We start from the raw sequence: 288358 nt of genomic DNA, 5'->3' as shown, positions 1-288358 counted from the left end.
ATACAGAAACTTACCTGACATTCATGTGACTTCCCAGACTGCCCTACGTTTGCTCACATACAGGTCAGATAAGTACGTCCTGAATATCACGTGGATGATTAGAGTTTAGATTTGAATTTCAGATAAACAATAAATACCTTTTTAGTATAAGTATGTCCTAACTATTACATGGGAATCACACTAAAAATTTATGTCGTTCATTTGAAAATCAGATTTAGTGAGGCATGCTGTATTTTACCTTATAGCCCTTGTCATTAATCTGCTCTCCAGGGCATAGAGATAGGCACATGACTTAGGCTACAGATGGGCACAAGACTCATGCTAGGGCAATTAAGTTTATCTCTAGGATTTTATGTATAATTGTCAAAAGGAAGAGACTGCCTTTCTGGGATGATGTCAGTTTCGAGATCCTCCTCCATTAGCCAAATGCAGGAAGCAGTATGCTATTAGAATGAAATCCAGGGACTCTAGAAACAAAAGAAGAGACAGAGAAAGGAGGGAGGAGGAAAGAGAGAGAGGAGAGAGAGGAGAGAAACAGATAGGCAGATCCGATAACATTGTATACTTAACCTAATTTGAATTGGATTTCTGTTCTTTGTAACCAAGAGTCTTGTTTCATTACAGTGACTCAGAAAAGGTTACATAAATAGCTCCAGGTCACACAGAAGTCAATTCATCTAAATGGGATATATCCAACTAACTCCAAAGTTAATGCTCTCTCTACTTTATCATTCTGCAACTACTAGGAAACTAAGAAAGAAATTAAGAAACCCCCAGAAATAGAATTCAAAGAACAAGTAACTGGATTCTCCGAATTCTGGGCCCTCTGAGCCGATTCTCCAGTGGAGCCCTACCAGGCCATTGCTTTGCTTCTCCTGCCTCCGTTCCTCCTTTCCTTCCCAGAAAACTGGTTCCCTGAGAATAAGAACCAGGCGCCCAGGTCTCCTTTCAAAACTGCTTGGAAGAGAAGATGAGCGAATTCTATTAAAATTATGTTCCTTCAAAGTAAAGGAATTAAACCAATGGGCCAGGAGTCTCTAATTATCTTAACATGAAGAGAATCCCACCTCAGGAACCTTTTCTTCAGCCTTATGGTACAAAGAACCTGGAAAGCAGACAAGTTTCTGAGGTCTCTTTAAACAAGGAACAAACTACTTAAGAGTTGGGAACACTTGGGTTACCCCTGTCTTTTAGTAAGAATTAGTTGTCGGGATGAAGCATCCCTTCTGAATTAAGGATTGGAGAATCCTTTTGGTGACTGTAACTCAGTTGTACATAAAAAACAAACAGAAAAACTAGAAATGGAATGGGCACGCTTTTTTTAAGGAACTGGCCTCGTTCCATTAGTGAGTGACTTTAAAGAGTTCTAAGACTTCCTAGCCCCAGGCTTGGGGCTTTAGTTCACAAAGCAAAGGATTTCCACATGGAAATGGTGATTGCCTCACATCTTAGTATTCTAAAGCAATTAAGAGGCATTGGTTGGAAACAACAGATATTAGGCAACAGTTGCAAATACAATTTATACAAGGTACCCAAGTAGAATTGTGGTATGTTCTCATCTAATGTTTTACTCCCCTCTAGTGGAGTTTTATATAGTACATGATACCTTGAGTATGGTATAGGATAACAGATTTTAGAGAAAAAAAGAATTGAAAAATATATCTAAAACATTTCATGGTCTATAAAATTTCTGTCCAATTCTGTAGAATTTCAAAGATAAAAAAATTAAACACGTTCTCTTAGTTCATTCTCCTCATTGTGCAGGAGAAAAATAAAGACCTAGAAAGGGGAAATGACTCACTCAAGGTCACACATTTAGTTTCAAGTAGATCTCATTACTAATGATGATTTGAATATATAAATCTGTGGTTCCCATAGAACTAGAAAGTTTTCACCTGTACACCCAGATGTTCAAGTGAGGAGAGATTTATGCTTTGGAGGAAACTGGACATCAAATTCAGTAAGTATATTATGGATTATGGGTACTCTGAGAGAAGAGGGGCTTGCTCCGGGAAGGGCAGAGTAAGTGTTAACAAAGATACCTAGAGATGAAAATAATGACCAGGTAAGCTCTGGTTTGCCTTCCTCCTTGCCACTGCTGATGGGCACAGTACCTACTTATAGTCTGAATTCTTGCTGTGTAAATTTCAACTCTGCTTCATTCTCCTAAACTTTCATCATTGTTCTCCGAAGCATTTCTACTTCCCCCTGCTCTGTATATAAACATAAATTTTCTTTTTTTTGCACAGAAAGTTTTCACTTGTGATACAATGCTACTATAATAAAATTTTCCTGATTATAAAAATAACTGGTTCAATGTGGATAATAAAGCATTAAAAAGAAAATTAAAATCTCCTGTAATGGTGGCTCACTTCAGAAAAGTCTGCTAGGCTGATCCTCCCAGAGATAACAACTATGAACTCTGGGAAACAAACAAACAAACAAACAAACAAAAGACTACTGGAAGCAATGGAAGCTGAGCAAAATTAAACAGATTATGGAGAGGCATTTGGAAGAAGGAAATGGCAAAGGGTGAGTTTCTTTGTTTTTCACAGCTTTTAGCTTCAAGGTAGACTAGTTGGCTACATGGGAAAGCTAAAATGTCTGTAGAACATCAATAGTCTTTCTGGCTTGAAGAATCAGAAAACAGATCTTAAGACACCCATAGCCATTGGAGAGTGAGGGAGGAATCTTGGCAATGAGAAATCCAGAGAGAGGAACTTAAAATTCTGTGTAAAAAATTTTGTAAAATGTGTGCTGATCCCTGAACTTTGCATAGGTAGGCCAGATTCTAAGTAGCTTAGCTAAGGATAAAATAACTAAACTGAGATTTGACCTAGTGCCCAAGAGACAAAAACTTGCAATTTAAGTCCAACTAGGTTACTTGCCTATTAAACCAAAACAACAACAAAACCCAAAAGTTAATACTCTTCAGAGGAATGTAATGGAATCCAGAATCTCCCTAATGTTCACAATGTCTAGGATATGACCCGACATTACTCAACATAATAGAAACAAAAAATAAGATCTCTTCTTGAAAAAATGACAATAAATAAAAAGACGAAACCCGATAGCATCTAGCTTTTATTAGCAGACAAAGCATTTTAAAGCAGCTATTCTAACTATGCACAATGACGTAATGGAAAATAAGCTTACAATGAATGAAAACACAGGAAATTTCAGCAGGAAATAGACCATGAAAACAACCAAATCGTGAACTGAAAATTAAATAACCTGAAATATAAAATTTACTTGATGGGCTTAACAGCAGAAAAGAGATGACAGAGAAAAGAACCACTGTACTAAAATATAAATAAACAATTATCTAATCTGGAGTAGATAGCAAAAACACTTTTAAAAACAAAGGAATAGAACCTCATTGATTTGTGGTACAATATCAAAAGGTTTAACACATACATAATTGGAATCCCAGAAGAGAAGAAAAAGCAAATGCAACACAAACATTTTAAGAAATAATGGCCAAAATACTCCCAATTTTATGTAAATTATGAATTTAAAATTCATAAAAGGTTATCAAACCCCAAGTCAGAGCAGAATCAAACTGCTTAAAACTAAGGATAGGGTAACATCTTGAAAGTAGCTATTACATGTAGAGGAACAATGATTTGCATGACTGCTGAAAGTCTCAGAAACACTAAAGACAGAAGACAACTAATCAAAATCTTTTAAGTACTGTAAAAAAATATATATATACCCGTTGGCCCAAAATATATTAAGTTCTATATCAACAAAAATATTCTTCAAGAAATGAAGGGAGTGAAAGAAATAAAGACAATAAAGATATTTTCAGATAAAAGAAAGCTAAAGAAATTCAGAGAACTTGTTAAAACTATGCTAAACAAATGCTAAAAGAAGTTCTTTAGGTTGAAGGGAAATAAGACCAGTTGGAAACCTGGTTCTTCAGAAAGGAAGGAAGAAATAGAGGAACGGACAGAAGGAGGAAGGGAGAGAGAAAATAAGGAAGGAAGAGCATTAGAACTAGTAAATGTAAAGTATTTTTTCTCTTAGTCCTTTTAAAACATGTGACAGTTTTTAAGGAACACTTGTAACATTGTCTCGTGAGTTTATAATGTTTATAATGTATATAGATATATACATATGACAATTATACCATAAAGGATGGAGGTGGCTGATAAGTGGACCTATATAGTTGCAAAGGTTTTACATTTCACATGAAGTGATGCAGTGATATAATATCTTGATAGCAGTTTGGGTTACACAGATACATACATTTCTCAAAACTCAATGTATTTACATTTCAGATTTGTATGCTTTACTGTATATGAAAACCATAGTAATTAGGATAATTATTACAAACAATATTGAATTCTAGTTAATACTATGCATGCTAAAACATTTAAAGAGAATTGTGCTGATGTCTGCTATTTATTTTGATATACATGAAAGATAAGATTGATTTATGGCTAGAGGAATGGATAGATATGTGATAAAGCAAGTATACAAAATGTTATTAACATAATCTTATATAGTTGTTCACTGGTAAACTCTTTTGACTTTGCTATAGGTTGAAATGTTTATAATGTTGGAAATATGGAAATAAAATTATTTATAAAGATTTATATTAATATACACCTTTATTGATTTTTCTTATGTACTGATATTTATTACTGGTTTAAAGAGAATTTTAACATGGCACGGGGACATTTTTTCAAACCTAACTGTAAAAATGAACATGTTCCAGAAATTTAATATAAAAATATCTTATTTAGCTTCAGATGCTGTAAGAAAATACCATAGACCAGGTTGCTTAAATAATAAACATGTATTTTTCACAGTTCTGGAAACTAAGAAGTCCAAGATTAAGTTGCTGGCATATTTGGTTCCTGGTGAGAATCCTCTTCTTGATTTACAGAAAGCTGCCTTTTCCCATGTTTTCACACGGCCTTTAGAAAGAGCTCTAGTCTCCTTACCTTGTCATATATGGACATTAATCCCATTATAGGGGACTCACTCTCATGACCTCATCTAAACCTAATTATCTCCCACAGACACCAACTCCAAATGACATCACATGGGGAGATAGGGCTTCAACATATGAATTGTGGGGGAGATGATACAACTATTCAGTTTATAACAAGAAATTACTACAAAAAGAAACTCTCAAAATTCATCACTTTTAATATTTTAGTGAATTATCTTTTAGTATTTTAAAACAATGTATGTTATCTTTTTCATCATGGTAATTTTATTATGACATTAAATATGTCTTTAAAATATTATTTTAATGGCAAAATTATATGAAGGTACCAAAATTAAGTTAATCATTTTCCTATTATTTGACATATAAATTGATTTTAAATTTTCACATAAACGAATGCTCATATAAAAAAAGATTGTAGAATAAGAATCAAGAAGCAGAAGGGCATCAGACTTTTCCAGTGCAATGATTAAAATCAGAAGACAGTGTCTTTAAAATTCTGACTAAAGATTTTCAACTCATAATTCAAAAACACAATGTGTGTTCATCGTGGATATCAAGGCCAACGAGCACCAGATCAGATGGTCTCTGAAGAACAGTGACATGGCCAAGGTTGACACCCTGATCAGGCTTGATGGAGAGATAAAGGCATATGTTCAACTGGCTCCTAACTATGATGCTTTGGATGTTGCCAACAAAATTGGGATCATCTAAACTGAGTCCAGCTGGCTAATTCTTAATATAAAAATTTTTGCTGTAAAAAAGAGAAAAGATTATCAGTGAGGTAAGTATATTTGTATATGTAGAGGCTCAAAAGGTATGTAAGAGTTAAATTTTTATTTTCTTAGTTGGAAATAAATAGATAAAATATAAAACCAAAAAGAAAATTAACATGAACACTATTAAGAAATTTTAGGTAAATTCTAGAAGACACAGCTAAAGAAATTGAAAGTTTTTTGTCCCTGGAGGATAAGAATGGGGAGTAGGAAAATATAAGGTAGGATTATGCTGGGTTTTTTTTTTTTTTTCATTATATGTGTTTTTCACTAAAGTTTTTAAAACTCTTAAAGAAAGATGTGTATATATTCTACTGGTCTAAGCTAAGATACTTTCAGTTTGCAAGCAGCTCTGAGTGGGACATACAAAGCCTAACCACATTGCCCTGAAACTCCGCAGAATTGCCTTGCACAGTTATAAAACTACGTTTAGTAAGCCCTATCACCTGGATATAACATTTGGGTTCCAGGTAGAATTTCTTATTTCATCACCAGATCCATCCTGTGACACTGTACAAAGACTCTCAGATAACGACTAGTTATCTCAGAGGTACAGTTGAGCTGCCGTTGTGAAAGAATGACTCAGTTGCAGGCATGCCACCTGGTTAAAGCCTGGCAGAGGCTGGACATGGCTCTCCATCCGTTATGAATTTAAACAGAGGCTAGATCAAGGCTTTGTAAGAATGCTGTGCAGAGGCTTCTATTAGGCTTATGGTTGGAGAAGACGACTCTGGAGTTCCTCCTCCCTCGAATTCTATGAAGGAGTTTCTTATTTAGAATGGCTACTGGTCTGTTTAGAACAAGGATTTTATAACCCAGGAAGAGGTGTTAATTTCTTTTTGATAGCCCTTACGTTCAATGCATATTTAATACAGTTCTTTTATCCTAGTTTTTGAATGTTATAACATGTCCAGTCTTTGTAGATACAATTCAATTCTGAAGTCTATTCTTCAAGTTTGGTGATGTTTTTTAATGAGAACTCAAATGCCTTGGAACTTTATTCTTAGGAATTCAGTAAATCCTGGGTTTAATTAAGGTGTGCTACTCTGCAAAGAACTAGATTTGCTTCTGCAGCATGCCTGGGGGCCTTTCCAACCTAAGAACATTTTGTATGAAAAAAATAGTGTTTTGCACCCACTAGAAATTCAACTATATACTATGATTTTTGAAATTTCAGGAGAGAAGTTGTATTTCCTCTATCTGAAGCAAGTCTGAGATAGACAAGTTTCTTTATACTTTTCCTCTATGGGCTTTTGTTTCTTCGTTTTCTATTTTGCCCGCTAAGAGCGTTGCCTTACAGGAGCCATTCTTTATGTGAGAATCTCGGATCTGACTCTCCTTGCATGGGCCCTGTGCTTTTTCTCCTATGCCCCTTTTTCCATACGCCACCAGGGACTGCCAGATATTTTTAGTATAACCTTTGGCTTCGGTGCTGGCTCACCTTCTCAATTCATGCTTTCATGTGATTTGGGGCCTCTGAGGATTTTCCTCTTTTGCCATAACAACTTATTTAATTAATGACTTGTGGGATATATATATCTTATATATATCATATATCTATATATCTATATCTATATCTATCATCTATTTCTATATCTATATCATCTATATCTATATCTATATCATCTATATCTATATCATCTATATCTATATCTATATATCTATATCTATATATCTTAGCTGATATTTTAAATTTCTGGCTATTTGTTTCACCATACTGAAGGAAATATAAATACTTTGCTTCTTTTCATTCTTAATTTCTTTCCTTTTACTTTTTTTCTCTCTCTCCCTCTCTCTCTTCTCTGTTGCCTTTCTTATTTTTTAAAAATTCTTTTTTATTCCATTTTTCCATTTTGTCATTCTGTTTTTCTTTTTCACTTATCCTTGATCTTTTCTTTTTCACTTTCTTGTTTCTTTATTCTTATGTTCCTTTTATTTCTTTCCCTTCCATTCCTTTCCTTTTTCTTTCTGTCATTCATGTAGTTTTCCTACAAAGGCCAAAAAATTATTTTTGGTCTAACACAGAATAACAGTATAATAATCTCAGTTTAGAAAATTAGTTTAGCCATTACAAATTAGAATGATGAGTCCATGTCATTGAAATGATATCAAATTTGGAGTGTCCTTCACATAATAACTATTCAATGAATGTTTTTGCTTTTGAATGAAACTTCATCAAAGGTTCTAACTCTACTCTGGTGAGCATATTGTGAGATAAAAATGTTGCCAAGTAGACTGTACCTGTGACTGAATCAAGCCTAACCCAAACTGACAGGGAGATTGATGGAATGTTAATTGATAGCAGCTGGGTGACTGAAATGAGTGCAGCCACAGGAAAGGGCCAAGGATCTCTCAGTGAGTATGAAACTTGCGTTTATCAAAAACCCCAGAGGCTTTTTAATGAGAATAACCTCTGGTTAAAATTAGAGTGAAGGGGAAATAAAGATAGTAATTTGGGGACTTTGGGTCTTAGCATATTTTCCACTTAATAGCTACTGACTGAGAAAACGAAACTCATGGAATTTTCATAAGAGTAATGACTTGGCCTTAAAAATCTCAAAAACCCCATTAGGTGGGTTCATGACTTGTGGGTTAGCAGTGTTGGAAAATGTACTATGTGGAGAAAACAAGGATAAATCCCCAAATTTCAAATATTCTTATCAATGTCTTGGCTGATAGGAAACAGGCTGCAGTGATTAGGTTCACCTCTTAGAGTAGGCTGAGAGGGATTGCTTACTCATTGGAATTGAAAGATACTCTAGGTGGGTTGCGGAGAATAAGGTCAGAGTTTTCTTGGATAGTTAGCTGGCTGTACACCTGCAAAGACCTCCCACTATATGAAAAATCCTAAATCAAGCCTGGTATGAAGTGACAAAGCCAAACTTTATTACACGTTCTAAGCTATGCTTTGGTGGGGGCCACAGATCATCTCCTTTTGGGGCCTGGAATTTCACCAAGAGAAATTAGCAATCACCCTGTCCACTAACTGAGGCCCCTGGTTTGTAAACATAAAGCTGGCTGATGCAACTAGGTTATAATACACTAGTTTGACTTTGAATATGTTTGAAATATTAAAGTATGATTAGTGGGTAGGTTGTTTTATCTATCTTTTCTCCCCAATACACACTTTTATTTTCTGGAGCATTTTAAAGCAAATTCCTGACATTATAGTGTTTCATCTGTAAATGCTGCAGAGTCCTGGTTACTCCTGAGAAGATTCAAGGTTATACTGAACTGGTCCAATAGATAGAGGAGGCCATAAGATATGAACCTGGTCCATGATACTTCCTTTCACCTGCCAATGCTAATATGTGTGTAGCATTTTCTATGTACATGTCAGGAACGTTTTAAGTACGTTATATCTTTTAACCCACTTGACATCCCCGACAGACTTGGAGGGAGTTGTTTTCCTTGGAGAACCACAGACTGTCAACCAATTCCACTGCCACATCTGCCGTCAGCACATGCCCCACTCTACATGAAGTGCTGGTTAATGTGACAATTTGGGTTCTTGTTTGGTTAGAGTTTCTCCTTTTCTTTTTTTTCCTACTAAGCCTTAGAAGGATTGAGGTGGCTGACTGTACTGGTGGCTTTTGTATCCATATATGAAAGCTCTATTTCCTGGATAAGACACCATTTATTTAGGGCACAAAGAGCAGCTTTCATTCTTGGAACTTGAAAAGTATTCCTTCATCATTCTAATATTTGAAGTCATTTTTACATTTTTACCACTAAACAGTGTTTATTTTAGGTATTTTCTTTTATTTTTCAGGTATTTTCTGCTTTGTGATGATTGAAGAAATACAAGAGGATATATGGAACAGATAGACTTACTTTTGAATTAATCAGCTTGTTTTCCCTCAGCAGGTGCAAGGAAACTAAGTAAATCAGCAGGATATATTACTATACCCATCTGTTATAGATTATTACCTAGTGTGGTGATGTTTCAGGTAGGAATACTTTCAGTTGGAAAAAGGAGGCTTTTCCAACCCTGTAACCCAAGGAAGTTGGACCACTTTCATTTGACTCACAAATAAATTTTGGAGGTTATTTGGATATTCTAAAGGGAACAGATGAAGAAATTGTATAACATTTAGAACATTTTATTTCATAGTTTAAAAATTATGAATATAGATTCTCTGAGAATTCGGGTATAGAAAGGAAGAATTTTTCATTAGAGAAAGGTCCTAAGCAGGGATCTTTCTCCAGGAGTGTAACTATTTTTGTATGTAACTGTGTGTGTGTCCTTCAGCAGTCTTAGGTTTTTATTTTTGCATTTAATTTTTGGTCCTTGGAAATGTTCTGTCAGTCTAACATATTTCCAAGTAGCCAGGCAGTGGTCGTAATGCTTTATATTGAATAATTCATACTTTCTCCAAAGGTATAAAATCACACTTGGTTCCCATAGTAATTTCTTAAATATAAGTGTTTCTCAACAATTTATTTTGTTCCGTTAGTGTCTATAGTTCTGGTATCAATATAACACACTATTGAAATTCAAAAAATTTAAAAAAATAAATTTTTGTATCTGATAGGGGAATTCTTCTGTGTCTGAATTACCTAGAAAGTTTTGAAAAAAATTCCAATTCCTAGGCACTTGTCAGACCTCCTGAATCAGACTCAGGAGATGAAGCCCAAGAATACATATTTTTGGAAACCTCCCCTGATGATTCTGATATTTAGCCAGTTAATGTGGAGCTAAATCATGATATTTAATGGCTATCTAATATTCCATTATACATGCATGTATTTTATTGCTATTATAAACAATATTATAACAAACTTTCCTGATCCATAGACATTTAAACAAATATTTATTTGGAATAAATTCCTAGGAATAAATTTTCCAAGTCAAAGGGTGTTCATATTTTTATGCATTTTGATGCCCGATGCCTATTGGCCCTCTAGAATAGAACTACTTAACGTTCTCCCTATCATTGTACCCATCACCTCACAACCTTCCAAAATCTGGACATTATGTTTAATATTTGCCAACTGTATAACAAAGACTATCTTACTGTATTTTTAATTTGCATTTCTGTTATATATATTTATATATGCATGGACAGCGTTTTTTGATCGGACTCTATGAAAATTATTTCTTTCTGGGAGAGGTTTGTCTCTGTGTGAGTTGAGACTGGAGGGCTTCGGGAGGAATGAGAAGGAAGAAGTGTTTTCTTCAGGTCACACTGGTGCAAAATTCCAGAGGAGACGGGATTTAGAATGATGATACCTATGTCACACTGTTTTCCTTAGTAGTTCTGTGTAGGGGAAAAGTACTTCTAGAAATCGTTGAGGCCTATGGGTTTTAGGCTGGGGTATGGTAGGGCTGAGAGAGGAGATCATGTATGTAAGAGATGGAATTTTCTGTAAACATGAGGACATCAGATGGTTGTTAGGGAATGGGAGAAGCCATCTGGGAGAAAAAACAAGTGAGAGTTTACAGTGGAGTTAGTAGGTAGCCACACAGAAGAGGAAGTCTTTTCTAAAAATTCCAGAAATATCAAATAAGAGACTAGATCTCTTATAATTATCTAAGATGAAGGTGTGAATCATTTTATTTGTACTTCTTTTTACACCTCAGATATTATCCTTGTCTTATACACATTGCAAATGTTTTCCTCAATTTGTTGTATACCTTTTAAATATTTATGGTAGCTTTATATTTTGACATATAAACATGCTCTTTTGTTTTATTATTTCTACCTGTGGCACCTGGCTATTATTTTAGATTTTTTTCCAGAATAAAAATCTTGATAATTTGGTTAAATTTTTTAGATGGCATTGAAATTCTGTGGAATTTATGATTAATTTAGGTAAAATTGACTTTTTTGCAGTGATTAAATTTTCAGTATGAGACATGCTACACCTGTCCTTTTAATTTTTTGTTTTTAAGAAAAATGTTCTTGTATTGCTTCTGTTTTCCTTATGTAGATCCTATGTATTCCTTGTTTATTTCTATATATTTTGTATTTTTTGTTGTTCTATAGTGGAATTTCTAATGGACTAATATTAGAATATTAAGAACCTATTGATTTTTATGTATTAATTAGTAAAGGCTCATTTTTTAATTAGTTTTAATACACTTCCAGTCATTTTTCTTGGTCCATCAGATAGGCAATCATTGAAAGTAAATAATAATAATGATTGTGACTTTTTCATTTCAAAGTATATATTCCTTGTTTTGTTAGCATCTCTGATTGTATCGACTAGTACTTCTGGAATGATTTTAAGTCATAGTGGTAACAGGATTCATTCTTGCCTTATATTTGATTGAAAAGAGAATGTCTTTGTAGCAGTGTTTTTCAAAGTCCCTTTTGATTTTCTTTAATAAAGAATCAAGTAGTCAAACATGTTCTGGAAACAAATATTAGTATATTAAAGACCCTAAATACCTGTTATAAATACACTTGTTTAAATTTGTTTAAATATGCTTCCCATTTCCTAAACATATTTAATGATGAACCATAAACCTTACATCTCTCTCTCTCTCTCTCTCTCTCTCTCTCTCTTTTTTTTTTTTAACACAGCTATAATCTTACCCAACCAGTAGTCTACATATTAAGAATGCTGTTCAGATATTGGCTTGAAAAAATTTTAAGACCACATTATATAAATTCCTTTGGTTCCTATTTTGCTAGTAATTGAATGATAACTTGCCAAACACATTTTTAGTATTTAATTAAGATGATAAAATATATTTTCTTTTTGATTGATATGCTAAATTATATTTTCATATCTTTTTCATACCTTCCTGGGATTTATTTTGTTGCCCCTCGCCAAGATTTTTGGGTTAATCACTTAAATAGCATTTTTTTTTTAAATTGAACAATTCAGTAAGACTGAATTTTTCTCTCAGTTCAGTTTTGGCAGAATCTCACATTACAAATTATAACATTGTCATCTTTATTGCATCTTGTTATATCTAAATTGGTAATTGTAACCACTTTTATTTCTTGTTTTACTAAAAAATAATATAGAAATGAATTTTCTGTTTTAAAAATTTTTTTAAAGTCTTTGATGTTTTCTACTTACCTTTTAGTTATAAACTTCCAATTTTATGTCACTATGGTTAGAGAATATGGTCCTTACAAGTTTAAAAACAGGAGGTTTTAAATTTTTCTTCTTATTTATTTATTTATTTATTTATTGCCTGGGGTAGTATTACTTTCTGAAATAAACCCCTTGAGTTTTTAATCAAAAGCATATTAGCCTTGTGGATTAGTGAAATGTGAGAATTTTTACAGGTTTGGTTTCAGTAATACCTTGAGTAGTTAACATAATATTATAGAAGAGAATTATAAAACAGGAGATAATGGGAAATGAGCAATGAGCAATCTTGGAATTGCCAAGATTGAGCAGAAAGGGAAACGAAGTCCTGGGTAGCCTCAGTCTTGGTTGATAATGTTGCCTTAATGTTTTAGTTCAGTTAAAGAAGAAAGGTGAGAGGAGGTTCTTTTCCTCTGAGGGGCCTTTTACACAGAGAGCAAAGACTCAGGATTGTATTAATCAAAAGACACCATGCTGTTCCCACCCCCACAGGAATACAAGGAACATGATTTTTATCATTTGGAGAAAGAAAGAAATATTGTCACCAGGTAGAAATAAATACAATAGTCATGTATAGACTTGTATGTGGGTTCTGTCACCTACACTACCTTTCGAAGTTAACTAAGAAGCCGTGGTTTGAAATAAGAATAGCATTAACGATCTAGGATGCCTAGCTACAATTAATCCAGTAACACTTTCTAATCATATTACCAATAATAAACAAGATATCCATGCCAAGATTCAAACTATTATATTCAAGTTATATTCTTGATATATGATCCAGTTGATATTTTTGCTGCTGTTCTCATCTTTGTCAACTAAAGACTGGGTGTGAAATTTTCATCAAAAAATAAAACAGAATTTCAGTTCTTTACACTATCAATAATATAGTTACTTTCTTCTTTTTATCTCTGACATTTAAAAATATACATACTTTATCCAGTTTTGCTAGGTTTTAAAATTAAATATAAGAAGAGAAGGGAATTAGTAACAATTTGTTAATGGACTGAGGCAAATCTTGTCAAATTGATGTTTTGAAGATGGAAAAGTACTTTGGGAGAAATAACTATTGTATAACAGTAAATATTTACTAGACTCTGAAATAGATAATCAGGAAGTAAAATTATTCAGATTCACTCCTTTCCTTCCTTCCTTCCTTCCTTCCTTCCTTCCTTCCTTCCTTCCTTCCTTCCTTCCTTCCTTCCTTCCTTCCTTCCTTCCTTCCATCTTTCCTTCCTCCATCCCTCCCTCCCTCTGCACATTCATGGAGGAAACCACCAGAGGGCATAGTGGTGCACTGGCTTGGTAAATTGAAGTTGAGGTTAATATGGCTGCTTACTTCCACTATGCGGTAAGATGCCAAGATCCTTTAACAACTGCAGATGTCAGTTTTTTATTGACTTCTTTTTTCTTGCTAGATGCCTATGAAAATGGGGTGGGGGAAGCTAACACATTTCAACAAAATCCTATATCTGAGGTAGAAAACCTAAAATCTAAAGGCCAGAATCTAGGCCTTAGCTTAATAACAATTACATATATGATGGCAATTCTGGAAGCAAACCTATTTTAATTGGAGGTTCAACTCGAAAGCATTTTTAGTGAGGGTAATTAAAACCTACGTGACAATGTGTATAAGTAAGTAACCAGCAACTTGTGAACTTTGTTGCTGATTGTATCTATTGGAGTTCGGTACAAATTATAGAACTCACCCTGTAGAGATCCAGTCCTTGCTATTTCTCTGAGGATCCCCTTTAATATTTCTCTGTGTCCTTCTCCCAATTTCTGTAGGCCTTTGACCTTAACTCCCTACTCCTCTCCAGAAGACTGCTCTTAGGTTCCTGGAGTCATTTTGTCTGCAAGAACAAGACATCCCCTGTGCCTCCGAAATGTGGCCCATAGCCAGTGGCAGATGATGTGAGGGTTTGAAAACCTAGTCCCCTTGCTTCAACTTAGGTCAACCGCTGAGGTGTAATAGACCCTTCACATCTGTGGGACATGGATAAGGCTGAAACTATGTCTAAAACTGTACCCTCACTTGGCTTCTTCCCTTTCCCAGTCCTACTTCCCCCAACCCCTTCACAGTTTCTCCGCGAAGCACTTCCTTAATAAATCACTTGCACACAAACCCTCATATCAGAGTCTGCTTCCGGGAAATATGACCCCAGACACAGCTGAAACATTTTAAGGAGAAAGAGATTTAATACAGGGAACTATGTGCTTTCAAAATTACTGAAAGGGAGCAGGAATCAGAGGTCATCATTAAGTTTAAGAGTATACTGCCATAGTCACAATCCAAAGGAAGCTACTGTTACCATGGGCGCAACTGGTGACTGGACAGCAGAACACTGCACCTGGCCAATATCTTGGAGACACATGTCTTTAAGACCTCGCTTCTAGCTGGGCCCACTTAAAATCTAGAGCAAGGTAGTATCTGACTTAATCCCAACTTCCCAATCATGCTACTGCAGCTAACTTGCATAGCTTATTCTGAGTGAATTTAGCTGCAAGAGAGCCCAAGAAATGTAGTTTTTACTTCCTAGTCTTGGCAATACAAGATGGCACCCAAGAAGAAAATGGAAACAGAAGCTGGTTGTCAATTGATCATAATCATAACAGTAGGGGTGAGAGGAATGAATCAACATGTGTTCACTTCAGGATTTTGTGCTTTAGGGTTGTATTTGTTTTTGTTTTTGCCTGGAATATGTGCCTACTACCATCAGTCCTTACTCTAGTAGGCATTTACCAGAAAAGAAAGCAAAGTATAAAATGTAAAAGTATGAAATTGGATAAAATAGAATCGACAGATAAGTGTTGTTTCATGAAATGTCTGTTTTGGTCTTGTATGAGTGTGTTTGTGTTGTGTTGCACTCTAAACCATATTTCTTAGTGTAGGTCATAGTTGAAAGGCTTGAAAAGTGTTACCTGACATGTAACTCCCTCAATGCCCTAGTATTTAAAGTCTGCTTGGGGTACTTCTGTGTATTACAGAGAACTCTGTAGTTCACTCCTTACAGTTCCTGTTGCACACGCTCATGTTCAATATCTGTGTTCCTCATTTGACTCTGGCTCCCAGAGGAGAGGTCAGATATTGTGCTTGTCTTGCTTTCCATTACTGTGGCAGAAGTCTGTCGCATAGCAGCTTTTTTTACACATCTGTTGAATGAATAAAGAGAGAAAAGGATTGTTCTGGACTTTTGTATCACTTAGCTACTCCTGAGATTAATGAGCAGACTCAGGATTCAGAAAAGACTTTGAAGAAGTGCATAGCTAGAAATAAGATTAGTAACAGGAGAACTGAAGCAAAGTAAAAGACATCCCAGCACATATCAACCAGTATGCAGAGCAAGAGCATCATGGAACCTAGAGATGAGAAACTCTGACCAAATCGGCATAGACACTCCTCCCCTGTCCTCACTGCAAAGGCTTGTCACCAGCTCCTCAGTGCAGCAGAGTAGAAAACACATTCCAAATGGTATGTATAGTTCATTGTATTGAGATTTCATCAAAGTGTCGGTTTAGTTCTTCTCCATAAGTCTTTATGTGCTCCTCAGTAATTGTGAATTAACAAACCTCTTAATGTGTGTACCTACTTAATCAGAGAGTAAAAAATCTTGTAAGTAAAGCCAGTAGACAGTCCCTTACCCCTTAGAGCGTTCTATTGGGAGGACATGTGTGTGCACCTGCTGTGTTACTTAATAAAATGTACTGGCGAATTGAATAGTAGTATGATAATGTATAAAAATAATAATAAATGAACAAAACCAGAGTATATTAAATGCTCATTATGTGCCAGGGACTGTGTTAAGAACATTATGTCATATCATTCTTATCACAGCTCTGGAAAGTTTTAGCCACATTTTGCAGATCAGAAGAGTCAGACTCACAGAGAGTAACTAACTTCCTCAAGGTGGTAGAACTAGTACATGGTGGTGAGGTCTCAAACCCCGATCCATCTCACTCCTGAGCCTGTGCTCTCAACCACTCTGGCAGAGCAAGTGGTGACTAATTGTCTAATCCTTTTCCTAGCCCTTAATTATTGCTTTCTGCTTCTTTGTGGCCAGAGCTTTATTTTAATTTTTTCCTGTGATTAATGGTCCATGACATAAGATTCCACATTCATATACTATAATTGCAAAAAAAAACCTTATGTGGATGGCCAAGAAAAACTTCCCCTTCAGATCACAATCACTTGGGTACAGTTGCTTTTACCCTCTAAGCTCTCATTTATGGTTGGAATGCATAAGTATTCTTAGTTATTTTAATTATTCATTTATTTAAGATAATTTGGGGATAGAGTTTTCATTCTCATTGATAGACAATTAATTTAAATTTGACCCATATATATTACAAGTGGTAATAAGTACAACAATAAAAGTAATATTGGAAGACAGACAGTGACAGCTATATATGTGTGTGATTGTACAATATATTTTTTCTAGGGTGGTCAGGGAAGGCTTTTATAATAACATGACATTTGGGCAAGGACATGAAAAAGAAAATGAGAGAGAGTCCTGTGGATTTGTAGGGTAGCACTTTCCAGGCTGAGGACTAGCAGCTGTAAAGGCCCTGGGGTAAAAGTGCACTTGGCTTCTTTGAGAAATGGTAAGGAGGATGGTGTAAGTGAAGTGAAGTGAGTGAGGGGGAAATGGTAGAGCTCAGAGCAAGATACTATAGGGTCTTTTAGGCTCTGGTAAGGCCTTTACCTTTATTGCAAGTGAGATATTATATACAGAACATTTACCAAAGGAGTAATATAATCTGATCGATTTTTAGAAGAATCACTCCAGTTGCTGGATGAAGGCTATAATAAAGGGAGCAAAGATGGAAGTCAGACCAAAGAGGAGGCTATGGCAGCATGCCAGGGGTGATATGGATTGGATTAGCATGGTAGAAACATGGATATAGTCTGAATATAAATTTATAGGATATAGAGCTAGGTGAGTAGACAGAGCTGGAGATACTTCAGGGGAGTTTTCAGCATATAACTGCAACCGAATGAGATATCTGAAGGAATGTAGATACAGGGAAGAAGAGGTCCCAGAATTGACCTCTGAGACACCAGAATGAAAATAGGTTGGAGACATGAAGTGGAGCCAGCCAAGGCAACTGAGAAGTGGATAGTGATGGACAAAGAAACCCCCAAAGTGTGGCATTTTGTTCAGAGCCCAGTGAAGAAAGTGTTTCATGAAGGAGTGAGAGATCAACTAAATCGAATGCTGCTAGAGACTGAGTAGGATGGGTTGGATGATTGAGGATTAAGTATTGGATCTGACAACATTAAAATTGTTGACAATTTTGATAAGAGCTATTTAGGGGAGTAGTGGCATTGAACAAATAAGAGAAGAGGGCATTGAGATAGCAAGCAGAGATAGCTCTTTCTGGGAGTTTTGCAGAAGACTGGGCTGGAGAAGGGTATTGGTAACTAACTTTTTAAATTTATTTTTTAAAAGTAGAAGAAATCACAGTATGTTTGTTAATGGGAGTGATATAGTAGAAGGAAATTAACCTTCAATACAGGAGTTGGATTGTCTACCTTTGAAATGGGAGGGAAGGCAGTGTCCAAAGCCACAGACACAGGGAAGTAACAGAGTTAGTGGGGTGTGGGGGAGCACGTAGGTTAGCAACTAAGAGTTAAGGAGGAGGGCAAAGTGGTGTAGGTTTGAGAAGAAAGGTGAAAGTATGAAATTGAAGTGAACAGAAAAATGTAGGCATTCCAGACAATATTGGGGGCCCACTCAAGTTCTGTGGCCAGGAATCCAAGCTAAGAGATATCAACATGGCAGTGTGATTTTCTCTGTACATACTCAGCTGCTTGGATGAGGTCTGGGGGGAATATGTAGACAGTTAGATTTTCCAGGGCAGTGATTAGCCAGGCAAGCAAAGGAAAGTTTTTTTCAAGAAGAACTTACAGAGGGACAGAAGGGGAAGGGAGTTGGGGTGAATGTAATAGAGGAGTTGTAATAATCTTTTCATGGTGTCTAAGCTGGGTAAGAAATGAAATAAGAGTCAACAGAATTGAGGGACAGTTAAAAGGTGATGGGGTCAATAAGTTGGATGTCCTGGCAGAGTTGAATAACTAATGGTGTCAAGATGCAAAAGAGAGACAGCTAGAGATGTAGGAATGTGGTAATCAGAGAGTAGAATGCTGGAGACAGAGATTATAAGAGGACTCAGTTATTGGCAATGATTTATGTTTGTCTTAATTGCAACCTGGTGGTTCTTGAACAATGTCCCCATAATGTGAAAAGTAGTTAAACATTCCTTGGTTGCAGATAACCTACCATTTGGTTACTAAAAACTATAATTTTATAAAAAATATTATAGTATTAAAAGTAATATGTTAAAAGAGCATGAACTTAATATGATTGTATTAAGTCTTTATTCAAAAATTTTTTTTCTTAAATAATTAAGAAAATATGAAGACTTTTTTTGGACCTAGGAACTCCATATCTAGAAGATATACACAGATATTAAAATATGATATAGAAAAATATTTTTTGCCATGAGATATATTCACCACACATTACTAAGAGAAAAACAATAGGTAAATTATGAGACTTTTTTTGATAAACAATACAGGTCTATTTGCATAAAAAACAATGGGCAGAAATAGAGTAGTAGTTAAATTTGGTTGGTGGCATTATAGATGACATAATTCTCTTGTGAAAGAGGTTTTCTGTGGTTTTCAAGGTTTTTAACCGAACATGTACTATTGGAATTAGAAGATGAAAACAAACAATAGTTGCTATTTTAAAAGATACCTTTTGTAGTAACCCATATCTATTAACAATTATGGCCTGTTTGTAACTTGATTCTTTCCTTAAGCTTGAGTGGAACAATTCATTCCATTTTCCTTAGTTTGATTAGGGCTCCTAGGCCTAAAGATGGCCAAACTTTCCATTCTTAGAACAGTTATTTAGCTTCTGTTTCACTCGATTTTTCATGGCCGTAAACTTTTTCACTCTTGTAACCATATCTATTTCCATCTATCATTTCATAGGTAGCCTGAAAAAAATAATGAAGCGGTATAGATTTCAAGTAAATTTTAAAGGTATATCTAAAGAAAGAAATTCTCTTGCCCGTTTTCAAGTCACGAAAGGGTGCTTTTCTTCTTTAAAATAAATCTTTTCCTTAGCATCAGATTTTAGCTGATCAATGTTTATCGATTGATTTCCTGAGTGTGAATACAATTGCATACTTGCCAACAGTGATTGCAAGCTTCCTGCTCATTTCCAAATGGGCTCTTTTAAGATATCTGCCTCATTGTCTTTTTTGGGAAATGAGCATTTAAAAACCATATTTAATCAAAACCAACCATCGTTTTATTTTTCTATTTAAAGAAAAATCTAACGATTTCTTAACATTTTCATTGGGTTGTCATAAGGATCCACTGGTTTTGTTAATGGCCTGGTTTCTTTATGATTCCTCTGTTGCTTCATCTCCTGGGGCATAGAGCCAAGTGCATGTTTTCAACATTCAACTATATTCTCTCACACACCCCCAGGAAATGTGAAATGTATGTCAAATTCACTGAAAGACTCTGCTTCCACCATGGAGTTTTCTTCATTTGAGCATCTACTTTTGTTTATCAGTGTTAAAATTCCACCTGTTTTCTTGCACAATCTAGGCAGATTGATTGAGTAGTTCTTCTGTGTCCCTTATTCTAATATTGGATTTTCAAAACTGAACTTTCTCTTACCTACATACACTTCTAGATTTAAATATGATGTAAAAAATGTACTATTTTTTGTGGTTTGATTTGATGTTTTTTTCTATATTATAAGCAACATTGAAATGGATATGCATATGTCAGAATTTTCTTCATATCATTGGCTTAGTGGAAAAATGGTGAAATCAAATTTGCAAAACACTTACTGGAAGGCCATTTATAATAAGATTGAATTTCTTATGAAGGTGATGTCATATTAATACTTTTTTTATTTGGCTTGACAATCTAACTAACTCTTGAATTTCCTTGTGTGTGTGTGTGTATGTGTACGTGTGTGCATGTACATGTGTGTTTCTCCGTGTGTGTGTGTGTGATTTCTACCACCAGCTGTGCATGTGTCTATCTTTATAACCACAAAAAGAATTGCTAAAGTAATAAATGTTTTACGTCTCTGAATTCCCTTTGAGTATTTGTCCAGACGCATTAGTTGCAGCAGACCTATAATCGTATACATACATCTTTTCAATTAAATCTACAGTCATTGCTAAATGAAAACAAACTGTGGAAAAGATAATTTTGAATGAGTAGAAAGTTTAAATTGCAGAATTCCTTAGCAACTTGTTTCAGAGGCATTGATCAAGCTTCTTAGCCAATCTCCCCAGGTGTTTTGCTTTACTGAGCAACCAACATGAATTATCTCTATCCACTTCTCAAGTGTTTGTTAATTGTTCTCAAAGTGCAGAAGGATGCTTTTAAAAAATCTGCTATTTCTTCAGTTGGAATCTGTTGGATCTCTGATGTTCTTATTAAAATGCAGCTTCTACTTCCAGTTTTAGCTCTGACAAGAACAAGCTGAACACTGAATGTCAGCAGCATTTTTCAGACTCACTAGGGCAAATCACCACCATGAAATCAAGAGAGATAGGCAAATCTGGAGCGTCATAGCTGAGGTCTGCTTCCTTGGAGAAGAACTGCTGGGATCATAGACTGATATGTACACTTAAGTGGTCATTTTGATGAATTAGCTGGGGGCTGATTGTGGAGTAGCTTGAGAGTGGAAACCCCCTGGAGCCATAGTCTTGGAAGAAGGAGAATCTATATTTCGTGGGCTTTACCTCTGGGAACCCTCACCATATTTTTATAGTGAAGAGCCAAGAAAGAATCCCTTGTGAGCTCTGGCAGGAAGCATGCAAAAGCAACTGTTGTAAAATATGACCAAGCATTCTCCATCACAAAAGCCTTCTCTCCAGGGGGAAAACATTCCCAGAGTCTTAACTCACCTGGAGGAAGGGCATTTCTCTGAAGACAGTCCCCTCGATTCTTCCTGTCTCACCTGAGAGAGATGCAGGGGATAGGAAACAAACATTGGGGAAGGTTCTAGCCCAGGAACATAGGCCCGCTGAAGGACAGATGAGTCATCTGGCCACTACACCAGTAGGGCTCCAGTGGATTACAGCTGAAAGAGCAGCAAGATTCAGACTCTATCTGAATGGAAGGTCTTCAAGAAACCTAAAGACAGCAAAGGAGTTGTAAACAAGGACTCTAGAGAAATTTGAAGCCATTGGCTCCTACAGCTACAGCAAACTTTAAACACAGCCCAATCCTAGCTGGATAAACATAACACCTCACAGTAAAGGCCTCTTTACCTCAGTTCCTAGCACCTGACTCTGTATGCTTCCAGCAAAAAAAATTATATCTCATGGTAAAAGGCAAGAAAAACACTATCCGAAGGGACAAAGCAAGCATCAGAACCAGACTCAGATATGACACAGATTTGAAATGATCAGATAGGGTATTTTAAATAACTATGATCAATATGTTAAAGACTCCAACAGAAAACATATAAGAACATATAGATAATGTAAGCAGAGAGAGGGAAACTCAAAGAAAGAATAATAATAATAAAAAATGCTAGCAGTCCAAAACACTGTAACAGAAAAGAAGAATGCCTTTAATGAATATATCAGCAGAAAAGACGCGGCGAAGGAGACAATCAATGAGGTTGAAGAGATGGCAACAGAAATTCCTCAAACTGAAATGCAGAGAGAAAAAAAAGAATGAAAAACAAAAAACAAACCCAGTGAGAGCAAAATATCTAAAACCCGTGGACCAAGTTCAAAAGGTGTAACATACATGTAACTGGAATACCAGAGAGACAGCAGAAGAAATATTTGAAATAATAATGACCAAGAATTTTCCAAAATTAATTGTAGACACCAAACCACAGAATCAGAAGCCCAGAGAACAACAAGCAGGTGAGTACCAAAAGACTTATTTATGCATGTTATATTCAAATGGAGACGAAGAGAAAATATTGAAAGAAGTCAAAGGAAGAACTCTTCTCTTTGGGGAGCAAAGATAGAAAAATAAAACAGACTTCTTATCAGAAACCATGTATGAAGAGAGTGAAGTACTTAAAGTTATGAAAGGAAAAAAAAACCCCCACCAACCTAGATTCTATATCTAGTGAAATTATATTTCTAAAGTGAAAGAGAAATAAAGCTTTCTCAGTAAAACAAAACTGAGGGAATTCATTGCCAACAGATCTGCAAGAAATGTTAAAGGAAGTTCTTTAGGAAGGAGGAGATTAATATTGTCAGGAAAGTCAGATCTACATAAAGAAAGGAAAAGCATCAGAGAAGGAATAGATTAAGGTATATTAAAATTACTTATTTTTCTTATTCTTAATTTATCCAAGAGATAGCTGTTTGTTAAGTCATAATAATAGCAATGCATTGGTTAATCATACCATATGGGTAAGTGAAATAAAGACAGTGACATCATAATGGACAGGCAGAGAAAGTGGCCTACTCTATGATAAGGTACCTGCGCTACATGTGAAATGAAATATTGTCATCGAAAGGTGGACTTAGGGTAATTATAAATGTATGTCAAAAACTCTAGGTCAATTATTAAAAAAATTTTTAAAGAAATATAATTGATATGTTCAGAGAATAGAATTATACAGAGTGTTCAATTAATACCAGAGAAGGCAGAGCAAGAGAAGAAAAAAGAAACACAGAACAAATCCAATAAATAGAAAACAGTTACAAACATGGTAAATAAGTTTACATTATATATCTCTGGTTGAAGTAAAATGTTTAGGTCTTGTGCATACCATTGCCTGTTTTAATAGCCTTTTTCATTACCATCCAGCTTTCAGCTTTCAGTTCCAAACGGGTCAGCTGTGAGGGCACTTACTGTGTTCGTTGGACATGGAGCAATAGTGCCCCCAGTTCTATTGGGGGGTTCTTTTGCTGATTCCTGGGCCTCTTTCTCCTTTGCCACCTCCTTTGTGCAATTGACTCGAATGGAACCCATGCAATGTTAGACCAGAGGAACACCCTGGACCAACTATGAGGAAGAGTTTTTTTCTGTCAGAAGGAGACTGTGCTTACTATTCTGCTCATTTCTCTGCCCCCACAGAGCCCTCAGGAAAGAGGGCTCACTCAGAATTTTCTGATAAGCTAATATAGATAGCAATGACAATAGACCCGTGGGGGAAATAATCATATGATTTACATCCTGGAATTTGATGACATCAGCTCATGAGAATAACAAGCCAAGTTCTGGCTCCCTGCCTGCCACACTGGCATAGCATTTATCAAATGTTAGTTTTGCTATACAGCATCTACCGTAAAGCTTCAAGATGGTATTGATCTAATAAGTAATCATTGGATAAACACAATCGATGTAACATTAAATTTTGGGGTTCATATAGAGTAAGCAAAAGGGCTCTCGCCAGTGCATGGCCTTCAGAAAGCTCTTCATGCTTTTTCTCATCAGGCCTATCCTTCCCATGATGTCTTTCCTCCTCATCTTCCTCTATTAAAATTCTATTTTTACCTTTATTTTCATTGTAAAAGTAACATGCTTAGCCTGTCACTTTAAAAAATGTGCAAGTGATGCCTCTCATATTTATTTGTCACTAAATCAGGTCCATTTTGCATGCCCAATATAGAATGAGCATTTAATTTGATCACAACAAGTGTGCTTTCTAATACTGAAAGATGATTGCCCAGGATTATAACTTTCCTGAGTAGCAAAGGATCAATTTTTCCTAGGAATCCTAAGAATGTTTGTTAGGCAAAAAATAAGGCCTGCCTTTATTTTTCACTTGATAAATACTGGTCAATTTATTCGCCTTCAGAGATCCATCAAATTGCAAATTATTGTTGTAAATTACTACAGCTTTAAGTTCCCAAGAGGACATTTAAAATAATTTAATGTACTCAGATGCTTTCATGCATTTAGACTAACATTTCCTAAACTGATGTTCCATGGATGTTAATAGCTTGCCACAAATGTTTCCTGCTGAAATATTTTGGAGAAATTGTATTGAAATAACTTTAAAAGATTTTTAATTTACTAATATTCATAATAAATTCATAGAAAGTGGTATATCGTTAAATACACGGACAGTATTTAATAAGACACTTTCTAGAAGTCCCTGCATGATGAATTTAGCAGTAAACAGGCAGTTTTATTATTTATTTTTAGTAGACATTTTCAAGGGATACCATGATGTTATATTAAAATTCAAGAAGTCTGAACACATACAAAAAGCTTCCTTAGTAACCTTGTTTGTGTTGTGTTTATTTCTGTGCACGAGGCAAATATGGATCATGTAGGGATTGAGCTTGAAGATAAAATGTTGAGGTTTATGATACAGCCAATATTCTGGTTTATTAGAAGAGATGAAGAGATTCTTAGGATAGATCAAGTACTTAGAGTAGGTAGCTGGGGGGTAAGGGTAGATTCTTGATGAAAAACTTAGAAGCTGGAAATATACCAAGGGGTTGTCAAAGGAAGAAAAGAAGAAAATAAATGAAATCACTGAAGGTATACAAAAGATCAGAGAAGCTGGATCTGTGGCAAGAACATCCAGAAATGAAGCAGTAGCATTCACTCTTGCTCCAAAATATTAAGGAGCCTTCTCAGGTGTTTGCAGTTTCTGGAATCCCATTATCCCCACCTAACGATGGAAAGATATATCGATGGAAGCTGGTGCAGATTCCTTGCTGAGAAGAATGGAGGTGGCCAGAGAGATCCCACACATGGTAAATAGGGAAGAATGCATTTTTCCTGGCTTATGTTTCCAAAGTAAGAGAACCAATGCTAACCCGAGTTATGCACTTCTACAGGTTCACGTGGACCACATTACATTGCCTCTGGAGACATGGACTGTTTATCTAGTGGCTACACTCCTGACAAGAAAGCTGAAGGGCATGTAGCAGAAAATAATGAGATTTGAAGTAAAAAAATCTGGGTCCCAATTCTAAAACTGTCACTCATATGTAGTGTGATTTGGGACAAGTAATTATCATTCCTAAATCTTAGGGGTTTTTTGTTATTATTATTTCTAAAGTAAGGATGTCTGCTTCTTCAGACCATATTAAGATGTTTAGAATAGAATTTTGCACATAGAAGCCTCATATAAATACATTTTAAAAAGCTCCAAGTATCTTTAATTCAACTTGCATTAAAATTTAACTAAGAGGCCCACAAGTTATTTCAGATAAGAAACTTTAAAGACTAAGAGCAAAATATTAAAAAAAAAATCAAAGCATGACATTCTGGAAAAGGGAAAACTATGGAGACAGTTAAAAGATTAGTGGTTGACAAGGGTTGAGGGGGTAGAGAATAAATAAGTGAAAATTCTTTGTATGATACCACAATGATGGCTACATGTCATTACACATTTGTCCAAACCCACAGAACATACAACACCAAGAGGGGACTGTAATCTAAATATGAACTTCAGCTGATTATGATGTGCCAATGTAGCTTCATCGATTGTAACAAACGTACCACTTGGCAGGGAAGGATGTTAGTAGGGGGAGAGGCTATGCATGTGTAGAGACACAGCAAAGACCCTGCCTCTATTGTGATCACAAGTGGTACCTAGCTCTTTGTGGCCTGGTACTCATGAGATGGAAACCAAGACATGGACTGCAGATCCTGCTGACCTGTAGTCTCCACTCCTTGCGCTGTTCCATCTTTTCTCTTATGCTCCCTATAGCTGATGAGGGGAAAGAGTTCATTTAGTGTAAACTCTCATTCACGTATAGCTTACTCTCTGGGGTCCGTCCACGAATGCATCAAGTCTGCCATCTTAAGTCTCTGAACTCTGTTTTGTAATTTCACAGAAAGTTTAGAATTTTCCCCATTGTCAGCCAGTATGCAAATTCTAAATAGTCAAAGCAATCCTACCTTTACATAAAAGTTTCCTTTGCTTCTGGGTTTGCTGCTGACTATTTCGATAGGAGTCTCCTATCTTCTATATTTGTGTGTGTGTGTGTGTGTGTGTGTGTGTGTGTGTGTGTGTGTGTGTATGTGTGTGTGTGTGTGTGTGTTTGAGGAGGGGGCAGTGGCCTGACCATTTTTCCACAGCAAGCCCAGCTCGCTCATTCTCTTGTTTTATAGTCCCAGTGCTCACTTTTCCTCTTCTCCCTTATTCCTGCGATACTTTCCTTTTAGAAATGGTTCCTGCTCTGGATGTTTCCACCCCACCATTTCCTTACATTCTGAGTAGCCACGAGATTTCACTTAGAAGCGTGAATCAGCCAGGGCCCAGGAGGGAGCACATGTTGCAGCAGCCCTGATGCTGGAGCCTGGGCACAGTACCAGCAGTGAGATGGCAGCACAGTGGCAGGTGGCCTCGTGGGCAATATGGACCTTCTCAGTGTCCACGCCTTTCTCAGCATCCTGCTGAGAGAACTTTTAGGCAGGACTAACCACCTTCTTTCCTCAGGCAAGTTCATTGGTTGGCAATCAAACTTGGGCTCAAATTTGGCCAATGCTTTGAAATATAGTGTACTAACAGAAAAATTGGGCTCTAGTAAGACCAAAGTATCAGGAAATTATTGCCATTGAAAAGATAGTTTATTACTCATAGTTCCCAAGAGGAGGGGTCAAGCCATGCCACAGCAGGGGTGGTGCGAGGAGACATAGGGTCATTTAAGAGGAAGATGGAAAGGGAGGAGCTGTTGGCAATAGACTTTTTAATGCTCTCCTAAGAGATAGGATTTACAATTTGCATCAAAAGTATTGTTATATCTTCCATCTAACTAGATCATTTTTGTTATACTCCCATCACATCATTGGTTCCTTGAAGCACTATAATATTAAAAATAATGTAAAATGTTCCAATTAAAATAGAGTTAGCAGCAAACCTAGAGGCAAAAGAAACTTTTATGTAAAGGTAAGATTGCTTTGACTGTTCAGAATCTGCATGCCGGCTGACAATGAGGAGAATTCTAAATTTTCTGTGAAGTTATAAAACAGGTAGAGTTCAGAGACTTAAGATGGCAGACTTGATGCATTCGTGGACCCCAGAGAGTAAGCTGTGTGTGAATGAGAGTTTAAACTAAATGAATTTTATACCTTCTTCAGCTATAGAGGCTGTAAGAGAAAAGATGGATCAGTGCAAGGAGTGGAGACTACAGGCCAGCAGGATCTGCATGCAGTCCATGTCTTGGTTTCCATCTCATGAGTACCAGGCCACAAAAAGGTAGGCATCACTTGTGGTTACAACAGAGCCAGAATCTTTGCTGTGTCTTAACAGAGATAAGCTGCTACTGATGTCAACCCCAACATACCTTAAATATGGTACCCAGGGCCCCCCATGGCAAGGCCAGCTGGGAAATTGCATGTGGAATGAGCCACACTATGATGTGAACAGAGGCAATGAGGGAATGTTGTAACAGATCAGAGGACACCAAGGCAAAAGGACGATGATTACCCCGGTGTCTCTAACACGGGGCATTCCCCATGGTCATCTGGTACTTATGTTACTGCTTTTCTTTCTGGAGCACTTGATAATGAAGAGAAGGCTGAACGGGCAGTGAATACCAGTCTAAGCAACTGCAGGAATGACTTCTTCTTACTTCGTGAGTCCTTGCCTTGGATCCTTCCCACTACTTCATATTTCCCTAATAATACCTGACTCATAACTGGCTCCCTAGAGAGTTTGAGGAACATTTTATACTAAGTGCCTGCGTTGGTCACCACTGTGAAATCAGCTGCGGGCCTTGCACTGTTGAATCATTTGTTTTTATGTTGGCCCACCTAAGAGGGCATTGGCTATGCTGATATCTAAGATCTCACTTTCCCCCGTGGTATCTGGATCCAAACTTCCTGTGATATCTCAAGCATATCCCCCTTAAATTTGTCTTGACTACCCCACTGCCAGCTAGAACTAAGACTTAGATATCCTGGGTGGCAAGGCTCAATAAGTAGATTTTATTCCTAGATAATAAAAATTTAACGTAAGTCTTCAGATGCATTTAAAAATGTGTCATGTATTATTTTAGGCATGTGAGCTATGAAATAATGGCAATAATGATGTGTTTAAACCCATTAAATCATGTAGCTGGCTGAAAGTGTTCCATAAAAAAGAATGGGAGTAATAACTGTAGGTCAAATTGAATTCTGAAAGATGACCACACAGGGACCAGGAAGCTCAAGAACATGAATATACTCTAAGGCACAAATCATTTTAATGGAATTTCCTGAGGTTCACGGAGAACATATGTTGCTTATAAGACAAGAATAGTATGAAGGTCCAGATATTTAATAATTGATGTAGGGGTCAAATAGGGTGGCCTAGTGGAATAGCCCTTTCATAAGTCAATAAGTGTCTGACAAGTTCTATATGTAAAGGAATTTGGTAGGTACTGAGTAGTTCATGGTTGATTTGTTCTAAGGGGCTTTTATGCATCCCATGGAGTTCTTTCATGAATCCTAATGAGGCAGACAAGGCAAATAGTTGTCTTTCCATCTCGCAGATGAAGAAATTGAATCTAGTTGATACCACTCAAATTTTAATGCACATATGAAGCAACTGGAGCTTCTGTTAAAATGCAGGTTCTGCTACAGTAGGTCTAGAGTGGAACCTGAAAATTTGCCTTCCTAACAAGTTTCCAGATAACATTGATAATGCTATGTATGGTGAGATCTTGTAGGACATGAATGAGTCCAACTAGTGTGGTCAGGAAAAGTCAAAATGTTTCAAGGCATAGTGGAGAAATAAATGGGTGTCACATGTTTGCTAAATTAGTATCCTCAGACTATTGGCGAACAGTTAAAAAATATTTAGTGCAGACCTCCATAATAGAACTTACCACAATGGATTGTATCTTTCTGAGCTGTTTCCACAAGCAGCCTGTAGGTTCCTTGAGGAGATGCAGTAGTGGTCTTGTGGTGATGGTAGCAGTAAGGTGATGAGCTGGTGAGAAGTAATGACAAAGATGACAATCCTGACAACAATAGCTAAAATTTATTGAGCACTTACCTTTTGTCAGACACTGTACTAAGTCCTTCACATTACTGTCCTTAATATTTACACACTCTTTACCATGGAAAAGTGCTATCGTATCCATAACCTACTGAAGAGGCATTTAAAGGCTAAAGAAGATGAGTAGCTTATAGCTGGTCTTCATACTCAGCTGTGTCTCATTCAAGACAGAGAGCATATCTTACTGGTCTTTGTCTTTTGACAGCATAGAACTGGATAGGCTTATGTTTTTTGTGAAATGGATACTTTGGGCCAAGAAGAGGGTAGGCTTATGTTTTTTGTGAAATGGATACTTTGGGCCAAGAAGAGGTTGGGCTTCCTTAGAACTGTTGCAACAATAGAATGGTCTGTTCTGATGGAGCGAGTGCCCTGATTCTAAAGATTCTTGAATTGAGTGGACAATTGACTAACTCAGTGGTTTTCAAACTGTGCTTTACAGAGTTGCTTCAGTGGTGACCTGAATGAGATGAAGTAGAGGCTTAAAGGGCAGGCACTGGGCCCTCCTCTACTTTATCAGAGTAGCAGTTTTATCGGATTTATAAATTAGGGTTCTGTGTAAAATTGTATGTGAAAAAAGGTTTCCAATGCCATAAACATGTTCCAAGTCTTTGGATCAGATGATTGGTAAGGTCTTATATAAAATTAACATTGTATAATTTGGCCAAGGTCTCATGCTCATGAGTGGCAGAGCTTGGACTAGAATTTGGATAAACTGGTTCTTTCTTCTAACCATATTATCCTGATACCCAGACTTAGTACTCTCTTGCTTAGACAATTCACTTACAAAGTTAACTGCTCTGAGGCCCTGTAGTTTAGGGAAAAGAATTGAAAATTGAATAACCTTGGCATAAAGCCTGACTCCTCCACTAACAAGCTATGAAACCTCAAGCAATCATTTATTTGTCCACTGAATATTTGTTCTACCTCATTATGCACCAGGCGTTGCTTGGCGCACCGGGAATATAATGGTGAACAAGGCATACAGAATGCATGCTCTCATCAAACTCGCAGAGAATAAAAAGTAGATAGATAAGCAAGATAATTTTTCCTAATAAGGACCATCGCCCCTGCCTCTCCCTGTCTCCCTCCTACCCCTAACACAAATAAAATTAAAGGGATACAAACAGACAGTGGAAGTGAGAACCATAGAATGAGGATTTACCTTGGTCTGTAGCAGAGACTCATGAGTAATTCTTTACTTCTTCACCTTCTAGTGTGTGTGTGTTGGGGGGGGATTCTCTTTAAAAAAAAAAAAACACAACAAAAACTGAAGCAAAAAAGGAGATCCACGTTTCTTCCCAGGTGGATCCACCTTTTTGGTATTTGCTGAACCGTTCTCAGTGGGAAGGAAGAAGCAGACATGTTCATATTTTCTGAGACTGCATCTTCAGGAAGCCTGCACCTAGACATGTGGGTGCTCAGCAGATGCTTGAGTAGGAACAAGAAAGCCCCACATGTGGCTCAGAGGTGTTCTGGGTAACATTACCCCTTGGTTTCAATAGCCTGCCAAGCTGTGAGCAAATGTCATAAGAAGCAAACATCAGTTTCCAGGTGTTTTGCTGTTTCCTCCTTCTGCCTTGTCTCATCAGACAGTTCGCGTTAGTAAAAAGAACATTCCACCAAGAGATCTGAGCTCCAGGTAGAGATTTGTCACTAACTAGTCAGGTGACATTGAGAGTTCTAGAATTTTATTAAACAAAAAAATCTTAGGGAAATTCTTCATTTTACAGATAAGGAAGTGAGGTTCCAAGAGGTTGACCTTAATTCAAGGTCATTTGGTATATGGAGTCAGGTTTAAAACCTTGGGCTGCACGATTTCCAGTGCAGAGTTCTTCTACTGTAAAATGTTCTTACTCCTTCTCTGGGCCTTGGGTACCTCATCTGTAGAATGGAGGGACTGAGTTGGCTCAGGGGCCTAACCAGTGCACAGATGCGCTTTGTCAGGCCAGCATGGGGTTGTAAAGCCTTTCAACATGAGTCCTTGAGGGAGAGTCATCAAATATCCAGTTTGACATAGACCCTGTCATGCCCCTTCGCCATTCTCTGCATCTGTCTGGCCCTTGTTTGTGAGTTTAGGTATCTGAACCAAAGGATTCCTAAGATCTCTTCTAATCTAGAATGTGTCTGATCCCTAGTCTTCTTCCCTCACATTTTTAGACAGCAGACAGGATTTCTGATGGAAAAAGAGAATTCATTGGACTGCCTTTGTCTCCTTCTGGCAGAAACACACTCATCAAATCAGAGAAGAGTGAGAAATTACAAAAGTTTAGTCATCTCAACACAGAGAGGCCAAAGTCTGACTAAAGACAGCCTCAGATTATTAAGTTTAACTCATAGACAGCCACCCAGCAAGATCAAGAGGGCTAACCACTTTAGTCTTAGGCATGAAGGGCCCCTTGTAACAAAAACACCACCCTTTCAGGGAGACCCCTGCATCACACATGCAGAAAGTATGTAAGGCCAGAACACCATATTTTCTGGGATGGCAATGTCCCTGTGGATGCAATCTGAAGCTTAGTGCTGGGAGGAGCGATGTTGGCTGCAGATATTGGCCTCAAATGAAACAATGACTATGCATGCTTCAGGGAATTTTACTAAATATGAGATCACCCCGGCTGTGCTGGGCTTTCTTCGCACAGCCTGTTATCTATAACAGGAGAGTTAGAAAAAGCAATGATTTAAAATATCCCAGGGACCCTTTCCCATGCTCCACAGATTGAAGCTCTTTCTCCAGCCCTGCTGTACCCCTGCCCACAGAACGCTGGCCTCCAATCCAGGAAGGATTTACCTCAAGTTTTTCTGCAGTAGAAACGCTAGTTGCTGTATGGTTTACTCTGTCAAAGACCTGTGTGGCCCTTGTGACAAAATATTAATTCTATCATATCTCATCTTCCTGACCTCTTCATTCATTTACTCATTTATTTAACAAATATTTATTATCTACTATGTGCTGGACATTATTCTGGTGCTTAAGATACATGAATAAATAAATAAATAAAATTATTGTGCTCATAGTGCTTACATTCTTTCTATGCTAAGGTGGCTATTCTGTACGGATCCTAAAAGTATCTAAAGTTTTATGAATACCTTCTTAGCTACCTGACAGTCTTGTCGATGGCGTTTTAAGGGATACCAAGAGTCTAACACACTTTTTCTTCACTCATTTTTCTCCTCACATCCATGATGACTGCGAGGAGTGAAAATATTATTTCCCAGATTCTATGGCTCTTTTTCTTTCTCCAATCCTATAACCATTACAGAGCCTCATGAGTTAACTTATCATAGCCTCAACTCCCACTCTATGCTTCTAAATGCCAAAGATAGGCTTTTTAAACCCCTGATTTATATCTGGAGTTTAGAGATACTTCTTCCTGTTGAAAACCCGAGATGTTTATAGATGAACCGGTCTTTCCACAACCAGCTATCCATCTTAGTTTTGATATCTTTGTTATCAGCACCATTTTTTTCCATTCTCATTTTCTAGGCTTGAAACCTTGTTTTCAGTCACTTCTATCTCTGCTACTCAGCTAATCTACTGAATTCTTTCATGTTGTTCCTTGTATCTGTTCCTATCTCCTCATTACACTGCCTTCCCTCAGCTCCTCTCCAGCTCATTCTTGGATCAGTACATTAGCTTCCTAGGGAACCTCCCTGACTTCAGCATCCCCTGCTATAATCTACTTTGCACGTGGACACCAGACGAATGTTCCTTAAATATTGCTTTCATCTCACCACTCCCTACTATCAAACGTAAATCTCTTGCCAGGTTCCAAGGCCTTTCATGGTCTGACTCCTCTCTAGTGATCCAACAGGTTTTTCTATTTTCCTTTACATGTGCTCTCTGCTTAGTCAGGTGGGTCTCTTAATGTCCCTCAAATGCATAAAGCTCATTCCATTTATGTTCACACTTTTTTCTTCAACTTGGACAGCCTTCTCTTCTTCTCTTAGCCTAAATAGGTCACACACCTGTCATTCAGCATGTAACTCAAATGTTCCTCCTGCATGGAGCTTTCATTGACTAACAAAGAACCCCCTTCTTGTGAGCTTCCACAGGCTTATGGTTTGCCTATTGCATTTAGCCATCATTTACATTAGTATTTAATGGTTCATCCATTGTTTCATGTATTAATCGTATCTCCCCAATTGAATCAAAGGTCCTTGGCCATGAACTATAGACTATACTGTAAAATATATACACCATTATATGACACTATACCACACTACACTACACTACAGTATACTTCTATACAATTTTGTGCCTAAACTTTTGAGCCTAAGCTTTTTGATTGATTATATTTCGGTAGACTCTACTCCACCCCATATTGCCCCAGAAAATAGGATGCTGTGGCATTTCATTGTCCTCTCATAATCCCACCGTATCAAAGGTAAATAACAGCTAATTTTTATTTTACATAACCAGCCACGTTTATCTCACATTTGAGAATCCTTATTTATGTACATGGATACATTATAAATTTTCAGGCAAGGGTTTACCTTGCTGTCCTTGGCCACATCTTTTATATTTATTTGAAAATATTAATTAAATTAGTTAATTAAGCATGTCACTCTTTTTTTTTTTTTTTTTAATCCCCTAGTCATCTGATCTCAAAGAAGAAAAACAAACTATACTATTAGAGAGGTTCCCTCATCTTCAAGGTGGTTGTTTTTCTGTTAAGGTGCTAGAATTTTATAATCATTTACATAGAAGAAAAACCACTTTATGCCTGTCAACATGAAAAACAATTTGCCTGGGAATCTGGTTGTTTATTTTTGGTGATATATGTAACTTCAAACTCAATAAGCTAAAAATCTGTTCCTCTTGGAATATAAATTGACTGTCAAGAATCTGTGTACCAAATGATTATGTTGCTGCATATCTCTCTCTTAATTCATGCACAGCATGCATTGTATAACATTACCTCATATGCTGTAATCATCGTGTCACATGCAAGATACATAAAATACATCATGAACGTCGCACTAGATATCAAAGCCCTCCAAGTCTCATTAACGTATTTTACAGACTGTTTCTAGTTCTTGTCTCAGAACATACAAACATCAGAAATCAGAAGTTAGTCTAAATGTTTGAATACTCTATTGTTGTAAATCATAATATCTTAGTTTGCTATTCTTTGGTTATCTGTACATTTACACTAGATTCCTTTCGAATGTATTTCTTGTTTTTTTTTTTTAAAACATTACTTGGAGCAATTCTAAAAATGTTACAAACAGACTCTCTTTCAGTTCATGAGCCTATTCATGAATTCAATGAGTTATTGCATGTGGGTCCGTCATTCTTTTAAACCACTGTAGGTTTTTCTGGAGTCAAAGGCTCTATCTTGGTTTGCTGCAGAGAAAAAGTTATACTTTTAATTCAGGAGAGTCAATAGGTGATAGAAAGATCTGCTGAATAGAATAGAGATGACTTTCTTCACAAATCTCATGAACATATTGAGGTTTCTAGCCAGTTTGGATCTGCACTACCTCAGAGGAAGATAATACCCAGAATTTGGAAGACACAGAAGGAAAATGCATGGTGTGGCTCAGCCACCATTGTCTTTTCAGTGCCAGGGTGATTGTATCTACAGAGCTAGACCAAAGAGAATATGAGCTCTGGCCCAAGAATTTGTGCATGTCCCTTATTCACTCAGGGCAAAAGCATTATAAACATACCTCTACTCCACATCCATGTCCCTCTTCTGATACGTGTTTTGTACCTTCTACTTTCCCCATATGCACCAGGGTCTGGAACAACATAGGGGTAGCACTGGCTGGTCATGTTGGAGAGACTCTGTGTCAGGAATAGTTATATGTCCCTTTAGACTTCTTTGGAAGAAATAAATTTTTTTTTCTCTCAAAAAAACTTACTGCATTCAAACAAAAAGAAATAAGAATATGTAGTATTAACTCCTTAGAGACCCTCACCTATCCTTACTTTAAAAAGCAGGACCTTCTTCTTGAAACAAAACCCGCAGGTCAGAGGTTAAAACTTGTGGGTTTAAGTAGTCTGAAGTCCAGAAGTTCACTCAGATACTCATTGCCATCCAGGAATCAGTGGCTGTATGTCAGAGTTCATTGACCATCTTGCTGGAGATAGCTGACTGTCTCCATATTCATCCTGGTCAGGCCTGCTAGAGAGATGCCCAATCTCAGGATAGAGAAAGCCCTGAGTATTCCCAGAAGACCACAAAAGCTAGGAAAACTCTAAAAAAAAAAATCTTGCCAGCTTGGACTGTAATTTCATCAGTTTCATGACAAATTCTTGTAATGTTTATTCACTTTCCCAATTTTTCCCAGAAAAGGGTATATCTCTGCCTCCCAGGGTTTTGCAAGTAATACTGACACATTTTTGTAGCAGCTGTCATTGAATGATACTTTTCTAGTTTTCATCATAAAGTTAGAATTCACTGAAGTGGGACATATAAAGTATTTTTTCTGTGGGGCTGAGACCATATTGAGGGAGCAGCAATGAAGGAAATGGGTGGGGAACTTTTATTAACTCTATTGAACTTGAGTTCTCCCAAACTGAAAACATTATCTTTCTTGAAAGTCACTCTGAACTCCCTGAACACCAACTTTTTTTCTTTTTGCTTTCTCTAGCTTTTTCTCCTTTCTTTTTAACTTATCTGACATGTGAATTATTTTTCCTAGTAAACGATGTAGAATAACTATGAAATAGTGCTTTGTAAATAACAAGTTGTCAATAAATTTTTCCAGAATGAAAGAACTTCAACTGTGCCTTTAACTGTCAACTCAGGAGAGATGAATTCCAACAAATCATTCTTTTCCTGCCCTTTATTTTACCGTTTTCTTCTTTCTAATACATATTCTTTGTAGTAAATTATATACAGTATAAATTATATTTGTAGATATAGAGTGAGAAAAATACTTATTTCCTTTTTGTAAACTTTCCATTATATTGTCAGCATTTTCTCAATTGATTTTAATAGGAATTTCATATATTTATATGAATATATCACAATATATTTTATGTAACTGTCCATTTTTAGTCATCATGATTATTTTTAATATTTCTATTTCTATTTATTTATTTATTTATATTTTTCAATTGCAGTTGACATTTAGTATTATTTTATACTAGTTTCAGGTGCACTGCCTAGTGGATAGACATTTATATAATTGGTCTAGTACCCATCTGGTATTACATATAGTTATTACAATATTATGGACTATATTCCCTAATTTTTACTTTACACCCTTCTGTCTAATATTTTAATAAATATTGAAATAAGGGTGCTGTGAGGATCCTCATATAAAATCTGTTTTTAGTTCAGAGTGTTTCCTTAGGGTTGATTTCTGGAATTGAAATTACTGGGTAAAGGTGTATTTACCTTATGAGGTGTATTCTTATAAAGAAAATTGACAGAATAGTAAAATGAAACACACGTCCACGTCACTCAGCTTTAACAATCAATGATCAGCTTATGAACAACCTTGATTCTCCTCCAGCACTGCCCACAAAACTCCTTCCCGCCCCCAGGTATTCTGAGGCAGATATCAGGCATCTGGCCATTTCATCCTTGGAACTACTCCTTGATTTCTTTCCTTGGTCCCTAACTAATCCTATTAGTTTTATCTCCAAAATATACCTTGACTGTATTCTCTTCATCCTCATTGGTGTCATTCTAGTCAAGGCCACCATCATCTCTTGCCTGGACCTCTCCAATAATCTCTTAATTGGTTCCCCTGAGCCATTTTTTCCCACTTATCTTAAGATAAATTTCGAATACTTCTAATATCTATTTTAAGAATATTTTCTATAAAACTCATAAAAAGCTCATCTTGCTTAATTCTTTAAATTTTTCTGTTGAGCATATTTTTTAAAAAAAGGATTGCAAAATGTGTCCAACCTGTTTCAAAGAGACCATTCTAGGTGTATTATCAACAAGTAATCTCTTAAAGAGAGAAGGGGAGAGAGAAATATATAGGTATATAGAAATACCTATATATAGAAATATATACTTATGAATATATAATCATAATTATATATATTTAGGAATATGTAATTATAATTATGTATCTAGATTATGAAAACAGAGCTATTTTGCTAAAATGAGTCACTAAATGATATCTAAAATTCATATGTCTGTAGGTCTTTTAAAATTATACCTATATAATATAAGATATATATAATCATATATAGATCTGGATCTAGGTTATGAAAACAAATAGAAATAGAAGTATTTTGCTATAATCCGTCACTAAATGATATCTAAAATTGGCATATCTGGAGATGTTATAAAAATTTATATATATATTTTGGTTTGAATGGTTGAAAGATAGTTGTGCCTGGAAAGAGAAGGTTAAATTAAATGACTCACTAAAGTTTCTTCTAGCTACCAAAATCTTGGAGTCTATGACATCTCTTGATGTATAAATTTCCAGGTAAGACATGATAAAGATGGAGGTCAAGAACAGTTTGATTAAGTGAACGATGGTGATGCTTGCCTAATTACTAAATAAAATATATAGATTTACATCTTATCTGTCCTATGGTTACTAAAGTCACTGTTTTTACAGAAAATGCAGGTTGACTGGGATATGATCATTTATAATGGTCTGTGGAAATTTGACTTTGCTGACAGCTCAAATTAGAAGACTCAGTTTCTGTTACTTTAATATTTAGAGCTCAGGCCATGTCGGACAGCTCTTAAGCCACACTTCTAATATGTCCGTCTCACCAATCTGTGAGACAACCAACTCTGCGGAGGCTCCCTTGTTTCATACAGGTGCAGTGGTACAGCCTCTCCTTCAAGAGAGCCCCATGGCTGCTTCATGATGCCTCTTGCCTCCTGCGCACACCTACTTACCAGGAAATCCCACTGGAAGCCCATGCTTGGAAGAATAAAAGAGCTAATTCCTGTGGAGCAAAACTTTAATGGATTGTTAGCAAAATGGTTGATGTCTGGTGCTTGACATGACCGATGCCAGCTTAAGAAGCAAGTTGCTCTCAGTGACTGCTGGTTTGTCCTATGAGCGGTGAGCTAATATCATCTGAAGAGTGTTCTTACATAAAAAAGTGGGCCCAGTAAGTTGTTTACTGCTTTGGAATATACAGTGCTTAACAAGCACATGCCATTTGGCTACAAGCTACTTGTGTACCTAGAGAATATATATATATGTATATATATATATATGTTTTTCTGTAAGTTCCATTAATTTAAACCTGTTCAATTTTGGAGTTGTCAGCCCCTTTCTTCCATCTCTTGGGCAGCCTTCCTTTGGAGGTCAGTTTCAATACACCTTGGAAAATTTTCCCAGCATGAGTAAATGCTCCTTCTTTCTTTTCCTGAATACAGTTCTGAGAAGCATTTTGCAGCCGTTCTTTGTCCACTTGCTAACATCACTTATACTGACTCTTCCTCTCTCTCTGTGTTATGCCCCCACCCCTCCTGTGGTAGGTGGGCTCTAAATGGCTATGATGTTTTGCCTCATGATATTCATACCCTTGGGTAATCCCCTCTCTTCAAGTGTGAGCCAGACTGTTCTAAAATATGGCAACAGTGGAAAATGTTGTTTCTGAGATTAGGTTATAAAAAGACTGATTTCCATCTTGTTTGCTCTTTCTTGCACTCTCTCTCCCTTCTGGAGCCCTGGTTCTGGGAAAAGCCACTTGCCATGTTGTGAGCAGCCCTGTGGAGAGGCCCATATGGCAACGAACAGAGGATATTAACCAATAGATAATGGATGCATCTTACACCCTACATCACCCTAATCCTCCACTCCTGTTCCCTGGAAGCATGCTCTGCAACAATGTGTCATATATAGGATTTTGTCTCAAACCGCGCTTTCTGAGGAACCTTGTCTAAGACATATTTTCTTCATGTTCCCTGATATTTATTTGTTCATTAGCTCATTCTTTATGTCCCATGCAAGCCTTTTATGTATGTATGTATGTATGTATGTATGTATGTATGTATGTATGTATGTATTTATTTATTTATTATTTAGCCTCAGATAAGATGAACCTTTTTCGTTTGCTCACTCTCCCCTTTTCTCAGCTCAGGATAATCTTCCTCAAAGGTGCTTTCAACTGCTGTTTCTGTACCAGGTTTTCTCATTTCTCCCTTGGGTATGCTTATAAGTTTGTGGCATGCATGCCCATTTCCTGCTCTCCCTGCCTGTTATCTTCTCTCTCATCTCTCTCTAAAAAAAATTTTTTTCCTTTGCTCTCTGAAGTAGGTCTTCATGTTGGCTTTTCACATCTCTGATTCAGTTTTCAACTAAGTTGGTTGTTTTCATTACCAGCTCCAAATGATAGTGACTTCGAGGATTGATAAAGATACCTTTTATGAAAAACCTTTTGATATTTACAACTGTTTTACATTTCTCTCTGTTGATAAATCTATTTTTGAGACCTAGAAAGTTATGGTTAAAGCCTAGAACCCTGGGAACTCAGGCGAGGGGCATCAATGCAGGACCAGGTGGCAGTGACTTGAGCACAAAGTAGAGAGAGTGAAGGGGGTGCTATTAACTTGCTCTAACAACAAGCACAACTTTATTATGATCAGCCTACATTTCCCGTGAGATTTTACCATGAGCAGTGCCAGCCAGACAACGGCACCCACTTATGTGTTCCACTAAGGCTGCAGGTTGCCTTTCTGTGTTTCTTCCAGGTGCATTTGACCTTCATTTGAATTAGGCTTCATTTATGTCAGTATATTTAATGTGGGACAACATGGCTGATTATTCCAAGTTTCACCCTCTCCCAAGAATGGCCTTGGCAGTTTGCAAGCAGTGTCTTTGTTTCCTAGCTGGGAAAAAACTGGTTCGTAGAGAAGTCAAGGGGTTATTCAAGATCAGAAATCTAGGAAACTAACAGAGCACTTTATAATATTCTCCTGTATGCAGAAGCTATTCATTCAAACAATTATACTGTTTTGAAATCAGGTATATTCAAAAGTTTTTAAAATTTAAATTGGGGCTGACTTTTGCTGAAGTCCTCAAAACTTAACTTTGATATGTCCAGTCTTCTATTTCTGTGTTCTTTTTCTCCTTCCTTCTTTTTTCCAAATCCTCATATCTGTGATGTTTCAACTAAGGATCGCTTATTGAAACCTGGTCTTGGCAAAGGAGCTGAATCTATGCCCTCATACAAGACAAGTATGTATTAATATTTAAGATACTACTTCTCCTTAAAAATCATGAATAAATGAATTTCTAATTGTGGAATTTTGGGACTCCAAAAGCTGGAATAGATGTTTGGGGAACTGAGGTAAAGAGTAAGGAAAGGAGTTTGGAAAAAATTTATTTTCTCGGCTGTTGGAGCAGATGTAAGTTCCACTTACTTCTCCTGTCATTGGAATGTGCCTTGCAGTGACTAGCAGGGTATGCCAGGCAGAGTACACCAGGAATAGTTATTGTACTTGCTCAAGTTTAAATATTTTTAAAAAATGGACTGTTTTTTTTTAAGAGAACTTTTAGGTTCATAACAAAAATGAAGGGAAAGTATTGAGCATGTCTATATATCCTCTAACTACCCCCACACATAGCCCCCTCGGCTATCAACATCCTGTACCAGAATGATACATTTGTTACAGTTGATGAACAGATACTTACACATCATAAGCCCCGGAAGTGTATAAGTTTACATTAAAGTCTACTCTTGGTGTTATACATTCTGTGGGTTCAGACAAATACGTGATGACATGTAGCCACCATTATAATGACATACAGAATAGTTTCACTGCCCTAAGAGTCTTGTGCGCTCTTCCTATTCATCCCTCCCTTCCCTCAACCCCTGGCAACCACTGATCTTTTACCTATTTTCATAGTTTTGTCTTTTCCACAATGCTATATAGTTGCGATCATACAGTATGTAGCCTTTTCAGATTAGTAATAACATTTAAATTTCCTCCATGTCTTTTCATGGCTTGATAGCTCATTTCCTCTTAGTGATGAATAATACTCTATGTCTGGATATACCACAGTTTATCCATTCACCTACTGAAGGATATTTGGTTGGTTCCAAGTTCTGGCAATTGGGAATAAAGCTGCTGTATGCATCCATGTGCAGGTTTCTTGTGGAATGTTTTCAAATAGAATGTGATTGCTCTGTAAAAGCATGTTTAATTTTGTGAGAAACTGCCAAACTATCTTCCAAAGTGGCTGTACCATCTTACATTTTCACGAGCAATGAATGAGAGTTCCTGCTGCTCCGCATTTCATTTCAGCATTTGGTGTTCTCTGTATTATAGATTATGGACATTCCTACCCTGCTTGCCTTTAGAATCTCTTCCCAAGAATAAATCTGAAACTCAAAAGACAGATGCTGGTTAACAAGAGGGGTATCTATCTTTTCCAGGTTGATCCGAAGTTTTATTGGAATCAAAACTCAAAACTATAGGAATATGTAATTTTAATTAGCTGGTGAATATAATTTCTTACAGATCTAAACCCCAACTCTCTCCTAAGCCCTCTGCATCTCCTTTGCCTACTGGGTACTCCATCGCGGCTGAGCTGCCTTCAGAATTGCCACATATAACAAGCATCAAACTCAACATCTTCTCTCTTCCACATTCCAAATTTCTCTTCTCCTTCATTCCTCGTTTCTGTTCATACCCCATTTCTGTGTCATCTTGGGCTTCCCCCTCTCTATAGCTTTTCACATCCAATCATTTGCCCAGCTATGATCCTTCTAACATGAAGTCACACAGCAATTCTGTTTCATGTGTCACATCCCTGAAGCACACTGTCCTCACCAAGAGCCAGAGGCTGTATGAGCTCCCCGATCTTCTTTCTTAAAAAATTTCTGTTCTTTAGTCCCTCCAGCATGGTGACAAAAAATTAATTTTCTAAATCATGTCACTCCCATGCTTTAAATTCTGTAATGAGGTGTGTTTCCACACAGTCCTTAATGTTCTGGTCCTAACCCACTTTCTTCTAATCTTTTCTCTTGCTCCTCTTTCCTTCAATACAGCCCACTGGCTTTATCTCCCTTCTAAACAGGTTGTACACTTCCCTGTCTTTGGCCTTCCTTTGTTCAAGAGTTCCTGGTCCCCTAGGAGAAAAGGGCTCTACTCTTCACTTGTAAAAGATTTCTCCAAGTTTTCAACCCTCAGCTTACCTCCTCTTTTCTCCATGACCTCTTTGGTAAGGTTATTTCCTTCTCTCCTCTAAACATCCAGAAATCCAATTCTCTGTCTACTTAGTATTTAAGTTTGTATTGCCTTATTTATTAATTCCATTTTCTTAGTGTACTTGTTTGAAAATATTATGTTAGAAATAACTATGACACTTCAACAGAAAGTGGATCCTAGGCTGATTCTTTTCTTTTGTGGAACACATGGGAGAAGCCAAGGGTAGGGGGAATAACCCTACCTAACAAAGGGCTTGTGGACAGAAGAATCTTAGGAGAGAAGAGGGAGGAAAGAAAGAGAACTAGGGTGAGAGCAGGTGGAGTGGTTGATCTAAGAGATGTGGAGAGATGAAGATAGGATGTGAGGGAATGTTTTTACAATAAAGTCTTGCTGTGTGTGATGTTATACAAGATTCACTTTCACCTCCTCAAAAGGTCTTTAGTAGAGACTTACATTGTTTCTTCTGATGCTATGTTAGATGTTTTCCCATTTCTTTTTTACACATGCTATGAACTGAACATTTGTGTCCCCCCAAATTCATGTTTTGAGGCCCTAACTGCCCATATGATGGTATATGGAGATGGAATACTTGGGAAATAATTAGAGTTAGATGAAGTCATGAGAGTGGGGCACCCATGATGTGATTAGTGGCTTCATAAGTAGAGGAAGAGCGAGAGATCACTGGCTCTCTGCCATGTGAGGAACCAGAGAGAAGACTGCTGTCTGTAAAACAGGAAGATGGCCCTTACCAGGAACCAAATCTAGCACTTTCATCTTGGACTTCCCAATCTCCAGAACTGTGAAAAATAAATGTCTATTGTCTAAGCCATCCAGTTTGTGGTATTTTTTATAGCAGTATGAATAGACTAATACAACATGATATTGTGTTGAGATAGGCTTTCAAGTGTGGACAAGAAGGACTAACTCTGCACACACACACACACGTGCGCGCGCGCACACACACACACACACTCACACACATGCACATTCTCATCTAGTTCGTAAGTTCTTTTGGAACAATATCTTTTACTTCTCAGTATTCTTTTGTCTGCCAAACAGTACCATCAATATAAGAAGCTCATCTCCTAACCTGACTGTTTGTCTTTGGTATTCTCGAACCTTTGTGTCCCTCTTCACCAAATTCCAATAGACCTGTCATGACCTTCAGTGGGTCTCCCAGTGAGGTGCATGTATCCCAGCAATTATGCAAGGAGATCCATTAGGGTTTGGGAAGAGAATAAAGTAAAAAATAAAAATAAACCCACACACATATATGCACACACAAATTCATTCTTTAAAATTTTGTACTTTTTCTATGTTTTATAATATACATGCAAAGTAGAATTGTCATATAATAGAAATTGCTTGGAAATTACAGAATTAGAATTTAAATACCCTTTGAGAGGATCAAGTTCAGCATTGCCATACCTGGATAAACTTCGAGGAGCTGGTCACTTTAGAAATACAGATTTCTAAGCCCCATCTCAGACTTCCTGAATCAGCATGGGGTATTATTAGGGACAGGAATCTGAAGTTTAACAAGCTACCTAGTTCATCTGGAAGCAACCCACCTATGGCTTTGCTGTCCACTTAAATCTAACCCCCTTATTGTCTTGAAGAGAAAAGTGACTCTTGAAGAAGTAAAATGACTTACCAAGGGCATAGTCAATTAATTAGTAGCAGAGCCTAGACCAGGACCCACATATTCTGTTTTCTAACCCCATGTTTGTTCTACCCCACATAAAATGTGGCTGATTTTAAGCTACGGGCATAGATTTTAGTTTCCCAGACTCTCTCTTCACCCATTCTATCACTCTGGACACTTCCCAGGGGTTTATTATCTGTGGAAAGATATCCAGGATGATGTCATTAATATTGTTGCTAGCAGAATCATGCAGAAATTGAGAAAGTTCAAGCTGCAGAATGTGATGTTGCACAAATGGCTTGTTTTCCAGATGGAACTCACAGGGGGCAAATTTTAAGCTTACTGAGTCATGTTGATTGTGACTAAAATATACAAAAGCATTTGAGCTTTTGAAGATGTAAGATACATAAACGTCCTCTAACAAACCTATTGTCAGCATAGGTGAGTGGCTGCATGGTGGTTCTAGTAATGAAAATAAGAGAATTTGGAGGGTGGGAGGAGAATAGTTTTAGAGAGTTTGCTGATACATTAGTTATCTATTTCTGTGGAACAGATTACCTTATAATTTAGCAGCTTCAAACCCCACACATATATTACCTCGCAGTGTCTGTGGGTCACCAATTGGGCATTGCTCAGCTAGATGCCTCGGGTTCAGCATCTTTCACAGATACCATCAAGGTGTTGGACTGGTGTTTCAGTCCCAGCCGAAGACTTTCAAGGTCACTCATGTGGTTTTAGCAGAATTTAGTTCACCCAGGACTGTTGGTCTGAGGCCTCCCCTCAGTTCCTTGCCACAGGTCCTCTCCACAGGGCAGTTCAGAACAGAGCAACTGGCTTCCAGCAGTATGAGTAGGCAGGAGAGTAAGAAAGAGCAAGTAAAATGGAATCTAGTCTTTTTGTAGCTTAACATCAGAAATGATATCCTATCACCTCCATCATACTCTATCTGCTAGAAGTGAGTCACTAGGTCCAGCCCACACTCAAGGGGTGGGGATTACCCAAGGGTGTGAGTACCAAGAGGTGAGGATCATTGGTCATTGGGGCCATCTTGGAAGCTGCCAATTGTAGGAGGACTAGGTAGAGACACCTAGTAAGAACCCGGATATCTGCATTTGAAGCTCTAGGAAGATATATGAACTGGAGATACAGACCTGGGAGTTAGTAACATTTTATGAGCAGAAGATAAAGTCAGGGGAATATATGAAGTTAGCCAGAAACAACATTTTTAAAGGTATGAACTAATTATTAGTATCTACTAATTACTAACTTCTTAGAGAAAATTTAAATTAAAAGTAAAAGCAAAACATATGTAGAAAAAGATGTCACTAATCAAAGCCACTTGTCAAGCCTAACCTGATTAAGACTTTCGGATTGGTCATGAAAATTTGGGTTAGAGCATGTGGTATCTTGTGGCATGATTAGAATATTAGGATTCTGAGAAAAAGCTCATTCTCCACAAAAATTCCTGAAAATGATGACTAATTGAAATCCGGAGTTTCCGATGAATTAAAATAAAGTCTAGTTTGTCCTCCATCAGTTTTAAAGTACAGATCTGATGGATCTCAGTTTCTCCAACAAGTTTTGGGTGATGCATAGTATAAATATTTGTATAATATGATTAATCCTAGTCATTTAAAGGCCTATTCCCACAGGCCCACAATACCCCTCCACTTCGTAAACACCCGGCCCAGGGTGTGTCACAGAAACCTTGGATAGCTGGAAGTATGTCACAGTAAAGGATGGTGAAATACCTCATATGTGTCCATTGGCCCATGATCTTTCCTCCCTTTGTGCCTTTGCCTCATGTTCATCGCTTCCGCCTGGAATGTTCTCCCAGGTTATTTTATGCAGCCAAATCCTACCCTCCCTCCAAGGCTCTGCTCAAATCCCATTTCTTTCATTAAGTCTTCCTGACTGGACCAGCCCATCCTACCCCTCTCCTCTCTTCCTGGCTGGGTGCCACACATTTTGGAGGCTAATCTCCAGCCATTTTCTGTGCTTGCTTTTGTCTTACTCATCAGAGATGGGCAAATTCAACACTACTGTCCATTATTATACGGCCTGTAGACTAAGAATGGTTATTACATTTTTAAACTGTTGAAAAAAGTCAAAAGAAGAATAGTATTTGTCACATGTGAAAATCGTATGAAATTCAAATTCAATGTCCATACAAAAAGTTTTATTTTGTTAAAAAAAAAAAAAAAAACATGGTGGAAATTTTCTTTCTTTTGCCTCTAGGCCCACAAAGCCTAAAAATAAAGTTTGCTCATCTCTGCAACACCCATTTGCTTTCTCCTTCCTGAGAGAGGGTATAACCCTTTCAGGAGGACATAGTACTGACACTTTTGGTAGCTTCTGCAGGGTCTAATATAATCTGGAGCACAGGGTTGGTGTTTGGTAAATACTGTTGAATGGAGCTGAGAGAGAATGTGTTTTTAATTTGTGATGGATACACTGTTATGTCCTTTCTTGCTGTCCAGGCCTTTTCTTTATTCCCCTTTGCTGTTGGGCTGGTATCTGTTATGTCTGGTAGAAAAAAAATGACAGGGAATACCAGGGTGGGTCCCAGAACTCATGGAAAACACAAATGAAATGAAGTCTGGGAACCAGATCTTTTGTTTTGGGTGGAGAGAAATGGTTTGCTTTGGGGAATTGAGGTAATGAAAGTTATTTCAAAAACATAATTTAACAGTTGTACGTGCTTTCTGCCAGAAGAACAGCTAGGCAAACCTCACCCAGGGACCCCATCTGCAAAACGTGAAGGTTAAACACTGAATTGCTAAGCAAATTCTCCCCCTGTTCAGCTGAACACAAAACTGGATGCGCATCTTGGTTAGAGTATATAAGATGCACTCTATGGACAAAGACTAGAAGAGGAACAGAAAAAAAAAAAACAGTTGTGCGAGGGTGGTAGGATCATGGGAAAATACTAAAAAAAACAACCTTTAAGTAGCTAAACTGTTTGTATAATAAATAAAAATTCTGAAAATTATGAAAATGAAAAAATTCTTACATCTTCTTTAGCACGTATAAATTCTTACCTTTTTTACTTTTCACTTGTCTCCCTCACAAAGCTGGAATATTATATCAGAGTAAGAATTTCTTAAGATTTCTTGAATGTAAATACAGACAAAAATATGTACAAATTTTCTCTAAAATAAATATCTATTTCTGTCATTTTTAACTGCTCTTTTTTTCTTTTTTCTTTTTTAGATTCCACATGTAAGTGAAATCATAAGGTATTTGTCTTTCTCTGTCTGACTTATATTGCTTTGCATAATACCCTCTAGTCCATTCCTGTTGTTGCAGATGGCAATATTTCATTCTTTTTTATTGCTGAATAATATTCCATTGTGTGTGTGTTTGTGTTGTATGTGTATCAAGTCTTCTTTACCTATTCATCTATTGATGGACATCTAGGTTGGTTCCATATCTCGGCTATTACTAGGAATGCTGCTATGAACATAGAGGAGCATATATTTTCAGATAAACACCTAGGTGTGGAATTGCCAGATTGTATGATAGCTCTACTTTTTATACTTTGAGGAATTTTCATACTGTTTTTCATAGCGGCTGCATTAATTTACAATTCCATCAACAGTATGAAGCTCCCTTTTCTCCACATCCTTGTAAACACTTATTTTTGTTCATTTTTGATGATACCTATTCTGATAGGTGTGAGGTGATATCTCATTGCGGTTTCAATTTGCATTTCCCTGATGATTAGTGATGTTGAGCATCATTTTACATGTGTTTAGGCCATCCGTATGTCCTCTTTGGAGAAATACCTGTTCAGGTTCTCTGCTCATTTTTAAACTGGATAGCGATTTATTTGTTTGTTTGTTTGTTTGTTTGTTGTTGTTGTTAAACTGTAGGAGTTCCTTATATATTTTGGATATCAATCCCTTATCAAATATATCATTTGTGAATATCTTTTTCCATTCAGTAGGTTGTCTAAACTGCTCTTCTTTAAACCTTAAACTCTCTAAAACTGTAAAGTGAGAAAAAAAGTACTAGTTTTCCATGTAACTCAGTGCCTATACAAACAAGGCTTAATAAATGGTAGTCACCATAAGCACTAAGGCCCTCCTCCAGTGCCCTAGACCTTGTGGTTTTCATAGGGGGAAATGGCTTCTTCACATTTGAAGCCTCAACCTCTGACACAGTGTCGGGCACACAATGCCTAGCTTTCCTTTAGAATTGGTTAAATGAAAAAACAAACTAAATAATAATTTTTAAAAAATAGGGCATGCGTAGAAGTACTCAACTAGCAAGCAGGCAACGTAATTCTACCTTCAGGTGTTTTTCAAAGCCAAGACCCCGCTCATTCCTATCACCTCCTAAGGGGGAATGATGAAAACTGAAGCACAGCCAGCCCGAGACAACGCGACATACTAGGGGCACCATCAATGGCTGAAGAGACTTAGGCCTTTCCTTAACACATAAAGTGATAGAAAAGAATAGGGTGAGGTTTTAAAGTTGCCATCATCTTGAAAAATTTGTTCATTCAACAAATATGCATTGAGCATCTGTTATGTATAAGGAATAGTTCTATGTAATGGGGGTGTGAGTGGGAAGTAGAAACTGGAGCAGAGAGGCTACAGCAGCTGCTACGATTCTTTCTTTGCTGGGAGACTTAGTGACTGTGGTATGGAATAAACGGAGCTCTCAAATAGGATACTGTAGATTCAGATAGCAACAAAGGTCAAAGGAAGAATTCTTAGCTTCCCAGAAGACACTAGAGAAGTGTTATGCATACTGGGAATAGCTTTAGCCTATATCAACCCTAAATCTTGACTGAGACTTTTGTGGCAGGTGGATGAGGTAGCAGTGCTGAGATAAAAAATACACTTGACTTGTCGAAAGCCTGATTTTGAATCTAGCCCTGCTTCTGGTAGGAGTTTATGAATTTAAGCAAGTTTCTTAACTTTTCTGAATGTGAGTTTATTTATCTACAAAACTGAGGCATAAATATTTTCCTTCTTAAGTATGTATTAGTTATCTGTTCCTGTATAATAGACCACCTTGATAATTAAGCTGCTTAAAATTACGAGGATATATTTATCCTGTGGATTTAGCAGGCAATTCTTCTGTTGATCTGCTGGGCTCACACATGTGGCTGCATTTAGTTGGTGGCTTAGCAAGAGTCCCAACTTAGATGGGACTTGGTTTTTCATCCTGGACTTCTTCAAGGCATGCCATCTCAGTGTAACATCTAAGATGATAAAGAAGGAAGCTGCAAGATCTCTTAATGCCTAGTCTTGGAAGTCAAACAGTGTCACTTCCACCATATTCAGTGGGTCAAAGGAAGCCACAAGGCCAGTTCAGATGCAAAGGGATGGGAAATATCCACTTCTTGATGAGAGATGAAAAGAAATATTGTGGCCATATTTTTCAATCTACTATAAGGTTGTGGTGAGGATTAAATGAGATTATGTATGTGAAGGTACTGTTTTTCTGATATACATTGGTATGGTTTCCGATAGCTGTTATGCATGCATTATACTTTTGTAATTGCAAATTATACAACCCTAAGAGTCAAAAGCTAGCTTTTGATGATACAGCTAGTTGTATCATGAATGATCTATTTGTCACCATCAATGGAGGGAATTGGGGCTGCATGAGAGTCTAGTTAACTCATTTCATGAAGTAATGCTTTAGTTTGCAAGGAAAGACTAGAATCAGATTTTAAAATACTTCTTATGCCCTTAGAAATGCTTTAACTTAGTAAACTCTAAATAGCCTCAAAAGTTCTTGAGATGGTGTAGTAGACATCTGGTTATCTATCTATCTATCTATCTATCTATCTATCTATTTATTTATTTATTTATTTATTTATTTATTTATTTAATATCTGGCTGTCGGACAAACATCTATGCCCCCAATTTTTGATAATAGTATTTTGGTCATCTTTTATAGAGTAAACCCTTTCCCATAGCATGCATTCTTGTTGAAACTATCTATCAAGATTCTCTATCATCCATGGCCAGGATTGTGGGCAGGTTCCTTAAGCTAGCAAGGGAAATCAGACCATAGCATTTGCATTCGAACCTTGAAGGGCTAGCAAAAAGACCAAAATGGTTGGCATTGAGTCACCCAAACAGTATCATCCTGAAGAGAGTTCTCCATTTGTTTCTACTGCTTCTTTCCAGAACTGCATTATTTCCCATTTTATTCTAAAGTCAGGTTCAATGAGCCATCTCATAACCTGATATTACTTTAAGTGTGGTTTTTTTATTTTGCTTAAATTGTCCAGAGTTAGTTTTGTTGCTTGTAGACAGAGAACCCTTACTGACACAAATATTTATTTAGGAGATATAAAGTGATGAGAGTGTTCTTCAAGCTAAAAATACCAGAAGATTCCAAATGATCAAGCAACAGTCAATAAACTAATTATCTTTCATAATAGTTTTTAGGACACTGTACAAGTTTCCTTGAATAAATAATACAACTGTGTCCTTAAGGATCCATAATCTAGCTAAGAAAGAACAAGCACGATGACTGCAGAAAAATATATATAGCTCACTATAACAATATAATAAATATCCCAATTGTTAGTGCCTAATGTGCTTGGCACATAGCAGGCATACTGTAGTGATGTATTCTAATTAATAAATCATTAAATGAATGATTCAGTTAATAAGTTCAGTAAAGTTTGAACAAGAGAGAGACCTCATAAGCTAAAACTCCTCATGAACAGAAGGAATTTGAGCAGATGCTCTTAAGATGGATTGAATTATTTGAAATGAAGAGAAAGGACAAGGGAATTCTAGTCTATGAACTTATTTTGCAAACAATGTTATAATTTGTGATAAGTTTAAAGAAAGATGGCTTCTGAATCATCTGGCATCAAGAAAATCTTATTGCAAAGATTTTCTTTGTTTGTTACAGAACTTTGTTACTGGTAACATGCTACTCTAATATATGTTGATTGCCTAGATTATGGGAATATTTCTTACATATTTAAAAATGCATTTCCCTTTCAGTAATCAGTTTTTTTCCCTTCCCCTAAAGATCTTCCATCATTATGGTTAATGGTGGAAGTCATGAGACTTATTGTCTGAAGAAGATAGTATATGGCCTAGAGATCCTGCCCCATATGGAAGAAGATGCAGAAAGTGGCCAAGGAAAAAGAGTAGAAGTGGGGGGGGGGAGGTGGGAGTGGGGAAAGGCCAGAAGCAAGTATTTAATCTAAATGTCTCCCTTTGAGATGAAACCCTGGAAAGCAAGTTAGGTTGAGTCATGGACAATAGATATGCACAGAAATGTTGGAAGGTGGAGTCGGTGATTTGAAGGGTACCAGGGTTTACTCTTTGCTTTGTGGGCAAAAGTCTTAGAAAAGCCCTTAGAACAGTTGCTGCTGTTCTACGTATCACTGAGTGAAAGATTCTAAGAGAGTACAGATTGTCTCACATGCTGCTGGAGTGTAGGGGAAAGCAGTAGAGTTTCCAGATTTCCCAGAGGTAGCAAAATGGTCCATTCAACTGGTGGACAGGACAAGATCTTCCTGAATCTCCAACAGCCATCCCCTGAGCCGTGGTCCCTCTGCTCAGACCCTTTTCCCAATTTGAACAATTCCCTTACCATTCCTTACCTGGGAACTTTTAAAAATGCCAGGGTTAAGGTTCCACTCCAGACTATTTAAATTAGAATCTTTGAGGGTTGGGTCTTGGTGTAAGATTTTTTTTTAAAAACCCAGTGGGTTTGAGAATGCTACCCTTATTAGAGTCTAGTCATTTGGAATTAAGTCAAACATCACTTCCTCAGGGAAGCCTTCCCTGATCAGCCTCGACCTAGGTCAAGTTCCCCTTTTATATATCCTCTAAGCAAATATCCAGTACTTCTCTCTCTTGGTTTTTAGCAATTGGGACATCATTTGTTTCAAGTCTACATTTTCTTGTTGACAGCCTGGGGAGAAACATTTCTGCCTAGCTCACCAAGGAGCCTAGTTCAACCCTGCACCAACTGGGACATGGTTAGTACTCAGTAAATAACTTCTTGAACAAATGATCGCCTTTACTCAATCAAGGGTGTGTGAACAAGGCTCCAATTTATGAATATGCTAAGAGAATATTTGCAGGTGAGTCCTTAAACTAGACCACGTACTTATAGGACTATGATTTCAAATGGGCTCATAGTTTTGACAATTTTATTGTTTTCTTCTTCAAGTTCACATGTTATAGTAGTTCAGCAGGCTCATCTTCACCGTTATGAACCTGTGTGGTCAACATTGTTATTCACATGTTGCAATTTAAATAAATTGCCCGGGTCCCTATACCCTATTACCTGGACACAAATAACTGCAAATAAGGAAAACTCTTCAACTGGATTTGTTTGTGCTAAGCTCTTATTCTGGCTTGACAGCTATTGGCTGATACCCGGGGATTTCCTGGTGGTCTCCAGTTTCAGCGGTCAGGGCCCATGGTGCGACTTTCTTCCCTCCTAAACTATTATAGGGTACAGGCAACACCAGAGCTTATCCATATAAGGATGCCATAAAACTATATTCTCCAAAGTCACTGTGCTTTTGCTTGTCCTGGAAAGGCAGCCGCGCGCGCTCGCGCGCGTGTGAGTGTGTGTGTGTGCGCGCGCGCGCGCTTAGAGGAGGTGAAATAGGGTCATCTAGAAGAAATAGGGTTGTTTAGTCCTAGCTGTGAGCTGGGTAGAGGACCATCCCTTCACCGCCCTCATCCCAAATCCCAGGTTCGAACATTCACAGGGCTCTAGGTCAAAATCGGACTCAGGCTCTTGGAGCATCCTGGATCCAGCCTGAGTGGCTTGAACGGAGCCCCAGAAGAGCCGCGCCTGGAGTGGGCTCTTGACGCCTGGGCGGCCAGTGGCGGCGGACTCCCGCCCCCTGCCCTCATATCAGCTCTTGCCGCAGCCCTAGCCTGCGACGCTCCCAGCCGCAGCCTCCCGGCCTCCCCGCCTCCGGCCTCCGCTTGGTGCCTCGCCCGAGAGGAGAGAGGCGCAGTGAGGAGGCGCGGTCGGCGAGAGCGGGTGTCCTCTCGCGCCAGGGCCGCCGGGGCCTCCGGGGCCGCCGTCTCCAGCACGCGTTCTTGGTGCAGGTGGCACAGATTTCTGCGCCCTCCGGGCTTCCCAGATCACGGGAGAGGCTGATCTTGGGTCTTGACCTCCCAACCGCAGAGTGGGCTAAACCACTACTCCACTTCTTCCCATTCCCTCAACATCTCATCCCAAAACGAACAATCCCAGGCCGGGCAGGACCCGATCACCTCTGCCTCCTCCCACTGTGCTAATCCTGCGAGTGAGGGAGGCCCCTGCGCCGAGGCGGTGGCTGGCAAAGGGAAGTGGAAAGGGAGGATGGATGGGGCCGAGGGGTGGGGTGGTGATGAGGGGGATGTAGGAGGGGGTGTCATTTTCTTTTTCTTTCTTTTTTTTAAAAAAGTATTTCTCTCGCGAGAAACCACTGCGCAGACGATACTTGAAGAGGTGGGGAAAGGAGGGGGCGCAGGAGCCGCGGCAGAGGCTGTGGGTGCCACGGGAGGACAGGCGGCCACAGTTGGGACAGCTGCTGGTGGAGCGAGGCAGCGACTGCCGCGGCCAGGACCAAGGGACAGCTGCCGCCTCCTCGGGAGCCAGAGCCACCGCTTTTCCAGTGGGTGCAGCCGGGGTCTCGACAGGGGTCGGGCGGCCAGCGGGGCTGGGGCTCCAGCCACGGAAGCTTTTGCGTTTGCGCCGCGCTGAGGGCAGGGGCAGGGACGGGGGTGAGGGGCTGTCCTGGAACGTCCACAGCTGGCGCTGGCCCTCCCCTGCCTGACAGCTTCCTGGCCAGGGGCTCCCGGTGCCGGGCCCGCGTCAGATGCTCGGGGGGCGGTGGCAGCGTCCTGAGCCGGCCGGGGACGGCGCGGCGGGCTTCCAGCCCCGCGGCTTGGCGGAGGGGACAGGCTAGGGAGCTGGGGCGTTCAGAGCGCGCGTGGCGCGCAATTCGTGCCATTAAAAAATAAACCCAGGTAGCTTGCCCCGGGGATTTAGGACCTCTCGGGACATGGGTACTTTGCTGCGCGCTTTGCAGGCGGCGTCCCGGAGGCCGTGGGGTTGGCTGGAGCCGCTGCCGCCGGGGGCCTGGGCTTTTGAGCCAGCTGTGGACCAAACGGTCTTAACTTACCCTAAGTAACTGCGCCACGCGCAGGCGGCGCGCAGCCTGGGCTCGGGAATCGGGACCGCGAAGCTTCAGCATCCCGATGCCCTGAATGTTCCCCCCGCCTCGGCGATTTGTCTGTTGCAGCTGGCACGGGCCGCCTGAAGTGGGAGCAGCGCCTGGAGAAGGCGGGAGGAGCCCGGCCCCGGGGACGGGCGGCGGGAGAGCGGGACCCCGGCGGCGCGGCGCGCTTAAGGGCGCAGCGGCGGCCGCGGAGCGAGCCCGGGGCACGGCGACAGGCGGCGGGAGCCGGCAGCCGCTCGGCATCATGCGGAGAGGGAGGCTGCTGGAGTTCGCCCTGGGATTTACCGTGCTCTTAGCGTCCTACACGAGCCATGGGGCGGACACCAATTTGGAGGCTGGGAACGTGAAGGAAACCAGAGCCAGTCGGGCCAAGAGAAGAGGCGGCGGAGGACACGACGCGCTTAAAGGGTAATGGAACGGGCCAGCGCCTACGGTGCGGGTTTCCCCTCCCTCTTCTCCCTAGTATCAAGATCCAGAGAAACTGACAGTCGACTCGCAATGGTAGAGCTACGGATCCTTAACAAGACCTCCTGGGGGCACCTTAAAGGTGCAAGGGTTACTCAGTCCTCAACGCATTCGAGGCTAAACCACCTTGCTACTACTCTAAGGATTTCTGTCCCAGAGGCGAGGTCATGGTTAAAAGGAATCTTGGGCCATTGTCGAGGCTGATTTTAGGAAGCTAGAGGGTTCTTTGAGGAAGAAGGGGAGGAGCTGTGACTGAGAAGGGGAGAGTCCATTCCTTTCCTTTCGTACCAATTCCGGTTGGGTTTAGGGGAAAGTACTTTCCTTGTGGGCATCCTTGCAGATGCTCCATTTATTTGTAAGGGAACAAGGAAAAGAAGGTGTTCCAATGACAGACAGCCAGAGAAGACACACAGTTAATGATTGGCTCTTCTCTAAGTTATGCTAATTAAAATTAGGAACTGGGTTTTCTGGGTGATAACTGCTCTTCAGATGTCTGCACTGGAAGCAGATCAAGGCAACAGTTTGAGAACTTGTTTTTAGGTTGTACATGCTGCTGTGACCTTAAACGGGTGTTTTAAACTAATGGTGTATGTGTTATATATGTGCAACAGAGCATATCACCAGCTTCCTATGTCACTATTACAGAAAATGTTTCAGCAGGAATTATTTAAATTAGGCAGGTTGACTGCATAAGGATTTTTAGTTCCATGAATTGAAGAAGGGCGGAATACACTTCTTTAAAATAAAAATTGTTCAGATTGAAAGAGAAACCTCTTTCTGAGATTGTTTAAATTTAAGCCTCCAGAGAAGCAGCAGGATAGATTGTAAATGACCCATTTTATCTCCTTGGAGGAGCCTGTTAAATGAACCCCAAACAGGAAACACCCAGAGGTTTTCTATTAAGTACTTATGATTCTCATTGTCACTCTTTTTTTGAGCAGTTCTGTAGTTCGGATTATGGGGCCCTGAGTGACCAAGTGATGTTGTTCTTTGGGATATATGGCTGAATGGTTCACTTATTCTTTTCTGTTATGGGCTGTTTTAATTATAGAGGTAGTGTAATTTGGCCCAGGTAGGATAGAAAAAGTGCAGTAAACTGACAGATCAGTTTTTGAGTCCTCGTCTAGACTGGGGACAGCACAGGATGATTGTCAGAGCCAAGAACTTAGGCTGTGGTAAAATATGCATGATTTTCCGACCCCAGGAAATAGTTTTGATTAATTTAGTTCCGTCGTGGTCTTAGTGGAAAATAAACCGAGGATTCTAACAATGCTGGAAAGAAAATTTGCTTATCATAGTAAACCTAATTTTGATCAGGCAGCAGGCATTTACTGCTCTGTGTGCAAGGCCCATGGTAAGTTCAATAGATGGACAGAAACTCTTGAAAGGACCTCTTTTAGTCCAGCATTTTTCCTTCAAAAATATTTCTGCGATATGATATTATTTTAATGTTTGAGCTTGATGCCATTGTTTCTATAGAGAGAGAGGAAGTGGGAATTTAATTCTCTGGATGAAGGTCTTTGGGGAGACTTTAGGCCTGGCCAGACATTTGTCTCATCTCTATGTGCTATCACAACCAGCAACCAGCATGTTTCCCTGGGAGGCACAGACTCAATGTGAAAACAAGCTAAGCTTTGCTGCTTAACAGGATGCCCACACTTGTACTCACACCAGCACTTACTTCTGTTAGGTTTTACATTTTTATGACTATCAAGAGATAACCTTCTCTGTTCCTCATAGTATTTGGTCACTAACACAGATGTGACACTATTGCAAACTATTTATAAAGCCTTCCCAAAGTTGTGGTATTAAATTGAACAGTGATTATGACTGTTTCTAATTCTCATGTTATCGTTAAGATTTTACACAGATATAGAGGTTTTAAAAAGAATTAGTTAACCTTTATAGTATAATAATGTATGTTAATATAATATAATATAATATATGATATAATATAATAATGAATCTATAATATAAAGGTATAATATAATTTAAAAATTTTTATAATTCTCATGTTATCTATATATGTATGTATATGTATATATTTGGGGACATAAAAATGATAATTTAAAAAGCTATACAATTAAAAATATTTCTCCACATACCTCTCAGAGACCATTTTCTTGTGCATATTTTTAGATGTAGGTATATACATATACACATAAATGTGTATGTATCTATGCATCTACATATGTGTATCCTTTTTAGTACATGGAATATACTGTCTATACTTTTCTGAACCTTGCTCACGTTTATATATCTTTAGTGCCTCCATCTATAACTTAAATGGCTCTACCTCATACATTCCCTTGGTGTATAGAATTCCGTAATGTGGCTGGAATAGTTCCCTAATGATGTCTCTTTAGATTATACTAATTCTTCTTTTTTTTTTTTTTTTTGCTATTACTAACAATCTACTACATGCTTGAGTGTGTACATGTAAAAATTTATGGAGTGCAAATTAATAAAAATAGGACTCCTGGGTCAAAGGTTTTCTAATTCATTTTAAATAAACAGCAAGTCAGATATTAAATTTGAATAACATTTAAAATGTATTCTCTCTGCTTATTGCTATTACAGTCTCACATGAATAAGTCTTTGAACCATGCCCTGCTGTAGAAATCATCAGGGAAAGCAGTTGTGTGTTACATTTTTCCAGTTATTGCTTAGAATTTCTATTTTTGCTAGTTAAAATATTACCAGCTTCAAAACTAACCACTTTGACTACAGTAAAACTGTTTACCATTTTAATGGAAATACACAGTTTATGAAGTGAAAGTGATTTGTAACCCCTAAGTCTGTCTGATGTCCAGTTGGTGGCAGCAACTTTCAGCACCTCACTAATATTTCCTCTAGTTAAAAGGTACTTTAAGCTCATCAGTATCTGCTGTGCACTGATCTAGTCTCTCCTACAAATACTGCCTTCTTGTCTTTTTCTGACGTGACAGGAGACTACAAAATTTGCCTCGGTGTTCTTCTTGGTATATGTATTTCTATCCTGTCGGCTACCTCACTTCACAGACTAGAGACCTGCCTAGTTTTATCTTCTCTGGGTGTATGGTCCTAGCTTTTCTTTCTCTCCTTCTATCCTGTTGCAGGTGTTTTTTTTTTTTTTTTTCCCCTTCCCACTGGGCAGCAGAAGTTGTTCCACAGTGGAAATTTAAGCATCCTCAAGTTTCTTCCCAGTTTTTGCTGTGTTTTCTTAGAGTAAATCGCCAATTTCTGTTTTTACAGAAAATTTTTTTAATGGAATGAGTGTGGTCAACATTCACTCTGTAAAAATGGCATTTTTCTCTATTTTGAAATGAGAATTTTGCAAGTTTCAGAAATGTTTTCAAATAATAAATGTACAGTAATTTTCCTTTGCTTGGGTGTTGTTTAACATGTGTGAAATGATTTTATGAGAAATACTAAAATTCTAGTTTTATTGTTTGAATTTCAGTTCATAAGAGTTTTTCTCTGCCAAATTCTTGAGTTCTGTGATTAGGCAAAAAGTGTGGGAGACAATCCAATTAAAAAAACACACAACTCTACTTGAATAGCAGTAGATATGCACCATTATTTATGATTGCCATATTGCTTTAGCTTCAAATAAGGAAATATTACAGTTTCCTGTCAAAGGGAAAAATTCTTTAGAGTAAAACCCCCTTTTCCTAAATCTCTGATAAGGTGGATTGAGAATTTCTATCTTTGTTACCTTGTTTATAAGTGTTTGAGACTGGTTGTTATTTCACACAAGTTGTCCCCTTGTGCATGATTCCTTTTGCTCTTTGTTTATTTGTTTATTTTTTCCAGAGGTCTTGTTCCCAGAAAAATACATGTGGAACAGTTCATACACAGGGTAGATTATGTGATGGGAAACTCCTAGGGATTAATTACACAGAAGTCTGCTATTAAAATAAAGAATGTTAACAGGGAACACAGAAAAAGTTCTGTAGACTTTATAAAGCCCATTTTACTTTACAAAGAGGACTTTAGGACTTCATGTGAAGTCAGATAGTCTAATATTTAAATATGGAGAAAATACTCCTGCAGTGGTATGGTTTGTCCCTGCATTTACTGAAAAGATTAAACTAAAATATTGAGGCACCATTAAAAAAAAAAAAAAAGGTATTCTTAAGTAGAAGTTTTCAGCAATTTCATATTTTAAACAAGAGATGGAGACAAAATATTTATGTGACTCATTTTATGACATTTAAGACATAAAGATTGTTTACAAATTGCGTAAGTCGTTGGTATTACAAATTAATTAAATAAAACATGCGTCAACCTCCAGTGAGATGAGGTCAGGGCTGCTGGAAATGGAAGTACAGACATATCTTTAAACTTATTTGGAATTTTCAAGAATATTGAAATGTTTCTTTCTCATCTTGTGTAGAAGATACTTAAAAAGATTATAGATTACACCAGTGACTCTATTCAAGGAAAATACGGAACCTAGGATCTAGGCACATGGTAGGTGTTCGTTCAGTAGACAGTTTTTGAATGTCTGACCAGTTTTGATTGACTGGGTAAGGTAAATTATATAAATTAGAGTGTGGAGAAAGTATATGAGAGAAGTGAAGAAAAATTTGAGTGAAAAAGGCATGAAGTGAAAAGGAGTGAACAATGTTTGTGATTGAGGGACGTTGAATACAATAAGGCAGGATTTGCATGGCATGGCTCTAAGGGATTGAGCTCATAGTGTTACCTATGAAAGCAGTGCCCTTGGAGTTGTGCAGTATACAACCTGGTGTGCCTGGCCATAGATAGTCATTGTCAGTGTGGGAGAGGGAGTAAAGGACATATGACATTACTATGTGATTGTCGTGAAAGGGGAAGCTGGTGAGTTATGAAAGGATTTTAAGATGAGAATATGATTAGATCTTTACCACTCTGACAGAGGTGGAAAAGGTGTATGGCTTAGAGCAGGGGTCCCCCACCTCCCAGGCCATGGACTGGTACCTGGTCCGTGACCTGTTAGGAACCGGGCCACACAGCAGGAGATGAGAGGTGCTCAAGCTTCATCTGTATTTGTAGCCACCACCCAGCGCTAGCATCACCACCTCAGCTTCACCTCAGATCATCAGGCGTTAGATTCTCATAAGAGCTTTGGTGCCAAAAAGGTTGGGGACCGCTGGTTTAGAGAGTAGAGAGACTAGAGACAAGGATATTTGGGAGACTAACATAGTAGTCAGGGTGAGCGTGGATGATGGCCTCAGTAACGGCAGTGGAGGGGGAGAAGAAGAAGCTCCAGTGTGTTCCAGAAGTAACACCGACAGTACATGACCACTAGATTGTGAGAAGCAAAGGGGACAAGGCACTTAGGATGTTCCCACCTCCATATATACTGAAACTATTTTATGTAAAAACATTATAGCTCCATTAGGAACAAAATTATTCCTAGTCCTCTACTCAAGGAAACAATCTATTTACATCTGTGAGTGTTTTGGTTACCTTATTGCTATGTAACAAATTACCCCCAAACTGAGCGGCTTAAACCAACAATTTTATTATTTCTTATGATTCTGCAGGCCAGGAATTTGGACAGGGCACAGTGAGGAACCTTGTCTCTGCTCCCTATAATGTCTGTTGGGGCTGGAATGAACAAGATGACTTCTTCATGTGTATTTCTCGTTCTACGATCATGGACTGGCGCCTGCAGCCCTGTTTACTTTGGTGTGGTTTAACTAAATGGACAGATAGGGGAGGAGAATAAAGGAAGCAAGAGTCACTTGTCTGGTTTTGTTGGGGGACTTCCAGGTTTTAAAGCTCTCTCCTATATGATCTGGGCCTGCCCCTGCAGATGGAGCCACTGAGTGTATGTTTTCAAATGGAGAAATTGTGTCCCAGGTACAGTCAGGCCTTGCTCAGGGTATCCATGGGGTGAATCTTGAGTAATAGTCTCTTGACCCCGAATCACATGCTTTAAGCCCAAGTGTCGACTGCAGAACTGACTTGCATGGCTGAAAGCTGGTCAGAAGTTGCTCGATGGGCTCGTGGTGATCATTGCTGGCTGCAGTCCTCAGTTCTCCTTCATATTGTTTCAGATTGTCCCCCTCTTCACATGGCCTCGTTACATGGACTTTTAGCAGCATAGCCAAGAGCACAAAAGTGGAAGTGACCAGACTGTCTTCAAACTTAGCTTGGAATTGCATGGCCTGGAATTCTATGCAAGTCACAGGCCTTGCCCAGGTTCAAGGGTGTGGACCGATAAGCTCCACTTCTTGATTTGAAGAGCAACATATATCTGCAGGGAGGGGAGGACCTTTGAGAGACATCTTTGGAGACAAGCTGTGCTAGTGAAGGAATGGGTTTTTGAGAAAGATAATCAGATGTTTTAAATTTTAATTCTGACTTGATTGAGTCTGAGTAGCTTAGTTCCCCAATGAAGATACCTCATTGTATTTCACTACTCTGACTTCATAACGAAAAATGCTGTATGAAAAATGTGTCTCCATGATCAGTTAGACTAATGTTAAGGGCACTGTTCTTAGCTTGTCCACAGTCCGCATTTAAAGAATTCATAAACCCTGGCAATAAGATTATAGTTCCAATAAATTGGCCAATTTTGTTTTGTTCAAGTAGAAAAACTGAAAAAGTCCTAAATTTCTCCCTTTTTCCTTTATAAGAGACTCAGGGACAAATTCAATGCACAATCACTTTAATTAACTTCAGTGTTTGGTATATTTTGCCTTCTATATGGGGTTTTACTTTCAGTTTCTATTACTAGCCCAATATGTTGGGCTAGTAATATATATGTTGGGGTAATTCACTTCGAAAATTTTTTTTCTTTTTTGAATTAAGAGTATAATTAATAAAGTAATTGCCAGTAGAATGGCGTAGTGATCTGAACTCTATTATTATTGTCATAAATGGAGTAGCCACTTGTTAATAGAATATAACTAGATTAGGAATATAGTCAAGTTTCGATTCTGGATCCAATACTCTGTTATATCAAATCTCCATTTTAATTTCTTGTGACTTTACCACTTTCTCAAGTGGTTGTTGTTGTTGTTGTTGTTGTTGTTGTTGTTGTTGAAGTTATCACTGAGTATATTTATTCAGCTCCCTCAGAGTGGAAGGGGGAGAGGAAAATTCCCTATCTCCAGCATTCCCAGCTAAAGATGTATTCCAGACATCAGGCAGTCTCAGAGTGGGAGAACTGCTCTGTTAGACAAGTTATTTGGTTCAGTATTTCGAAGGCTTGTGAATTCCTAGACCATCAGTCATACTTACATTCAAATATAAGTATCCAAACACATCTAAGTTCAAATATAGTACAACCGTTTTATGATGTTGGTGTTGGGAGACAGGATTTATGTCGGCCCTATGGACACATTGTTTGCTGCTAAGTTCTTAAATTCCTAGTTTTGAACTGAAATATTATGATATCTCTGTTAATAAAGAGAATGTATTCCAGAGACAGGTTTTAGTTTTATTTTGTTTTGTTTTTCTGTTTCTTCTCCTTTTTCTCCATCTTCCTCTTTTCCTTCTTTGTCATTGATATCTTCTCCTTTTCTTTTTTTCTTCTTCACTGTCATCTCTATTTTGTTCTGTGTTAGTAACTTTATAAGCTGAGCTACAAATAAAATAGGGATAATAAGAATATCAAATAAGGGTTAAAACACTAAGGAAATTACATTCTAAGTAAAATGTTAACTTTTTTACCTGGGGCGGTCTTGGAATGTTCAAAAAGAAAAACAGATAAATTTTTGTTATTAGAGTGAAAGATTGAGGCGGCAGGAGAGGAGAGTGGGGAGGAAGTTCTGGAGTGGAGTCTGATCAGCCAGTGGAGTTGAACTGGACAGAATAGATAGATGCCAGGTGCTGACAGATATTAATGACAGCTCCCTCGGTCCTGGCAGCCTTGGTACCAGCTTGGTACGAGTGACCTGTGGCCTTAACCAGCCTGTGCAGGGGACTGAGGGCTTTTGGAAGAGAGTCAGGGTATGAAAGAAAGATACTCGGTGGTCAACCCCAATGGGAGACTGGACACTAGAGTTTTAGGTCCTCGATGCTACCTTGAAATCAGTGGCAGTCTCCAGGTTAGGCGAGGCTGAGTGGGATGGATGGGACTTTTAAAGGAAAGTATTCGCCAGAGATGTGGGGAGGAGGAGCAGGGTAATCTTCTCTGGGAGTCTGAAGGGTTACCACGCCCCCAACCCACAGTCACACTTCTAATTAGCAATTAGAGTGTCAGATGTCTTGGGATGGGCCATAGCAATTCTAGATCTCTAAACTTGGACTCTTGTCATAACCTGCTGACTCAGTTATCCAAACTACTAATTTATTCTTTTAGAATCCATGTAATAAGCATGCCAATGAGGAAACAAACTCTTGAATTCTTGTCTTTTCATCTGTATCATTCAGCCCAATAATTCTGCAGTACATCTGCCTAATCCAAGCAACAGCTATTTATTGAACATTCACTGTGTTTGAATTGGACCTAATGCTTAATTCTCCAAATGAACACCCTCTCTCAAGCCTGTTGATATTATTATCTTCTTTCCAATGATTCTAGGTAGAACTACATTTGGAATATTGTTTTCTTCCTTTACTCATGGGGTTAATGTCTGAGGTGATGTGGACAAGTGCTTTGAGAGGAAGGACTTGATGTGCAGCTGTCAAGTGGACAAATCGGATTTAATCTTTCGTGGACTGCTGCTGCTTCACACCCTAGAGTTTAGGCCACTGACCTCAAGTTTGCAAATTTTATATCCCATTACCACCCTGTGAGTTCTGTACTCCCCAGGGCCATATAGTTGATGTTTTAGCTGGAATCCGAGAAAGTGTCTGAACATTTCCTGAAGAGTTGGCTACGAGCGATTTGGCAGTTCAGTCATAAAAACCCAGAGCTAGTGGCTGAGGTATACGTTATAATTACCTCATACTGTTTCCTATTTGAGCCTGGTTGTGGGTAGCTGGGTAGAGTGGTATTGCTTGTGGGACTGACTGTATTTTAAAGGACCGAGGAATCATTTTCAATGAACACTAATAGCCATTGGCCATGTTTTTAGGGCAGCTTGGAAGTGTGTGCATAGACATGCCTAGGGTCAAGGCCTGGCTCCACCACCTACTAGGAAGGAACCTCAGACAAGTGGTTTGACCTGTCTGAGCCTCAGTTGTAAAATGGGATTATACTAACTTTTTGATTGCCCTAAGGTTTAGTGAGATAATACATTTCCAGTTCCTAATGCAGCGATTGATGTGTTTAGCTACGGTGATGGGGATGGCTATAATTCTTTCACAGATAAGGAAAATTAGGGGTGGAGTCATACAAAGAGGCTGGATTTTTATGGTGGAAGCAAAAAGTTAGATAATCATTAGTATCTGGATACCATAGTCTCCACTTTCTCTTGGAACTGATTATTTTCGGAAACAAAGGAAGCAAATTTGAACTTCGAAATTTCTAAAAATATAATTTTAATGGAATTTACTTTGTCTATGGAGACTTGCTATACCTAAAGGCAGTGTGTGGATAAGGTTTTTATTTTTAAATGTTTCTTTCTCCTAAATTGTGTTGGCCTTTATGGGAAAATAAACTTACTATTATTCCTTATTACCATGCCCTCCACCCCCCACCTCAACTCCTCCAAAGAAGTTTGCATTGTTTTATCAGCAGATTTGGCAAATAGGACTTGTCTCTTTCCTGATGGATACTTTTATTTTTTTAAAGAGGCTTTGTGAAAGAAATTTAGATTTAAGGAAACGGGAAGACTGGCTTGAAACCACTTCTTTGGCAGCAGTGCAAGGAGATACCCTGAAAAATAGTACTGTTTTGTGGTGAGGTGGTTGGCCATCTTTTGAAATGTACTTTCATTGCCTTTGTCAGAGTAAGGGTTGGTTATGATCAAGTAGACAAGAAACCAACCTACCTTTAAGCTTGTGATCTTGTAGGGAAAGAGATAAACTCTTTCCCAGCTTCGACACATCAGATCTCATGGAGCAGTCTGGCACTGCTCCTGTCATGTGCCTATCACTGTGGCCAAAGAATTGGGGCCAGGCTTGAGCCATGCGGAATGGGTTCATTTCTCTTGGGAAAGAGGAGTTCAGCTAGCAAAGAAAAGGAATGCTGGGTGGGTACACATAACACATCTGTACCCAAACCAAGAAAGTTCCCTTTTTCACAGACCCTGTACTTCTTCAACTCACTCTATTATTTCTGTTCTCTCTGGGCGCTTTGTGGGAAAGCCTCACTTGCGTGATTTGGGGCCAGGCTGACCACCCCTGAGAAGAGCCATGGCCTCACTTTCTAAATGAGCATTCCCTTCCTTTGGCTTCATTCTTTGCAGCAATGTAATGCTCATTCAGTACAAAGGGATTCTTATTTGTTGTTGTTTTTCTTCTGTGTCCTATTTCTCTTGAGAAATTGAACATATTTTTATATTTTTTTTATGATTCCTATTTTGATTTTAATGAGGGTTGACTTTCAAGAGATCTTAAACTATTGAACATCCGGGAAAGTGGAATGAAACATACATTATCTTAATTGAGGTCAACCTTTGGTAGAATTCCTATACCTTACACCCTTACATACCAGCCCGTGGTTAACTGATTGGCAATAAACTCTAAGAAGTTGTGGTTGCTTCATCTTCATTCACAGCCTATGAAAACAAGAGTGCTTTAAATAAGGAATAGTTTCAAAAAATAATAGTTATTTTTCTATTTGTCATTAAAGAAGTTTGAATTACCTAATATTTCTCATCTTCTTGGGCTAAATCAAAACCTACCAATACAATTAAAGTTTATTAAAAAGCAAAAATATAAAAAGAAACCAACAAATACCAGGTACTTTCTATGCTCTACTAACTTCTCAAAAAAGAAATAAATCTCAAATAAGAAAATAAACTTATAAAGTTTTGAAAACCTTTTAGGAATTTTACAAGAATATGCAAGTCATTTTTTTCTTCCTTTTTTTTTGGTCAGCAATTATGACTTAGTATTAAGCAATATTGGTGAGCATTTGATAGAATTCTAGACAATAAGGTCTCATTTGATCTTGGATTGATTTATCTGCTTGCTTGCACCTGGGCCCTTCCTTGAAAATAGGTTACATATTGAAGAACCAGAAAACATACTAGGACTCCTTGCTAAATGATTTCCTGCTTTTGGTTCATACTTCTCATGCCTATGAGAATCTTCCATTTGTGAACAGAAAAGCCAAATTCAACCCTTTTTTGGACCTGATAAAAATCAGTCCCCTCAAATATATTTTTTGTTAACTGATGAGTTTATGTTTGTTGTTAAGAAAGATAAAGTATCCTTATCAAAATTAATCATGTCAAAATGTAATTGTAATGCCCAAGGGAACCCATTCCCTGGGCTGACATGCTTAATGATTTGCATGTGGTTAAGTCCTTTATTTTTGGATTCCTTGTCTTAGGAACATTAATCTTATTTAGTAGCCACATACTCAAAATTTGTAGAAACACTGGTTAGTTCTTGTCCCTTGTTTAAGATGGTAAACATGTTGAGATTGGACTGTTACTATCGCTAAAGGGGATCCCCAGTCTCTCTTAAGAATACTGAGTTGAATAACAGATAAAAGTGGTTCTTCAAGTGAATGAAAAAAGAAAAGAAAAGTGTGATGTCATGATGGTATGTAGGAGAGTATGGTTATCAAGATGAACTTGGCCAGATGCTGTTGCAAAGTTGCCGTTTTTAACTTTTTAATATGGGTAATTTAAAATACATACAAAACTAGAGACAATAATATGATGATACTCCAGCTTTAGAAGTTACCAGTTAATGGTTAGTCTTGTTTTTCCATTTCTCTTTCCTACCACAGATTATTTTGAAGTAAACCCCTAAAAAATAATTTAATTTTTGAATATTTCAATATGTATTTCTGAAAGATAAGAACTCTTTAAAAAAATAAAGAAAATATTACTATCACATTTAAAATGTTCGTTAATTAAAAAAATATCATCAAATATCCAGGATTTAAATTTCCCTGGTTAGGTCATAAGTTTTATTTATTTTTTTACAGTTTGTTCAAATCGGGATCCAAATAAATTTTGTATTTTATAATAGGTTGATATGTTTCTTAAATATATAGGTTGTCTCTATCATTTTTTTACCCTGTAATTTATTTACTTACTGAAGAAATTGGTTCATGCTGTATGATATCACTTATATGTGAAATCTAAAGAGCCTAACAAACTCAGAGCAACCGAGAGCAGAGTGGTGGTTACCAGGCGCTGGAGAATGGGGGGAACGGGGAGATATTTGTCTCCCCGGGATATAAATTTCTAGGTATAAGTTCTGGAGATCAATTGTATAGCATGGTGCTTATAGCTAAGAATACTGTATTGTATACTTGAAATTAGCCGAGAGAGATCTTAAATGTTCTCATCACAAAAAAAGAAGTAGTAACTATGTGAGAGGATAAAGATGTTAGCTAATGCTATGGTGGTAATAATTTTGCAATATATAAGTATATTAAAACAACACATCAGTACACCTTAAACTTATACAATGTTACGTTTCAACTATATCTCAATAAAGCTGGAAAGAAAAGAGAAATTGGTTAATGTTCTGTAGACCAGTGGTATTTAAAATGCCAGTCCATAAACTACTTATTACTAGTCTGGGTTGAGGTGAGAAGCATGGGACAAAATGGAAATTCAGTATGGCATTAAGCACACTATTCAACTCAGCTTTTACATATTTATATATATATATATATATATATATAATGGCAAGGCTTTTTCGTGGAAGGAAGCAGTGAGATGATTTATTCCAGTTTAAGTTCCTTATCTCATTATAGATCAGTATATATAGTGTGTGGACTAGCACTGACCAGTCCTTGGACCACACTTGTAGTTCACTGCTGTAGAGTTTCTCACAGTCTAGTGAGGACTGCATTCCGGTGGTGGTGGGGCTTATTGCGCTCTTCTATATTTGCTGTCCCCTGTATTTGCTGTGACTTGTTTATTAAAGCTAGAGGCTTGACTGAATTCAGAATCAACTTTTTGGCAAGAAGCCTTTGTAGCTGATATGCGTACTTCCATTAGAGGCCCATCCTTTCAGCCGGTGTCTCTTTTTGTGATGTTAACAGCCATCCATGATCATTGTCTAGATCAATTAATGTACTAGGGTAGCAGAATGGGATTATTCGAATTCTGTTACTTCCTATTTATTTATTAATACTGTAAAGTTTACATCTAGTTTTAAACTTACACTCATCTCTTCACAGCCAGCAATGTCTGCAGGGCAGCCAGGCCTGCTTTTTTTGCATTTGTCTAAACTGACTCGTCACTTTGAGAGCTGTGGAAATCTTATTTAATATCTAATACTAAGGATTAGCAATTATGAGATATTAAGTTGTGGAAAATTTACCCAGAGGAACCTGGCTCTCAAGGGGGCAGAGGAAAGATATAATTATGAAAAACTCCATTCCTCTCCTCTTATCCCATGATTTGGTCTGAGAATTAAGATGGGAAAACTCAATGAGTTATTTTATTTTACAATGAGAGTTTCAGGCCAAGGTTGAAAAGTTGGTAAGATTTTGGACTACGGGTGGAAAGAAAAAGATGTTTGAAGATTTTTTAACATTCGGGAGTGGATGTTAAACATTTCAACATTGCTTTCTTAAGAATACCTTTTTATTTAAGAAATAGGACTTTTAAACTTATGGCAATCGTGTCACAATATTTGTAGGACAAATCATTAAACTGTATACCTTAACAGTGCTGCATGTCAGTTACATCTCAATAAAACTAGAAAACAGACAGACAAAAAGAAATGGTACAGCTAGCTGTAGTGATTCAAATGAAAGATTCTGAAAAATACTAGTATATTGAGATCCCCTTGGGAAAAGAATGCAGAGACAAGAGCTGCCCCAGCAGCCTCACTCTGAGTGTTTGTGGGTGATGTGTGTGCGTGCATGCGTGCGTGCGTGCAAGTCGCATTTCCTGTGTGTTCCATGTCAGTGAAAAAATGTATGCTGTTCTTCGAGGACTGATATATTTCTACTACCTAATGTCAGACTCCTTGGTAAACAGACAGGCCTCTAGACCAGAAGCTTTGTTTTTGGAAGATGCCACAGAGATTTGGAAACTTTTTAGGTATGTTAGGAAGTAGAATGTTTTTGCTGTTTTGAAAGCCTCATCTCCTCCTCAGGTTGTCACTATGTTGAAGTTTTGTGCTGGCATTTAGCACCCCCTCTGCTTAATTATAGTTTGAAACATGAATACTGTGCCACACCTTCCACAGAACTCAAAAGGTGTTGAAAGGACAGTGCTGGCATCTCAGGCTGAGAAGGAAATCTTTTGGATTGGATTTCAGGGAAGAGCTGTGCTGGCAATTGGAATGAGTTGCTACTTTCTCTGGGCATTGGACAGTGTGCTGGCAGCCTCTAACTTAAGTCACAGAGATGTGAAACTGGAGGGCTTTTTAGAATATCATCCTGGTCACCCTGATTTTCATGCACCGGTCAGGTAGTTCCCTGTGTGACCTGATGGTTTTGCGGGAAGCTACTTTTCAAAAGACAAGACATACCCATATTTAAGTATATGTAAAAAACACATTCCAATGGCAGCTATGAGCAGGTTTTGAGTTGTCTACATTTTGAATCTCTATATTGCTCCCCACCCACTCACTCCCCTAAACACTGAACATGTTAAGAACTGACTGATATTTTTATCAGAAGAAACAGGACAGGATACTTACATTGCAGAAGCTATTTCAGAAACAGAAGCACCAATGGGTATTAGTGTTCCTAAAATGTATTTCTTTTACTATTACTTTCCTTTTCTAATCTACTTTGTAAGATCTGTCTTAAAATTTTTAGTTTTGTAGACCTAAGAAAACCAGAACATAAAAAGTTATGTACAAATTAGTTTGCATGAGGGAACACAGTCTCTGGGATATTTGTGGAAACATTTTTCTAATCACTAATCTAAAAATCTTTAGCACTAACCTTGGAATGTTCCATGAATAAATTCTTTTGATTTTTAATTAATGATTTATGTCATGTTTCCATTGTGTAGCCTTTGAACAATTACTTCACTTCAGTTTCCTCATCTGAAAATAAGCACGGGAATACATTTTCTTGATAAAATTTTGGGAAAGAGTCATCTGATTATTTTGTAAATTATAAAGCTCTCTAAAACTTTCTGATTATTTTTATTCTATAGTGTGACTTTACATGGACAAGAGAAATTCCTGATTTAGTCAAATTCCCTTAAATTTAAATTAGACTATTTTAATTAAAAGTTTTCCAGATATCTAAATACTTAGGAATAAATGCTTATAACTTTGCTCCAATTGCAGAGTTTGAAAAAAACAAAACAAAACAAAACAAACCTTGTGAAGTCTTTGATTCCTGATATTGTGAATGGTTAATTTCTATGAAATAATCTCAACAACAGCATGCTTTTAGCTAACTACATCTAACTTTTTAGAAACTTAAACTCTATCAATGATTTATTTTGTTGTTGTTGTTCCTTCTAAATAATGTTGTCTCTGTTCTATTGAAAGGGTTTGGTAGAGAAATGTTTCAAAAGACCCACTGTCTGTTGACTCCTATGAAATTGAGTTAGAGATACAAGACCTCTGAAGCTTTTGTAGATATAAAATGTTTCTAAATGATACATCCGAAACATGGAAAAAGTTTACTCTCAGATCCCATGAATTCCATTTATGGGTATCCTTTGTTATATATTTGATTTTTCATTTAAATTTTTTGTAAATTAACAAGAGTGAATGAAATTATATTGATTTCTTAGTAGTAATTATCTTTTTTCATTCCTTTATTTTATTATTAATTTTTTCCTAAATATATTTACCTTTCAATAAATTAAAAACTCCCTGCTCTGACAGAATTTTCTGTAACTTGTCTTAGTTATAAATACATCTGAAACCCTAAGCCTTTGTTTCTCATTTAAGATTCAGGTATTGTGCTAGGTGCTGGGGTGGTAAAGATAAATCTGAACTTTCTGTCTTTGAGGAACTTACAATTTTTTGGCTCCAGGGTATCCAAAATGCTTGCATAATGAGTACGAGGTTAAAGTCACCAAGTAGTGTTCAAAATTGACCTGCTTCCTTGCTTCATCTAGAAGCTACTCTTTCTGGAAATGGTTCGCTGAACCCTTGGTCAGTGAACCAGTCCTGGGGACAGATTTTTATATTGTAACCACTGGTAGGGTGGGATCTTCTACTATCTAAAATAAATTTGGTACATGGAGGATTATATTATATCCAGTTACTCCCCAGTTTTTAAATCTTTGTTTTATGGCCTTATGGGCACCCCGTACTGGTCCTGATGGCCTTGGACTGTCACTGGGCCTGGGGCTGAGAAAGCTCTGGTTCGAGCTGCCCTCTTAGGACTGGGAGAGTGGCCTGAGTTTAGGGTGTTTAGTTCTCATAGCTCACTGGGAAGCTTACAGTAGCTGCAGGGACCATGAGTTTGAGTAGCCAAGTTTCTCTCTGGTTGCCTGCTGTGGAATGTGTTTTCCCATAGAAACAACATTTTAAGTTGTGGTCAGGTTCCCAGACCAGCCTATAATAGCCTATTTAGCTGATAATATAGCCGAGAGACTGCTATTTGACTAGCCTGGGGACCAAACCACCACCTATTAACGTTGTTTCTATTGGAAAAGCCATTTCAAGTTCTAAATACCAATATAGAAATGACATTTTGGAGCCCTTCCTGTTTGTCAACTGGGAGCTGCCAGTACTCAGAACTAGAGGATCACATCACTGTGCCCTCCCTGTTGCTGAAGAACCCCATTCTTTCCCCTAAGACTGATACCATTCGCTGGTTTTTCTGTCTTTTCCTGGGGCTGGCAGTGCATTAAGAAGATACTGTCTCCCTGGACAGGGGTCTTGGTTTGAGAATTTCCGGGAAGTGGTGAGAACTATGGTTTACATCCCCTCTTTCTTCTGTGAGTGATGAAGGGAAGGGAAGGGAAGAGCTGGAGCCGATGGGAACAACGAATTCCATCAAAACCACCCTGGGTCTGCCTCTCACTACCCAGATTCTGGACCACCTCCTTAGTTTATGTGTTTGTGTTTTAATAATTTCTGTAATTTTAACCAGCCTTTGGGAAAGTACGGCATGGCTTCAGCTTAAGTAGATGGAGCAAATATCGCAGTCAAAGAAATTGTCACACTAGTCCTTGAACTCATGGGTCAGATCAAGAGCTTGCAGAGTGCTGCGAAGCAGTCCTTTGAAGCACCACGTTATGAGGTTTTCATGGTGTCATTTGTCAAATCTTCTCAGATGCTGGAGAGATGCAGGTTCAAGATATGCTGGATTTTCTGTTTCCAGGAAACCATTCCTCATCCCACTCCATGTTTAGATGGGAGCACCTTTGATACAATCAGCCAGGGGTGTGATTCCAGTGGGCCAGACACAGATCCCCTCTCTTAGAGAGAAGTAAGTTCAGTGTGAACTATAACAGCAAGTTAGCCAGATCATTGCTTTTAGAAGCTTGGGGACCACTCGGGTGGGTTAGTAGTCTGCAGACTCTGGCGTGCTCCATGTTGTTTAGTCCAGAGCACCAGAAGCAGAAAATGCCCAGGTTCAATGGATTGTCCACAGTAATGTGCTTCCACAGTAATGTCCTTCTGGTCTTCATGGTTCAGTGTCTAATTTCTGATTTTACTGCAGCCCATGGATTTAAATTCTTCCTTTTTTTTTTTTTTCAAAGAAAATCATATATACATATACATGTTCTGATCAACCATTAAATATTCTAACTGGATTTAATTTGGCTGCCAGTCTAACATGACCTCCAGATTTGGGGAACTGCTTTTGCAGCTTTCTAGTTCTTCAACTTTCCTAGGCTGTGTGTGTGTGTGTGTGTGTGTGTGTGTCCCTGAGTCCCTGATATTGTGACTGAAATTCGTTGGCTCGTAAGTCCCTAGGCTTTTGCTTTGGATCAACACAAAATCCTCAGAAAAACACAGTTTAGGGAACAGAGCAAATGAAACTGTTGATGCCACACCCTCTCTCTGCTTCCTGTGCTGTGAGTTTCTTCACTCAGCAGTGGGAAAAGCCTCCATCCAAACAGCACATCCAGACAGAACCTTCAAGGCCTCCCTGTGAACTTTGTGATGGTTGTCTTCAGGAATTGGGCATATATGGTTGGCTCTATCTATGGCTTTGGTCATAATAAAATATGCACCAGTTTGTGAGCTGAAAACTTTTGTTTAGTTGCTTTTGGGACTTTTGGGTTTCTTTTGCTAAACAAATAAGTAGAATCAAATATTTATGTATGATTTTGTCTACATTGATTTTCTCAAAGGAAATATATTGATCCCTGAGTTGTAAACACTTAACTTTGCTGATCAGAGTAAATTAATAATCAACATGTCAGCAGAGTAACCAAAGCATGAAACCATTATAAATTACTGTTGAACTGCCTATAGCCTTTCTAATAGGCATGAAATAGTCTCTCTTTAAATAGATTAATTTATAAAAAATAGTTCTCACTGTTAGACAGCTTTCCATGTTGGTGCATTTATAGTTGTTCTGTTTATGACATAAAAGAAATAGTGTTAATTTTTACTAATTGTTCTTTGTACTTACTAAGGCATTTAGTCAATGTGTTCTGTGTGCTTTAAATAGACTCCAGGATATTCTAGGAATAACAGACATTGTTTCTCTGCTTGAAGAGCTATTAGTCTGAGATCAGAGTAGATGGGGGCAGGTTTTGGGGAGGAGAATCTAGATATAATTATTTAAAATATATAATTACAATATAGTATATGTAGGTTTTTGAGAAGTATGTCTGCCATTGTGTTGGTAGGTTACAAGGCGGGTAGGATTAAACAGGCACTACGGATTAACACTATGGGGGAGATGTAATTATACATTAAAAGGGAAAGATGGAAGAAGAATTTAGCTTTAGCATGTGTGTGTTGTGGGAATGGGGGCATGTGCATTTGTGAGGATTGAAACAGTGAAGAGGAACAGAGCAGGAAGGTGAATGTTGAAGGTATCGGTGAAGATGAGAGGGGGCAGGTAGGGTAGGCCTGCCTGGTAGATAGCTGAAGCTAATAATGAGATAGATATTTCACATTTTATGGAGGGTGAAGGTCTGTCTTTGGGTCATAGAACATAATTAATCATGGTGAACATGAAAAGATACTTAGCTACAACGTCCCGATGGAATAAAGAGGAACTAGGAAGCCAGGAAAGGAAGAACGTGACGTTGATCCAACAATGAAACACCAGAATTTAGACAAGGGATTTCCTAATGGAGTTAGAGAATTTAAGAGGAATTTCAGTAGTGGGATGAAATAAAACTAGTGACTCCTCTAAGCAGCTGGGAAACATCAAGTGATCGCTCAGATAGTTGTCTTGTGAGCCTACTTTGGGTTATGAGGTTACACACCCTTGTTCTGGACTATTCTAGTTCCCCAGGCTGACCTCGATGTCCATGTTTTACCTATTCTACTGATATTCTGTGCTATACCAACATACATACCTGTCTTACCCCCCCCTTCCCCACCCCAAGAGCAAAGACTGTGTCACTTTTTTGGGAATGTAACAGTTTATTTATAATTGCATGCTTACAACATTATTATTATTATTTTACTTTTTGATAAACTTCTTTTAGAACAGTTTTAGATTTACAAAAAAAATCACTAGAATAGTACAGAAAGTTCCCATATGTCCTGGACACAGTTTCCTCTGTTGTTGGCATCTTATATTAGTATGATACATTTATCACAATTAACAAACCAGTGTTGATGCATTATCATTAACTATGGTGCATTCTTTATTCAGATTTCTGTAGTTTTTAACTGAACATTCTTTTTATGTTCAGGATCCCGTCCAGGATACCATATCATGTTTAGTTGTCACGTTCCTTTGGCTATGACAGTTTCTCAGACTTCCCTTGTGTTTGACAACCTTGACAGTTTTGAGAAATATTGGTCAGGAATTTTGTAGATAGTCCCTTAATTGAGATTTGATGGGAAGGAAGTTCCCATGCACAGCTCACATTTAGGGAGTGGGGAGTTAGGGTCCATCTCCTTGAAGGCAGAGTATCTACATAAATTATTTGGAATTCTCCAGCATAGGAGATTTATCTCTCCTCTCATATTTTCCCACTTGTTTATTTATTCAGTCATTTATTTATCAATATGGACTTGTGGACATTTATTTTATACCTTGGATTATAATCCATTACTACTTCTGTTACTTTGTGGTTCAAATGGTTTTAGCTTTGGCCATTGGATGCTCTTTCGTGTGGCTCCTGTGTCCCTTGACGTTTCCCCATCATTGTGAGTGTTAGTTTGTTTATTTAGCACTTCCTTACATTCTTACTTTCTGTCACCATAAGATGCTCCAGGTTCATCTTGTACATTTCTTGTTCTAGTCCTAGAATCAGCCATGCTAGAGAAACCAAGATCTGGGCATGAGGGAATTCTTATCCAATAATGTGCCTGGCATGTAATAGGTTCTCATGAAATATTGTGCTTGTGGGCAAGGTGATTGGTTAACCATATACACTGTTGTGTGCCCAGCAGTGAATTTGCTGGCTACACAGGATGAGCTGTTTGCTCTTGGGTCCATTGAATTTGAGGTAGGAACCGAAGAGGGAGAAAGGAAAGGAAGGAAGGAGAGAAGGAGAAAGGAAGAAACAGATGGATATTGCCTTTAGAAGGAAAGATAATGGAGTAATTAATCTCTTGGAGATGGAAGAAGGCAAGAAGAGGATAAACCAGAATATGAACTATTCTTTTTAACTGCATGAAGTAGGTTAGAGAGGTTGGCTGGTTTGCATCTTCAAAAGAGAAAACCAGGATTGTCCAAATTCCAACCAGTTTTGATTCAGACAATTCAGAAATGAGTCCCTGGGTCTGAGAGCCCAGCTAAAGCTTGAGGAGGCCATGGAAGCTGTTTTCATTACCAGAGTTTGAAGTTTCATTACTCAAGTTGTTGTGACTGGCAGATGGACTGGAATCGTCACATGTGGTATTCAAATTACTGCTGGGGGAAGTGACCTCTGCTTTCAGTGAAGAGGGCCAGAGTAACAGCACTAAAATAAGGGGAAGCATTTGCAAATTTTATTGCAGTTGCAATGGGTCCCTCCATCAGATAGTATTTAGTTTTTTCTTTTGTTTCCCCCTTTTTATCTTGATAAAAATTTTGTCAAAGTATTAATAAAATCATGATGCATGGTTCACAGTATATGTAGCTCATTTCTGTATTATAGTTTTTTCATAATCTATCACATTTTTGATGGTGAAAATTAATTTTTTTAAAAAAACTTTACAACAGTGGGATATTAAGATATTACCTCGAAGCATGTTATATGAGCAGTAGAGCATCCTTTATTATGTGAGGATATGTACCTTTTGATACCGCTCTGCAGTAATACTCAAAGGGACTAAATCATAAGTTTTCTCCTCAAAGGTCAGAAAAGCAGGCAACTCCTGGAGAGGGTCTACCTTATTAATCTTTATCTAACGTTTAGTATTTTTTTTCACTCATGGATTTAATCACTTCACAGGCTGAGAAACTGATGCATACGCAATAATTGCTCCCTGAACTTGTTTTTATTACCCCAGTCTTGTCTGAAAAGGAGTTTGCACTTGGGATAGGAAGCAGAATGGCTGTCTTGCTGTAAGAGAGGCCAGATTCGCAGAAGTGGGTTCTGGCTAAGGAATCTGGACACATTGCAGACATTTTGCACAGAAGCCAATTCCTGCAATGATGTGGTCAGACGTGGTAGAGCCCAGCTGTTCGCTCCATTGAGAGGGGCTTTAGCTAGCCCACACAATTTCTGAGTGTTGTGTGTGAACTGGATCTGAATATCCGGCCTGCTGAAGCTCGCTCCTCCCCGACAGCGATGGACGTGGGTTGTTGCAGAGCGCAATATTTACAGCAACTGGTAAGAGAAGTTACAGATAAAGACTCAGCAATTTAAAAAATGTAACATATAGTGGTGAAGTGGATATAAAGGTGTTATCCCCTTTTCTCCACAAACTTTAGAATACAAGTAAAAACAATTTATGCTTTATCTTCTATCTATTGAGAGACATTTCATGAGTTTTGTTACTCATCCCGCCATGAATACTATTGGGCGAAATGTCATCTTGTCCCCTAAATACATCTCTGCCTTAACATAGGGGTTGTGAGGGTGTTTCTGAGTAAAGCTTCCTGAGATCAAATCCCTATTCTCTACTTTCAAGCTATGGGATCTTGGCTAGTTTGTGTAACCTTCCTAAGCTATAGTTTTCTTAGTGTTAAAGACAACAGTAATTGAACTTACCTCAGAGGGTTGCTATGAGGATGAAATAAAGTAATGTATATCTTTAGCACTTAGCATAAAATTCTTTTCCCTTTGAATTTTATTTTTAATTTAATGAACACTGTTGCCTTTCGTGTGTAGTTTTAACCCAGACTTTTTTTTTTGGTGTTGGTCTGGTGGGTATGGCTGAAGAATTGAAAAGAAAGAGAAAGAGGGATGAATGCTACACTTTCACTTACATGAAAAATAACTTCATTAAAGATTTATCTTCTTTGTTAATACTTTTTGTGCTGAAACCGTAAAGTCTTTTATAATAGAAATAATCCAACATGTCTACTTTAGGCTTTACATGTCGTAGTGCTTTCCAACTTAAATAAGATGTTTATTTCTAGAATTAGAGGTTTTGTTTTGTTTTGTTTTGTTTTCTGTGTAAGTAGCACAAATGCTACTCAGCTTGTTTGAATGAGTTCTTTTAGTTTGCAGTTCTCATGACCAAAGTCAGCAGAGGAGAAATCTTACATCTTTCTAATACGTTTCATTAAGCCATATAACACAGTAGTACTTAGTGTTAAAGGATGAACGACAATGAGATTAAAGCAATTATCATTTGAGGATGTTGGTTGAAACACCTGAAATTAAATTATGCGTTACTTATTATAAAGGATAAAATTATAAAACTCAAAATAAAAAGTCAAAGGGTACAAACTAAATAAATCACAATTTAATATTATCTAGACTCTTAAGAAATGCAGTGAAATGAAAATGTAATAATTAATGAAAAGGAACTGTGATAACTAACTAATAAAGCAGAAAGTACCCTGTTTATGAGATAAGATGTTCATATATTTAAAGTGAAGTTGTTGGTTTAAATAAAAGATGATGATCAAAATACAACAGCATGTATTTTTTCAAAAACGAAGAGTTATGTATGCGCATTAAGTGAGAAAGCAAAAGAATTCCCTCTTCATTTCCTTAGATCCTCATCTCTTAGGACAACCAGTTTCAACCATTTCTGTTTTTAGTTTTTCTCATATTTACCTCCATGACACCATCTGCTATGCTTGTACCTCTATTTCCAAATTTAAATAGTACTCACTGGCTCTGTAAAAGATGGAGACATATCTCACTTAGATAAAACATCTACCATATTTTATCTGTCAGTTGATTCTAAACATTGAAAAAACAATAAAGACTGTCTATAGTTCTGTGATTTTTCGAATACCTTGGAAAAATTTCGAATATTTTGCTTTGTCGGAGTAAAATTACTGATTGCTGCATTTTTTTTTCTTAACTTTTTTGCCCTGTTTTATGTGTTTTTACTCCATCCATATACTCATTCTTATCAGACCATATGTCCTGATTTTTGTTTGAAAAACATAGTTTCTCCAAACATAGGAAACGCTGCAAAGGCTCAGGGGTCCTCTAAAGCTGTTCCAGGATTTGGTGAGCAGTAGGACTGGATCTACTGGAGTTCTTTCTAATGGGCTGTTGGTAGGGAAAGTTTCAGGTGGTTGATTTTAGCCTGGATAGTCATTTTTGATGGAGGGAACTTTTACGAAATTTGGAAGGTTCGAGTGTCCCCTCGCCCCCCATCTCACGCTAGTCCCCTACCCTATATTCTCTTCTCACTCCCCTTAGTTGCACTGGGAAACTAGCACTCTGAACTGCAGTTTTGGTCATTGCTTTGTCATAGGAGGGGCAAAGGGTGGAGAACCAAGGGCTAAGAATTCTTAATACAATCTTTCTTTCTTCCCTAATTTCTTATGGTTCCTTTGGCTGAGTAACTGATTTGTGTCAGGAGATCATTTCATTACGGTGATAACACTGCATTTTCATTGTCCTTTTCATGTAGAAAGCTTTTCGTATCCATTATTTCACCTGATACACACATACACATGCGACATATACAAGGCAGATATTTTGCTATCCCAGTATATAAAGAAGTAAACTAAGGCTCAGAAACACCCTAAAGTCATGTACTGTACACGTTAAGACTCTGTTCATCCAGTCATTTTGTCTAGGCTTGGAGAAGTCATGGGGTCTTGGGTATGGATTTAGGGCCCTTTCCCTGACCCCACCATCTTCCTATTTTGCATTCTGACCTCAGCACCAGTTAGTCTGAAGTATGCATTTTGCCCTGCAGTACTCCAGGTTCTCTTGGGGTGTGAAAGGACAGGACAGAGGCCTTAATTAGGTTCTCAGTTCTGCATGTGGTTGAAGTAGTGAGTTCAGAAGAAATGCAGGAGAGTTCTGTGGTGTTACCTATGATTTGCAGGGGTCCCCAACCCCCCGGGCCTCAGAACAGTACTGGTCTGTGGCCCGTTAAGACCTGGGCTGCACAGCAGGAGGTGAGCAGTGGGAGAGCGAGTGAAGCTTCATCTGTATTTGCAGCTGCTCCCCAGCACTAGCATCACTGACTCAGCTCCACCTCAGATCACCAGGCATTAGATTCTCATAGGTGAACTAGTCCCTGGTACCAGAAAGGTTGGGGACTGCTGCTATATAAGAAGACTGTGAGGGCACCACAGCTGAAAATACATTTTAGCTATGCATTTGTTTTTAAAGGCTTATGCTTGTGGGACTAAGTATACCAGCAAGCCTTGGAATAGCTCCTAGTTTGTGAAATTGATTGCACAACATTTGACCTTCCCCATCAGCCCTTGAACTCGAGAAACTGGCATTAATTGTTTAGGCCTTTAGATGCATCAAAGTAAAATGAATGCTTTTTTTTTGGGTCTCTGTGTTCTATGCTCTGCCTTAGTTTCCAGTGTAGAATTAGCTGTATATTACCCAGTTGCTCCCTTAAAGTTTTTAATGTGGATTATCTGAATTTTTAATGGAGGTTTTGCTTTAAGTTGTGTGATGAACTGTTTGTAAACAAGAAACCCAGAGTGACATTGACTTATATTTCTGTAACTGCTGGTATCAACTGTGTTTTGAAACTCCTGCTAAAGAATTATTTACGTGTTTTCACTTTTATTTACTCTAATGTCAGAATTTGCATTCCTGTAATTCTGGTGAAAGAAAGAATGTGGTTACGTTTTAGAGGTGAGCTGGGCTGTAGAAAAAATATACATAGCTTCAATGAGTTGACATTTAAAGCCTAATGTGCAATAGATTTTATGATGACCTTTCTTAACTAGATTAGTAAGAATTTATTGTTTAAATTAGAGTCATATTGCTTTATATCTATATTTGTTCATTGTGGTAGAAGGCACTGCCTTTTGCATTTCTGGTTTTTATTTTTCTGATGTCCTGTGTGATTAAGTGATATTAAGGGTTATCCATATTGATATCATTATGTTAAAGTGTCCCAAACTAATAAGCCAGTATTGAGTCCCATGAGTTTACTTTTCTCTGTCTGCAAAGATTCATTCTGTTCTTATAACTCAGGAATTTTTGCTTTTATTTGGTCATATATTCTTTTTTTTTTTTTAAGTATGGAATTTTTATGATTGAATTTTGTTTGTTTGTTTTAGACCCAATGTCTGTGGATCACGTTACAATGCTTACTGTTGCCCTGGATGGAAAACCTTACCTGGTGGAAATCAATGTATTGTCCGTAAGTAAACAGATAATCTGTCGTTTTTCAGGTTCTTCTTTTGATTCTTAGTATTTGGACTTTTGTAACTTTATACCATTAATATATTTATAGCAAAGCTTCCAGCTCTAAGATTTTCCTGCTTTCTCTGAATCCAGGTTGGGAAATACATTAACTTGGTCAAACCACTGATACACTTTAATTCAGCGACTTCTCCTAGAATATTTCCGGGATATTTCCGGGATAGAGGGAACAGAACCACAGAGTACTTAGATACTTTGATTAACATTGCATGTCATCATATATGTTGTACCTGGCAGCATAGACTACGTAATCACTTTGAAGAGATTTTGAAAAAGGGATATCACTGCTGCTTTCCTTATTGTAATTTCTAACTTCATTGGCCACCCACAAGCCTATCCAAATCTTGTACATTGAATTTGGGTGGTCGAAGCCAAAGGCAGACCTAACTCTTAAACAAAGAGGAAGGGAAGCATATAGAGCATCAGATGAAGATCAGTAGAAAGACTAGAGAAGAACTCAGGTGGTACCAGAACTTTCTCTATTGACTCTGCTGCTGTGGCAAATGTCCAGATTCTCAGATGTTGAGTAACACATCGCATGCCAGACAAGATGCTAGTTAATGGAGATACTTAGTTAAATTAATTATGGCATCTGTCCTCCATGAACTTTTAGTTATCATACCTACGGAGTAATTTTATGTTTTCAGAAAACTTTAATAGTGTAATGGGAAAATTTAGAGCTAAAAGGACATTAAAGAATCACTTAATCCACCTTCTTACTTGGCCAAGAGTAGTCTGTGAAGAAGAATAGATTATTTCAACCAATATTCTTTTGGTGACCTGAAAAAATTAATCCCTTTTCCAATTCTTGATTTTGAGCAGAAGCAAGTTATTTATTTGCCACATTTGTAGTTTATTTCAAAATTAAAATCAAATCACTAAGAAAGGGATGTAATAGTATTTGGCATTTTCTAAATGAACTTAATATACCCCCTTCCCTGGTGTTCTGTAGAATCTCTGAGAAATGCTGTCTTCGGTATGTTTAAATAAATATGTATAGAGTATTTATTTCAGCTTATTTCTTAATAGTTTTTAGTGTCTACCCTTAGCTGTTTTGATGTTTCCATGTATTACATATAGCCTGGTGCATCTTGTTTGCCTCTTGCAAGGTTGTGTAGGAGTTTGCAGAAAGAACCATGACTGTGAGTATAAAAAGTAGTGACCAAATTCTAGTCTGCTGATAAATAGAAATCATTTGCCATATAAACTTTCTCTTTAGGCCACTAGCAGAGCATTTGGTACTAGTATGTTATTACTGGATGGCATGAAAATGTTAGTATTTCTCTAAAAGTGAACAGCTTCTTAACTGTGGAATCTGGATCCCAAACTTGTCCTCACCGACTGTTGATATAATTCACAACAGGACTAAATATAGGATAAAAGCTGCTCCATAGATCATATGTTCTCAACTGGAAGAATCTGATCTAGAGAAGCAGTCTTAGCAGGTCCACAGTGTTTAGATACAAACTATTACGCTTTAAGCATTTATGATAAAACAGGTTTCCAAGAATACTGTCATAATTTTTATATCATTAAATATCAAATTTAATATAAAATAGAAAGGTTTTAGATATATAAATATGTTTAGATGCAGAGTTTCTTTTGGTTTTGTTTTCCCTTCACAGGATGTCCAGGGTTTCTGGAATAAGCAAAGAGAGGCTGAGGACCACTGATACGGATTAAGGGAGTTACCGAATTTTACAGCCCAAGGTTATTTAGTCCAACAGATTTGTTTTGCAAATGAATAAACCCGAGGCCTAAGGTCACATAAGTCATGATGGCAAAGTTAACAAGGAGCCTGAGAGCCCAGGTTTTCTCGTTTAAAGACTGGGTCCCTGTAAATCACCGTGAGCAGAAGCCATGTGCTAACAGACCTCTGGTTTTATTCACAGCCATTTGCCGGCATTCCTGTGGGGATGGATTTTGTTCTAGGCCAAATATGTGCACTTGCCCATCTGGTCAGATATCTCCTTCCTGTGGCTCCAGATCCAGTGAGTATAACATGTCATTATATATAATATTAATTTATGTGGTTATGCCCTATTTTCTCCTAAATTTGCTTTTGGCTTTTCTCTTGCCTGCAATACATTTTTCACTAGAACATCTGCCTTCTCTGTTCTGCCCAAAATACTTGGAATGGCTTTTCTTAGTCTGGCCTCCCATTTCCTTTCTTCACTCTTTATAGGGAAATTGCCTATGGGACATAGTTACTATGAGTAATATAAAGATTATGGCCTCTTTCTGTGTAGGTATTGCCTTATTTATCTTTGTATCTCCAATGTAAACTCATAAAAGATGCTCAATGAAATGGTCGTTTAATGAACATTTTGGCTCAAGAAAACTAGGCATTCTTCCTTGTGGTACTGAAATATAAACCCGATTAGACACTTTTTAAAAACTCAAGACACCCGCCTTTGCAAGAAGAAAATGTAAGAAGGCATTACTGCAGTTTCTGGGGATGATTTATCATGGAGCACAAACATATTTTTCCTTTCAGAATTTTACCACTTTGTTCATCCTATGATGCTAAATATATACTTACTCTTCATTCTTAAGAAACTTTGCTTGCTTGCATGCTCTGTTTCCCCCCACCCCCCTTTAAACGTGGGGTCTTTAGTGGTGAATTAGTGGGACTGTGGGAGTTGGGAACGAGGTGTTATTATTGGTTGTTAAAAAGTTGAAGGTCATGTCTGTATAAGGGCCCCTCAACATCTTGACCATCACCAAGGCTAAACACTTGGGTTCTTTTTCCATTTCTCATTTCTGGTGAGAGAATACACTCCCCCTACAGTGTGTTCTGCTTTTTGACAAGGTTAAGGAAAAGTATTGTGGAATAAGTTCATTTTCTTTTGTCTATTGCAAGTAGAGACTTCAGCGTGGTCAAGGTTCATTACCCATTAAGAATCTTAATATGTAAGCATGGCTCTCATAGGCCAGTTAATAGGATAAGGCAAGTAATGCTGGGTAGCAGACCCTTTTGGTCCCACTCACATACCTTGGGTGAACACCGGTGACTCCATCTAAGAGCTTTGTATACTTTTCCTGGCCCGGGAGCATCACGCCAGGTCTGAATGCAGAAAGCTGGGTGGTGGTGGGTAGGGGAGGTTAATAGCCCCAGAAGAGACTTAACCAATGGCAGATGGAGAATGTTGGATAAGTGCTCTAGCTTCTTTGCCTCTCAGTCTGCCTAATTATTAGGTATGTTCTGTATTCTCTCCTAAAGTTCCTCGGTGGGATTGAGTTCCACTTGCCCACAGTAGGAATAGGCTTGATAATGTACTTTATTAACTTCCTTCTTTTTCCTGTCTCACTTTTTTACTCTCTTACAAGTGTTTCCTGAAATTACTTCTAAAGTAAACTATTCACATTTAAATTATTTTTTCTCAGAATTTGCTTCTGGTGGAAACCAGACAGAGCTAGGCAGCTATAGATTGAAACTCCTGTGGGCTGGGACTCATTTGCGTATTGCACTGTGTATAGCATATTCTTACTTGATCTCAGCTTGATTTTGAGTGTATGTCCTCCAAGCAATAGCAGGTTCATTCTTCATATCGAGAGCACCTGAGCTAGAGGAATAGAAAGAGGAAGAGAGGTTAGCTGGTGACACAGGAACATGTTGGACATCTTCATCACCATCAGGATGACCTCCAGGCTACTGCTGAGGAGTGAGAGCCTCAGGGTTGGGGGAGGAATCTATGTATCAAGTTTGGAAGAGACCCATTTCTCAGATTGATGCTTGAACCAACCAACAGCACTGCCCTTCTCGGGGGGAAGAAAATATAGCCAGATGACAGAACAGTATCCAGCTGCAAAGGTCTTCAATGATAGCGTGAGCTGATAATGATTTCTCTGTCAAGTAAATACCATTAGATGTGAAGACAGGCCATTAACAAGACCAGAGGGAAAAGCTGTGGTCCTCATAGACCTCAAGCTTACATTACAGTGAGGTGGGAGGAGTATAGTGGTAAGGTCCTGTGGGCCTGATTTGGGCTAGAGACCAAGGATTAAGACTTGTATTCTCTGAAGAGGTGTGGATTCATTTATGGTACTTAGATACTGGACAGATTCCCCCAGTAGCTTGTGGATGAGAGTGGTGTGAGGAGGAGGATCTGTATCATCAGGATTTTTGAGGCATTTGGAGCCTTTAAAATGGTTGGCTTTTTCCCTACCTGAACTAAAATTGCCTATACAGCATGCAAAATTAAAGATGGCAAATGTTTTAAATTAAGTGTAGCTGGAGATGATCAGAGTTCATTTCTGATCTTTTGAAGTTATGTTCTAGAAGACAGCTATGTCATCCTATGGAACTTCCTGATATGATTTGGTAGATAAGAAATGTGGATAGATCATTTTACTAAATCTCTGCTAGGAAGAAGACAACCCAACTCAGTAAAATGTTTGCATTCACTACCTGTGGTTCCACTGAAAAAGAGTAAGTTTAGATCATTTCACCAGTGTTTCCTATTAGAAATTTTATGCTTGTTATGTGATAGGGGTCAAGGAGTTCAGCGCACGTTGTAGGATCTCTGAGGTCTTAGTTTTCTCATTTGAAAATGAAAAGAATGAAAGGAGTGTTTTTCTTTGAGATTGTTTTTGACTTGACTGTCCTGCAACTCTGAAAATAGGAAATGATCTCTTAGTGGCCTGAGTGAGAGATTGCATTTCCAGAAGGTCCAACCTGCCAGTCAGCAATTTTTTTTGGACACTGGGAAGACAGGACGTGGCTTCCCTTAATCTGTTTGGAGTCTTGCCACTCGTCATTGAGGCACCAGGGCAAAAAGAGAAGATTGGCTAGACAGGATTAGACAGTATTCCAGCTCTGTTAGGAACATTCTCCTCCACCATTCTCTGAGGCTAGAGATGATCCTGAAGAATCCGAATCATAAGGACCTGCCGTGGTTGACTGATCACAAATGTACTAAAACTCATCCTAAATATACATAAATGTAAAATAGGTTATTTTTCTAAATGATATAATATACATGATTATAAAAGATGTTCCCTAACATTTATATTTTAGAATTTAGAGATTAATTTCATGCTCGTCTTGTTTTATTCTTTCTGTTTAAAAAAAATTTTTTTTTAATTAAACTTCTTTTGAGGTGATTATGGATTCACATTCTATTGGTAAAAAATAATACATAGACATCCTGGGTACCTTTTACTCCATTTCTCCCATATTACCATCTTGTGAAACTAGGACAATAACACAACCAGGATAACGACATTGATACAGTCAAGATGCAGAAAATCTCCATCACCGTAAAGATCCTTCGTGTTACTCTCTTATAGTCATTTCCTCTTGCCACTGTGTTTTCCTTAATCTTGACAACCACTAATCTATTTTCTATGTCTATAGTTTTGTTATTTCAGTGATATTATATAAATAGAATTGCATAGTATATAATCTTTGGGTTTTTCTTTTTTTTTCCATTCAGCATAATTCTGTGGAGATTCATTCTGGTTGTTGTGTATATCAATAGTTTATTCCCTTTTATTGCCGAGTAGTATTACATGCTATGCATGTACCATAGTTTCTTCAGCCATTTACTCATTGAAGGACATTAGGTTACTTATAGCTTTTGGTTACCAAACAAAGGTGCTGTCAACATTCATGTATAGGTTTTTGTGTGAACCTGTCTTCATTTTTCTGATAAATGCCTAGGAATGCAATTGTTGTATATTAATTACATATTGTTATATATTAATTACATATTGATAAATGCCTAGGAATGCAATTGTTGTATATTAGATACATATCGAGCTTTTAAAGAAATGGCCAGACTGCTTTTTGGAGTGCCTGTCCATTTTGCATTTTCACCAGAAGTATATGAATGACTCAATTTCTCTTCATCCTCATCAGCTTTTGGTGTCACCTTTTTAAATTTTAGCTATTTTGTACTGGCTTATGATGTTGAACATCTGTTCATGTGCTTATTTGTTATGTGTATATCTTAGGTGCCTCTTCCTGTGTTTTACCTATATTCTAATTAGACTGTTTGCTATTTTACTGTTTCAAGAGTTCTTTATATATTTTAAGTTCTAGTTCTTTGTCAGATATGTGATTTGCCAACATTTTCCTTCACTCTGTATCTTTCTTTTTTTAAAAATCTTTTAACAGTTTTTCACAGAGCGAAATGTTTTAAGTTTGATGATGTGTAGTTTATCATTTTTCCCTTTAATGGATCATGCTTTTGGTGTCAAGTCTAAGAACTCTTTAGCTAGCCCTAGATCCTGAAGATTTTTTCCATTTTATTTCTAAAAGTTATATAGTTTTCCATTTTAAATTTGCATATTTGATGCATGTTGAGATACTTTTTATATGAGGTATGAGATTGAGGTCTAGGGCAAGGCAATACCTATGGATATCCAGTTGCTTCAGAAACTTTTATTTCTGAAAAGGCTATCCTTTGTCCATTGAATTGCTTTTGCACTTTTGTCAAAAATCGGTTGGGCATGTTTATGTAGGTCTGTTTCTGTGTTGTCTGTTTTATTGCATTGATCCATTTATGTCTGTCCCTTCTCTACTACCATACAGTCTTAATTATGAGTTAGATGAAGCCTTAAAACTTGAGTAGATTAATTTATTTCACTTTATTCTTCTTTTTAAAAATTGTTTTAGCTCTCCTAATTTCGTTGCCTTCCTATATAAATTTTATATTACTCTTGTCTGCATCTACAAAAAATATCTTTATGATGTCGATAGGAATTATGTTAAATCTGTACGCCAATTTGGGGATTTGACATCTTTACTATGGGAAACTTCTTACACTTTGATACAATTTTCTCATTTTCATGTCACTTCAGTTCAGTGAGAATTTGCAGTGTTTGTACTCCCAACACAAATCCAGCCTCTAAGGGAGTAAGAAGGTCAAGGGAACAATTCTAGAGCCATGTGTTAGTGAGTTTGAGCGAGTGTGGTGCAACCGCATGCTGGAAGTACGAAGACACTGTGACGATGGGCAGGTGGTGCTGTAGCTAGTCTAGAAGAAGCGACCCTTTGACAGGTTTTTCAGCAGAATGTGGGATTTTTATGGGCAGGGAGGAAAGGAGTGAGAGGAAATTTCTGACTAGAAACAATTGAGTTCTTTGCTTTCTAGTTTGCCCTCTGTGGAAGTGCCTTTCTCGCTACTATCATATAACTCGCCTTTCTCTGGACCTTTTCTAGCTCTGCTATTTTTTTTTTTAGATTCTTTAGTGATGTTGCTCTTCTGCGCAGTGTGTCTTTAGGCATCACAGGGTATTTATGCACTTAAGGAAACTGTCATTGCTGTTACCACTCCCAGTGAAAATCGTTTTTATCCTGCAGTAACTCTGGTTGCCTGTAAGGACTGTCATCTCAGGTGTAAAGTCCAGAAGTTGGTCCAGTTGTTTAATTTGTCTTTTTAATTTGTACTTTTCCTAGTTCCTAAATTAAAATCACCTGCATACCATACAGATGCTTATTTGCAAATTGCTCCCAATGTTCTTTCTGCCCGTGTGCCTGCCAAGATAATGGCAGGTCTTTAAAATCACTCCCAAACTAATACATCATAAAGAAAATCATTACCTGAGGTATTTAGATCTAAGTGCCAGCCCTGCATTTCTCTTATCCCAGTAGTGTGCTCATATTGTTCTCTTCTGATTGATTATTTTACGAATTAATTAGTGGTGAGCTGAGCTATAATCTAAAGAAATTTTCTGCGACTCTTTCTGATGCCTGTTGAATGGAAGGCATTCAGTGAGTGTTTGTGAATAACTTAAATGACCAAGTAATGTTTTCTGGAACAAAAAAAAAATTTATTTGGAATCCTACATGGATACAGTTTAATGGCAACATATCCTGTTAGTTCCAGGATGTTGACTGAGCCTTGCTTCAAACTCTTTGATACTGTTTTCCCATCTTCAAAGGAAAGTCCCCACTGGGGTCTCGAAAATTTCATTTGGCAGCATAGGGCTGCACAGTGACACTTGGACTTCCCCAATATTTTCAATTTCTGGTAAAATCTTCACACAGATTGTGTTTAGGAATATATTCTGCCTTGAGGTATTTAGAGCATCTTTATGGGTTTCGGTAGAGCTCTAATTTTCACTTGACTTTTTCTAGTGACATAGAACTTGGTCCACAAATTGCCAGACATCTGGAATTCTTGTTCACATCAGAGTAAATTTAGATTATATATCAATGGCAGAACTCAATCAAAAATAAAAGCAATTTGTGTATATATACTTTCTGAACTATTCCTGCTGTATAGTGAAGCTACATATCTAGTTCCTTTATTTTCCCACAGAAATCCTGCATGTTGGCTTTCTCCTAAATATCTAAGACTCACAAAGAGTGCAGTTTCTTTGGCAAATATGTTTGTGGTAAAGCAGATGATTGAGATCCTATTATCTATTGATGACCTTACTCCTCTGGCCCAAGGACTCATGGTTCTTTGGTTTATTTGGACCATTGGACTAACCATGACTTATATTTCACGAATCTGACAAAATGGTTTTATTTTTTTAAAGGAGAAAGAATATTTCATGCTTGAAAAGGTTCAGTTGAAAGACGGGGCAGAAAAAATATAAAAGCATATCAGAAGGTTTTTATTATATTGCATTTAAATGTAAACTTATCATCCTTTCTGGAAAGAAGAATTCATTCTATTTTTCAATTCGAATAAATAATGTAAAATCACTATTTAAACTACTGTTAGCTTTTTTATCTCAAAGTAGCTAAATGGCTTTGTTGCTCATGTGGGAATGGAAATTAGCTTTTGGCATGAACCACTTTAATTGAAATCAGTTTGTGGGTTAAGTTCCTATGCTGCTTGACAGATGACATCATTTCCTGTGCTTTTCCCAATCCCCACTGTTTTGCTAAGATAGGATGAAGCTAAATTTAACTTCAAATTTTAAAGCAACTATACACCTTTTCCTGACCTACTTAGAATATTATCCAATTTTTTCACCAAATCATTTCTTTTGTGTAGTTGCAGGTAGTTTTTTTAGTTAAAAAGTGTTTTGGCTGAGACATTATAATAGACTCAGAGGAGCCTAAAATAACAGTTTTATTTTTTAAAATCAATTTCCTGGGTTTCTTGACTTCTATAACAATGCTTCAACAAAGGAGTTATTTATACTTTTATATGTGGGGAAACGAAGATAAAAATAATTTTAATAGCAACCTACATGGGGTTGTATAAGTGCGTAGGACACGATGGGCAACTTCTCAGGTTTTGGTTTTGAGCATAGCTCTTGAGACCATTATCAGGTAGCATAACTTAAGTAAGTAGAAATCAATTTAAGAAAGTTTCTTACAGCATGTACAAATGGGCAGGGGCTACTCTGAGCACTTATGGGGATATAACGAATAATCATGATGTTCCCTACTCTCAAGAATGGCCTGGGGATAGGATAAATAACTTAGAAAATAGGTTTGATTATATTATATACATGTCAAAAGAGAATGATAAAGTACTCAGGAGTCAGAGGAAAGAGGGCTCTTCTCTAGGGGAGGGAGGAGAGAACAAAAATCAAAAAAGATTAAAAGAAAGAGACAGATGACATTTCAGTATTTGGTGAGAACTGTGTTGTATGTTGGGGATTGAGAGTTAAGGGCAAAGAGACAAAGAGACAGCTTAAAGAAAAGATTCCATGAAGAGACTACCATAAACAAAGTCCCTGGTGTTAAAAAGAAAGTGCCTGCCATTTTGTATGGCACATAGTAGGCACTCAGATATATTTACCGAATGAGTTAATGAATGATAAGTAAACCTGGGACTGTGTCACAGGATATATTAGAAATATACAAAGGAGCCTTGAAAGGCCCATGGGGCCATCCTGAGGAGAGCTTTGAATGCTGAGAGATGGAGGTTGTTCTTAATCCAGAAGAGGTAGGGAGCCTTTGATGGTGTTTCAGTAAGTGTGTGACATGTTCTTGCAAAAGTACATCACTTTCAACTTGACTAATTCTTTGCTACTCTATGAGGGCGTAGTTAGTATTGAGTTTTGGCACCTTCCTTTCCCTATTGTCATGCTGAGATTTGTGTAGCTCCCTATGGAAATGGCCTTTCTCTTGAAGTCAGCAGCCACTTTTTGATACTGGACTGAGCATTCTAACAAAGGGTGCTGAAGAAGGTGGCTGCTGGAGGAGTCCTCTCTCTCTTCCTGGGGGAAGATTTGGCCCTCGCGCTCTGGGAAGACTGAGTAGAAGAGCAAACATAAGCAGCTGATATCTACTCTTGTACAGGAGAAAGGATTCTGTTTTTATGTAAAATTATTGAGCCTTTTTTCCTAGGAATTTACTCTCATAGCTTGGAGGATAGGGCAGAATAAGCCAAACTTCCCATGCCCAATCCTGGCCTCCTTATATAGGAGATGTGTCAAACAGAATTAATGATAGAATCTATTAAGGCTTCAGTTTTCTCCAAGTAGGGTAGTTATTGTTTCTGGAGGACTAATGAACAGCCTGGGATTTTGAAAGTGTTATTAGCATGCCTGAATTACTGAAGTAGAGACAGTCTAAATGCTAGAGAAATAAGAGCCCACACTGTGTGCACGCTCTCTCTCTCTCTCTCTCTCTCTCATAGGCATCTTTTACTCCAGCTTCTTTGTCTCCTGATCTCAAGTCAGCCTGTTGGCTTGTGATCTTTCTGTCCTGGACCCTAAAGCCTAAACACTTCTATAGGTGACAGTATGATAAAGAGTGAATTTCAAATGCTGCAGATCTTATTTGGTTTAAGGTTACAGTTTAAACAAGCATCTCTTTCTGAGCCAAGTCCAGCTGTCTCCATTATGAGACAATCTTGTTACTAAATGCCATTGTAGCTATTTTTTTCTTTCTTTTTGCTGCCTCTAAAATTACTTTTAACAAAGTTCCCTGATTATTTTCCTGGCCACCTACCTGGGACTCTAAATCTTTTAACAGAAAAAGTATTGCTGTAGTGATCTTGTCTTATATGGTTACTCAAAGCACTGTTTTCTTGGTATAAATTACAGAAATGATAGTGAGTGGTAAATTATGCTAAATTAGGGAAGTGCCTTTAGCACTATTAGAGTAAATACCAAAGTAACAATTACATAGCATTGTAAATAATTTTATACACACAAAAAATAACATGTTTAGAGTTGTCGATTAGGTTATTTCTGCATAAATGTACAAATCTTGATAAATCATTTTATATTCTATAAATCAACTCCTGTGAACTATTGCAATCTGGGCATTTAAACTGTAATAATAAACCATTCTTTTTTTTCCCCTTTTCCAGTCCAACACTGTAATATTCGCTGCATGAATGGAGGTAGCTGCAGTGATGATCACTGTATATGCCAGAAGGGATACATAGGGACTCACTGTGGACAACGTAAGTAAGCCATAGTTATAAATATTCTAGATGTTAATCCGTGTGGACAGATATGTAGACCAATGTGTAGACCAAAAGAATACAGAGAGAAGCACTCATGAATTATCTTTGATCACCTGGGACATGGCAATTTTACAGATGTCTAGTGACTCTTACAGGTGAACAGATCACTTACCCAACAAACTCAACACCAGATTTTTGATAGGAACCTTGGGAATGTGTGGTTTAATTCGCTTTCCTCTTCTTTATCTTCACCACACCACTTACCTCATCCCTTTGGTTTACAGTCGCCGCTGAGGTGCAGAATTCTTATTCATTCCAGCGCTATACCTTCCATTTGATTGCTGAACATCTCCACTGGAATTTTCAAGAAGCATCTCAGATAAAGTATTTCAAAACTCAACCTCATCTTTCTCCCCAAACCTTCCCTTTTTTGTGGTTGATAGTATTGGCATCTCTCTATAGTTACCGCTTCTAAATCCTGTTACTACAGTTGTATCACACAGTGTTCAGTTTGTTGGTTCATTCATGAACACTATTTATTTTGTGTCTACTCTCTATTAGTCCCTGGTGCCTTGCAGAAGAAGAAAATTTCTTTTAAAATGCTTATTTTTATTATACCAACATAAAAATATATACCCTGAAGAACATTTGGATAAGTTCAAAAATGTAAAAAATAAAATTATCCATAACCCTGTCATTCCAGATATTACCTTCTAGCCTTTTAATGCATATTTGGTACATATACTACTTTTTCACTTAATATTTTATTAGAAGTATATTCCATGTTATTAAACATTTAAAAACATATTTAGTAGTCACATAATACTTCATTACATGGAGGTTTTACTGTTTAATTATTAATGAGCATTTATTTATGTTATTTTCAATTTTTGCCATTGTGTATATATATGCTATGATTAAAAATGCTATTATAAGTAAACTAAAACTTACATAATGCTTTTCTGACCGTCCACACACTGCAGCGTGGTAAGAATAATGATTGAGTTTTGTTCAGCCAACAGCAGTAGCGTGGGGAGAAGAGAGGCAGGACAGCCTCCTTGGTGTGGCAGACCCTCGAGCTGCGTCTTGAGGGATGGTTAGGCATTCACTTGTTAGATGAAGGGAGATGGGCCAAAGCACTGGAACACGACACAGCATGGGATGTCAGAGGTAGCAGATGCTTTGGTGTTGCTAGAGCTTCAGTGCTGAGGAAAGTGATGGGAAGGGAGATAAGGCCAGAATGGACGTCATGGGCCAGATTTCGAGGGCCTTTATGGATACCATATTTTTGTCCAAAGTAGAGCCAGGGAAGGGGAGTGAGATAACAACAATCAACAGTCAGAACCACAACATCCGTCCATTGAGTTACTTACTGTATGCCTAATATGTGCTCAGCACATTTTAAAACTCTACATATGTTAACTTATCTACTATGACAACAGCCCTTTGCATTTCAGGCCTTTATTATCTTCTAACAGATGAGGAAACTGGAGAATAGGGACTTCAGTAACTTGTCTAAGGCTCTACAGGGAGTAAGTAGCAAAGGTAGAATTTTAACCCAACTAGTCTGATGTCACAGCCCATGCATGCACTTAACGCTATGAAACACTGGTCTTATACACTTCCCTTACAAAGAGTTACAATGAGAAAGATCTCTGTGGCCACAATGTGGATGTCAAACTGGAGAAGGAAGAATCAGGAAGAAGGAAGACTAGTACCAAGGTTATGGCTAGAAAGAAGGTAGGGTGGGGATGAATTCAAGAGCATTTTGGAAGGAGAATTGAGAGGAGCTGCTACGCATCTCTCCTGCTCCCTTTGGAGCTCCTGAAAGAGTTTGGCCCAGAGCCCAGCACACAAGAGGTGCTTGGTTAACATTTAAAGAATTAGAAAACCTTTCCTAGATGTCAGTTTCCTAATCTATAAAATGGGAGGGTTGGCTTAGGCAATCTGAAAATTTCTTATCTGCTTAAAACCTCTTCATTCTCCTCTGCCTGTAAGTTAAGAGGCAAATCTGAACAATATACATAAATGTCTCTAATTTTGTGATAAGAAAAGGACTTATGCCTTAGTTTTTAGCAGGGATTTTTTCAGCTTAAATCCTCTGATGCCTATCAGATGCCAAGACAGAATTAGGATGCACAAGAGATTTATTGGTGAAAAGGCCTGTGAAGAATGAAGGGATGAGGAGTAGGCGGGGAGAGCCTTCAGACCTCAATGTGGGTCTGACCCCTGTGCAGAGAGAGAGGAAAGGAAGCACAATTGTTTAGAAGGAGCCTCAGACTATGGTGCAGCTCCAAGAAAACCTGGGCTTGGTTGATGGGGAGTGCAGAGCAAAGATTGCTCATCAGAAAAGTTTTGTGATGTGCAGGAATGTCCACGCTTCAGTACCCTGCTGCTCTTAGTCATTGGTCGTAGCAGCCAGGAGAGTGTGTCCTTGTCGTGAACACTGCAGCAGACCTAAAGGTACAGGAGCTGAGGGCTGTCAGCCAACTCAGGTCCTTACTGCAGGTTCTCTTGGACAGAGATCTGAGTGGCTCAACTCCATGACTTCCACAAGGGTACAAGCAAAACACATGGGGGAATATATGAAGGAGGAATTAATTTAAATGGAGGTATTAGGAAAACTTCATGGAAGAATAAGCTGAGCTATGAAGAGTCAGGAGGACTGGCAAATTTGACGGGAAAGAACCTACCACTTGTGGATAAAGATGCCTAGAGAGAGGCCATGCATGAAAGAGTTGCAGGAAATTGTACAAAAAGAGCTGTTTGGGCATGAGCTTTCAGTTCTTATTTAAAGTCTTTTCTGACAGTAAAATAGCTCTCCCTCAAGCATCCCTGGGCTTACCTCAAAAACAGTTTCCATAGACTCTGTTATAACCCTCACCTGCATCTCCAATATGGTGCATAAATTACTGAATGTTGGCATTTAATGGGTTTTTTTGTTTGTTTGTTTGCAGTTAATTGCATGATTTAACATCCTGCATCTCTATAAAGGCTGACAGCAGAGAGGCCAATGTTTCCTCTCTGGAAATCGAACATAAATCATAAGCAAAAGAGTCAGCTTGCTAAAATGCAGTTCCCATTCAATGATGTCTTTTATAAATCATCAGTTTAGATGCAGAACTGAAAACATTGCTTCGATGCTTCCTGGAATGAAACTGTCAGCATTAACACAAGTACAAACTCACGTAGTCCAGGCAGTTTTACCTGAGAGTTAAGCGAGGGACATCTGAGTTGCTGGAACTGTAGAGTAACAAATAGCCAGATGATTAGATATTATATTGTTGTGCTTTCAGGGGACAGTGCCACTTCATTAGCCTCTCCTCTCAGGGAAAGCCTCTCAACCTCTCTCTCTTCTTATTTTACAGCTGTCTGTGAAAGTGGGTGTCTCAACGGAGGCAGGTGTGTGGCCCCAAATCGATGTGCATGCACATATGGCTTTACTGGACCCCAGTGTGAAAGAGGTAATTTTCAAAAAATAAATTAGTGTAAAGATACTCTGGTGGCTAAAGCTATGATCGATTTAAACGCCCTTTGGGTTTGTTTGGCTATTTCATGAATTTTGCTGAACTCTGAGGGACTTTCCATATTGTCACTGGGAAGTTCCCTAGAATGATCAGAGTGTGGCCTTAAATCTGTGATTGTTATTCAGTAATTCTTACCAGTGGACTCTGGGACTCAGCAGTGAGCGTATGCATAAGTACCAGTTGGCATCAAGATAAAAGGGGGAGAATTTTCCATAAGCATAAGGATTGAGCTCATTATTATCCTAGTAAATTAGAGAAGTGGCTCCAAACAAAACATCTGTATGGAAAGGGAAAAATTTAGAATGAAGAAAAACATACATAAAGATCTATTAGAACCTGTTGGAGGCTGTAGTGGCACACAAGCTCAGCATTCAAAATTCACTGTAGAAGTATTGAGTGTCTGCTGCTTCAACGTGTGTGGCTTATTCAGTACTCACTGCAGCCTACTGAAGTGTGTATAATCATCCTCACTTTTGCTTTAAGAAGGCCGCACACATAATGATAAGCTTTAATTTGAATGTGGGTTTTTTGATTTCAAGTCCAATGCTGACTGCTGCTCTTAATTAATTAAAAGAAATGTTCTACCTGATTAGCCTGCTTATAAATGCAAATATGATATTGAGATATACGTAGATGTGTAATGTTCTTAAGTTTCCTCCTCTACTCTTGAGCTATGGCTTTATTGATCAATTGTCTTGTCTCTACAATCATAGCCATTTTCTCATCATGCCTTATTTTATAGTAAAAGTTTAGAAAGTTCATTTCATACAAAGCTATAAAGATACTCATGAAAAATATTTATTAAAAAATACTCACAAACTTTTAAAATTGCAGTCATCACTTTTCTCCAAAGTTGTATAAAGACCTTTTTATTTTAAGATAGAAAGTAAAGATTTTGTGCAGATGTTGAATATATATGTTGAACATTTGCAGAAAAGAAGGTACGATTTGACCCAAACCACGTGGCAATAAACAGACAAATAACTTCCTGTCATGGTGTAATACATATGAAAGGAAACATTTAAAATGTCAGTTATGAGTACCTCATAGGATAAGCAGCTTTGTCCCTGAGAGATCTTAGAGCCTGTAACTACCTCAGAGAGTCAGTACAGTGTGGAATGACCATTGGGGGTGATACTGACAGGATTTGGCTCACTTTAAGCCAATAAATTAATCTTAATCCATGAACATAGTGGTTTGATTTGTGATGTAGATGAGGAGGAGACCCACGCTTGCATTGTGAATCCTAACATCTATTCAACAAATGTAATCAGATTATGAAGCAAAGTTGTCTTACTTACAGCTTTTGACCAGTAAAATAAGTATGTTTTTTAAAAAATTTTCTCGTCTAGTCGGCCTCATTGGGCAGGTAACAATGACGGTATATCCCATCTCTCTACACTCAGAGGAAGAAATGTAAAGGCCTATGACTTATTTGGCTTGCAATGTTACTTTTTTAAAAACTTAAATGTGAATAACTTTAGTTACATTCTCCAGTTTGCCACAGTCTCCACCACTCTTTATTATAAGACATCCTGCCTACTTCATTCATTTAGCTTGCTTCTTAGCCCTGTGGGCACTTGAGTTTGCCATTTTCTGCTACATTCTCTATCAAAGATTGAATCTCTTTGTGTTTTCTTTTGCACCCTCAGTCTTTCACTGTTCCTCTTACAATTATTTTATGTAAATTTATATTTATGGTTATTTCTGTAAATTTACATGTATGGTTTTGCATTCATTGCTGCTCCCACTCCTACTTCCCTGTCATTTTTGCCTTCTCTCTGCTTAGGCCTTGAGTAACCGGTAAAACTTATTGCCTAGGCTCAGTGGTACAGTATGTTAGTGTTGAAATGACGTCAGTGCCTGTTTCGGTGATTGCAGCACAAGCTAGTAGTGTGTTACCATAGTTACTGTCAATGAGACTATGTGGAATCACACTTTCTCTTGCCATTTCGCCTCAGAATGCAGACCATTTAAAATCTTGTTAAATGCCCTTCTATTAATCATGTGAGTAGAGGAGACTTCTCATCTACTAATGAAAAAAAGGAGAAGAATGATAGAGATAGACCTGAACTTGAAGATGGGGAGGAATAATGATAAATAGACTTGAGGAAGAAGAGAACCAAAAAAAGACACTGAAAGAAAAATGAAAGAAGCATGAGAACCAGGAGAACACCGAACTAAAGAAACTAAGGCAGGAAGAAGTTCAGGGAACAGTTTCCCAATCGTTATACTCTTCAAAGGCTCAAGAAAATATGAGAATTACAAAGCCCTTTGATGTAATAGCAGATGATGTATACCGGGGATGTAGAGTGGGCCAGGAAGTGTGCTAAACACTCCACTTTGGTGATTAGCAACAACCTTGAATGAAATGCCTTATAATGAGTTCCATTTTATAGAGGCATAAAAGAGGCAGAAAGAGGTCAAATGGCTCGCCTAAGCTTGTAAAGTCGTACAGTCAGAAGCTGAACCCAGCCGGTCTGGCTCATAAGCCTGTGCAGTAATCATTATGCTGTACTCGCATTTCACTGGGTAGGAGTCATTACTAACCATAGAGAATTTTCTGAGGAATGGTAAGAAGAAATCTAGAACTGTGAATTTGCAAGTGGAAGTAATAGATTAAAAAATAGCCCTTCAAGAAATTTGCCCAAGTAGGTGTTTTTTTCCTCCCTGGTAGGGTCGAGCTAAGTTGCTTTTATGTCATTTTAAAAGCCAGGGAAAAAGAGTCATGAGTATTGCTTGGGTATATCTAATGCAGGGTTTGGGAATATTTCTCCATTTATTGATTTTGATATTTGAGAGACACCAATCCACTCATAGAGAGAGGGTGATTCCTGTCTTTGCGTTACATATAAAGGACCGAACCAACAATCTTAAATGTAGATGTACAAAATAAATGATGTCATTTAATGCAGTTATCATAAAAGGTTATATTATTTTCCTACAATATTCCAAACTCTTCAAACCATGTTTGGAACCACTTTTTTGGAATCACCTTTACAGAGTAAGCAATACATTCAAATGAGTATGTGATCAGTTTTTTTCTTCTTTCTGGGAAGTTTTTGAGTTTTTAGAAACAACCTAAAATAGTGTCAATTCTAATGATTACAGTGGATAGTCAAAAATTGTCTTAGATTAAAATGCAGTGAAAACAATTGTCTTGCCTGATCCTTAAAGCACATGGAATTGGATTAATGTTTTTAGTCAAACTCTAATGTGAACCAGAGAATGAAGCCTTTTGGAAGCGTAAATGTTAATAACAAAAAGTTTTCTATCATTACTCCATCTGGAGATCTTTATCATATGCTGTCTGAATGTAAGCATGGACATGGATTTTTCTAAATTCTGATTCATTTGTTCAGTGTTAAATTCCTATGCAAGTCTAAACTGTGAAGACAATATTTGGATTTTTGCCAAATCAAGGAGGCCTGTTGGCTGTTCTGCTGGCTGTTAGTAGATAAAGTATAAGGGAAAGCACTGTTGAACCAACAGCTTTAAGAAAAAGGAGCAATGGGGACAAATGTAGAGTAGAATAAAAATGAAAACATGGTGGTAATTCTCACCTCATCAGAGAAGCAGAAGAGTGGAAGGGGAGCTAAGTCTTCATTCATTATCCTTGCCTCCTTAGTGAAATTCCAGTGTTAATGGAACTGGAAATGGTTTGTTTTTTTTTTAATTTTTTTTTTTTTTTTTTTTTTTTTTTTTTTTTTTTTTTTTTTTTTTTTTTTTTTTGCACAACGATAGAATAGAACAGAAGATAGCTAGGTTGATTGTAATTTTCCCACATTCTCATATGTGCAGTTGGTATTAAACTGATGATTTTGCACAGAGATCTTTTTTTTAATGATTTCATTGAACAGTTTTCAAAAAATGATCCTGAAAGCATTTGATAAGCATTTATTTTGTAAATCTAGGAAAGCAATGTCTGCATTGTGTCATAGTAAATGGAAAGGACTAACATATAATGATCTGAACACATAATAACCTAGTAGTGCATTTCAGATACATTTACCTCATAAAAAGAAAGTAGAAACATGACCTTCTCTCAAAAGGCCTGTCTAGAATGCTTCATGGAATCAGGAGCTGATTTTCTCATGCTTTTTTCCCTGGAGCTTTGCATTGATGAAATGTAGATATTCTCTCTCTCTGTCTCTCTCTCTCTTCCCTGCCTCTCTTCCTTGCTCCGTTTCTCTCCTCCTCCCTCCTTCCCTCCCTCCCCCTCTCTCTCTGTTTGGAAGTTTTACAGAGATGCATTTCTTTTTATTTATTTATTTAATTAAAATTATTGGGATGACATTGATTAACAAAATCAAATAAGTTTCAAGTGTATCATTCAACAGCGTTATAGATATTGCATTGTGTGTTCACCACCCAGAGTTAGATTTTCTTCTGTCACAATATATTTGACCCCTTTTATCCCCTTCTACCTCCCCTCTCTCCCGCTTCCCTCTGGTAATCATTATTCTACTGTCCGTGTCCATGAGTTTCTGTTTGTTTGCCATGTATGTTTGTTACTTTCAGTTTTATATCCCACATATGAGAGAGATTATGTGGTTTTCAACTTTTTCTGTATGACTTACTTCACTTCGCATAATTATCTCAAGATCCATCCATATTGTCGTAAATGTACAGAGCTGCATTTCTGACACAACTTTTACATAACTTAAAATTACAGGTGACTATGATTAAAATTCTCAGAGTAAATGCCATAAGCCAACTTCCATTCTCAAAGTGCTTTTGAGAGGCAGAGCTCTGTGAACTATGCATTTTTTTTCTTAAAGGTAACAAACGATAAACTGTTTTCCTAAAATATGTTGAAGCTCTCTGTGGGCCTCACTTTTGATATTTAGTCTAAATGGAAAGTAAAAACCACTGTGTAGATAGCAGAAGCAGAATGCCCTAAATGTTACCATGCATCTAAAGTGGTATTGCAACATTTGGCATTTGGTGGATCATTGAATAAACTTGATTTTCCCAGAATAGTTCTGGGAAATACATCTGTTGACATAGGCATTAAGTTTTTGTGGCTGAATAACTGTATGCATGTAGGAAACGTTTGCTACCATGCCTCTGGGGGCTGCACATGCCTGATACACAAGCAGGATTGGTGGGATGCAATCATTAAGCAGTTTAATTTTTGTCTCTCACTGTCCTCAGCCTGGGCTAGTTTTTCCTCTGCTGGCAGATGAAATTTTCTGGCCCTTTTCAGAATTTCTCCTGTGTGGGTTCCTTAATGTGAGCAAAGATGTTTAAGTTCTTATTGGTTGTTTACATTTCCTTTCATCCATTGATACCTCTGGCCATCTGAGACCTCTTTGCTGCTCCAGGAACCCCTCTGACAAAGGATCTAAGCCCACTCCACATCCGCTTTCCCTTGCGGTGGCCCACAACTAGTTGGCAGAAAACACTCATGAATTTTTGCCATGATAAATTGCTCATGCACAAACCAACTTTGACAGTAGCAGCCTTTAGCCGGCCGGTTTCCATGCATTAGATGGTCCCAAGTGTCCTCCAAACTGCAGTGGATACATATTATGCGGTCTGAGCAGTCTCATTGAAGCCCCTGTCATGACTTGTCATCATAATGTGGTCTTCCACCAGTTTCAGCCCTCTCCCAAGTAACCCCCTACCCATCTCTTACTGCCTCAGACACTTAAATACTCTGGATGTGCATGAGGGTTTAACAGCCTTGTGACCAGATTGTCATCAATTCCTTTCAAATTCTGATCATAGTGTCACACTCGATTTAGAATGTGATATCTGTTGTCTTGGTGCTTCCATGGAAATGTCCATTTTAGCATCTCCTTATATTATCAAAGTGAATAATTTAATAAAGCTATTAAATTTGATGCAAGATTTGGCGTTATGGTGTCATCTTTGAAGAGAGTTTGTTTTCAACTTTACTATTTTTTCCTTTTATTAGCTCTTATGAACTTTAAAAATACGTTTTAAATAGTATTTATTAAAAAATATAAATAGTAGCCACATTTAATATTTGGACCACTCTTTAGTCCTGAGTGCTTACAACACTAAGGCAGCACTGACCAATAGAAATATAATGTGAGCCGCCACATAGAGAATATTAACTTTTTTAATAGCCACTCAACAAAGTAAAAAGAACAGATAAAATTAATTTTAATAATATATTTTATTTAACCTAATGTACCCCCAAATTTAATTTCAATAGGTACTCCCTATTGAAATTATTCATAAGATATTTTTCATTCTTTTTTTTTTCTACACTAAATTTTTGAACTCCAATGCATATATTACACCTCATCTTAATTGGGCCAGCTGGTAGACACGTGTGGCTAGTGGCTATCATATTGGACAACGCAGCTCTAGAATTTTGCTTCTAGTAACATCAGCACTTCCCCTAAGGTCTCTATTAGGTCTCCAATTTTCTTTCTTCCTGCTGCTGCTTCTTCAGCTTTTATGAAAGCAGTATCTTAGAGAATCAGAGATTGTGTTGATATTTAAAAGTAAGCCAACTGAAAACGAACAATAAAACAGAAACGGAGGCCTCAGATTAGAGTCTAATTTCTCTGAATATCTAAGTGGAATTTTGTTCAATTATAAGTGATAAGCAAAATCTCTTGCAGTCATGTCAATTAGATATAACAAATATAGCGAATATTTCATAAAGGATTCACCCCAAGCTAGGCACTAGGAAGGTTCAGAAAGAAGTAAATGGTTCTTGTCATCGGGGCCTTAAAATCATTTTTTACAAAGATAGAAATGCATATATGAAATGTTTAAATAAACAAATAGGACAAAGATTAAGCTAGGCAGAGTAGATGAGGAAAAGTACTACTGGTAAAGGGGAAAGAAAGTACAAAGGCTCAGAGGCTGAAACTGGCCAGGGGAAAAAGGAGAACACAATCACCCTCAGAGTTCCTTGCAATGCCAGCATAATTGGTGTCAGAAACCTCCTATGGGAAAGAGGAGGAGGCATGAAGTCAACTTGCTTAACTCCAAAGAAGGGAGGGTGTGTTTCAAATCTCTCTGTGGGACCCTTCTGTTCTACTGAACTGTGCTTCTGCACAATATCTGTATGAGACAGGGTTTGGCAATTTTAAAAACTCTCCTTTGTATCTATAAGTTAATGGGTGGACTGGTCTACTTCTGAAACTGTTTTAGCTTAATCTTATGGATAATACTCTGGAGATCTTTACCAATTTTACATGCCCAATTGAGAGTCCTTGAGAATGCTTAGTGTTTATGTTCCCTAGTAGTTATGGCCTCTAGAGAGTCTGTGCTGTTTTTGGTTTATGAATTTATACTGAACAAATGTATGGAGCTTTGTAATCCAGATGATGTGCCAAAGCACTTTTTGTAGAACATTAATCCTATGGGGATTCTATGAAATGAAGTTTCCATGGTCAGTCGCATTTTGGAAATTCTATACCATGTCCTCCTCTTGGAGAGGCATCTTAGCTCTTGGGAATCCTGCAGGAGGGTTACTGCTTTTACTTAACTTAATCTAGCACTTCCAAATCCATTCATTTTAGAACCCCTGCCTTCTCCCTTAGCATCCTTATTCTGAAGATTTGGATTCCAATTATTCTGACAGTCATTTTGGAAGTTATCTGACATCTCTATGACAATATCTTCATATTCAAGATAGATATTTTAAATTCACATATGATCTTCATTGGAAGATGAATATTTGTCTAAATGTCTAGAGGATTTGGAGGAAGATCTTCATCATGTAGTAACTCACGTTTTGTGTTCCTAAGAGGATGCATTTGACCATAAATTACTACAGTACTCCCTGGGGTTTGGTTCTCAAATATTCTAAAGTATCACTTAGGCAAGCTGGACTATGCCATTAAATAGTGACAATTTCCTGGTTCTGAATGATTTAATGTGGTTGATATGCATGCCATCTGATGCTTATCAGCTGTTGGCAGTATTACTTACCAGAACTAGAAGTATCAGATATACTTCCTTTTCTCGATTGCTTAAATTCTTTTCTTTCAAGGTCAGGTTTAAGACTTCATTTTCCTCAATCCCTTCCTGATCATGGAGCTCTCTACCTTGAATCCCCATCAATTTCCAGGTAACTTCGTTCACATCGCCACCTCTGGCCACCTGGACCCCATCCACATTTCTATCTGATGGCCAATGCATATATTAAACATTTAGTCTTTGTCATTTACTTTAAAAATTATATCAGCCATTTTGGTATTTTTATTCCTCTAATAAATTTTTGTTTTTCTTACATTTATTATATTTTAAAATAATTGGGTGACCCAGTTCTTGTCTTTGGGATGACAGTTTTCAATGATGTTTACTAAAGGGTAAGGAATGAGCATATTTACCTTGTCAAAAATTTTTTTCCGTGTACATTTGTTGATTCTTGTATTGAAATACTTATAGCTGCATAAAAATATTTGGAATCCTCTGTCATGGCTTTTAAGAAGCCTCATAGGAAGTTATAACATTTTAAGTTTTCTTAAAAAAATTTTTCTTCATCAAATGAAATACAAATGACCTATTCATTTTATAAATATATGTATATACACAGATATGAATTTTTTGTAAATATATAATGTTTTAATTTATCCTCTCATAGGAGTCATTTAATTTAATTTAGCCTTCTCATAGGAGTCATTGTTGGCTTGTACTGATTTAGGACACCCAACCAGGCCAAAAGAGAAGGCTTGCAGGTTTGGGAACAAATTTTACCCAAATTGAATTTTTTTGTAGATATGCATTAGCTCTTAGGGATCATTTTTTCCCAAAAGTCTCAATGAAAAAAGTTCATATTTTGTCAGGGATTCCAGTGATACATTCTTTAAATTAAAAGTAGTGAACTTTAAAAGACAGAGGCAAAGCCATGTACTTCTTCTCCCCCCACCCCCGAAGTAAAGTTTGGTTCATTCTTTGTATAATGATTTGTAAACATCTCTTACAAATTTGGGAATATTTTGGAACTTTTTTATTATACTAGGGGAAAAATAAAAAGCAGAGGCATATATACATCTGAGGGACATAAGACTCACTTTGCGAAGCAGTATATAATAGAAGTTTGAATTGCCCTCTTTGAGGAAAACAACTCTTAAACACCATAGAAAATCGCTAATTAAAAAAAAAAAAAGCATAATATGGAGTTATATAAAGCTATGCCTTTACAGACATTATTTAGGTTTTATTTCTTTCTACAGTGTTTTTTCTTACTAGCAAGCTAAATAGCTATCATAACACCAAACAAAAGGTAATGATTCTGAGAAGTCATCACAGCCCTTTACTGAGTCAACCTGAAGTATGCACAGGGCTCTCCTGTTCTCGTGACTCCTGGGTTGTTATTCTTTATTTTTTATGAATGGGAGGAAATGATAGGGAAATTATTTTCAATACTAAACTTTATACAAAAGGAGTCTATATTCCAACTCATGTTTTAATTCGTTTTAACTATAATGCCTAATTAGAAGATTTTGTGTTTTTTAACTTGCCTGATCATTCCTAGAAAACTGGTCAAGAACTCAGACTCTGAAGGAAACCCTGCCATTTGCTGGCTGTGGGGCCATAGGAAGTTACTGTGTGTCTATTAGCCAGTTTCCTGTGTAGTGGGGATAATAATAATACCTATCTAGTGAAGTTGTTGGGAAGATTAAATGAGATAATAAACACACAAAGTCCTTAGTATAGGACCTGGCACATATATAATACATGTTTAATAAATATTTGCTATTAATATTCTCATGAAAGTGAGAGTAATCTTAGTTGAAAGTGTTGTCTCATAAATAGTATCACGAAATTTTCAGCTGTCACCAGAGTTAGACCTACACTTAGAGGCCTCATTGTGATAATGTTTTCCACTTTAGTGTTCTTGGTATTTTACTGGAACAACATATTTTTTTGAATCTCCTGTTCAGATGAAGCCCAACCTTCTCATTTGAATATCATATCAACCATGTGCTTTTCTTTAATACACACCTAGTTGTTGCAATTGTAACAAAGGCTAAAACTCCAATGGTTCAAATAGTAGTAAAGCAAGGAGAAAGTGAAGGGGTGAGTTTCCATAAAATATTATATTTCCATTTCCATAAAATATTATAATGACTGTAGCCCTGAAACCCATTTGCGATCACAACAACTAACCAAAGATTACTGTAAGATTTTATTTACCTACACTGATATATACACAGATACAGAAGGGGAAATGAACTTGTCTCTTCAGAAGAGGCCAGCAGTGAAAGGTAAAATATACTTAGCTATTTCAGAAACATGGCATTCTAAAACCAGTGAGAGATAATAGGAACTTATCTATCAGCAAAATAAAGTGAATACCTATTTAAAGTGTGTATTTAGTTTTTGAGGTTGAAATGAGAATTTGAGTCTATAAATTCGCATAGTCAGTTTACGAGTGTGTGGGGAGGTACTTTTACTTGTAGAATCCACATACCATTCTTTAAGTAACCGTTGTAAAAAGGACTAAAAGTGCTAGTTCCAGAGGGCTAAAGCTAGAAAAGCCAAAATGTGGGGATATTTTTAACCCACAGACTTCAAATCTCACTCATTAGAGTTCATTTTTTAAAAATGTATCCATAAAAAGCTATGATATTAAGCTGAAAAGAAATCATTCTGAGAAGAAGAGATGTGAGTTTATCTATCATGCACCCATTATTTCCCAGGCACTGTGCTAATCACTGGAAATGTATAATAATACATGAAACACACTTACCCCTACCTTCTAGAGTTAGTCTAGTGGAGGAAGCAGAGATTAAACAAATAAACACAGAAAAACCTAATAACAATGTGGTAAAGTTCTTGAATGAAAATAAAAGGCAGAGAACAATGGTTCGTGTGGACCCGTGGTCAGGGGTCTCTTAACTATAAGAAGTTGCCAGCCATGTGTAGAGTGAGGGGAGGCTTTCAAGGTAGAAGGAAGAATATGTGTAAAGGTTGTAATATGTTCCAAGTATTTGAAGAAATGAAAGAAATCCTTTATGGACAGAGATCAGACAGCAAGGGAGGGTGATGGGACATGAGGTGGGGGCAGCGGTCAGGAGAACAATGTAGGGGAAGCACTGCATACGGCAAATTAAGACAAGTGCAGTGGTGCCGTGACATCCATTAGTGGAGGATAATAAGAGCACTATAGGGTTTTTTTTGTTTTTGTTTTGTTTTGTTTTGTTTTAAAAAGCACATTAGAAGCCTGATGGCTCAGATTGTTCATGAGACTCTGTTGTTAAGAGACCTCAAATACTGACCCAGATAAGGCAGTAGAGTTTTTCTCATAGGTTTCTAATGCCCTTCAAAACCGGAGGGATCTTGAGTTTTATGTTACTTACATTGCTTTTCCTCTAATCCATGTATTTATATCGGGACTCTGACCCCTAGCTTGCCTCCAGGAAAGTGACTAAACTGGAACTTAGATGCCCGTTAAATACATAAAACAAGAACACCATAAAAATGGTTTGTTCAGGCATTAAGTATTTTTGAGATAATGCATGCTTTTTGAGTGGACGCATGCAGACTTGTCCCTAGGGAATGCCTTTGAATGTCATAATAGCAATTCTGGTATCAATAAATCATTTACTATTTGGACAAGTCATAGCCACCACCTCAGTCACCAGATACATTTGTAATGGTTTATGTGAACAATAACAACAACCACCTAGCAACATAGTGTTTGGTCATGTCATTTTTATAATAGCACATTTGGTTTTGTGGTCTTTGGAAGGATAAATTCTTACTGTGTCTAATATACTTGAAAATTAAACAGCAAATATTATTGTAGGCTCACTGTGCACACTATAAGAAATCATGCTGCATGGCATGTGACTTTATATAAGAATGACACATTGGTGGTTTTTGCTAGATTTTTCTGCTCCATGAGGGAAGGGATTATATGTGTCTTGCTCCCCATTTTTTTCTCCAGTGTTGGGCACCTAGTAGTTTAGTAAGTGTTCGTTGACTAGATGAATGAATAAATGAAGAGTTTTTAGGCATGGTTTATTTCTTGAATTTCTTGCATGTCAAATTAGAATTGAGTGACTTACCATCCCTACTTTTAATAGCTAGCTTTCCCTTTGACCTTTTTAAACCACAGATAGTTTTAAACATAGTCAAATGAATTCTGTGAAGTGTTAATACCTCAGAGAGTCCAAAGTTTTGTGATCCCTTCCACCTCTGCAGTACTTTACAGACATACACACTGTTTCATTTGGTCCTTGAAGACTTGAGAGAATATCATATTTCATAGCTAAGGAAAATGAGCTTGGAAAGACCCTCTGCGTTTCTTCTAAAGCAAGTGTCTAGGAATGAGATCTATGTTTTTTAATTCAGCCCAGACTATGGTGCATCCATATTCTCCAACGGATAGTTGCCTGGCTTGTAGAGCTACAATCATCTCTAGCATTTTAAAATTATCTTTTAGCTATAATTAAGTACCTTTTTATTTTAGTTATGATTTTATTTTTTTCCATTTCACACATCCCTTTGATTCTCAGTTGTTGCTAACATTTGGATATTTTCATTCTATTTCTCAGTCTCTAGATCAAGTTTTAACTTTCTAAATTTTAGGTGACAAGACAAATCTTTTCGATCGAATTTGTTGAGAAAGAGGTTATCTTTAATTTTAAGTGGATGTTGTATGGTGAAAACACTTTTGCCTAGGCTGTGAGAGCTTAGCTGAAATTGAACTATGGATAGAATAGGAGGAGAATGTGGTCCTGATGGAGGCTGAGAGCACATAGGCTCTGAGAATCTGGATGCATGAAAGAATGTGCTGTGTCACTCAGCCCAGGACACCCTTCTGGTGTAATTTCTTTAAGTACAAAGTTAAAGCAGGTACATCAGAGTGTGCGTGTTCAAGGAAAGGCTGGCAGTTGGTTTCCTTTTGTGATCAGTTTGTTTTCTTGATGCACAGGTCAGGAGATCTGCACTATCACTCCTATAAAATGCCTAGCACTTGAGAGTAGAATAGTCTTCTCTAGAACATGTGCTCCATGAAAACAGGGATTTTTGCCTGTTTTGTCACAGTGCTTAGGATAATGCCTGACACATGGTAGATGCACAGTAAATATTTGATGAATAAAAGAATGGATCTAACAATGGATCAAGCCTATCACTTTTAGCAACATGATTGGGTTCAGAGTGGACCACATGATATGCTGGTGTGTTGCTGTATGATTTTCTGAGCTAAGTCTGCTTTAGTTACTCAATGACAACAAGCTCAGGCTGAGTTGGAGTTGGTGTTTGATTCTTGTTTGCTGCAGTGTATGTACAATTCTATTCACTGTTTCAGTGGATAGTTTCCTATCCCTCTGACTCATGATACTTGATTACAAAATTATAATTGGCTTTAGCTTAAGTCTACAAAATGTAATAGTAACTGTAGCTTATCTGTGGCTGGAAATAGGTGGATAAGAATGAAAAGAATTAAAATGAATTGCTAGGGATAGCCTGAAATGACATCGATTAATATGTTATCAGTTTTCTTCCCTGACAAACATTTGGTCATAAGGAGACCTGGCTTTCAGAAGAAATTCAAATTTGATTGTGAGGCTTTGGGCAAAGTCCAGTACTATTGGTGTGGTCTAAGTAGATTTGTTTCTTTTTTCCCATGCCTTACTATGATTGCTCGACAAGACCCAATGCAATCTCTTGACTGTAGGGTTATCTGTCTTCCATAGGCTGAGGATTATTTTGCCAGAGTCTCATTGAGGAGCCAATTTAGGGACAAGATATAATACTATGTGAAGCATCTCAGAAAGCCTGAGAACCTAATGTCAGAGGGGATATAATGTGGAATTCCAAGGAGAGGCTATGAGAGAAAGAGATTGATTGATTGATTTAAAGCCAAAGGACAGGAGATATATTTCATGTTTTGTAGTGCTGGGAGACTGTGGACTTTTAACAGATGCTTTTCAATTGCCTCAAGAAATACAAATGTCACTTTTGTTAGCTTTTCAGAAACTAATGGTCCAAAAGACTCTGTGTTTTCTTTTAGCCATGGTGCATACATAGTGGCTGTATGTTCTCTGATAGCATCACAGTATGGGTAGGTATGAGGATCCACTGGCTGAGAAGCAACTGTGAAAACAGGAGAAGAAGAAAAAGAGTATTAAAATAAGATGTTGGGTTGAGTAATAACAAGAAATGTGGATGTTTCAGGCTTTTTTAACTTCACTAACTGCAAAAAAAAAAAAAAGAAGAAGAAAAAAGAAAAAAAGAAAAAAAGAAAAAGAAAGAGGGAAAGAAAGAAAGAAAGAAAGAAAGAAAGAAAGAAAGAAAGAAAGAAAGAAAGGAGATATATCTCTTCAATTTCAAAATTTACATTTTCAAGCTATCCACTGACTCGTTTCTTCTTCAAAGTCTAACTATACAACATTAAACGTATTTCAGAAACTTCCTTTTACTGAATAAGTATGAAATGCTAACATAAGATTATGCTATTACAACAAGTATTCTCATCCAACATATTTCAAAGAAATTATAGGGCAGACTAGTTGTTGTCTTGAGAAACAAGGAAGAACTTGTTCCTTGATCTGTCACAAATTAATCTTGGACTCTTGTTACTTAGGCTTTTTTCCCATTATCTTTCATGAATGCATTCCATCTTATAATAGAATAACATTGGCCTTAATATAGGACTAACTTATTTTAGAATAAATAAATAATTTATTTCACGGGCTCTTTTTTTGACTTAGGGAAGTTAATACTAATGATAACTCTCTTAGTCTTAATGGTTGCCAAAAGAAATATGCACCCTACCACACTTAGGACACTTTAAGTGGATTGAAGCGAAATGTGCCTGGGTTCGATTAGGTATGGAAAGAGGTGTTCATTAAGTTGGAGCATTTCCTACCACATAGAAGCCTGAAAGAGCCTGATTTGTAACTTAATTTTTCCCTTAGTAATTTGTGAAGGGATAGAACACAGAGTGCTCTTTTCTCATATTGTTATTCTCCAGACTGATGTGGACCGAATTAAAACACATAGATAACTTCAGAGAACTCACACCTAAGGCAGAATATTGCCAAAAGTATTCTCTTTGTTTTTCAGAGTCCTGAGCTGTTCCAGATATCATAGGTTTCTGAAAGCTAGAATCTTATATATTCTTATAGAATATAAAAAAAATGAAAATACCAACTTTTTTCCTTCTCTGCTTTTTTGAGAGGGTGATAGAAATATCTGTTCAACTGTATGTAGTTGAAACCACAATATAAAAAGGAAAAGAAAGGCCATTGTTAGAATTAAACAACAGACCTAGCAATAATCATATAACTGTTTTTGCTTAATGCATGGAATTATTCCTAAATTCAATTAATATGGTATTTTTAAGAATGGATTTCTGCCAGGAAATTATCCATTACAGGCATGTAAAGAATAGCTTCTTATCATTCTCTCCTGTAATTGCTACATTCTGACATTTATCCTCACACCCAACAAGACTTGGCAGTGGTCTTGGTGAAATATCTCGTCCTCGCATTGCATTTGCCCTGCCTGTACTCCTTTCAAAACTGCGTTCCACCACTTGGGTGCGTGGTCACTGAAAGTATCTACAAGCCTTAACAAGAGATGCGTTTTTGCTGCTGACATATTTCACTTAAAAATAAATCACAGGGTGCCCTTTGGAGAGCACAGGTCTAGGAATGGAACATTGTTAACAGATGATACATCAAACCGCACACACTTCTAGTCCATCCAATTCAAAGTATTTCCACGCAAGCCTGAAAAATAACATTACTAGCAAAAGTGTTGGAGTCCATGACTTTCAGCCATTACCCTGTGAACATACTTTTCAGCATGTGTGTGGAGGTAGTGCCCTGTGCTTCTTACCATGGTGATTTGAATTTTCTTCCTTATTTTTCCTTTTTAATGAATGAGCTGAAAATGAATTTGAATCCTTTGCCAACCTTAGAAGGTTTGCTTTAAAAATAGTTTTTCTTGTCAAATACTTGAACCGATGGAATCACTTTCAATTCCCCAAACCCATGGCTGGCCAAAAATACACATTCTAATCTTCAAGTCCTTTTTGTAGACAGCATGTTCCAAGATTGTTTGTTGGTATAAAAAGCAATATTATTTTAGTAATAAGTACATAGTAACGGCTTAATTTCTTTTTGAATTGAATTGTTAAGCTGCACAAATCAAAATAATTCAGTGCCAACTGAAGATGGCTTTTACAACAAAATGTCATAAATATACTAATCTTAATGATGTATACCACCTTAGGCCTTATGGGAAGCGGTTACAAACGTGATGGTCATGCTGTATTAGCCTACTCACTTCCTAACTTTCATCAATTAATTCATGCATTATGGAGAGTCACCAACATATGAAATATGAAAGTAGAAATGACACTGTTGAGTAATCACAACCCATTGATTAATCTCCAGGGAAGGAAGGGCAGTGAGCATTCTTTAGACTACTTAATTCAAGAAAGAACAGGCTCTGTTTTCTTAAGAGCCTAGTTCGTCTGTTTCCTGATTGCATTCTTATTGTGAAAATACCGGAATGTATTACCATGGATAAAATGGGGGGAAAAAAATAAAGATGAATTTAAGCAGACCAGGAAAGAGTGGTGGGAGATGTTTGAATGTTTCCTTGGAATTAATCAGTGGTTCATAAACCTAAAATACCTTTTTTTTTTTTTAATCTCAAGAACTTAATTTTTGATTCGGTTTCACGGGAGAAAAATAATAGTTGACTTGAGAAAGGAAGAAACTTTGGTTCACATAAAGTTGTAAACAGATTCCTTTATCGTGGGAGAATTGCAATTAGGGATTCAAGTCTTGAGAAAACGATTGTGACCCAATTATTCCTGAGTTGCAAGTGCTCAGAGGAGGTACAGGCTAGACCCAAAAATAATGAATTAAGAGATTCCAGCTGGGATATGATGAAAGCATTTTTGGGAATCTCTGTATCTTGGCTGGACCACATGGGTTATAACTTGGAGAGGCCTAAGCTAGTAGTAGTATGTGACAGATTTATAGTCCAATTGATGTTGGGCATCAGAAAAAAAGACTGAGGTTAAAAAAAATGACGTGAGAATTATGAGCTTTAAAAAAAATTGCCATTGGAAGGGATGCTGAAGAAGGAAAGCATGAATTCTTCATCAGAAGGGAAATAAAAATAATAAAGATTGATGGTGAGGCATTGAATGGGAAGCATGGTAGTTTGTTTTTCACAGCAACCCCCTCCTCTAAGACCCCTTGTCCACCTTCTCTCCTTCATAGTTCTTCATGCGACATCTTTCCTCTAACACGCTGTATAGCTTATTTATGATCCAGCTCTTCCATTACATTAATAAACTTCATAAGAACAGGGATTACTTTTTTGCTCCCACCCATCTCGGCTAATTTGTTTTATCTGCAGCTACCAGAGCAGTGTCTGAGATATAGCAGGCTCATAATATAAATTTGTTGAATAGATGAAAGAATGAATGAATGGTGTAACTTTAGGCCAAAACTTTGCTGTAGTCTGTCTTTACTTTATCCCTTCCTTTCTCCTTTTCTTCCTTCTTTCGGCAAGTACTTACTAGGATGTGCCAGGACACAAAGTCCAATCAAACAAGATTTCTGCACTCCTGGAGTTTATAATTGGGACAAATCCAGTCATGTAAACAAGGGAGTAAATGAATAAAGAGTCCAGTGCAGAGTGATAATGCTGTGATAGACATGTGTACAAGGTACAATGAGAATATTTTTAAAAAGCATTTAAGTCACAGTAGGAGGTTAAGGAAAAATTTTTTTGAGGATTTGTGAGTTGATGAAAAAAAGACTCGGATGAAAACGCAAGACTGGAAGAACAAAATAACATTATCAGGGAAACTGTAGGACGCTCATTGTGAATGGAGAGATGATACCAGAGCATGTAGAGTTTGGAGGTAAGCAAAATGGAGAGTAATTTAAAAATCATTGGCTTTACAAGAAGCTTTGGTGTTTTCATCAGATGAGTCAAACATACTGAGATTTCATAGTACTTTAGACAAATAGGTGATGTCACTCAGTCATATTTGGCCATCTTACCTTTTCATTTCTCAGCTTCCTATTTACTCCTTCCCATCTAGGTATCCTGGGCTCAGAATTAATAGAGCTCTAAAGCAGGATTGTCGTTTGTTTCCCAGCACATTATGTGGAGTGTGGAGACTTTTGTTTTAGCTTATAATAACTGGTTGTAAGGCTGTAAAGTTTGTGTTAGGTCAGTAGCTCTTTCAGCCTGATTTTGCTATCCGTGATTGTGAGCAGGAATCATCTCAGAGAGAATACCCTTGCCTTCCATGAATGAAAGAAAGAAAGAATGAATGAATGAATGAAGACACATGAACTATTTCCGATCTCTAACCTGCAAATGTTCTCTTCTGGAACCTGTTGTTGTGTTTAGCCTCTGGAAATGCCTACCTGTTGATTTAAGGGGTAATTTTGTGTTAATTTGATCTAATACGACCTTCAAGTTTTAGTAGTTTTAGTGTTACCTTTATACATGATGGATTTGTTGAGAGTATTTGTCCATTTTAATTGATATTTAATGTCAAATGAACACAACAACAGTGATTTTCATAAAACTGAATGCTATTTTGTGTCTTACTTGAGTTTCCCAATGGGAGACTCCTAGCTGTCCTGATCTGATGTTATGTAGAAATCATTGCAGGCTCACGACCTTTCCCATGTTCTTAACCATTTTATTAACATTTCTTGGAAGATTTTCTAGCTCATTCCATTTATACTGGCCTCTTTTTATAATGATAAGAAGAAAGGGGCTTAGGGTGTAGATATATCTGTAAATGGTGCCTGCAAAAATAGATGCTTGGTACATATTTGTTAAATGGGCGAATAAGATATATTTTCAAAATATACATCTGATCATTAGCAGCTTCTCACTGTCTTTAGGAAAAAGTCCAGACTCCTTTGCAAGAGCCACCAAGCCATTTACAGTCTGGCACTGATAAGACCTTTTTGGCTTTATCTCTTGCTGTCACAAACAATAATTCATGTTCTATAATGTAATTTCATAGCTCCATGCCTTTATTTGTTCTCTCTCTTCTGTCTGATAAATTCTTACTGATCCACCAGATGTGAAAGTTTCCTCATGCAGAAGAATGACTTCTTCAACATTTCCAAAGCATCTGTATGTACTTCCATGAAAACACTCATTGTGTCGTTTCACTTTCTGTACCTATCTCCTCATCTGGGGCATACATTCAAGACAGAGGCACTACCTTATTAACCTTTTGTGTCTCTAGTACCTAATATTGTGCCTCTGATCACAGCAAGAATACAGTAATGTGTTTTAAATGAATAGGTGAGGTGATTAGGCCAGTGTCAGGGCCTGAGGATTATCCAGTCACAATGGGTCCTTCTTCAGACTGTGAAGAACAGGAGCCCTGTAATCAGGGACAAGATAGACAGGGTTAGCTGGCTGAAGGGGCCTAACCCAGAGCCAGGGTTCTGTGAGAGTAACCATTGCCAATTTCTAGAAAGCCATGAGGTGCTGGCCAGCCTACCCAGCTGGCCCTCGTCATAGAAAGGTCATTGAATGGTGCTGCCCTTGGTTCCTCACCAACAAAGCCTTTTCTGAGAGGTCAGGATCTGTCAGAAGCCTGAAGTCTAGTTCTCGGGCTTTCTTTAGTTGTTTGCCAGGCATCTGGTTAAAAGAAGTTTGACAGACTTCAAGGGCCCGGCAAGAATCCGAGATTTCCTTTCTGAGCCACAAATTGTAATTGAGAGCCATGTCTTAGGAGCATAATGGAGATTTTTTTCTCAGAACTATGATTTTACATTTGCCGAAGCTTATTTAATACTTAACTGCCCATCCACTTGACTTTGAAAAGCTTTCTATTTTCTAATAAACAGGCATTGTGCTTTTTATTTTTATTATGTAATAAGCTACATTGTTGAATTTATGATTTATTAGACTCTGTGAAAGTATAATGAGTAATGCTGGTGTTTAATTTAGAAACATGATTAGATCTCATTCATTGTGCTATATAAGATACATGTTCTTCATACGAGCTACCAATATGCAGTTCCAACATGTAATTTGAATTGTGTTGTGTATTCTGGGCCATAATTCACATAACTCAGACCATGTAGCTATAAATATATATGCAAAAATACAAACTTTGAAAAGTCATTTCAAAAGCGAATCCCAACAGATCTCAAAGAAGATTCCCTTCTTCACTGAAATGTTTTCAGATAATGTTTGAGCTCCTTATTTGGCAGGCAAGGCCTCTCATGATCTGGTCCTTGCCTGCCTTCACAGATCCTCCCCCCACTGCTCTTTGCCAGCAGGTACTTTCATTTGTCTGAGGAACCATGCCCACTTCCCCCCTTTGTCCTGCTGTTTCACATTTAACAGGTTTTTCCAACACTGATTGGCTGAGTCTACATTCAGTGCTCTTTGCCTGTTGTTTTTTTTTTTAATTTACGAAATGTAGAAAAGTACAGAGAATAATAACAGCATCCATATGTAAACTCTCCACCTATGATTAACAAATGTTAGCATTTTAAGAATGTTGCCTCTGTGTGAAATAAACCTTAACATCTCAGAGAAAGCTGATGTCTCTTTTTTTCCTTCCTGGTTCTTTGCCATTTTTCTCTCCAGAGGCAACTTGCCATCATGAATTTGTCCTGTAGTTTGTCATCTCAACACATTACTGTACAGAAGCGTCCATGGCCATTTGTAACCATGTAGATGTTGCTGTATACTTTCCCAGATTTTTAAGAAAATGCTAATTTAGAGAATCTCAGTGCTGCCCCCTGGGAGCATTTTGTTTCCCGTGGTTTGAGAGTTTTTTAAACAAATTCAATTGTTGCTTTTTTTTTTTTTTCAAGTTTTCCAAAATTTCTGATTTGGAACATCTTCAGAGATTTTTGAAAGTCTTATAAATTTTTAATTTGATTCTCCATTATTGAAAGGTTGGTTGACCAGTCCTTTTGTAATCCCCTCCCTCAACAAATACAGATTTTAATTATTCATAATTTATTTGTACAGAAATCACACTACCTTTTTATTAATCTGGTAGCTTTAGCAGTGAGAATTTTTTATTTATAATGTCGGAGACTTTACAAAATTTTAATTCTTTATTTAAAAAATATCCTGATGTCAAAATAATACATGTTTATAATAGGCAATGTGAAAAATATTTTTAAAAAGTCAGAAAAGTGCAAAGCAGTTAGAAAAAAGTACTCATAGATTCTCGGAATCTACTATTAATGTTTTATATGTTCCTTTAAGAAAATTTGGACAGTGAAGGGAGGTACGGGAAAAAAACTACCTACCATACTAATATAATCACAATTTATACTTGCTTGACTTTATTTTCTTCTAGTTTTTTTCTCTTTATATAGTTATTTACTTTGTAATCAGGACATAAAAGCAGCTTGTATTATATGTTTATCTACATATAAACATTTGAAAAATATTACTTAACCCGGTGTTCCCATTTTGTTGAGCATTTGGGCTTTACCTTTAGTTTTTATTTTATTCTGTTATATCACCACGTGTAACATCCTTGTGTATAGAGCTTTTTCTGCATTCAGAATAAAGTGAAATTATTGGGACATGGCTATAGGCACCTTAAAGCTCTCGATACATATTGCCAGTGTGGTCATGTGTGCTTCTGAGTGTCTGGGTTTTAGTTTCTCCTCATTCTTGCTAACATATGTTTTTTTTAAAATGATAAAAAAAGAAAATAAATTCTTGCTTGTTTCTGTTGATAGGTATCAGCTCTTCATAGAATTAAATTCTTAACTTTGATTATCTTATTTACTTTAAATATTTTTCCAGATATTTTATTTTTTTGTATGTACAGACATTTTTATTTAATATCACATATGGATATATTTCTTGTGATTTCATCTATGGCTTTTGAGATTAAAGAATCCCCTTGCTTCCAAAGATTTGATAAGTATGTTGATTTATGTTCTTTAGGTTTTTTTAATGATGAGATTTTTAAATATATTTGATGCTTTAGTTCAATTTATTGATTTGTTGTGGGCTTTAGAGGCTACTGAATTATCATTGTTCTGCCATGCCTAGTTTAAACCAGTGATAAATACAGTGGTGGGTAGATAAACTCCAGGATTCATCTCACATTTTTTTACCTGATTCTTTTTTGTTGTTGTTGTTAAACCCAGATTTTCCCAAATTTATTTAATCTCAAGACCCTGTATACAAATGTTTATAGCTGCATATTCATAATAGTTAAAATGTGGAAGCAATCCAATGTCCACAATTGATGAATAGATATTCAAAATGTATCTATTTTTTAAAAAATATTTTTTATTTTTCTGTTATAGTTGACATAGATTAAAATATTAGTTTTAGGTGTACAACATAGTGATTAGATGTAATTATAACTCACGATGTGATCACCTCAATAAATCTTGTACCCATCTGACACTCTATGTAGCTATACAGCATTACTGACTATATTTCTTTTGCTGTCCTTTATTACCTCCATAACTGTTTCATAACTACCATTTTGTTATACCTGATTCTTATTAGAGGTATCATTTGGGTGTTACCAAAATGTTGTGCTAACCTTGGATTTGCTGCCCCTCTATGGCTCAGTAGAAATCTGGCATTAGTCTCTGAAGGGTACATTGCCCTCCCTAGTTTTCTGATTGTTCTTAGCTGGTTCATGTTAGGTCTTTGGCCTTTCTCCTAGACTTGCGAACTCTACCTTCTCAAAGATAATCCACACTCAATAGTAGTCAAGAAACCTCTTTACCTTCGGCTCTGGAGGTCTATAACATGGGGTCATTCATGTGCAGGCAGGATCTCTGCCAATCACCTTTCCTCTAGGACCTGCTTACCCATCTCCTGCGGCCTGGCCAGAAGAGGCCAGTTTGCCTGGCCTGGCCCCATATTCGGGCCAATTCTCCCTCTTTAGCTGGCTGAAAGTCTTTCTTTTCTAGCTCCACTGCTCCAGAATAAACACAAACTCTGTTTATAGCAACAACATTGATTTTTTTGTTTGAAGTTTAAAGAAATGAATATGGAGTGGGTGATTCAATACCTGATCAAGAATTGACTTTAAAATAAATAACTTTGTGGGTAGAACAGCTCTTGAACTACCCAGTTTAAATGTAGCAAGCTCCTTATCACCCAAAGCATCCAAAAGAGATGGAAAAACATTTTAAGAAATAATATACAGAGGAGTCACACATTTCATGAAGATAGCCTTCTCAAGAACATTTTTCAGAACATTTTTCACTCTAAGGTTCTAAAAATATATGAGCAGCTCATTTCTCACCTCCTTTGTTTTTCTCAAAGTTTTCCCAATATTTATAGTAGCAGAGGCCCAAAACAAAATTTTAAGTTCTATAGTCAGTTTGAAAAAAAAATTCTAAAAAGTATAGGATAAATATAACTGTAAAATGGGTTAGTTATCTGTCCTAGGTGATTAGAAATACAAAGCTTATTCATTTAGTAAGTAAAGCAAACCGAAAAAAAAAAAAAAAAAAGAGTAAGTCCATACAAGCTAAGATAGAACTAGGACATCTAACCCTGTAAGGGTTAGGGTTTAACATATTGTTGTATCAGTTGAAAATATGTGCGTCTTTTAGGTAAATATAAGAATTGATGAGCCAATTGATTTTTTAAAACAGCCTTATGGAGGTATAATTTATATACCGTAGAATTTGCTCATTCCAAGTGTACAATTGTTTTTAGTAAGTTTAGAGTTTTGCAGCCATTGCTGCAACCCAGTTTTAGAACATTTCCATTGCCCCCCAAAAGATTCCTTGTGCCTATTTACAGACAATCCCCGCCCCAGCCCCGGCCCAGCAACCACTAATCTGCTTTATGTCTCTAGATTTGCCTTTTCTGGGCCTTTCATATCAATGGAATCTAATCTGTACTCTTTAATATCTGGCGTCTTAACTTGGCATAACACTGTAGCACGTGTTAATAGTTCATTCCTTTTAATTACTGAATAATATTTCAGCGTATGAATATACCACATTTTGTTCATTCATTCACCAGTTGATGAACATTTGGATTATTTCCAGTTTGGGGCTATTATAACCCTGCTATGACCATTAATGTAGATTTAACTTTTTAAGAAACTACCAAATTGTTTTTCAAAGTAGTTGCCCCATTTCACACTCCCATCTGCAAAGTATGAAGCTTCTAGTTTCCTCATATCCTCACAACAACTTGTTTATTTTGTCTTTTAAGTTATAGGCATACTAGTCAGTGTGAAATGGTGTCTCATTGTGGTTTTAATTTATGATTGCCTAGTGACTGACTAATGATGGTAAGCATCTTCTCATGTGCTTATTCATATCTCTTCCTGGGTAAAATACCTAGTCAGATCTTTTGTCAATTTTAAAGTTGGGTTATTTTTCTGATTATTGAGTTGTAAGTGTTCCTTATGCTTTTTGATACAAGCTCTTTATCAGATATTACAAATATTTTATCCCAGTCTGTGACTCATTTTTATTTTCTTAGTGGTGTCTTTTCAAGTATTAAAGTTTCTTAATTTTGATAATGTCAAATTTATCAATATTTTTATGAATTATACTTTTGGAATTGTATCTAAGAACTCCTTGCCTAACCCAAGATCTTTAATTTTTTTCTTTATGTTTTCTCCTAGCAGTTGTATAGTTTTAGCTCTCATGTTGAAGTTTATGATCCATTTTTAATTAATTTTTGTGAGTGGTGTGAGGCGAAGGTCTTTTTTTCCCTTTTATTTATTTATTTATTTTTGCATGTGGATATTCAATTTTCATAGTACCATTTGTTGAAAGACCATTCTTTTTTTGTTGAATTTCCTTGGAACTTTTGTTGAAAATTAATTGACCATATTTCAGGGGTTTATTTCAGGCCTCTCTAGTCTTTTCCATTCATATAAATCTCTATCTTATTGATTATTGTAGCTTTATAGTAAGAATTAAAGTCCTCTAACTTTGTTTTCCATTTTTCAAAGTGTTTTGAATATTTCAGGTCCTTTGCATTTCCATATAAATTTTTGCTTCAGCTTGTCAATTTTTGCCAGCATCTCACTGGGATTTCAATAAAGGTTGCAGTGAATATACAGATCAATTTGTGGAGAAATGCTGTCTTAACAATATTGAGTTTTCTATTCCGTGAACAAGGGATTTCTCTCACTTACTTAGAAGTTCTTCAGTTTCTCTCAGAAACGTTTTATAGTTTTCTATATGCAAAATTTCCACTTACATTGTTAAATTTATTTTTATAAATTTTATTCCTTTTGATGTAATTGTAAATAGAATTGTTCTTTAAATTTTGTTTTTAGATTGTTCATTGTTAGTATATACAATTAGAGTTGTTCTTTGTATACTGATTTTGTATTCAATAACCTTGCCGGACTTGTTTATTAGTTCCAGTAATTTTTTTATACATTCCTCAGGATTTTCTACATTTAAAATTATGTTGTCTGTGAATGAAGATAGTTTCATTTCTTTCTTTTTAAACTGTATGCTTTTAATTTCTTTTCTCTACATTATTGCACTGGCTAGAACCCTATTCCAATGTTTAATAGAAGTGGCAAGAGCAAATGTCTTTGCTGTTTCCTGATCTTAGAATGAAAATATTTATTATTTCACCATTACTTGTGATATTAGCTGTAGGTTGAGGAAGTTCACTTTTATTTCTATTTTGCTGAAAGTTTTACCGAATGGTTGTTGAATTTTGTCTATTTTTCTGAGATGATAATGTGTTTTTTATCTTCATCCTATTACTATAGTGTATTATATTGATAGATTTTCAGATGTTAAACCAACCTTGCCTTCCTGGGATAAATTGTTCTTGGTCATGGTGGAAAAATCTTTTTTTTATATGTTTGCTAGCATTGTGTTGAGGGTTTTTGTGTCTCTGTTCATAGTAGACATTGGTTTGTAGTTTTCTTGTGATGTCTTTGTTTGGCTTAATGTTAGGGTAATACTGGCTCATAGAATAAGTTGAGGAGTGAGTTAATCGATGTTTATTTTTTTTCATCTAGTCTCGGTTAGGAGGAGGGAAGAATGGTGAAGAATAGCATTTCTTACTCTATCTGTAGTGAAGTTCCATTTAAAAATCATTTTTAGTCTGTTGTGAACTGAGACTTTTACAAAGTGCAATGAAAAGAAATTACTAGAAAAATTATTCAAAATATACAAGTATAAACTTCATTTATAAGATAGATTCAGTTTATATAAGATATTCTGTCAAATCGATACAAAAATTTATATAGGCTTGTTACTCAATTTTTGTACTTGTCTCTTCACAGACTGGACACAAATAGTTCTCACAAATCTGTGAACCAACTTTGAATAGCACTGATGTAGACAAACTTCTCAGACTTTCGTGTGCATAGAAATCACCTGAGGATTCTGATAAAATACAGATTCTGATCCAATAGGTTTGGGACAGAGCCTGAGGTTCTGCATTTCTACCCAGCTCCAATGTAATGTCGATGCTGCTGGTCCACAGACCACACTTTGAGTACTAAGGCAATGAAATATAATGCAGATAGTAAAATAAATGCGATCTTTTTTTATAATGCTATCATAAATTGCTTTGGGCCATATTTTGGTTTTTCTAAAATTGTTGGATTGTTGCTCAATTGTCACAGTTCTCTAGACATCAGTTGTTTTTCTTGGCCTCTGACCTTTCTGGCCTCCAGTTGCTCATCTGTAAATAAAGGGGCTTGTACTAAAAGAATCTGAAGTCCCTTCCAGATCTCACAGTCTGTGGTTTTAAACTTCAACATCAAGGGACAATTATGATTGTATTTGCATTTTATTTTTATAAACATGATAAAACATGAACTCAAAATCTTATTTTATAGCAGTTCTTAACACGATGTTAAAAAATAACAGTAAACATGCTTTACTAAATTTTGGATGATCCAGAAAGATTAATACTAATATTCAAGGATTTTTTTCATGTTGAAGTCTTAAAAAAGCAGGTGTTGGTCTTGTTTAACCTTATAGTTGGAAATTCAATTTAAAAATAATTGATTTGTCTAAACTGTGGAGAGACAAGTAAAATAGGTGTTTATATTATGAAATTCAAGTTGATACAAAATAGCTGAAAGGTTTTAATTTCAGCCAAGTTGAAATGATCTCATTTTCCTTTATATTTCATTTTATTTACTGAGACACTTGAAACACTCCCTTCCCCAATCCCTGCCACACGTTGCTTAAAAGAAAATGGAAAGGGAGGTAAATCAATGATAGAAATGTGTTGTCAGAACCTCCAAAGGCTGTATCCTCAGCCTTCAGCACATATTAGTGTGATTCTGCTATTCTTAATGCAGATGATTACATCAAACTCTGCAATGAAGGGTGGAGGCATTTGGTCAGCCTCCAAAGAAGTGACTAATAATTGACCTAATGTACAGAGCACATGAATAATATATTCTTTGAGTAAAAAAAATATATATGGTTTATGGGGTATACAAGAGTTCACACCCCTTTTTCAGTTCTTCCAAAAGATTTAAAATACTCTGCTGCTGCTGTATTAAATTTCTTATTCCTCAGTTTTAAATGCATTAGATGCCACTATGCATTTCAAGAACAGACTACTGCCCTTAGGATTTTTAAAAAATAGTTGTTTAGAATTTTGAAGAGAAATAGTATTGTTTTTGTTACATTTAAGTTAGCAGTGGCCTCATACTGTAGAACAATTTTATTTTAGGTTTTTTTTTTTTTTTTTTTTTTACACCATTGAGCAATTGTTTCCTTTGGTAAAGGGATTTGAAATTTCCAAATATATGAGTTTTTATTTGCTGAGAGATTAGCGGAAAGTTATAATTTTCTTTTCCTCTTTTTTTAAAACACATTGAACATCACATCAATAATACACTTACTGTATTTCTGTTATTCTTGGCTTTTCTGCAAAATATTTTATTTGGTGGATTTCCTTTTATTCTTTTTGTAATAATGGGGTCAGCTTGGCAGACCTTTTTATTTTTAATTGACTAACACTTTATTGCGTTATGTGCTAAGACATATCCATTAATGTTGGGAAGAACACAGATCAAAATGCTTTACAGTGGTTCTTTCTGGGTGGTGAGATTATACTTGAATTTTATTTTCTGCTTTCTAATTCTTTGTATTTTTTGAATGTACTACAAAAGCCATGTTCTTCGTTTTATTTAGAAAGGACCACAAATATAGAAATTAACAAAATCTAGGAATTTCTAGCTTTATTTTTAATTTAGTAATGAACATAAACGTTTCATGTATTTAGTGTATATGGTGCACCTACTATATGCCAGGCACTTTGCTGAATCTGGGATGATAGGGCAGGTGAGACTCAGATGTTAGACTGGAGAAACTCAAGCTCTAGTTCATCATCTCACTAAAGTATCATCAGTGGGGACCAATAAATGGTACGCAAATAAATTATTACCACACATAAAGTGGTAATAATGCCATGCTTCTCCCCTGGAGTTTTAAAGAGGACTAATTGAGATTGTGGAAGTAAAGTGCTTGGTCTGATTAGTCAGCACATAGGAAGTTTTAGTCATGATTATTGTGCTTGGCAGATTCATGGGCATGGGGAACTCATTGCCTTCAGTCTGTGCTTGGACAACTCAGGGAGAAAATAAGACCATATACCAAGTGAAGTCTGTCTCTGAGAGGAGCCTCACCTATTCCTGTAGTTGATGATCCACATGGCATCCTTTTAAATACCGGCTACTAGAAGTTTGAGCTATTACCTTAGTTCCTTTCAAGCCAAGTTACAGTGGGATTTTTTTCTGAGAATGCATCTCTATTTGAAGGATAGTGAGAAACTAAGATTTATTTTGTAGTTATGCAACTATAGAGTTATTTTGTAGCTCTGTAAGGGTCACCTAGGGATTTTGCTGTTTGATTAACTAAATGTTTTATATTATTAATAGAAAATAAACATTTTAAAAGACAAAGACATAATTAGAGAAAAAAATGTGCTGGATCATCTAAAGCAGTTTAGAAGAAGACACTGAGTCCAGAAACTTCAACTCAATTCCTTTCAAAATATCTTTTCTCTGACCTCACAACAAAGCATACATAAACCCCCCTGGCTTTGTATTACAGAAATGCTTCCCTACCCGAGCAGATGATTCTAATAAGTTTACTTTATTGATCTTGTTGCAAGGGTGCTGTCCAACAAATAATCCTATACAATAAAAAGCCTTCTTGGGGGATCCTTTAATAGTCAGAGTGGTATTGGTTTGTCTGTGTGATGACGAGGATGATGGGTGAGCAAAGTTCAGCTAATCATTGATTTATTGTTCTACAGTTAAGCAGACACAGCATCACTTGAACTTTCTGAATGCCTGCCTCCCATACCAAACACTACAGCCTTCTCCTAAAATTTCCAGACCACCCACAGTAACAATATAGTATATAAAAGGATCCAGATGCTCAGAAAGAGAACGGGTGAAGTGTAGAGCACATGTGATATCTTCTCGTTTGTCCTTCTAGATTTCGAGCAACATTTTTTCATAGCTGGCTCACTAGAGATATCAAACTTCATCTCCGAGTCTTCTTTTCAGGGCATATTTTTGGTAAATATATCAGTATTAAATTTATCACACAAAAAAATAAGCATTTTTAAGATTGTACTTCATTTGGATTTCTATGCCTTTCTAGCCTTTGTACCTTTCTCCCATATTCCCGGCACGGGTTCCTAACCCCCGTGCCGTGGACTAGTACTGGTCCATGGTGTGTTAGGAACTGGGCCACCTAGCAGGAGGTGAGCAGCAGAGCCAAGCTTCACCTGTAGTTGCAGCCTCTCCCCAGCACTAGCATCACTGCCTCAACTCCATCTCAGATCATCAGGCATTAGATTCTCATAGGAGCACCAGTCTTTGGTGCCAATAAGGTTCGGGACAGCTGCTTAGAGAATAGAGGAGAAAGAAATCATAGGATTTGCACACACATTGAGCTCAAAAAAGAGATAGGACGTGGAGAGTATCACATAAGAGAAGGGTAACCACGAGGTAAGAGTACTAGATACACGTGGAGGATCCATTTGCAAAATGGAAGAACTGGCTAAATACAGATGACTTATTATAGTTTAATGCCTAATTGCTTGGAAATTTTTAAAATGCTTCATTTTATATGTTTTGGAAGGGAATATATATTGGGAACTTAGGCCACTTGGCAGCTTTGCAGTGGTTCAGCTAGTGGTCTGTGGCTTTGCAATTGTATGTTCAAAACAGATTTAATAGATGTGGCTCTCCCTCTCTCACAACCCCTTCGCTCAGGACAGGTGATTTATAAGAAGGAATCTTCTTCATGTGAGACTCATTAATTAATTAATTCATACTGACTCCTTTATTTTCTCTCACCATCCTATTATTGTTTCCCCAGTTCTTCTTTATTACATTATCATATTTTAAAAGAGCCTAAAAATCATATCTCATTCTCTAGAAAGTTAGCTTCAAGAAAGCGGGAGCTGGCTTCCTGTTTTTTGCTATATCATCAGTGCCCAAAATAGTGCCTAGTATACAGTAGATTCTTAATAAGTATTAATGATAAAACTTGGTCTGTTGAGGAACTCTAGGCAAAACTATGAGGAAAAATCTTCTTCTTGGTTCATTTGTTTGTTCCTTCATTTTTTCACTTATTTATCGAGGACCTGGCATGGACCAAGGACTGTGGAGCTTGTTACTGGGCAAACCTGCTTTAAAGGAATTTATAAACAGATAAAAACGCATTTACCTATAATGCAGTAAACTTTATTAAAGAAAGGACAAGCTAATGAACACCAGATTTAAAATGTTTCATTAAAACTTTCAGAGTCTTTTAAAACATTTATTAAAACAAATACATTTTTCTTTCTAACTTAAATGCTGAGGTCAGAGAGATTGTGAGCTTGTATGGGCTGCTTTTGCGTGATTTAGTCTGGGGACCCGATTCCACTTGCAGGGAAGATGCTTCCCTTCAGCAGGGGGCAGAGCTTTTCCTGACTGTTTGCAAGTTGGCGTGCCAGAGTTGGAGTGGGGATCCACCAATGGGCCATCACCAAAGAAGTGCCACCTCTAAAATTAGCAGAAATTTATCCTTGAAAATGAAAATGCTTTCAATTTAAAAAATATGTTTCTGTTTCTAATGAATCCAAAGCTTGGATTTTGTTGAAAGGCACACACAATTCCTTTTGCTGATGGCAAAAAGCAACAGTTTCATGCCTGTGTACGAAAGCCTGTTTCATTTAGAGTCTACTGATGTTTACTCAGTTCTCCATTTGTAATACACAACTTGACCATCATTTGACAAAAAATAAAAATTATTAAAGCAAAGAAAAAACTATAGGTTACTGTGGTGTATGTTCTTTTAGATTATGTAGTTTCTCCGAAGTAGATACGTCACAGCAGCCTACAGTCTCTTTGCAGCATACTGCCCATCAATGTTGTCTAAGATGTCACAGCATCACAACAGGCACCTTATAACCCTCTAGCCTATTTTCTGCCTTTTATGGAGGGTGCTGTGGAGATCCAGTGAACTGAAGTTCCCTACTAGAGGTCACACAGTTTATTGATGGGAATCCGGATGTGAAAACATTCTTCTAACTTCTAGTCTGATGGTGCCCAAAATTTGGTCTGCTGATCACTTGCATCATAATTGCCATGCTTGCCCAGTAAAATGTGATTCCTGGTCCCCAATGGAAATCAGAACTGTTGAAGTTCAGTCAGCGAGGTTTACATCAAGCAGCCAGCTGTCCGGAATGACCTGCCTTCATATTTTGCTCTGTTGAGTAGGTTGACTACATACCATTTAAAGATGAGCTTTGATGACTTAAGAACAGTACTCTAGATTAAGAGGGGAAGCCTTTAATTTAGAGAGAAATTATTTTCCCAAAGCACGTAACAATAGAAAAATTTTCATTTGAAGGTTGTTGAACCAGTGGACCAATTGGGAATCATTGATAAAGTCTAAAAAGATAAATATGATTCTTTAAAAATTTGAATCAAGTTTAATGGAGCTTGAGTTGATATTTAATATATTCATATCTGCTATATTTTCATAAAAACCTCTCCGGATAAATATTGAGGGCACTAATAAAGTGATTACCTGTTTGATGAAAGGAATTGGGAGAGGGTTATTGAGGGAGAAGGAGACTCTATAGTGAATCCTTTCTATACTTCTTGAGTTTTGAACTCTGTGAATGTTGCCTATTCTGAATTTTTAAATGCTGTAAAAGTTGAAAGCATTGACATTTACCATAGGACCTTAGAAAGTTATCACTCTGACTCTGCCCAGGATACATGAACACATGCACTGGACACTACATCTCCCTATAGCAGAACATAATGAACATTTCTAAAGGTCAAGACCAGGAAGGGAAGACTGCAGATTCAGCTAGTTTTAAGGAAATCACTAACTGCCTTAAAAAAGATAAGTCACTGTGATTGCTCATGTATACCCATGTTCTTAAAGCTCCTGCCTAACAGTCTACTCATCACTGGGAATTTACATCACCTCAGGCAAATTATTACAGAGTGAAAAAGTAAGTCTCTCTTACTTTTTCACTCTGTAATAATAAGATGGAAACTCATTGCTTTTCAATTTACTGATTGTTTCTAAATACATTATTTTATTTAGGCTTGAGAACAACCCTGGGTACAAGTAGTATGATACCATCTCTCATTCAGATGAGGAAATTATGGCTCAGAGAGGTTAGGCAGTTTAGGAAATATCACACAGGCATGGGAAGTCTAACTTCAAGTACTGGATTCTTTTTAATGTGACGTGAAATGGCATGAATTAGATAATTTCCAAGGCCCTTTCCAGCATTAAAGTCTTTGAGAGTATGAGCCATTCAGGGATCAGTTAATTTTTGTTGAAATCTTTTGGAGAAATCCAAAAGAAATTGAAGCCATGGGTCTTCAATTTTAGGAGCTCGCATTGTAATTAGAATATCAGAACATGCTCCTATGAAAAATACCAAGGAAAACGTACAAATCCAGTTCATACCGAATGCAAATTATATGTATAAGTTATCACATCACATAACACAACTGTGTACCTAACTCCAAGAGGGTGGGAAATTCCATTTTCAAGGAAAAACATCTGATTCTCTCATTCCCTCCATTAATAATAATACTGTAGTGACTACTCTTTGAGCACCCACTGAGGAAAAAGCATTCGTTAAATATTATCTCATTTAATCCTTATCTCAACCTTCTGAAAAAGATATTATTATTCTCCTTTATAGGTAAGGAAAACAAGGCTAAGAGATCAAATGATTTAAATAACTGTCTTGCAGGCAGCAGAGCCAAGTCTCTAATCAGAATTCTTTACTGGTTTTAGGTGTGTGAGCTTCATCTCATGCCTTCTCATCTTTGCGTTTGAGAATGCTTGTAGGTTGGCTTCAGATAAGGGTATGTTGAGGAAAAACTTAACTGATTCCTACCAACACCCAGGCAAGTTTAGTTTCATACGATGACAGCTTTAGTCACTTTAGTGTGTCCATCAGTAAAGAAGGACCCATGAATTCTGCATTCTTGATTCAGAACTCTTTATTATAATACCCTTGTTTCTCCTCTGTAGCATCTATCACATCATTTTGCTTCTTACATATAGGAAGAAGAAATAGAACTTACAGATTATAAATGACTGAAAGCAAATGATGGGCATGCTAAACAATTTGACAGGCTTTGTCTCCCCCATAAAAGAAGGGTTTTGAGGATAAACTACTTTCAGTCTTTCTTTTCAATTTTTTTCATTATTTTTCTGCTGCTAGATATGACAACTTCTATCATCTTCATCTTTTCATATGTCATCATTTCTTTCAACTGCTTCTCTATTGACAGAATGAATCCATTCTGCATTGAATGCTACGGGAACCTCTTGGCAGTTCAGAGTCTTAGCATTTACCCAGTCATTCTGGGAAGTGAGGGGAGTTTCCATCATTTCCCTAATATACATGGATACAGCAAGGTTCATAGCTTGTCTGGGTTGGCAGACAGTTGTTGAGGATTGTAAAAACTGTGCTTTGCTCGGGACCCTGGCTCCTCACAGAGATCTGCCTGCCTCTGTTTGGTCTGTGTCCTCGGCAGGCCTTTTACTTGAGTCAGATTCCTCTAATGAGAGCGTTCTTGGGTTTCAGTCTGGGGGGGAACCCAGCCTCTACCCGCCAGACTTCCTGGAGAACTCTCTGCCGAGGCCGAAAATGCCTGGAGCCTTGAGGATTGGATTGAGCTCTCTTTCGGAGGGGTCTCAAAATTCCTTACACATAATATATTTGTGGCTACAATTTGTTAAGAAAGGAACCAGGCTGTTCCAGCCAATAAATTGTCAAAGGAACACATACCTAAGATAGAGAAAATGGTTTTCAGTGCACAGTACTCTTACTCCTTTTTCTAGTGCTCTGTATTCAATATTTCCAATAACTTTAAGTAAAGCTTATTTTTAAGCAGACCTCTGGTGTCTGCTCTTTGCATTTACCAAACTTTCGGGCCATATGTTGAGTGAGGGCAGGCCTTTTTATTCACCTGCTTCCTTATCTGAACTTCTTATAATCAACACTTCTTGTTCTCAGTGTTAATTCAGAGAGCACTGAAAGAGCATTTTTTAATGGAAAGCCAGGTAAATGGGGGGTTTCTCTACAAGGATGTGTATATAAATGTATATGTAGTGCGCCATAGCTCACTAAGCCCTAAGCTATAGAGCACCTATAGCCACTCCCACATTACTTCAAAGACTGCTGTGGCTTTATACAAATTAACTATCAGAAAAACAGACCCAGCCATATCACTCTACAGGCTTTGCTTCTTTGAAAATACATTTGATATCTATTCGTGCTTAACCTTCTTTCTGAAATCTGATCCCTCGGCTATTCATATATATCTGTTTTTGTGTTAGGATATACTGCAACCAGATACTTTGCTAATTTATATATTTTTTGCCTTTTCATGATTCTACTCAACTTCTGAGGTATAGAATTTCCAAAGCTAGTTTGTCAATGTGCCAAAATAGCCTTTACTTTAGCAAAATAACTTTATGCTTTGCTCGATGGGGCTATAAGGTGATTTAAATTATTTATGCTTCCCTTCGCCACACTTAAGAGAGTACCTGCTTAGAAAGAGTTTACATCTTGGCTTGGAATAGGTCCAATAATTTAACCCCCACCCCTCCTAAAATTAGCAATATATCAAAAACTAAGCCTCATAGTAATAATGTGGAAATGATGTTTAAAATGATGCTCGTTTATTTATACCCTAAACTACAGTATTTAGATAAACTGGGGAAAGATATTCTGGAGTGGGAAAGATTAAACAGGAATAGGTATCACATGTGTTTTCAAAGAAGCAAAGTGTGTACAGGGATATGGCTGGATCTATTTTTCTGACAGCTAATTTTTATAAAGAAAACAAAGATGTATGTGTATAAATATATAAAATGCATTGTAGGATCAAAAGTTGAGCATTTTAGATGAAGCAAAGAGAATTCAAACCGGGAGATGGGAAACAGGGTTGGATGATAGCTTGGCCTACCTTCGAGGGCTTGGGCTGCTAATTATGATTTATGCCCAGCTTATTTAAGAGCTCTTCTTTTATAGGAAAACATATTTGAATGGGGGAAAAAAATAGTCTAACTTTTGACTTAGCTACTAAACAGAAGCCTAGTTATTCAGACTTCAAAGTCTTAATCCTGATGAATTCATCTCCTGGTGGTAGCTTAATTATATTTTAGGCATAGAGGTTAAGGTGAGTGTTAAGTTTTAAGTTTTATTTTTTTTTCCTTTCTTGACGTATTATTTATTTATATTTTTAATTTTTTTCCAGTTTTATTGGTACACCACCCTGATCTCAGAAGCTAAGCAGGGTCAGGCCTGGTTAGTACTTGGGTGGGAGTGTTAAGGTTTTTTTTTTTTTTAAGGTGAGAATCTTGCAAATGCAAAGTATCAAGTGATAGCCAAAGTCATAGAGACTCTCCACAAACAGCTAAGGAGGCTCAGAGCAGCCGCTGTGGAGGAATGATGCTGTAAAGGAAACCCAGTTATCTAGTACCTTTCTTTCAACTTTCACCTAATCCTTTCTCTTCCCTTCCCCAACCTGGACCCGTCTCGCCTAACCTTCTCAATGAATACTTGGCTTGAACTTAGTTCACTCGGCTCTGTCGCTGACACACCCGTTGCACTGATGGAATCCTGGCTTGAATGGAGCTTGCTCAGCTGTGCTTTGGACAAACCATTCTGGCTGACCTGGTTTAAACCTGGCTTTCTTGACATCATCTGTTCCAAGGTAAAAAGGACTCTGCTGCCCCTTCGATTGTTCCCCTGGAGGGGAAACCAGTTGCCACCTGGCACCAGAGTTTTATCAGGCCTGCTTCCAGAGTAGTAACATGGTTTAGTGAGACTAGTGTTGGATTAGGAGGCAGGAAACTTGAGTTCTAGGCTGGCTCTGCTTTTCAGCAATCATATGACCTTGGGCAAATCATTTCCCTTACCTTTTCTTCTTTTTTAGTCTTTTCTTCTTTTTTAACATTAAAGTCCTTTATTGAATTTATTCGTAGATATATGTGCGTTTAAACAATTGTGAAAGGGTGATAGCCTCAGGCTATGGGCAGCTACTAATGGCCTCCATAACTCTTTATGACATATAAAATTCCTTGGAAAATGATCAGTGAGCAAGTGTAGTGGTTAAAATGATGAAAGCGATGGTCAGAAAGAGGCCCAAGATCGGGGCCCAGATATTCGAGAGCTTGGCGGTAGACACATAGCTCGGGGCCCCAGTCACATCACCCACCATCTTCTGGTCCCTAGACTTCACAGAGTAGGTGAATGCCACAAAACCCCAGCAGCAGAAGTTCATAAAGAATGTGTTGAACAGGGCACGATGGTCTCGCTGTGGATGTGTATCACAGTGGACATCATGGGCACCGAGGTCTGGGACATCCCCTGCACAGCCACCTCATGTTGCTTCTTGAGCATCTCACGGGGGGAACTCTGGTGTGGGGACCATTGAAGAAGGGCTGGGAATTGCAGTTCATTGTGCCAAGACAGAGCAGCTGTGATCAGGGTCCTGGGAGGATGAGGGCTCAGTGGGCCTTTAGTCTTTTCATCTCTAAAGAAAAGATAGGACCTTTCTGATCCTAGAAGTCAGGAATTGACTTAATGTTAGCATACTCTTGAGCGAATGGAGATTTTGGTTCCACGTGTTAAACTTTCCACCTGCCATACTGCCTCTTTGCACATGGAAACATGGAGCCTCTCTGCTGTAGCTTTGCAGTGTGCACTCAACTCACCTCTTCACCTTGGGCTTACAAAAACCTCAAAGCTCTTTCTTCTGCTATAAAGGAGGGCATCTGAAAAGTCAGTAAGTTGAGGCAGGCAATTCTGCTGATTAATTTGTCCCCCCCACCCCCAGTAATGTTTTACATTACTTTAAGAAGCTTTTTCTTAAGTCACTCTGTTATCCGCCCCTTTCTGGGTGATGATTTCAAAAATATCAGTGATGAAATCTATGTACTTGGAACACTTCTAGGTATTTTACATGTAATATTTCACCTTAACCTTAACAACCCTATAAGGAACTGTTGTCATCTCCACTTGACAGATGAGGGAATTGAGCCTCTCTGAGGTTACACAGCGGCACAGTGCTGATAATGGGTGGGGCTGGGATTCAGATCAAACTTATCTGTGTCTGCAAGCCTGAGCTGAACCACTCTCTTCGCTAGAGAAGTACCTGCCATTGACATAAGAAATACCTGGTGTTTTCTATAAGAGACCTCAGGGAAACCCTCTTGTTAAGATCGTAAAGAAAATGATCTCCAACTGCATTTCAGATGCTTGGAATTTATGCTCTGCCAAGCAGTTTTCCACTTAATTTTAAATCCATGGGTATTTCAAGGGGAATTTAACCCATATGTTTCTGATTCATTTGTACTTAACTCATCAAAGAGTATTGTTTTGTAAACTCTAGCCTCTTCTCATGAGCACTTTCAAGCTCATCTTTGGCTGGCATTGGCTGAATTTCTAATCTGTTATGGTTGAAGTTTGATTTTAAATCCTCTTTTCAACCACTATTTCATGGTGATTTCATCCTGTGAGTGAATGGAAATTGAAGATGAGTCATAAAGACTTCCAAAGCTGCACCAAGATCCCACTAATGTAAAAAGAGAACCACTAACCTTTGAGGTTTGTTATACTCACCTACAGCTTTACCCCATTAAGCTGTTGAACCATGCATGGTTATGTTCTATGTGGGTAAAAAATTAAATTCGTAGATGCTATATTTTTTTTCTGGAATGGTATAGAGCAAAATCATCTTTGACAGATAAGGTATTTATGGAGCTTAAGTATATTACTACCTTGGAAAGACCTTTCAGCTTAGACTCTTCTATTTGGGAAATATTTGAATTATACAGCTAGTAGAAAAATTCTTTCAGAGATCCCACCACTTGAAATGTAGATGGTAAAATCCTGTTCATTATCTTAGCATGTAGATAAGTTGGGTACATTCAGTTTTGATAACCTGCTGAGTTGGAGAATTAATTAACTTCACATGAGTTCATCTGAAGAATGTGTATAATTGTTGTTAGTTGTGCATGGCCCAAAGGGCAGCAAGAACAGTTTTTGTTTCTAGTTAACAGTTCAGTTTTACAAACATATATATTGAATGTCTTCTGTTTCTAGCACTTGGGGATAGAGGATGAGAGTTCTGAGACAAGCAAGAGACTGTCCCTCTTCTTAGGGAATTTACCATTCAATAGGCTTTGACCTTCATGTTTCTATCTATACCACAAGGTCAAATGGTATTAGTACCTAGTAAGTGATGTACAGGCAATGCACCGTAGGAGCTCAGAAGATGATGTTCATTTTGATTGATGAAATTGGGCAGGCTTCCCCCAAAATGAGATGGTTAAACTTAGGTTTGAAGGATGACAGGGCTTTTGAAGGGGGAAGGACATTTTGATATGAGCTAACTAGACATGTTCTTGGGTAGTACAATGCCATGTAGTTTTCCCAGATCTCTGCACTGTGTGTAAACATGGGCTTAGGTGAGTATGTGGGATGTTTCAGCATCCTAGATGCTCATGCTTGACTCATGGGAGTCGTGCACACTTCTCAGTAATGAGTAGCTGGGATTAGCATGACAGCTTTGAACTGGGCACAGGTTTTCAGTGCTGGGAGAGTTTAGTCTTGGATCAAAGATAGGACCTGAGAAAGAGACCAGAAAGGGAACGAGATATGAAGGAATAGTGTGTGAAATATACATAAAGTTAACATAAATACCATAAATATATAGGTGAAATTAACATAATACATTATATATGGATTTGAATAATACACAGATAAGAGTCAATTCTATCTGATGTAGAAGAAACCATCCAAATGATTCATCTTATGTAAAAAGATCTAGTCACAGTACCATTTTCAGACAATTAGATACAAGATGAAATATTTTATATATTTTACCTCATATCATCCTTACGAACACCTATTATCCCTATTTATAATTGAGAAAACTGAAGATCAGAGAATAAATAATTTGCCCATGATCACATAAGTATATAAGGTATTTCCATCTCAGTTTGTAAATACGTTGTGTGTGTATGTATGTGGCTTGGCCTTTTCTATTTATAATACTTTTTCAATATAATATATGACACATTTAAAGAATTGGTTATGAAGTCAGTAAAAGTATACACACTGACCAATATAAGCACTAGAACAATCCCAATACCTATTCGGGCTTCCCAATCCCATCTCCTGCTTTATACCACAGAGGTAACTACCTCTGTTATAAATTTTAATACATTTATTTTCAGACTGACAACAAAATTACTTCCACGTTATCATGGTTTAGGGTGAATATATTTATGAAAAAAATTAGAATAATTTGCATTTCATGCAAACACTTCACCTGGTACTGAGGATTTAAACGTCACTCAAGATTTAGGAGTATGAGAAGTAGGACACTGATCCTGATACCAACGTCGCTTTAATCTTGAGTGCTGTGATTTAATCCTGGGATACAGGAAGACAAGAAAATAATGAGAACTAAGGAAATATGAAATAACAGACAGAGCGTGATTCAAGATTTGAGAGATCTAAGTTCTAATTTCATCTGCCATTAATTTGTTTTGTGACATTGAGAAGATTACTTCACCCCTCTGAATTTTAATTTACCCTTGTGTAAATTGTATGATCTCTCTGAGAAAGGCAAAGTAATATAGTGGGAAAAGCACAGAGTTTAGAATCAAAAACGCTAAAATTAGAATTTTCATTTTGTCACTTAATCTTTGTATAGCCTTAACTTTACTCTGAGGCTCGGTTTCCTGTTCTGTAAAATGGAGGGAGAAAATATCCCTCAGAGAATTGTGAGAATTAGGGGAGATAGCATGTAAGAGTAGCCAGTACAATTCTCCATAAATGTCTTTTTTCTTTTCCTTCTTCTATAAGTTTCTTTCCAATTCTAAAATGAGATATTCCAACACTCATCTTATACATAAACTTTTGAAGCGCAACCAATTCATAATTATGGAATATTTTTGTATAACAAGCTGAGCATTTCTCTCAAATCAGACTTGTCATCAGAAGACTTTCCAAGATCTGGATGAATCTTTTCAAATTAACAACAGCATCTGGGATTTAAAAAAAAAAGCGATTCCTCTCACATTCACAAGAGTGATTTTTCTTTAGAAAGAAAAATGTGATAAGCATTCATTTACCATCCTTTCCCTTCCTCTTCTCTGAACTAAAACAATATATTGTAAAGCTAAGACAGTATTTTTACTGGCTGTATGGGCTATCTGTGTTTTCGTAAAGTACTGGTGTTGCTACCCTGTTCAAAGGTTGAATAATTTCCCATGTTGATTTGAATGCAGTAATTACCTTTCAGAGCCCTTCCAGTCTCTCCCTACCCATAAACCTCCTTGGCATTTACATGGTTCTTTGCTTTCTTCTCAGTACACTCTTATTGACATATAGTTTGAAATTGCCACTGTTTGGGAATAACTCCAGAATTCCATTAGTTCCAGATGTCCACTGTATTTGTTTATATTTTTATGATTATTATGGTAAAAAATCAAATACATATAACCTTTGGGAAGCTAGGAAAGAGGATAGTGGTCTTTATTTTCAGTTAAGGGCAGTATATGGGGCACATCACATTAAAAATATCTCTAGTGCTTAGAAAATAGAATGGAGAAACATAGTCTTCAATAGAAGTATTAGCAAGCTTATTTTAAAAAATGGAATGCATTTTACAAACGAGAGCTGGCATTAACTCTTTTGATAGTGATGATGCATATGATCATTTCCATGTTGATTAATTTTAAAAATGTATGTACCTCAGAGAGCAGAGTATTAAGGCAGGTTAGCAGAGTCTAGTTATATTTCAATGTTGGATACCTTAACAGTTGCCAGGAAAGAAAATTAAGTTAATTTTTAAAATATGAATTCACGAAGGAATAATGTCTGAAATTCTCTTTTGAATTTGAGTGAATTTATTTATGCACTTCATCTGCTTTGTTCAATGTTTTTAATCATTAAAATACATGCTACATAAAAATTCCAGAAATGCGATAGTTTACTCTTGCGCCATTCATTCATATATGTCAAATGAGTACCAAGTCTATGCACTTGGTGTCTCAGTTAGGAATGGGTTTAGATGAAGTCATAGAAAACCCAACCACAGTGGCTTAAACAAGTAGGGTTAATTTTGGGACTTTTGTCCTCATGATTACAAATTGGCTAATGGACTTTAGGGCATCACATTTTTCTAGAAGTGAGAAAGGACAAGGGGATGATATAGATGAGTATGTCTTGTTTTACCAGAGAATGAAAACTTTTCCTTGACTCTCCATCCTGTAGGCTTCCATTTGCATTTTACTGACCAGGCCTGGGTACATGTCCACTCCTAGATGGAAGGTAGCTAAGGGGAAAGAAATCATGGAGGGGGTCAATCGGCCTTTCAGCTTGCTCAGAACAAGGGCTTCATGAATCCAGGCTTGAACTTAAACTGCCTGCCAGCCTTTATCTTTGCTCTATATTGCAAACCCCAACTATTGTTCACACAAGAGGACAAGCAAGAGAGATGACTTAGAACAAATCTATCAGCCCTACAGAACAGTTTAAAAGGTGTATGTTCTGTAGACTGTGGGTCAATGGCATTTGTTTTTAAGAATCACAGAATACATCAGTTATGTATAGCCATGGTATATGTGGGAAGGAGAGGAAGATAGAAGAACTTGGGACTCTGGTAGGTATTTTATATACATGGTTTCATTTACTACTCATGAGACTACAGAGGGTAGAGGAAACTGACTCAAAGGGTAACAGCTCATTGCCACCTCGATAATCAGAGTTTTAGGATTCAAATGAAGTGAGATAGATTCAGGGAATCACAAGTAGTTAATTACGGCTTGGGCAAAGGGGAAGAATAGTGAAAAAGTTATAGATTTAGACTAACTTGGAGACATGTGATCTGTCATCATCATTCATTCATTCATTCATTCATAAATATTTGAGTGCTTATTATGGGCCCACAAACTACTGTAGACCCTGAGGATCAAAGTTTAATGAGATACAGTATTTATCCTTAAGGCTCATAGTCCGATGGAAGACAAATCATATAGATCAATGGTTACTGTGGAGCTTAATTAGTGCCCCAGAGAAAGGAAGAGGAATGTGGTCAGGGAAGACTTCCAGAGGAGGAATTTTCTGGAAAATAGGGAAAGGAAGGGCATTCCAGGCAGATGGAACAGCATTTGCAAAGACACATGCATTTGGAAACAGCTCTATGAGTTGAGGAACTACAGTTCACTCAGTGTTGCTACAGAGGGTGTGCACTCAGGCGAGTGACAAGAGATGGAGCTGAGTAAGGACCATATCACAAAATGTCTTAGGTTCTAACTCAAGTTAAGTTCACTCCTGTGGGGTATGATGATATAGTATGGGCTGTGAGGGTTCCTGTGAAACCCCTACCCAGGTTCGTAGACTTAGTATTTGGGCTATAGGGGTGCCTTTCACCAAAATAAGAGGTGTAGGAAGAGAAAGTCTGGTAGGAAAATGCGCTCCTATCGGACACATGTTTCTTCACATACATTGCCCTTCTTGGACAATGAAAACAACTTATTCTCTCTAACCTGGCTGCTGCTGTCCTGGCTCAGGCAAACCGAAAGCCCACCAGGGGATCTGAGTGGTTCATGGCTCAGCCACTTAAAACCCATCAGGCAGGTGGAATATCTGAGTCCAGATGCACAGCAGATGAGTTGCTGCGCTGAGACTGAAAAGCAGGCCCCCTGACATTTTAGGCTACCGCCTTGTTAGTTCTACCCGCGTGTGATTGATTCTGCCTAAAGAGGTGAGGCATCTAGCAGTATACAGCTGCTGCTTTGAGGAAAATCAGTTAGAACTTTGCATGCTAGTGAAAGTTAGCTACTGATTTATATGTCTTTGATCATTTTCCTGTGAGTTCATCTGTTTCTATTTGGCTCCCTCTTAGGTTACAACTGAAGTGCAAGGGTAGTTTGCTGAAGTGGTTTTTGTTTGGGCTTGTGTTACGAACTGGGAGGGGTTTTCAATTTTCACTTTTCTTTGAGAATGAGAAGTTAGTTATTTTATAAAACTGATAAATCTGAACAAGTTATCTAAGTAGTACTCAACTCTTTTTAATGACTTCTTATTAAATAGCATAGAGGCTTATTACCTTCTTGGAACAATGGACACTTTTAAGAATCTGATAAAAACTGTGGACTCCCTTCTATCCAAAAGGTACAAATGCACACCCCATATTGGGTTAAATCCACTTGGTTGCAAGTAACGGAACTAGCTTGCTCGGTAAAGATTTGTCATAAGAAACCTGGGGTGTCCCAGGAACCCCAGGGCAGTGGTACAACAGGGCTTTCTTGAGGGGTGGAAGCAGGAACCAGATGCTCTCTCAGCTTCTCCCTGGAGTCAGTCACATCATCCCTGTCTTTGCTCCTCCCTGCAATCTGTCTATTCCATGCAAATGGCTTGCTCTGCGCATTTTTGAGTACGACTGGCCCACAGCTACCAAGGTAACATCATCTGGAGTTCCAGCCGCCTGTAAGGATCAAGACCAGTGCTTCTTAATCCCAATTCCAGATGTCTGGAAGAGGACATGTGATCACCCTACTTGGATGCATTCAGATACCAGGTCCTTTACCATGTCCAGAACTACTATAATGGTACTCGTGATTTATATACAATTTCAGGGTGCCTTTGGACCTCCTGAGTATCAACTGTGATCTTTAGGTTAAGAAGCCCAGACTAGAGAAATCTGAATGCTAATAGCCCAGCAGCACTACCTTTAAGCCACAGAACTACGGCAGTAATTGTACAAGCATAGGGCCTAAGAACACTTGCTTTATGCAGAAGTTGTGAATTTTGAATATTGGTAGTTAAATCCCAGGATGGCGGATATGATGTAGATTAAATTATAACACTCTCCAAGGTCGTTGATATTATATTGCTAACTTTTACCCTTAAAGGCTTGGAAATTCAATTTTAATTATCGTTAACGTGCTTCATAAATATCCAAGGGAATACAATGCAGACCTGTTCATACATCCAGAGAGCCAGAATCTGGCTCAAGTTGTTTTTTCTTCCACAGTTGGAGAAAATTGTGGTGTTCAGCTTGCCTCTTGGGGCATGTTAAATCACTTTAAATGCTGTCTCTTATTATTTCCTAACCATATGTACTTTCCGCACGTATCTAACTAGCTGCCTCAGATGAAACCCCAATGTCTGGCCAAGCTGATGTAAATCTTTAGTAAGTGGTAAAAGGGAACGATATAACACAGTGCCCCTTTAATGTTCAGATAGCACACGATTTAATAGTTGTAGACCTCATCGTCTTGGGAGCAACTTTAGAATAGAAATTTCTGTGCTGTGTGCCATTCTTTCACTGGCTGCATGAGACAAAACTTAACGAAAACTATATTGGCCTATCTGCCTGTGTACTGTAATATTAATATTTAGCTCTTCAGATCATTAACCAGGAATGTCTGGGACATAATTATTGCTTCCAAAGAGCATGGCTCATGTTTGTGTAATCGCTATTCTATGCTGTACAACAGTTGTTGCCTGCAAAACATATAAATGTCCCAGAACATCAAAACCTGTATGTTACTAGTGAAGGTGGTGAGAGGCCACTGTGATTGTCCAGGTAGTGACACATTCTCAGTTCATGTGGTAGATCTTAAAGATGGATGACCATAAAATAATAGCAGAAATGTATTGTCAAAGTTCTAATGCTTTTGATCTTTGGTCTCAGAAAATCGTTCTGCCGCATTTTGATATCTGATCATGCATGGATTTTTGTCAAGAATCTTTTTTTTGTTGATTGATTAGACCTTTCTGACTGGGTTTTGATACCACTGCCTCTCCCATCCTCTTACCTTCTGTGCCGGTTTTTGCACAGTTCACTCGTGTATTCTGAGTAATGCTTGTACTTTCTTCTAACTTGTCTTTCTTCAGTTGAGTTCAGCGCCAGACCCTGAGCTGGAAATAGTCTCAGGAATTTTTCATTCATCAAGACATTTTCTTCCAAAGAAAAATTCTGAGAATAGAAGGTTTACCTTGAGAACTGCTTGATAGTATATTAGCATAGCATAGTTCAATGGTGTGTGTGTGTGTGAGAGAGAGAGAGAGAGACAGAAAGAGAGAGAGAGAGACAGAGAGAGAGAGAGAGAGAGAGAGAGAGAGAGAGAAACAATCTGTTTATCAGATAGCCATAAGCAAATCGTAAAAAACATATTCTAGAAATAATACTTCCCAACCAATGTATCTAAACTATCTCACTGTCATCTATCTGTCTTGATATTATAGAAAGTCCATATTTATATGAGACATTTCTCAGTTGTGGTTAATGGATGAACTTTTGTCCTCGCTTTAAGTTTTTCACCAGATCCCTGAGAGTTGATAATATCACTGGAATGTGGTATGTATCTATTTCCTGTAGAATGAACTTAGAGCTGGCAGCTAGAATGTTAGTGGTCTTGGATTCCCTCGTCCTGTCATTTCATAGAAGCAGCAGTGCAGTTCCTCTGGAGGAAATCCCGCCCACCACGCCAGGATTCCATCACATATTGTTGGTCTGAGCCATGTGTACTTAACACTCAGGTTTCTGTGAGAATTGGCCAAACGTGTTTGAAGTAAGAATTTCAACCATAAAGTTTATGTATAAATATCTGAATGTGATACAACTAAATCCTTGCTCACAGAGAAGAACAAGAAATTTAGTGAAAAAGCTAAAATATACGGACCAAGATATAATTTCATTACACATAGATTTTGTTTTATTTTAATAGTATTTGGATTTACAGACAGTATTGTTTTATTCAGGGCCAGCCTCATCAATTCAAATCACTTGTCCTATACTAGGTACTTGATTGTGAAAATGTGAAGAACTTTCATGCTGAAAGTTAGAGCCTCATCTTCCCACCGATTCTGCTTTTCAGTGAGTGGCTGGCCATGTATCGAGCTACCGCAGCCAGACACCCAGGAGTCATTCTTGTCTCTTGTTTCTCTCACCTTCACATCCAATCCCTCTTTAAGTGCTGTTGGTTCTGCACTCCCTGGACATCTCCCACCTGCCAACTTCTCTCCATTTCTGCTGCACCACCTTTGTCTAGTCACCGCCATTTTTTACCACAAATCCTTCAGCAGCCTCTCGGCAAGCCTTCCCATTTCCATTCTTGAGCCCTCTAGGCAGCACTCTTTATAAATAACATATAGTGGTCTCAATGGCTTCAATTGAACTTAGAGACAATTCCTGGAATATGCTGTGTAATTCAGTCCCTGTCTAACATTCCAACCTCATGGTGTGCCTCTTAGCCTTTGCTCTCTAAGCTCTGGTCACAGTGGCCTTCTCTCTTTATTAGAGAAGCCAGGCTGTCTCCCAGCTCAGAGCTGTCTCTTAAATGTGGAAAGCACTTCCTCTCACATTGCACAGCTGGCTTGTGCTCATCCTTTAGGCTTCAATTTAAACATCACCTCCTTCAAAAAGTCTTCCCTGATAATTCTAACTGAGATAAATAAACCCAGTTGCTCTCTATCACAGCATCGTGTTTATTTCATTTGCTAACTAAATTATACTCTCAAATCTAAAATTACTTTAAACATATTTACCTATTTATTTACTACCTTCCCCACTAGATTGTAAACTCCATGTGGTCAGGGACTTTCTCACATGCTGCTCACAAATACAACATAGTAGCAATAAATATTTGTTGAATGAAGAAACCCTTTATTACATTTTACAGTTATGAAGTTTACTTGTTGAACCTGATCATTGAAATCAGAATGTCAAATTTTATTTTATAAAGTGGGATACTTTTTTATTGTGGTAAAATACACATAACATATAAATTTACCATTTTGGCTATTTTTAGGTTTATGGTTCAGTGGCATTAAGTACATTCACATTGTGTGCAAACAACCGCCATCCATCTCCAGAACTTTTTTATCTTTCCAAAGTGAAACTCTGTACCCTTTACACCGTAACTCCCATTTCTCCCTCCCTCAAGCTCTGGCAAGCACCATTCGACTTTCTGTCTCTATGAATTTGACTATTCCAGGTATCTCATCTTAGTGGAACCTACGGTGGAATATTTCTAATCAATTTTTTTTTATTGCCCATTTACGGACATAGACCTTTATCCACTAAATAAAAAAAAACTTATTTATAGTAATAATTTTCCAATTTTAATGATACAACATTCTATTAGGAACCTTTCGAAATTTAATTCATTTTTGGTAGAACTTATATTTAGAAATAAAACATTACAAGCCACCTTTAAGATATATGAGTTGATTAAATATCATTGATCATAGGGCTCATTACTTTTATGTTGTTAATCTTGCTTTTGGATTGTACAGAATGTTTTATACTTGGTGGCTTTGAAGAAAATATGAAAGAACAAATAAATCAAATTGTTATATAATACTATTGTTTTTGTCTTGCTGTTCAATAGCTGATGCTCTGTGGTAAAACTCCGTTTGGTTTAACATGGCACTCATACAAGCCATTTAAAAAGTGAATAAATCAGAGCCAGCTGGTTCTTTACTGTGGAATTTGCAAACCATTAAAAATAAAGACACCTCCTATGATTTTATTATCTTGGTGGTAGATATATCACTGGAACCAGATTTAATTTCTTGTCACCATTCACTCATTTTTTTCTAGTAAAGGTAATTTAGAGATAACTTTCGGGGGGAAATGAAAATCAGTAATGACTTGTAGGATGTACAGTGAGGGAACAAATAATGTCAGGTAAATGATTATTCAGAAATGAGATCTGCTCTTCTCTGAACAAGATTGCTTACTGTTTTCTTCATCATGGAACAGAATAAAATGTGGTAACAATTTTCTGTAGTTGAATTGCTGCCACACATAATTGGGTCCCACAGAAATACGGCCTGAATTTTGGTGAATTGCTTCATATGCATTTTAGATTAAAAGTTGTACAACAAGTCATGTTTCTGTAGTTTTGAATAATATTTATATTAAAATTTATAATACCAATTAATACTTTTAACTTATGAATTAAAGAAGTTAAAAGTCATGGAAAATATCAATGTAGAAATAGTTTGGCATTTAGTCTTATGCTTTATTTCTAAAATGCTTTTAAAAAAACATTAGTTATAATTAAGATACAGTTGCATAAAGATAAATATTTTGTGTACTGTAGTTTAGTAAATTTTGTCAAAATGTCATATTCTTTAAATTACATTATGTAGACAATGTTCATAATCTTCCATGTAGTATTTTATAGAACTAAATGTATTGAAAAGTAGTTGAAATTTATTGTGTAATTAAAAAAAAAACAAAAAATGAAGCTTGAATGAAATGTGAGAGGCAATATTGTCTAGTAAAAGTAGCTCAGAAAGGAATTCCCACTCCTCAGAATTTTTATTCTGAAAAATTTCAAATCTACATTAAAGTTGAAATAATAATAGAAAGTATATCCATATATCTTCCACTTACATTAAATATTTGTTACATTTTCACTTTTATACATATAGTACTCTCTACGTACATATGTATATTTGCATATATTTATATAACATATAATATAATTTGTATATATGTATACATTATATATTATTGGTGTATTATATAGTATATAATATACATTATTATATATGTATACATAATATGTTTTGTATATATTTGTATATATAATTGTTATCTGTTTTGCTGAATTGTTTGCAAATTAAGTTGCATATATTATGACACATCTTTAAACAATAAGGACATTCTCTTACGTAACAATACTATAATCACATTTAAGAGAACAACAATTTCACAATATCATGTCATATCAGTCCATATAAAATTTCCCCATTGTCTCTTTTTGAAACGGTATTCAATTAAGGTTTGGTTTTGATGTCTTTTTAATCTAAACTGATCCTTCTACTTTTTTTTTTTTTTTTTTTTGAGCAGCTATGAGATTTCATTTACTTTTGGAAAAGTCCAGGACAGTTGCCTTCGAAAATCACAAATTCTGGGTTTTCTGATTGTTTCCTTGCGGTGTCGTTTATCTTGTTCTTCTATCCCTGTATGCCCTCTCAGCTGGAATTTAGTTCTGGAAGCTTGATTTGATTAAGGTTTGATAATGCTTAGTACTTTGTATTTCTTCAAATCAGGAGCTGTGGAAGGATTTCAAAGTGGTTCGTGACAGGGATAAGAAATTAAGAGTTAACTTCTGATGTTATTGATGCTAAGTTTGATCAATGTGTTTGGATCTTGGTTGGGAAATTCCCCTGAAATTTCACTCAGGTACTAGCTGCAGCACTGGACAGGGAAGCTGGAATAGTTTATGGTAATAGAGTGAAGTCATGTATGTAAGTGTGCTTTCTAATACTGGGAAGAGAGATCTTGCAAATGTGAATTCATGACTATTAGGATAGTAGAAGAATGGGTGATTGGCCTTCTTAAATTTTGATTTGCTATTTGTTTTAGTGAGCTTGTGGTTAGTATAATTAATAAAGAACTCAATAAAGTACCTCGTAATCAGTCCTCACTATGGAAATGAATGCTATTTTGCCATGATTAGAGTGGCAGTCCTGGTTGAGAGATACTGGGGTATATTGAGTGGCAGTGATCCCAGTTCATGAGATCTCTCACATTTCTAAGGTTAGACTTTCAGATGAGCAGTCAGCTATCTTGCAAACACCTCCAATAATAATGGAAAATAAGCACTCCTCAATAATGTTTAAAAAAGAAATAGAGAAAGACCTACAACTTAGAGCCCTAGAAGGTAAAGCCACTTTGGGGGCTTATGTAATATATGGATGCCCCAACCTTATGCCACATCTAGGGAATCAGATTCCATGGGGGAAGCCTGTGGGAGGACAAGGATGAGGGCCAGGCTTCAATATTTTACAAAACCCTCACTAGGTGATTTTGTTATGTTCTAAGGTTAAAAATAATTGAAGTAAGAAGAAATAGCAATTACGAGACTGATTATGATCATGGAACTTCTTTGCTTTGATTTTCATCAGACTAAAAGTTCTCTGTACTCCTTCCTCAGAAGGTTGTATTAAAATTCCACATATTAGGAACTTAGACCCACCAATGTGTCTCAAGCCAACCTACCTGGAAGGAATAAGCATGCTGTGACCCTCTCGGTCATGGATAAATTGATATCTCATACTTTTGTTTGTAATTTTTATGAAAAGGATTTAAAATAATTGGAGCCTAGTGCCCAAAATTATATCCTTGTACCTCCCCTGCAGTTTGTGGTTTAATGCCTGGGCAGGAGTGACAAAAATTCTTTGTACCACAGAATATTCTTAGTGAGTGAAGCATTTGCTTCAGGGTGAAGTCCAGTTACAAATGAAAGTGAAATAATGAGTATATCATAGCATTCTGAGCTGTATAGCTGGGAATGAACTGAGGATCGAAGGCTGCAGACACACATTGGTTAGATACCAAGCCTTTAGGCTAAATCTTGGGGGACTGGGGAACTCAAGCCTAACCACTCAGAATGGGAACATGTAGATGCAGAATTTCCCATGAACTGGCCATACTGGAGTAAGCCAGTTAAAAACAAGTAAAATTGCCTTTTAATTTTGGAAAGGCTTGGCCTGTTGCCCTAGTTCGTGGAGGTTTTATAAGGAAGCGATTGTAGAGCAATTTGAAAACAGAAAGTATTTTTAATACTATATTTTAGTTGCATTAGGAATAATGATTTACATTGGGGAAATGAGTCAGACATTACCCAAGCATTGATATAGGCACATTTCCTATCTAGTGCTGGGACTAGCTGGGGAAAAAGAAGAGAGTATGTAAATTTAGCCCGTATCATGTAAGTTCTGGGAATAATTGTAAATAATTGGATTATTAGCAAGGAATTGAGAGTGTGGGCAGATTTGTTTCTGTGGTTGGAGTATGGTACTAAAAACAGCATCTTTGGCCATCTAAGTGAAGTACAAGGCAAAAAGCACATTCTGCTAAATCAGAATGACATTTGAAAAACACATTAATAGGGCATTTATCTTCTGAGAGATTTTTAGATCCAATTCTGTTTCATCCAGATTATTCTTCTCCCTCTGCAGTCAATAATTTTTACTGAAAGTATGGCTCTACACATACATTTATGTCCACATAATTATCTGCACTGTCAAATGATCTGGTTCATTGTCTGTAGTGATAAGGATCTAGGGTGAAAATGTGTTGTCAATCAATTTTGTTATCTATACTCAAAATATTCAGTACGTTTTTATAAAGATGAGTCCTTATGGGCTTTAGAGATGCCTAATGAATATTGTCAGAATTAACAAGTGCTATTTCTATTTCATGTGTTTCTTATTGAAATGAGGGCAAGATGTTGTTGACTCTGGAAAAGTCTTAAGGGTTATTTTTCTTGTTATGAAGACCTTCCAATGAGGAATGTGTGTCTGAAGTCGTGAACCAGTGTCAGACAGTACTGGATCATATTTTTCTAGCATTTTGTTCTGTACCCTGATTTTGCTGGTATCACTCTCAAATCACCGTATTTGCACCTATCCTGAATCTTTGCAGACTTCATGCATAGAATCATTCCCTAGAGTATCATGGCAAAATGAAGAGGAAAAACAAATCCAAGAAGTGTTGAAGAGAGGATTTTAAATTAAAATTCATGTTCTGTTATGTTTTATAAAGATCAAAAATGGCTTGCCAACATGAATCTGTTTGATTAAAACATTTGAACTTGTCTCAATAAATTTAAGAGGAAAAAAACCCCTAAATTTTCTTCCTTGTTACCTAACATAGAAGGTTTCATTTATTTTTTTTAAGTAAAAAATTATGTTGCTGTGATTTTTCTAGTCTCAGATGTAAGATATGGATAGTCATAAAAATCTTGATGGCTGTTACATGAGACTAAACATTTTTCATGTGAAAGGAATTTATTGGTAATGTACACTGAATGTTGTATGTAATAATGAAGAATTGCAAACAATTTAAATGACGCACAGTAAGACAATTATTGAATAAATTATGCTATAATTTGAAGGAAAATTATGCAACCATCTAAATTATATTTTGGAACAGCATTTAATTACACGGGAAAATGCTTTTGGCAATGTGAGGTGAAAAAACAGAGGATGCAAAATTGCATATTTAGGATAATTAATATTTTTTGATAAAAAATAAAATACAGATGCATGTAAAGTTATGTTAAATAATATAACCAATATGTTATCAAGTATTTCTTTACATGCAATTACATATGATTTTTATTTTCTTATTTGTACTTTATTTTTATTTTCTAATTGTCTGAAATAATTATTTATTTTTATATCAGAAAATTACATGATAAAATATTAAAAGAGAAAAGAAACATCATATATCAGAGAAGTACTTATTAAATGTCTATATATGATATTTGGGAAAATTGACCCAAAGAAAGAAAGATAGGTTTAGCATTGTGTTTTGTCCATGTACTTATTGCATTTAAGAGCAATTTTATTGCACACTTGGTGCTGATAGGTTTTTTCTTTACTGACAATGACATGAAGGCAGAGATTTTATTCAACAGCTCAAGAATTTAATTTTTGTATTCTTGTTTGAATTCAGTATCTGTGGAAGAAGATGGCAGATTTTGAATATATTTGGCATATCATGAAGGTTATTAAAAATACCTAGAATTTGACTATATAAAAGTAAAAATAATCAGCATAAACAAAGTAAAAATATAAATAATAAACTGAGGAAGTGTCAGGAGATTGGGCTGGAAAGGTGGGTGAGCGCAGAGCATGTAGAGACTTGAGGGGAACAAAGGTGTGAGGCCGGTCTTGCTGGTACTGTACTTAAGAGTTGTCTTTAATAAATTGCATGCCTATGTACCATTAGCTACTTAGAGAAAGAAAGAAAGAAGAAAATAAAAACGAAAATATAACCCAGTGGTTTCATTGACATACCCAGTGATTTCCATAAAACTGTAGAATTCAGTGGTGAAAGGAACATGTTGTGGTCATTTAGCCCATTCCTAGACCCACAGGAAACACTCTATCTGTATCTGGTGTGCCTCTAAAAATGACATGAGGAAGCATACAGTGTTGGGTTGGAGATAGGAGCCCATGAGTCTTGCCACATCCCAGCATCCCCTTATCTGTCAAGGCTACTGTAGAACAGAAATGGGTATTATGACCCAGTTTCTCGCAGCCTGGCTTTGCTCTTCTGTGCTTACTACATCTTAATCTTTTTTATTTGTTGGACGTTGAACCCAGATAGACTTTCTCCCTTCAGTGGGGGGCGGGGGTGGGAGGAGGCAGATCTTGTATCCAATGAAACTACTCAGAAATTCTCCTGTGGCCTTAGCTTATCCCTGTTTGTTTTGAGATGGTCTTTTTTTTTTTTTTGCCCAGGGATTACAATGATTTCAGACCAGTGTCCTTACACTTTGTATTAAATATCTAATGTCCTTACCTGGCTTAAATTTTAAAAATGTTGTTTGTTTACTTGCTCGGTTTTTGTATTCAAAATAAGATGGACCCAATCCAGAAGAAATGGGTAACCATTAATTTTGTTCAAGGAACTCCCAGGAAGAAGGTACCATGAGTTGCCTCATTGAAAGTTTTGAAATTCTTCGCTTGTTCCGGCATGAGTTATAATAGACTGTAAGCTCTGTGAGGGCAGGGATTTGGCCTCTTCATCACTGAAGCATCTACATCAAGCATGGGGGCTGGTTCATAGTAAGTAGGCACTGATACACTTTCTCAAGTGAGTGAATATGTGATACTATTATTATATTTGTGTCACACATCACAGTTGTATTTTCCGTTAGCTCATCCGATCCTCACAGCAGTGTCTTCAAAGTAGGTAGGAACCGGTGTTTTTATCCTCATTTTGTAGGTGAGGAAAATGGGATGCAGAGGTAGACTGATCTCTTGAGGCTTCACATGGAGTCAGCGATGTGTGGCTCTCTTCCTGAAGACCATTTCCCAATTTGGAGTTAAGCAAGACGAGGCACAGCTGTTCCTCTGTGTGGTGGTTCTTGCTTTTCTGGACTTTCATGGAATTCTCCTTTATTTTCAGATTACAGGACAGGCCCGTGTTTTACTGTGGTCAGCAACCAGATGTGCCAGGGACAGCTCAGCGGGATTGTCTGTACAAAAACTCTCTGCTGTGCCACAGTGGGCCGAGCCTGGGGCCACCCATGTGAGATGTGCCCTGCCCAGCCCCACCCCTGTCGCCGAGGCTTCATTCCAAATATCCGCACGGGAGCTTGTCAAGGTAAACCCCACGTTGATGGAGTTGTTAATGGATTCACCTTATTTGCTCTGGAGAGCCCTTCTCCAACGGAGTTGGAGAGAAGGGAAAAGCAGCATCGGAGATATAACTTCACGATTTTGCTGACGGCATCATATCCAACTTAGACATTAGAAGCGTGGTTCAGGAGAGAGCAGCTGGTCTCCCTGGATTTTTCCTTGCCAGCAGTTTCTCCTTCCGACCTCGGAGGTGTTTCCATGAGGTGCTATGATTCTGTTTACAGCCATGCTACACATTATAGCAACACAAAGCAAAATTTGTGAACAAGGTGGTTTGTTTTTCTTGATTTTTTTCCCTTTTCATTTGAAATCATTGGAGTTTCTTCGTTTCATGGGTTGTACTTAGCTGACCTGAAGAAAATTCTTCCCCTCTCCATTTTACATGCTACATTATGCTTTTTTTTTTTACAAGTCAAAAATAAATTAGGATTTGTTTCACAGTTTTAAATATCCCCAGATGTAGCCGGCTTGCCTCTTCTCCTGCCTCCCATAGAAGCCCTTACTCTGTTTTTGGCTTTTACTCCTGTTCTTCCAGCTGTACAAATTCTTTTATTGTCTGGATGTCTGGCAGGAAACAGGAGGAAGTGAACAGAGGCAGCTCTGCACTAAACTGATGGGATTGAAAACTCCCAGGCTGTATCTGTTTCCTTTAGACGTTTTTGGTGCTTTTTTAGCAAGTCACAATATTTTCAGAAAATTCAGAGTATGCTTTTCTGAGGCAAATAGATCCCAGTTTAGTTTTGTTCTATATGTTAATTCTAAGGATAATATGCAGTAAGACAGAACTTGAGCTTAACCACAGAGTTCTGTGGGGCTCTTTTTATTAGACTTCAATAAATTTCACTTCTGGTAAACACCGTTGGTGCTGACCCCTGGCTTCTATGTACAACATACAACCACTACGCGTGAACTTTGAACGTATCTTGGACATCAGGGGCAGCAAGAAGTCACTGAAACCTTAGAATTACGAAGGAGTCAACTGTATGATTTTATAAAATAAAAAGTAAATTTAGTCCTCCTTTAGTGCCATCTTATTTTTTCGTCCTTAGAAAGTCCTAGTGAATTTCGAAGGAATTCTTGGTCTTGGTGTTCTGAAGTCAGCTAATACCCATGAACTCACTGACAGTGACCAGAGAGCCAGATTTTGAGTGCCCAGCTGCTGGTCCATGAGTCATTCATTGTCAGAGGCTGAGGCGTTCAGATAGTAGGAGGAGAGAGAATGAAGGAAAGGGAAAGAGCGACTGCTCTTCATTTCAGACGATCTGGACTTTTCAAGTATTTTCCTTCTGTCGCTTTCTGACTCTGCTATTCAACATCCAAGAAAAGTTTTTTTATAAGAAAATTTGTGAAAAACCCATGGAATCAAAATGGTAATTGCATTGCCACTTTGAGAATGAAATGCTTCATTTTTTTTCTTTTTTTCCGAGAGATTCTATTATTAGCTTGGGGCTTTGTCTTCTTGCTGGTATTTTCAGTCCATGGGCCAGATATAAGGGGCTGTGGATGAATAAATGGGTTCATAAAGGAGCCTATTCTGTCTTTATTTTTAAAACGAATGGCCAGCAGAGTATGCCTTAATGTCTATTTCCTCTTGGCCAAAAGTCATGATCAACCAGACTATCTAGTTTTACTTATATGTATAATCTTAATTTTAAATGACATTTTAATAAACATTTTAAACATATCAATTGAATGGAAAATTCTAGTCTAAGAAAAAATTGAGATCAGCTCTAAAACATAATCTAATTATATTTCACATGCAGTTATTCATTTGTGGGCTTGGACATTCTATTTAAAATAGTGACACTTTTATTTTTTCATCCTTAGAAAGTCCTAGTGAATTTTGAAGAAATTCTTGGTCTTGGTGTTCTGAAGTCAGTTAATACCCATGAACTCATTGATAGTGACCAGAGAGCCAGATTTTGAGTGCCCAGCTGCCGGTCAAAGTTCACGCATAGCAGTCAGATGTTGTACATAGAAGCCAGGGGTCAGCACCAACAGTGTTTATCAAAAGTGGGATTTATTGAAGTATAAATTGCTGTTTCTTTAGTACCCCCCTTTTCTATGTGCCGACTTTTCTTAAGAATGTGGTTTTGAATTTTAAAAAGTATAATGTCTAGTTTTTAAAGATTTAAAGTAAAAGAATATAAAAAAAAGAATGTAGATTTTTAGAGATCTTACAATTGTGTGCAATTGCGATTCCTGTCTTGCTTCACACGATGAAGACTCAAACTAAAGAGTATACTAGGCTTCCAGATTTCTAAAAAAATACCCAAAGCAGGAGAAGAAAAGTTAGAATGCCCTCCTGGGGTCTTTATTAAACCAGACTTTGTTATGTTGTGGATAAAGAGGTGGAGAGAATGTACATGAACTTTCACAATCTTTCTAACTGAACATAATGAGCCTGTAATGATTATGTTTGTTTCCAGAAGGTTTGTATTTGGAGTTCCACATTGATTTCTTGGGTTCTGGGGATACAACAATGAACAGAATGGACAAAAAACAAACAAAAAAAAACTGTTCTCTGGATGTTTGTATTGAAGACCATCAACTTATAAATCAAAAGAAAGCAAACATATTTGTTAAGTCACTTGATTCCTACTATGGAGAAAAATAAGCCAAGTAATAAGAAGGGTGGTGAATGACAGGGGGTGGGTCTTGCTATTAGGCTAGTCAGGGAATGGTCAACTTCTAAAGTGTCTTTGGAGCAGAGACCTGATGGATGGGACAACATGAACCACACAGTAGTATAGAGGAAGAATAGTCCAGGCAAAGGGGCCGCCACCACAAAGCCCTGAGGCAGGTGCATCCTCGCTGTATTTGAGGAAAGACAAGGAACCAGTGTGGATAGGGAGGGAGAGACAGAGGAGGTAGGAGATGAGGTCAAAAAGTAGAGGGGTCAGGTAGCATCTTCTGGGACTTAATGTGGACTTGAGTTTTAAGGTGAGGAGGACATGATCCAACTTTGAAAGGTCTGCTCCAGCAGCTGCTCTGCCAGCAAGGTACCATCATCTGGGGATCTCTCTTACTTCTTGGACTAATTTGCTAGGTTGTTGAATTTCCCCTGGGCAAGACAATTCTACAGAATGTAAAGTGACTGTTTTTCATTTCATTTGTACAAAAACATTAGCTGTCTTATGTAGTCTGATCTTATTTCAGTAAATTTAGTTTTAACTGAATTATTCATTACAACTCGAAGACAGTTTTGTTATAGAAATATGTTGCATTTTGATTCTAAGGGTCTCTTGAATAACTCTAGTTACTACTGTAAACCTTTTTTTTTTTATCGTATACTTGTACTTTGCAGCATGCATAATAAAATCCATAATAAAAGTTAGTACAGATATTCTCCTTGACATGAGAGAAGGTAGAAGATGAGAAAATAAAGAATGCTTGTAACTTCTTATAGACCGTTATAAGAATATTTTATATGAATCAATGAATTATATATATATATATATATCTCCTCTCTCTTTCCATCTCTCTCACTCTATCCTTTCCCTTCCTTTCTTCTTCCCTCCCTCCCTCCCTTCCTCCTCTTTCTCTCTTCTAAAATCTGACAGATGTGGATGAATGCCAGGCCATCCCTGGGCTCTGTCAAGGAGGAAATTGCATTAATACTGTTGGGTCTTTTGAGTGCAAATGCCCTGCTGGACACAAATTTAATGAAGTGTCACAAAAATGTGAAGGTAAGAAATATCATTCTTTGCTGTTAAGAGGCGGAGGGGCAGGCAAAACCCAATCGGCGACCAGTCTTTTTGCAAATTGTTCCTAAATCCTCTGTCTTTGTCATTTCTGTAAATGTATAAATATAATATTTTTACCAGGAATAATATGCCTTTGTGCTATTGAACCAGAAAAACCCTGTAGCTTTTTCCACTTTTATAGACTCAAAATAAGAGATCCATCTGAATCAAATTAAATATTAAAACATGAAATATTTTTGAACCAATATTTGGATTTAAATGTTCAAGACACATGTTTTTGCATAGTTCTAGAGATATGATTTTAATTTTGATCATTACCTATTATTCAGAATAACGTCTTTTGATGTTTTTCTAGTTAAAAATGTATGTTCGATTTTTTAAAGAACTGTATTAACTCATATTAATTCTCCGAGTACAAGTTTAGGATTTTCTTTTCTGCCTATCAAATGAAAAACTTTTAATGCTAATCAAACAAAAATAATGAGGTAAATTGATTTATTTGCATTTAGTTTATAGATTGAGGTTCTAAAAATGTATATACAGAGAATATGTTCATATTCACTACTACTGCTGTTTGCCAAAAAGAGGCCTGACTTCCAAGTGTAATACATGCTTTTTTTCATGAGAGAGAGACATCTAGGAAATAAGTAGGCAGCATTGAACTCTCTTTTCTTTGGTGAGTGCGTATACCTTATATATGTGATATCTGACAATAATGTAACAGCATTCTCAAGCTTAGCAGAGAAAACGTTTCCTTCATTCTCAACTCACTCTGCCTGGTGTGATATGAGGGTTCGTTTAGATTCATGCACTTTTGTTGACAGCAGTTGCTGTTATGTCTGTGCTCCTAAACTCTAGCAATGAGAAATAGTTCGTTCCAATGCATTTATCTGGGCTGGCATCATTAATCATTTTTTTTTGAGAGCCACAGTATATCACACACGTGAAAGACAGCTTTAAATTTGAGGTTGCAATTCATAAATTACACATAAGTTTAATATCTACTTGCCCTGAAACTGTGTAATCTAATTCTGGTAGAATTATCTTGATGGGTTAGAGTTATTTTCAGTTATTCATCCTCACAGAATTTATAATGATATATTCTTGAACATACTATAAACAGTTGTGGTAGCTGTGAAAAATGAGGTTTTCTAAAGGCGTAGGGCTTCTTAAAAACATCGTAAGTTTAAAAAAAGAAACAATAAAATTGCTTCTCTATAGGCCAATGTGTTTTAGAAGTTTTATTGTGGGTCAAGTTAGAAACAGAGAATGTTAATATGGAAGGGCAAGAAATTACCTAGTTCAACCCTTTCATATTTTAAATTAAGGAACTGTATCTTGGGTATGTTAAGTCCCTATTTGAGGTCATTCAGATAGTACTAAAATTTACTTTTTTTAATTCATGCTCTAGCTCTCATCATACCATATTTTATGGTCTTCTATCCTAGATGTAAGCCATTACCTCTCCTTTAACAACTACATTTCCTAATATTTGAAAATATTTAAAATATTAAGGTATAGATTTCAGGTACTATTATACATATGCTTTTATGACACTAATAAAGCTGTTAAGGTTTATTGCATGCAAAAACCACATCAACAATGGATTGTATCTTACATCTGTAGGCTTTCTCAGCTTTAAATATATCCGACTTCAAGAGACAGAGTCAGCTTTAAGATTTAGGGCAACAGGGTTCATCTGACTTGTCCAGTCTACGTTTTATTTTCTGGAATTATGACAGCTCCCATCCTGGACTAGAATTGTTTTCCTGAATCTCTTACCTTTCATTCGGACCAGTCAGTTAATATATCATTCATGACCGATCACCTTCGATGGTTATGAACTAGACATAAGACATACAGATTTAATATTCATACTGAAAGAAAAATGATTTAAAATCCTTTTATTAAGGCTAAGAAACCTATTATGGTTCAGTCTGAGAATTACTTAATCTTTTTCCACAAATGTGTTTTTTTTTCCAGCTAACTATTGAAGTCAGTAGCAATATATAAACAGAATGCTTTGACTAGACCTTTTTTTCTTCCTTTGCCATCTACTGTTACATTAAATTCAGATAATGGCTTTTTCCCTTTCCTTTTTATTTTTTTTATGCAAAATTGATATTGGAAGAGAATGTCCTATTTGTATTGCATGTACTTTGTCTGGCCTGGAGGCTGGTGTGGGCGTTGTTGCCCTGTCTTACTCTGGCAGGAGAGTAATTGGAATGCCCTCCAAAGACACATGTTGAGCTGGATCCCCTCCAACAACTTTGCTCTTCTCCCACTCCAACGCTTCACTGTGGGAATGGCATAACTCTGGGAACAGGATGGTCCCCAGAAGGTCAATAGGAGAAATTCCAGAAAACCTGGGCCATTTCACTGAAAGGCTGACGAGACCATCTGTGTGCCCTAGGCTGATGGTAAAGCCACGATGAGATTCTGCGCTCTTCTAAAAATTGTTCCAACACCTTTGTTATCACTTTGAGTGACTTTTAAAATGTATCTCTTCCTCTTTACCTGGAGAGGAAGGAACTAGGTACCTGGAAGCCCACAGTAATTTTAAAAAACAATTCAATCCAATATGGGTTTTATCACTTTACAAGATGCTAACCCTCACTCCCTTTGTGATGGTGAAAGCATCTTGAGATCTTTCTTTTGCAGAATTCCCTCTTCTTAAAATATTCTCCTCCCAAAACTTAAAAAAAAGTCATGTACCAAGTTTTATATCAACACATACAATTTAAGTACATTTCATATGTTAGCTAACAAGCTGAAGTGATTAAATAATAATTATTAAATTTTCATAAATTAAAGAAGAAAAAGATTGAAATTTATAGCTGTGATTTGAGGAAAATGGAAGCAGAGTTCATGCCCACGTTTGTAATTGACTTTTCTATTGAATCTGGAGCGTACACACTGAAAGAACATATGAGCCTTCTCTTTTTGGAAAACAAGTCCATATTTGCATAGGTTACTGTGGAAGGAAATTAAGAAATAAAAAGTATAATTAAAGGATTAAGTTTTATTTCTGGCAAAAGTCCCTTGGATTCCTAATTAACCACTAATATTTTGGGATTTAGATTTTCACCAAGCCAGCCTTTAACAATTATAATAGCACTGCATGATGCAAAGGATTTTTAAAAAATATGACTCTTAAGTTTGCGCACTTCCTAATATGCGAGCCAGAAACTGAAGATTACGCTTTCTAAAATAATGGCATATTTATCTGATGGCTACTTGCTGTTAGGGGTTCTTATCTTCTCAGGCTCCAAGGAGAATTCCTGGGGCTACTTAACCCATTGCCATAGGTGGAGCTCCATCCTGTGCAATTGGTTGCAGGCCCTTGACTCTCACTGCTCAAGGTCACTGACTCCCTATACAGTTGTTGAACAAAATCTCTGTAGTAGAGGTATAAGAGCCCTAGGACTAAGGTAGACCTGGCCCTAGTCCTGGTAATGTCCCTCATCCTCTGTGTGATCTTGGACAAGTTGGTTACCAGCTCTGTTACTTCAACTTTCAAAGGAGGAGGTTGAACAAGATGATATCTGGGGGTTCTTTCCATTCTGCAATCCAGACTCTATCCGCACATTTCTCATTATTTTCCAATTGTGATCAGACTGCTGGTACTGCATGAGTAAGAAACCATATGCAAGCTGGCATATGTGGTGTGACTGGATTTTGTGTGTGTGATGAAGTTCATCTCAAAGGTGTGGTGGCATTCATAGCTATTAATGTCACATATTGCTTTTAAACAGCTGCCGCAATTTTTAGTTGTTTTTTTTTTTCTCACTCTGTTAATAATCTAGATGGTCCAGAAAGGGTTAACTAGTTTCCCCCATTTCTCACTGATGATGGATGTCCATGGATAGAGCTCCTGGACAGCTGAGTGTCCCAGTGATGCCTGTTCCAGAACCAGGACTAAGCTTCATTTCATCTGCCCTCCCACCTCCCTACACACACACACACACACACACACACACACACACACACACACACACACACACTCCTTCCTTCCCTTCTGCTGGAGTTGCCCCAGGATAGGGAAATGGCCGAGGGACCGGAAGAATGCCCAGGAAAAGTGGATGAGATGGAGGGATGAGAAGAAAGACCAAGAACAAAGGATGGGGGCAGCAAATCAGGTTTGCCTAGAGCACAGAAGTAGCTCTTTTCAGCCAAGCCTCGCTCCCCACCAGGCCCCTGAAAGTGATTTACTTTTATGGCTGGCGTTTGATACAGGCTGGCTCACAGAAACTGAGAAAGCCACCAGTCTCAGAGTCTCTCCTACTTGGGATCCCTGAAATGCTATTAAAAGGAGATAAACAGAGTGGTAAGAGCCTGGAGGAATAATAAATTAGTATGAATGAGTTTTAGAGTATAAGCGATTCCAATTCAAATGCTTTATTCCAGCCTTTTACTGTCAGGGACTTCCAGCACAGCCTGGTTGTAAAATCGGAACCTTGCTTCCATTACTGCAAAGCAATGGGACTGAGACGGAAGGTTGTCCAGGAAAGCTGAAAGGTACTAGACACGTGAAGGAAAAGGACGTTTTCCTGAGAAGAGGACACTGAAGGGAATTCAGAGACATTTAAGATCCTTTAAATTGAAAAATGTGGCCTGGTAGTTTTATCTTGATCTGTGTGAAAATTAGGGAGATGCCAACTATGGAGTATTTCCTAACCTGCTGACCTTTGAGGCCGTGTACCTGGGCAGAAACTCTGCCTCCTGCCCCCTGTCCCCTGCCCAGCCCCTGGCAGTTGGAGACGTGAGTTGAACATCACTTTATAAATGAGCCTCTTTGCTCTTATTTCAGGTTTTACTTTTGCCAGTTTTTCGAAGGCCTCCTTGGCACCAGAATTATAGAAACGAGGTCCCACAACCATACCTCTACAGTGAGGATCAGATGAGGTGACACACAGGAAGTATTTAGACAATGCCTAGCACTCAATATACATTAGCTCATTATTATTGTTGTCATAATAATAAAGGGTCCAAATCTAACCTAGCTAGCATATGAAGGAAGATCTTTCCTTCATCCTGCCCAAATTAATTCTGATTTTTTAATAACTTTTTTTTGATATATACTGTCACTTAAATAACTTTAGATATTAAGTGGCTTTACAAGAATGTAGCAATCATTTATACTAACAGGTAGAGAGATATTTCTTTTAATAGACACTATCTCACATGATCATTGATAGGTGTTATATGACTTAGGCATAACTGTTAGGGACAGTTTGAGAAAGATACATTCTTCTTAATACCTTTGTGCTGTGGTTATATCCTCCTCTATCTTTAAGTGAAGTATTGAATCCTCTAGGTTCTTTGATATATTTGTTTGGCTTCTGTTGATTTTAAGTAGTATGAGGCTGTTAAATTCAGAAAGATCAGTATTAAAGAACTGTCTTAAAATGTGCCTTTAGATGTTATGCCAGTTCTAGAACCTTAGGCTCTGTCCTTGGCTGTTTCTCTGCCTGAGTTTCACTGACTCCAGTGAAATTTATATCTGCGGGAATAAAATATGCACCTTTACCATTACATGACTTCACAATGACAATGCTGTTTATGTTAGCACTAACTCTAATATAAGCAGTGAAATATTGTTTGGTTTAGCCTCTAACCTAGCATAAAACAATGGGGATTTTGCCTTTAAAATAGTTAAACTGCATGTAAACATTGTCACTGCTGCCTTTCTAACTAACTGGGTGAACTTGAGTTAGAAGATACTTAAATCTGGTCCACTTAGAACTATGTTTTGTAAGTAAAGAGCAGTACTTAAGCTGGAGAAATATGTTCTTATTTTTAAATGGTAAGGCCTTCTGAGTCCAAGGGTGTTAGTCTGGCCATTGCAATACTCTGGGGAGATTGAGGTCAAACTGCACCTCTCCCTGGCTTAGTGCGACATGGCCATGCAGATGCTCTGTGCCTTGAGTTCACTGCTAGCATAAACAGGAAGTCCTTAATCTGTTCTCTTCCTTCACGGTGTCACATCTACTGACAACTGTCAGTGTACAATTCTGGCTCTTCAAAAGCAGCCCTTGAAGGAAATGATCAGAGTTTTCCTAAGGGACTTTTATTGCTTCCTTAGAGGGCACCAGCGGCCTCAGGCTCTGAGGGCTAACCCCAGCTGTGACCTCAGCTCACCCCGAAGGCAGTTGGGGAGTTGGAGTGGTTTTCAGAGCTGTCCTCATTGTGGAGAGGGGAATGGACCATTACCCCTCCTCCACAATCAGTCATTGGGTTTGGGCGCCTGGGAAAGTATAGCCTTGGGTGAGGTGTCTCTCTTTGGCTCAGGTGGTCCCAGAAGAAGCTGTGAGCCAGAGGCACCTCCAGTTCTGAGACAGCAAGTCCTCCCTTGACAGAATCTGGGTGGAGCATCCTAGTGCCTACCACGATTCACTCTTTGAACCCACAGAAAACTATCATAATGGCAGTTTGACTGCCCCCGAGAACACCAACTTGGCCAAGTCTTGGTCAGCGCTCAGGCCACGTGGTCTTCTCTAGGATTTCAGTATCTGCTTTGTGGAAATCAGATTGAAAGGAAATACAGAAACTGATGCAGAATATAGAGTAAATAGAAATGGACCTTAATACAAACCATGGAGACAGCAGGGAAAATAATTTTGAAACAAATAGGAATATTAGCCTGCTTTAGTTACTTGGTAAAACAAAAGTACACGGTTTTAGATTTTAAAGGGGAGTTTTTTTTTTTTTTTTGCTCTAATCATTTGAATTCAGTAAATTCCTTGGATAAGTCTGTGTTGAGAAAAGAAGCACCCACTTTTTGAAGTGACTATTTTATATGCAGCTTTTATTCTGTAATGGCCACTGTTTCTGGGAACGTGATTCGACTGTTACATCTGAATCCTCAAAATAACAGTTTTATACTGTGTTCTACAAATACTGAAATTCTTCTTTATGTTCTAGATATTGATGAATGCAGCACCATTCCTGGAGTCTGTGATGGGGGTGAATGTACAAACACAGTCAGCAGTTACTTTTGCAAATGTCCCCCCGGTTTTTACGCCTCTCCGGATGGTACCAGATGCATAGGTAAGTTTAATGGTAAACAACCTGCTTGATTTCTATAAATCAGTTCCATAATGAACATCTTTTAAAGCAAATCTGTTAGGGGAGACATATAATTTCTCACTTGATGTAAAATATACATTTATTGAAATCTATTAAACAGTGGAGCACCCTCCTAAAGATAGAGGCATCTGGTGGTCTTGTTTTGGGATTTTGCCTCTAATAAAGAGAGATGATCCAGGAGACCCTACAAATATCGGATATCATCAGTCTTTTATGTGCATGTCAATCCACGAAGCCATCTTTGCTTGATCCCTCTCTCTTTTGACCCCTACCATTTCCTGGGACCTATGTTAATTTAAGTCTGAACTTTTGCCATAATCTTTTAATTTTTCTTCCTGCTTCCTGGCTTCTCTGCAGTTTATCTTGTGAGCTTTATCTTCCTAAAATACCGATTTAATTAAATAACTCCCTTGCTCAAAAACCTCTGGTGATTTTCCATTAGGACTTGGAAATTAGTGGTTTTCAATCCCATGGATCTTTCTTTTTCTTTTCTTCCTTCTTTCCTTCCTTCCTTCTTTCCTTCCTTCCTTCCTTCCTTCCTTCCTTCCTTCCTTTCCTTCCTTCACTCCTTCCTTTTTTTAATTGAAGAAATAATTTTAAAAACCTCTGCTCACTGTCCCCTGGATCTTTCAAGTGCTACAAAATTTTCTGTCTCAGAGATGGGGACCATGAAAAGAGTGAGGCTAAGTGGAAAGGACTTCTACCTCCCACTCCCATGCCCCACATAAAACACTCCAGGCAACTCTGCTTTTATCTGGTTGGTTGCTGAGCTTCCATGTAAAATATTCTAGGGTCCTGTTGTTTAAAAAAATAGATTTGACAGCTGCCATATTTAGCAATTGCTAAGACTCCCTTCTAACTCCATTATTCTAGAATAAAGTTCAAGTCTAGAATGCATAGCCTAATAGTTAAGGGTTTTACTGTCTGGCCCCTCCCAAACTTGCCAATTTGTCAGCACAGTCCCTGCTTTTTACCTTTAAACAGGCCATTTGTTTTCATACATGCCTTTAATCATACGTGTTGCACCACGCACAATATTCATCTTCCCAACTCAAGCCCCCTTTCTTCTCAGGCTCTCTGTCTTTGAAGATGTCCCCAATCAGCTTACCTGAAAGTAGCTTTTCTCTTACCTGAGGATATGCTTCTCATAAATTGCCTTACAGGGAAATTCTATATCTATATATTTTTATCTCCCTAATTAAGTTGTAAGCTCAACTTAAAGACTAGTTAGCTGTTGTCCTTTTACCCCTGAGGATTCTTAGCACAGTTCCCTGCATGTCATAGGCGCTCAATAAGTATTTGTTAAATATGAAAATGAGTTATTCCTTATTATTAGGACAAAGCTAGGAAGCCTGTGGCACATGGCCTTGGAGAAAAATGAATGCTGTCTTTTGATGTTTGTTTCTGGCCCATAGTTTCAAAGACACTCAGCTTCACATCCTTACCACAGGCCATGAATTTCAGACCAAAACAAAATTGCACTTGAAATTTCAAATTCCTTTTTACTTAGTCACATATAATAAAAGTTAAGGGCAGTCTCGTACCATCGACATTTGAATAAGTGCAACTAGAGAGGGAGGCATATCTGGACTTTTCCTTAAAAATAGCAGTGATGCCTGGATTGCCTGATATTCCCGAATCTATTCATAGATACTGAAACTGCAGTGAACGAATGGCAAGTACAATTCATATAGCTCCTTCCCCCACCCTCCCCCCAAAAATGTCCCAATTAGCACATGATATCCAGTGGATACGCTTGGCAGAGAGGTCAGAAGTTCTTACTGGCTAGATAATAGTTAGAATTTTTTTTTTTAATCTTCAAAGAGAGCCCCAAACTACATTAAAATTATAAAACACATGAACATAGTAGATGATTTACATTTTTAAAGTTTTTCTTTTTTCAACAAGTATATCCGTACTAACTTTTTACAGAGGAATTGGGTGAGGCATTTTCCGGCAATTACCTGACTTAATGTTTACAACAGTGCTATGGATGGGGAGAAGCTGAGGTTTAGAGAGTTCAGGTATATAACTTGGTCCAGTTGTTTACATGACTAATAAGTGAGGGAGCTGGGATGCCACCTTGTGCCTGGGTCCATAGTATGGACTCCTCTCATGGCTTACTCCCAGATGAACGCCAGATGCAGCAACTCTTTCTCACCATACCCCTAGGCAAGCACTGTTTCTCCTTCTTTGGAACTCTATTGTACCCGTAATTAGTAACTTATTATATAAATGACATTTCTGCCTTGGCTAATACAGATACTTCCCGCCACGGTAAACCACAGAGACCCACCTCAAAATTATCCCTAGTGGAAAGAAAATATATATAGTCCCCAATTGATAAACAAATCCAAGATTTGTTGGTAGATTAGTCGGTTGGAATTAGTAAATCTAACCAGTAGGAAACTCCATATGTAGATAGTGTTATGTAGTGTCTTCCTTATATATCTCTTCTGAGCATGAAGTTCCTACTATGTGTTACTTTCTGTCAACACATTCTAAGACTCTCAGGCCTCCCCAGGCTCAATGCTCTCTTTTTCCTGTAAGCTCTGGCAGTATTATTTTATTTTTTGTTCTGTGATCTTCCTTTGGCACTTTATAATAATTTGTGTAAGATTGTCTTTTCATATTAGTATGCTCTGCCTTATCAATTCCTGGGAGTCCTAAAGATGCCCTGTACCCGGTTTGTGCTTCTAGCTCTTAACTCTTGATCAGACAAAACAGTGGTAGTAATTGATAGGAGAAGCCTGCTGATAGGCTAGGATGACCTGTAAACACCTATTTGATTCATAATACATTTATTCTGATATAATGTGATTTCTGGGTCCTGAGAGGAAGGGCCAAGTTTTTCAGAAGGAGAGAAAGGAGAAAAGTTCCCTGTTCCTTTTCTGCCAGATGTCTTGGCCAGGTCAGGTTTAAAATAGATGAAGGTGTCTGTGGTTCCTCCTACCTCCCTTTATCTCCTCCAAATCCTACCGTTCTTCTCCCTCGGCTCCCATAGGTCTTCAGGTTATCCTAAAGCCACCTCTTGCCCTCTATGCAAAGTAATCCAGCACCAGAATGGTTTTCTTTCCTCTTCCTATGGCACTGATACCTGATGACACAGAAACCTTCAATTCTTCCAAATGCTTCCTAGTTTTCACAGCTTTTCTCTTCTTTACTTATTAATTAGCCTAGGTTTTCTTTCAAATTTTAAGTTGTGCAAATGTGTGCATTTTAAGCAAAGGCTCTCCTTCAGCAAAAAGAAAAAAAAAATTAGCAAAATGATTATTTTATGTATAGGTTTCTAATCATCTTTGGCAACCAAAATGTGGCTGGTAATTTTTTCAGCCCCAAGATTACCATTCTGATTAAGTCTCTGACCCATTGATTCAACATATAGGTCAGCCAGCTAGGCAGTAAAATTGTGTCATAGTTAACGTGTGAAATAATAGACATTAGCTCATTAAGAGTCTGCTGTTGGTAGTTGTAGGTCCCGGCTTTGCTCTGAAAGATAGCCCATGCTGAAATTATGTATACAAATTTTGGTCCAGTGTTTACACGGGGTTTTGACCACCAAATTAATTTGAAGCTGGAATATAAGCCTTTGAACATCTTTTCCCATTCTCAACAGCCTTTGGTTTCCATGCCCCAAATATTTACTTAATCCCTGAATATACAAAGTATTAGTGGCTTTAAGGCAAAGCAAATTAGAATGTAGGAAATTCTGTTTCTCCCTGTTCTTCATGAGAAGATGCCATCCTTGGTTTCACAGAGCATACCTTGTCTGTACTTACTCTCCAGCCATTTACCCTGGATCAGGCTGGAATAAAACTTATTCAGCCACTTTGCTGAAACGATTAGCCTGACCAGAGGTACAGGAACTGGGACCACAAAAAATTTCTGGAAAACAAATTTATTCTTGCTAGTGGTTTTAAGTACTTTTCAGAAATAATCTTGCTTCCTTTACAGTTGACCCATAATCTTATGGTTTGCCTAGGTTTGTTGTAGCCTTCTTCACTTCATGTCAATAATTTGACTAAGTTAACCTGTTTTTCTTTTTAAGTTTATTTCACTTTATTGATTTATTCCAATAGTCAAGATTAGAAGGGTCCGTGTTCTTAAAACTGATGTAGATGAAAACAATTATAGGTGTACACCTCTCTGGGCAAACTTAATGTTCAATGTTTAGACTTACAGGGAACATTTTTGACAACTAAAAAATTCCTCACTCTACAAAAGGATTTGCCACTTACATTCCTTTAAATGATGGGCATATTTAAAATATTACTTATATTTCAAAACTATTTTATATGAACCATATGGAGATATGCTTTACTTGAAGAGAGACACAAGCTTAATGTACGTCAGGTAGATCAAGGTGTTCTATTCTTGGCTACCTCCTCTGTTTCATGGTACTTCCTCAAAGGCTCATGAAGCATTTAGGTTTATTCTCTGTCATGGGCTCTTTTTTTGGTAGCCCAGAGTTGCACCTCAGTGTGTCAATGTTGTCATGACAGTCAGACATGATGTAACCCAATAAAAGTGATATATAGAAAGAAATATGTCTTCCCACGTTGCTTTGAAAAGATACCTTTCTGCCAAAAATAAAAATAAAAATCCTTGAGAACCATTATGTCCTATAGGACTAAGAACTTGGAATTGCGTACATTTTGAACTTTAAGTAATTAGTGCCTTATAAAATCCATCAGGGCCCGGGACAAAAGAAATCTTGATTAACAAGTGTTGGATCTGACTGCAAAGTGGCTCATTTCTTTAAAAAAAAAAAAAACTCACAAGTCTGACTCACAGTTTCAGACTGAAAAATAAGAAAGATCTTTGAGAAATGTAGACTATAGTGCAGACTTAATGTTGTTTTAAAATAGATTTATATCAATATTTGCGTAAAGTGGCTCAAGTTAAGTAGTTTGAACCAAGGACAACACAGTCTCCCCTCAGTATAGAGACATGTCTTTATAACTAATTAACTGTCACCACCAGTGATTTTCTTAGTCTCCCTTTTCCTATGGCACATATGGTTGTAATCATTCATTCCCACCTTGGGATTGGAATGTGGGACTTGGGCCAAGTGCACCAGCTTGCGGGGGCAAAAGGTGTGAGACGAAGGGATTTCTGACTGAGCATTGTTCCTGAGCGGTGCACAGCAGCTCTCCTTCCAGGGGGCAGGAGTGTCAGTTCCTCCTGCCGGAGCCCAAGTGTGAAGTGTGGAGGTGATGGGGCAGGAGATGTTGTTACAAGTTTGATCTCAGGGATGTGTATGTGTATGTTTCTGCTCTCTCTCAGATGTTCGCCCAGGATACTGTTACACGGCTCTGGCAAATGGGCGCTGTTCTAACCAGCTACCACAGTCCATAACCAAGATGCAGTGTTGCTGTGACCTCGGCCGATGCTGGTCTCCGGGAGTCACCATTCCCCCTGAGATGTGTCCCATCAGAGCAACTGGTAAGAGCGCTTCCAGTTATCTGCAGGGTATCCCGACTCAGCCCCCACATGCCTGGGGGCAATGTGCATGATACAGATTTAATGGAAACCCAGGTAAGTGAGCAAGATTCCAGAAAATAAAAGAGACGACGTTCAGGGACAGTTCCCCAGACAACGAGTAGAGAGAATGCAGAGGTCCGTACAAATCATATTGTTTTCAGGAACTGTTTCTTACTTAGCTTGCTTATTACCACTGAATAGCAATCTTTTCAGAAAGTGCTTGTTCTCTCTTACTCTCATCTATTTCTTTTGGCTCTCATGTAGTCCTCAAAAATTCAGTAGACTAAAACAACCCTTCTCAGAGGCTTTCGGGTAAATTATTCTGGGTACACATTTCTTCCTTCCCCTAACATCTGACACTTTCCTCTTCCTTGTTGCCGAGTTCTGTTGATTTTTTCCACAATGTCTCTTTTATCTGTCATATTCATTTCCATGTAATGTTCATTTTCTCTAATCTGGACTATTGCAGTAGGCTCCTAACTAATCTCCATGAAATCCACAGCTGCCACATACATTTCCCAAAGCATAACTCATCTGAAGTTGAGTTTTTAAAAGTTATGTCTAGGGAAAGTGTAGAGAAAGATGTTCAGAAAAGTTTCCCAGGATGAACTCAGGCAATACATTTTGGTCTAAGTCACTTTGTTTCTTAAGAATACAACTTTAGCATAGCATTTAGAGTCCCCAAATCGGATCCCAGTTCCTTTTAATTCTTGTTCTACATAGTAGCTTTATTTTCTAGATAAACTATGTGGTCCAACTTTTCTTGAACCCAGTCTGAGCATTTCTAAACTCAAATAAATGTCTTTCTTCCTAAAACTTCTCCCCAGTTCAGGTGCTTACTCCTTACTCCCCACCCCTGCCACCCTGCCTATCATATGCCCTCTTGTCTGCTAAGGATCTGCTCAAATATGATCTAATCCATGAATGTCCCAAGATAACCACTGCTGGAAAGGCTGCCTTTTTTTTCCTCAGTATTCCAGGTGTGTACTCTTACTGTGGCACAAATCCTGCTGATGCTGTGTCTGTGTGTGTTCATATATTGCTTTTTCACTAGTCGATAAATCTCATTAGGAGGTATCATTCATTATTATAGTCCCATATTCCTTATGCTTTTTTTTTTTTTAAAACACTTCCAAAGTACTTAGCAAAATCTTACTTATAGGAGGCATTCAGGTAGAGTGAACAACTTATTAAGTGACATCTTTCCCACCAGTTCTAAGTAAAAACTGAGATTATAGCAACTTCTCAATTCGATTCCCGAAAAGTATTTTTAAATCAGGAAAATTCAGGAAAGAAAAGGAAGGTGAGAATGGATAATGCAGAGTTAATGAAATACTTCAGAGTATGCTATTCACAGAATGTGAATTTCCCATTATCAGGGGTTATAGAATTGCTCACAGATGTTACTATAAAATTTCTGTTTATTGCTGAGAATTATATGTGTGGGTTAAAGAAGCAATAAAATCTTCCAATATATTTTAACATATACCGAGTCTCATATTTTGCCTGATTTGCTTACTGTCTCTGGCCTAAAAATATAACCCAACCTACTTCATTCACTAGGGGAACCATTTAATAGGTCACGGTTTAGATGCACTTGACTTCCTACTTAGACATATGGCTCTGGTACCAGGAGAATTGCTTTTTAAATATATATGTTAACTTAGGGATCAGCAGCATTGAGGTGGATTCTTTCCTGTGTCGAGATTGCGAATGGAGGGGAGAGAACTAAATAAGTTTAGGCACATGGAGACCTACTTTTTGGGACACATGGTGCAGAAGGCTCGGTTCCCTTGTGTGGCTTTGCAGGGAGCTATTCTCTCAGGTGTACCACAGAAAGATGCACAACCCAAGACAAGCCCAGGGTAAAGCAGACTCATAGAGAAAACTAATTTGCGAGTAGGTATGTTTGTTTATTCACTACCAGTGCTACAGAGCTTGGGGCTCAAAAGGAGTGTGATAATATAGGAAGGATTATTTTAGGTTGGTCAGCTTTTCACTCTTAAAAAAATAAAGTCAGTTTATCATCTCTGGGTCAAATGAAGGTAGGAAAGATGGACATCAGCTGAACAAAATTAGCCATAAGTTGCCGATCCTGAATGTAAAGAGACTTAACATCCTTAACATTTAAGCTGAAGAAAGGAAGGAAGAGAACAGGACCCAGTGTGATACACTTTCCTGGAGATGAATTTAATGGTATACTTAAAGTAATATATCCACCTAATTAGCAGAGATTATGATAAGCTATCCAAGTTCTTTTATACAAATCCTAAAGGACTGAAAAAAAGGAAGAAAAAAAAAGAATGGCTGATTGGTGCTTGGAGGTAAAGTGAGTCCTTTAATATAATTGCCATTCAATTTTTTCCAACATAGTCAATGAATTTCTCTGATGTGCAATTTAATACATAATTTAAGGGCTAGGCTGAGAGGGGGAATTAATCATGAGTTAGATATTATCCTTGACTTAAAAGGCTGCACAGTCTTAGTGGTAGAAATGTGATGAAAAGCAGGTAGCCAAGAAATTATAGATATGACATACTTAGGTGATAATTCTATAAGGATTATTGAGGTTTGACAAGAAGGATTGTAGCATTCTGATTCAGGAAAGCATAAGCAATGTATAAATCCTTTCCAAATATAGTTGAGTTGAAATTCCAGATAAATGATAATTAAAATGTAGTAATAGAATTCTCTGAAAACATAAACTCAACTTCAGTCGGAAATGTCAAATACGTTTTAAGAAGTTTTAATAGTGGACAGGCAAATAACAACAAGGTAAACGGTAACTAAGTATAAGTAGCTACATATAAATTGACAGAATGTCCCAGGAGGTTGAAATATGAATACATTTGTGTTTTAGAATACATGAGACTTTAGTCTACAAAGAAATGAAAAATATTGGCCTAATTTCTATTAATGGATTAAACTAATATAGAAAGTATCCATGGGAGAATCCCTGTGTGATAGTGATGATAAAGTTATCAATTTCAGGTAAGAGAAAAAAATAAATTAAAAATCACATGGTTAGTTTACTTATAGAAGAGAACTATGACAAAATATGGCTATTAGTAGGAAACATGAAAGTGAGTAGTTAAGTAAATACATCCCTGGAAACCTGGGTACTGTTCTAACAAACTGTTTGGAAGCCCAGGAAAAATGTGTCACAAATCTACAAATGATTTATTCTAATAAAGAAAGGGCAATGTGAAAAATAGGATTTAGCCTATATGTACAATCATAGGGAAACATTTGATCAAGTCAGGTGTATTAGTTGAGAGGATCATTATACAGCATTAACATCAGACCTGCCACCCCCTTTTTCCCCATGGGCCACTTGTCTGTGACTGTTGTCTTTTAACAGGGCTCTGTCTTTCATAGGACTCTGTTTCTGTACTCCATTCTCTTTATTTTCCAAGCCTTCCATAGATGCGCTGATCCATTCCTATGGTTTTACTGATAACTCCAAAACTTATATACAGCCCCAACTCCTCTGCTAGGCTTCAAACTCTCTTACATAAATGCTATGTGACATCTCTACTTGGTTGTCTGACATCTTGAAATTCATCTATTCGAATAGAACTTAGCTTCTACTCACCAAATCTTTCCTGACTGCAGTTTCCTCTAGTTAATGGCACCAGCATGTACCTTATTGCTCAACCAGAAAACTAGAAGCCATTCTTGATTTCTTGTTCCCTCAGCTCTGACATGTACTCCCACTCTAAGTATGACCCATTTATCTCTAGAATATGGTTCAAATTCATCCACTTCAGCCCAATTCCATCACCGCCTCCCTTGTCCAGCTACTGTTATCTTGCCCTTGGCCTTGCGGAACAACTTTGCCTCTCTCCAGTACATTCTCCACATGTCAGCATGAATGGTCTTCTAAAAACGTTTATCTGATCATGTCCCACACCTGCTGAAGACCTCCAGTGGCTTCCCATTGCACATAAAATAAAGTCCAGGCCTTTTAGTGTGCTCTTTAGAGTCCTGTGGGATCCACAGGTGGGACTGGATGGAGAAAATGGCATTTATTCTTCCTTGAGGTGAATCGTGGTATGGGTAAAGACTTCCAAGGTTTGGGAAGGGCATGTGGTACACACCCTGGGGTATTTGGGGTTTCGAGTTTTCGTTTCAGTATGGCTGCTCCTGTACGTGTTAGGAATGGGAATGAAGTCTTTTGGCTTTTTTCCTTTTCTCCAATGACCTATGTGGTTTGAAGATCAGTTTTATTCAAAGATTTCTTTGAAAAGTAAGGATGACTTCCATGGACCTATGACATATGCTACAGCTTAGCTGTTGTGTTCTGTTGTGTTCTGTTTTTCCAGAGGATTTCAACAAGCTGTGCTCTGTCCCTATGGTAATTCCTGAGAGACCAGGATATCCTCCCCCACCCCCGGGCCCCATTCCTCCAGGTCACCCTGTTCCTCCCGGCTTTCCTCCTGGACCTCCAATTCCGGTCCCTCGACCACCAGTGGAATATCCGTATCCATCTCGGGAACCACCAAGTAAGAATTCGAAAATCATCTAGCAATTTTTCTTGCATTAATCAAGTTAATGTTTTTGTTTATGCTGCTTTAGTCATTAAATAAGTTACCAATTCTTAGATTAAATTTTAGTTTACACAGTGTCGTATGTAAGTTTCTCAATTTACCTGTTGCGTGGAGAAAAATGAGAGGTTTCATATTCTCCAGCAATTAATGTCCTATTGTTATTGATGTTTTCAGTCAGCTATGGGAGGGTTATTTGAGATTTAAATCTGATTCACAGGATGAATTAATAGAGGAGGTGTAAAATTAATCTTTGAGTTATATGTCGTATAAAACAGTTTGCAAGTAAATGCCAATAGCTCGCTACTTTTGTTATTTCCCCAAACTGGAGTCTTGAGAGGGGAATAGAGAAAGGGGTTAGAAGAAGCAGGCGGAAGAACAGGCGACAGCCTGGCTGCAGTACCTGGCCACTTGAGCCAGATGACCTTGGGCCAAAGGGTGTCCACCTTCCTCTGTGATCCAACATTTTGCCCACTATTACCAGCCTAAGTGCTGATGAAAGATGCCCTAGTTATAAATAATTTTAATGAGGTTTAATATTATTCCTTTAGGGGTACTGCCAGTCAACGTCACTGATTACTGCCAGTTGTTTCGTTATCTCTGCCAAAATGGACGTTGCATTCCAACTCCTGGGAGCTATCGGTGTGAGTGCAACAAAGGGTTCCAGCTGGACCTCCGTGGGGAGTGCATTGGTATGTAATAGGTTGCTAGGTTGGCACTGAGAAGCAATTGCAGTTCTGTTCCATGACTACATAGGTTTTCTATTCTGCTGTAACAAATCACCTCAAACTTAGTGGCATAAAACAACATAAATGTATTATCTTATAGTTCCTGTAAGTTAGAAGTCCAACACAGGTCTCACTGGGCTAAAATCAAGGTGTCACAGAGCTGCTTCCTTTTGGAAGCTCTTAGGAAAATCTATTTCCTCTTCTAGCTTCCAGAGGCTGTCTGTATTCCTTGGCTGAGGTCTCCTCAGTCCATCGGCAAAGCCAGCAGTGTAGCACCTTCACATCTCTAACTCTTTGGTTCTCTCTTCCAATTCTCTTTTCTGCTTTTGAGGACCTTTGTAATTACCTTTGGCCAATCTGTGTAATTCAGAAGACTCTCCTCATCTCAGGGTCTCCTGACTAGCAACGTTGATTTTATCTGCAACCTTTATTCCCCTTTGCCAGTGTAGCATATTCACAGGTTCTGGGGATTAGGGTATACACATATTTGGGGTGCCATTATTCTGCCTCATGCAGTGACTTTTAACTTTCATTATGAAATACATTCTAGTCATTGCTGGTAATACCACCTTAAGTCATTTTACCAAAAGCCTGACCATTAAAATAAAGCATTAAAGGTATCTCCAAATTATGAATTTTTTCCCACTTTACTAATTTAAATGCATAACTTACCAGCTCTCTTTATTTAGTCATTAAAAACTGAAGAAAACAACTTTAAGTGATTGACAAGGCATTTAAGTTTATGAAAGGAGGATAGGCACCATAAGGATAACCAGTCTGTTTTATTGGCTAAGAACACCCCGTCACAATCTAATATTTTTTAAAAAATAAATTTCTCTCTTAGTTCTGTTTCACACTCCAATTCTGTAATTATTAATTGGGTAGAAATAAATAGCCCTTGCTTTCCCACGTTATATGCGTCATATAGTTTTCTGGTGATGTGAAAGCCCCTTCCAGCAGCATATGAAGTCAATCTTTAGAGGTCACCTAGAGCTAGGTTGAAGAGGGAACATCTAGGTCAGGGTCGAGGAGTGCGAGGTCAGACCTACACTTGCCACAAGGACCATGTGACCTTGGACAAGTGGGTTATCTTCCATAAATCTTAGCTTCTTCATCTTAACAAATCGAAGAATAGAAACCAGTTACCTCTAAGTATATGGATAGTTCTAAACAACTGTAAAACTAGTAGGAGCCTGTCTGGGACACTATGGGGGTGGTGGAGGACTCTGTGGTGGGCGAGAATTGCCCTTTAAACGACAACTGCTTCATGGTTTGTTCTAATGTTCTCAGTGGAATTCAGCAGGGGATGTTTAGTTATGGTTGAGCCTTCTTTTTATTGAAAAATCGAGCTTCAAGAGATACTCAGCATCCTATCCAGAAGCCACTTCTGAAACATTATTCTGTTTGATTCCCTTGGGCCAAACTCAAGGAAGATAAAATGTTTATTAACTTGGAGCGTTGAGTTGCGACGTGTTTGGCAATTTTCTCTGAAAAATGACACAGAAAAATAACACACTTTAACTGCTCAGCCAGTCTCTAGGTAGCTGATAACATGGTATATTGTAGTGGTAAAAAAAAAAAAAAAAAAAAAAAAATCTTTTCATTATGTTATTTATTTCTTAATAGGAAAGTGTTTTAACTTATATAGGAAATCAATAAAATGGTCTTAGAGTTATGAGTTATTGCTATCAATTTTCTTACTAAAATAGACTGTGTTTTACAGATGTTGATGAATGTGAGAAGAACCCTTGTGCTGGTGGAGAGTGTATTAATAACCAGGGCTCGTACACCTGTCAGTGCCGAACTGGCTATCAGAGCACACTCACCCGGACAGAATGCCGAGGTATGGTGCTAGCTTGGAATATGGGGCATCTATGCTCAGTAAAGGGTTTGCTTTGAAGGAGTTCAGTGGAGTTTAAATAACCCTTTCCAGGAGAGGCTAATATGGTCACACTGATTTTTTTTTCACTTAATCCCAGATATTGTCACTTCAAAGGACAATGTCATAAAATCTGACAAACATTCAAATTGTTTTAAAAGATGCTTCTGTGCCTGCAGTAATGTCCTATTTTTACTACTTTTTTGCCCCATAACTATTGCCTGTTACTTTTTAACCTGAAAAGTTAGGGAATGGAGTTGTCCTTTGTTGATATAGAAACTGAGGGAAGTTTCAGGTGAAACTGCATGCAATTAATTTCTGAATGGAAAGGTTGAAAGGATAAGGAAGTAGCCTGTAAGTCCTTGCTGCTTATTACTTGGTCAGCGGCTACATCATGTGTTTGCTGGTTGGTTAAGCAGAATCTCAGGTTCTACCTCAGATCTGCTTCGGGAGAATCAACATTAACAAGACCCCCCCAGGGATCCATATGCACATTAAAATTTGAGAAGCATTGCTCTAAATGTTCCCTCATAAAAATTTCCCTTCAGGTTTGTTTATTAATTAATTTATTAAGACAAGCAATATGACTTTGCATTGTCTGACTGTGATGTACCGGGTTCCTGGAACAAAATAAGTAAGGTGTACTTCTCATCCTTAGGGTAGTCAAATACCTATATCTCTATAAATTTGGCACAGAATGAACTATATTATTGATTCTGTAAAGCCAAATAAAAAGCAAGAAAACTCTGTTAAAATTAAATACAAGGAACAATGGGGGGAGGGGTTGTATCACTTAAAAATTTTATTAGCCATTAATGAGGGTTAACTTTATTTGATTCTTTTAGCAAAAGCTCTTCTTATGAGTTGAAGACATACAGAAGTTTTTATTTTTATTTTATTTTATTTGAAACCAGTGACTGGTTTCAAATTTTTAAAATTTACTTCTGACTTACAGATTTCTCGTCATTGGTATATTTTAGTATATTCCTTATAAATGGCAGTTTTCAGCAGAAAAAAATGGAATGTAGCATTTCAACCTGCTAATATTTCTATTAAAGGCCAACTTACTGAATTATAAATATGGATAGTTTGAATATTTAACTGATTTTAGAACCTTTTTTTTACATTAAAATTATATTTAAAATAATTAGCAAATACAAACATATACTGGGCATTTTACAATAGTAGAAAATAAACTGGAACCAATGTTTTAGAAGACTACACTATTAAATAAGCAAATAGAAGATATTATTGAGAGCACTCATCTAGGGCAAGGGCCAGCCAGTGCAGATGCATGTTGTCATCAATCTGAGACTTAATTTATCAGAGACTGAGGATTATCTAAAAGCCTCCAGCGCTGTCTTCTTTAAGAGCTACTGCCAAGCTTATCTCAAACATAAGAAATTGATAACATGCAAACATTTTGGGTTGATGAAAGTTACCATAGAGTCATCAGAAAGGCTGTATACAGACTAAAGAGAAGAGGACAGAAAAGACAGAAACACAGCTAAAACTTTGAATGGCAAGCTTTTTGTTCATCTTGTAAAGCAGTGAGAGGGCCGATGGTATTCTGAAATTAGTGAAGAGGAAAACGCTGAACTCTTAAACATGTTTATTTTATCCTTCAGCCTCAAATGATTATAGAATCCTAAAAAAAAAAAAAAAATGTCTGCTCAATAATATGTGGCTTTTACTATTTTTTGGGAATGTGGAGCAAGTCAGATTTTAGGAAGGATTAAGAAATAAATGAGAGAGAAAAAGATCGTAGGTTCTTGGCACAAAGATCAGACAGAAGAGAAGCCCAGACTGCCTCAGCTAGTCCAATGACTCGTGTGGAAACCACTGCTGGGTCTGCCCAGAAAGAAAGTGCGTCTGAGGGTCAACCACAAGACGCAGGGTAGACAGAATAACCGATATGCCATGAATGCACATTCTTGTCCTCCAAAGGATGTTTAGGACACTTACACTCAGGCACACGTAGTCTCAGTTCTGCCTAGGTAGGTCTGCTACCACCCACTTCTACACAGTTCCTTGGTTTCTGTCTTCTGTGGAACAGCCCTGGCAAAGATTGTATGCTATGTAGACAAGGCAGTTCTGTTCATCCACTTTGATGTTCATTTAGGTACCTAGTCTAGAAACTAAGAGGAACAGATAATACAGGGTACCATCTTGTCCAATTTGAGTTAATAATCTTTAAATGAGAAATCGGATGGAAGGTTATTCAAGTTATTGTCATTTTTAACTTCCATATCAAGCCCTCTTGTTTACTTTGGCATAATATTAAACACAATAGAAAAAAGAGAGAGAAATGCCCCCACAGTACCAATATTTTATTTGGTAGATAGAATACTCATAAAGTTATAAAAGTGACTAAGAATATATAAACAATAAAACTGTAGTTGGATCAGAATTGCCAGTAAGAAGGTAGATATTTCAGAGTCATGTGATTGATGGTTTTCAGATGGAATTATTTTTTAATAACATTTCTGTTTTATTGTTCTGAAATGCTCTCAGATCTGATATAGCCTTTTAGAACATGTGTTGAAAGACACTAACCAAAGTTCAATATAAATAATAATATATGCTAGCTTATTAAATTAGCAAGGAAAATGGTGAGGAAGAATCTATTTTGTTTACAGAGTTGAGGTTTAAGGAGTCTTATTAGAAATTAGAGTTAGATTGAAAGCTATTATATTGTCATTTTTCTTCTGTCATACGTCTTTCCAATTCCAGTTAGTAATCCTAAATCTCAAGTTATTTGATACCAACTTTATGTTGAAGAATATTATTTAGTAACTAAAACCCAATACTAAGATCGTGAGTTTGGAGACGGAGGGGAGAAGTAAAATAATTTTAAATCACCTAAGTAAAGCTATTTTTTCTGTTTTAACTTTGATTTTAGACATTGATGAATGTTTACAGAATGGCCGTATTTGTAACAATGGACGTTGCATCAACACAGATGGCAGTTTCCATTGTGTGTGTAATGCGGGCTTTTACGTTACACGAGATGGGAAGAACTGTGAAGGTAATAACAGCATGATAATAATAACAGTATTATACTCTTATATCCCTTCTTTTATTGCAGTTTTAGTATCAGAAGTCTTTAATGAGACCGAACACTGAGTGAAAGGTCGAAGTATCAAATATATATTTCACATATTATTATCTGGGAGGCAAGATAATTTTCAATAGTATTCATGTTCTGTAATTCACATTTCTGAGAGTCGATATATTTTAAATAAATGAGGAGAGCTTGCTATTAAAGATCCTTGGCAATGAAACTTTTGTACCATCAATCATTACTTTGTAATTTTATACAAGAATTTGTACATTGGTTTTTTAAAAAAAATAAGATGCACCTATTCCCTTTTATTCTTTAGTCATTTATGATTCTTTTATTTAAAGTGTCTGCCTACTAATAAAATACTACAAATGGGTATCTAAAATTTGTTTGAGAGAAATATTGACTATAGAGAGCCAGCCATAATTTTATATTGCCTTTCCAATTAATCACCTCATTTCAAATTGGGCTATTTCAAACATTTAGTCTTTTTCCCCTGTCATTTTTTCCTAAATTGAAAATATGGCAATTATTGATGAGTTTCCACTTCTTAGACCTTTAGCAAAAAACGAAGAATGGCCCTTATCATCTTTCCCAATGTCTTTGGGAAAGATCCCAAGAATCTATTCATACATTAAAAGAATTTCAGAATTGTTCTTAGAAACATTTTTGGCAGAATATTATCTCAGTGATTCAATTCAAAGACTTAATGCCAAAATTCTTGGTTGGGATAGAATCCTGCTAAAAAAAAAAAAAAGAAATCATAAATTATATTGGTCTGACTAAAGCCAGTAAGTGAAAACACATCATGTCTAGAAGATCAAGTGCCTCCCAAGACAGCTGTAATATTAAATAAAGTAACATACTGATGAATTTAAAGAAATATCCCTATGGTCAAGGGATCCTAAAGGTTAGCTGGCAGTGCTTTAATCTATAGTGGATTCTTGCATTTTAAAAATACATTTTTTCCTACCCCTACTAAAAATTGCTTCAAACTACAGGCTGCCCTCTGGTTTCCACTTTTTAATGGATCAAGAAGTAGCCTAAATACATTTCAGATTCCATCATTTTAGTCTTGATTTTGTTTTTATTTTCAGTATGTTAGAAATAATATGGATCTGTGAAGCAAATATAACCATCAGGCTGTTAACACACTTCAGTTTGTACACTGCTGTTCCTAAAAAGAGTCCTAGTAGCTTCTATTGAGTCAAATTGCACGTATATATAAAATTATAAATGAATTTCATATACACGTATATACATGTATGTGTATTTGTGTGTATCATAAATACATGCCATGAAATAAATTTAGCCCTGTATTTTGCATGCGCTTGCCAAAAATTGAGACCTTGAGATACATATTTGATACAGCCCCTCTTCTCTTTCTGTGCTATAATTTGGATGAAAATTAGCCTTAGACTATAATAACAAAAAAGAAAGTAATGTAAAGAGTCAGAATTACATTTATCCAGGTTGGTTTCCTTTGTAAATGTACTCTTCTGGTCATAAGAAAATGTATCTTTTGTGTTTTTCAGATATGGATGAATGCAGCATAAGGAACATGTGCCTCAATGGAATGTGTATCAACGAAGATGGCAGTTTTAAATGTATTTGCAAACCTGGATTTCAGCTGGCATCAGATGGGCGTTATTGCAAAGGTTTGTGCTATAAAACTAAATCATATTCTTCACCTGCTTTTTCTCCTGTCTACATTGCTTAGAGATATCATTTTTCCTTATTGATTCTCCCCATTTAGGGTACCCCTAATTCTGATTTAGGAAACCTGACTGGAACTCCTGCTCAGGTTCGGCTGTCCAGAGAGTTATAGTTCATGCCCAGAAGGCCTGGATCTGTGTTACATCTGTGACCTCAGTAAAAAGCCTTTGTGTTACTTTTTAGGTTGTAGTTGCCACTATTTTACTATAGATCTCAACTTGAACAAAAAGGTCACTAAAATAACTGAATGAATTTGAGTTTGTGTATTTAAATATAACTGCTCTTTTAAAATACAAATCTGTACACAGAATCTTGGATCATCTGTATATATTTTGTGCCAGACAACACAAGCTAAGTAAAATGCAGAGGTGTTTCAGTCTCAATTTGCCTTTTTAAGGTCAGAAGAAAAGAAATAGTCACAAATGCCAGTTGTATATTATAAAAAGAGTTGTTATAAAATGACTTGCTCTTAAGTGTTATATGTTTTCCAGAATAGAATTTTGATACCATTTCTCCTTCTCCATATTAAGGGGAGAAAATCTGTATCGTTATTAGTATGTGCCCCATAAAAACTTTTACCAGGCTTACCTAAGTATACATATATGATACTATAAAATACTTGTAATGCATAAGTTAAGATTTTTCTTTGCTGGGTTCCAACTGCTTACAATGCAGTTGTTGGCCAGGAATGATGATCAAGATCATCTATATTCATTTTCTGTTCCTTTTCTATGATTTGACAATAAGACTTTAGTTCTATGTCTATTAATGACATGCTAATTGTCCTAGAGAGATAAGACATGATTGATACTGAAATGGACACCAGTCTGGGTATTGGATGCCAAAAAGAAACATTCTCTACCCATGTCAAAGATGCAGTTTATTCTCAGGCTAGATTTCTGGCAAAACTGGAAGAATTGCCTTGTGAAACATTATACAAGAACTTTTGTATTTTAGCTGTCACTTTTCTTCTTCTTCCAGTTCTGTTTTAGTCTTTGTGATTCTTATTTTGGATTTAAACAGTCTCAGAATAAAATTATTAAAATTGCTTTGTATGGGAGAGAAACAGTCTATCCCTCTCAATTTGTGTTACTGTTCTCAAAGGAAAATGAAAATATATCTCATTAAGCTTTTGTTGTTGATGCGGCATATTATTTTCCATCTTCCCCAATTTCAAGTGTTGTAACAGAATTGTAAACATGTTATTGTTTTAGATCAAAATCACTTCATTTTTAACAAGTGCTTTTCCACACCACAGATATTAATGAGTGTGAAACACCTGGGATCTGCATGAACGGGCGCTGTGTCAACACTGATGGCTCCTACAGATGTGAATGCTTTCCTGGACTTGCCGTGGGTCTGGATGGACGTGTGTGTGTTGGTAAGATTACGTCACGACTAGATATATGCTAGAGCTTTACCCTAGCAGTCAATAACACCCATAAATAACAAATGCGCCTACTGTAGCGGATATGATATAATTAATATTTGTGGACTAACAAACCAACAAGGTCTGTTCTCTTCTTGTATAATTGGATATCAATTTAAGGGATAGAAAGATGATCTGAGATAAATGAAAACCAAGGGAATCCCCACCTCTTCTTATCCCTTTTCTAATCATATATCTGTCCTCAACTTTCTCCAACCCTCCTTTGTTGATAATGGTCTTTGAAATTGGTCTGTATATGCTCATTATCTCATGGCTAACATTTTCACAGAATATTAATGTCCAAAGAGATGTATAGAATGCAAAGGAGGATATAGATAATCAAGAAACTTACATGATAATAGTTTCATGTGGCTCGATAAGAAGTTTCAGATTTATTAAGAAATAGATATGAATTTTATCCAATTTGTTTTTAAGAAAGATAGTTAGTAAACCCTTTGAATTGAGAGAGGATTGGGCATAGTTGGAAACCCCTTCCCTCATGGTAAAGATGAGACCATTCAGTTGACCAACATCTGCAGATTTATATAACGAACATTTTATAGATTAAACTTCCTTCTTTTGAGAGTACGTGGAATTCATACATTCAATAATTGCACGTTTATTGTGAGGTAGGCCACATTTCTCATAAAGATCTTATTTATCATGGGGTAAAAGTCAACGGTCATCCATTATTCATTCAAAATTTATTGTCTGCTCTGTATAGGCCTAGGGAAGACAAAAATAAATGAAATATGATTCTAGCACTTACATGCCTCGTACCTGGGTAAACCATGATAGTCCTGAGAAAACTCAGAGAGTCTGGCTATTTCCTTCCAGTGCTTGAAAGCCGAATGTGGTTTGCTTTATTATTTTCTGTTGAGACCTAACACCAGAGGCATTCTTTCGGAGTTAGAACAGGGACAATGGATAAATAAAGCCAGCTTCAACTTTGACCTGAGGGGGTTCTCATCTGTTTGAAGCGATAGTGTGATGACAGATGCTTCTTCCTGTTTAGATACACACATGCGGAGCACATGCTATGGTGGATACAAGAGAGGCCAGTGTGTCAAACCCTTGTTTGGTGCTGTTACTAAATCTGAATGCTGTTGCGCCAACACTGAGTATGCTTTTGGGGAACCTTGCCAGCCGTGTCCTGCACAGAATTCAGGTATGTGGTATAATGAGGATGCCGTTTACTCCTAACCTTCTGCCACCATCTGCAGTCTTGGATTTACGGAAGTCACTGGGAAAGATTATGCATGTTCTCCAGGTACATTATATACCTTCCCAGGGTCTTGGCAGGGACTAGTAGGGCCTGATTTTACATTACTCACCTGATCCTAACAACCATTTGGAATAGGCAGCTCATTTGTGCCTCCCATTTGAACTTCTCCACACCAATAATATTTATGCTCCTTGAAATACATGCAACTTGCCTTGTTTTCTAAAGTAGTTTCACAGTGTTTGCATTTTGCAGGAATTATTATAGAGCAGAGTTTTTACACAATGTAAGAAAGAGTAAATAATTTTCAGGTTACTCAAATATTTCCAGCATTTTTTTCCAAAACGCCTTGAGAATTTTGTCCAAACATGTTAATTTAGGTGGCCTTTTCCTAAAAGATTTTATTACATTCCAGGGAAAAAGGAAATTACTTGATTTGAAGCGACATGGTATAGTAAAAAGAAAACCGATCAATGGGTCACAATTCTACTCCCCAGCCACAGGCAGACAAAATACCTAATTGGGGGTGGGGAGTAGTTATTTGTGGATTTTTGTTTGTTTAGGAATTTTTTCTCACTTTCAAAAAGATCTTAGATGGCTTACATTAGTAAACATAATTATGAAATAAAGTACTATGAAAAAGGGATCCTTCTTTTTCTTGTCTGCAAAATGAGTTGTCTTAGGCAATCCGGAAGACCCTCTCCAGTTCTATTCATAAGGCAAAAATAGTTTATTAAAATTAAAGCAGTAGACTGTCTATATTTGAACATAATTTTAAGGTTGCTTGGCACTTGATTTCTAATGTCCATAAAATAGAGTTAGATCTAATATTGAAAACGTGTTGCTCTGATTGGTCGGTTTACATCTAAGATTCAGTTAATTTATTTCTGGCACGGCTAAAATCAATTAAAGATTAACTCACATTTTTTTAAACATTTGCCATTTTTTAAATCACGATATTTGAAATTATAGAGTTGGAAATTTAAAATAAAATATGAGAAGTTAGAGAAAGTTAAATGGAAGACTATAAAAGTAATGGGGATGCCAATTAAAGAAAGAAATCTTTATTCTGGCTGATTACTGTACCCAATGATTATACAAATTATCATTTTATGTATGATTACCAAACAGTTAAATACATGTTTACAAAACTTCAGTTAAATGATAAATATAATTATATCCAACAAAGATATTTCCATGTAACTTTATACTTTTATACATTACTATTAGCCTTTTATATGTTCCTTTTCAGAGTTCTTTTCGTATATACTTTAAATTTAGAAGATAGATAAGCCTCATAAAAACTGATGCACAAATATGTGATTTGTTCGCATACTAAATGAGCAAAAGAGCCAAACTTAGAATCCAGGACCCTTGTTGCATTTAGTCCTGAGTTTTCACATTTTCCTCTGGACCAAGTACATCTCCAAAGCATTTCTTATGATACATAGGAAAATAAAGTGGGCTTATAAAAAGATGAACAAAAGATCAGGTTTATTTAAGCAGTAAAGCTTAAAAAGAGTGAAATTTGAGGCCCAATTCCACTGGCCTCTGTTTTATATTTGAATGAATTTACACAGAAGAGGTCCACATGTGGAAGTGGTTTCATTCAATTTGGTTTGTCCAACTTCTTCATGAAAATGCTGAATCATGAAAGATCAGAATATAGGAATCCCCCATTTCAGGAAAGAGGGGGCATGTTGAAAGGTCCTGCAAATATCCGTAAGGAATATCTTTAGTTAATTTAATGAAAAACCCCCGTCACACTACATCTAAAGCTCACCTTTGTGCACTGGAAGTCAAGCAGGCTGTACATGAAGATATTTCTCACTGGTTGCTGAGCATTTCCTCCTCACAGAAATCGGTCAGTTAAATGCACAGAAGTATATTATTAGGAATTTTCTCATCTGTCCCCACACCACCGTTTTCATGGTACAAGTCTGAGTTGGCTTAGCAGCACCTATCATTTATTAAGTGCTTGAGTTATGCTAGGCATTCTGCTGAGCACTTCATGTTGTTCTCTCGTTAAATCCATAGAACTATGGTGTATCATTACCTCCAGTGTATAGAAGAGGAAACTAACAGAGAGAAGGGGCTTGCTCCCAAGACCCCCAACAATAAGCATTGTCATCAGCATTCAAACCCATGCTGATCTGAATTCACTACAGAGGAGAGTGTAGTACCAGATCTTGCCCCAAATAAAAAGGAATGATGACAAAACCTGGCCTGTATTTCGGCCATGCATCAGCTAATTAAGCCGTAACTATAAAAGTGCTTTTTACAAAACTAGTATGATTTTGTTTTTCCTGGGTTATTACTTACAGTATTTCTTTGCCTCTTTGGTACATATATTAATTAATTACTGACGTGAGAGACTACAGAGGATGTATTTCTTTTTGCTTCCAGCTCCTGGCTTTCAAACACGCAACAGCAGACACTTTCCATTTGTTCCCTTTTTGGCCCCCTTTAAGATGATTTAAAAATTAAGGAATTTCCCCACTTTCTCAAATTTACATTTGCTAAAAGGCACACCCTCTGAAGGATTCAACCTTAATTTCTTTTGTCTGTATAACTCATTTGCATCTACTGTCATCAGAAATGTAATTTCCCAGCACAAAAGTGTAAGATCTATTTGCTTCAGTGGTGGGGTGCAGTTGGCTTCTGTAAAAAGGCCCATCCCGAGAATCCAGTTTTCCTGACACTTAAGCCCAGATGATTTGCATTTGACCATGAGATTCTTAGGTTCATCTAAATATTGTTGGAATTGTATGTAAAACATTGTCTCATTTTCAATGTTACCCCAATACATTTAAAAAATAGAAATCTAATCCATCACAAATTTGGGAACATGTTCTATGTACTTCAGCTTCTTCAGTAAGATCTTACAGGTTTAACATTGCGCAATACTTTTCCTATTGACTTACCATATAGAATGAATCTAGTATCCTGAAGAATATTAACTTTAAAAATACACTTTAGGGCAAGCATAGGTGCCCTCTTGTTCTTGTGAGTGGAGGCTAGAGAATTTGCAGAAAGAAATGAGAAAATGTTAAGAACTGGTTTGTACTGAAAAAAATAGCTCGTACTGAGAAAATTGTTCTCAAGACGGTGGGAGAAAGTTTTATTGACAGTTAAGAAACCACACTTTAACAGGCACATTTCGCTGAAAGTGTAAAGTGTTCCCTGGTGAACAAAATCAAGTTAAAGGAAAAACACCTTTTCCGAAAGTGCTTTGCACAAAGAATTGCTATAACTTGACTATAGCCTTAAAAGTTGTTTTTCTCGGTGATGCAGAGCCTTTAAAATGGAAGCCCGGTGTAATGGTTTCTCCTCTGGGAGATGCTTCCTTTCCATTGCTACTTTATTTCAGTTCCACACACTCTCGAGGAAGTGATGTGTGCAAAGCCAAGGGCAGGATTGACCTGCAAACAAGGGAATCATTTACTATCTGTTAATTTATTGCAGCGGAATATCAGGCACTCTGCAGCAGTGGACCGGGAATGACGTCAGCAGGCAGTGGTAAGGACTTGTTTCAAAATTTACTACCTTAAGCATGTGTCAAGGCAGGATTGGGCCTTCCTGTGGGTTTTCAGTTGGTCCCTTTACACCAATCTGGTCTGACCCCTTTCTGGCTATCACTGCATGATGTACCTGGGTCACCTCGAAGCCCACATTGGCAGAGCAACATGGCACAGCAGGTCCAGGGATTGCTGGGGGTGATAGTCTGGGTTGGGTGCTCTCCCAAGGTGGGTAGTGGTGGACGGTGGATGAGATACAATGCCTGGGTTGCTCGTTTATAAAAAGAGGCAGCCTGGCCTTCATCTGATCTGAATCTTCCACTATCAGATAGAGAGTTCTGGGTTACAGGCTCAACTGAACTATTGTTTCTTAACTGTCTAGTGCTTGGTTATTATATGATGGCAGCTGGGAGCCATTTTATATTTAATATTTTTCATCTTATATTTTATAGCAAGTGGTGATAGCAATTGACTGAGTTGGAAGTCAATTAAATGTAGCAGTAAGAACTAAAGAAATATCAGCGCTATAAAAGGAATTACAGCTCAAAGGGAAAATTGGAATAAGTATAAAAATAGTTGATAAGAAAGAAGAAGGATTATTTTATTAATATAAAGTTAAATGATTTGATTCAGGAGAGTTCTGGGAAAAAGTGGCTAACTTGATTGTAAGTTCATTCAATGTGACTGGTTTCATCATTTTATGTGAATGAAGATGGGGAGGGGATATTTGGAGGAGGAAAGAGGAAAAATAAGGAAATATATAATGAATAAGGAGTTAGTGGGAAGTAAATAAGTTGTGATAGGACCAGCAGAAGAAAAAAAAAATCAACTCTGTTTTATAGAAGAATCAGGCACCAGGATTTGAGACTAGCCGTTCACAGGTTTTCATTCTGCATCACCATTGACTATTAGAGCTCTCCTTAGTCTGAGAGAGCACAGCCTCCTCTAGGTAGATCATCTGAAGCTTTTCCATACCAGGTGGTGTTTTGAGTGGGCTTTGGACCGAAGCACAGATCTGCACCAGACATTCATGACATAGAGTGAAGAGGGTGTTATACATTCCAGAAGAGTGAGGAGTTTAAGTAAATAGAGTTCGTGTTTTAATTCGAACTTGAAGATATTATTGCACTTACAAAAGTTTGAATCATGAGAATGACACAATCACCTTGTTTTTAGGTTGTTAAGTCTAGTGGCAGTGTGGAAGGTACATTGAAGAGGGATTGCTGGTGGCAAGTAGACTGGTTGTAGGAACTTTGACTCTGTACTTGATCCACTTTTCCATTTTGGTGTTTGGACCAGAAGTTCAGGAGGTCTCCTTCAGCTTGATTAAGGATTAGTAATCTTGTAATTCCAGCTCAGATGCCAAGTTCCTCCCTGGGACTGATGGAAGGAAGGTTTGACTCAGAATATCTTGTACTAAGAAAAAGAAATCAAGCTTTCTCATCAAAGTGTAACCTTTTTTCTTTGCGCAAGGTCCTAAGGTTATTATGTTTATTGTAATGTTACTTTTTTGACAGTTCATTGATGTTTACTTTAGAATATTTTTGATTTTTGACTTTTTTTGGGTACAGATATAAACGAATGTGCATTAGATCCTGATATTTGTCCAAATGGAATTTGTGAAAATCTCCGTGGGACCTACAAATGTATATGCAATTCAGGATATGAAGTGGATTCAACTGGGAAAAACTGTGTTGGTAAGTTTCACCTATTTTATAAGATGGGTCATGCATGTTGCCTTCTTTCTTTTGATGCTTAGAAGAAACTACTTTTGAAGGACTTAAAGGACCAGGCAGTTGGATGTCTTGGGGTATCGGCATGGCACATATGTCTTGATTAACAAAAATGTATGTAGATCATGCTCACTTTAGTATATATACTAAAACTGTATATAGCTGAATCTTGACAATTTATGAATAATCATGTTTCAGATTCACTCCATAAAAGAAAAACTCCTTAGATATATATAAAATGCAAAAATTATGAGCCATTCTCATGTGGCTACAAAGGTACCATTATTTTTATCAAGAAGCAGTTCTCTTCCCAACCATTTATTAGAATGAACAGGAGAAAACCCAACTTCTTTTCTTTTTTCTTTCTTCAAACACTTTTTTTCCCTTAGTTTTCCTATTCAACATCTCCACCCCTATCCCTAGCAACTACCATTTTACCCTCTACCTCTATGTCTTTCTGTACCTGCCTTTTTTCACTTACCATAATGTCCTTCAGGCTCATATAGTTATAAATTATAGATATATCTTATTTCTTTTATTCATTCATCCATCGAGGGACACATGGGTTGTTTCCCATGTTTTGGCTTCTGTGAATAATGCTGCAATGAACATGGGAGTGCAGGTATCTCCTTAAGACCTTGACATTGGTCTGGGCAGTGGTTTTTTTTTATATATATAAATAACCCTCAAAACACAGGCAACAAAAGCCAAAAAGCAAAAATAGACAAATAGGATTGCGTCAAACTAAAAAACTTCTGCATAGCAAAGGAAACAGTAAACCGAGTGAAGAGACAACCTATGGAGTAGGAGAAAATATTTGCAAACCATGCATCTGATAAAAGGTTAATATTCAAATTACATAAGGAGCTCAAACAACTCAACAGCAATAAACCAAATAACCCAATTTAAAAAATGTGCAAAGGACCTAAATAGACATTTCTCAAAAGAATACATACAAATAGCCAAGAGACATAAAAAGATGCTTAACATCACTAATAATCAGGGAAATACAAATCTAAACTACAATGAGATATCACCTCAAACTTATTAAAATGACTATTAGCAAAAGACAAAAAATAAGTGTTGGCAAGGATGTGAAGAAATTCCCTCATGCTCTCTTGGTGGGAATACAAATTGACATAGCCACTATTGAGAACAGTATGGCGGTTCCTCAAGAAATAAAAAATAGAACTACCACATAATCCAGCAATCCCATTTCTGGGTATTTATCCAAAGGAAATAGAATTGGTAGCATATTTTCAGTAATAATTGCTCTCTGTTAAGTTTAACAAACACCATATTTTATGCTCTAACAATCCTTAATGAAGATACTAGCCGGTGACTAAATAAATCCTTGGGTTGAGAAGAAAATGATCAGCATGGGCACCATTATTTTTTCTTCGACTTTCTCCAGTTGCCTAGACTAGTATTTTCTGAAAAGTATTGTTCATTCTATAATGTAGTGACATATAACCTCAGGTTTCCTGATGTTTGGCTTCTAAAACCAGAATATTTATATTCCTGGGAATATGCTAAAATGTGCCAAAACCAAAATGTACAGTGGTGCATCTTTTTGATTTGGAGGCAAAACATATTTTACCTCAAAGCAAACATACTTTCATGAAATGGGATGAAAATTAATAAGCTTTAAGATAAATGGGACCTCAAATATATCTTTCACATTCTGAAAGCCATGGAGGGCTTAGAGTAGGGGATTACCCTCTTCTGCCATTAGCAGTTTTTTAGTGGTAGGGTTTGAAAAACACTGCTCTATGGTCATCAGTTGTTAGAATATATAAGAATTTAGAGATCTACAGCTTGAGATAAACATAAATGTCTTTTTTTTTCATTCTTTCAACACATAATCTAGCAAGTATCAACTATCAACTATTGGATTCAACAATCTCCCATTCACCCATTAAGGAGTCATCATATATTCTGACCCAAGAAAACAAAGTTCCTTCCCCATGTGTCCCTGAGTATCAAATTATTTTATTTGTCATATCCCTTGCTTTACCATTTGAAGTCATCTGGTGTTGGGGAGCTTGTTGAAGTATTCACAAGCTTGTTGGAACCATTTCCAAGAAACTATTGTCTTTGAGTAGAAAAACAAGCCTTAATTTATAAGAGGAATGGAATTAAATTATTTCATATTCCTTTTGACAAGGAAAATTGCCATCAATTAAGTTTTTTAATTTATTATATATTATATCAAACTAGTTTTAAAAATGACCATCTCTGAAATATCCACAAGTTCTTCCCTGACCTCTTGTCATTGTAAACATTCTTCCCAAAGCTCCTCCTGCCTAATTTCTATTTTAGACTCTTTCCAGTAATCCTTGTACCCCAATAGGGACTTTGGTCCTCTATTATTCCTTTAACCTATTACGAAGGCCTTCATTCAAATTCAACTTTCTTATACCAGGCCCTTTCATTTTTTTATCTCCCCCTGCCTCCCTTTTTTTAGCTCCTCTTCCTAAAAAAGTCTGTGTTTCTGTTGAATTTTTTAAATCTTCATCATCAATTCCTCAATTTAAGCGTCCAGATGCTTCTGATATCATCAAAATTTAGGAATTGCAATATGACACTTTTGGGAAGTGTTAGCATTTCTTATATCATGTTGACTATTCTTAGCATGGCATTTGGTCAGCTGATAACATAACTTCATACTCGATTTTCCCATATAAAGGACTTAATAAATATTTTGCTAATTTAAGTGTGTTTAATGCTAGGAACCCATGCAGCTCTCCAGTGCTGAATTCGTATATCCTCTATGTTAGAATTACTAGCTTGTCAAATGATGATCTAAGCAGAATCTCTCAATGTCTAAAAATTTGTTGTTAATGTAAAGCCTATTTTGTGGCATATTTTATAGGCCAACGGGATATTAAAATAACTGTATAATTTCTACACTTTCTAATCTAAGTCATACAGATCAAAAGTTAGATTTTTGTATCATTATTCAGCTGAAAACGGCTCTCTAAATTTCGTCTAAAGTCCTTATGACAATCATAAATTCTATAGATTGCCTCATACTTGATAAACATTACTGGAGACCCTTTAAATTATTCTAAAGGAGAAACACCTATCCTAGAACTAACACATTTTAAAGATGGACCACACTTTGTAAATATTAATTTAGTTCCTTAAATCAGTTAGATTAGTCTTTCGAATTCTGGTGATAAGTGATTTCCAGTAAATTCAGGTTTTCTTCCTGCTCAAGAAAAAAGTGAATTGAATACTGACTGGTGACTTTAGAATTTGTACATACCTAGCATAGATAATCAGGTCAAGCCTCTGTTTTCTTAAAATTAGGTAGCTTAGGCAAAAACTAATGATACAGATATTTTGCCTCTTTGTTTGAATAATCATATCTTTATAACCTTAAAAACCTAGCTAAAAGAGCAATGGGATCGGCTCTTTGAAAAATTAATTTTCATTGTTTTTTTTCCAGATATTAATGAATGCGTATTGAACAGTCTACTTTGTGACAATGGACAATGTAGAAACACTCCTGGAAGTTTTGTCTGTACTTGTCCCAAGGGATTTATATACAAGCCTGATCTAAAAACCTGTGAAGGTAAACTACATCTTTGTTCATATACTATGTACTTTGTTGTCTTTTGGAGTACCACTAGAAAACCATGGAAAAAAATAAAGTTACTTTTATTTTAAACAATTACACAACTTATGTTGAGATTCTGTGGTCCTAAATGGCACTCATATGCAATTTGCAAGCTACTGGTGGTACTTACTTACTGGTACGTTTTATTTGACATTTATTTTGTATTTAAATGCCATTTAAAAGTATTCATTTTGCATTTGACTGCAATTAGCATTTTACTTACCATCATTTAATAAACAGAAAACATTACATATAGGCTTTTTGAGTAAGTAGTTCAGAAATTACACTTATATTTGCTCTGGGTTTTCTGAATAAAAAGATTAATCCATGTGCCAAATTCTGTACTATAGAGATATGCTCTATTATTATTTTTGGCATCCATCTAGTCTAGGGAAAAAAAAACATTGAGGTCAGCTTTACTCTCTAATGAAGAATACATGGTAGCAATTAAGACCAAGTTTAAATATTCACCCATGCCCAAGACTAGATTTTAGCAGTAATGGAGACCTGTTTTATTTCAGATATCGATGAATGTGAATCGAGTCCTTGCATTAATGGAGTCTGCAAGAACAGCCAAGGCTCTTTTATTTGTGAATGTTCTTCTGAAAGTACTTTGGATCCAACAAAAACCATCTGCATAGGTATCTATCTTCCTGAGACTAATTTTCCTATGTTTATCAATGCTGCTATATTTAAGTGTGTATTAAATACCATCTGCACTCCGCCCCTGCAGAAACCATCAAGGGCACTTGCTGGCAGACTGTCATCGATGGGCGGTGTGAGATCAACATCAATGGAGCCACCTTAAAGTCCCAATGCTGTTCCTCTCTTGGCGCTGCCTGGGGAAGCCCGTGTACCCTGTGCCAAGTCGGTAAGAGAAACAGATGCTATGGCTCCTGTGCTCATCTCACTGGTTGCTTTGCTTAGAAAGGGGAAGCTTAGTACTTTACACATTTGGGTTCATATGGGAATTTTAGAAAATTTAATTCTCATGACTTCAATGGAACATCTTGCTGAATGGGAAACTAAGAGAAGTGTCAAAGACATTAATTTTATGTGGTTTGATAATTTATTGTTTTCTATCACCACATTGTAATATGGTTAGCTGCTGTTGCTTTCCTGGATCAGCAATTCCTATTGGCTCTCTGGGGAATCCCATGATTGGAAGTCCCGAGCTCTTTATAGGTACAGATTCTCTTCCAAAATAACTGATTAACATAAAGAAACCAGTATTCGTGACTAAACATCTAAATCTGTTGCAAAGCTGAGGTTTGATTTGATATATAAATGTGTGAATTTATATAGTGGGAATGTTGCAGGATATGAGATCTTCAAGTTCTAGACTTTGTTTTCCATGTTCATGTTACAGTAATCCCATATAGTGTGATTTCTAGTGTAGGGCTAACAGCAAGAGGGATGTGTAGTTAATTTTCTTCTTGGTCATCAACTTAGCATGACGTTTAGGGGATGTTTAGGTCTTTTTGGATAACTCAGAAAAATTGAGCTTTATTTAAGGAGACATTTTATAATTATTCTTTTTCACTTATGCAATCTCAGAAACACTCTGTTATCTCAGACTTATTCATAGCAACAAAATCTAATTCATGTTCCAGGCCCTCTTTCGTGTTTCTCATACTAAGTCATAACTGCAAAGTCTGGATGTTGTTATCTCAAATTTGCTTTTTGTTTTTGTTTGTTTGTTTGTTTTTACAGATCCCATATGTGGCAAAGGCTATTCAAGAATTAAAGGAACACAATGTGAAGGTATTTATGATTATTTATAAACCATAAATTACTGTGTGCATGAAGAATGCTTGTGTTAACTTGGACTGGATAAATTCACATGTCATGTAACTTCACAGTGAGAAATATGTAGCAGAGGAAAAAAAATAATGAGAACAGCAGAACATAACAGATGTTAATTTTACAAGCACGTATATGCTTTTGCCAGTGTCAGACCACTATAGCCAAAGGACAGGAAGGCCGAAAATGTTTTAGGCTGACCATAGTTGTGAATGACTGCACTTTCAAAATGTTGTAGATCACGAATAGAAAACAAAGTTTTTGATGAGGCTGTAAAATTTGCATTTTCCTTCTTTTGTCTTATTTCTCTGTTTGTCATGGATGATTTACAAGGACAAACTCTGTTGCCTCATTTTTGAAAGTCTATGTGGATTCTCTCCAGTTTGCTGTGATTCTTTCTTATGGAGTCCCATAAGAAAGGTCAGGGTGACTAACACAACCTGACATGACACAGCAGCTGAAAAATTTTAAAACCAGCAATTAGTCCCATATGTGGGATAAAATGAAGTTTTTTTCCCTGCTAAAATAAAGACGAACACTATAACCCCCACCCAAGGTCTGGCTTTCCAAATGATGACTGAATTCTTTGGCCTTTTTCTGGTCCAGACCCACTGTTAATATCTGACCTCAGCAGCACATTTTGGTGTGTAAGTGGCCAGGGCAAAAAAAAAAAAAAAAAAACGAAACGTAAAATTTCTCCTCCCCATTTATCTCTTTTATAAGGAAAGATTTGGTATATTTTGTTTTGCAGTATCGCTGGCTTAGAAAGTTATTTTTTCTAAATAGAGACACAGTGTGTGAATTTCTTAACTAATGCTCCACTTTTTTGGCATTGGCAAGTAAGTGCCTTTCTTTGGATTAACTTGATGGTGAATATTTTTCCAAATTAAGTGCAGAGAACATAGTGCTCTTCATTAAGCACACTGGGACAGACTGGTACATTTGAGAGAGATTGGGTGAATGATGAATGGATGAACACAAGCATCTTTCAACTCTCCCAACTCAAGCTGGGACCACAAAGGCTTTGACGGAGCAGCCTGAGACCATTGCTGAGTTAGAGCTACTAATATGCTTCTGGAGACTTCTCAGCACTTCTCAAAGAGAATCTTTTTACTGGCTACACATATTCCTCAATGGGATTTTTTTTCTATGCTCAAGATCTTTATTCTTTGCTAGTCTGAAAGACTAGATTTCTGTTACTCTATGTACTTCTAAGCATCTGTTCTCATAAAACTAATTATATGCCTCCTGGGAGCCTTACCTGAGATAGCCCAGAGTTATGCCCAATAACTTGCAGCAGCTCCCCGTCTCTTTCACTCAAAATTTACTCCCTGAGACCAATGGAGAAACATATCTTTGGTAGTAGCTGGGCTTGTTTTTGCTGTTTAGACATCCCAAAAGTTCTACCTAAACTTTTTGGAGGCAAACAAATTTTGCGAGTTTTTCAGGTTCCAAATGGCCTTTTCTGTTGTGAAAATAATTATGACTTCATGAGTGCAATGAAGTAGACTGTTGTTACACAGATATACTAACTCTATGCTTTTTTTTCTTTCATAGATATAGATGAATGTGAAGTGTTCCCAGGAGTATGCAAAAATGGCTTATGCGTTAACTCTAAGGGATCGTTTAAGTGCCAGTGTCCCAATGGGATGACTTTAGATGCCACAGGGAGGATCTGCCTGGGTAAATACTGAGCTCATTACTTTTCTAATGATTGTTTTTTAAAAGGGTATTAAAAACTCAGTGAACAAGATAGAGTTGAATATTTGATTCTAGCTACAAACACATACATTCCAAAGTCAGCATTTTCTTTAGAATCTATGGTGGTTTCCTAGACAAATAGCCTTCCTGACTCATGTTCTTTGTTTATTCTTTATAAAAAGAGTAGAGAAAACATTAGTGAAGGGAAGCTTTGGTCCTTAATTGATATGTAACTATTCCTTAAAACACTACTATCACAGTAATGATTACAGAACTCTTAATACACCCCCATATATCATGGGTTATAGGACACGAGATCAATGGTATCTTAGAATATTTTCATAGGGAGAATATTTTCACTTAATTGAAAACTATAGCCCATGTCTGCTAGGCACATCCTCTGATTAGTCAGAAGGACAGGTTCTTGCGGGAAAGTCTTATGGGCATTAGGAGTGAAGAGTGCCACAGTCCTGAAGAGTGAACCTGAGGGAACCCAGGGCTGTTGTCACTTTCAGTCATAGTGGGATCGATCCTCCATGCCAACTGCCAGAGCCCAAGTGGCAACAATGTGGAAGAGACTGGACACAGAACCTTGAGTTCTTAGAAAGCTAGCCTATGGACCTGCTGGCAATAGGCTCAAGTTCCCATAGTCATTCCGTGGGGTCTGGCAGACTTATTCTCATTAGTTACTATTATGGCTCTTGACTGCTAGGAATATGTCTCTTGGATCACTGATTTCTGAGTCCATAACTATAGAAATAATGCTCAGCCACATTGTCTATCTGAAGCCTTATTACTCTGAAGAGCATCTTTAGTGCAGGACTGCTGTAGGTAGTTGAAGGAGTGGTTTGCAGTTAAGAGATTTAGATCCCTTATGAATTAGAACAAGCAAACTTTTAAATGGAGACTTTGTGGGTTATAATGTAATAAACATAGAAGATAAAAATTTGAATTCAGAGGCTAGAGTCTTGTGTAACTATGGATGTCAGTTAATCCCATTCTCAGTCTTAGTTTCTTTGTTTAGTGGGAGTTAGCATTTAATGAGAAACTCTTCCAGTATCTTCCACGTTTAACTAAAAGATGCTTTGGTGTTTAATTTAGAAATCTTTTAAAAATTATCTATCTTAATAGAGTCAATCTGCATGTAAATTTTCCCAGAAGGCTTCAGAAGCTTTCTAACATTAAAGGAAGCTCAGGCACTGAGTCAAATGGTTAGTGACCACCTTATGAACGAGAAAGAGAGGGACTATCATGCCTTATGTTTTAATTATACAATAATTTTCAGATGCATAATCTCATTTGAGCTTCACAGTGCCCCCCTGAGAGATGAGCAGAACATCATTTTTTAGATGTGGAAATTGAGGCTCAGGGTCAATAATTTGTCTAATACAAATGACTTCGTAGTCACAGAACAGGAGCAAATTCTACCAGGTCTACTGACCTCTTGTCTGCTACTCTTTCTACTCTTACCCACGATCCCATGAATCTGGGTTTGGAACTAGATGTACCCCACATGCATCCCGAAGAGTGTGTACATTAGCACATGTTGAGGTGAAAGAAGTACTTGAGAATAGGAGTGAATGGCTTTTCTTTGCTGTTTTTCCTCTTTAATCTCAAGTAGGGCAGTCATTATTTTGGAGTTTATTGTTCTACCTCAACAAAATAAAGTAGATCTTAGGAAAGGGGACTGAAATAGCTCAGATGTCCTCCAAAGATAAAGAGTGTAGTTTGTTTTTAGCTATGAGGATGTCAAGGCATCATGGAATGTGTGCTTTGGTAACAGGCATATCTATGAAAACATCTCCTCAAAGAGCACTGCAGGATTCCTCAGAATATTGCTCCTTATGTGGAATTATCAGAAAATACTTAAAGTTGAAAGAAGACTTTTCACAAGTAGTACGTGCAAATAAATATGACCTGCCAAATAGAAGAGAGTCTTTATTAGGCAGGAACACCCATCATAATGCCTGGGTTTCTCCTGAGGAAAAAAATAATTCCAGTCAATAAGTATATAGCATATTATTGAATGCATTGTGCTTTGCCTAATGGGATGCTAGCAATTTGGGGCAGTGAAAACAAAGTAACTCTCCTCAACTTCCCTCTGTTCCCTCTGTTCCCTCTGGCAGATATCCGCCTGGAAACCTGCTTCTTGAGGTATGACGACGAAGAGTGCACTCTGCCCATTGCTGGCCGCCACCGCATGGATGCCTGCTGCTGCTCCGTCGGGGCAGCCTGGGGTACAGAGGAATGTGAAGAATGTCCTGTGAAAAACACACCTGAGTACGAGGAGCTCTGTCCCAGAGGACCTGGATTTGCCACAAAAGAAATTACAAATGGAAAACCTTTCTTCAAAGGTACAGTGGGTTTTCAGCGGTTGATTACTCTTCTTTTTAGAACAACAGGATGCATTTTCATGAGCCTAGAGCTCTACTATCAGAATTACAATAATTATCATCAATGTGGTCATCTCTCGATCATATTGGCATACATTCTTTTCTTTCTGAATTATACGTAACAAAACATTCGCTCCGTATCAGATTTTCTTTATCTCAGGATGTCCTGAGGTCACTTGTCTCTCCTATCTACCCATTATTATTTATTAAAGCAGATTTTAATACTACTCTAAGCCAAACATAAATGAAAGGAAACAGGAAATTTTTATGTCATCTGCTAAAGCCAAATATGACCTTTTATCTTCTGATTTGAGCATCCATGTCACTGTAGTCTACCTGAATATGGAGAATGCTGGGTGAATGAAATGAGAAACCCAGTGGCAGGTCCTCTTTGTCCAAATACAGCAAAATTTATTCCTGTGGCAGACATACTCCAGTGACATGATATTGCAATTACTTCAGTGTACTATGCTGTAATCTAAAATCTATGTAAAAAGTAAGTCACAGATTTAATCTAATTCCAAAATTAAGTTTTTGCGTACAATGATACAGAACTTGTTTACTTCAGCAGATGGAAAATCATAATTCGTTACTCAGAATTCTGAGTATTCAGAGAGGTTCAGCTTATGTTCCCAGTATAGAGTTTTATGTTGGTTGCCCATTGTGTCTGGACCTAGTTATTATACTTCATAACTAAATCAACTTATAAAAATGGGAAACGAGTATATAAATATCACTTAACTATCCTTAAATAAAAAGCATAGACTTTCTCTACTGAGTATTTGGTCCAAGAAGCTCTGGGGTTTAAAATTGTTTTGTCTAGAGAGACGACTTCTAGATCGCCCTCTTAAATATCTCTTAAGTAAATTCAAAGGAACTTGAGTGATTTTCTTCCAAAAGCTGTGGCAGTCCTTTGCCACAGAAGGACTTGATGTTCTTAAGAATTAATCTACTAGTTCTGTCTCTCATGACACTATGTAGAAATGAACTTGTATTTCCTGAGCTTTAGGTCTTAATTTGAAAAGGCTCCTAAATGGAGAAATTAAGATCATACATTTACTATGTTGTCTCCTAGTATAAAAATTTCAATTATATTCACAAAACTTTAAGGTTATTAATATTGAGAAAACATTTTTTAAAAGTATACATTATTTGCAAATATTTTGAATTATAAATGAAATCTTTGAAATTATTATATTTTAGGTTTATTCAGAAAAACATCAAAAAGCATAAATGAACATCTCATTCCTCTACACATCCAATTGGTTGCTGTGGGGCAATATATTCTAATAATCTCCTATGTGCTTTAAGTATAGACACTAGTGGTTTGGAATATTCATTCATTTAGCAAATTGTTAAGTGTTCAATATATATCAGTCAGCATGCCGGATTCTAGAAGTTCAGATAAACATACTCTTTAGTCCTCTAATGCTTTCTAAAATAAAAGTTTAAAAGACAAGAAATGTTTATAAGTCATACTTCTTGTGGATCATCAGACATTCTTTAAAATGAGTATTGCCAGGACCTTAAATCAAGACCCTCCAACTTTCAGGGTTGAAAACAGTGGGCACCGAACTCTTCTAATTGTTCGCTCATGAACTTTTCGCACATTTTATTTTTCTTGAAGATATCAATGAATGCAAGATGATCCCCAGCCTCTGCACCCATGGCAAATGCAGAAATACCATCGGCAGCTTTAAGTGCAGATGCGATAGTGGCTTTGCTCTTGATTCAGAAGAAAGGAACTGCACAGGTCAGTGAAGGGGCTCACCTTAGAGGGACGCCTGCTAGAACTCTTCATCTTTATTCCACAAGAATTAAGCCAATCCCGATACTCATTTGCTGTTACTTGCTGCTTTTGTGCAGACATTGATGAATGCCGCATATCTCCTGACCTCTGTGGCCGAGGCCAGTGTGTGAACACCCCAGGAGACTTTGAATGCAAGTGCGACGAAGGCTATGAAAGTGGATTCATGATGATGAAGAACTGCATGGGTAAGCATGTGCCCATTTGATCAGCACAGTTCAAAAGGGATTCCAAGAAGCTTTGATGACTAATAGCATAATATTCCAGATTTTTCATGCTCCCCCAGTGCACTGGTCTCCTGACCAATGAGTCAGGAATCAGTCTGTGGCAGAGAGAGACTGACATGTGGAAGGAATGAGGGAATTCAGCTTGTGGGGTGATGGGTGGTCTTGGACACCAGTTGCGGGTCCCTGAGAAGTGAGTGTAACACTTAGAGTAGATACCTCGGGGAAGAGAGAACAGTTCGAACATAAGTGATAATCGGGGTCACATTATAAGGTTTATGTCTGACGTTTCTAGAAAAGGAGATTCATTAAGCTGGTTGCATTAGATCAGGTTCGCTAGAAACAAATCCAAGGTGGGGATTATTTTGAGGGAATGCTTTCAGGAGAAACCTGTAAAGAAGTGAGGGAGGCCTGTTAGGGTGAGGGAAGGAGGGAAGCGAAGAGTTCAGCTGCATGTTAGCCTTAACCTGATTCCACTTGGGAATGTAAGTATTATCAGAGAGTAGTCCCACCCTGAGGCAAGGAGGCCAAGATTTTATGCTCCCACAGCGGTTCAAGCAGTTATTGGCCATGGGTGGCCCCCAGCATGGAAGAGAAATATAATCTTTCACTTCCCGGGTATTTCTGAATGAAGTGGAGAGCAATTCTCCAGAAAGGGAGAGTGTGAACCTTTACCAGACAGGATTTCCAGCAGCTAGGTGATGAGTGTACTGGCATGGTCATGGATAACTGGGCAGAATACCACCAACAACTTCAACTTCATTTCCATTTTGCAGATATCAACGAGTGTCAGAGAGATCCTCTCCTGTGCCGAGGAGGCGTTTGCCAAAACACCGAGGGAAGTTATCGCTGTGAATGTCCTCCTGGTCATCAGCTGTCTCCTAACATCTCAGCGTGTATAGGTAAGAAGACTTTCAGACTACTGACCAGTCATTCAACCCGCATGTCTGCCAGAGAGTCAGAAGCTTATGACTGGGTTTTCTATTCTTATTTTTCACACAGACATCAATGAGTGTGAACTGAGTGCAAACCTCTGTCCAAATGGCCGCTGTGTGAACCTCATAGGGAAATATCAGTGTGCCTGCAACCCTGGCTATCATTCAACTCCTGACAGGCTGTTTTGTGTTGGTAAGTTCTATGTTTTATGTGGTTTTATATTTTATTTTATTTAATCTCCTTCTAAAGCACTCAAGCAATGTTCTCTGAGTTCTGTTTCCACCACTGGTGATTTTCACTTAATCTTTCTTGTTTTCCTATAAGGAAAATTCTTTTCATAGTGGTTACCATCTTCAGATCTCACCTTCCTTTTGTGTTTAAGGAAGCAGTTACATGAACAATGTAAAATGTTTTAGCTCTAACCAGTATAATTTGACCCATGCTGCTTTGAATGGTGAATGGTAACACATGCTTTGTTGAGGTACATGCATAACCAAGCAAATAAGCAAGTAATAAATAAGCCTGAAATAAATGAAGTATGGTGGGTGCCATGAAAAGACAAAATGTGTAGAGTGCAGTCTCTGCCCTACAGTGGATAAGATCAGCTAAAAGATTTCAAAGGATAATTATAGGAAAGAAGATCATGGTACATTCACATCTTAAAACAAAATAAAGGTCAGATATGGCGCTCCTTAATGATGGGATTTTGTGAGACAAGCCTTTTGCTTTGTGGCTGGCCTTCTGTGGGTTCAGTCGTGCTGGAAATAGTGGCACAGCAAACCCTTTGGCTTTATTGTGCCCAAAGTTAAAGCGAAACTGTAGAAACGGCCAGTTTTTGCCTGGTTTGGGGTGTACATCATGTGGAACTGCCAAGTCTCACATGGTTTCCACCCAAAGTCATAAATCAGCCCAAATTCTTCTGAAACATGGCCCAGTACAACTCAGAACTCCAACTCAAGTTCTTGAAAAGGATTAGAACTTCAGCCAATCAAACCGAATATCTAGTTTATAACTGAATCTGTGACCCAGAGAAGTTCACCCACGTGCTCATTGTCAGAACTGGGATATGTACTCAAAGCACCTAGCATTTCTTCTATATTGCATGTGGCACACCATGTATTGTGTAATTAATTGTTCATCTAATTCTCCAGCTACAGTTCAGCATTATGAAGGCAAGTCTCGTGTTTATCTCATTCACTATTGGATTCTCACTTCTAGTGCATAGTAGGAGTGTAGTTCATATTTTTTAAGGAAACAAATAATGCAGTGACTTTGAGTTACTCTAGGATGCTCTTTTTTTTTTTTTGGCTTTACTTGACCTATGCCTGGAAACTTTCAACACATGTCATAATCATAAACACAAAGAAAGGTGATACTCTTTTTATTTTTCTTAGACATCGATGAATGCAGCATAATGAACGGTGGTTGTGAGACCTTCTGTACAAACTCCGAAGGTAGCTATGAATGTAGCTGTCAGCCAGGATTTGCACTAATGCCTGACCAGAGGTCGTGTACCGGTAAGTAGGTTTTAGCCTCCTGTCAAATCTCTCAGTAATAGGTCTCTATGCAGAGCAGTTTAGGGTCTGGACTTTGGAGTCAGAGAGCCCTGAGTTTAAATCTTCGTTTTGTCACATATTTTAGCTATGTGTCCTTGATAAAGATCTTTAGCATCAGATTTCTCACCTATAAAATGGAGTTCAGATTGCCTCTGAGGAAGAGTATGTACAACACTTAGCATAGTACCTGGCATGTGCTCAAAAAATGGAATATAAAATACAATTCCTTCATTGATCAGAATTTTGAAGAATTTGATCTCTTGGCTTACATCAGTGCTATTCAGGGTGGACCAGAAGCTTTAGTATCACCTGAGAATGTGTTAGAAGTGAAAAATCTTGGGCCCCACTTCAGAACTACTAAATCAGAAACTCCTGGGGGTGGATCCCAGGAATTCATTTTCACAAGCCCTCTAAGTGATTTGGATGTGTGCTAAAATTTAAGAACTGCTGGTCTTTGGACTTCCTGTTGTATCACCCTGGACGAGAAATGCCCTGTAGCCAGCTACAGATGAAAAATGAGGTGGACAGTATAAGTTTTGATTTTGGTTTGGGTTAAGAAGAGAAATTGGGTTTAGAAACCTGAAGTATCTTGTCTGATCTAGAAAATCTCCTTCGAAAACCCTAGATATAAATTTGGCTACAAAAATTAATTGTTGAAAGTAAATATTTTTACTAAAAAATGAATCTAACTAGATTTGCTTATTTCAAGCAGTTTCCATCTTAAAATATCAATAAAAAGATGATAGACTTCAGACATTTACATTCAACAATGAGAAAAATATAATTCATAATCATTTTTAAATGATAAATTCATATCAGAGATAAAATTGCTAATTAAATGATGGACTTTTAAGTGGCTGTAGACCCCTGAACAGCGTGTTGTGAATCTTCAAAATGGTTCTCACCTTTTTAACTCAGGATAATGTGATGGGATAATTTAGGTAAAGCTTCATTTGTATTTGAGACCTCATTATCTTATACAACGAATAGGCTGAGCTTATTCGACTTGGGTGAGTTAACTTTTTCATCCCTGAATTAATAGAACCTATATCAACAACATGCTGTTGTTGGTTTTATTCTCTGCAGACATTGATGAGTGTGAAGAAAACCCCAATATCTGTGATGGCGGTCAGTGTACAAACATACCCGGAGAGTACAGGTGCTTGTGTTATGATGGATTCATGGCATCCGAGGACATGAAGACTTGTGTAGGTAAGCAAAGAAAACAGAATTTTCCATTTTCTCTGGTTACTCACAGGTACTATTAAATTACATAAATATTAGTTTGGGTAGCCAAGATCCTATGCGAAAAGTAAGGATAGTTAGGGGCATAACACTAATATTCAAAGCCAGCATTCCAAAGAGCAACTTTCTTGTGATTGTGATATGATGTTCTTGTAAGATATGTTATATGGACTGAACTAACCTTTGGTCAACTCCAGATTGACATTTATTTTATGTCTGTGCATTATTTCTGTCCACATAACCCTCCTCCTGCTGTGACTAGAGTTCGGGCTTTTTAAATGTTTGACTAAAGGCAAGCAAAATTTATTTCTGACCAGAACGCAATAAACCAGAATTGACTGTATTTGAGAGAGTTTTCCTTTACTATGTTTTTATATTTATTAAACTCCTGCAATATGTAATCTGCCTTTAATCTCATTCAGTATATTTTTAACCTCAGACATTACAGTCTTTATCTCTAAAAGTTTGATTTATGATTTTTTATCATATCTTCTGTGACTCTATTTAATATGTCCAATCATTTCTATAGCTTTTAATATCCTGGTCTACTAATTCTATCATCTGTGTCAATTCTGAGTCATTTTAGTAAACTGACTTTCCTCTTCATTATGGGTCATATTTTCCTGCTTCATTGAATGCCTGGTAATTTTTTATCAGATGCCAGACATTATAAATTTGACTTACTAGGTGCTAGATATTTTTGTATTCCTAGAAGTATTCTTGAGCTTTATTCTGGAACCGAGGTAAGTAATTTTGAAACAGATCGTGCCTTTCAAAATCTCGCTTTTATGCTTTTAAGCAATAGTTAGTCTCAGGCTAATTTTGCTCTGTTACTGAGGCAGAACCCTTCTGGATATTCTACTCAAATCCCTGCGAATTATGGGATTCTTCAGTCTGACTGGTAGGAAGAGGCGCAATTCCAGGCCTTCTGTGAATTCCGATAATTGTTTTCTCTAGTTCTTGTGGGTGGTACTTCCCCCAGCTTATAGTAAGTTCCCTTACATGAATGTGCTGAACTCTGCTCATCTGAATGTTTGACTGTGACCCTCTGCAGATCTGTGGAGCGAAGTCTGTACAGCTCCCATCTGTTCTTTGTTCTGCCCTGTGAACTCTAGTGACCATGGCATTTCACGACTTCCAATTTCATCTCCTCAACTCAAGACACTACCTGGTTCCATCTGTCATCCCCTCCCTATGCCATGGCCTTAAAATTCTTCCTACATAGTAATCTGGGGCATTTGTAGAATTCACCTAGTCTGTTTTCTATCTCTCCAAATCACCGTCCTATGTTGCCTATATTGTCCTTTAGTTGTCATTTCAGATGGGAAGGTAAATTCAGTGCCTATTACAACATCTTGGCCAGAGGCAAGAATTTAGAATTGAAATTATTTAAATTGTACCATATTTACATCTTCAGAAAATCCTGGCAAAATACTTGTCAAGTACTAGAAATTAAAGTGAATGTCATAAAAAAAAATAATTTTTAATTTGGGAAGGAAGTGAAGTTGATAACTACCTGCACTAAGACTACTAGTTTATTTCTTCTTGCAAAATGTGGAAACTAAACTTTTGGCATCATGCAGACTGACTTAAAAGTCTCATCTTGCAGCAATTTTGAAAAGTTTTCTAGACTTTTGCATAAATAAGCTCCATACTCAGCCTCGAATGGGTCAATTTATTTGATTACTTGACCTCCTGCTTATGTCCCAGATAAAAAGCCAGTCTGTATGATTAGCCTGTAATATAAAAAGCACATATGAGTTGAGCTCCATAAATATGATACACTTTTTTTGAGTGAAAGCATTTCACTCTTTCTGATTTATTTATCATAGTTGTGTTGTCTCAAGGAAAAAGTGTTAAATTATATCAAATAAATGGTTATATGTATTAAAAATATCTATATTTTACAGATGTTAATGAATGTGACCTGAATCCAAATATCTGTCTAAGTGGAACCTGTGAAAATACTAAAGGCTCATTTATCTGCCACTGTGATATGGGATATTCAGGCAAAAAGGGAAAAACTGGCTGTACAGGTATGTTTTTCAAATTGAATAATAAAAGATTAAGTGCTTAAGAGATTGCTACCATAATTACAGATTAATATAACTGAAAATCATTGATGTTTTATTTGCATTATAAAGCATGTTGTATAATATTTTTCATTAACTTAGCCTGCATTTCTTTGAAATTCATCATACATTAGATCATATCTAAGCTAAGGGTTTTTTTCTTTACCTGTGAAACAAGGCTTATTGGATAAATTACCACTATAACTAACACCATAAATATCATATTTTTATGAGGTTTAAATCATATTTTTATATCAAAGTAGTTAACATCCTAGTTACCAAACATTCATATCCCTTTACAGTCGTTCGCCACACAGTGATGTTTAGGTCAGTGATGGACCATATATATGATGGTGGTCCCATAAGATTATAATGGAGCCAAAAGGTTCCTGTCACCTAGTAATGTCATAGCCATGGTAATGTCATAGCTCAACATGTTCATGGTGATGCTTGTATAAATAAACCTACTTCACTGCCAGTACTGTCAAAGTATAGCACATACAATTACAGTAGTAGGCTATACCATCTAGATTTGTGTAAGTGTGCCCCAATGTTTTCACCATGAAATCACCTAACTCCGTGTTTCTTAGAATGTGTCCCATTGTTAATACAGACACATGATTATATTAAAACAAGCCTTTCTCAGTAACCTCCATTGCCAACACTTCATTTAAGATTTTATAAATGAAATTACTTTTTAAAGAAACACATCCTACAATTCATATATTTCATCAATTTCTCATCAGTCTTCTAGTTCTTTAAATTAGTGTGCTTCTGATGTATTAAGTTGTTTTAGCCCAAGTAAGTCTTTATTCCTGAGGCTTAACAAATCTTGTGAAGTAATAATTAAACCATTTGTAATTTTGCTTGTCAATAGCTTGTCAATACCAAGAGCACATGAGAAAATCTTTTCACAATGTTTGTAGAAGATTATTCTATTAAACAGCAAATGAAAGAAGTCATTCTGAGTGATATTGTTTTTAAATGTTTAGTTGATATTTTCAAACTTGATGCAATAATGTTAAGTATGTGAAATAATAAAGTTTTATTGTAGTTACAGTAATATAACAAATTATGGCATAGTAGAGACCATGGTGAGTTTGAATTAAGTAACTGCATAATTTCTTTACAAATAACAGACTTTAATTCCAAAAGCCAGTTGGCAAGCCCTTGTGACTCAAACATTTAAATATTTGCAGATTGGCAACATGGTAAATGTACAGATTCTTTTCTTAATCATATTAACATTTTTCAAGAAAACTCCTAAATATATTGTCATTTTGAACAACTGTCTAATAATGTTAACTTTCAAAGTTATAGATATACCAGGTAACACCAATAATATTATTATTGATTCAAACATAAAAGGTTCTAACCAAATTATAAAAATCAGCATGAAACTGAAATGCTTTCCTCCTCACTATGTTACTCTTCTTATGAAGCATGACTAAGAGTCTATTCTGATAAATGGCACAGTGTTTCAAATATCAACTCCTCATGTGGTCTCTGGGGTACAAATGGTGGTTAACTCACTATACCTATGATTCAAGCTTTATTTTTAGCTTCCAGTATAAATATAGAACTTGGGGTATGGGGTGGTCTGGCAGTAATAAAGGGAAAAGTAGGACAGTTCCAGGTTGCATTTTACCTAATAGAGTCTAATACCCCTGTTTGGCTCTGTTGAACTCACTGAAATTCACCCCCAGAGGATGGTGATGTTTATGAAGGGAGAAGCTAATCTAATTGGACAGTCTTCATTTGCTATAAGAAAAGGAGATCTCTAGAATTTCATGCTCCAAATTCCAGCTAATAGAGGCCTGTGCAGAGGCCAATTATTTTAGGCCTTCTACCATGAAGAAAGCTTAAATTCTCATGTGACATTAATTTCATTTTAGGTAAATGAGATAGAATGTACATAATACCCTTGGCATAGTGCTTGACATTCAGTAACTGGTCAATAAATAGTAGCTACTGTTGTCATTACAGAATCAGACACATAGACATAGTGTCTAGAAGCCATTTGGTTAAAGACATAACTTCTAGTCTAGTAGAACTCTATACTACTATTTACTGATACATGCTTGGAATCAATTTAAAGAAGGAAAATCTTACTCTACATTAAAAGGCTTGTTTTACAAGGCTCATTCTAATTGAATTTGCACAGATACTAAGGCTGTGGTGATGAAAGCTGTGCACTTCATGTTAGAGGAGATGACACCAGTTTTACATTAAGAACAGCAATCTTTTAGTAAATTATGTGAACAGACACATGGATTCGAAGTCCAAGAAATACTCTATCCTTTACCAAGGGCCAACATCCTCCTACTTTTAAATTATAGCCCAAACTGATTTTCCAATTTTATAAAACCCAGCCAGCACTGTCAAGAAGAGACTTGAGTTTCATGGCCCCTTTGAGATCATAGTAGCATGGCATGTGATATTCTTGTGTGAAAGAGTAGAACCCTGGATTTTATTCCCAGTTCTTACAGTGGTTCGTGAGCTTGAAGGAATCACCAAGGTTCTTTGTAGTTACACAAGTGTTCCCCTTAGGTAAGCACCCTCTGTGAAATGTGGAAGGAGGGGGTACATTAGAGAAGAAAGGAAAAGAGATCTTCTGTAAATACTGTTATTAACAACCAAGAGTATGACAGTTGATTGAAAATGACTTACACAAACAGGAATTGGCAGCAAATTTGGTATACTTAAAAACAAGTTTTTAAAAATCTGAGCCAAAATGTTTTTTAATTCCGTGTAACTAGGGCTCTTTTAGCCTGCTTTTAGTTTAAAATTAGTATCACTCACAACTTAGAATACCAGCAGGTTACCTTGGTGATAGTTGCATTAAAGACAAGTGTTTATAATGTCCCAGGCAACTAATATAAATAGAGATATGTATCTTGCCTAATGGGATAAGCAAGCCACACAAAAAATAACAATAAAGAATGGACCTGAAACTATGTGTTGATGACAGACAAAATAAATATTTTACATGTATTTCCATATGTATATAATGTGTATACAGACATTTAATCCGTACATCACAACATATATATATATATATATTTTTTTTTTTTTTAAATGAGCCTATACAGGAGTGATAAAAATATGTATGCCATTTCATAGGGGGAAACTTTGTTTCATGAGAACTAAAAAATGTTCTCTGGGTTTCATTACAACTTTGTCTAAATATTTCAGCTCCCTTGTCATTACCGATTGTTTCCATTTTAACAAATAAACATGTTTTTCCCCCCAATCACTTTAGCAGTGTTCAGAATCCACCCACTGACTTACATTCCCAGCCTACACAGATGTGTTAAGGGTTTCTTTTTTCTCCTTAAGCTTTGTCCAAATTATGGGTTGAAAGGAATGTTTGATTTAATGGAGGAAAAAGTACATTTGCTTGAAATCTAGAACATAGCTCTCTGTCCTTGGCTTAAGAGGGCTGGATTACGATTTTTCTGTGGCCCACATACAGGGCTTCTGCTGCTCATACTGTGTAATTGCAATGAGACAACCAATTGGAAGGATACAATTTAGACAGTTGCGAGGTGCCATCCTCGGTGAGTCTGCTTTCACAAGCTCTTTTGTAAGAGCCCACCACCCTTTGGGTGCTTATTCAGTCAGCTAGTAAGTAAGGTATACATACCATTAAATCAGAATTGTTTTCAGTTAAAATAGCAGGATTTCTGTGTAATTTTATTTCTCAAACTGTCTGCTTCTTTTCACATGAGAAATGTTGCTGATGGATCTTAATCCATGAGAATCATATACTTCAAAACCACCAGCACTCAGTGAGAATTTGCGCCCGTTTCCTTCCAGCTTCTTATCACTGCTAACTGTCCTCCACTGGCTGTCAGCCTGTGAAAACTCGGTGGGTGTTCAGTTAAATAGTCTTGGCTCAAATTTGGATCCAAATAAAGAAATCCGAGTAGCCTTCCCATTTAGCCTTGCCATTCACTCGAACGTCCTCTTCCCCAATGTCTAATCAAAGAGATCCCACAGTGTGCCAGATTCGTAATCTGTCAGATTACAATTCACGTGACCGATGCCCAGATGACGGGAAGTCAGGTGTTTGTGTGGGTGAAACAGCCTCTCCCTGTGTGACTATCGGAGGAGGCCAGAGCAGCTCAGAGCACAGCCCTTACTCAAATGTCAGTGGAACACACCCAGAACCTCTGCTTGGGGTCTGCTCAGAACATACCCTCGCCCTTTAAGAGACCCCTGCACGTGGGACCTTCAAGTCTGTGAGGGAGCTTTCGTGGGGTTATGGAGGTTGCAGTGTCAGCCCTAAATTTGAATTTCTTTGCTTTTCTTGGCTTGTGTTTATTCTTAATCTTAAAAAGGAATTTTCTGTCTGGAGCAAAATTGTGGGGGAAAGAGAACATTTGTACAGAAAGAGATGTTCTTGGCAAGCATGTGCTATGTTTCCTTCACATTATTGAAGAGTAGAATGTTTGAATACAGCATTTTCATTTGCTTGTTTTCCTCAGTTTCCCCTTCTGTTAGTTTTTATAATTAAGTGCAGTCTTAGACGCAGGTCTGTCATGGAAACAATAAATGAACAACAGTTAGCTCATACACACATGCAAAACCTTGTATTCAGAGATGCCTTTACACTTTATGACCAAGTCTTTTTAATTCCCTTGTCAGATACTGAGAGTATAAGGCATTGAGATAATGACCTATACAAATATTCACAAAATGAAAAATCAAATATTGGCTCTTGAGACACTCTCCTAGTATCCTAAAGCCCATGATACACAGCCTCTTACAAATATATTTTCTTTTCACCTTGAAAAATTGCGGTGAAATTGCACACATTTTCTTTAATTAGAAATTTATAGTAGCATATTATCAATGACAAAAAGTGGAGAGACTCTCCTTTGAAAAGAAATGGTAATATTCTTAATTACAAGATTAAATATGGATGGTAAAAAATCCATGTGAAAATAAGGGTGAGTTTGGTCCTTAGAGAAATGGAAAGCAAAAGATTACAGAATTATTAGATCAACAGGCTATAATCAGCTCTGAAAATTATACTTAGCAGACAAGATTAGTGACTACTTCTATGAGTCTGTTAATATTCACCAAGATTTGGAAAACTCCATAAAGCAGGGCTTAGAATAAAGTCTTAATGCATTTTTAAAAAATCAGCTTTCTCTTGGGCAGCTGTGACCTCAGGGAAAGAGTGCCAAGAAGGGGACAGAGAAAGTGAGTCCCTGGTGGTCCTACTCTGACCCTCACTGACTTTTGGGCCTCTGTATCCTCCTCTGAGAGACTGAAGATTAAGAAAGTAGAATTCTAAATTCTTTCCACTTAGAAATTTCCTTGATTTTCCCCCCATTCTTTTTAAATTCTATTTTATTATTAGTTTCAAGGAAAATTCTTTGATTTTGTAACATTTGGAGGCTTCAATACTTAGGCAATTGAAGTTCATTATTTTTAAGTAATTCAGCTATCATGACAAATAAAGGAGGGACATTAAGACAACTTTGCAAAAGTGGTAGTTTGCGTCATTAACTCTGAGGGGAGCGATTATCTGAGGAAGAGGTACGTGTTTGATGGCCCTGCTTGGGAGCCCGTTAGGTCATGCTTACTTTCTTGAATTCCCTACTTCACTATTATCGCCAGGCTGGCCTTCCTCTTCATTTCCTTGGAATGTGCCGTGCTCAATTACTCAGTTGGTTAAAGCTCCCAGTCACAAGTGTAAAGCTGCCCGGTATGTGCCTCCCTTGACCTGCCTTAATAACTCAATAGGTTTAGTGGCTGCCAAGGTTACATTAAAATTCACCCATATGATACATTGTAATTGTAAGAACATTCTCCCAGGCATGTTCTCATTTTATGATTATTAGTGATATTGCAAAATATTTTTTATAGGAAAATGTCATTATTTTGTGTTTTCTCTAGAAGTTATGAAGAAGCCAAAGATCCAAGGATCATTTCAGAGCTTTAGATGGACTATTTGGCAAACAGCATGTTTCCAAACATTTTCAAATCATTTAATTGGGCTTCTTACATAAACAAAAGGGTAAACATAAGTTGCTTGATTAGTTTCTTTTTCAGGCCACTAGTCAAGTGGTCACTAAAAAGTTTTGCAGCATCTCACATGCCAAAATTATACTTCTTGACCTAAATTTTATGTTAGACATTGGTTTGCATATAGAGGCATAGTATCTATACCTATGAGTTCTTTTTCTTAGTTAGTGAACATGTTAATTATGTGGTTAAGTACCTGACTTTCGTTATATAATGGATTAATTTTGGGAAATATGATTATGATATCAATTCCAATTCTGATCACTAACTGGGTGTCTTACAATTCAACTAAATTCTGATATCTTCAGGTAGATAGTGTCAGATTCCACAAGTTAACGGCTCTGTCCCACAAGACTATTCCCATTTAGATGCCAATTGCAAGTCCAGATTGTTACCTGTGCTTTTGATAGAATGGATATAAATACTACAAATCAGAGGTTCCCGACCTCTTCCTTGGGTTTAATTTGCTAGAGCAGCTCACAGAACTCGGGAAATCAGATTATTATAGATTACCAGTTTATTATAAAAGGATATAACTCATGAACAGCCAGATAGAGGAGATGCACAGAGCAAGGCATGGCAAAGCGGTGCAGAGATTCCATGTTTTCTCCCTGAATCTCCTTGCGTTCACAAACCATTCACAACTCCACCCTTTTAGGTTTTTATGGAGGCTTCATTACATAGGTCTCATTGATCAAATCACTGACCATCGGCAATTGAATCAGCCTCCAATCCCTCTCTCTCCCCATACGTGCCCTAAGGTCAGGGGTGTGGGTTGAAAGTGCCAGCCCTGTAGTCATGTGGTTGGTTCTCTTAGCAACCAGCTGGTTTCCTTAGGTGTGGTCTAGAAGTCACCTCATTAACATAACAGAAGACACCTTGCTTGCTCTCACCATTTAGGAAATTCCAAGGGTTTCAGGAGCTCTGTGCAGGAACTGCAGATAAAGACTAAATATGTATTTCTTATTATAAATCACAATATCATGCAAAATAAAACATATTTCACTTCTTACTGTATATTCTTTTCTATAATTCTTTCATATGCTAGAATCTATCTTGGTTAAATTAGTAAATGAAATTTTGGAGAATGGAGAATTTTCAAGAATTTGAAGTTCTTTAGTAATGTAACCTTAATCTGGTACTCCTTTTACAGATAAATCTTCATTGGACTGATTTGAGTTTTACATGAAATATACAAGAAGGCTTCGGTATGCTAGAGAAAATATGGTTCACACACTGCCTTAGGGAAAATTCTGTGCAAATGCTTGAATTAGCAATATCTGAAATAAAACTTTCATAGAAATAAAACATATTTGATAATACAGTGTTTTACATTTAAGAATAATATATATTTAATATATAGAATATGAGTGCAGATATCTTCTAATATGCCATCATTGTATTCCTTGTCTGTGTGGTTGACCTAATAAAAATATTGGGAATAGAAACATATGACTGTGAGTGTTAATACTGCACTGTTAGGCAACCTGCATTTTAAGATCTTCGACTGGAAAAAGGTTCATTTTGTTTTGCAGTGACTGGACACTTACGTGAAATAATGGAAAATAATTAGAGTCGATAATAGCAAGCGGCATCATATTCTTCTTTTATAAAATGAAATGCAAAGCTGGTCAATGTATGTACATTGTATACATGGATGCTACACCAATCTGGATTATAATTTGGGAAGTGGGAAAGTGAGTCCACTTTAGATGTTGCTACGTTGCTCTTGCTAAACTGCTGGTTATTTTTCCAGACATCAATGAATGTGAAATTGGAGCACACAACTGTGATAGACACGCTGTATGTACCAACACGGCAGGAAGCTTCAAATGTAGCTGCAGCCCCGGATGGATCGGCGATGGCATTAAGTGCACCGGTGGGTTGGAAAATAACAGCAATTGCTTCTCATGAACTGCAGAAATTATAAATAAGAAAATACAAATTCTATAAAGAAAAATTTAATTTCCGTATTATCGATATTAAATGTCTCACTCTCTATTCATAATGATGTGATCTGTTTCCTTAAGACCTGGACGAATGCTCCAATGGAACCCACATGTGCAGCCAACATGCGGACTGCAAGAATACCATGGGCTCCTACCGCTGTCTCTGTAAGGAGGGATACACAGGCGACGGCTTCACTTGCACAGGTACATTTGTGTTGGAAACAACTGTGCAAATAGCAGTCGGAGAAAGACGTTTTCCATGTCTTTCACACCACCAATTCTTTTCTGAAGTCTGGGTCAGTTACGGACAACTTTTAACAGAACGGATTAGTTGCTTAAAACTACATCCTTATGGAAAGGAAATTTGGAGCTAGGTCAATGAGGGAGACCTAAGAAACTAATTATATACGTATATAGTTGTTACTAGATATATCTCACTGTATGTAATGATGTCATTCGTTTAAAATATGTCGTTTCCTTTTATAATCCTTAGCCTTTGTATTTTTTGCCTATTTTTCACTGTTGACTTGTTTTTCATACCAAGCCCAAGAGTGAGCTTGCTGTAGGAAGCAATGTAAGGAAAAGGGATTAGCAATTCTGGATCAGGTTGACAGTATATATTTTTCTTCCACTGGCCATCATTATTACCATCCCACATTGGGATAAGCAAGTATTTTATAACTGCTTTGTAAAAAATTCATTCACTTCCAATTTAACAATATATCAATGACATTTTATTTTCAGTTCTAATTAATAGCCATTGAATTATCATGAACTGTTACATATATTTGAATATATATATATGATTCGAAATGTAATTGTTAAAATATTATACACTTACGTGAACATGTATAAACAAATACCACTTTTTTGTGTGTTAGGGCTTTGGTTTTAAATAAGGTACTGAGATCCATTTCTTGTTGGCTATTAGGCTGCATGGTTGCTCAAATTGAAGCATTAATTTATCCCAAGCACTTTGTTCACAAGAAGCCTTTTAAACATAAAAGAGGCTAAGGCCTAGTAAGTGATTTACCTGGATTGTTTTTAAAAGACTCGCTAAAAATTTTATCATATTTGAAATTGCCTTTGGCTAACCCAGTGAAGTTTTGTTATCTTAAACCTCCCTTCTTTTTTTAGAAAATATTGAAAGTTTCATGTGTTAGGCATGCATGATTCATGTGTTTAACGTCTATGATTATTAACAAAACTTGGTCAGGAGTTTTGGGGTCTCCTCTCTAGTTGTTGCTCCAGTTCTTTTGCTGCCCATCTGAGCTCGGCCTAAAGTCTGAGAAGTAAGCACACAGCATGGCATGTTATTTCCTGTCATGGGAGTGTGCTCACATGGATGACTCTGCTTGAAAAAGCCTTCGTTTGAATTATTTGTTTAACTTATTCACTCTACATTATTAGGGATGATTTAGCATTCATAATTCTGCATCTGAACACCATGTTCATTGAATATTCAATATTAGCATTCAAAAGAGAAAAAACACTCAGGAAGCTGACAATTATAGAAATTGTTGGACCTGAGAAATAGGAAAACTCTTAACTGAAAAAGAGTAACTTGTGTTTCTTTCTGGCTATAGATCTTGATGAGTGCTCTGAAAATCTGAATTTGTGTGGCAATGGCCAGTGCCTAAACGCCCCAGGAGGATACCGCTGTGAATGTGACATGGGCTTTGTGCCCAGTGCTGACGGGAAAGCCTGCGAAGGTAACTGATGGGGAAGCCACTGGGGCCTGATGAGATTAGGTTATTTAAACATCCTTGTTTTTTTGTTTTGTTTTGTTTTGTTTTGTTTATTTGTTTGTTTTTCAAGCTGAGGTGTGTTTCATCTTCAACCTAGTCATTTCGGTTTGTGGAGGGATTAGGTCTGCAGTCAGACTATTTCTCTTCGTGCAGAGAAAATCTTCTCTGGCCATAAGTGCACATCCAGCCTTGGCCAGCTGGTCTGCAAGAGTACATCCCTTGGTCCTAGGAAAGAGAAGATAACCCATTGTGGTTAACTCAGGGCAGCTTATTTATTTCATTGTTGGGGGAAAGAACTCAAAGTACTGGTCCCCCGAAAATATTGAAGAATTTTCTTTAAATATGGAAACACAGTTTTAAATCTCTGCTATGGTTTGGTTTCTAGAAATAAACCCTTTAAGATAACAGCAGAGCAGATAGTCTTTTCCATATGTAGAATAGTGTCCTGGGCACACGTGTCTCATGTGGTCTCTAAATATCTTTTGCAGTTCCATCCAATAAGAGACCCTTTGAGATAATGCCATGTGTCATGATGTCTCTCAGCACAAGACCATCTTTCTGATAAGTGTTGGTCAGACAGGAATAGGAACCTGCTGGCTAAGAATGGGTCCGATCAGGGGACACAAGATTCTTCTCTTTACTCTCACATTTGTCAACTATAAGGGCTTTATTTCTCATTGAGAAGAATTAGTGGTTACAGTGAACTAAAGAGATTTCAGTAGAAATAAACAAATGATAACGATTGACAGTAGAAATTTAAACAAGACCCTGTTTAATGTCTTAACAGTCTTTGCTTGTTAATAGGACATTAACTCAAAATCAGTCTTTAGCCAAGATATGTATGCTAATTTCCCCATATAGTTCTATAAATTCTTTTCTTTGTTATGGAATCATTGGATGTTCTTTATACAGTTTATATTAAAGATGCAAAGTTTGATCTAAAATTCCTCTGAGTCAAGAAACCAGATTATGCTCTTGATCATGTGCCTAATGCCTTGTTTACTTTTGTTACCCTGAACATCCAAGGAAAACAGGTACTGTGCCACCTCTGGTAACATAAATAGTTGCACTGAAAGTTTTGCTTCTCTTAATGCTACAAGGGAAGGTTTTGCTTGTTTGTTTGTTTGTTCTTAGTATAAATCATCACTGGCCAAGTGGCCATGGCTATTTAAAGCCAGTCTCAAGGCTGAAAATGTGCCCGTGTGTCAATTACACAAGCAGAATGTTAATGGGAGGCAGGAAAGAGACCTGGAAGAAGCGACTACAGTTTTTAGATCTCTATCAACAATAGGAAACACATCCCGTAGTATTAGGGATAACAGAGGATTATAAAACTGGTTAGAAAGGTTACCACAAAACCTTCGTGATTCTTAAAATTTTAACCCACAACAAAAGCAGGAAGTGCATAAATAATCAAAGAATTTAGCAAGGTGGTCTTTTTGGCTCCTATTTTACAAGAATGATGTATAAAACACCAAAAACTGAGATACATGTGTATAAAGTGCTTAGCCCACAACTTGGTGTGTAATAGGGGATGAGAAAAACAAGTTCATCTGAGAGATTTCCCTATACGTGGCAAATCGTCTAAAAGTCTGTGGGAGAAATGCCTAGCTTGATGTTGGATAGTCGTCATTTTCCTAATAACATTAGTTGCCTAATTACGTTAGGCAGTTTCTTTAGCAAAACATAAATTTAATTTCTCCCCTCTTTTACCCCTTCCCAAGATATCGATGAGTGCTCCCTTCCGAACATCTGTGTTTTTGGAACTTGCCACAACCTTCCTGGCCTGTTTCGTTGTGAGTGCGAGATAGGCTATGAGCTGGACAGAAGCGGCGGGAACTGCACAGGTAAGGCATCCATTTGCATCAAAATCTGCTCCCAGGTGTCCCAGGGCACTTGGCTGTCGGGGTCTCGCTGCGACCACACAGGGATATCTACAGTCGGAAACAAAAAGCTGGTTTGAAGCATAGGTATCACAGAATAAATTTTTTAAAACCTGTAACTGATTAGATGTGAGGATGCAGAGGAAAGAGTCGAAGACAGTTGAAGGAGCGGAGTCTGTAGCTTTAGAATCAAGCTGTGGGAATACAGGAGTGTCCAGGGGTGCTCCAGCTATAAGACTTTCCAGTCATTTCTTTCCTCCCTGGCTATGTTTTCAGAGAGTTTCCTTTTGAAGGCCATACCATGGGATCATGGGTTTTCTCCCTGTACTTCTCCATAGTAGTACTCATTCATTCCCGCCCCTGGCCTGCCAATGAATGTGGAACATAGAACTCAGCCACCTATTTTTAGTGTGTAGATCATCTTCTTGTAGAGCAAGGGACTCTCCAGGAACATATGAAAACCATTAGAAAAGCTATAGACATTTGGTAATAAGCATTAGGCACTCAGTAGACCTTCCTTCTGTTCACCTTGACACTGGGTTAAGACTTTTAAAGTCATTTGCAGTTCTCCATCCTAATCCATCATTCTGTTCAAGGATACTGGGGGAAAATATTCCATTCTGTATGGGCTGAAAATCTCAGGGAAAAGAGTGATTTTTTTCGGCCACCTAAACAAGCTGTGACTCAGTGGCTCTCCAGATCATGACCACTACCACCATGTCCCGAAAATTGCTCTGGACTAGTAGGGCATTCCTCCCCAGGAACACATTCTTCTCTTGTTTTTTTCTAAAAACTATTGTGACACCAAGCTGGGCCTCTGGCATACCACAAGAAGTTGCCTCTCCATGATCCATGCCCCCTGCTCAGTGCCCCAGATTGCCATCAGTGTAATTCTATCTAATGTCATTTCTGTTAGTCTGCCCTGTCCCTCCAAGTTCACATGTGACTTAAGCAAAAGAATTTTCAAGGGGTAGGGCCCAAGGAGAAGATATTGTCCTCATTCTCTAACCTCTCCTCTCTGAATCAGTTTGTCTGTTTTTGAGTATTTCATGAGTGTTCGAAATGGACAAAGGATTGCACAGGTTTGGAATTTGTCAAAACTCATGTCCCAAATATCTAGAATTCTGTACATATTTTTAGAATAGAAACTGAAAGGGAAATATTCAGCCCAGCTTCAGTGATGAGAGAGAGACTCTTAACAAGCTTGAAGAAACACGCTAAGCCTCATGCATGTGTCTGTACTCAGACTCAGCTGCTCTGAGGCAAGCATGCCCAGTGGGGGAGGCAGCAGAAGTTGCCTGCTCCTGAGAGTTCCTTGGGACATCTTGCTCTAATTTGATGAAATAACAAGCCACACATATTAAATATATTTTCTTAAAACTTGTGTCTGAATTTTTGGTTGACCGAGGTCACAGTAGTGTTTTGCTTTCAGTTACCTTGACTGGAATATTTTTCCTAATTCCAAAGTCATATTTTCTCCTGATGAGAAATTTGAATGCTAAATGTGTTCCAGGGGAAAAAGACCAAAGACTATGACATACTTCCTTCCTGAGGGGTTTTATTTCAGAAGTGGAAGACTGCATTTCTAGATGTAATTATAACTAATAACTCTTAAAAATTTTTGTTGGGAGCCCTAGATTAGGTGCTTCCGTTTGGTGGTGATGTCTGCTCCACTTTGGCCCAGATGACAATTCTACCCCTTGCTGTTTGGTTTTAGATGTTAATGAATGTCTGGATCCAACCACATGTATCAGTGGTAACTGTATCAACACTCCGGGCAGCTATACCTGTGATTGTCCACCTGATTTTGAGCTGAATCCAACTCGAGTTGGCTGTGTTGGTAAGATCTTAAAAACTCCTCAGACAAGCATGCTGTTTGTTTGTTTTTAAAGCAGTATCAAACATTACATTTTCAAATTTTAAAAAAGTAATAGTATGAAAATTTAAACATTTCTTAAATCTGGTTTCTGTTTTTGGGTACTTGTTCTGTGGGTAAATTCCCCGTATGTGTGTTTGGGTACTTTTTAGTTTCTCAGTAAATTAAATTCTGGTTTTACAAAGTGTGTGTGAAACAGTTTCTAAAATGGGTTTGAATTTTCAACCCTCACATAGAAAGAATCTACCTGACACTTTTTTGTTTGCATGTGGCATATAGACACCCGCTCCGGAAATTGCTATCTGGATGTCCGACCTCGAGGAGACAATGGAGATACAGCCTGTAGCAATGAAATTGGAGTTGGCGTTTCCAAGGCTTCCTGCTGTTGCTCTCTGGGTAAAGCCTGGGGTACTCCTTGTGAACTGTGTCCTGCTGTGAACACATGTAAGTGGACAGCCTCCTGTTTATTATTATCCTTCTTCCTGCTCAGGTCAGTTCTCCTTTCTAGATCCACAAAATAGAAGCCAAGAGGAAGGGAGCTGCCATTAGCCTTTTATTTTTCAATCAGGGAAGGGAGAGCAGTCCTCTCAGCTCTGTTGAGGGACCCCACTCCCAATTTAGGAGTCAGAAAATGTCACCAGTTGGCTTGCACTAAAGGTCAGGTGGGGCCGGTGACATCTTATTACTGTCTGAGTGAAAAGCAGGTCTCCTTATATTAAGGAAGACCTCCCAGGTCAAGTCACTGATTTTGCTTACCTTCCAGGGACACTGATCTGTTCTTTTTCATCTGTTGGGTATCTTCCAAAACTCTAGGACAGACTTGAATATCCCTACATGAAACAGAAGCAATTAGTTAAGCAAATGTGAAATGGAAGATTATTCTCTTCTCATGGCGTTCATGGCATGACTTGAAAGAAAGCTTTAGAATGTGATTTTAAGGACGTAAATGATGTCTTCTAAAAACTAAAAGGCTTTCCATTCTTCTAAGTGGGTCCTCTATTATGATTCAGAGTCAAGTGTAGCTTCTTTGGCAAAAGTCAGTGGCTGCTGCTTTTATGGTGTATATTGGGGTAGGTATTGATTCTTTCCTTGCTGATGGGTCATTTATTCACTTTTCCTAAAAGCATTTGTTGTGTACCTAGAGCGTGTACTTTGGGTGTGCAAAGGTGAATGAGATTAGATCCTGCCCTCGAAGAGCTTATAGTCTAGCAAAATATGGCCCAAACATACAAACTAAAATTCAACGAAGTCCTCAATAAGGGAGAAAAGAAGGGCAGACACAAAGCTGTGAGTGGGAAGAACAGCACACCTGGTTCCAGTTAGGACTCTGTCGCTTGCCACTCTAACTTTCGACAAGTTACTTAGCAAGCCTGAGTATCCTCATTCATAAAATGGCCTCATAGAGTTAAGTGAAATGACTCTAGTAAGGTACTCAGCACACAGATGAATGTTTAGCAGGCATCTCCTCTCTCTTCTCTTTAGAAAAGGAAGTCAGTTCTGATTGACAGAGGGTAGCGATAAGTGTGCATTTTTTAAATTGGGCCTTGAAGGAAGGGTGTGACATGAAAGAGGAGACTTAAAAAGAGGAAAGGATGGCAGAAAGAGGAGGTAAGAAAAAGTAAAAGAGGATGACAGTTAACTTCATTGACGTTGAAAGAAGCAAGCCAGATGATTAAGAGGAGAAGTCGGCTCTATCAATTAATAATGATTAGCAAAGCAATAGGGGTCCACCCTACCCCAACCCGGATCATAGCTGAAAGTGGAATATATACATATATACCCTTATGTACATGGACATAGAATTTCAGAAATTCAGGAGAGGGATTTTCAGATTTGGGAAGACCATGATGATTGTGAAGCACCGATTCTCATGTATGCTCACCAGGACGGTACAGCAGGGTAGGGCCGCTCTTATTCAGAGGTTCCTGTATGTGTCACACTGCTGGTGTGTGGCACTGAAGTAAATGTTTTTGAGTGACATGGTTAGATGACAAAATTAAAAGGGGGGGGGATCAAAAGACACTGTAAAAAGTTGGTTTTGGAACCCAGGGGCATCAGTATTGCTGTCAGTAGAAATAGAGGAGCAAGAAAGATCTCTAGTCATTAAGGAGAGAGGTAGAGTGGGAACCAAGAATGACAGCTTTTCCTAAGGCTCTGTTTAAAAGGGTTTTGGAAGCAGGCTATTTAACATTATTAAGAGAAGCTGTAATTTCCAAGAGGTAAGGCTGAATAAAACATGAAAATAGATAAGGAGTTTGTTTAAAAATAAATAAATAAAAATAAAAAGGGAAAGAAAATCTTTAAAGGGGAATGGTGTTGGAGATAAGGAAATAAAATAGTTCACAAGAACTTAAGGCCAGGAGAATAGGTGGAGGTCTCAAAGACTGAAGGACAGTGGCCTTACATTTGGTCCCCACAGTAAAAGCCATTTGAAAATGGCAAGTATACACAAAGGTATTAACTTACTTCAGGTGGGTGGAGGTAACTGCTAAATATTTCTGAAAATGAATATTTTCAATTGAATATGTTAGTTTTTCTCTCGAGGACACTATTTCTGTAAATTTTAGATTCAAAAGAACTCAATTTGATTTTTTCATTTCAATAGCTGAGTACAAAATTCTTTGTCCTGGAGGAGAAGGTTTTCGACCCAACCCTATCACTGTTATATTAGAAGGTAATTCTGTTTTCTTTATTTTAAAGTATGTACATTTTGAACTTCTTTGGGTTTATTTACAATGCTGAAGAAATGCTGTTGCTTTCATTCTGATAGATATTGACGAGTGCCAGGAGCTCCCAGGGCTGTGCCAAGGCGGAAAATGTATTAACACCTTTGGTAGTTTCCAGTGCCGCTGTCCAACCGGTTACTACCTGAATGAAGACACCCGAGTGTGTGATGGTAAATGGTCCTTATAGGAGGAGAAGTTCTTTCCAATATTGAGAACTGACTTCAAAAGCCAGCACACAGTTACTAGGAAAACTGAAATTTAGCAATATAACACAATGGCCTAAATATAAATATAGGTAAATAAATACACCACACATGTGGCAGCTTACACTGATGTTACTGACATAATGTCATTGTCATAATGCCAATATACCCTAAATCCCTCTTTTCCTGAGAAAAGTATAGTTTTGTTATCTTGAGCAATCATCCCATTTATGCCTACAAAGACTTTTCCGTGCTCTTCGGAAGAGTCTTTTTTATTTGAGTAGCACAGGTCTCAGTTGACTGGTTTCTATATTCTAGACAGTTCCAGGCTCTTCTTCCTCCTGTCGTTTACCCCTTATCATCAGTACTAATGCTTTTAAATAAGCTTTCCTTAAAAGTAGTCCCTTTGGTTTCATGATGTAAGTGAGGACTCCTGTTCATCCTATGTTACTGGGAAGATGGAGAATATGGACCACTTGCAGCTTTTAGAGCACTTGAACTGTAGATCAGGCTGGGAGAGATGGTTTTCATCTACCTACAGGAGTCATGTGACTAGTTAGAGGAGAGACCTCCCTGCATCCTGGAGGAGAAATAGTCTTCTGGTTCTCCAAAAGGTTTATAAGGTGACCTGGACAATGACAACCTTGTTGAATATGAGTTGATCATCACAGTGTGTATGACACACTCTAAGACCCAAAGAGTTAACAAATATTAGAATCAATCTCTATCTTTGAAAATGGGGAAAGAGGTGTGAAATACCTAATTCCATGCTACCTTACCAATGCAAATTCATGAAGCCAGTCATTGATGGCTTCAGAATACATCATATTCTTCTATAGATTTTGTAAACATGTGCAGTACTACACATAGTTGTCTTTCTGAAGGATATTTGAGAATTATATTTTCTCCACATTTCCATCTCTGCATGCTTTTGAGGATGTTATGAACTCACCTGTTAGGAATTCATACTAGGCTTTTGTAAAACCTCGTTTTCTGAAAATGCACACACACATTAGTACAGATAAAGGACACTGGTGAACTAAACATCTATTTCTCTTATCTGGATTTCCAAGTGCCCTGTGAATTTTCTCCTTCACAGTCAACATTTATATTGACACTGAGTACCAGACCATTCCAGAAAGTGAACTTTCCATATTCACTTACCACTTTCTTTTTGGATCACAGATGTGAATGAATGCGAAACTCCGGGCATCTGTGGTCCAGGGACATGTTATAACACCGTTGGCAACTACACCTGTATTTGCCCTCCAGACTACATGCAAGTGAATGGGGGGAATAATTGCATGGGTAAGTCCAAGCTTTTCTTAATACTGCACGGTTGGTCTTCATCTGCAAAGAGAAAAAGAGTTTAGAAGTCCAGCCATTTGCCCTTAGTGTTATATCACCTGTCAGACTGAGTGCTGCCATCCTTTCACTGTCTTTGAAAGCTTCCTCCCCTGTAAACCATGTTTGGCTTTTTTTTTTTTTTTTTTTTATTGCCTCGTGTGGGTGGCTGGGAGTTTTCTTTAAAATGTAATGTTGGAAAATCCCAAACACTGGCTTAATAGTACTTCTTTTGTTTGACTTTGGGTGTATCTTTATACAATTATATTTACAGCACTGACCTACAGTATTAGAACATCATGAGTCGGAAATGAAAAAATTACTGCCAAATAGCAGTGGAGAATTGTTATTAGGAGAATGGGTGGAGAGTCATGTAATGTTTATTAATACTAGAGCTACATAATGACTTAGTTCTGTGGCACAAAACATTAGGGAATACATTTCTCAAAGTTTTTATTTTTTTTCCTGTAGCAGCATAGGTAGATGGGAAATTGTGTAAGAGCAGACTTTCTCTGCCCTTATCAAAGTCTAGTTACAACACAATTCAAAAGAAACTTGCTTCTTGAGTATCTGCTTAGAAATCTGTCATGATTTCCCCATGACATCGCCAATCCCTTTCTTCTTCCTTTCTTCTAGATATGAGAAGAAGTTTGTGCTACAGAAACTATTACGCCGACAACCAGACCTGTGATGGAGAACTGTTGTTCAATATGACCAAGAAGATGTGCTGTTGTTCTTACAACATTGGCCGAGCCTGGAATAAACCCTGTGAACAGTGTCCCATCCCAAGCACAGGTAAGTTTTAGTTGCGCCATTACCAAAACTATAGGCTGATAAATTACTCATAAATTCTTGGGGAAATGAGTCTCAGCGAGGGAAGTATAGGGTACATTGTTTATCTTCATGAGAAAAAATGAGTTCACAAAGGCAAATATTTAAATTCGCAATTGATCCTGATCTTTCCAGCTGAAAATTAAGTCACAGAATATGCTTTCTAATTTATACACGTTCATTTCCCAGACTTATAGACTCAGCATATTACAAAAATATAAATATTGTTATCATTGTTATGGAGTTTGCCATGTAACTAAGAGACTGGAAAATTTAGGCAAAGCAATTTGGGAAATAAAACATATTTCTGGTATTTTCACTTATTTATAACTAGTCTTCTACCAAAAGAAATTTAAGGCAACCCACAAAGATTGCAGTGTAAAATAAGAAGGCTTAAGGCAAATGGCAAACAAGGGTGAAAAACTTGGAGCAAGGAGCGAGGCTAATACACAAAATCCAAGCCGGGAATTCCTTCACATTTGCCAGAGATGAGTAGAACATTTGGCTCCAGACTTTTTATCAGCTCACAAAAAAAAAAAAAAGGGGGGGGAGACCTGATCAAGTTTGAGTCTCAAGGACCATAAAGCAAACAGTCAAGGAAAGTGCAACTGTCTTGTATATTGAACCCGAGAGAAATTTCTTTTTGTGTCCTCATAGAGAAGAATCTATATGATGTTATTTGTTTTTCAAAAAGTCTAATTTACATCCTTTAAGTAAACGAAGACACCAGTGCACTGTTCTTATATCATACAGTAGATGGTGTCTAATCATATATATTATGAGGACATCATTTACTAATGTTATGATTTGGATTAAAAGAACTACCATGCAGCTATCAATTAGAGTATTCTGTAGTGCCTATTCCATTCTCCACAGTAATTAGTAACTAAATCTATTGTCTGGTGCTGCCTGTGAACACATGAAACGTAAGCTTCTTTTTTAGTAAAACATACCATTTAATTCATTGTTTACTCCAGAAATAATGTAATAATTATCATTTGAAATTACGAATTACCTCCATTCTGCAAGATTTCTCTACACTATGGGTTGGTATACCACAGCCCATGGCTCAAATCCAGCCCACCGCCTGTTTTTGTCTGGCCACAGACAAAAAGCTAAGAATGAATTTTACATTTTTAAATGATTGGAAAAAACTTTTAAAATAATATGGCATGACCTGAAAATTATGTGAACTTCAAATTTTGGTGTCTATAAGTAAAATTTTAGTAAAACACAGCTACACTAATTTATTTCCATACTATCTATGGTTGTTTTCAAGAGATAGATGAGTAGTTTTAACCAAGGTTATACATCCTTGGTGAGTATATGTTTACATGTAAAAATATATTTCTCTACATATTGTTTTTAATCATATTGAAAAATATATTATTTTCATGAACAATTCTGTTATACATGAAATTTTTAAAATAGACTTTATGAAGAGAGATAGAGATCCTACTATTTTCTTTTTTAACTTAATAGATCACTGTACATTCCCATGCAGACCACTTTGGAGATCCCCGATAAAGACTATCATTTACTTTCAGAAGTGTCTGTCTGAGTTTTAAGAATCTGCATATTTAATATAAAAAATAAAATATTTCTTTTTCATATTGAGTGTTGGCCAAATCCAGTCATGGCTTTTCATTTGTTATACAGTCTGCACACACTTTAGGAGTCCATGAAATTTGTCTGGATGACCCTGAAATCAGCTGGCATGACACTTGTTGGAAGTAGACACTCATAGATTAAAGAATAAAGCACTGGAAGAACATGCTACATTTTGATTAAAATACTTCCAGAAACCTTTTACTAATTTTCAGTGGTTTTGACCAATAAGGCAATGGCCATTTTGAGCTTAAATTTATACCATGCCATATTAGTTACAGTCATGACCTGGAATTACAGAATCTCCAAGTTAGAAGAGCCTGCAGATGATATTTAGTTCATTCTTTATTATCAACTTCGATGAATTCAGGCAAGAGAAAGAAAGATAGAGGGTCAGGGGAGGGAGAGATAGAGAACATGAGAGCTGCACCAAAAGAAATCCAGCTCCAAAAGCTGAAGTCATGATGTAAGTTGGTTGTTTGACCTGAATTAGTCAGTAAGAGACCTCATGTCAAGAACTTGGCTAGACTTACTGTGGTCTCCCCAGCCTACTGAGGAAATGGTTTTTGTGAGCATTCCTCAAATCTTAGAACCCTTAATGCATAGTGGAAAGAGACATTCTTACCAGTCCCTGGGTTCAAACAATATCCTTATGAACAATATTCTTATGTACACCCAAATTCCTAGAGGCAAGTTCATACAAATAAGTGGCATATGATATGGAAACCTCTGCTTTTCCTTCATTATTATGTCAGCGTGAGGTCACTTTGCCTTCAGTATTTGTCTTAAGGACAGATTTATAATATCTATAGGAATCTTTGGATTTATTATTTTAAATTCTTCAAAATACAGATAAACACCTTTCAAGAATGTTGATGAAGTAAATTCTTTCAGCCCAGTCATTGCTCTTTGCTGACCCATGTTCTCACCCCTCACCCTTACCCCACCTTGGTTTTCTCACTGCAGATGAATTTGCTACACTCTGTGGAAGTCAAAGGCCAGGCTTCGTCATCGACATTTATACCGGCCTACCCGTTGGTGAGTTCTGATGCCATTTTCGGGACTTTTGGTTTTGCCTTTGTGCAAAGAAAAAAGAGTATACAGAGTCATTTTCTCAGTTTGCTTTTTTTTTTCTTGGAAGGAAAAATCATTAAACAATTCCATTTAGCGTTATTGAAACACTGATTCTTAGTGTGAAACAAACTGCAAACACCCTGTGTAGCTCCACCTAATTGGCAGCAGCATTTGTTGCTCATGATTAAGGGGACTGGAAAGCTTTTCACAAAATTACAATCAAGCTTAGTTAAACCAACCCTAAGCATCAACAAAGAGAGAGAGATTCTGGGAGTAGGGCCAGTTGACGTCTGATTTGACTATAATTCCCAATTCTTCCTTCTGACTAAGACATGAGTTTAATATGACTTTGCATACCAATCCTCATGTGTAGGATGTTCACATAAAACCCCTCTTGTGGGTCAATTTTATCTCACATGTAATTTCCTCAGGTCATCTGCTTTGGGAATTTCGGATGTGAAATTTAAAAAAAAAAAAAACACAAAAAACCTTTCCAATCTGAGGCCTCATCAAGTAACTGGAGCAGAGGCCACTACAGTGTGAGAAAAACTTGTGCAAGATTCAGAAGTATTGCACAGTGTTCAGCCAACGGAGGCGATGCCTTTGTGGTTTAAAACCAAATAACATAAAAGTAGATGGAAAGCTATTGCATTCTCAGAGTTTTTCCCTCGGTGTGATTTATATGCATCCTTAGATGCCCCTCTTCAGTCTGAGCAATTGAGTCTAGTAGCAAACATCACCACTTGCTGTGTTCCACCTTATTGCTAATAAGTAAACTGAAATCCACATCAGCCTTTCCAGTGACCTTGTTTAAGAAAACAAGGGTCTGGTCCAGCAATCAGCCTGGTTCCCGTAGTGCCAAATCCATATGGCTCCACAGTCTAGTCAACGTCCAAAGAAACTTCATGGTTTGGAAAGAAAAACTGCTAAATGACATTGGCATAGAACACCTGGCCCTAGCTGCTTTGTTTTTCCTCTTCCCAAAACAGCTTTTCATCTCCCTACAATCTCTGATCTGAAGATAAGTGGTCTTTAATAACAATGGGTCTCTATGGTCAGATCAGGCGTGTACCCCAGCAAGGCCTGCCCTCCAAGCTTGGCAAGAGACAGAGACTCGAAACAGCATTAGCATTGTCCACTAGAAGTAGAGCTGGAAAGGCCCCAGACATCCTCTCATCCAAGCGCCTAGAATTGCAATTGAGGGGACAGAGGCCCAGAGAGGTGAAGGGACTCAGCCGAGGTCACCTAGCTAATTAATAACAGAGCTGGGACCAAAATCCAGTCCTGATTCATAGTTTGCTTTGCCTCTAGTTCTTGAAAACTGGAAATGTGATAGTTAGTTAGCAGTATAACTAACTATTGTTACCAAATTCCACTATAACAAAATATTTAGATGACTGGGAAACTTTGTTTTATTTAAGCTTTATGCTCTCCGTCTGAAAGACCTTAAGATTGTTGGCATTTAGCGCCCATTCGTATGGGATTAAAACTATAGCAAGTTTATTAATCATGTCTTGAAATATAAACTTTTCTAAGTTGAAGTTCAAATGAAATCCAGACAGAAAAAGAAAATATAAAATTTTAATACATCCTTTGCTATTTTATGCCTAACAATGGCTAGAAATTTGACCCAGCCTGTTATTGTTAAACTTGATAACACATCACTTACATTTAAAAACAAACAAATGCAAATATAACGTTCCATGTTTGAACACATACTACAAGAACGTCATCTGAATTTACTTTGGATAACTTTTTAACAACATAAATGACAAATGTGTGGAAAATCTAAAAATATAATTACCTGTATTCAAAACAGCATCAGCTTTGAGATTTTACTGTTTTTCTTTTTTTTTTATTAAAGAGATTGATTTACCTTCAGACAAAATTGAACCCTTTAGAAAAAGGTCTAAAATAAATTTAAAGCCTGTCGAATTTCTCTTTTAAAACAGATTGGTTTTAGAGTGTGATTCTTCTAAATTGTAGCATCTCTTGTAGGCTCCACTTACATGTATGGCCATCTTTTTACAACTTATACAAAGTACCTTGCAGAGACCCTTGACTATATATGTAAATGAAAGTAACTCGACAACAGTAACAGAAACCTGGTGAACTGGAAAGACTTGTGATGTAAATAGACCAAAGCTTTACATCCCCTCCCAGCTTCTGGAGCGTTTTGTGAAACTCTGCCAAAGGGCTTGGGGTAGGGGGTGGGGGCGGGGCGGGGACTGCCAAAATATCAAGTACTTTGATAAAGGTTTTGTGGAGGTCTTATGCTTGTGATGTGAAAAAACACAGTGGAAGCAAGAAAGCTGGTTAGAGGATTCCTGGCATGAAATCCTGCCTCTTATTGGCTGGGTGGTCTTTGGCAAGTTCCATCATCTGCATAATAAGGATAGCCATAATACCTAGAGACCCTCTCATGGGGTGACTTGTGATGACTCTGAGTAAATCCAGGTCAAATGCTTGAGAAACATATAACAGGTGAGACACTACTAATAGTATTAATATTATTATTCTAGAGGACACTGAATGAATGAGAGTTCAGAGAAGGTTAGACAGAGTGTATCAGCCAGGCTGGTGGGGGGGTGAGATTTGACCGCAAGGTTTTCTCACCAGCTGTTCCAGCCCTTCTTTAGCAGCCTGGGTCCTGGCTCTGCACTCACTACTACTTTGATCCTGTTTAAAAGCTCAACTCCGCTTCCAAATACTGGTTCTTAATTTAACAAATTTTAATCGACACTTAGCATTTGTCAGACAGCGTACTACGGGCCAGTAACACCGTCGTGTAGCAGCCAGGTCCAGCCCTTGGCCTTAGGAAGCCACAGTCTATTGAGACAGTCCTTTCTCAGTACTGGTCCTATTTTTACAGTCAGCCAGGGCCCAGCTTACATCCCCAAGCTCACCAAAAACCTTGTGAAGGAGGAATGGGGGTTGAAGTGAAATTTGAAAGATCAGAATTGGCTGTGACCACAGGCTCCTCCTCTGTGCTTCCCCAGCATTTCTTTCCCAATCTAGCCAAACATTACCACATTATTTTGTGTAGGGAGGCTGTTTACTCTCGATAGTCACTTTATTCCACTTCTCTGATGCAGTTCCCAATAGGTACAGAGATGACTCCTACCTGGACAAAGCTGATGATCTGAAACAAAAGTATGGATAGTAAATCCAGATAGACTCATGAGTGTCTGGAAGGTGATTTAGTTATTTCAATTTGACATTCACTGATGTCTCCCACTTAGATTATCACTACCCCAACACACACACCCACACACATGCACTTACACACATGTGTGCAAACAGATGCACGCATGCATTTTCCCTTCTTTGGTTTTAGGCCTTACAGAAAACATCGAGTTAGAAGCAGCCGACTTTCTATCCCAATTCACCCAACACAGGGGCCATGCGTTGTGCTGTCACTCATGTGTGGCTGCTCTGTTTCTAGATATTGATGAATGCCGAGAGATCCCAGGGGTTTGTGAAAATGGAGTGTGCATAAACATGGTTGGCAGTTTCAGATGTGAATGTCCGGTGGGCTTCTTCTACAACGACAAGCTGTTGGTTTGTGAAGGTAAGTGATGTTGTCACTATATTGTGTCCAGAAGTGAGCTAATGGGAGAGCTACTTAACCACACATATGTCCAATTTCACGGCATTGGAAATAGCGAAGGGCGCCTTTGATGCAGGACAGGGCAAATTTCCCTGAGTGGTAGGGAGACCAAGCCCTGCACTGAGAGAAGAAAAGGGTCCTTTGGCAGAGAGTGTAGAAAGAATTCAGCACACACGCCAAAGTTAGAGTGAAAAGGAAAGTCTATTAGATAAGGGGTAAGATGCCACAGACAGTGTGGTCTCCTCTCAGAGGCAGAGAGTGAGAGAGACAGTGAGGCACTGAGAGGGACCCTGAGTGTTCAGGGAATTCAGTTTATATGTCATTCTTTAGTTCCCATTTCCTTTGATATGGACACACAGCGAGGAAAGGGAATGAAGAAGAAGATATAGCCTAAAAGGCCTGCTGGCAGTTCTCAGCCTTTAATCTATAGGTTCCCCATGATTTTAGCCATAGGGAATGAACAGTTTTATTTGTGCAGGGCAGCTACTTAAAGACTCCGTTGTTCCTGTGTCTCCTTCCACAGGTGTGGGGAATGGGTTGTTAACAATCCCAGCAGAAATCTTCCTTTGTTCTGAAGGTTTCCTCCTGGCCTGGCTGCAGGACTAGCCATCATATTTCAGTCTCTGAATGTGGCTTGATTAACATTTTAATTCTCTTGCCTCCTCTGTACATTATTACTTCCATGAAATTTCATGCAAAAAAATTTACTAATTCTCAGGAGAAAAAAGTAGGACATGCATTCCCCAAACCACTCCCCTATGCACACAATATATTCGGTTTCCCAGCTGATATGAATAAGCCATGAGTTCCTGCGTGTGCCAGATAGATTGCTTTTGTTTCACATTGCTTGAGAGTGAGCATGAGCGGTAGGCAGTCATCTTGTGTTGAATCTCAGAATCAGCGTTCTCTTCCAAACGGAGCCTATGCTACTCCCAAGTGAAAACAAGGTTAATGCAAATATTCCAAATGCATGAGAGAATTCCAAATGGCAAGAACAGCAAATTCGATTTTATATGAAGAATGTTGGCATGCATGCAAATGGTACTTTTTTCATTTTCAAATGACCTCCCCTTGCCATGTGTATATGCTGTGATTCTGCACATTCCTTACAGCACTTCATATTTTTCCTACATCTGGGGAAGATAGTGTTCTTTTACATTTTAGTAAAAGGGACATTACTGGTTATTAAATATACTATGTGCCCTAGGATAGCTGGAATAATTTTTCTATTTAATATTTAAACTTGGGGCCTCTAGCAGAGTTTTTTTGTTTTGTTTTGTTTTTTGGTTTTGTTTTTTTTTTCATGTTAGAAAGGGTTATTACCCCTTAGAGCACGGATTAGAGCACATATGTCGACATTTTGATGTTAAATCTTTTTCTCCTAAACTGGGGACAATTATAGACCATGAGTAAAGTTATAGTCCCAAGCACATGCTTGTTAAATTCTCCTCACCGGGTTTTGGTTACAGAGCCAAGTCAGCACATGTCCTTAACTCTGCCTACTGTGGGGTTCAGGGGTGGGGGCATGGCGATAGCCATTCAGAGCCTTCATGAGGAGATGGTCATTTCAGGCCCTGGCCCAGACCCTGTGCTTTGGGAGGCCATCAAGAATTAGGAGTCTGAGGAGGAGGCAAGATGCTGGAGAGTAGAGGAAGCCCGCAGCAGATGATCTTACAATGCTAGGGTTGGCTGCCTTCCTCATAGCCACAGCCTTCCACCTTACATACATGCTTCAGGGTGATTGCCATTTCCTTGGGGGCATCTCCCTTTCTCTTCCCTTCAGAGATCCGTTTGATAGTTACTTTACCCAGGTGCCTCTTTGGTGCTTATATTTGGTGAAGCAGCAGCCCTTGTCCAGACCTCATGGGCAAGGCCACCCATGACCACCAAGTCAACCTTGGCCTTGCTACAAACATGAGATTGGGAAGCTACAGCTATACCAATGTAAGGCACTTTGCATTTGAGATTATGAAGTGCTCCGACTTTTGGTTTCCGTTTCACAGGATATCCATCTTCGGGGCGAGTGTTTAATTCAGGGTCAGCTGCTTCCCAGCATGCTCTTAGCTCTCAGAATCAGAAAACAAAGGTTCATTTAGTACATGCCTCAGCAACACTGAAGTTGGAATGCATTCCAGAAGTGATTTATGGGGAGCATCCATGCATCTGCTCTTCACAAGTATGCATATTATCAGATGTCAGGCATCTGATGCATCACAGAAATGCTTGTCTGTGACATCGTTTGGCTTTTCTTAGGACACAAGCTACCTCCTCTGTTTCTGTATACCCTTAATTAAGAAGAGGGCAGACTTGATGGGTGAGGTGGTGTTGGTTGCTAGACCCACTGTAACCTGAAGCAAGCATGCTTCTGCTCTTGTATTCGCTGCACAAAGAGGCACACCCCACCCCACATTAGACAGAAAACTTCCACTGACCGTAGTAGTCCTGATGCTTTCCCGCCACAAAGCACAGGCCTAAGAGGCGTAGGTTGGTGTATTTGCCGCCCCCTTGTGGGAACTTTGGCTACAACTTCTGTGTGAAACCCGGTGCTGGTGCTGAGGGCTGCCTGACACCTGTGTTACAGGCTATTCCCTTTACTGAGCTTTGACTGAATTAGATTATTTTATTGGCACATGGGCAGGGAACATGTTTTTTGACCTGTGGTATAGCCTGGACTGTGCAGTAACTTTTGCAATGCTGTGAATTTGAACTACATTTTAATTACATTTACTACATAATTTGAACTGCAAAATTATATATTTATGTGAATTTAAACTAAGTGCTTTATATATATATGTATAATATATATTTTACACACACGTGCGCGCGCGCGCACACACACACACACACACACACACACCAATCCCCTGAGCATAGTCAAAGCTTTGAAGCACACAATCTCCATTTTATTCTTTTCTTTGTTAATGAAAATTGAGGTTTTTTTAGTAGTTTTAAGTGCAGCCCCTTGTATTGTTTTCTTGATTTGACTGTCATGTGGCAGTAATTTAAGCAGGAGCCTCTACGACCCTGCAGCTTAAAGCATTGTCTGTAGACCAGGAGCACCAGCATCACCTGGGATCTTATTGGAAATTCAGAATCTCAGGCCATTCTCCAGGAATGCTGAGTCAGAATCTGCTTTTCAACAAGATTCCAAGCAATTCACATCCACACTAAGGTTTGAGATGCTCTGCTCTCCAGATCTTTCAGCTTTCCAGACAAAAGCGACCTGATCGAATCTGAAAACCCTGGGGCTTTGAACAAATACAAGGTTTCCTAGGATATTAGGGTATTAAGTCCTGACCATAGCAGTTGAGTTTTATGACTTTTTTTTTTTTTAAGACATGAGCATCATTAAAGTCCATATGTGGTTACAAATGAAGTACTCACATTCACAAAGAATATTAGCAAAGTGGAAAAACTAGAAAGTGACTTTTCGGTCTTCCATTGTCTGTTCGATAGAGATGATCGACATGAGAAAATATAAATTTATTTTATGTGAGAAGCTTCATCGACTGAACACCAGATTCTGTGCTCCTTCTAATTAAGTTCTCTTCTGCTTTTAGATATTGATGAGTGTCAGAACGGTCCAGTGTGCCAGCGCAATGCCGAATGCATCAACACTGCTGGCAGCTACCGCTGTGACTGCAAGCCTGGCTACCGCTTCACGTCCACAGGGCAGTGCAATGGTAAGTCGTTCCCTATTGGCTGGACGTGCCAACCCAGTGGGTTATCTCCACCCAGCTTCAGCTATCTGGATTTCTTTTGAGATGGTTAAGTTGGAGAATACATAAGTTAAGATTTAGACTGCTGAGTTCTGACAACTGAACCGGGAAAAGATAATTGTTGCAATGTCTAAACACTTCGATTTCTCCCTTTCTATAGATCTAGTGTTTTCAAAACAAGAGATAAATCATGTACATAGATTTCATATTTACCTATCTGCTACCCTACCGCAAACAGCCACACCCATAAATACATGCACGCGCGCGCGCGCAGACACACACTCATGCTCATACACACACTTCCCCAACCAGTATTCAGGACTGAATACTTTTTTTTTAATTTTACATAATCCCCCTTAGGCAGGTGAGGTTGTCACTATACGAGCCAAATCTAGGCAATGAAGCTCTCCTGAGCTGTGCCACATTAACCTGCAAAAAAAAAAAAAAAAAAAAACATAATTGTAATTGTAAATCATTATATAGTTAGCAGAAAGGTCAAGAAGAATGTGTTGTTTGCTTATGGTTCATTTCACAGGGAGTTTCCTGGATATTTTATGCATTTGTGAATGAAACAACGCAAAGGAACATGGTCAGATTTTCCTTGGATTTCCTTGCCTACCAGTGATTAAGTGGTAGGAAGTGCACTGCTCTCTGTAGGGTATTTTGCATTGTTTTATGAGACCTTGGTGGGAAGAGGGTGTAATAACAGAACAAAAACTCACTTTGAGAATCAAGACTTGTTTTGTTGAGTTTAAAGGAACATGTGCAAGTCTTTAGCATTTGTCAACAGAGCTGTTGTTATTCATGTATTAAAAAAAAAAAAAAACAGGAAAAGTGGGGACGTCTCTGATATGAGCCACAATACCCTAGTGAAACTTGGCGTTGATACCACTTCCCTGCATTTTGCTCTTAATTTATATTTTTTGAAGCTGGGTGAAATAATTCCAATCAAAATAAAGAATTGCTGATAATATAGAATGTGTCATTTCACACCATTTCACACTCAGGCAAAAAGTTATTTATACATCAAGATAGCATGGTCAGCCAGGGCCTGCTGGGGCTTAAGCCCTGTCATTTTGCTTGTGAAATATTAAAGTAAATAAAACTCATCAGGCGTTAACCAGCAGTAAGTGCCGTGAATTTCGTTTGTAGCCAAAGCTCAGTTTCCCTCATTCATTGACATCTTCAGAAGCAAGGGTACATACATGAGTTTTGCAACTATTCAGCCTTTAGGGTTGAAGACCTCATTCTGGAAATGTCTTTATTTACATCTTACTTTTAAAATCTTTTAAAATGTCTTTAAATGCTATTCTATACATAGCATTTTTCAAACCTTCTGCAATATACTGTTCGCTTCTGAGTTTAAGATGAAGAACTAAAATTTTCTTTCCATCAGAAGATTTTTATTTGAATTCATAAGTGCATCATTTTAAACTCCAAATCACAGCTGTAATGCCCACGTTGTTGATGAGAGATCTGAGAGAACACTTAGTTATCTAAGCCAAGGATGCTGGTCTGACTTGAGGAGCTGTATAGTTAGAGCAAATGCTGCCCCCTTTTGAAATCTTTCATGCAGTTAAAGACAAGAAACAATTTCTTCTCAAAATCTCCTCTTGGTCTCTTCTCTCTCCACTGACTGTGTGGGTTATTTTCCTCCAATACCCTATTTAAACCTATCTCAACCTCTGAGTTCAAATCCTGATGCTTGCAGAAACCTAATTTTCTCATCTCAAGACAAAGTGAACTCCACAATTAAATTCTCTAGAATCGTAACTTTCTATTTTACCAACAGAACCTCAAAGTATCCCATGTTTCATTTTTTTTTTTAAAACCATCATGAAATAAGCAACATGGGAAAGAAAAATTCTATTGGGGATCCATTTCTAAGAAAATCCTTAATGTTTTATATTTCCTGTGGGCCCTAGAGGTAAGACAGACCTGGTCCCTTGCATACTCCCAGATCCAGTGCTACCTGAGGGCGCCCAACTATGGTAGGCTCTGAGACATCCGTCCTCAAAATCAGCTCCCTTCACAGAGCTTGGTGATGGAAATCAGTTCTCTCTGCCTATCTTGGAACAGTTTGCTTATTTTAAATTCATTTTTCTTCAACAGAAAGAATCATAATTTCTTAATTAGCCTATCTGCATAGGCTAGCAATAGCTCTTAAGCTGCTCTATCCCAATTTCCCCTCTTAATTACAGATTTAACCTCACTTGAGACTTTTAAACAGTATGGTGATTCATCACAACTCTAAATACTCTGTAAAAATGGCAGCCTGAGCATATGAAATGTAGAGAATATCTTCTCTTCTGATGTGGGCACGGCTCCTCTGTGCAGCAGGAAGTGCCCACTCCCAGTTGCTTCCGTCTCAGTAGACAGGGCAGAAAAATAGCAAGTTTGGATTATTCGGCTGAGAGCAGGGTACTGCTGTGCTCTACAACATCTGCACCCAAGGTGGCAGTCTGTTATTTGCTTTCTTTTGCAACAATAGGAAAATTGGGACGAATCCATGCTCTTCAAATTATATTTGCCCTAAACATAGACTCTTGAAAGCCTTAAAAAATTGGAGACATAAGTAGGCATGTAATTATGTCATTTGTAGATTCATGCAATAAATTCTGCCCCATGGATCATCAGATTTCAGGAGAGCAACAGATTCAATTGATGATAAATATAATTTAGAGCTTAAAGATTTGTAGAAGTAAGATGGCCAAGATTTCCTTTGAATGAATATAAATAAAAAGAAAGAAATATTGTTAGGGTTCTCAAGTGCTAAAAGGAGTCACATGTAAACATGAAGACCTGGTTAAGACAGAACGAAAGTTATAGGAGTAAGGCTAAACCAAGAGGTAAAATTTAAATAAGGGACAGTGTGGGTTGTCCATCAAGAAAACCTACCTTAACAGTGGGATTGGTTTGAGGTTAGCATAAATTTCTAAAAGAAGCTATAAAGGGTCAATTTAAGACACCAAACCTTGACTAGTCAAAATACTTCAATTAATTCCACAGTCTATGATGCTGCTTTTAGGCAGATAACCAAATGGATTATCTCCCTGTTTGGATTTTTCTTTCCCATTCTACTTTTAAGTTTTCTCATCTTTCAGAACATTTTTTGGATACTTCCCATTTTCCAGGTTTTTTGTTTGTTTGTTTGTTTGTTTTTTCATGTATTGTTACCATACCCTGGATATGCCCAGTAAATGAGATTAAGTTTCAACCAATTTTGAGGCAACAAGAAATATAATGCCAGCATCTCTTTTACTGGCTTAATCCAGAGTCCAGAGCTAGGATTAATCCTGAGAGCAACACCTGAAAGTAAGTTATTCAATTTGATTTTGTCTTATGAGCTTCCACTTAAGATGCGTTTTATCTACAGATCGCAATGAATGTCAGGAAATTCCCAACATATGCAGCCATGGACAGTGTATTGATACAGTGGGAAGCTTTTATTGCCTTTGCCACACTGGTTTTAAAACAAATGCTGACCAAACTATGTGCTTGGGTGAGTATATAATTATTTCATTTTTTTCTTCATATACTATTGAAAAACTTATTTGCATCTGAATATGTAAAGGTTAATACTAAAACTTCAGTAGTCACTTTGCTCTTTGTAAAGTAAAAACACAAGTAGGCATGTAGCATTAGCATCCTTTGGTATTTAATCTTTGGCAGTCTGAACATAATAACCTTCTTCCTTGGTATTCATTTGGCTGGCTGTTAGTTAAGGAAAACTTTCAACTAAGGAATAACTTAGGAGGATATTTAGATAAAAATTTCTTTTTATTAATGTTAATGGCCTATTCTTTTATAATATTTATGTGGGTTTGCCATATTGGAACGGAGTACAGCTTTTGAGTGAAAATGAGCATTTTTTTGAGAAGGGTCTTAGTTTATACTGGAACCTCAAAGGCAAATTTACAGATCTAACCTGCAAAGGCAAAAAAAAAAAAAGGAAAGAAACATTTTCCTATGAGAAAAGAGCTCAAAATTTTAAATTTCTTCCTTAATTTTTGTACTGAATGAGGATGTCGATTTAGAATAAACTGCAAATATGTAATCGATTATTTTCTCCCCTTACCTCCTTTCTTTTTCTACTTTAAAGCAACATCTATTAAGCCTTTTGGGGGAGTTATGGACATGAATCAGTTTCACAGCTGGAAAAAGAACAGTCAATAGAGTCATGTTTAAAGTGCCTGCCTTCGGCTAAGATTGGATTCATCCATTAGGAAACATTCTCGTAAAGTTTCCATCTTCAGAGCAGATAACAAGTTTTAAATTAAAGGAGCATAATCAGCCCTGTTCATCACTGGAGAGCTAACCCCTGCATATTAATGTGACCTGCCCAAATTTCTTTCTCCCTCTTTCATCTGAATTGTCTGCAACCCCCAAGCAAAGAACCTGCCCTACCAAAGCTTGGCTGAAAATGAATCAAGGCAGAAGCTCTTGATTGCTGGCAGAGTGACTCATCTGAGAGCAGTCTTCAAACACAGACACACACATTGGAGTCACTTTGGGGTTGGCAATAGCTTTCTGATTTAGGATCACAGATAATTCATCTTCATGTCCAAAATTTGAAAGGAAAGGAAATTCTAACTCTGAACACTATGTTTTGCTAACTTGGGGTGTTACATTCGGCTCCCTCTCCCACCCTTTGTCCTTGCCCTCCTCATTCTCCCTTAATCTTGCAAACCAGCAGTATTAGCTTTCTTTCATTTTTAATTTCTTATTTCCTTCTTAATGCAATGTGCACCTACTCTTTATAAGAAGAATGTTAGCTGCTATAGTGAGATGCAAAGACATATGAGACGCCAAAGTAGGTTTACTAAATAGTCAAAAAGAACACTCATAAACCAATAAAAAGACAAAGAATATTGTAAGAGTGTTAAGAGCCAAACTAAGTGTCATCAATTGGAATAGTTTAGAAGAGTGAGGTAAGTCACTCTTATCTTGGTGAGAGTGATGGTGGGTTTTAGAAGTGGACTGGGAAAAAGGGGAATGATGTCTAAAATGTAAGGTGAGTTAGGAAGCTAATTTATTTTGTTGCTGATTTCAGGGTAATATCAGGTGACTCACTGCTTTTTGGTAAACTGGAGTGAGAATCTTAAAGGCTGAAGTTTGCCAAAGATGGCAGCAAATCAAGACCCAGATGCGCACAGAATTTTCCATTTGCAAGTGAAAATATTTGAGAAAAGTGGCAAGGGTGGAGAATTCTAGAAGTAAATAGAATAAAATAATTCTTGTCCAGTTCTCATGTCCTTAGCTTGCCTCCTTTCACATGCCAACCAAGGAAATGATTTACTCCCAAGGTTTAGAACCTTGCCTTTTGCTGATTTATCATGGGGAGCTGCCACTGCTGGAACTAATACCAATATCAAGAAGTTCTCAGCCTACGTATGATACTTCGTGAATCCTAAGATGCCCTTTAATCTCAGGTAACCATGCAGCTTCTTCTGTTAATAATCATGTTTTTCTGTGTCCTTTGCTCCTGATAGACATAAATGAGTGTGAAAGAGATGCCTGTGGGAACGGAACTTGCCGAAACACAATTGGTTCTTTCAACTGCCGCTGCAATCATGGTTTCATCCTTTCTCACAACAATGACTGTATAGGTGCGTGTGCAGAATAGTTGATCACCAGAGGAAGTCAGTTTTATTTCTGTTCTTTGTAATTAGCATCATCTCCAGTGTGCCAGCTATCTTTTTTGAATACATGCTATCTTATGCATGACCATTGGTTAAAGACTTGTCAAATAGAATGTGCTAATTAAATGTCAAACATAGTAACTACATCCATTACTTTTATTAAAATGCTCATTAGCAGCTATAATCTTTATGTTTATTCTGCTGTGAATTAAATAAATTTCAAAATGAATTGATTACATTTTAAAAGATAAAAGTGATTCTTTGTATAGAAATTACATAATTCGTGAATAATGGACTTACTTGTCTAGATATTTCACTATAGCCTCTCTTAAAAGAAGTAAATTACTGAATCTATTAAAACCTTCATATAAAACATGCTACATTATTCATAAGTGAAGATAATGAACCAAATCTAGTATTATTCTTGAGGCTAATTTTCTATAACTCTAATTATGGGAATACTAATACCCTCAGCTGCATTGTGTATCAGTAATTCAGTTTTAGCCTTGAAAAGTTAAATCTAAAGGAAGATTAAGGTAAACGCATATAAATTATCAATCTATAATTAATAGAATTGTGTAATATGATAGGTTTTGACAGGTGCTTAAAACCAGATCTGTTATTACAAACTAGATTTTCATTGGAATTTCTTATGTTTGGCTGAGACAGCAAAGGCCGCTGAAATTCAGAACAAGTATTTTTCCCTTTAAAGGTTTTGATCATTGCTGGGATTATGACATTTTCTTTGGAATATATCAAAGGATATTTTTTTGGCAGATGTTGATGAATGCGCAACTGGAAATGGGAACCTTTGCAGGAATGGCCAGTGCATCAATACCGTGGGGTCCTTCCAGTGTCAGTGCAATGAAGGCTATGAGGTGGCTCCAGATGGGAGAACCTGTGTGGGTGAGTACTGCCTCAGAAAGAGCATCCAAAGAATGTCCCCAGAGACCACTCAGAGAATCTCGCAGTCTCTATCACAACCCTTCCTTCTGGAAGCCTAGAGGAAAATAAAAATCAGAGTAGAGTTACAGTAATTTTTCCATAGAAGATTCACACACACACACACACACACACACACACACACACGCACGCACGCCACTTTCCCCCCTATCTTTTAAAATTAAGTTATACTCGCAGAGAACAGTTAAACTGTTAAATTTAAGAATCCAACAATTAAATCAATCATAATTCCATTTCTTATATTTTTTTTCTTCAAAATAGCTTTATAGTAAGCTCTTATATAATTTTTTTGGCTGCTCTCAATGATCTTTTACCCATTGACTTTTCACATGCTACACTTTACTGGAAATATTTAATTTGTAGTAGGTCAAATAAAATATGGCTGCTATATTGCACACTTCCAAAAGCTGATAAAGCTTATTTTTATTGAGTACTTGATTTTTCTCCATAGTAGAGTTTTGTAGACTTTAGGTTTATGCATTTCTTTGATGTGATTCCAGTTTCTTTGAATTTTAGCTGCTTGATGGAAATCATGCCAGTGGAAACCTCTTCCTTTTTTTTTCTCTTTTCTTTGCAGACATCAATGAATGTGTTTTAGAACCTGGAAAATGTGCACCAGGCACCTGTCAGAACTTGGATGGGTCCTACAGATGCATTTGTCCACCTGGATATAGTCTACAAAATGACAAGTGTGAAGGTAAGAGGGCTATTAATATTTGGAAATAAGTGGTATTGTTTACTGCACTAGCATCAGAATTAAAGTTTTCATGATGGTGTGATGATGTCTTCATTTTGGAATAATTTATCAAAACAAATTCAAGGGCAGAGGCTTCATACTTACATGATGAGACAAGAGCATCAGATTCTCACACTAATCCCTGATGAAGATAATTTGCTCTGTGTATATGAGTGGTCATATTGACCCTGACTCTTTTTTAGTGTGCTTCTATGCAGCTTGTAAAAAATCCTGGATTATATGTTTTTAAGTGCCAACACATTGCAACTAAAAATAGCTTCCTAATTTTAGTTAAAATCTTTAAATGACCACATTAAAGGTTGGATGCATGTGGCTATATAATTTGTCTATGTTATTTTGACCTATAGAAAAGTGGAAATGTATTAGTATAAATAAATTCTAAGCAAATTGTATAGTACTTCTTTCCTTAATACATATGTCCTTGAATTAAATGAAGGACATTAATTGCCAGAACTTCATAAATAACTAGAGTTGAAAGGATTCTTAAGATATCACCTAGTTCATGCTCCTGCCTTTCAACAGAACTGCATCTAATCTATGATGAGTAAGAATTTTCTTCACTTTTAATATCATCAATGATAAATTTTATTTTACATCCAATTTAAATCATAGTCAAGTTATAGTATTCTAAATGGTAACATATAATCAAAATTGTGCCTAAATGCAAATTATTGAGCATGTTATTTTATTTTTATTAAAGATCAGCTTTATTCACGCCATGATTAATACAAAATTCTTTTAGAATAAACAGAATGGAAATGTATAGAAAGAACAACAACTTTTTGAATAGTCAGTAAGTGTGTCTATCCTATAATCTTTGTCCCCATTCTTAGGAAGTCAGCATTTAAAGGTTAATTTCCACTATAAGAGAAAGAATTATAATGACAATGACAAAAACAGTAACCAAAATTTGTTGTTTGAGTATTTCTACAAAAGTTAGCTTTTCTTTTAAAAAAATGTTGGATGTCGTGGTGGAGAGAGTGTGGAAATGGAGTAACTCAATCATCATCAGCAATTCAGATTTGTTAATAAATTACTGAAAACATGATGCAATTATAAATCCAAGTAATAACATGGAGTAATGAAAAGGCTGGTTTGGCATTGTACAGGAAAATAATGACTTTGCATTACGTATTTCTAGAATATCTATCATGTGGTATTTATAATACTAAGTCAAGAAAAAGAAGTTAATTTTCTAACTTCCCCTTAGTTGGACCTGTGGGAATAAAGTTGTGTAATGCAAATATATTGTGGTGCTGGTAGAACTCTTTACACAAACATGAAAATAAAGAGCCCCAAGATACAAGAGATATGTGTTTTATTGAAAAAATGTATCCATAAAAATAACATGGCTCAGAATCAAGAGTTGCCTCTTTTTTACTACAAATTTCTGTCAAAAGTCAGAGGGAAAGATGGGTAAATCTGTTGGAAAGAGTGGCATTACTTTTTTCATAAGTAGGTTAATCATATAATTTATTGACCAAACCAAGACAATTTTTGAGGAAGTCACCATTAATAATGAGACCGGGTCACCAGGCATAAGCTAGGACTCTCCTGGAAAAAAACTAGGGCATATGATTACCCAAGGCATTCAAACTTCACCTCAGATCATCCTTTATCACTCCTTTACAGTAGCTAAGATGTATTAAGGTGTGAAAGGAAACATGCCACAATTCTAAGTGTATCAGATTCCTATTATCTGTATGATGAAAGAAAAACTATAGCCTATATAGGGAAGATATTTTTGTGTCTTAAGAAAAATTAACCTGAAGATGAGAGTTCAGAGCCTCATCTTCTGTTATCTCTTTAGTTCATACTACATAGGATTATTTTCATATATATTTGTGTCCTTGTAAAATTTATAGTTTTAGGGCTATAGCATGAGGTATTGAGAAAAACCCTATGGGTAAATGGAGAGAAATAAATTTGGGCTAAAGGCTTAGGTATCTCACTGAGTAACTCATCGACAACACACTTAAAATGTCAGAGCTTCTGCTCCCTGTGCAGTCATGAAGTCAGACTGAGTTTCTTGCTCCTTTCCTAGCTTAGGGTAAAGTGAAATTACTCTAACTTCCCAATTAGCCAAGAAATTCAGTCTGGGTAAGAGATGTTTCTCATCGCATCCCTTAGAAGGTACTTGCAGATTCCATTTTTACAACAGCTGTCAGAGCTAATTTTTTAAAAGTCATCCAGCCCAGAAGTCTACCCATAGCATTATGATACAGGAAGATATCTTCATCATTTGAAGAGTTTTGAAAGTCTGATGTAGTTCTTACTTCCACATTTTGCATTTGGTACCCAATGGTGTCTTCTTTGTATTTTGACTTTGTTCAATGCATGTAATTCTTTTAGATATTGATGAGTGTGTTGAAGAGCCAGAAATTTGTGCCTTGGGTACATGCAGTAACACTGAAGGCAGCTTCAAGTGTCTGTGTCCAGATGGGTTCTCCTTGTCCTCCACTGGAAGGAGGTGCCAAGGTAAGTGCTTCTGAAGGCCTTAGACTTTCATTACTCTGTGTTTATTTGTTGTGGTTTTATTTTTAAAACATGGAAAGCTTTGATTCTTTGAGAAAGAGAATATGGAGAGTTTTTATTCACTCAAAGTTCTGTCTAATGGCTACCATATGTCAGAAAGTTCAGTTTTAAGGTCAAAAACTCATCCATCAAGTTATGGTTGCTTGTACAACAACTGTCCTGGCACTTAAACCTTCTCTCCTCCAAAGAATACTAATGCTGATAGGTAGGTCGGTGGGGGATCAGCCATGAGCCACTGAATGCGGCAAAGCCACTGGGGGAATTTTAGCCAGATGGTCTCTGCCTATGAAGAGGTAACCTGGATTGGCCAAAACCCTAGACTCAGACAGAAAAATGCAGATTACCCCATTTGCTCCCAGGATATAGTGCCCATCCATTTCTTACATCCTATGTTTTCTAAGAAAACAGAAAAATAAATTTGAAATGATCAGGATTCTTGCTGGGCCATGATCTTTTTTCAGGAATAATGCTTGTACACAATTTAAAAAAAAAAAAAAGCCAAAAGGGAGCCTGAACTTAAACATAATGCAGTGCATTGTGTCCCAAGAAACTGTTTAGATTTTACTAAACAATGCAATTGTATGTGTCCATCTACTTTTACAAACTAGTTTAATGAATTTGGAAACTCCCTCCAAAAAACCCACACAAACACATATATTTCTCCCACCACTCCCTCTTCCAGTGCTTTTCTGGTTGTCTATTTTCATTTGTTCAATTTTTTTTCTTGTTCATTCTTTGTTTGTTTTGCTTCTGTATTACCAAATAAGAGGCAATAAATACCAATTAAAATCCAGAAATTGGGTTTGAAGTCTCGGCCCTGCCAATTTTAGCCTAGGGCAAGTCATTTAATCTTTTGGGAGCTGAATTTTTGTATCTTAAACAACAATAATACCTGCCCAATGAATCTTATTGAATGCGTGACAAAGTTTTGTTAGTTTCTGAATCCTTTATGGATTCTTGTTATTTTAATTGATTAACTTTTTACTTTACAACTGGTCGTTCAGTTATCTAGTATTAAAAAAATGAGGAGAGAGTTGAGAACTCTCCAATTGGTTTGATCTTACAGGTAGCTATCAGAGGCCCATTTGGATTTTGGAGTTGTTGGCGGGTGGTGCCAAGTAGACGCTCTGTACGGTACAGAGTAGCCAGATAAATTCCAACACCTACTTCCTTGTTTTTGTGTGCCTTTTGTTTGGCCTAACTTTGGAAAGAAAGCAATGAGAAAACAGGTGTGAATCTGCCAATGTGGCAGGCCAGAGGAAACTCATAGACTATTAATCCAATTTGCACTGGCCTGTCACAGAGCGAGGTAACGCTCCAGGAAGAATTAGCCCAGCTGTGAGCAGCCCTGCCACATGCTCAGCTCCAAGAGGCAAAGCCAGAATTGAAGAATGCAAGCAGGGAAAGTGACTGTTGTAGTTCTGTCGAAATTTCAAAGGTCATTAAGGGCTTTTTGCAGATGGACAAGTAAACAGGCATCCTAGTGAGCCTTAGTTAAAGCATGTGGGAAGGCACAGCTCTTTCCCAGTGCAAGACACCTTTGATTAATAAACCAATTCTAGAGGATCACCACAAGCAAATGGAAATCTCCCACAGAGTACAGATTTTGCTGGAGCCAAGGAATTAAAAGCTAGGTTTTTCTTATAAGATGACAAATTAGGAGTCACTCTTCTGTTGCCCATGACATGAGAAAATTCCACAGAACTACACATAATGGTTTTGAGGAAACAAATGTGATAGATACTGGCACCTGAAGGTCATAGATGTAAAATGAGCCACTCCCACTTACAAAGTTCATTGAAGGGAATTTGTCTCTTAGGCTCACCCTAAATTTCATGTGTTTGAGGCTCTGTGTAATGCCTAGTTGTTTTTTTTTTTTTTTTTTTTTTTTAACAAGTGGGTGGTGGAGTGGTATTGGGGAGGCAGGCTGGGGTATGGATCAGCATCAGTGATAAAACAGAGAATGAAAATTTTAACAGACCAGCATTAGAATATGAATGTATGTAGGTTTCAAAGAAACATTACAAGCTGGAAGACAAAGGAAAGAATTCAGTTTTAATATATTTGTTGAGACACTTTCGTGAGTCATCACTAAATTATATCTTAAGATTGTTGTAGGCATAACTAGTAAAAACAGAATCAATAAAAACAAAATTTTGTATGTGACAGTGAACTTGAAGAATAAGGCAAATCGAAAGGTGTCCTTCAGGAAACTATAAATCGTTAAATCTTGAAGCTTCTCAGCAAATCAGACATTTGGATGGCAGATGTACTGCAGAACAAGGACTGGCTTTTATTGCTCTTGACCTTCTGAAGAGCAGTTGACCGAAGGGTGCCTCTGAAGTCCTAGCCATGACAGATGTGGTAATAGAGTAGAAACTACAGAGATAATTTATCTGGAAAAGTTGGTTGAAGAAGTAGAACGAGTTCATTGGGGAAGCCAACTGAACTTGACTTACCAGGGCCTGGTAAATTTGGTAGATAAATGATAGATGGATGGATAGATAGATAGATAGATAGATAGATAATTTTTACTTTAATTCATGAAAAATTTTCTGCTATGATCTTTGGCAACTCAGTTATTCTTACACTGTCTTCCTTCTCATGGAATGAAAGCTAGTAAAATTGTCTTAACAGAAACGCATAGCTGGCTATAACAGTCTGCTACCTGATATTGAAAAACAGTGTCAGAGGAAGCAAACCTGATCAGAAATAAAGAAAGGGGAATTGTGCAAAATGAATATGAAAGCATTTCCCTAAAACCTTTCGGTTCTGTGTAACTCAAGAGGAGTTTGCAAGGCTTTGGAAGTTAAGTTTGAGGGAAAACACACTCCAGGCTCTTGGATGAGCTCACTTTTCAGAGTCACCCAATTTGCTCTATAAGAAATGGAAAAGTCAGTTGCCAAAATTATGTCAAGCAATGCTGGAGAATTTTGTAGGAGCTAGATCCCATATTTCATGTTGGAGTCACCAAGAAATAATCAATATTAGAGAAGTATGTTCTTGGAAAGAAAGACTATTCTGCCTTATATCCACTTATCTCCCTGCCCTCTTCTTTACCTTCCCACTCTCCGATGAGCTAAACAAGCTTCTGTTTGTGTATGTGTGTTTGTATATGTAAAATCTTCAGAAAACCCCACATACATTTTTTAGATAACAGCTGCCTGAATAGCTGCTTCAGAGAATGATCATTGAGTTGTATTCTTGTCAATCCAAAAAAACTGCCACATTTTTATTTGCTCTATGCCTGGAATCCAGGGTTTTATTTTGGTTCCAGTGCTTAGGGGACATAGAATACACAGCAGAGCATGGTATCACAGTAAGTACTAGAACTGTGTGTGGGGTCTGCGTTACCCTAGTGTGCTTGCTAAGTGTTATCGGGAACATGTGCAAGCTGAGCAATCAGTGAAGGGAGCTTCTGAATGATTCCATCTATGAATGTCCCCATCCTGAAGTCGCTGATGATGCCAGTTTTGAAATGTGATGCTATTCATTTTTATTATTCATACCAGGTTGTTTTGGAAAATTTGCTAAAATGAGAAATAATATGGTGAAATCCAGATAGATTTGTTCATTGGATCTCACTACAAAAGTTACCTATGACTTTAAAGATCTCAGCTCAGTTACTATTATAATCGCTGAAGGAATATTATTATAGTAATGAAAAGAGAACAGATTTAACAGGATTGATTGTTTCTTATTCACTATTACACTATAATGATTTCATAAGAAAGCCACTCAAGGGTCTCTTGAATTTATACTGCAGATTTGCGAATGAGCTACTGTTATGCAAAGTTTGAAGGAGGAAAGTGTTCATCACCCAAATCCAGAAATCACTCCAAACAGGAATGCTGCTGTGCCTTGAAGGGAGAAGGCTGGGGAGACCCCTGCGAGCTGTGCCCCACTGAACCCGATGGTATGTCTACCATCTGCATTTCTTTGGGGCTGTTCAAGGTGTGCACTGGCCATGAAATAAGTAAGACTGTAAGGCCTTCAAGTAAATAAGACAATTTCATTTCATCGTAAGTCTAACTAAAATGTTTATTAAACTATTTTATCTCGGGTTCTATGTAGCTGTTTTCTTCTGAACTGTGTTATGAATCGGAGCTGTCCAAGTAGTAGGCACACCAGCTCTGGGATCTTGTTAGCTGTCTCCAGTTTCTGGGCTCCTATTGTACAGCATTTCCCAGTATGTGCAGCATGCGGCAGTTTGATCACCACACAGTGCTTGGGGAGGAGTTTGTAGTAATTGCCTCTGGCCTGTTGATTAACAAGGTGCCTCTCCACTACAGAGGCTTTCCGTCAGATCTGTCCGTATGGAAGTGGGATCATTGTGGGACCTGACGATTCAGCAGTTGGTGAGTGGCCTGTGCTGGATTCCCAGCATTTCTTAGTATGCTCAATCAGCCTCTCTCTTGCCCTTTTCCAATTGTTCTTATTTCTCTATATCATCTTGAAAAATTAACTCTACTTTATGTCTTTTCATTTCAATACCAATTGTATTATTGTACTGTATTTACGAGATTGTTTCGTAATAGATATTTCATTGATTAGACACTAAAGTGATCATAATTTACCTTTGTTTTAAAACAAAACCCTTGTTATTCATTATTTTTTTCTGTTTTGCTTAAGATATGGATGAGTGCAAAGAACCCGATGTTTGTAAACATGGGCAGTGCATCAATACAGATGGCTCCTATCGCTGCGAGTGTCCCTTCGGTTACATTCTACAAGGGAATGAATGTGTGGGTAAGTAGTCAATCAGTTTCTTCCACCGGGATTTTACAAATTAGAAATTAAGCTATATAGTGTTGACATGAGGAAGTACCAAGATGGGACAGAAACAAGTTTTATTTATTCACATATCCTTCATCTAGCAATGCTAGCTGAGTCCCCACTTTGTACCAAGCACTGCTGTGGCTGCAGCAGTGAACCAAGCCAACACAGTCCTTCCTTTCATGGTCCTTGTATTCTCATGGGGAAGACAGACACTGGACATATTTGAAGAGATAGTAGAAAGGACAATATTATAATGAAGGTCTTATGAAGAATTAAAAAAAAATTAGTGGTCATAATCTTATTCTCTCAATATGTAAAATACAAAATTTATCCAGATTTTACATACTTAGTAATATGAAATGCCATATCCCTAGTATAATTTCTCGTTTTAACCTTCTTATCAAAATTTCAAAGAATGAGTTCTATAGCTGACCTTTGACCTCTTGATCCACACTAACTCCGCATCGAATCCAAATATTATGTCTATTTATCTAAGAAATCCAAACCTGAATTAATAATGGCATAAATACTAAGGTTTGTCTGTGTACATTAGAAAGTGTTCTTTCCATACAAGGAATCGGGGCATGAAGATTTCAGCTGCAGTGATGGCTTGGGGAGCTTAAGCAAGTTCTTTAGCTTTTCTAGCTCTTACAATGTAATATGCAGACGGACTAAATTATTTCTTATTACCTTGTAGATTCTAAAAATCAATGATATTATGATTTTTATTAACTTGAAGGAGATATAATATTCTTGGCAGTGAAATGCAATTTTATAGCAGAACAAAAGCAAACTTGTCAATGTGTTCTCTTTGAAATCTTCGGTTAGTTCTCTTATGTACATGAGAAATGAGCCTCCTCACCCAGGGTCTCTCTACCATATTTTCTTGTCTTCACTTTCTGACTTCAGAACCCAACATAAGATAGAACCCTTGATCATAGAGAGCTTGTCCATTATTTTTCTGTGCCCTAATAGCTAAAATACAATGTTATTTCTCAAGCTTTTTTCCCAAAAGAAGACATTCCCCCCAAGAATTGTTTCATAATGTGGATTCTAGGTGGATAGTTAGGAGGCATAAATATTTTTTAGGCCCCCTTCATAGAACTTGTTCTCTCTCCACAGTTATTTAGAGAGATCATACCCTAAACATATTTCTGTCTAGCCTTTCTTCTGCTTAATGTAAACCATCTGGTTTCAACAGAATCAACAAAATCTACTTGAATCTTTATTTTATACAGTGTATTAATTTTGCTTAACCTCTGGTCTCTTATTTTGCGTAAGTTTAGTCTTCTATTTTATATCTGGCAAAAATCCATCATGTTTAAGGCTTCTTGGAGAGTGATGTAATGTAAGGCCAAACTGGAAATGTATTTCTAGCTGTAAATAAGTGAAAACTTTTGACTTGTGATAGAAGCATTGTTTTAACCCTTTGAGCATCTATTCCCAGTAGAAGATTTACTTCCTTATAATATGGGAGGCTGGAGAAACTCATGGAGAAGAGCACTATAAGAGCTAGAAGCTCAGGTACTGTCATTGTCACTGCTACTTAGCAAGTCAAATTTCACAGCTACAAACCTGTGGCAATAAGACACTTGCACTCCTTTCTTACAAGGACAGAATGAGAATAAAACAATACATTACAGATGAAAGTACTCTGATAGAATGAAAGGGATTATCTGAGTCCAAGCCCATTTTCTCCCAATTCATTGCGTTGTGAATATACTTCTGGTCACTTGCAGATACTGATGAATGTTCTGTGGGCAACCCTTGTGGAAATGGAACCTGCAAGAATGTGATTGGAGGTTTTGAATGTACTTGTGAGGAGGGATTTGAGCCTGGTCCAATGATGACTTGTGAAGGTAAGCCTCTTAAACACAGTATAGTTGTTCACATGTTCATGAGGATAACATTTGGTCGATTATAGTTCTTAATATTAAGTACCACTCAGGGTGCATGGAATAAAGAACATCTGGGCCTGATGGGCCATTCCATCATTTCTTCTTTGTTTAGCCTCCCTTCTGCAGGGAGTATCTGAAAAAGATGTAGGTGGCTCAAGGCATAAGTTACACTGCAGATCACACAGAGTTCTTGGTGGTATCTCTCTACTACTAATATTTAGATACCGCTCCTGTCTTGTTTACTACCTACTTTCTTATTTCCTATTTCCTCCTTCTTTTTTCATTTTTGTCTCCCATGCTCCCTTTCTTTTTCTTCTCTTCTTTTTCTTTCCTTTCCTGCAGAAACTTCTGCACACTGAGATGACCACCAACGTCCTGCAACCATCACAGCAAAAAAGGCTGCCTGTACATTGTAGGCATCTGTCAGTATCCCTGAAAGGATGTATTTGGAAAGAAAGAAAAGGGAGGAAGTGTCTAGAACACTGAGTTTCAAGGGGTGGGACCTGGGCCAGCCACATCAGCATCACCTGCAAACTTGTTAGAAATGCAGATTTTCAGGCCTCACCCCAGATCTCCTGAATCAGCAACTCTAAGAATAGGGCTCAGTGGCCCTCCAGGCAGCTCTTAATGCATTACCAAGATGAGAACCACTGGTCTAAGAAAATGATGAAGTGGAGGTGAAGGTAGAAGGTAAAGTTGGTATTAAAGCAAGCTCTTCATTAGAGATGTGACCCATTGATACCCATGGTCAAAGTTGTTGGTGAGTCTTTAAAAGCTGTGACTAAATCGTGATTTGGGACCTCACCAGTGTTCTCCGTCAGCATCAGTGGCCTTAAGAAGAATGATAATCGAGATGGTCTGTTTTAATCCTGCTTTTTCAAAGCACAGTCTGATAGTTTCAAACTATGAAATCTACAGAAATTACTTTGACCTACTAATGGAAAAGTCATTCCCATTTATTTATGGCTCTCACCTGGGCATCAGTGTGAACCAAGTACCTCTGTAAGTGTAAAATAATTCAGAACACTATTTAGGTATAAGAATCACAATTATTTCACAGGAGCCACTTTTATATAAATAACCATTTATTATTACACAAGAACAACAAGCATAAACTGGGCCTGTGCTGGGAGAATTCAGGATGCATGCTCACCCTACGTATACCAATTATAAAATAACAAACTCATTTTTTAAGTCCCTGAAAAGCAGAGACTGCATGGTTCGTCCATGTTTATAAGAATGAAGCATTTCAACTTTTGGCAAAAGTAGATTTCCAGGATTTTTTGGTTTGTGGCCATGATTCATTGTTTTCTCACTACCTTCTGCTGCAGATATAAATGAGTGTGCCCAGAATCCTCTGCTCTGTGCTTTCCGATGTGTAAACACTTATGGATCATATGAATGCAAATGTCCTGCTGGGTATGTTCTGAGAGAAGACAGACGGATGTGCAAAGGTGAGACATCCACGTTCAAGGTCTTCAAAGCCAGGGATCTCTAACACTGTCTATGACTGGAGATGTCCCTCCAAAGCTTCTAATAAGAGGAGGGCTGGGAATGGGGCAACACTTCTGTAGTCCATGGACATTATGAGGGATGTCGGTGCTACCTTTCCTCATAAATCGTAGCTTGAAGCGTTATCAAGCTGAGTCGAGGGCTGCACTGTAGCTCCTTTTCAGTTAGTTCACTCTGCATTGCATGCTAGCCATTCTGTAAATGTACAGATAGAAAGAAAAGAAGACATTTCCCCTCATTCCAGAGGTTCAATACAAAGCGATTGAGACAGAGATATCTAATTCATCAAAAAGAATTTGAAATCGTACTTCCTGCTTAGTTAGTTAGGGAACAATTTTGTCATCAAGTTCAAAGGTGATCAGAAGACTCCTTCTCATTCCTAGGAGGCCAGCACCCAGCAACACAAAAGGACATAGGTTACTTAATGCCATTTTCTGTTCAAAAGGCAGGAAATGAATGCAGCTTCTTTTATAAATTTGTGGTTACACGTTCTTTCCAGATGAGGATGAGTGTCAAGAGGGGAAACATGACTGTGCTGAAAAACAAATGGAATGCAAGAACCTCATTGGCACGTATATATGCATCTGTGGACCTGGGTATCAGCGGAGACCTGACGGAGAAAGCTGTGTAGGTAAGAAAAATCTCTGGGGAAGGAGCTTTGACTGTTGGCAGTGACACAGGACAATGGCTCTGAACCCTTATGGGCGCTGTGTTCTTCTCGGCCAGAGCCATTTTCCCTCATGTTATGACTTTCTGTGGTGGTCTCCTTGCCTCTTGATTATCTATGAATTCCATGAGCACTGTCATTCCCTCCGAACGGGGCTTCGCGTATTTTCTCAGCCCCTTTTGCTGCCAGGATTAGAACTTCAGATGTTTTCTCTATGTGCTTCCTTCACTTTTTTCTACTCCACTGTTGTTGTGGGGTCAGTTTTCTCCACCACATTGGAATGCCTCCCTATTGACCTAGCTTTGTTACTAGCACCCTGACATTGAGTACTTATGCCAGGTCTCTGTGAATGAAGAACACCACTAAACCAGTTGGATCTACCTCCAGAGAATCTAGTCTTGTCTAGAGTGGGGCTGGGCAGTGGTATTTTATTCTAATGTGGCTCTGGCCTTGAAAACCACAGCTTAGACCAGGAGTTGGCAAACCACAGCCTGAGGGCCAAATCCAGCCTGCCAGCCCACCACCTGTCGTGTAAATAGAGTTGTATGGGAATATAGCCATAACCAGTCATTTACCTATTGTCCATGGCTGTTTTCATGCCGCAATGGCAGAATGGAATAGAATAGTTGCAACCAAGGCCACATAGCCTGCAAAGCCTAAAAGATTTACTACATAAAGATTTACTATATAAATACTATGATATTACTATTACAGAAGAAGTTTCCTGACCTCTGCTTTAGACCATAAATACAGGAGAAAATTATTAGAAAATTCCCACAGGCATCCTTGTCCTTTTAAGTAATCGATCAATGACATTAGAAAACATATATTTTATGTGGTCAGTCAAGAAGCTTAAGAACCTCACTGTTCCCCTTACTCTGTAAGATACAGAATAAAACAGTAATTAAAGAGCAGTCTTTAAAAGCATAAAAAATGCATGTGGATTAATGATCACACGCTGGGTCTTCTAGGATCTGTGGTTCTGAACCTCAGCTGCATATTGGAATTGCTTGGAGACCTCAGGTTTCACCCCAGATATTCTGACTTAATTGGCCTGGGCTTTGGGATTTTTAACCTATTTTCAACACTCTTTAGAGCTCATTCTTCAACTCTCTTCTCCCTTAATGAAATTTCTGCCTCAAAGATTTGAAACTATTTTCAATGGGATCCACAAAGACAAATTATTTATGATCTAAGTAATCATCAGATACTTCTAAGAATCTCCAGCTATTTTAATGCTTCTTTTTACCCTGAAAGACTTATTTATTATTTCTTAATAATATCGTTGAAGTACTACAACGAGCATAATCAATACTGAATCGGAAGATCAGGCGAGACAAACTCCCTCAGGTCAAAACTATCGCAGATATTATTCTGATGAAATATTGTAAAATTTCTGTGATACCTTGATCTTAAATTTAGTTTTCCTTCACTTGAAATAATCTTTTGGGAATCCTTTGTATGAACATATATGGAAAGTTTTAAATTTTATTAAGTGAAAAAATGTAAGTATACATAAAATGCTGTCATTTTTGTTTAAGTATATAAAAGGGCTATCAATTATGTTTTTAAAAGGTGCACACACATATGTATGTATTTGCTTGTATGTGAATAATTCAACTCCAGAAAGATTCATTAGAAACTGGCAGTAGTTCTGTTGCCTTTCTGAAGGGGAGTTTGGTGGCTGGGGGATAAGGGAGAAAGGGGGCTTTTGCTGAACATGCTTTTGTACCTTTTGAATTGGGAACCATATGAACAGGTTTCCTATTCACAAACTAAATTTTAGAAAAGAAAGAATCCATCTTTGTACAATGTGGTCAGATGACTCCTCTTGTTTTTGGTGCTTCGATGAAACTGTATAGATGAGAATGAATGTCAGACCAAGCCAGGGATCTGCGAGAATGGGCGCTGCCTCAACACCCTGGGGAGCTACACCTGTGAGTGCAATGACGGGTTCACAGCCAGCCCCGCCCAGGATGAGTGCCTTGGTGAGTACAGACAGGATGCTTTTATAACTCCAGCCTCCACACTGGGATGCTTGATACCCAGTTCTCTTATTTGAAATAATTTGAGATTGTCAAAATTTGAAGAAAGGTTAAAAATGTTCATTTTTTGAAGATGACTCGATGACTGATTGTCCATTGGGTTTAGCACCACCCTGTAGATAAATTCTTCCTTTGCTAATTGTATCACTGAATCACTTGTTTGGAATTTCTTTCTCAGCTGCCTTTTTAAACCCTTGGTGCTCAGGATGTTTCCATAAGTTTCTCTGCTTCTCCCTCTCTAGCATGACCATTCCCACATATTTCTGGGCACAGATAGAGTTGTAACCTTGTCTGAACCAATGCCTTTCTGCCTACTTACTGAATTTCTTATTTGCTCCCTCAGATGACATCTTTTCTCCCTTACTGCAGTTTCCAGCTTTTCCTTCTCGCTCCTTCTCACCCAGGGTAAAGTGTTACATCCTTTTGGGTTTCGTATCTGACCAAATTTTTGATACCTTGCTATACTCATAAAATATCCTAAAATCCTCTTTTCACTGTAACGTCCCTTCCAGACAACCGGGAAGGGTACTGCTTCACCGAGGTACTCCAAAACATGTGTCAGATCGGCTCGAGCAACAGGAACCCTGTCACCAAGTCTGAGTGCTGCTGTGACGGAGGAAGAGGCTGGGGTCCCCACTGTGAAATCTGCCCTTTCCAGGGTACTGTGGCTTTCAAAAAACTCTGCCCCCATGGCCGAGGATTTATGACCAATGGAGCAGGTACTTCATTTTGTTCTGATTTATGACCAATGGAGCAGGTACTTCATTCAGTCCAAAAATATTTGCAGGGAATTTGTTTGTCTTATGAAAAACAGATGAGAATATGGAATCTACAATATGGACGTAGGCTGAATTGCATACTTGAGGTCGACAAAAATTCTTCATTATGGTGTTTTAGACATTCAACGCCATGTTGCCAAAGTGTCCTTGATCCACCTGGTTAAGTTGTGTGTGCTTGGGTCTCTGCCTCTGAATTATGAGTAGTTCTCAACTTTTTAAACAGAAGTTTGTTATAAGTGTTGTTGGTTACTCAGAATATAATTTTTAGATAAACCTTGAAAGAAATGATCACTGAATTCTTAAACAAGTACAGCACTATGTACTTTAACTTTTGAAATTTACTGAAATAGTCCACATGAAAGAAATGTAAACAGTACTGATATTCAGATAACACCATTGCCTCTGGAAAAACACAAGTTTCTTTAACTTGGGAAGAATGAGGAGGCCGTCAAGGTGTCTGAGGCAACTCTGAAGAAGACTTCCAGGAATAGGAACAGTAACTGCAATTGTTTTTAGTTTTGTGAAAGAGAGAGACATTTTGAGTTTCTTGGGAGGGAATTGGAAGAGGCAGTGGAAGAAGAAGATTAAGTAGGATTTGTGCTCATATTAGAAAGATGTGGCTAAAGGTAGAATAACAGAACTGGATGTGGTAAAAGAACTAGATAGATTAGATGGGGAGGGGGCCAGATAAATTTATGCTTCTTTGGAGGATTTGAAAATGAGATGGTGGAAAAGACTCATTTCTTGAGAACACTGAGAGTATGGTAAATTTCATTTCAGAGTAAACTTGAAAAAAATCAGGAAAAATATCAACTGTTAGTATAAAATGATTATTTGGCAATCAAAGGCTAAGAACTCACTTGGTTTTGGCACCCCACTGAGCAGTAAGGAGATAGATGGGTCAAGAAGGGGAGGACAGTGGCTTTAATGCTCAACAGTGCATATTGACCAAACATTTCTCCCTTTGTGGAGAAGTGAATAAGGGTCTCTCTTCTTTAGCAAACTGAAAAAATCTAGCGCAGTAATCTACCCCAGAGCCCTGGTGCCACCCTGAGTGAAGAGGTGAAGTTTGGTCCAATTTCTCCAATATTATGAATTTTATTTTACACATGCAATATTTTAAAAAAATAGGATTTTCTTGTCAAAAGAATCCATTGATTCATTTATGGGATGTCAGTCAGCAAGAGGCAAGCTTGACATCAGATGGTGCAAGGAGCTAAATATGTCTAGATGAAAGGGTTGGTCTATGGACCCCAAGGAGAAAAACAGTATAAACTTAGAAGAGCAATTATTTTCAAAGTTTTCCCCTAGCCTAATTAGTTTACCACTGTAGTCTGATAAAGTTGTTCTTTGCCTTTCGATATAGTTACCATTACATGTAAGATTATGCCATTATCCCTTTGGTTTAATTTCTCAGGTCCATAATATAGTAACATAGTTTATTAGTTTTACACTGAAGTGACCCCTACCTGCTAACATTGTCTATTTAATAATGTTTTTCCTATATTAATTTCTATTTACTAAATTGTAGATATTGATGAGTGCAAGGTTATTCATGATGTTTGCCGAAATGGAGAATGTGTCAATGACAGAGGATCATATCATTGCATTTGTAAAACTGGCTACACTCCAGATATAACTGGGACTGCTTGTGTGGGTAAGTATTCTGTTTCTGATGGTTTACTTCCGAGTGGAAATTGTAGATTATGGCGAAAAAAAAAATATTCTCAAACTAAAAAACTCTAAAAAGCCTGTGTAATGTCATAGGAAAACATAAGGCAATAATTGAAGACTACATAGAGTTTACTTTTTCTTTTCTCAAAACTAAAATTCTTTGTTAGACCTCATGGATATTGAATGTTTAGGTATCTTTTTAGATGAGCAGTCACACTGTATCTCTTTGATCATAGATCTGAATGAGTGCAACCAGGCTCCCAAACCCTGCAATTTTATCTGCAAAAACACAGAAGGGAGTTACCAGTGTTCATGCCCGAAGGGCTACATTCTGCAGGACGATGGAAGGAGCTGCAAAGGTAAAGTAGAATGTGCCTTCATCCACTCACCTACTTCCTGGGCACAAGTTTGCATCTCTTGTGCCTTCGAGGAATCCATAGGCAAGCTCAAAGACCATCTCTACAGGGAAGAGGTGCTTCCCTGTGGTTAGTGCCTCCACGGGGCTTCTCTGTGCTGGAGGCAGGGGGCTGAGGTAAGGGAGATGGCAGAATGCCAGTGGCAGCAGCCATTCTCACTGCCTGCTCTATGGGCATTCATGGGGGCTATTCCTGCAAGTGTCAGAGAGAGCAGGAGCAGTTCTACAAGCTTCAGGAGGGTAGATTCCTAATTGATTACCTCCATTTCGCCTTCTGTCTGTTGCATTTATGTAGTCAGTCTATTCAACAACTATATAGCCTAAGTCTTCAGCAGAGTCCAGCCTCAGACTAATTAGTGCCATGATCCTAGAGAACATTGTACCTAATGAAGTAAGCACTTTGTCTAAGCTTTTGTTCTGCAAAATAGGGCCATCCCTGCCCTCTAAAAGCTTATCTAAGATATAAATATCACAAAGAATTAAGAAACAGCACAAGGCTATGCAGAAATCCCTCATCAACCAGAAGTTATCTTTTGCAAATTTCTGTTGGTGTAAATTCACCCTTGTAAACATCTACCTCAACAATAAGAACTTCATATATTGAATGAATAGTGCAAGTGAGTCATGCTTAAGGATGATTTGAAAAATGAAGAGTTCGGAGAAGGTAGACCAGATGACAGAGCAAGAGTTAGTGCATTCTGCCATGAAGCCTTGAAGGAAATAAAAGGAAGTGAAGAAAATTAAATGGTAGGATGCAGTGGAAGTAGAGAGCAGAGAGAAGGAGGGCCTCCAGCCACTTCCCTGTGTCTACAGGAAGGAGGAGAGCTAAGAGGCTGGTCATACAGGATGATTCCATGGACAGTGGCCTGAAGTGTTCCTGTGCAGCAGAAATTTTATATAATCCTATTATTTGAGGAGAGGAAATTGAGAGACCTACTCAATACTTTTATCTTAAATGAAGAATTATCCATAGCTTTGTTCCTCTCAAACACAGAACTTATTCTGCATCTGTGGTTCAGTGACTCCTGGGCAGTGTGAGGCCACAACTCCAGGCCGTAAACTTATTCATATAAATGAAGAACCATATTCAAGGGGAAATTTTTCTCTCTGTATCAAGCAAAACAAATTTATAGCACCTTTCTAATCGGGGAGTGGGGCAGAAAATCCTCAAAAATTTCTAGCAATTAAGAGACAAAAATGAAAATTAAATGTATAGTAGTAATTATGTTCTTTCACAAAGTATTAAAAGCATCAGTGACACTTTCTTTATGGTTTTAGGAATGCAAAACGTAGCTATATGATTTTTACAGATCCACTTACAAAATAAGTCCCTTTCTTCTGTTTTTCCCATGAGATCTAAATTCTTACACATAGTTGGCACATATAACTAAAAAGCAAAATAAGTGATGTAGTTACATTGACTACTGAGAGAAAAGAGGCTAGAAGGTTGACCTCCGAGGAAATGTGGGACCAGCACTTCATTCCGACAGCTGGGTAAAAACCAAATATGAGGAGAGAAGGAGAGGAAAGACATTCATGTAGTTGAATACAGCGAGTGCTGCTATTCTGAATGTGTCATAATTATATAATAGTGTTGTAAGAAGTCACTGAGTTTTCTCCCTCACCTGTTTCCAGGTGAGCTTTAGCAAGCGTGGAATGGTGCTCTAGCAAGGCCCTTTGGGCCATAGAGAGGGGAGGCCACCCTGTTGACTGGAGGCATATAACTGTCAATAACGCAGAAACCAGAAAAGCAGAAACAGCAACCCCCCAGTGGGGAAAGAGTGCAAGACTGGCTCCATTTTAAGAGAAGTCAGTACTGGGAGAAATATTCTTTCAGTTCTTTCCATTTAAGTCCACTACAGGTACTACTCTAGCCAGGAACTGGCACTGGTCTGTCACTCCAAGCACAGCTCTGTGTGCAGTGATAAGACTATAGGAAAGGGGGTGAGGAAAAGTGGGGGGGAGGAAGGAAGGAAGGAAGGAAGGAAGGAAGGAAGGAAGGAAGGAAGGAAGGAAGGAAGGAAAAATGGAGGGTCCTGAATTCACCACGATGTTTTAAAATTAAAATTCTACTGAAAGCTAGAACCTACTTTATATCTCTTGATGTTATTCATAGCGATGGAGTTGAGAATGAGCCTTGAAGTTCCAGCAATGAGTAAAGAGGCCTGGTCAAAGTGAAAGATTTTATTTATTATATGGGAGAAAATGTTGGATAAATACTGTAGGCGGTTTTTAAAAGTGCTATTAGCTTAATAGAATGAGATTTTTTTTCCTTTTCTTTTTTTGATTCTTAATTGCTCAACTTTGTTTTATCCAAGCGAGAATCTCTAAACACAGAAGTCAGTTTTGTTTGTTTTGGTTTGGTTGATCATCTCATTTGAGCAGAATAAAAACAGCAAACAGAAAAGAACTATGTGAACTAATTTCCAGCCTCGACATTTCTTTTTATATTTCAACTCGAATAGATCTTTTCTCTGGAATTTTTAAGAATCCTCAGTCTTTTACTTCATTTTATAATTTAACTGAAATTTTTTGTTGCGGAATTCCTACATTCCTCTAACTAAAGGAAATTGGGTTTTCCTTGGATGCCTCAAAGAGCTACACTTTTTAATCTAAATCAACATCACACTTATCTTTCAAACCCTGATCTCCTGGGTTTCTCCTAGCCACTTGCTGTGTCTCAGGGTCATTTGAGGTATAGAAATGAAAACAACTGCTTCCTAGGGCGGCTTCTAGGTACCTGTCAGCTTGACTCCATCTTCCATTTTCTTATAGATCTTGATGAGTGTGCAACTAAGCAGCACAACTGCCAGTTCCTGTGTGTTAACACCATTGGCAGTTTCACATGTAAATGCCCTCCTGGATTTACCCAGCACCACACAGCCTGCATTGGTAAGTGGGAGAGGGAAAAAACCTATACGGGATGTAGCTAGTCCTTTAACGGATTGTTTGCTAGTTCTGCTATTGGAATAAGAAGTCAAAAACTCAAAAAAATAGGAGTACATGTATGTGTGTGTGTGCATGTGCACACATATATGTGAAAAGTTATTGGCCTTATTTGTTTTTTTCTAAGCAAATCATTCCTCTCTCTTCCTTTTAAACAATATGAAGAGAGCTTCAGGGAATTTTAACCCCTCTTTACCCCCACTGTCCCTTATAGATAACAATGAATGTACCTCTGACATCAACCTGTGCGGGTCTAAGGGCATTTGCCAGAATACTCCTGGAAGCTTCACCTGTGAATGTCAGCGGGGATTCTCACTGGATCAGAGTGGCGCCAGCTGTGAAGGTGAGTAGGGGGCTCAGCTGGTAGTTCCTTGTGAAGTGGCCTGTGTGACTGTCTATAGCTTCATTATCATCCTCCACGAGCTCTCAGAACTGAGCACAGGCAGGACACCCAACTGAAGGGAGGAAATGTTTTGCCTGTTTTGCACAGGTCCCATACCTTAGATAGTCACTTTTTGTCTCATGCTTAATTGTCTACAACACCTGCCTTTCCTAGGTATATCAGGCTTTTTCTGCTCAGTTATTAATAATGACCTAGTCAAGAAAAATAGCTAGATTCCTGAATTTGATTCATTAATTTTCTAGTTATTGAATTTAGAGTAATAAAAGGATTCCCTCGATGTGGATTAAATATGAGGAATAACTTCTGATAATATATAAGTAAAAGTTTAAATTATTTTTTTAGGATTTTTTATTGTCTTGATATTTTGGGGTTTCTAATTCTGGCACAAATAAGCAAATACAAATAATTTACACAGCTAACCCACAGGAGCACTCTTGTGCTTTGCAGTTCTCTCTTCATCATTTTTATTTGTAGACTTTACCAGAGATATCTGAATGTTTTTCTCCTTGGACTTATCATAACCTTCAGAGTAGATATCCTTAAGGGTTGGGGTGGTGGAATAATTGTTTAGGGGTCAGATTTCTTATGAAAATTGCCTTTCACTTTAGCATGCATATAAATGTGGCTTTGGAGGGTACGTCTGAGACAAGTGGTGATGTGGCTTAAAGGTGACTCTGCCTTCTTTTTCAGATGTGGATGAGTGTGAAGGAAACCATCGCTGCCAGCATGGCTGCCAGAACATCATCGGGGGCTACAGGTGCAGCTGCCCCCAGGGCTATCTCCAGCATTACCAGTGGAACCAGTGTGTTGGCAAGTAGTTTTTCCTTGTGAACAAGATGAATTGCTACAAGCTCCTATGAGTCCACATGCTGCTTTTTTCTTTCCAAAAACTTTAACTTGTCACTGAAGCAACAAGCACTCAATTAAAATTGCCCTAATTTGATTGAAACCAGAGGAAAGTCTTAGCTTTTACAAAATAGCAAATTAAGAAAAACATAATGGTAGAAGGCATTTTGAGGCCATTTGAAATGAACTTCTTTTAAAGTCAATTTATTGACTCCCAGTATCCCCCTGACCTTCTATCACATTGCTAGTCATTGGCCCACACCTGACTTCTGTTCACATCAGGGACTAACAAAATCCTTCTTAAGACTGAAAAATAACAGGCCACTAGAGGATATTATGAGTGACTTTTGGCTTGAAGATGCAGAAGTGGTTCCATTTAGCTCTACACATCTTTGAGACAGAGGGCCAAGCAGGAGACACAGCAAGCTTTTTCAAGATTGCTAAATTCTTTTGAAAATTAAGACTCACATTAAATTGGAATTATGTCAATCTTGATTCCACAATGTCATGGGAAAATAACTCTTAATATGCATCAGAGAATCCTAACTTTGCAAGTTTAGAGAGACCCCAGATCCATTTAGCAGCCCAAGCTCTTTGTTTTACTACTGAGGACCTAGAAGCCCAGGGAAAAAAGGTAATCTTGTCCTTATTGGTTCTTTTGTGACATGCCTAGAACTAGAACCCAAGGCTCATAACTTCTTGATTTAGGGCTGCCTCTCAAGGTTCACAATTGCTTGTTTCTTCATTCAGAAAGTATCTACCAAGCTCCACTGCAAGCGTGATGCTTGGGTGACCTGTCCTAGTTGCCACACTCTTGAATACAAAGCCCTCCTTAGCAAAGACACAGAGAATTTCTGCTTCCTGTGGGGCCACTTTGCCTTGTGATGCTTTGCTTTGCTCCAAATGAAGACACATTTGTTGGGTTTTCATTCATCAGAATTATGTCTTACTCATTTGGTTTGATTCCTTACAAGACACAGTTTTGGAGAAGTGAGTGGGGTTGGCTAAAATGATCCCCTTGCTAGAAGAGTTTAGACTGCACATCTTGCTGACCAGCTGCCTGGTTTTAATAAAAAAAAAAAAAATGATTTTGTTAATTATCAGCTCAGGGACATCTGGGATTTTAATCATCAGTTTCTGACACTGTCTGCAGAACTTTTGGAGTGAACTTTGTTGATTCAATACCCAGTATATAGGCCCATCTGCCCTTAAAATGTAGGTTCCTTGGATGAAATTAAAGCCGTGGGGAAAAGAATAAGAGAGATGAGTTTACCACTTCTGAGCTTAACATCCATCTCTACCTTCAATCTGGGGATAGTAGAGATGGCCAGGTCATGCCTTAGTTACCCAGAGATTATACTTTGGCCCCAGGAAGATCATCTCCTGGTTGGTAGTTACAGAAGAATAAGTCAATTAAGAAACAAGAAAAGGCTTGGGAAATTTTGATGCCTAAAATACACTAGTCCAAACTGGGCTCATAATTCTTGAGGATTATAGTTAATCAGAATGAACGTTGCCTTCAGCCAGAATGGCTTCCCCAGAGCCATGCAGAGCAGAGCTAATTTCATGGGCCAGCGCTGCCTGGATCCTTACCCCAAGGCAGCCTGAAGTTCACGCTCAGAAGATGGATGGATTGGTGGTCAGGGGCCACTGGATTTATTGCTTTCTAAGAAATATCAAACTTCCAGCTTGTGGTTGGAGTTGATGCTTTTTGACCTAGAGAAAATTAGTAAAAGAAAGCCCCTCCTACATTTGGGAATTCTAATGGTTCTCCCTTAATGCCATAACTAACACACACTTATGTGAGCCAAAGGTCAGAACCTTTGATTTTAGAGGACAGAGTGGGTAGGTTTCAATTTGCTTTTAAGGTGTATTTTTAGGTTGCTCTAAGATTGTTTCAATAAAATTAGAATTGTCTCTTTTTATAAAAGAACAAAACTCTCACCAAAATAAGCACCAACTGAAAGAATAAAACAAAGATTTTGGAGCGTAGAAAAATTCCTTGTGGAGCCACTTGGTCCAGGGTGCACAGGATGAAAATGGTTAGGAAAGGTGCAAAACATGTTAAACAAATTGTGGTGTTTGTATATTGATAAAAAAAAAAGGGGAGGGGTGAGTGGACAGAGCATTTTAAAGCTGTAAGCATTGAAAGCATTGAACATTTGCCAATTTCTTATCTTAATTCATGCTCCACTCTACCCCACCTCTTCAACCCAGATAAGCAAGTTTAATTTAAACTTTATTGGATTCTCAGGGAGAAAAAAAATAGTAAAATAAAATAGGAAAAGAATGTGAAAGGAGAGGGGAAGAGTTATCAGCTGGAATAAATATTTATAGTAACACAGATAGATGCTCAAAGTTAAATGGAACCTTAGAGATTATCCAGTCTGACCTTACTCCTGATATATAAATCCTTTCTAACCTTCCGTCATCCAAGTTAGACTTGGATATGACATTGAAGGCCATTCACTTTCTCCCAAGATAGGCCCGCCCACAAATAGAAAACTTTAATTCTTAGAAATGTCTTTTTCATAGAGAATGAACTTTTTCTCCCTCCAATTTCTAACTGTTGGTTATTTCTGCCCCTTAGAACAAAGCAGAAAACATCTAAGCTCCATGTTAACAGGTCTTTTCTCACATATACCCATGCCTCAGAGGTTTTATCAGTCGAGTCCCAGCAGGAAACAAACAAAAATGGCTGAGCCCAGCCCAAAGCACAGGACAAAGAAGAAGAGCCTTCATACACATGTACATCCTAGGGCTGAGGGCAGTTGGAAAGTCTGGAGATGGACGTGGAAGGGAAAGGAGAAGACATCCAGCCCAGGGATAGTCTCTCCACTAAAGTAAACACCCCCAGTTCCCCATTCATTCATTCTCTGCTGCCTACAGTCTCCATTGGTCTATATCTCGTACCTTGTTTCTAATTTAAAATATGGGGAAAAGAACATGGGCAATGGCATATTTAATTATTTCTGTCCTCTGGAGCCTAAGTGACCTTGTGTGGGTACTTAAGAGTCCTTGGATATAAAGGATCCTCAAATAGAATTGGAGCTAGGTGCTGAGCAGAGCAGGCAGCTCAATGAATGGCTTTCTTATTGTGGAAGTACTCACCTTCTTCCTGTAACAACGCTCAGGAAAGAAGGAAGGAGCCAGGGAGGGAAAGAAGAAAGGAAGGGAGAGTTTAAACTAATTAAAGGAGAAAGGGCAAGTCTCTTGAGAGACACTGTGGTACAAAAGAAAGGAGATGGCTTTTGCAGTCAGACAGACCTGAGTGTGCATCTGTGCCCCACTGCTGCTGCTGGGATTTCTCAGAGGGCCTTTCTGAGCTGCACTTTCTTCATCTCTAAAACAAGAATTGTAATACCTACCTCCTGTGATTGTTAGGAAGGTTAAGTAAATAAATGTGAAGCACTTAGTATCCCATCTGTCACATAGCAGGCATGTAACAAATGATAATTACCCTTCCCACCTCCCTTCCATTGGAAGTAAATATTTGCTAAGTGAGAAGGCCAATTTACCTTCATTTGAATGAACATATAACTGAAAACGAGCTGCAGCAATTAAGAAATGTCTTACCAGCAAGCTTTCAACGTGCACTGCAAAGGCAGGTCTACAAAAATATACTAGAGATTTCAAAAAAGTATATATTAGACATAATGAGAAACTTGAGGTTTCCTCCCTTCAGGTTGATTTTTAAAGTTAGACATTTTTTTCCTGCTTATTACTATCAGACTTGGCAGATCCCTGTGGGTAGCCAGTCTGCAGCATCTGTCTCTCTTGTGGCTTTTCCAGGATTATTGCTCACGAAGTTTGCAAGAATGTCTTCCAACCATACTTAGCTTTAGACACAGCCCAGACTCTCTGGGAAGAGGCTGGTTTAAATAAGGAGGGTCCATTCAGAGATGGGAGCAGACATACCAGAAGGCACTATTCATCCCCAGGACAAGCACCAGGGGGCTTTTGGAGATTTTTGAAAAGGAAGTCCAAGTAGGGCAGACATTTCCTGCAGGATGTCAGCTCTTGCCAGCCCCACACATCCTGAAAAAGGAGGACTAGGAAATCAACCTCCAGGAATATAGTTGGTGTTTGCTTTGGAGATAGTCATCACGTTGCACAGAGAACTGCATGATTTCTTCCCTCCCACCCTGAACTCTGAACCTTAGCTATGAACCAGCCCCACATTTTTCACAGATTGTGCATGTCAAGTAGAACGTACTTGGCTTCTGATGAGAATTGGAGTCTGTTGGTCCTGAGAATGTCACCCTCTAATATGCTCTGCCGGATGCATTTGACCTTGTCACCCACATTCGCTCGCTACGTGGCAAAAGCCCACAACCGTCTCCATATCTTTCTCTCTTGTTACTCTCTCCATCCCAGCCACCTCTACCTACCTGCCTTACCTTCCTGAGAGCCTAGCCAAAGACCAGCTGGCCAATAATAGCAAGTGGCCTGACCCAGGCGCCTCAGTTGAAGCCTCTTGCTGATATCACATATGCCTTGTCTTCTCGTTCTCCCTACAGATGAAAACGAATGTCTCAGTGCTCACATTTGTGGAGGAGCTTCCTGTCACAACACCCTGGGGAGCTACAAGTGTATGTGCCCTGCTGGCTTCCAGTACGAACAGTTCAGCGGAGGATGCCAAGACATCAACGAATGTGGCTCTTCACAGGCCCCCTGCAGTTATGGCTGTTCCAATACTGAGGGCGGCTACCTGTGTGGCTGTCCACCAGGTTACTTCCGAATAGGCCAAGGGTAAGCACTGCTCTTCGTGGTCCTGGTTGGAGGCCCTCCCATTCACAGCGTAATCAAGTATATTTAATTCAAAATGACCTATTTTTGTAGAGGAAAACCGTATTTTTCATAATTCTTGAGTTATCCAGTTAGCTCTGCAAAAGTTTTAGGGTTTTTTTATTTGGAAAAAGGACATCTAGATTTCTGGAAAATCATAGAACATCAAACAAAATAATGATACTATATTGTAAATACTTCAACTTATGGCTTCTCTATCTTATTCTCTTGATCTTCACATCTCGTTGGAAAGTGATTATTTCTCCAGAAATACAGGGACTGACTATAGCAGAACTGGGCTCTCTTTGCATATTGCTGATTCATCATTCTTCTTGGGCAAGCAGGATTCTGTCTTGACCTATAATGCCTTCTTGTCAAACTCCTATTAGGATAAATCAAAAAGATGAGTTTTTATGAGGTCCTTTGTGGTTTTAAAGTATATTTTACATTTTGAACTTAAATTTATATTGAAAATTTCCAAAAGAGAATTAAAATGAGGGTTAAAATAATTATTACATTTTCCAAATAAATTTGTATGTATGAGAGTTGGGGCTGGGAAGACCTATTTTTATTTTACTGTGTTTTAAAAGTTTGGTGGTAAGTCTTTGAAGTTTAGATATTCTTCTCTGCTGAGTTAATTTGGACTTGGATGTTTCTCTAGTTTTGGATATCCTGTGAAGAATCTCAAATTATAATTTTTTAATTAGGAACACAAAGACATTAAATATATGTATTGACATATACTCTCCCCCCCCACACACATGTACACACCCCACACAGAGTTACATATTCCATAATATACACATACATGTATTTGTCAAATTATTAATTTAATGGTTTTTGATTTCTTGACACAAACTCCAGCTGATTCATTTTAGGTCTACCTAGACTTGAACATAAAAGAATGTTTCATGAGAAGCACACAGAATGCCAGCTATCGGGCACAAATTCCCAGATGTTTGTGTCTGGCTCTCAGGAGACTCATTCTTTATACATTTAATGCCAGAACCATTTTCCCAGCAAAAATTGTGACACTCTACACTGGCTTCTGGCCAGTGGAGCTTTGTAGTCCCCCTTCTTATAAGTGGTGTTTCAGGGATATGAAAATACTGGAAAAGAGTTCTGAGAAAAGAAGCAATGCCTGCAAATTTGGGATTTGTCCTCCAATAATTTAATCATTATATGAATGTATACACATGCACAGGATGAACATTTATTACTTCATCCATTTTTATTGTTTCTACACATTTCATGTTGCAAGATAAAGAGGAAAGGAAATGTATTGGGCTCTGGCAGGACTGCAGAAAATCATAGGAACCTGTCAATTACTGAAAAATACAAAAATTATTCTGCTCATTGGCATTGTATATTGAATCTTAAGGGCATAAAGGAAGATGTGTTACAAAGAGTAGCCCAACTAATACAAAAAAGAGATAAATAATCTCTGGTCTACATTATGACCCATTAGAAGTCTATCCATTTACAACAGTTTGGCTTCTCTGTGAATCACTAGAGTGGACCAGGCCCCAAAGTAAAGATTCTTTTAGAGTCATTCGGCTATTTCAACACATTTTGAAAGGGAAGCCTACTAAATACATTCCAAGTGGCCTATGAAATAGTAAGCAGAATAAGAAAACAAGGTACTTGTGAAACATGCAAGCCTCCCTTCACAACTTGGCGTTGATAACTGAAAGGCAAAGAAAAACAACTGAACTAGTTCTCTCTTGGGCATGAGTTTGTTTGTCCAGCCTCACATGAGTCAGAGCCAATGGCCCTAGTGGTTTTGAATGACTTGAAACAATTTCCCACAGTTGGGCAAGCTTTGATACATGTATTTTATACATTGTGTAGCTTCACAGTTTATTTCTACATCAACCTCAGGTATCACATAGAGCTTTCTTCAGGAACTTCGGCCAAAGTAAGAGATCGAATAATAGAAGAAATTGCTTAGAAGCCGGAGTTCTGAAGGTTGGTGATAGTGATGGAGGCAGTGTTAGTATCGGTTGAGGGGAAAGAGGGCAAGGAACCAAACAGGGATGTCTTGTACCTTTCTCACTCCCATAGAGCTTGTTTCATTTAAAAAAAAAAAAAAGGCTTTTTTATTTAACTTCCTAAATCACATGGTCTCTTTCAGACCCTATTCGTCTCTTGTTCGCATTTCATGTCTCTTCTCCAGCATAAGGAAAGCAAAACATCTGCCACGTTAGGCGTGGGGGATGAAGGGACAAATCATTGTACTAAATAGGGCCTTGAGAGAGAGGAAACACAAACTGATTAACTCAGAGAATCAAGGGTTAGAAGCCAAACACAGAGGACTTCAATACGGTTCTCAGAACCAGCCATTCACTCAGTGAACAAATAATCAATGGCCAAATGTTACCAGGCTGGGTCCAGGCTTCACCAGAACTCTCACATCGCCTCCATTATTGCCTGCTTCTCATGAAAAATGTCCGTGCTCTCTTTCTACCACAGGCACTGTGTTTCTGGAATGGGTGTGGGCCGAGGAGGCCCAGAGCCACCTGCCAGTGGTGAAATGGATGACAATTCACTCTCCCCAGAGGCTTGTTATGAGTGTAAGATCAATGGCTACCCCAAACGGGGCAGGAAACGGAGAAGCACAAACGAAACAGATGCCTCCCACATTGAGGTAAGTCAGAGTGGTTTCTCTCGAAGTCTCCTATTGCAGAAAGGCCTTTCAGATTCCTGTGGTTTCCTCTAAGGATGCTCCAAAGTGAGAAAGGCTCCCTGGGGAGAAAATCCAGACATTCCCTGAGCTCTAGACAACATTTTACAAGAGTCTGTGGGGCTCTCTGGAGTTTCTTGCTGCCTTTAGGGAGTGGCCATTCAAAGGTTTTCACATACTTGCTCATTTCCTCTGTCTCGCCAAAAAGAAAGTCAAACATCCACCCAAAGTCTGCTGAAAGGACGAGGTCTGAGAACCAGGACAGCAAATGGGCAGAATAGTGAAGTGACATCGTGCTCCCTACACAGGGACGCCAAGTTCTGAAAGCTAGGGGCTCCTCTCCTGAAAAGAGCCATGTGGAGTGTGAAGGAATTGGATTCTAGACAAAAACAACATGGAGCTCTAGCAGCCTGGTTTTCTTTGCCTACGGCTGCTGCAGCCTTTCAGTCAACTCAGAAGTGCACAGATATTCACCCAGACCTCTGGCTCCCAGCCCGGAGAATCCAGCACATCTGGTCCCAGAGAGGCAAGCAATAAGCCAGGTGAAAAGCATCGAATATTAGCAGATCGTCAGAGTTAGGAAGTAGGTTCATAGGTGTGGCCATCGGAGGGAAAGGTTTTGCATCAGTGAACAAAATTGAAATAGACTGGTTCTTAACATCCGTGCTGCAACACATCCGCTGTGGTTTAGGAAATGAGATAAGCCTTTGGAAAGAAAATAATCTTTTAAAACAGTGGTTCTCAAACTTGAGTATTCATCTGAATCATCTCAAAGGATTGCTAAAGTGGATTTCTGGGCACTATCCCCAGGGTTTCTGATTTGGTAGGTTGCAGGTGGCACCAGAAATTTGCATTTCTAACAGTATTCCCAGGGATGCTGATGCTGCTGGTCCAGGGACACTTTGAGACCTCCTGCATTAAAAGACATCCAAATACAAGTGACTTCAACATGTCTTTCTTCTTGACATAAGTTTAATATTTTCGAATGTTATAAATATGTGCCAGTTTAACGCATTTGTTGTCTAAACAAAGCATTTTATGAACATGACTTTTCAACATAATATATACAACATGAGAAGAAAGTTGTATTAGCATGATACAGTCGAGTCACTTTTTCTTTAATATGGGAAATAAGCGGCATGTTTACATTTTATTTAACACACTGCCATGTGTCTTTCCAGGATCAGCCTGAGATAGAAGCCAATGTGAGTCTTGCGAGCTGGGATGTTGAGAAGACGGCCATGTTCGCTTTCAATATCTCCCACATCAGTAATAAGGTTCGAATCCTGGAACTCCTTCCAGCCCTTACAACTCTGACAAATCACAACAGATACTTGATTGAATCTGGAAATGAAAATGGCTTCTTCAAAATCAACCAAAAAGAAGGGATCAGCTACCTCCACTTCACAAAGAAGAAGCCAGTGGCTGGAACCTATTCATTACAAATCAGTAGTACTCCACTTTATAAAAAGAAAGAACTTAATCAGCTAGAAGATAAATATGACAAAGACTACCTCAGTGGTGAACTGGGTGATAATCTGAAGATGAAAATTCAGATTTTGCTCCATTAATTCACCATCCAGAGACCAAATAATTAAAAAAATAAAGATAGATAGGTAGAACTGAATTTTCCTCCCAATCAGAATCTTCATATCATAGGTACAATCTTTTACCACATAAATTTCTATAAATAAGCACTATTCTTATATTACAAAAGCAAGGTACAGTTGACTACCCTAGTTCAAAACAACCACTTTCTCAGGCTTCTTGTGTGTAGCTAAGCTACCTTGTCATATGTGTCAGTTCTTGAAAACTGGGATGTGTTTTTCCACTGAGGTTGGCTATTCATGCTCACATGCCATCCTTCTAGCAAACATACAGGAATGTGCTTTCAATTGATGGACTGTTGTATTTTTTCAAATTGTAAACTTTGCTTCTCCAAATACAAGTACTAGGTTGGCCATTTCTAATATCTATTTGGTGCTAGTAAATTCTCAAACTAGATTCATAAATGCACTGTAATATTTACACAACTTAGAAACCAAATTACAGGTATTCAGCTCAAATACTTCATTAATTTCAATCAACCCAAGTTAGTACAGTAGCTTATCTCAGTTATGAGTATAATACATTACATGTAAATTAAGTGTGTGTATACTGTAATCGTGCTATTTTTTATCATTGAAACATTTATAAACTAGAATAATAATGCCCTTAATGTGAGGGTTTGTAATGGTGCTTATTTAGACCAAAGACTTGTTAAATGTGTACACCAAGTGGTATTGAAATTTCTGTGACTGGCCCGCATGCACATGGAGGTCTGGGAGGACCAGGAAACAGCCTCAGCAGCCAGAGGATCACCAGTGCATTCTTCATCACACCTATGCAGTCTGCCAAGCTTACCCTCGGTCATTCTTGTCAACAAGGGGTCCATGTCATAAATGTCACAATAAAACAGTCTCTTCTTTTTTTTTTAGTGTATTCCCTGGCTTTGTGTTCTTGTATGGATGTGGGATTGGAAGGGCTTTTCTGGAGGCTAAATAAAGTCTCCTGAATGTAAATTATCCTGAGTCCATTAGTTACAGCTTCTAAAGGTGCCAAATGTATAACCACTAGAAGAAAGTTTAACATATTTGAGTCCATCCCTTATTTTGTAATTCATTTTTGACAGCAGCATTATGTCTCACCAATATGAAATTTAGATTGTAGCATCGTTTCTAAAACATGACTTAATTACTCCAGTGACTTTTAAACTACTAGATTTAAGTGCTTTAAAATATCAAGTCATTGTCTTAGAGCACATGTGTTTCATTATAAAAGATTTATCATGTCCCCTTCCCTCAAATATACACACAGCATTGGCAAGCCTTAGGTGTTCCATCCTTCTTTTCCCCTTAAACATCTGTTGTTAGTCAGTGCTAGTCTAATTACAAAGGGCTAATTCCAAATTGAATCCAATTGAATGCTATAACTCTTATTTTTTAAATATCATAATTTGAAAATGCAGTTTTAAGTGCGATATTGAATACTTAACAATTTAAACTCATTCAACTGGTAGAAATGATTTTTAAAATCCGTAACACCAGTAAAGTAAAGGGTAACAAAAATAAAGGTGAAATGAGATTGCTACATGAAGGGAGAAGAAACCATATAGGACACAACCGACCTCTGAAAACCTTCAAAGAGCTAGGCTAAAGAAGAAGTAGGTATATTTCAGAGAACAAAACCAGGGGCAGTTGGCATAAAACTCAGTTTAGCACATACCTTCCTAGTTTCAAGCTACCCTCTGAGAGAATGTTTCCTTGCAATGTGGTGAGTTCCCTGTCATTAGCTAGAGGGTTTCAGTTCAGCATAATGGCAGCCAGTGGATAAGAATGCTTTTTTCTACCTAACAGTCCATTTACATCTTGAAATATTTCTTGTGTCTTTTATTTTGCCATGCAAAAAAAAAAAAATCTTGCTTATAATAGGTGCTCAATAGATATGAGTCAAAGGACTATTTTGGAAGAAATTTGTACCTTGCTTAAGAAGTTAAAATATGAGTCGAAATTTCCTTTCTAATTCTGTGCCTTTGGTTCTATGATGGCAGTGTACTAAAATTGTTAGAGAAGAATATGGAGCATATGGTAAACAACAGTTTGCATACGGAAAATGTCTTTGATAATTTAACCAGAACTGCATTATATTCAATAATGGATATTCTTTATAACAAACAACAGAAGAAAATAGAGTTGGCACATAGTAGATCACTTTGATATTTTTAATAGTCTCAATCTGGATTTTATTTATTTCGGAGCCAACAATTTTCGACCGCATATTTTCCATGTTTCTGACTGTAACGAAACATTTTCCTCATTGTTCCATTGTAAATATTCCTCTTGTTGGAACCCTTTTAATTCTGAGATTTAAACCTGTACCTTTTAATTGTGACCTTGCAATTTTACTTTCAATGGTTGAAGAACTTGGTTTTGTAAATCTCTCAGAAGCTTGAAAAACGTCTTGTCTCTACCCCCCAGCCCATTTCATTTGCCAGTAATTATTTTGTAAGTAGGGCTGAAATGAACTCAGCTGGCCTTGTGAAATGTTAAACTTGCACAAACAACTACATTTTTGTTCAACAAATAGCACTTTACTCAGCCAAAATTACTTTGGACATTGCCATTACAAATATTGTTAAACTTCAGAAATCATGTTTGTAAATTAGAGGAATCAAAATAAAGGACAATTAGGTTGATACTATATTAGAGTACTTAAAAGTTACATACCTATAAACTCTTAGAAATTTTAAAATCACAGTCAGCTTTATCCACAGAATGTACTTTGTTCTGATTTTAACTCTAGTTCTTGGAAGTATATTAGAAATGTAATTGTTAAATGTTTGTTTTTAAATGTTAGAAGATTATTACTTTTTCTAGATTAGTTTTCACATGCATAACTGAAGACAAAGTTATCTTCCCCTTGCCAATTTTAAACATTTTATTTAAAAAATTGACTTTATTAAATATTTTGAAACCCAATGTGAGCCTAATATTATGTATTGTTAGGAAAGGATTCTCAGTATTATTCTGAATTTAGGAATAGAGTGAAAAAAAGAAGGCTGTGAATTTGATTTTGCAAACTTCCATGTGTGTTCATGACTGGGTTCACTTACAGGATTGGGTCTCAATGAAAGGCTCTGACATTCTCACAAATGTCTATATAAACATGAGGGTCTTGTACATTTGACATCCAGCTAACATTTGGCAGGACCTGGCAATATCACAAAATCTGTTATTTCAACTAACTGCTAATGAATCCAAAATGTTTTTTTTGGCAAACAAAGCCATAAGCCTCTTTTTAGGACATGGGCTGTTTTGCATCCTTGATCCAAGCCTGGATTATGACCTCTACAAATGGATATCAGTTTCATTTTTACCCTTGAACAGTAGAAGAAGCCTCTTTAACTGAATGAAATCATAGCAGGTAAGTGGGTATGATTTCCTGCTAGCTCGACTATCTGCTTTCTTTTTATCCATTGTTATTTTTGTTCCACATAAATTAATATTTATTGTTATTTTTGATCCCTGTGACTATTCCCATTTCATAAATAAATGCATTAGTCTCTCTCTGCTCCCTTCTGCCCCTTAAGTGTTGGTTACAGCGTCAGCTAGAAGGCATTATACTCAGTATTTCTAACATCCTTAGCTCACGTTCAAAGTTAAGTAACTGAGGTAGAGACATTTAGCAGAAAATAGCCGTTCCATTGAGCAGATCCTGGGTAACTTCCATACCCCACTTGATATGTTTGAAGTTGTGCTGGGAATTGCAATAATTAGAAGAGGTCTGTTTCCTTTTTAACATAAAATTCTCTCTGGGGGAGAATTAAATCAAACCTGAATGATTCAACTTTTACTTCGGGAAATGAAGACCTTTGAAAACATCTTGATGATAATCACATCTCCCACTGAGCCCACCAGCTATTGATGGAAAGAGGTCACAGGCTTGTGTTGTTGTGTCTGCATGATGAGCTCTGCTCTGGGTGGCCCTCAAATCTCTGCTAGGTGGTAGGCTAGATCTGTCAGGAAAGATTAATGAGCACTTGCTATATCAATTTCAAAGGTCTGACAAGCTGGATTGGGTTTGTGTGTATGTATTTTTGTTGCTACATGAAATCACCATGATTTGTTCAGCCTTTCTGTCTTCGGTCACACCAAGATTATACGCCTTCAGCGTGTTCACTATACCTGTCTCTAGGGCAGTCCTGTGATCCAACTCAAATCATCCCAAGTAGCGTTGCAAACTCCTCTGAGGCCTGCTGCTTCCTACATGTTTCTAGATTGTCCGTAGCAGGCTCTCTGGTGGGCCATTCATGGTAAACTTTGAGCCCAGCAGTCAGTCTGCTTCAGAACCAGCTCCCTGGAAGTAAATGGCTCCTGATCATGCCCATCTGGTCCACATCCACCCACACTGGTCTCACGTCCACTTGAGAAGACTTGGAAGCCAGGGACACCATTTCCAAAGGCTGATGCTCTCCATCTCACGTTTTTTTTTTTTTTTTCCCCCCTCAGGGTCTGTGATTCTTGGTTCAGAGAATTTTGACCTCTCCTTGTCTTGTAAAGAAAATTCACTGAGAGTTCAGTATGGTTCTGAGTTCCTGAGGTCCTCAGGAGTACCTGGGCTGGAATCCTGACACTGCAGGAAATCTGAGGTCTGAAAGCTGTGCTCGAGTCTTAGTTCCCTTTCTAAGTTATTTGGTCACTGCAACTCCCTGATGTCTCTAAGTCTCGTTTTCCTCATCGGTATTTTGGAATTAATAATAACACCTTCCCTATATCCTCATAAGATCAGTATTGGGCATATGTATGCTGCCTCCCCTGTGTCATATAAGATTTCTGAAAGCAAGAGTCTTCTTCATCCTCCATAGCTTCATTGCCCAGTTTGGTGCCTGGCACACAGTAGGCACTTAATATGTATTGAATGAATCAATGACTAAGATTAGAGGAAGTAAAAATACAAGTGAAAATAGGAAAAAGCCATCTTCTCTCTCCTTGTCCTTGTTCTCAACAAATGTTTTGTAAGCACTTACCTTATGCCACCTGCATGAAGCACTAGGGACAAAGATAAATGAAGCCAGGTTCCCAGCTTACAGGAACTTTAAAACAAGGGGAGACAAAGCAGTTCTGTCCCAGATGTATCTTTGGCAGAGACGTGGTTGGACTTTGTAGGTTTCTGAAGGAAGTGGCAGGGTACAGATGTTCTCACTGCCCACAGTCCTAGGAGACAGGGACAAGATATGGTTCTGTAGTAAAGTCACCTTGATAGCTGCAAGACCCCATGTCTAGTTCTTTACGAATCACCAAAATCAGAAACACAATTCTAGTATATCTCCCCCACAAAATACTGAAAAGTGGTGATTTTTCAGTGGTGAGTTCATTTTTAGAGTTAGATTCCTACATTTAAATGAAACTTACCCTAAAATCTAACATACATAATATAGGCAGAACTGCTTGGGATAAAGCAGAGCTAGACAGCCTGAGGTCTCTCTACTCACTCCTTTCATGACAATTTTTATTGAAATTATAACTGAAAAATGCTTTATTTATTTGTTTGTTTATTTGCTTATTTCCCCTTTTTGATTCTCCCCCAACCCCACTTCCACCCCTGACCTATGGATATTGCTGTTTCCCCTTAAGAACTGGATCTCTGAAGGTGGGGCGTCTCCCCCACCACGCATTCACAACGCACACCTGAGGCCTGGCTCAGCTGGGGCATGGTCCATGGCTCCACCTGGGGCACTATCCTGGGACCTCCTGCATGTAAAGCAGACGAGCTAACCACTACACTATAGAGTCACCCTGAAAGGTGCTTTAGAATCTTACTGATTCTACCAATGTAAGACAAATATAATTTATAAAGTTAATTTTAAATGTTGACACAAACTCTAAATTCATGTTTCTTAAATAAAGGCATTATAAACACATGTCGAATAAGGACATTATAAACGTTTTCACAATATTAACGCATGACAGAAACTGACTAGATGCTCACCGACCCTGTTTTTTTTTTTTACTCCTGAGCCCACAAAAAAACTACATCCGCTAACTTCCTCTGAAGTTAGGTTGGGGCCATTGAGATGTCAGGAGAAGTGCTAGATACCATTTCTAGGTATAGCCAAAAAATAATAATAATAATATCTATATAGATGTATATAGATATACATATATATATGTGCACATACATAATCATCCACACCCACAAGAAATAATCCTTATTACGTTAAGCCACCAATATTGGGGGATTATTTGTTATATATTTGTTATATTTATAAATATATATATGTTTATATATGTATGTATGGGTATATATTTATAAATATATATATGTATAGTATATTTGTCTAGGCTGTATAGAGTCTTACATAAATTTATAAATATATATGTAATCACATTAACCAGGGTAATTTTTATGTGTGTGTGTGTGTGTGTGTGTGTGTATACGTATATATATATATATATATTTGTATTAGGGTAATTTATATATATCCATTTTTTTCTCACTACAAAGAATTCACATCAACCTTAGCTACACATTAGAATAAGTCAGGGAGTTTTTAAAATCACAACGTCCAGGCTGTACCCCAGACCCATTCATTCAGAATCTCTGCAGTTGAAGCCCAGCCATTATTAGTTTTAAAAGCTCTCCAGGTGATTCTAATTTGCAGCCAAGTCTGAGAATCTTCAGGCCCACTGTGAAAGGCAACTTGGAAAAATTCACCAGGTAATTCTGATACGCATCCCATCCACTGTTAACAGCTGGTTGGATTTTCAGGTTGTTAGATTATCACATGATAACATCACACAATAACATCAACCTTGACATTTTCTGACTCTTCAAACTGTATCTTTTCACTGGAGCCTGCAGTGTGGCATCAGGAGGAAACAATCAAGCAGCAGAGAGGCGTGGATGTCTCCAGGTGGTTGCCAGACTCATTAACCTACCCCATGACTGTCATTCACGCTAACCTTGGGGCAAGACTGCAGTTTTTGCCCCCACGATGCGTAGTTCTCAGGGAGTCAACATCTCCAATGTGAAATCTATTCATAACAAAATGTTGGGGGAAAACCCTAAAGATATCTAAATTAGAAATAGGGCCCAGTTAACCCAAGTTTCCTCATTCCACCTTTACAAACCTAAAAAGGTAAATTAGTTCTTTTGAAGCAGACAGTTCTCTGGAGTGAAAATGGAGATTTTCTTTTCAAGAAACAATTTCTGTTAAGAGTTTATAAGTTACATGGTGGGATATGGGGTCAGGCTACCATCCAGCCTGCCGATCTGACTCCAAGCTCACACCACTCAATCTTAAAATGCAGAAATGAAGACATGGTGCCATTTACCAAGAACGAGTGATGCAATCTATTACTTAAAATTTAAATCTCTAATATGCCTTCCAAAAAGTTTTCCGATTCAGAAAACCGCAAAAGAAAAACTGAAGACAAAACAAGAACTACAAAAAAGTGAGATACTATTGCCAGTATGAGAGATAGAAAGAGGAACTTTAAAGTGTATTTTGAATAATAATGCTCAATTATATTTCCATGTCCCTCATGTGTGAAGGACTATCCAATTATAGATGATGAAAAAGATGTGAAATAAAGATTCATTCCAAATAAGTTTAAATGTTGTCACATTCAATGCATATAATAAATTTTCTATGTGGAATATGAAGAAAGATTTGTTTTAGTTCAGGAAAAAAAAAAAAAAACATTTTTTCCCTGTCTCTACTAAGCAAATGTTAAATAATATTTAAACACTATCTAGTTGAAGGCACCAAATCAGCCTGCCTGGAGCAGCCACCTGTCCATTTAGCCTGCCTTGAGATCTCCTAGAATAGTCCTTCTCAGACTCACATATCAGCTGTGGGTCTTCTTAAACTTATGAGTTTGAAAGTTTGGGGTGAGGTGTACGTGAGAAGAGAGTGTCACTTGTCTTGCCCTCAGTGCAGCCTACAGACCGCACTTCCAGGAGTGACGTCCTGGTGGACTGCTTCCTTGTGGTTCCTGGTCTGTGACTGATTCACGCGCACTTCACTTTCTAATCCCTCAGTTACGCCTCCCAGCTTCCCTCCATTCCACACCCCTAGTTCTCATCTCATACAAAATATGTTCAAAAGGCCAAATTTCTACGCGGGGAATGGAATGTGTACTAATTATACATGTTGTTTCTGAAAGTTTGGCTCTCTCTAAATGAAATGCCTATATCGGAGAAATAATTTTTTAAATGCTGTACTACAGTCGTAGATATTACATTTCTGGATGGTGCATATGTGCATGCAAGTGTGTGTGTCCAAACATTTAAATTTTGTTCTTGAATAGGGCCACAGAAAAAAAAAGTTTGCCTCCTACTGGTTGGGAATTTATTCTCTATCTACTATCATCCAAGTATTCTGGCATTACTTTCCTTTTCTTACAGAGCTTTTGTCAGAAGAGTTAGGAAATATACTTATGTGTAAAAAAGCATGTCAAATACTATCAGACTTGAACTTCAACTGCCTTTCCAATAATGGAAGACAGAGTTTGATTTTTATTAAGTAAGCTAAACTGACTTCAGATAATCCATTGTTCCTTCATTGTTCTTATTCTTGAATATGTGTCCTCTTCTTAAAAACACATTGACACAATTCCCAAAGTCTCAACATACCAATCTGATGAGACGGTTGATCCTCATCAACTTAATATTTATCCTGGGCAGAAGTGCTTAGCAATATCTTCCAACTTAGAGATTTCATCATGCATCTCGTGTCTGTAGCTCGTTTACAAAAATATGAAAAAAGATCACCTCTAGCATGGTTTCCTCATGATCTATTTCCAAATACTTCTATAATCGGCCCCCTCCTTTCTTCATCTGGCTTCTGCTCCGTCAGTTACAACCCACAAAAGAACTTCTATCCAAATAGATACACCCATTTACTCACCGAGTCACAAGTTTACACACACACAGAAAAAATTTTAAAGGGTGGAGTGGTGGGAAGCTGAGGCAACTAGACTAGCAGGAGAGGGTCATAGGTAGAAGAAAATAAAGGGAAGTATGTGATGGAGTGGGTGGGAGACGGGTGGCCTAAGACAGGAGACCATCAAAGAAGAGGCACAGGAAGTTCGTTTTGCTTGTGTTCTAAACCAGTATAGTTTTTGCCTCTTAGTAAATATTTATGGAGACCTTCTATGTGTTTTGCACTATGCTAGGCTTCGTGGAAAATGCACAAGAGGTCTACAACATTAAACCATTACTCAAGGGATTTATAATCTAGCGAAAAGATTAACACACATGAAGCCACTACACAGGAGTACATGTACACACACACGCACACGCGCGCGTGCACACACACACACACCACATTCCAGTGAATATTTGGTTTCTACAATGTCTCAAGCACTTCAGAAATATTTATGCCTCATAATCATTCTGCAAAGTTAGGTAGTATTAAACCCTTCTTATTAATGGATAATATGAGGCCCAGGAAGGGTAAGTAATTGTCCCAACATCACACAGCTAACAAGTGGCTGAGATGGGATTTTGTTCTAAATTGATCTAACTCTGTTTTGGTCAAGAAAAATCTCACCGGTTTAACCTAATGGAAGTTTATTTGTTGCCTGAAGTCTGCAGATATTCCTGGTTGGCTCTCCTGGAAAGTTACTGGCTAGGTGGAGACTGGGGAATCTAGGCCCCTCTGCTATTTCCAATGTCTGGCACTCAAAATCATCAATGAAGAGGAAGAGTGACAATGGTACATAAGATACTGTAATGGCCCCCGCCCAAAAGCATGATAAATCACTTTTCTTTTCATTGCCCATTATTAGTTTCAAAGCCCCAGTAAGATGCAAGGGGTTGGGAAATGGAATGGCTTGGTAGCTGTGTCCCAGGAACAACCTGACCTAATGAAAGAAGAGCAAACATCTTTGGCTGTCAGCTACCTCTCTCTGCTTCAAACTCCAAAGCCACTAAACATCACACTGCTGAGCCATACAAGGAAGAGCTGAATTATGTAGTGTCGAATTACAAGTTCCTGAAAGAAGTTCAAAGGAGTGGGAGATCATAAGTTTGAGGAAGAAAGAAGGGAACCTGAGTAGGGTACTGAAAAATAGATATGAGGAAGACATTTTTGGCTGAGAAGTACCAGAGTGAATGTGCCAAGTCAAGAAAACGAGGATGCACTCACTGTTATGCTACGAGTTACATTTATGCTGTGAATCACATGCACCGATATCTAGCACAGGCTAAGCTCCCAGGGGAGGGCAGCTCTCTGAAGAAATAGGGCTTATAAGTGCTTTTCAGCTGATGAAGACTGTAACCTTCTTAGAGACCTCTCGAAATGTACATTCACAGAGGTCAGGGACCATGTTTTGCATGTCATATTTTGCTAATCAGCACCCAGAACGTGGTGATTGCTCAGAAATGATGAATTGCAAATGTTTTATGGACAAAGGCGGGCTTTTGAAAAAAGAGCCAAGTGGTGAACAACCCAAGGTCTTCTAGTTTCATTGTCAACTGTGGGATTTTTCATTACCTAAAAAGAGTTGTAAATTCCTTGACTATTGTAACATATATCTTTTCCACAAAAGAAGTCCTAAGATTTGGTAAGGGAGTATGCAGTGGAGGTGGTGAAAGATCATTTCCATCAGAGGTGTTGGTGAAAGCTTCTTGGAGATGTGGCAGCCAAGCTGGGCTTTTATATGGAGAGAATATCATGAGTAAGAGCACTGAAGCGGGCAAGAACAGAGTGGGCAATATAGTGCCAGCTGGCAGGTATGATGTGTAAAGGGAAGAGTAGGGTCGTGAGGTTTTGGTCACGGAGGAGCTAGAATGCCTGCCTAGACTAGTTTGGAATACAGTGGGAATATTAGAAGTATTATCCAGCAGGAGTGTGCAGGATTGTCTGAGATGCCAAGAGACTGAGGTAGTGGAATAAATCAAGAAGCATCTGATTTGCCCTTCTTCCTTGCTCATTTACAATCACTTGGCCAATGCCCACTTATCTCACTGGGCATTTTGCCATGAGGTCAGAGGCTGTTTGTGTGTCAATCATTTGTTGAAATAATGAAATCTTGCATGAGTCCAGGCAGGAAGCCTCAGCAAGGTGGTGGTTTGGGGAGTGGAAGGGTGGGAATAGATTCCAGAGCCACAAGGGAGAGGAGAGATCCTTTTCCCTGCTGTTTTGTTCTGTTGAGTGACCTAGGGAAAGTCACTTCTCTCCTTGTCTCCATTTTCCCACATTTTATGTGGTCTCCTACGTATGAAAACTGAGGAGATAGAATTAGAGGAGCGGTTATGAAATATTAAAGTAAAAGGGCTTGTATGAGATCTTGTTAAAAGAAAAGAAAGGTGAAACAAGTGTGACCAGGGCTCAAAGTTTCTGAGGTGAGTTGACACCTGAAGGTCATGGGTGCCTTAGTGGCTGTGAAATGCAGGACCCTGAGGGAAGACGGGAGAAATGAAAACAAACCACTGAGTTCACCCTGTGAAATTAGTGATGGTAGAACATGGTTTTGCCCTGGTGGCTGGAAAAGAATAGTAACATATAAGAAGGAAAACTTTTAAGTTTGTAGAAGGCCACCAGGACAAACGAAGGTCATCTAGCACAGCGGAAGGAGGCAGCAGGATGGGTGGTGAATCTGGACAGGTAGGTGAGACTTTCTCTGCTTCGGTTGGCACATTTGTGAAAAAAACATGATACAGTTCTGACCTGTTATGTCCACCTGCTCCCCTATTTCCCTCCTCTGAGCCTACTCTCTGTGTTTCCAACAATCAGATTCCATGAGAATCAATGCCTGGGATGGCCGAGCCCGTGCCACTCTTCATTCTTCTGCTTTAGGAACACAGAAAGGTTCCTGGCGAGAATATGGAACTCAAGGTTTGCAACTACAGTTGCTAATGTGGCACCTCCACCCCGACATGACTTAGGAGATGTGAATCCCCTTTTGAGAGAATTGGCACAGGACCTTATGCTCCAAGTTTCAAAAAGTCCTACAGCTAAATCCCAGGCTGAAGTCTTGTATATTTGGAAAGTACTTTCCATCTTGCAAAATGCTGTCACATGGGCATGTTCTCCCCAAGACTGAGGATGATAAACAACGTGATGACCCCAGAGTCTGGCTGCTATGTGTTCCAAGGGAGTGGAGGCCTTCCTGACCATGAGAGGTGCCCCACACCCTCTCTCCTCCCTTTCTCACAGCCCTCAGACCCCCAGGGAGTGCTGGAGGAGATGAGCTAGTGCTCAAGGTTCTCGAGTCTGGGCAAGCCCCAGGTCACCTCCTCTGCCTTCCAACCACAGCCAGCTAAGAGGAAAGATGCTTCCAGCTTGGATCTGCGGCTAGAACCAGAGTCTCAGGAGAAGGGCCCAGAAAATTGGGTCAGACTTTTGTGCTGGGATGGTAGATTCCTTGGAGCGACTGGATATGTGTCAGCTACTAAATGATCCCAGTCCTTTTTCCCAGCTCCGAAGCCACTGCCTTCTCCATAGGGAGCATCAGCTGCCAAGGAGCACTCTGCCCTCTGGCTGCTGTGGCACGTGTGCTTAATAATAATGAGCATCATTTATGGAGCCCTTAAAATGTGCCAGGCAACATGCTAACCACTTTACAAATGTCACCGATTCACCAGTTTGGTATATTAAATGAGCTCACATTCTCTCAAACATGAGCATTTAATGTCACTGCATCATGTTATGTCTATGTAAGAGCTCTGAGGCCCCAGGAAGCCTTCTCCTTTCCAAGGGGTCAGTCTAGATTAGTACTACCATAAGGCATGAAACTCAAAACCTTGCCTAGTGTGCCAAGGAGCCTCGTTCTTTTTTAGTGTGGTTGCCACTGCCAGCAGTCACTTTTGGGATTCCACCAAGCCACCCAGGAGACATCTCCTCCATAAAATTTATGTCCTGGTGTCTGAGGTAGCTCCCGTCCATTCCAGGAGCCAGATCCTTTCAAACAGGAATTTTCAGCAATAAGAACAAGTCCCAAAGCACTGCAGATGTCAGACATGCACCTGCTATGCTCCACTTCATCTGTCCATGTCACCTCAATGCAAAGACCCTCAGACACCAAACACCAGGTTCCAGGGAATTTTAAAAGGTAACTCATAAATGAGTTGTGTGATTCCCTAAAAACATGTTTGGTCATACTAAAACAGGAAAGAAAATTGATTTTATATAGAGAGAGGTAGTCCCTTCTTCACCATTTAGCTCCTTTTCACAGTTGAGGAAATGAGTAAATAATGTTAAAGGAATTGCTCAGGGTCACAGAGCCAATGAATGGTAGAACTGGGATTTAAACCCACACCATGATCCACAATACAGCCCAGTCTTTTCTCACTAAAGTGGTCAGGATGATTGGGATGTCCATCCTTTGGGATGCCCACCCAAATCAAAGTGAAGGGAAGAGGCTCCCTAAATTGATAAAATTATTTCTTTGTGGACTCTCTGGACCCAGAGAAAATAGGAAAGTCATGTGGAGGCACCCAAACTGAAAGCCCTTACCTAAAGTCCACTGGAGAAGATGGACACCCAAGTAGTTTGTGAGTAGTCAGGACATGTCATGCCATATATCAGTATGGTGATTTAATACACATGTTGACTTTAGACTATAAACTGGCCTGGCACTTTTAGTAGGCCAATAGCTTCTGTTAAGAAGACCCAGAAGGGTAAATGTGAGAGAATCTAAAGGCATGTGTGCCAGTTATGAGCCTCTGTCCATTCCTAAGTTAGTTTTTGGCTTCAAACTTACTACTAGCCTCCTTGCTCAAAATCACCTCTGCACTGGGCCTGAATTATTTTTTGGTCAGAAATTCATGGGAAAAAAGGCTTTATCTTGTCACTTAAAAATCATTTGGATATATTAACTTGACTTTTCCAGTACCATTCTGGATCGCCTCTTTCTAGCAATAAAGGCCCACTACAATGAAACATTATCTACTCCAAACAAGAAGTTCAGATATAAAATATTTGAACAGAAGTTATATTTGAGTCCTAGGCAAGTTCCAAGTGGTTGATGGAGAAATCAGAGAGCAGAGGCTATGGGGATAGAGAAGAGAAGGAGCAGGTGGCTCTGAGAGAGACCCATATTCTGGGGTGAGGGAAGAGGAATGTTAACAGGAAGTAAGTGGTGAACCACTAAGCCAAAGTAAATACAGGATCCAAAGCTGCTCATATAGTCTATCCATTAGAAACGTTGCCAAGAAAGAACACAGCAGGGAGGAGAGGAGTGGAAGAGCCACAGCACCTTGCTTAGCAGCCAACAACAGGGGGAGGCAGAACCAGCAATGCATTCTGGGATCTACTTCTTGAGTAACTCAGATGGGGTGTGTCTGCCTCTTAGATCTGGGTACAAAAGGCTTGAATCCTATCCCCATCCTTATGCTTACCTAGATTACAATCAAGTGCTCTCCCCTGAATTTCTATAAATTCCTGAGGGCTTATATTATTGCTGTCTCCTCTGCCACTTAAGCTTCTACCTTCCAGTATATTGTGTTTGTTGTGTACCATATTGACCCAGATATCAAGCATAATGACCTTTCTTGAATTCCTACACACCCCTGCCCTACTACCTTCAAAGTAAACTTCAAAGGATTTTGGTGATGTAAAACAATTGATATAGATGTCAATGTTTTATTCTTATTATATCTACTTCTTTTGAACTTTTTCAAGGGATGAACACTTTGCTACTACATGTGCCTACTTTTCCAAGGGGACTCGGCTAAGAAATAACAGGACTGGGATTTGAGCCCAGGCAGTCTGACTCCAGACCTTTACTCACCCCTGGTACCTATCCAGGTTCCTTATCTAGAGCCCAAACATCACTAGGGAGAGTGAAGCACAGCTACAGGAGTAACTAGATCATCCGTGTGAAAAGCAGAAGATTGAGGAAGTGGAGAAGGGGATAAGAGATCCCGATGGGTTGTTAAATGGTCAATAGAATCTGGGCATTAAGAGAGAATGATCTATTTCATGAAGAGGCTTATTTTCTCCTATAGTCACACTCTAGACCTAAACCACAGCAATGCTCAGAAAAGAAATGCAGCTCTAGTGGACAAGGAAGGTGACCTCAGCCTGAACTTGGAGAAACAGGGTATAAGAACTCAGATGAGGACTCAGGCTTCTTGGAGGACTGAGCAAGAGGCTCTGTCACTTCTCCCTGCTGCAGATACAAGAAGATTCTTGGCTACTTGCCATCGATAATGAGAATAATGGAACATAGGTAGAAAAAGCAGAAAAAGAAAAGCCTACCTCAGGAGTCTAAAGATCTCCAGGTGTCCTTTGCTATCTCTTAATCTACAACTTCTCATTTTTTCCCAATTGTATAAAAGACATATCTTTTTTTTTTAATTTTACTGTGCAAAATTAGAAAAATGCAGAAAGTTATAGAGTAGAAAATGGCAATCACTCAAGGATCAACTTAATAATCTATTATATAAGACTCATGCATACATAAAGGTCATACTGTAGCTAAATGGGAAAATGCAAATTTTTCATTAAATGGTGATGGAATCATTGGATTTCCATTTGGCAAAAGAAATTAAATCTTTTCTTTTGAAATATCTCTATCTTCCTCCTTATCATCAAAAACCTGGGTAAACTAAAAATCTAAATCTAAGCCATGTAACTGATAGAAAAAAATATAGGAAAATATCTTCATTTGCTCAAAACAGGAAAAATGTATTAAATAAGGCACCAAAGGCACTAATCAGGAAGAAAAAGATTGACATATTCATCTACTTTATAATTAAGAACTTTTATTCATCAAAAGACAATATAAAGAGGCTAAAAAGAGAAGACTCTGGTTAGAGTAAACTTGCAACACATATGACTGACAAAGGACTAGTATCCAGAATATATAAAGAATTTCTATGAATTGATAAGACAAAGATATCCAAGAGAGAGAAAAATTTATGTTCACACAAAAATTTATACATAATTCGTCATAGCATTATTCATAATAGCCCAAAAGTGGAAACAAGCTAAATGTCTATCAACAGGTGAATGGGTTAATAAAATTTTCTATATCCATATAATGGGGTATAATTTAACCATAAAAAGAAAGGAAGTACTGATATATGCTACAATATGGATGAACTACAAAAACAACAGTATGCTAAGTGAAAGAAGTCAGTCACAAAGGACCACATAGTGTAGAATTCCTTTTATATGAACTATACAGAATAGGAAAATCTTTAGAGAAAGAAGTAGTTGACTATAGCTGGGGGATATAGGGGAATTGGGAGTGATAATTAAGTGCTGCAGAGTTTCTTTTCAGGGTAATGAAAATGTTCTAAAGTTGATTATGATGATGATCTAAGTGAATATATTAAAAATCACTGAATTATATACTTTAAATGGGAGGAAAGACACGGCATGTTTAAAAGGGTTTGAGTGAAAGAGTTTATTAAAGGGGTTGTTAACAAAAGTGTGAGCAGGCCTGGTTAAAAAAACAACCCACAGAAGTGGTAAACCACTGGAGATTAACAATGGGAGACCTTGACTGCTGTGAAGCCTGCAGCAACAAGAGGAAGAAAGAGTCCTATCAGGATGTTGTGAGAGCTAGAACCAAAGGAGAAATGCAGCAAAGCTGCTGCCAGACTGTGGGGAGGCAGAGAGGAAGTCAGGGGAATTAATGGTCCAGACATTCTCCTTTCCACCCTCCGAGCTCATATGTTGCCTCCCATTTGCCAAACCTAACTAAAAGCTAGGTTTGGAGGCAAAGCAATCTGGTACTGTGGCTCACAAAGGAACACAGGCAAGGCAGAGAAAAATGAAGAATGGAACAGGAGTGGGAAGGTAGAAACAAAATAACTGGTACCTCCTGTGACCCAGCAAGTGCACTTAGAGGTTTACACAGTAAACAAGCTCGGTACACCATGTACAATGTGTGTGTACAAGAATCGTGATACCACCGTTCTCTGCGGTAGACCCAAACTGAAGACTACTCGATGCCTATCCATAGAAGAATGGATAAACTTTTGTGTCCATACATACAAAGGAACACTGAAGCAATAAAAGGAAGTAACTACAGGTGGACAAAATTGCAAGGATAAGTTCCAAAATAATAATGGCGAGCAAAAGAAGCAAGAAAAGTATGATTCCACACATATAAAGTTCAAGATTGGGCAAAACTAATTTATATTGCTTAGGAATACATACAGGGATAAAACTACATATAAATACATAATAACAAAATGATTATCGTAAAAGTCAGGATAGCGTTTACCTCTAGGGAAGAGAGAGGATTATGAAATATATTATATAAAAGGGAGGGGGTCTTCAGGCTCTAGCAGTGTTCTACTTCTTGACTTAGCTATGGTTACACAGATGTTTTCTTTATACATGTGACTAAAAATATATTTATCTGTATATTTATAACATACTTGACAATAAAAAATAAAACATTTTGGTATAATTTTCACATTTTCTAGGTGTATGCATATATATCGAGAGTATATTTAATATTATTTTTGCATTTGCGACTTTTCTCACTTAATAGTAGAACACAGTTTCCTGAAATCAATAAAAACTCCTTTTCAAATTGCTTTTAAAGCTATATAATATTGCCAAATAGTATAGATTATAAATACCTGATTATTCCCCTTATTAAGAACATCAAGGTTGTATCAATACTGTCCCATTTATGACACTTCTTGCCTCTTCTAACAAGTAATTATTTTAAGAAATTCTAACCCATACGTTCATACTCAGGCTTCGTTTGGGTGCTGGGAGAAAAATGAAGAACCTTAGTACACTTATTTAATGTCTCCCTCCCTTATTGGAGCTTCATGAAGGCAGAGATCACATCGGCTCTGCTGACCTCTGTCCTGAGAGAACACAAAGCCTAGCACAAAGAAGGTGCTCAATAAATATTTGTCAAAGAAAAGAGTGAATGCATGAATGAACGAATGACTTTGTGTTTAGTCTGTCTCTCCTGCTCATCTTTGAAAATGAGTCTATCTCGTCCAGAAAATAGCTTCACAATATAGAGACACCACTAGGTATCCAAGGAGAGGCCTTACGACCATTTGGGAGGGACAAGGGTATGGACAGGATCCCTTCATCGGTTGTGATTTGAACTAGAAGGTCTCTCAGGTCCTTTCCACTCCCCAAATCCCAAGATTCGTTAACTGGCCAGAGCCAGGACTTGAGATAGGAAGAGTGGAACCCGTATCTGAACAGAAAGAATTTGTTTGAAAGTAACCTAAGAGTTATTAGAAGCCATTTTTTTTTTTTTCTGACTGAAAAAAAGAGGAAAAAATATCAAAACTCATTTCTCTGGTCACACAGGTAAATGAGCTTCAAGGAAATGACAAAAACAAAATATAAACTTCTTAAGTGAAAAAACTAAAACATATTACTTTTTAAAATTTGCAAGACTTAAGAAAAAATGTATTTTTAATAGTCACAAAAAACTAGGCCGCTAAATTGTCCGAGATTTGTGCTGTTTCACCCTCTGAATTGAGAAGGGTTTTAAAAACTGTTTTTTCCCTCTTTATCAAACAAGTGAACAAAAGGAACAAGTAACATTTCTTGTTAAAATTCAAAACAGTGAAACATAGTTCTCATATGTTACATAACTTTTTTAAAAATGACTTCTCTAGGAAGAGACAGAGCTCTGTACAACGGAAAATTGAAATTTGTCCAATATCGAGATGAGTCAGCAAATAACTTCTCCATGACAGGGACCCGGGAACCCTGCTGAACAGATAGATCTAGTTTAATGAGAAATCGGCTCTATTTCCTGGCTTTCAGAAACTATTGTAATTCAAAGACCTTTAAGGTGATACGTCGATGTTTTTGCCTATTGAAATTTATTGGGAACAAAGCATTACATCTCAGGACAATATTTACCCACAGAAAAGGCCTTGCTGTCAATGGAATGTGGTTACATCAGGCCTCCTCATCCCACCCAACCTTTCAGTTCTTGCTTTCCCACAGGGTCTGAGCTGTTTGGCGTGGCTGCCA

General features: G+C 37.7%; 1 protein-coding gene and 1 pseudogene across 2 annotated transcripts; one reads left to right on the top strand and one right to left on the bottom strand.

Moving 5' to 3' along the window:
- Positions 1-53930: 53930 nt before the first annotated feature.
- On the top strand, positions 53931-270369 carry FBN1 (fibrillin 1). Of its 2 annotated transcripts, none has more exons than XM_016163229.2 (66): positions 53931-54117; positions 54748-55092; positions 80825-80907; positions 82862-82960; positions 92204-92299; positions 95671-95766; positions 150236-150433; positions 154032-154157; positions 161100-161225; positions 166551-166709; positions 171074-171253; positions 171847-171987; positions 173747-173866; positions 176805-176930; positions 178502-178624; positions 179941-180063; positions 181127-181279; positions 184799-184852; positions 186423-186548; positions 190039-190164; positions 190731-190850; positions 190943-191080; positions 191923-191973; positions 193570-193695; positions 195840-196067; positions 197734-197859; positions 197973-198101; positions 198914-199039; positions 199140-199265; positions 200468-200590; positions 201716-201841; positions 203785-203910; positions 211742-211864; positions 212016-212138; positions 213521-213646; positions 215407-215529; positions 217283-217405; positions 217721-217885; positions 220047-220115; positions 220212-220337; positions 221556-221678; positions 222351-222509; positions 225120-225191; positions 228673-228798; positions 232398-232520; positions 235933-236058; positions 238049-238165; positions 238976-239104; positions 239739-239858; positions 242271-242396; positions 246220-246369; positions 246746-246811; positions 247086-247202; positions 248972-249091; positions 250462-250584; positions 251142-251273; positions 253172-253297; positions 253867-254073; positions 255665-255790; positions 256044-256166; positions 258998-259114; positions 259383-259511; positions 260262-260381; positions 264938-265169; positions 267678-267852; positions 269070-270369. In XM_016163229.2, the coding sequence occupies exons 2-66, from the start codon at positions 54929-54931 to the stop codon at positions 269457-269459; spliced, it is 8616 nt and encodes a 2871-aa protein (XP_016018715.1). In that variant the 5' UTR covers positions 53931-54117; positions 54748-54928; the 3' UTR covers positions 269460-270369. The 2 variants fall into 2 exon arrangements, with proteins under 2 accessions (XP_016018715.1, XP_036074194.1); XM_036218301.1 differs by lacking the exon at positions 53931-54117 and adding an exon at positions 54326-54472 and having other exon boundaries at positions 269070-270345.
- On the bottom strand, positions 132359-132728 carry LOC118600443 (annotated as a pseudogene).
- Positions 270370-288358: the final 17989 nt, after the last annotated feature.

The sequence above is a fragment of the Rousettus aegyptiacus genome, unplaced genomic scaffold, assembly GCF_014176215.1.
Source record: "Rousettus aegyptiacus isolate mRouAeg1 unplaced genomic scaffold, mRouAeg1.p scaffold_m13_p_3, whole genome shotgun sequence".
NCBI classification, from domain to species: domain Eukaryota; kingdom Metazoa; phylum Chordata; class Mammalia; order Chiroptera; family Pteropodidae; genus Rousettus; species Rousettus aegyptiacus.
Note: the sequence above shows the minus strand (reverse complement) of the source record. Positions and strands in the feature narration are given on the sequence as shown.

Coding starts and splice junctions, on each gene's coding strand:
- FBN1 (XM_016163229.2), top strand. CDS start 54,929: ATGCGGAGAGGGAGGCTGCTGGAGTTCGCCCTGGGATTTACCGTGCTC. Junction 92,300..95,670: donor AGGGACTCACTGTGGACAAC/GTAAGTAAGCCA, acceptor CTTATTTTACAG/CTGTCTGTGAAAGTGGGTGT. Junction 259,115..259,382: donor GCACCACACAGCCTGCATTG/GTAAGTGGGAGA, acceptor TGTCCCTTATAG/ATAACAATGAATGTACCTCT.